This window comes from Alligator mississippiensis, chromosome 5 (genome assembly GCF_030867095.1).
Source record: "Alligator mississippiensis isolate rAllMis1 chromosome 5, rAllMis1, whole genome shotgun sequence".
NCBI classification, from domain to species: Eukaryota; Metazoa; Chordata; order Crocodylia; family Alligatoridae; genus Alligator; species Alligator mississippiensis.
In genome coordinates, this window is record NC_081828.1 from 170,178,295 (window position 1) to 170,466,652 (window position 288,358).

A 288,358-nucleotide genomic window follows, 5' to 3' on the forward strand; every position below is an offset into this window, starting at 1 on the left:
ACATAGCTGTGAAAAAAGCAAAACCATGAGTGAGCAGTTTACTGTGTTTTCTACACGATATGTGCCAAATTACCCAAGTATAACTCAAGTAGTCAGTGAACCACAGTATCCAGCAGTTCATAGATACAGAAGTTGCTTATCAATTCATGCAGCTCATGTCTGTCATAATAAATAGAGATAGCAGGTCTGGTAGCAGATATCTGATCTAAAAAAAGGTTCAATAAGTCCTTTCATGTAGTGTAGTTTTGTTTTGTTTTGTTTTTTACTATTTATAGGCTAAATGAAAACTATGGAATTTAAAGCTATGTAACAATTTAACATCACATCTTGGCAGTGAAACACTGTTGCAGGACACCAGATGGTGTTATTAAAGATAGGGTAAAAAAAAAAACCAAAACCCACAGTTGATTGAATACATAAAGAGTTAGGGCCAGATTTTTAAAGAGCTTTAGGCATGGCTGCATTTAACATAGTAGTGTCAGAGCACATGATTTCAAATCCTCCTCTGCCATACCCTATTCCCTTTTTCTGAAAAAAAAGTGGTGGCTTTGCCACCTCAACTCACCATTGAGTGTATGTACGTACACCCAAGCCAGCCAACTGAGCTGTCGAACATAGCTAAGAGACATTAAGAGGTGAGACCCATACAAAACAACCTTGAAATAATGAGAGAGAGGGTGAATTGCTGGCTAAGACAATTGCCTTAATCAAGCTCCAAGGACCCATCCCTTTTGCAAGTACAAGGACATATTACTACCTAATGACATATGAGGTGGGAAGTCAGGTGCAGAAAGGAGAGGTGGGGGAACAGGGAAAGGCAAGGGACTTTAAAAGCTGAAAAACCTAATTGCCCAGAGATTAGATACTTCTCTTCACTTAAGATCCTCAGCCATGAAACCTCTCCCGTAATGTGATGCCTAATCCAAGTCACTTTTGTCCCTAGTCTCCCCAAAGCCATTTATCTGTTTCTCTCTCTCTTCTGTCTCCTACTTATGTTTAATACTTCTCGCGTGGTCATCCCATCATAACTGTCTAACTCATCCCCTTTTATGTTGATTTATGGTTTTCTCCAAGCATGTGCAGATGCAATTATTGTTTTGTCAGACATTTGGAGGTGCTTTTGCTGAGCTGCCATAGCTTGTCTACGGTGGTTCTGGTACACTGTGTTAAGATGTCTGTTTGAATAAGCATCACATTTCAATACAAACATGTAAAAGAAATCTTTAATAGTGATGTTTCACTGATAGGTAACCAATTAATGATGCACAAAATGTCAAACAGCAAAGGAGTTCTTTTATTTTGGACATCCTGTGTGCATATCATAAACTTGCCTAACCTTGGACCTTCTTCAGTTTTCAATGTCCTTTACTTCCCAAAAACAGACCAGTCTGGAAATCACCCCTCTCTGAAAATCTCAAGAAATACAGAACTCTGAAGTACTCTTTCCCACTGATACCTCCCAAAACTCTCTTCATCCCACTGCAATTTCAAATGGCTCCAACTTCAACAAAACACCATACATCCCAAGACAACTTCATTCCTATAAGTTTCCCAGAACTTTCTAGCTCTTCTGCCTGCTTAAAGTTTCTCGATTTATCATTCAAGAGGCAAGGACTTTTTTTGTACCAGCTACATAATTAGTCATGTTAGTCTGAAGCCAGATAAAAGGCAAGGCAGAACCATATCTTGTATACCAGGGGTGGCCAACCTGCAAAATATGTGCTACAAGTGGCCCAGGCAGCTTTTGTCTGTGGCACACACAAGATTGGGTAGGGGGCAGGTAAAAGACAGTCACAGAGAGGGCACAAAGCGGAAAACAAAACAGCAGATGAGACATGGGCAGTGGCGATGTGTAGGGGGCACAGGGATGCACGTGCACCCCATAAAAGCTCTGGTGCATCCTCTGTCAGACAACGATCCCAGGTGTGGGGAGGGTAGGTGAAAGCACTGGTGCCCCCCCTGAGAGCACCAGCAGAGGAGAGAACCAGAAGAAGCGGTCCCCCCCTGGCCAATCCCACCAACCTGGAAGTGCCAGCAGTGCTCCTGTAACTGCCTGTGGTGCTGCTGCCAGTTGTGGGATTGGCTGCGGGGAGACCCCCCCAGCCTGTGAGATCAGCCATGGGGGGACTCCCCCGGTCGCTGACTGTCCAGTCAGGGAGGGCAAGTGCCCCCCCTGACTCAGGAGGTACCAGTCGCCCATGGACAGGGGATAGGGACTGGAGTGGAACTTGGAAAGGGTATGGGGCTATTTGTGGCACATCTGCCAAAGAGATTGGCCCCCACTGTTATAGACTAACTCATAAGCTTTCATAAGCAACATCTTACTTCATCAGAAGCTATGAAAGGACTTCCTTTTATAGCATCTGATGAGGTAGCCTGTTCCTTACAAAAGTATTTCTGAATTAGTTAATCTATAAGGTGCAACACTGCCCTGCCTTCTTCCTAATTTAGACAAACTTCAGGGTAGCACTATACCCTTCCTCAGGTCTCTCTGCCTCTCAACTATACAGTTGGTCCTACAAAAAATGTCACCTACAAAAATCCTCGCTTCTCCTATTTTTCCTCAACCATCACAGCTACAATACCCCAAAACTACCACCAATATATCATGGCATTTCTTATATTCTCTATCTAAAAGCATGTTCTACTTCATAAATTCCCAAAAAGGTATCTATCAAATTCCCAACAGGTTTCCATTGACCCATATCAAACTTGATTCAAATACATGTGTAAGGCTCAGTTCTGTTGACAACTTTACCAAATTAGCCAACCATTCTGACTAGGTCGAGTGGCAGTCGGGGTACTTGAAGTTAAGGATAAATGTCTTTTTTTTTTTTTTTTTTTGAAGCTGCCCAGCAATTCAAAACCATCAGAATGTGAACATGGCTTGCTTATATAAGCACATTTTCTGATTGCTGTCATCCTAATCCTTACTTCCTCATTACCCTTCCCTTCTATTGTTTGCTACACAACCTTTCTGCTTGCTTTCTCAGCTTAGGTCATTTGTTTTTCAGGATGAGAAATATGTCAGACTGGGAAATTGGGGTACTGCTATCAGACCAGTGATCCTGGTGAACACTTGCCAGCTCTACCCAATCTTTCTGATAGGATTGTGGACTTTCTGCAGACATGACCCTTCTGTCATAGCATTACTGCTATGCAGGATGTATGTAGTATTATTTACATTCATGGTACTTCCCAAACATTAACCAATAATCCCTGCAATGTCCCCTCAAAGAAAGGTAAAGAGTTTATCATTATTATAACTTCTGTAGATATGGCAATTAAGGCACAATTCAAAGGCTTGTGCCTCAAAATTAGAAATGGAAAATGCTTATTGGATTATATCATCAACCCTCCTGGCAGGCAGAATTTATCTACTTTCAGTACAGAAATATGTTCCTCAGAAGTGCTCCCTGGTACTTTTGGTGCCACTGCACTGATTCTTCATTGAAGGCATGATTGAAGTCAACTGCATTCAGTGGAAATCATGCCACTAGTTTCAGGTGAAGTCTTAACAGAGCAAGGTGGACAGCCAGATTTGGGATGCAACCAGGTGTTCAGTTTAGGGACTGAGTGCTTCAAACCCAACAAATATTTTTTATAAGTGTTTATCATGAAGAAAGATCAACCTCAGGTAAAGAGGTTAAATGCTGGCCTAACCAGAAGATTGCAAGTGTTTTAAAGATTTGAATCATTAGGAGTACAAATGTGATCTTCCTTTATATAATGCAGTGCAATGTGTGTAAAGTAAAATGATAGGGGCTGATATCTTATGCTGTGGTTGAAAATGCACACAGCAAAACACATGATCTCCAGTAGAACATACTGTACCCATTTGAAGATGGTGCCCAGTTAGGTAGCTGAGTGACAGACAGACAGAGCCTGCAACCAAATCTTTATACCCAGCAATTTATTTTCAGTTTACAGACCTTCAGAAATAGTCTGTGTGATTCAGATTGCCCATATATTATATTTTGATACAGAAAGGGCATTGGATAGTTCAAACCTGCAAAGAAAAGATTGGCAATAATAACACTCTTCAATAGCTTTTTTTAAAAGCTTCAAAACAATGTCCTATAATTGTAGACGAAGAAGAGTTGTCATCTCTCAGTAGAGTGGCTTTCTTCAAATAGAATTTGTGCAACAAAGAAAAAACTGTAAAGGCCAGCTGGTACTACCTCCTTATTCAACCACATACTGCAGAAATCTCCTCAAACAGGGATACTAAGTTCACTAAAAGGCAGGACCACATCCCATACCGTCTCCTGTAAAAGGAGCAGCAACATAAGGGAGACTGTACTGTACTATTGTAATGGATGCTGCCACTCTGCATACTGGTATGTTTGAGGATAGATTTTTTTTCCTCTCCTAGTTGAATTTCTGTATCACAAGCCCAACAGAATCAGTCCCCCCCATTCTCCCCCCCCCCCCGATACTTTACCTTTCTCTGTCGCTATGAACCTTGCATTCCTTGCTGTACACAGGCCCAGCATTAATAGTAGGTGTGTCCTGGTGTAACTTATAGCCTTGGGGAGAGGGAGCTCTCCTGGAAAATATGAATTTGAACCCTCTTAGGCTGAGGATGACCTAGAAAGATCACCTTCTCTTGGACAGATGCTGTAATCATTAAGCTATAAAAGAAGAGAAAAGCAGCGCTTCCTCTGGACATGGTTTGTTTTTTTTTACTATAGCTGCTGAGCTTTGTTGGTAGATATTGGTTATGCTCCCAATACACCTACTAGATTGGGTCCTTCAGGCAACTCAGGTGCACAGGTAGCCAGTTTGTGAATCCAAAATGAGTTTAAGCTGATATTCAGCCAAAAGGGTGGCTCCTATGGGCTTAAGCAGTAGCACCTAACTGGATTTATAAGCACTTAGGTGCCCATTGTCTTTCAGGGGTTAAGCAAGGTTTTCATAGATCATACACTTGGACTTAGGCACCTAGGATGCCTGTATATGAGCGTGGAGGCTGCTCCAATGCACTGGAATTACAGTACATCAGAGCAGGAGTAGTAATTATCATGCTTCAGCAGCCTCCCGCATCTTGTGTATCAGCCTCCCTATGCTTAAAAATGGTGGCAGAAGTGCTTAAAGCTCACACGAGCTTTAGTTCAGGCACCCCCACCACCATTTTTAAGCATGGGGATACTGATACATGAGATGCTGCAGCACTTTAATTAGAACGGCTCTCATAGCCACTCTAATTAAAGCACCACCTCCCCATCCCCAGAGAACATGTAAAAGTGTCCCTAAATTCCTCTCAAGATATATTTAAGATACATATATGCTTTTTCAGATCCAGTTCAAAGTTTTTTTTTATTGGATCTGGCCCTAAATGATGTGGGAACTGCCAGGCATATTAAGATACTGCTGAACTTTTAAGCTCTTTACAACAGTAGCAGAATCCACAGCTTTGAGTTAGGTTTCCTATTCAGTGTATGGAAAGTGTTAATTCCCAGTTTTAGAACATCAGACAACTAATAGGAAAATTTCCTGAGGGTTGGGAAAAGTAGATTTGAATCCCCTCAGGCCCAGGTAGGAATTGAACCTAGGTCTAGCACATCCTGGGTGAATGTATGAATGTATTGAACTACTGGATTAAAGGCAGACCACTCCATTTAGTAAATGAATGCTGGCACAGGGACCTAACTCCAGGGTCAGGCACAGACATTACACTTTTACTGGTGTACGTGATCAGAAACCAATCTATACCCATAACAGAACAGAAGCCTGGCACACGTAAACTGGTTTTAAAATGGCAGAACCCAGTCTAAGATTTGTGCCCCCCCCCCCCCCCCCGGGGCCCATTCCCTCCGGGCAAACATGTGTTCTTTTTGCTACCAATCTAAACTACGCCACTTAAAGGAAACTGCATAACTTAAGTCAATTCCATCTTGGGCTTTTTAGGCTCCTATACATGTGTGCAGACCCTGCTCTGACACACTGGAAATCCAGCGCATTGGAGCAGACTCAATTAATCGAGAACACTGGAGCACAGAAATTGATGCACTCCGGCAGCCTTCTGCATCACGTGTATCAGCATCCCAGTGCATCTCCCCACTGAAAAAATGGCAGTGGGGCACTTGGAAACAAAACAGGTTCAATGAGCTTTAGCTCAAAGCTCCCCACACCATTTTGTCAGTGTGGGGACACACAGGAATGCTGATACACATCATGTGTGGGTGCTTTTAAATATTGTGGCTTACCGATTAAAGCACCCAGTGCTGCATCCTCCAACACATGTAAAAATGCCCTTTGAACATTTATACTTAGCCCATGAGAGGGTCATGATTCCCAATCAGATTCACAATTAAATTTCAGTGAGTTCAAAAGGAATGTTGACTTACCTTAGAATATCTGATAGATGGTAACTTCTGTGATGCCCACTGTTGCTTTGTAGTTAGCAAAAACTAAACCAGAACCAGAACAGTTTAGCTCTATTTCACTGAGAAGTAAGCTGTAACTGTTTAGCTTTCACTTACTGTGGGATAAAACTGGGTACAAAGAGAGTTACTATACATCAACTGCTTCAGAGTAAGTCTAAATTCTCTCTTAATGCACCGTTTATTAGTTCATACTATGTACTTTCTGGATAAAGTCATTTTCTACTCAGTGTGCTGTCTGTTGTCAATCCCAGTCTAAGGTGCCTAATGCTCCCCGTGAATTGTATAATGGAGCCTGAGCAGGGCTGTTAATTCCACAAGGTGCAAGCAAATAAGTTAAACGCTGCAGTATTTAAGATTGTGACTTCTTAGTATCCTTTCTGAACCTGAACATCTGTGCCTGGGATCCCCATCTGGAAACGGAATCATAAGGAAGTTGTAAGGCTATATAACACTAGTGAGATTTGAGGAATTCATAAACAAATTAAATAAAGGATTTAGGTATTGCAATGCTAGTTTTTAGTTACCGGTTGACTGAGTATAACCCAGAATCATAAGTGAGGTGCTCAGTTTAGTTGCTGGAAGAGTTTATCCAATCGTTGTTTATGGAAAATGAAGGAAAGGTCCTAGGAATTGAATCAGGATTCTCTCTAAATTGAGTAGATTAAGTGCTAGATCATAGTGTCATGTTGAGATATTTCCGTGCACACATGAAAGTGGAACATTACAATCATCAAGGTCGCAAACTAGAACCAATAGAATAGAGTACACTGCCAAGCAAGTGCCATTTGATTAGGTGTTTTCAGAATTATAATTTAGGATTTGGGTGCCCAAATGCTACCTATGACTTACTTTAAGCACTCAAATTCATTTTTAGATAAAGCCCTCAAATGCTATGGTAATGTGGGCCATATTAACACCCAAGATATATAGATATTAGCTAATAGTAAAACAATAAAAAGAATAGCCTCAGGTAGATCCCACCATCCAAATATTTGCACTTAAAATCTTATCAACAAGGAACAGTTCAATTTAAAACTAAACAACCTAAATGTAATGATGAAAATGAAAAAAAAAAAAAACATTTTTAAAGGTCAAAACCGTTGTTTTGATGAAAAGGTTAACATACATTGCAACCTTGTATAGCTTACTTTAGCCATGTGGTGCCCATTATAATGTAGAAGATTGCTAGATTACTCTGTTTAAAAGAAAAAAAAAAGCTATTCCCACAAATTGAAACTTCTGGTCCAGGCATTGCTTATATTTGTTATTCACACATACCAACAGCAGCAATTGCACAGGGCTACTTCTAATCCATCAGAAACTGTCAGCACAAAGCCAAAAGAGACTGCCAATCTCCCTCTCTGGAAAATTACTTGTTACTGTGACAGAATTTGGCCTTTATTAGTACTAAGTAGTTCCAAGAAAAAAAGACTTTTCTGCTTCAAATATATACTCAAAAATCCAGTCAGGTACAAATGGGCAAACAATATTTTTTTCTGGTTCCCTTGCTATGTGCCAGTTCTCTATGGCCAATAATCAACATTCTAATTAGTCCCTACACATTCATTTCCTTAAAATATGTGATTGTGATTTTAGTAAAATGTCCTTCTAAAACAGCCATCTAGGTTATTCTGGCACCATTAAGCCCCACCAGTATGTTTTTTAAATGATTTACATCGTTGTTACAAATTTTGAATAATTGATGTAACTTTAAGAAAGAAAGTTGGGGAGAGGGATATGTAATTGAAAACCTGTGATCTGCATAAATTGAAAAAAAATATTCTGAAGTTTAATTAGAGGAAGTTCAATAAAGACAAATAAAAATACTACACTTAGGGAAATTTTTACAGTAAGCCAGCATGTGCACTATCTGCTGCATGCTAGGAATGAAGCAGATGCTCTTAGGACTTATTAGGGGCACTTCAAATGCCTAAGTCCAAAACTCCTGGTCAACAGCTACCTAAACTAGGTACCTCTCTTTTTTGGCCTGAAATTTTCCTAGACATCTGAGCTAAGTAGACAAAGCCCAAGGCTGAATCGATTCTTTGCAGGTTAGTCTAAACTGCAGAGATTAAATTGAGAAAAAACTGGACAGACATTCACTTTTGAATCAGGGAATGCAGCCACGTACCTTCAGTGGCTCAGGTCAGAAGCCAGGGGTATTAGAGCACTGCTGTTTGGCATGTAGCCAGCATGGACGGTGTGTTTATTTCCTCCTACTGCTGTCCCTGAGGTCTCTGGGATTTGCAGTCCAGAATTTCAGCAGCAGGACTCTTCAGGGTTGCTCATCATTTCCTCTCCCTGCTTCTAGGTGCCTCTGGGATTTTTAGTCCATAGTCATAGCTAGCACTAAGTTTTTAGTAAGGCAGGGCAGCTCTATACTTGGGGGAAGGGAATTTTAACATACACACCCCCTCCCCCCCCCCCCGCCCGCCCTGGCCTCAGACCTCAGCTGGGGTTTGCCTGGATGGGGCAATCCCTGCCTCCCAGCCCCCCTTCCCTCTAACTCTTCTCTGCTGGAGCAGACAGCACAACACAGCCCATGGCTGGAAAGCATGCTGGGATGCTGGGGGACTGCGATTTAACTTGAACCAGGAAGGGGTCTGGGACAAAAGTTTCATAAACCAGTTTCATCCAAATCAGTTAAGTCTGATACTACATTCAACCAGGTATATCTTAAACCAGTTTCAGACATTTTGAAACTGGTTTATGTGCACTGAACTTCTGTTCTGTTACAGGTTTAAACTAGTTTCTAATGACTTAAACTGGGTTATGTGTAACTTCTGTCCCTAGCCTTGAAGCTCTGTTTCTGCATGTATGCAGAAAAATCCTGGTCTGAGCAATACAGTAGTACCCTCTTTGAGTACAGAAACCAGGCATCCCTAAAAGGAACACTCTAGTAGACCTGCTTAAAGCACTGCTAACATACCCTGACAACATAAAGCACAGCAGCAAAAGTCACTTTCATTCATAAACACAGCCAGGAAGAAAGCAGCAGCTCCGGCATTCTATTTACTAGCTAACCTAGTGCTTGGAACACTTAGCCAGGAGGCTATGGACTTAGGTTTCAGGTTATCCTCAGCCTCAGGAAAGTCAAACCTATATTTACCACCTGGAAAAGAGCCCCAGCCACTGGAAGGATGATGATCAATTGTTCTTCAGGTCCATTGAGTATAAGACAAGTATTTGGTTTAGTTCAAGAAGATTTAGTTTATATCCAGATCAGACTGATATAGACTACTTAAAGATGTAGTAGCACCTCTATCAGTGAAGCTTTTAAGGACAGATTAGCTAGGCCTCTGCCATGACTAATCTGGATATAGAATCATAGAATCAAAGGACCAAAAGGGACCTGCAAGATCATCAAGTCTGATCCCCTGCCATGGGCAGGAGGTTATTGGGCTCAAACGAGCTCAATGAGGTGCTTATCTAGCCTCATCTTGAACACCTGCAAGGATGGTGACTGCACCACCTCTACTGGGAGTGTGTTCTAGATTCTAGTTACCCTTACAGAAAAGAATTTTTTCCTTATGTCCAACCTAAATTTTCCTTCAATTAGCTTGTGCCCATTGGTCCTCATCCTCCCTTGAGGTGCCTTTCTGAAGAGTTGCTCCCCTAGATCTTGGTGCTCACCCCTGACATACTTGTAGGCAGCTATCAAGTCACCTCTTACTCAGACTAAAGAGGCCCAGTTCTCATAGTCTCTCCTCACAGGGCCTACCCTCCAGGCCCCTAACCATATGGATGGCCATTCTCTGTACCCTTTTGAGTTTATCCACATCATTCCTGAAGTGCGGTGCCCAGAGCTAGACACAGTACTCCAGCTGTGGTCTCACCAATGCCAAACAGAGAGGGATAAGCACCTCCCTGGATCTATTGGCAACACATCAGCTGATACTCGCCAGAGTTCTATTTGCCCTTCTGGCAACCTAATTGTACTGTTGGCTCATGTTCATCTTTCACAACGTTGGCCCAGGTCCTGTTCAGATGCCAGCCAGTGGACCACCACGCATCATGTAGCTATGGAAGAGGTTCTTCCTACCCAGATGAAGGACCCAGCACTTTTCCCTGTTGAACCTCATCTGATTCCATTCAGCCCATAGAACCAGTCTGTCACAGTCATCCTGGATCTTTACCCTATCCTCTGATGTGTCTGCATTTCCCCACAGCTTGGTATCATCCACAAACTTAATCAATGAGCTTTCCACCCCCTCATCCAAGTCATTGATAAATATGTTAAAGAGCATGGGTCCAAGCACTGATACCTGGGGGACTCCACTGGAGATTACACTCCAGGATGAGGTCATCCCATTGGTTACAACTCTCTGGGATTGGCCTCTAAGCCAGTTGTCCATCTACCTCACTGTAGACTGGTCTAAGCCATTACCCTCCAGTTGAATTGAAAGAATCTCATGGGAAACATAATCAAAGACTTTACTGAAGTCTAAGTGAATGTTATCAACCTCATGTCCCCTGTCCAGCTGGTTAGTTATCTCATCATTTAAGGACACCAGGTTTGTCAGGCATTATCTATCCTCAACACAGCCATGCTGGTTGCTTCTTAATACCCCACCAGTTATGAGCTCATGATTGATGGCCTCCTTAACAATCTTTTCAAAAAATTTTCCCAGGACCACAGTCAGACTGACTGGTCTATAGTTTGCAGGGTCATCCCTCTTCCCTTTCTTAAAGATAGGTACCAGGTTGTCCCTCTTTCAATCATTCAGGACCACTCCTGAGTTCCATGACTCTTCAAACAGCTTCACCAGAGGTCCTGCTATGAGCTCAGCAAGTTCTTTCAGGACTCTCAGATGCAGGTCATCTGGCCTAGCAGACTTGAAAATGTCCAAATATTCTAAGAGTACCCTCACCTGTTTGGGACTAATTTTATGTGGTCTGTTATCTTCCCCATATTCTCAGGCTCTTTGGACAGGTGAACATCTCCCATCTGATTTCAGGAATACCATTGTGAAGTATGGACCTCCTATGTATTTAGGAGCTCTGCCTTTTCACAGGGATCAACTGTGGGCTGCCCCTCTGTATTCAATAGGGGTCCCACAATGGAGCTCAATTTTTTCTTGCTCCCTATGTACCTATAGAAGGATTTTTTGTTGTCCTTTATTTTGTTTGCCAGCTTGATCTTCATGCCTGCCTTGGCTTTCCGTGTCTCATACCTGAAAACCCTGGCTATATCGGTGTACTCCTCTCTGATTGCTGAACCATTTTTCCATTGCTTATAGGCTTCTTTTTTCTTTTTCAATAGTTCCATATATATATATAGAGAAAGAGAGAGAGACAGAGAGAGAGAGAGAGATCATACAAGTGTAGTATTGGAAGGACAGGTAGGTCAGGTAGCTTACCTTTTGCTCAAGGATCAAGTATGTGTGTGTGTGTATATATATATATATATATATATATATATATATATATATATATATATATAAGCAAAAGGTAAGCTACCTGACCTACCTGTCCTTCCAATACTACACTTGTATGATTCTGTTGTTTTCACAACATCAAGTCATCTTTAGAAACCTGTACTTAAACCCTGCCCAATCAAGTATACTATTTATGACTGAGTAGAAAGTAGCAATGTCTGTTGTTTAGAGGACAGTATGGGATTTGGGGGGCAGAAAAGGATTCCTTTCTCTGACAGCAATTTAAGCATGTCAGCTAACCTTTACATTCCTCAGTTCATGCACATGTAAAAAGGGGATGATAATACCATATCTAGAAGAAATGCATAATCAACAAATATTAAAATGAAAAATGTATATAATTACCAAGCTGTTTTATTATTATTTATGTATTCCCATTTGATTATATCATTATTGTCTTATATGCATTAATGGCTTACATATATTCTTTACTAGGGTCTTCTTTATGTCAAATTTGCTCAGTTTTCATATTGTAGTGAGATGAACATATCCTAGATCAAGAATCAGTTGACCTAAATAAGGAAAATTTTGACTTGACTGCATTTTTTCTCCACAATGATAACAGATGGAATATTACCTAGGATGACAGGGGAAAGGTTAATGCCAGATACAATAGGTGAATAGAAGTCTTAGAATATGCTTAGTGGCTAAATCAAAAGTTAAAGAAATTTGCAAACAAGAAAGAGGAAACTGATAAATTAAAGTTAATTACCTTCAGTTGACAATTGCCCTCCAGGTATTCTGAGCTATATAAGAGCAGGAAATAATGGACCATTTTCTTTTGGGTGAGGGAAATAAATGGGGGATTAGAATGCTAGCATATTGTAAGACAGGAAAGTAGAAAGAGGTACCTTCTGGCAACAGATTATTTAGGGAGGTCATGCAATCCCTACCTTATTAAGTTTTAAGAGCAAATTAATCAAACACATGGTTTATAATAGAGATGCTATTGTCTTGAGAGGGGGCTAGTCTTGATGACCTCCTGAGGACCCCTTCAAACTTGTTTTTCTATTATTCTGTGATATGGTGGTTAGCAAGACAATGGAGACTATTTAAGATCTATTCTAAAATCTGTCATTGAGTTCCTCTATTTGAGCAAATCACTAAAGGTACCTACAAATGCAGATAGGTGCTGCCCTAAGCCTTTCTCTAACCCATTTTACTTTTGCTGAATAAGATACCTGCTTTTTTTAGATCGTACCAAAATCCCTTCCTGAGACCTCATTGCAAACATTAGTTGCTTGTAAGTTGCATAAATGTATCATCTAATTTTGTCATTAGATGGATTTTAATAAAACACTTGATTGTCTCTCACATTCTTTTCTGGAAAATAAATGCATATTGGCCTAGTTTAAAACACTATCACATGGACTAAGAAGTAACGATGTGATAATAAATAGTATGTTATGTTGAGGAGAGTACACAGTGAGCTACAATAGATACCAGTGCAAGAACTTCTCTTATTTAACATCTAAATCAGTGAGTTGCAAATGGAAGTAACAAACATGCTAGTGAAGGTCACTTATGCTATTATAGTGAGGGACTAATGAGGAACAGCTGTGTAAAGTACCAAGTTACGGTCACCATTGCACCTAAGGAAAACTTATCTAAAATACAGATGCTAAATGAAAATCCTTATAAACAGCTGAATACCAATACTATTAGCATTAGAAATGATCATGGACAACAAATTAGACAAATTAAACATGAGCTTTGATTGTGATTTGAGAGCACTGACAAATCAGGGGAAGGCTAAAGAAGAGTAATAAAAATTATCAGGATAGAGGAAGGACAGATTAATGAAAGGTGATTAAATGAATTACAGGTACATTTTGGCTACATGTTTTAAAAAGAGATATGAGAACTTCACAAATAAACAACCATATGTTAAAGAAGTAAAAACTACAGTTCTCCTCAGTGGGCACATCTACAACAAGGTGCATTAATGCAAATTAGCCTAAGTTCATGCATATTACAGGCGCACATCTACACAAATGTGCCCTTAATGTGCATTAACTTAGGCTAATCATGCCTCAATTTGATACCTGCAAATGCAAGTATCAAATTTTGGCACTATTAGTTAATGTATATTAACGCAGGTGTAGACATGACCCAGCACTAACTTTAGTGCCATATCTTCCCCACTCAGGCTAGCCACTAGGGGGCTAGCCTAAGCCCAGCCCCAGGGAACATCCAGGAGTTGGGGTGCTGGGCACCTACCCTGGGGCCTTGTCCCCTAGCCCCCCTGCCCATGGTCCCCCACTATGGGCTTGAAGACCCAAAATATTGTAAATAATTTTCCCCTTGTATATAGTTTCCCAATTGTAAGCAGGTTTTTTTATTGTTGGTGTGTGGGGAGAGTGGTGGAGGAGGTCTGTTGATTAAGGGGGGAGGGAAGAGAGGGTTCTGTTTGTTGAGGGGGAAGAAATGGTGTCAGGGTAATATTTTTTTTTGTTTCATCCATGTGCATGTCCTGAGTTGTGCTGGGGGTGAGCAGAGGGTAGGGGTTGTGTGGGTGGCAGGGCAGGCAGGCTGAAGTGGGGAGTGCAGAAGAAGAGGGTTGGTCAGGGCCTCCCACAGCCAGTCCCCTGGTCCCCAATGCAGGTGCACAGCTGTCCTGGGGCCTGAGCAAGGGGGAACTGCTGGGGCCAGCAGGTCCAGCACCATGGAGGACACTGGTCATCACTGGCAGGGAACAGGCTGGAGCAGTGGGGCACTGGGCAGCACTAGCAGGGGCAAGGGCAAGGGCAGGGGCAGAGGCTGGAGCAGCCCTAGCATGGGAAGGCAGGGTGGGCAAGGAGGGAGCTACCATTTTCTGCCCCTGTGCTGGGCATGTGGCTCCTGGGTAGGGAAGGGGCTAGCCAGGGATCAGAGGTTCCCAGGTGGCTGCCAGGTGCTGGCAGCTGGCTCTGGCTTCAACATGACTACCAAGTGCTGGCAGCCATGTGGCCAGAGGCTGGAGCTCCCCCCAGTGGCCCCAGGGGCACACAGCAGGGCTGCAGGGACTTGGGACTAACTTTAGTCCCAAGTCTCTATGTGTATAGATACCTGCCAAAAATCACTTAATGCATATTAGTTTAATGTGTATTAAATGTAGTCGTGCTTGAATGCACATGTAAATGTACCCAGTGAGTCACAAACAAGATGAAACTAAGAAAAAGATCATTTATCTGAATATGGGGAAAAGCTTTCTGACAGTGAACGATATTCAATAGCGGTTTAGCCATGCTTAGGGAAAGGGTGGAAATCTACTTTCTTGGTACTTTTAGAACCAGTGTGAACAAAGCACAAGCAAACATACTGCAGGAAATAATCTTGCACTGCTAGAGGGATGGAGGAGAATATCTAATACATGTTTCTATCTATACAGCTTTGATCAAAGCAATGAAGACTAAGGGGAAGGGCACAGATTCTAGTACAGGGATGAGCAAAATGAGGCCAGGGGGCCAGATGCAGCCTGCCAGGCCATTTTATCCAGCCCACGAGGCCCCTAAAAAATTTAGAAAATTAATATTTATCTGCCTGTCGTGTGGCCCTCAATGGCTTGCCAAAACTCAGTAAGCGGCCCTCTGCCCAAAATAATTGCCCGCCCCGTTCTAGTAGTTATTCAGGCTGGCTAGTAAAATAGTCCTATCAATTTCAATGTGACTTTTGTTGTAATAAAAGTAATTCTGTATACATAAGTGCGTTATGACCCAAAGCTCATATAGTATTGCTATTACTAAGTTCTGGTTGTCAGGTGGCATCACCTAAGCTAACTTGCTATATCTGCTCTGATAAGGGTTTTAATTCTTTGTTTTACCTGGTCCAAATTAGTTCCAAACAACCAGTTTGGAATAAACTCTCATCCCTGTGCTAATAGTGCTAGTATTTCAATATATACAGGCCAAAGTTCTTTAACTTCCTGCAAGTTAGTACTAAAATAACACTTGTGGTGGCTAGCTTCACACATTCAAGTTATAAAATATTATCTTCTTACTCTTTGAAGGAGGCACTTGCATCAGACAGCAACAGTCCTTTAAATAGGTTTAAAGTAGCGATACTGATGTGGCTTCTACAAGGAGTCCTTCCAGTGCTCCTAAGAGACATAATGATAGCTCAGATGTTGGGTCTCAAAAGTATAAGTTTAAAATGAGAGAATATTAGGAGCCCATCTCTCCCTTACTCTTGATTTAAAGAAAAGTGTGAAGGATGGGTGGGTGGGTGAGAGAGAGCTCTTATCTCTTCCAGATCACCACAGTTCCTGACAATTAAGCTCCATTGTTTCTGCTTCAGTCAGTATCAACAATAGCTGTCCTGGAATCTTACCATATCTGGCAGTTTTCTTGATAATGGATGAGCACATCTTGTTCTTTTGGGGTGTTGACAGTGGTAAAATCTGTTTGTTTGATTTTCAGGAAACACATCTGATATGACATGAAATTCCTATAAGTAGTAGTTACACTGAGAACTAAAGTGCCATTTAGCTAAACATTTTGCTCACTACACCTAGTATGGAAAAAACGTGTTTCAAAACTAGAAGCAGCTTATGCAAACCGAATGCCTACATGTACGTGGAAAATCACTGGATCATAAGAAATACTTCTTTTTGAACAGTTAATATCCCTGCCTCTACCGTGATGATTTTTATTTTATAATGAATGTTTAGTGAATATATATTTTGTGTAGCAACCCTAAGCAGTAGCATCCATTAAACAACAAAATCAATTGTCACCTGCAGTATAAAATGTCTGCTCTTACACAGTTACATTAAAAACAAGAGAACAAAGTTAATCACGAGAGACCAATTATGCTGTGAACTGCTTTACCTATAGTGGCTACAACAGAGGTATCAGTAAAGCTCAAATCCTGATAATGAAAACATAGGTGGGATGTTGGGCTGTAAGCACTAGGGCCACTCATGGGGGACCATTACACAGGAATGAGCTTCTCTATCCACCCTGGATCTGTTGGCATCTCTACCATCTTAATGTATCCCTTTTTCAAGGGTATCTTATGATCACAGAATCATCGAAAATTAGGGTTGGAAGTGACCTCAGGAGGTCATCAAGTCTAACCCCCTGCTCAAAACAGGACCATCGCCTACTAGATCATCCTAGCCAAGGGTTTGTCTAGCCAGGTCTTAAAAACCTCCAAGGATGGAGAGTCCACAGCCTCTCTGCGTAACCTGTTCCCATGCTTTACAACCCTCCCTCTTAGTGAGAAAATTCTTCCTAATATATAACCTAAACTTCCCCCCTGTAACTTGAGACCATTGCTCCTTGTTCTGTCATCTGCCACCACTGAGAACAGTCTAGCTCCATCCTCTTTCAAACCTCCGTTCAGGTAGTAGAAGTCCCCTCTCAGTCTTAAATCCCCTCTCAATCTTCTCTTCTATAAACTAAATAAGCCCAGTTCCCTCAGCCTTTCCTCAGAAGTCATGTGCCCCAGCCCCAAAACCATTTTCCTTGCCCTCTGCTGGACTCTCTCTAATTTGTCCACATCCTTTCTGTAGTGGGAGGCCCAAAACTGAACACAGTACTCCAGATGTGGCCTCACCAAGGCTGAACAGAAGGGAATAATCACTTCCTCTGGCCTGCTTACAACACTCCTACCAATGCAACCCAGTATGCTGTTAGCCTTCTTGGCAACAAGGGCACACTATTGGCTTGTATTCAGTTTATTATCCACTATAACCCCCAAGTCCTTTTCTGACTGGCTGCTGCCCAGCCAGTCAGCCCCTAGCCTTCACTGGTGCATGGGATTGTTCCATCCTAAGAGCAGGACTTTGCACTTGTCCTTGTTGAACCTCATGAGATTTCTTTTGGTCCAATCCTCTAATTTTTGAGGTCTCTCTGAATACTATACCTACCCTGCAGTGTACCTACTACTCCACCCAGTTTGGTGTTATCTGCAGACTTGCTGAGGGTGCGCTTCATCCCATCTTCCAGGTCATTGTTGAATATATTAAACAAAACCAGCCATAGGACTGACCCCTGGTGCACTCCAATTGTTAGCAGCTGTCAATTAGACATTGAGCCATTGATTACTACCCTTTAAGCCCATTGATCTAGCCAGCTTTCTATCCACCTTACTGTCCAACCCATACTTCCTTAGCTTTCTTGCAAGAATGTTGTCGTGTACCATATCATAAGCCTTGCTAAAGTCAAGGTATATCACATCCACTGCTTTCCCCACATCCACAGAACCAGTAATCTCATCATAAAAAGCAATCAGGTTGCTCAGGCATGACTTGCCCTTGGTGAATCCATGCTGATTGCTCTTAATCACCTTCTTCTCCAAGTGCTTAGAAATGAGTTCCTTGAGGATCTGCTCCATGATTTTTCCAGGGACTGAGGTGAGGCTGACCAGTCTGTAGTTCCTTGGATCTTCCTTTTTCCCTTTCTTAAATATGGCCACTATGTTTGTCCTGTTTCAATCATCCAGGGCCTCTTCCAATCACCATAAATTTTCAAAGATGATGGTCACTGGCTCTGCAATCTCATCAGCCAACTCCCTCAGCCCCATTAACTTTTATATATATGTCCAGCTTTCCTAAGTATTCCCTAACCTGTTCTTTCATCACTGTTAGCAGCTCCTTCCTCCCCAAACTGTGCTGCTAGGTGCAGTAGTCTGGGAGCTGAACTTGCCTGTGAAGACTGAGGCAAAAAGGGCACTGAGCACTTCAGCGTTTTCTGCATCCTCTATCACAAGGTTCCCTCACTCATTCAGTAAGGGCCCCATACTTTCCCTGATCATCCTCTTGTTACTGACATACTTGTAGAAATGCTGCTTGTTACCCTTTACATCCCTTGCTAGCTGCAACTCCAGTTGTGCTTTGGCCTTCCTAATTTCATCCCTGCATGCCCAAGCAATACTCCTCCCTAGTTGTTTGACCAAGTTTCCATTCTTATAAGCTTCCTTTTTGCAATTGATGTTACTGAAGAGTTCCCTGCTAAGCCAAACTGGTTTTCTGCCATGCTTGCTAGTCTTCCTGAAAAGTGGGGTGGTTTGTTCCTGCACTCTCAGTAAGGCTTCTTTAAAGTACAGCCAGCTCTCTTGGACTCCTCTCCTCCTCAGACTGGCTTCCCAGGGGATCCTGCCCATGAGTTCCCTGAGCAAGTCGAAGTCTGCTTTTCTGAAGTCCAGGGTCCCTACTCTGCTGCTCTACATCCTCCTTTCCTCAGGATCCGGAACTCAAAAATCTCATGGTTGCTGCTGCCCAAGTTGCCGTGTACTACTACATTCCCCACCAATTCTTCCCTATTTGTGAGCAACAAGTCAAAAAGACCACGGCCCCTAGTTGGTCACTCCAGCACTTGCACCAGGAGGTTATCCCCAACACTCTCCAAAAACTCCCTGGATTGCCTGAGCACTGCTGTATTGCCCTCCCAGCAAATGTCCGGGTGATTGAAGTCCCCCAGGAGAACCAGGGCCTGTGGTTGGGAAACTTCTGCTAGCTGTTTGAAGAAATCCTCATCCACCACTTCCTTCTGGTCTGGTGGTCTATAGCAGACCCCCACCATGATATCACCTTTACTGCTGTCTCCTCTGACCCTAACCCAGAAACTTTTGACAGGCCTATCTCCAGTTTCATACTGGAGCTGTGAGCAATCATATGGCTCTTTTACATAAAGTACAACTCCTCCTCCTCTTCTCCTCTGCCTGTCCTTCCTGAACACTTTGTACCCATCCATGACAGTGCTCCAGTCATGTGAGCTCCCACCAAGTCTCTGTTATTCCAATCGTGTTGTAATTCTGCGGCTGTGCGAGGACTTCCAATTCTTCCTGCTTGTTTTGCAAGTTCCATGAATTCATGTACAGGCACCTGAGGTAACTTGTTGATTGCCCTGATTTCTCAGCAAGAATAAGAACACCTGTCCTATTGCCCCCTCCTACTTGCTCTTCCTGCAGGTCACCAACTTCCCCACTTCTCTGCTGCTAATGTTCTTCATTGTAGAACTTATTTGTAGACCAAGATCTTCCTGCTTCACTTCCAGTACCACCTTGCTTGTTTACTAATAAAAATAGCCCCTCCAATCCAACAATCTAAACCAGGTTTCATAAACATTGATTCAATAACCTGCACCACAGTTATAGTATATTATGTATTGTCACTATTTTACTGTTTCATACACATTCTCTACTAATGCCTTTCATATCATATTTGCTCATCTTTCAAGGACATATACATATATTTTACTAGGAGCCAATTGATCTGCACAAGGAAGTGGATACATTCATATAACCTATGCTGCAATATTCCTACCTACCAATGCAAATCACCACATGGATGCACTCCACCTGTGCAAGGGATATAAACCTTTTTATGCCCTATCTTCCCAAATCCTGTCCTTGGCAATAGAACCGAATTGTCTCCACTACCAGAAATCCTACACCAAAAAAAAATATGAGACAGGATTTATACTGCCAGGATGTTTCAGGCCATCTGTACTGCAATCCAAATAAAATGGAGATGAACATAAAAAGGAGTGCCAGGCTTAATGTGTCATATCCTTGGCTTTTATCTGTTTTTTCTCATAGCTCTAACTTTACTTAATCATCCTATGGATATTTTGACCACTGTTAATTAGAACAGAGTTGCAATGAGTAGATGGCCTGGTCCTGCTCTAAAGCAATCACAACTATTTGAGATAGTAGTAGTTTTAGTATTATTCAAAATACCTGAGAAACATTATTTGAATCACTTATTCTGTTCCTTGGAAATCCATCTTAGATTAATACAGTACAAGCAGCGGTACGCAAGTGAAGTAAGTTTAAAGATAAATATTAACATTTTAATGAAAAAATAAACTCCTTTGTAGAATAGGTGATCTACTTGTTAGCTTGGGAAATGCTAACATTTTAGTTAATTAGAAGGAAAAATAGAAAGCAATTTAAAGGTTTTATTTTGCCCATAGGATGCAGTTACCCTTTTGGAAGAGGTAGTGTTACATTTATTAGTCATACTATCAGGTGCATAATATCCAAGTGAATACAACACTCCTATAGTCCTGGGAATGTGTTCACCTCTTGAAAATGCTACTGGGTAATATTAACAAGTGCTTATTCTACAACCAATGCAAACATAGGTGTTAAATCCATCTGTAGATACTGATGGGCTCAAATTGTGCTCAACAATTAACCTGTAAAATTCATCTTCACTGCAGTAAGAAAAAAATGTCTTTGTTTTCAATTAACTAATAGTACATAATAGTAAGTATCATATACTTGCATATTAGCTCTGAATATTCTGGAGATTTGGAAATGCCAGTAATGTTCATGCATTAAAATGATTGTAGGAAATATGGTGATTCATGAAATATCTTTCAGTACAAATGAGAATCAAGCCTCGAAACTTTTGAATGTTTGTGCAAAGTATATCAAGCCTCCTAACTTTTTTCCCACCCTGGACTGATATAGTCGCACTAGAACCCTGTACAAAGTGTCTGGAATACTAGTAAGCTAAATTATTCATAAGTTTTGGAGAGTAGTTTAAAGGTATCCTAGAGGGAGGTGAATATTTTTGTAAAAAGCTCTATTCATACATCTTAAGTTATGTGCATAGTATTATGTATACATGTTTACAAAAGCTCTGCTGTTTTAGTGCTTTGAATATTTTAAGACCAGCAGGACAAAATTGATATTTTCAATTACATATGTAATATCTTGTATTATGATGGAACTGGTTGGTCTGTAGGTGTTACTACAATATATATTCTTTGATGATAATGAAATTGCAAGTATTTCGGTATTTTAAGGTACACAGTCCTTGATGAAAATATAGGTGATTCTGTTTTGGTTTTTCTGTGCAAGGTTTCATTTGAGCTTTCTAGGAATATTTAGGCTATATTTCTCAGGAAACTAAAATATGAGTTCCCTCTGATCTACACAAAAAACAGATTTACTCAATGATGATTATGATCACTATTTGCTATCTGTCTTCTCAAGGAGAAAATCTGAGATGAAATTTAATTTTTAATGTATAAGTTCATTGAACATCTTAGTTCTACATGACTCTTGTGGAGGGTCTAATCCTACTTGCATTAAAGATGACATGCATCCCTTGAAATCATCGTAATTTGACCTGATTGTATCAGTGATCTTTTTGGATTTTTCTCTGCTTGCTTCTACAGTTAACACTAATAAATATTAGATAGAGAATAAAATATGGCTCACTAGAGATTAAACTATCCTTCCAAGTTCTAGGCATTATTTAGTATGGCTCACTCACTTCTGATCCAGAAGGGCATGGAGGTTGCATGCAATGCTGAAGTTGTAGTTGGGTACTAGTTGGTGAGGCACTAGCCTTCAGAAAAAGATACTAAAATATGACACTTTTCATTTTTTGTCCCTTTATTGTTAGTTGTTCAAGTAAAACAAAAGTTCCATTGCAAATCCACACTGGCCTCCATAGTCGTCATGCATGTTGTCGTCTTAATAATTTGGGATTCCGGGAGGACACCGTTATAGTATAGAATTCTGATTGAAAATCCCTGAGGATCCAGCAATAATATTACAGAAGCATTTTCAAAGTAAAACATTTTGCGGGAATGTTTCTTAAAAATGTGTACCAGTGTGTATTTATTCTGAGCCTTCCATTCTGTTCTACTGAAAATGGAGGTTTACCTTTTTCTCAGCTCATGGTAAGTAAATCCCACTCTGTTCCAACAGTTTGGAACTGCACAAATAAAGTTCATGGAACAGCTCATCATTTAGCATTACTAGTTTACTTTATGATCCATGTGATTTGGGAAGGGATAGTGCTATCTTACAGCAAGCAGAACAAGTGAAGTCTTCACAAGCACGGAAGATGAATATTCTGCTTCTGAGCTAGACTGGTGAAAATCCAAACTGAAGATTTTTCCTTTTACAAGTTTGCGATCCAAGGATATTGTTTCTTTGTATCTCTCCTCCCTTTCTCTACACAGCTGAATGAAAGTGTCCTGGCATGGATTCATCCAGTTCATTACTTAGTATGTGACTATCTGCTCTGGTGCAAATAGTGCTTGGCCACCTTAGATATTATAATAATATAGAGATGTTGTGCATCAAACCATTTGATGTCATTTTTGTTACTTTGCAACAATAGCTGATCATCATTAAGTATACTGGCCTACAGTACCCCATTACTGAACAGTCTTTTGCATACATGCTAAAATAATATTTTAAAATGTAAAACATTCTTGAAAAAATAAAAATTCAAAAAAAGTTTAAAAGTTTGTTTTCCTTTTTTTAAACCCCACAGTATCCTGATTTATTTAAAACTGAGCATTTCCCTCCCTTTCCCGCCAACTCCAAAATATCACCTTAGGACTTCAAATCTTCTGAATGCCCAAGGTAAGTGATTTACAGCTGCTACATTTGCCTGGTTTGCAACCCACTGAAGCACTGATGACTTTCAGACCCAGTTACCAAGAAGCACAATGCATTAACTGAGTAAAATGTATTTATATTCATTAGATTCACTTTTCACATGGGAAAACTAAAACCATATTTCAACAAAGCTACCACACATACAGTCTTTCCCTAGGATATTCTAGTAATGAAACTTGGCATACCAGCAATATACCATATTATATTCTATACTCAGACCACTAACTCCCATCTAGTACAACAAGAAAGGACTCTTCCAAGTCCAAAGTTAAGCATGGTTATGAAAACAGCAATCAATTCAAATAGGATTAAGGAAAATATTATTATGGTGACAGAAGCAGCAAAAGATACAAAGCCTCATTGTTGAAAGGAGATGAACCATTGCATATTGATTGATTTTTTTGTTTCATATCAGTTGTGGTCATACTGTTAACATATAGTTAGTAAGCATATATATTGCATAAATTAGAAAGTTTAAAAATAAATTCAAGGGATAATTGCAAATGGTGGTAGATTTACAAAATAGATTAAAGAAAATACTACCACTTGTAGCATTTTTCACTATCTCTGCATGAATATAAATTGCTACGCATGATGCTTAATGCCTAAACGCAACCCTAAATTTGAAATCATGACTCCTTTTTAAATCCAACGGCCAAGCTCTGACTTCAGAGGAGAGAGGATTTCATCGCTAGTCCTTAGCATGGATTATTTCCATGAAGCACAAGCTATGAAACACTAACATTATATTCATAATTCCTCTAGGAGATAGGACACCAGCAAAAATTATCACCCAAATTCTTTCACTTTGCAGAAATCTGAATCAGAACCTGAACTTTGTGGCTTGGCCTCTCTCTTTGTGAAAACCATCCAATCGTCACAGATCAGGATAAAATTGTCCAAGAAAGTGTCTTATATAATAAAGGAATTATTTCCACCACCATGTTGGCTGCAAATAACTAGAGACATGATACTAAAGAGAGCTCTCCTCTGCTCAAAGGTCAAGGGGAGAAATATTTACTTGTTGTTCATTGGGTTTTTTTCATTCTGGTCTTTAAAAAAAAGGGTTGAGCTGAAAGAGGGTGAATTATTGCTTAATACCTGCACAATTCACCATGGCTTTTACTTAATTCCTGTGTAATTCAACATGGAAGATCCAGGATTGGAAATGTGCTCTCTCATTTCTTACTTTAGGGAGCATAATGCTAGAGAAGTGCATGTTTGGGCTTTGATGAGCTTGGAGGCTAACCTTTGTCTGAATTCATGTCTTCTGGAGGGATATAGAAAAGAAAGACAGAATGGAGGGAGAGGCAGAGACAGGGGGGAGTAGATTTGCAGGAATCATAATCCAAAGAAAAACAAAAAAAAATGTTGAGGGGAACAGCATTCAACTAGGTATAGGCAGACCACTGAATCCCTTGTGATTGAATACCAGAGTGCTGGGGGTAGGATGTAACAGTATCCACATAACAGAAATATAATGATCTCTTTTCTGTTTGAGGAAGAAAACTTTCATTACATAAAAAGGAGCCTATGACCTGGAGCAGGCTAGAAGTAAGGCAAACCTATATACTCACAAAGGGAGAGAACAACTTTTTCCATTCTTAAATTGGTCATTTGCTGTCACTTATAATGATTAATTACTTTGTTCTTTGAGAAGGTACTCCCAAACAGAGTCAACAAGGCCCTATGAGATATAATGGTCTACTTTTGTGGAATACCTTACAGGAATGGAAACAGAGATTGTTTGACATAAATGTGAAGACAAAAAGTTGAATATCATGACAAAGTTTGAGCACGGTCTTCTTGTCAGAGCTACTTAAACTACCATCTACACAGTACATATTGAAACTCAACTTTAAGGTTTTTATTTTTATGTACAGTTCATTTTCTTTTGTCTGGAAATAAAATATCTAAATACAGACAGACTGTAATGTTGTATATGTATAGCTTTCAACAATACTTTAGCTGAATAAATGCTTTGTACATAATTCTGTCTTTTAATGGAGTTTACAGCTACATTGATAAAATGGGTTCCTCATTTCCTTGATTGTTTTTAACCAATAACAAGCAGAGAGACAATTACAAGTTAATATTAATAAGCAGCTCAAATAACACTGGTTAAACTATGTACAATACAAACCATTCATACAAATGAAGACTAGGATATTGAATTTGTTACAATATTTGTAATAAAGATAAGACAGCCACTTATAACTTACATGTTGTCTATCAGGTATTTTCCTCCTTACAGCATAGTTGAAGAGTTTCAGTAGCTTAGCTGGTCTCCCTGCCTCCATCTTTAAATGGTCAGTAAAGAAATTTGAAACAAGGTTATCTGCCCACATGTAAATTCCAAATGTTTGCTCATCTTTACTAGAAACAGGCTCCCTCCACAGAAAAAAGAGCCACCTAACACCACCTTGAATGTGCCTACTATATGCTGGAAAAAGTCACTACGCTTTGTTGTGTTCATATAAAATGGAATACTGAGCTCTAGACACACATTTTTTCCCATTTTAACAAGCATTTACTCCTACAGTATTATTTACCAGTACAGCTACTCCAAGCGGCAGAATGCACGAGTGGGGATTATTGATTGGCATGTATTCAAGACTTTAAAGATTTCCATAACAGTCTGTGTTAGAAACCATTCACTGTCTAGTTAATCCTTTTTGCTTGATGATAGGTTATCCTGAAACATTATGTATCAAACAATGAAAGCCCTCTTAACGGGAATCTCAATAGATGCAAGCTGAAAAGAGTGTGTGTCTGTGCGTGTGTGTGGTTTTATTTCAAATCCATAGTGATTTACAACTAGACTGATAACATGGAGCTGACTGGGCAGAAATTACTTTAGATTGTTTTCCACTAACATATTTGCAGCCATTTGACATCAGCAGTAGAGTGTAGACACATTCCAGGCAATAGATGTGGCCTCCTTCTTTGAGGTAACAGCCCTGTCATATGACCTCTTTTATTCCTCCGGGTTCAGTCTCAGACACATGTTCATCCTCAACCTGAAGGGAAGTAGGGTGTGTCGCTGTGGTAGTTATAATCAGGACACACCTTCTGTACTAGTTTATAATCTGTACTATAAAAGGAAATGTAAATACAGATTACTTTAAAGGGCTTGGAGCAGAGCCATGACACATGACTCTGGGTCTGCTCCTGATAACATGTTTTTGAAGGGTCATAGTTGCAGAGTGTGTTCTTGGTAGCCTTGTCAACCTTTTCGTATTCGATGCGACAGTTAAAGGACTTGGAATCTTTGGCATCAATCACTGTCTGTTGTGCCAAGTCAAATTCCACTATTTTGGTAGGGGGCACTAGGCTCACAGATACATTCCCTTGACCAGTGGAATTATGCCTGAAGTAAACACTAAACGTCCCATTGCCATGGTCAACGATTTTTCCAGTTATTAACAGGTTTAGCTTCACAGTCTTGATGTTGGAATGAAAATCACCCCAGCCAAACATTTTCTTAAATTTCCCAGTCTTGACAATGGGCCGTCTCTTTGCTCTGGGCCGAGGCTCTTGAAGGTCTGTGGAGTTCCTCAGCCAGTCCCAGAGATCTTGCTCAGAATATGTTTCTGGGGCATCATATCGCAGGTCCAAATCTGTATCATTTTCCTTGCCACGAAAAGTCTGTGACAGCAGCCGGCTGATGGACAAGTCTTTGCTGCTTTCTGTCCATATGTGCTTTAGTGTGGATTTGGAGCTTCCTGATTTTAGAAGTTCTGATTTTCCGCCATTTGTTAAATTTGCACACGTAACCTGAAAAAAGAAAGGACACACTGAGATACTTATATACAAACATGCCTACAAAGCCTATTGTTCTCATCTGATATTAGAGACTGGAATTCAAAAATAAACAGAGCTAAAAATGATTTTCAAAACAAAGTTTAAATTATTCTCTATACTCGGATAAAACAGAACAGACAGACTATTGGCGTGCAATTTCCAGGGAGGCTCTTCTCACTAATAAGCAACACCTTTAATTATAATTAATCCAGAAGTTCAATTCATACTGTAACTCAAAACCTGTAATTCAAAAACTCATAGCAGCTAATTTTTGGCAAAGAATCATTTGAGGATAACCTATTGTTTTATGTAAAAAAAAAAAAATGAAAGAAAAAAAGGCTGACTTGGAACCTCACCCAATGGGTTATACAATCATTAATGTGTATGACCATGTGTTCTTATTTTCCATTCATTTCGCCTATGTCCCTCTTTCAGTTTTGTTTGCCACACACACTGGTTGTCTCAAACAGAATTGAGGTTGGGTTTGGGGTTTTTTGCACTAAGGAAATTAATTACAGTCTATCGTTGCTACTGCCAACCTCCACTGTCAATATGCATCTTGGTGGTACAGTAAGTCTACACTGGGCCTTTGAACCTGTATAAATGTAGTTATACCAGTGCAAATTTCCTTAATTAGGTTAGATCTATTATCCTTCATGAAGCCCATTGACCAAACCACAATTTAAATAATAGAATATACTTAGAAAAAGGCTTAACCATGTCTTTGATCCCTATGCTATTTGCAGCAAGTGTGTTGTTGTACCATCCCTGCATACATGACTGTCTTCCTGTTCCAACTTCTGCTTCAGAAAGGGAATATGTAATGCTGGGTCCATTTCTGGTATAATGTGTGATCCCCTAGGGCCAAAGTGAATTATACAGGCTAGAAATCCAATTGAGTGTTTGACTCCTAAAGTGAAGATCACATCAGAATGTGCAGAAGTGAGGCTATATATGTAAAATTAATGATAAAAAATGCAAGATCAAAGAGATAGGAGTTCAGAATTAGAGAGAGATAAAATAAACTAATGAAAACCTTGGACTGAAATTATGAGGAAGCCATAAACTTTGTGTCAATTCTGCACAAAACTCAGTGCCAGTGCAAGAAGTCACATTCATTTTCCATTTTTCCTTTAAAAATACAGCACACGTGTTCCTGGTTTCTGAAAGGTAGGTGAAGTAGGCTATCAGCTCTTGTATTTTGTGGCTAAGCAATAGACCTGGTAGTTTCATAACAACAAAGTTCCAGTGCCATTTATGTTCTTTATGCAATTATAGGCGTCTCTTCACTTAAACAAAAATGAATTGTATATAAACCCACCCCATGAAATTCCAGGGAAGCAAGTAACCATGTTTAATATGAATCTTTTCTCTAGATGCAATATAGAAATTTGTAAGGAAAGATATCAAACATAACAATGTTTTTTCCTTTTCCTGATAATCAGGGAATTTGAACCATCTTGCTCACGAGCTTGTATACTATTTCAAGGGCAATTGAATTGTGTCCCCCTCTCCTAAATGTGCTATATGGAAGCTATCATAGGCACATCTTGAAGAGATGCCAGGTACATTTGCAACCTTCCTTTAAAAAAATTAATCAGTCATATTCCTAACTGAATAGCTCTAGTGCCTTTCAGTTTGGTGGGTAGATAGGAATAAATAAAATATGGACTTTATTTAAGATTTTGCCCAAAGGATGATTTTCCCTTTGTCTGAATGGAAGGAAGGATAAACAGCTTAGCATTTGATAGCTGGTTTGTATCTGTGTCTTAGCATCAGCACAGTAAGCCAGGGGAGCGGCTATAATGAAATGCACTGATGGCGCACTGGTTAATGAAGCAGCAATGAAGATGTCACAGGGAGAGAGAGAGAGAGACTTAGAACACAATTTTGCAGTGGCATATGGGGAGGGAGAGCAAAATAAAAGGAGAAATGTGATTAAAAAGAGAATTGTGCCAGTCTAGTATGAATCTGTCAGCCTGCTATGAATTTAAGCAGGTAACTAGCAGATCTAGTATACCTGCAATCTGCAGGTAGGACAAAAATTGCTTACTGCCATCTTTTACTCTCCTCACAGACTGATTTTTTTTTCTTTTCCTTCTTGTGTTTCAATGAGTTACATTTTGTAAGATTTAGCTACAAATTCTCCCATAACAAGATATTACATCCCGAAGCTCATTTTAAAGAGAACTTTTTTTTTTGACTGCATAAAATCAAACACCCAGGAGAGGCGATGAACATTTTTACATGCTTGCTGTACAAATTGTTGGTTTTAAAAACCAACAGCTCTCAAGTTTAACTGAAAACTTCAGATTCTATGCAAGTACTATGTTGTTTCATATCTGACTTAATAAATGCCATTGATTGTTACTTTAATGGATTTTGGAATTGTTGAAGGGCTTCTAGTCATGCATTTAGCCCTGAGACCTTCTTTTTGTAATTCTATATTTGGATAACTGTTGCATTCATGATTACAGACATGAATCTGCCCTCTGTAGTCAGGAAAGAATAGTTTGAATAATGAGTGCAAAATCGGTACCACGGGGCTAACAACAAAGTGCAAGAATCCATTGTTCAAAGGATTATGATGATGATTATTTATACATTTAAAGACTTTTCTTGTTGTCAAAGCAATGGCTATTTCGTATGTACCATTAAAGTACTGTATATCATGCCAAGTTAACTATACATACATCCTCTCAGTCAGGTACAGTATAGAATGCATTGTGCAGCTGCCTCACAGAGCTGAATGAAAGGCAGAGAAGGGTGGTTTTACATGAAATAGTCTAGTTTTGTCCTGCCTGCTTTCATGTTCACCAGACTTCACAATAATATGTCTATAGCATCGATTCAGTAAGCAATTATATGTATACAAAGCAGGCAAATTCATGGCCCCTTGTCAGTTTGCTGAGTGAAAGGTATTTCACTTGACCATGGTTTGGTTTTGGTTTAGAAATATCAAGAAAATAGAACTGATTTCAAATGAAATGCAAAAATATGGAACATTTCAGATTCTGTTAGGGATATTTCCCCTCTTCCTAGAGCATGTATACAGTTCAGAAATGTGTGTGCTGCAACAAACCTGTTATTTAATCTTAACTGAAGGTGACTTTTTTCCTGCTACATATTAATATATCAAGTGCTCCCCTAGTTCTGGTATTTTACTGCACTGAATTCTTCACTGCTATTGCAGATAAGGTTGCTCAGCGGGGCTACTAGCCTGTGTGAATTTTTTTCAGGATCAGGATGAATGTAGGATAGTATTCCCTGTATTTAGAATGTGGATTACAAAAAACCCAGAAAACTTTCACAAGTATGAAAAGCATCAAGATATATGTGGGCTGTCCTGTACACTACCTTTCTAAAACCAATACTGTGATTTAAGTTTTTGTCAACAGAAGTTTTTTAGGGCACACACTTTCCCCTTACTATTTGTTTGTACAAATGGGACTCTTATCTTCATAGGGAGGTCTAGGCTCTATGATACTACAAACAGCAATAATCAGTGCAATAAGTATGAAATGCCAAATGCCTTTATTCACTATATTTCATTCAATTAATGGTGTAAAGATATGATTTTTTTTTTCCTTCGGAAGAAAATGTTTGCTGGCATTTTGTAATTACTGGAATGATGGGAGTGCCAATGAGAGAACAGCAGCAAGAGGGGAAAAAAGAGATTTGAGACCAAATCTAAAACCACTGTAGTCACTGGAAAAACCAGCACTAAATTTAATAACCTTGATTTCATGCCTTTTGTGTGAAAAAAAACATTGTATTTCCTCTAGCTCACATGATTTCTGATACCATAGTGCAATGACCCTATCATCTGGAGACCCTTTTCCCATTAATAATTATAAATTGCTATTCAATATATTTATATTTTGGGAGTGTTCTCACTGAACACAATAGGCCAAGGCTATATTAAGAAGACAAAGGAATTAATCTGTATATCCAGTTTCAACAGCACACTCCAGTATTGTGAAGGCCTTCTTTTAGAAAATGAAGACATTTTCACAGTGACATCTAAACACATCTAATGAAGCTTTCCTTGAGTCTTAGTGTCTCACTTAAGGCTCCCTGGGGAAAGGTTATTTATCTCAGAGCCTTAAGGATTTCTTCTAAAGGCATGCCTGATGAACATGAACTATCACCTCCCTTAGGCCTAAGAGCATGCTTGAGATCAGGTGAATTTAAAAAATATTTCAAAGTGGTATAAAATGCCTCTTGATTTCTTGAGTCTTTCCATTTTACTGTAGATCTATTGCAGTTCATTACATATAATTACAGTATCAGTTTAGAAATTATGTATTTATTCCTCTAAATGTATGAATACTTGAGGGCAAATGGAGATGTAAACAAACAATCTAATCTTCAAGGTAGGAAATTTGTCTCTTCAGGTAAATAACTAATCAAAAACAAGTTAATTTTGCCTGGCATCTTGTAGTAGGAATTTGGCAGCTCAGTGACTGCACATTCACTGTGTAGAGAAATACAGAATACTCTCTCCATGCCCAGATGTCTCAGATACCATGCTAGCACAGGAGTCATTGACACAATGTAAATGGCCCTCAATACAGAGAAGAGAAAACACTTAGAATTCTCACCAAGACCCACTGGGTAGCCATCATTTATACTGTGTAATGGGTGCCATGTAATAGTAACACCTGATAAGCTTGCTGAGCTCAGTTGTAGAGGAGGTAACAGAAACATTGGATGTCACTAATAATATGATACTGCTGTTAGATACTACCCAGCGACTAGTTTCCACGCAAACCAATGCCAAGACCAATTATATTACATAGAAATTATGATTTAAACAAAGAGGACGACATTGGGATTTGATGAAGAAATGATTATAACAGATGGAGTGAAATACAACAGAGCTCTTGTGAGGGCATTACAAATTAATATTGTGAAAGCAGAGGAAAAACACACATTTAAACAAAAGGCCCTGCTCATTAATATTTCATAAAGTGGGCTTAGCTTTTTTATTCATAAGCCTCTTTGCTTACATGGCCAGATTGCATAGGTATGTGTCTTGGCTGTGCACATTTAAAATATACCCTCCCTGTATTTCTAGTCTGAATTTAAATAATATCATAACTGACCAGGAACATCAAATAAGAGCAGATAGATCCCCAACATTTCCATAGCTACATTGGGCTGTGTACTTCACTTATCCCTAAGCAAGGGGAAAACATCCAGCCAGCAAAAAGGCCAAAAGCAGGCTTCATTGAATGGCACATTATGGGTGTGTCCAGACAAGCTGCCTGTGCATGTGCTGTAGGGATGTACGAAGCAGGCCATATTTTATTTGGATTAAGATTCAGCTCAGCTCAGGAGACAGTGATCTGAAGATTCAGTTCTGATTTGGAGAATCAGTGATTCAGCCATAGACACTGCTTTATATGTTTTATATGTTTTTTCTACATACCTTGAGGTATCAGGCATGGCTCATGAACACTGAGATGATGGGGTGGGTGGAGCATCCCACAGGAGCACAGGGGGGACCCCCATGTGCTTGGCAATGGACCTGGAAGTGGACCAGAAGTACTTCCAGTCCACTTCTGGGTCTGCTGCAGAGTGCACAGGGGACCACCCCCATGCATCCCCTGGCTCAGCTATCGGAGGACCCTGGGTGCCCCCCAAGGAGGCACCAGTCGCCAAGCCATGGCACAGGAGGGGCTCCCCATGTGGTCCGCAGCGGACCTGGAAGTGGACTGGAAGTACTTCTGTTCCACTTCCAAGTCCACTGCCAAGCGTGCAGGGGGCCCCCACATGCTCCCATGGGACGCTTCATCTACCCCACCATCTCATCATTCACAAGCCATGCCTGGTACTTTGAGGTATGTATTTACATGGCCAAATAGCCAAACTCTCCGAATCTCTCTGAATTGAATCGCAGGCTTCCAATTCAATGCAGAGAGATTAATGGGTCTCCTGATTCGATTCAGATTTGGAGATTCGGCCACCAAATCAGGCTGAATCTCCTTTTGATTGAATCAGTGCCTGAAGCTTCACGCAGCCCTAATGTATTGCACCACTTTTTTTTCCGCGTTTCTTTCTTTACCCCTGGATATCTCAGGGCCCAGCAGGATTGCCACTGCTGCAGCCCCAGAAGGCCCTCAGGACCCCAGGTAAGGCTGCTGGGGCCAGCCTCCCCTATCTCCCCTGGGGTAACTTGCCACGTGCCAAAGCACTCGTGACATGGGCATTCCCTGGGGACAAGTAGCTGTGATGCAAGGTCGAACCAAGCATCCATGTTTGTCTGGACGTGGCCTACATGGACAACTACTTCAGTTAGTTACAATATGCTGAAGGTTCCAGTTTTTAGTATATACAATCAGATTAATGCTTCTACTATACCATTCTCTTACCCAGGGGAGAACACCAAAGGCACCTTCTTATACCAAGAACAGTCAATTTGATTACTAAAAATACTCCTTTAGAATCTATCCTCAGATGGATTATTTAGCTACCTTTACATCAGCTCTTGTTTTATAGCATTAAGTCAATGGTTCTCAACCTTGTTACCTTCAGGGAACCACTTATTACACTCAAGGCACCCCTCAAAAATGACAACTTTTAGCTTTCCCTTGTTTTTTGACTAGGGAAAAATTATAGAGAAATTCTTCTGTTTCAGGGAACACAGAAAGACCACAACAGATCAGAATGTTTTTACACTATGCTTTCCTATTTGAAATCATTGTGTTTATCTTGTCACTCATGTGCATGTGTCAAGACACCTAAACAGTGCTAGGCTGTATGCCACCCTTACAAGGATCTCGTGGCACCCCAAGGTGCCATAGGAGGCTGGTTGAAAACTACTGCATTGAGTCAATGGTACAGATTTTAGAAAAGGAAAAGGAAGATGTGGAAGATCCTGGTGGTTTTTTTCCTGTGATGTGATACACTGTGGGCATGTCTACATGAGACACTTAATGGGAGTGTCTACATGTGGATTTACTACACAGTAACTTACTGCGCAGGAAGCGAGTTTATACCAGCATCTACATGTGCAGGTGTTGAAGTGCGGTAACGCTGTGTGCAAGCTGATTTAGGATTAAATATAGTCCCAAATCAGTGCACTCACACACTGGTACAGTGCAGTAAGGTGTCTACATGTGCATTATTGTGCAGTAACTAATCGGGTGTAAATTTCATACCTGCATGGTATCAAGTCAGTGTAAGCTGCCATATTAACTGCACACTGTGCACATGTAGATGTTGCTCATACTGCACAGTAATTTTCAGTTAACGGACAGTAATTTTGGTCACTAAGCAGTAAATGTGCACATGGAGACAGGCCTAATGTGCAGTAGAATTAGTCGACTGTGCATTAGCGCATCACGGCAAAAAACATGTTAATGTGCTAATGCACAGTAAAATTAGTCTACTGCACATTAGCACCGACTACTGCGCACTTATATAGTACCTTATATTAGCAATACTAAACTTAAGGCGCAGTAGCAAAGGCACATTAATGCATACATAGACGTGCCCTGGGAGAGGAAAGTACAAGATTTAATGAAAAATGGATATTATAATATAAAGCACATGTTTAAAGAAAGAATGGAAGAAATTGAAAATGTTCACAGACCCAATACTAAAGAATGCTCCCCAAGCCAACTAGTGTGCGTAGAAAAAGTGCAGTTATTCCATCCAGTGATAACAATGTCTGAACATTAATGACAATGTCAGAGATTCCTTGACCAGGCCTTATTTTTAAAAAAGAAAATAAGACAATGGTTTTCTGTAGAAAATGTGATTTTTTAATATGTGAGTAATATAAGATGGTTTGGGAAGGGTGTTGGAGGGTAAGAGAGAATAGTGAACTGCCCCCAAAACCATGTTTTTTGTTATTTTTTTTCAAGTTTTTTCTTTTGATGTAAATTTGAAAATGTTCATGAGGAGGCTTTACTCTTAGCTGGATATACATTGCTACTGCAGGTAATCATTCTAAGTAATAACCTTATTATGCATGTATGCTTGCATTGTGCAGTCAACAGTATTCAGTTGTAAGTTAAAGCCTGCATTCCTTTCCTATTTTTATTTTTGAGTAGCTATTCTGCTTCCTCAAAACAGCTTCTTAAAGGAGAAAAAGAAATGACATTTGGACCATTTCCATCTTTCAGGCAACTGAGATTAAACAAGACCAGAAGCTAGCCACCAGGTTTTTATTTTGTGTAAACTAGTGTAAATCAACTGAATGCTAACCTACATCAGCAGGGGATCAGGCCTGTAATGTTAGTTTTTGCATTCAAAATAATTGGAGACCTGGTATCCCTGAAAGACTGGGGTACCAAACCCAGAAAAGAAAGATTAAATTCCTCTGTTTGAAGATATAATTAACTCTAACTAGAGAAAGAGGTTAAAACAGCTATGGTTTTGCAGTGTTTTCTGTATATCTTAAGTTGTCTTATATAAATGTATTTGAAAATTAACGTGTATTTTAATAGCTTTTAGCAACTCATATGATGATGCAGCACCTGCAGTGCTCTGTTGTCCATGAAGATGTCCTTAAAAATAATTTAAACCTTTTACTTTACTTTTTCAGGGCTTGCTATCCACAGATTTCTGTCTTGCTCACTGAAAACTAAATTGGGGCCTTGCCACAAGCCCCATATAGGCTGCACAGCACGTTGTTCTACTCCCATGGGCTCACAAAGTCAGAGTGTGCCTCTATCCTTCTCTCTGTTTAGGGAAGGGAAGGCCAACCTTGCGCTCAATGCAGTGTATATTCCTCAGTGCAGCTGAGAAAGTCCCCATTCCCATCTTTCCCTGCCCAAGAGGGAGCTAGTAGCTCTACAGAGGTTGCTCTGCTTGCAAAGATTTTTAAAATTTGAATTTTCAGCCAGTTCTAACTGTGCCCAAATTCCTCACTTCTTCCAAACCTGTTGATAACACTGGACTGCCATGCAACTTGTACCCCAAGTGCAAACACTAACATTTCCTCCTACGGCCTCCCTCCACTCCTTTAGTTCCCCTGCCCCCCACAAGTCAGAAATCTCTCATTCTAAAGTTTCAAATCAGACTTGGTTTGTTGTTTTTCTATTTAGCAAAGTGAAAGTAATAATGGCCTCATTTTAGAGTTCACTCAGTCCTGATTAAGTTAAGTTATATTTTGGTTTAATTTAATTAAAGACATTTCGATGGGTTAATAGAATGGAAAAAGGCAAATGTTCCTGAGCCTCCAACATAGACTGATTTGTAAAACAAATATATAAAAGATCAGATTTTCAAACAGATTTTCGATGCAGATAAGCCCTTGAAATCAATTGGCAACAAATGCATAACCTACTTAAGTACTTTTGAAAATCCCTATCTACATCTCTATGCAGCTTTATACCTCTGGAAAGTTGGCTCTATGCGATTATTAAAGGCATTATAGTGTCATAACATAAGAAAAGTTATTAAGTGAAAACACCTGTATAATTGCTTTGTATAGAATAAATTGCGTAAAGAGAATTAAAGTATTCCATTTATGGGACAAATTCTGTCCCCACTAAACACAGCTGGAAAACTCCTGCAGGACCAAAGATCTGTGCTATGTCTGTGCTATGTAGTTTGTTTTCATTTTCTTGCCTAATAATATAATTATGTTGGAATAGAAGGCTATTTGGCATGTGAATCATGCCATCTCTCTTTCAATTTAGAGGGCTTTGTGTTAGGCATGTCATATACTCTATAAACTGGAAGACCAAACTGAGCAACAATATACAGAAATGATCCCCATAGTATAGTTTGTCAGCTTTTGCTTCACAAGTATGGGAACTTCAGCCTGAATGTCAATAGTGGTGCAGATATAAGTGAATTTATAAAGATTCAGAGAAGGACTAAAATGTAACTGTATGAAATATCCTATTAACTCCTGCCCTCTGTTTTATATTTTCAGAAAGAATTTAAACTAAACTCTTGAAGCCTGGTGCCTATGTCTTCATTAAAGACTTTTTACTTCAGTGGATTATGACTTTTGAAAATTCATACCAGTTCCATTCAGCAGGGGATTAAACTTTCATGGAATAAATAAGAGTAGGTTAAAAATGTCTAGCAGAGTTTTAAGGCCACTGCATTATACCACCATTACAGACTTCTGTTAACTTTGAAATGAAACTCTAGCTAGGTAAATAACTTTTGTCAAGAATCTATTGCTCTAATTCCACACTCCTGTAAGCCTTCTTTTATTAATATTGGCTTGCCATTTTCTGCATACATGTAGAAAGGAATATTAAATAGAATTTAGCTGAAAGGCCACAGAGCAACATTTTAATCAAAATCTGAACTGTAGTCTGCTTTACATATAACACATGAATGCACAGTGAAATACATAGCGGGTATTTCTTCATGAGACACTTAACTTTGCATTAGCAGAGTTTACTGTGAAGTTGGCATGTGCTCATACACGTGTATGTGCTTACTTTGCAGTAAACCTCCCTAATCTCGAGTAAATTTGCTACCTGAAAATGCAAGTAGCAAATTTCCTCAGGAATAGTAACAGTGCCATAGTGCTCGCATAGATGCCTGGCTGGGAGCAAAGTCTGCACCCAGACAGCTGTCCACCAGGTGGTGGGAGATAGTTCCCTGCCCCCAGGAGCTGCCTGCTGCCAGGGCAGGCTGTGCCATAGGAGCCCCAAGCCCCCTGCTCCCAGGTCGCAATCAGGAAGCAGGGGCTGGGAGATGCTTCTCTCCCAGCCCCCACTCCACCATCATGATCAGGGAGTGGAGAGCTGGGTGATCCTCATCTTCCAGCCTGAGCCCTATGGTCACTGGGCTTGGGCTGGGAGATAAAGGTCTCCCAGCCCAAGTCCCACAACCACAGAGCCAATACTGAGAGCTCCTTGCTGTCAGGGGAACGGGAGGCTGTTCCCCATCCAGCTTGGTGCTCCCTAACCCCTGCCCTGCATTCCCAGGTGGGGACATTGTTCCTCTGCCCCACCGGCAGGGAGCTTCCAGACCCCACTTCCCAATCACGATCATGGAGTGGGAGCTGGGAACAAGTTCTCCAGCCCTCACTCCACAATCACAAATTGCAATAGCGGAGCAGGAACTGGGAGCTCTCTGCATGAAGACAGTTCCCCACCCAGCCTGGAGCTGGCTGAGACCTGCCCCTGACCAGGACAGTTCCCAGCCAGCCCCAGGCTGTGCGGGGAAGAATGTGCAGTGTGGAGGTGACTGGGGACTGTTCTGTTTTGGGCAGTCCCCAGCCAGCTCCAGGCTGCATATACAGACTTATCCATGCAGCCTGGGGCTGGCCAGGAACTATCCCGGTTAGGGGTAGGTCCCAACCCTGTGCCCCAATCAGGTGATTGAGGCACGGGGCTTGGAAACAGCTGCAGGGTTGGGGTAGGTCCCAGCCCCCTGTCTCGATCTACCAGTGGGGAAGCTAGCAGCAAGTTAGCTGCCAGCTGCCCCACCAGCAGATCAGGGCAGGGGGCCAGGTCCCCTAGCCAGGGCCAGGAGCTCCCTGTTGCTGGGATAGGGAGGCATTGTCCTTGCCCCAGCAGCAGGCATCCCCTAAGGGCCAGGAGACAAATATCTCCTGGTCTGGTGCTCTCTGCCAGACCCTAGGCTAGCACCCAGGGGGAGCCTGGAGCTCCCCCCGGTAGCAGCAGGGGCTCATCGCAGGGCTGCAGGAACTTGGTGCACATTTGCTCCCTAATCCACACGTGTAGGTATCTGCCCAAAAACCCTTACTCCAGGGTAGCTTACACCATTGTAAATTTGGGCCGGAGTAAATGATGTGTAGATATACTCAGTATGATCAAGGTGAAAGAGACTATAACTTTTCCAAGAATATAACAGTTCTGGGGAGGCAGCAATACTCTAATGTGCCAGAACTTTGTGCTCTATTAACATATTATTAATTATCCACATCTAGTTTTAAATTCTTCATTGTTAAACTCTTAAATTAATAAATACAATTAAATAGTTCCCATTTTTCAAGGGAGTAATTTATTACTGCTGTTTGTGACATCATCTTTTTCATTGAAAAGCATTAAAATATTCATATAACTAAACCACTTGAAAAGGAATTGTTCACAGATGCACTAAAATATCTTGAAGTTGTTATTTTCAGAGATTAAACTGGCCACTGATACAGAAGGAATGTAAGCTTTTCATGTCAAGGTACTATGCAGCCTTCATATGCAAGCAAGTGCACACAGCAGATGTGCAGCCATATATTCACATTGTAAATAATATTTGATACATACAGATATTCATTACTCTCCCAGTAGAAAACACAAGAGTATGGATGTTCAGGATTTTTCTCCCAAAGAAAAAATGGGCATTCTGGGAGAAAAATAACCCAGGAACAACCAGGATTAAATAGTTCCCAGGAGACTTTCTCCTAGGAAATCAAATGTCGGTACATTTTCCCTTCTGAGAGAGGCTGCAGAATAGTACTTCAGCACCTCGAGGTGCTTTGCTTCTCCCAACACCCACAACCCTGGTAGGCAGTGTGTCACTTGGGCTTGACTCGATTGTTGCAGCTGAGCAGGGAGCAGACTATGCCACCTTCACAATCCCCACATTGTGCTGCAGGGAGACACAGGGTGACCCTGATCAGTCTGGGTCAGCCAGTCAAGGCTGCTCTGCACACTGCTTCCACCTGTCTCTAGGCAGACTGATGGAGCCCGAATAGCATGCCAAAATATGTGCACATGGTGGGAACATGGGGGCGGGGAGTCTGGCCATGCACCATCAGCACAGCAATTACTCTGATCCTTATGGCTCAGAATTCAAATGTCTGTTCAGGTGTCTCCAGGTACGTGTTTCTACCAGGAAAACAAACTTGGGAAGATTCTCCCAGATAATTTGAACATGTAAACACAGCCTATGTATTTACATCTGCTGTTACCAGCTGCATACACACAGCTGCCTATTGTAGAGAAGATTTTTCAAGGCAAAAAGTACATCAAATCTGAAAAACAGCTGGGCATGCAAACTTCTATTTGATGCCCTTGAAAATTTCTCTTCAGGGTTTGTGCAATGACCTTGCTGAACTGTCCTGGGATCACAGTACTGAAGATGCAACTGAGGAGTCAATATTTCCTTTGTATGTTTGTTTGTTTTCCAGTCAGTGGATTCATATTCAATTGATGTCTAGATGTCAAAATCCATGGAAACCCCATGTCAGGAACCCTCGTGTTGTTTCCTTAATGCTGAAAAAGGAAGCCAAGTAACAGGGAGGCCAAAAAGGGCATTATTAGATATCATAGATCTAGTTATGTGTTCACACTTGTATGCAATACTTGTCTAGCAAAATATTTCTTTACAATGAATTATTCCTAGACTTTTACAAGTAAATAGTTGGCCTGTGGCATTTTTATGATTCAGTCTAAATGGTTGTAGTGAAGGAATGTTTAATAGCAGGACAGGGGTCATATGTAGACAGCTGACATTGAGTTTCATGATATTTTGCCTTACGCATCTTAGTATTGCTTTACAGTGGTACCATACCTAATTAACAGTGAAAATTAATAGCCAGCAGGATTAATCAAATTCAATATGTGAGTACTTGGCTCATGAGATCCATGGTTCAATTGCTAGTGCCATCAATGAGGTCATTAATTTAAAATCTAGATGAATAAAAAACTCCTTAGGGCACTGACACACAAGTTGAAAGAGGTTATACTTTGGAAAGTTATGTTTTCCCTGAGAACAGAAAAGCTTGAAGGAAATATATATATGAACACTGTTTCAGCAACTCCAGCTCAAAAGTAAGCAACATTATAAGTTTGGTTATTGGGGGTCTAAAGCTTCTTCACTATTCCACAAATTAGTTTTGACACAGGGCTTTTCATGCTTAAGTTATCCCAAAGCAGTTCACTATGGGTTGAGTACTGATTATTTGTCTGTGTAGATAAACTCTGACAGTATTTAGCAGGCATATTTTTTACCAAAACCTGACTAAAAGTTTTATAATTTGTTTGCATTTTATCTTTGTAGCCTACAGAAGACCTTTACAAATGTCTGAACTACAGGGACTGCAGTAGTACTCAGCTGCTGCAAAGAAATATATGGGCAAGAGCTCTGGAGCTCTCCCCAGCTGAGCACAATGTGATCTAAAATTGCTTAGTTCTGAGAAGCTAATTATAGACTGGCGTGTCTTACTTCTATCTGATTCCTTCAAACACTGGTGGCTGACCCACTATATATTTTTTAACCTAACCCTGGTAATACTATCATAACAAAATTGTGGTGGCATTACTGCTTGCTTTATTCTTTTTAGGAGAAAGAGGGAAAAAGGGGGAAACTATCCTAGCTTGACATCAGAGGGAATGTGATAAAACAGGACATATCGGATTTCCATATATAAAGATGACACATATTTGAAATAATGAGACACACAAGCGTATAAAATCTTTTCTTAGCTTTAGGTAAACCACTCTAGTCTGAAACTAAGCTGCTATTTATTCTCTCACAGGATCTGGCTTTCATACTAGATCTCCAGCATGTCGGACTGCATTGGAAATACCACAAACTCATCCTGCAGACTTGCTGAAAAAAAACAAAGTTTTATAACAGTCATTTGTGCCTGAGATTTCTGACCAATGGTTTGCAGCCAGGCTATTCTGACCCCAAATCATTTTGAGCATCCCTAATCTGACCATGTTGAAAACATCTGGACAGATTCTATCTATATGTACACCTGTTAAGTCTTTGATGCACAGAGGATTGATTCAGACTAGAATTTGGCTGAGGAGCTTTAATAGAATAAACATATAAGTTGTCATTTCAAAGTGTGTGTGTGTGTGTATATTATATATATATATATATCCATTCATAGTCTCATCTGCTCTATCTCTGTGGCTGAGTATCAGTGGGAAACAATTTAACCTTAGCAAGCAGATTTCATTTGTTACCTGCCAAACTGATTCAAAAAATAACTATGAAAATGTAATAAAAGCTCTATTCTAAGGCAATAAGTAATATTGCTTCACCATAATATACTTGCTAAATAACATTCAATGAACTCATAAAAGCATTTAATTTAAATATAAATGCTTAGCAGTTCTATTTTGCTTTCAGTGAAGGACAGTTGCTCTTCTGTATTTTGAAATGCATTTTGCAGATGGGCTGTCCTTTCAAAAACCATAGTTAGTTTTACAAATTATTATTTATAATAGAGGAGGGCTCAGAGGCTCCTCCTGTAATAAGGGCCCATCGAACTAGGAACTGTACCAGGACAAAATAATCCCTGCCCTAAAGAGCTTTATAATCTAAATAAACAAAGACAGGATGCAATGGGAAAGATACATGGATGACTTGCTCCAGGGCATGCAAATATTCAATTGCAGACCTGGAAGCATATTCCAGATCCAGTACCCTTTCTAGTAGTTCAGAATGCCATCTTGATTGAAGGAAAATAGAGTCATTTGATTATTTGGTTAAGTATAAAATTAGATCACTTGCTTTGAAAAGGGCATGGGTCCATTCACGGCAGCACACAGCCAGCCCAAAGATCTGAGGTGTTTCATCCAAAAAAAATCTACAATGCCCACATCATCAGGACTGCGAAGCCATCCAATGCAGCCCCAAAAGTTGCTAAGTTAGTTCACAGCCTGGAGGGCCCTACCACTAGTGTTGAGACTCTTACCTTCCACCCCACCCCCCCTGTAAAATCTACGTGAAGAGCAGATATGCCAATACCATATGCTGTTTTAAAGCGAATCCCTCTGTGTGTGGAGGGGGTAGCGCTGCCTTCAGTCAGGAGGACCATCATTCACCTGCATGGAATGAAGACCATATTTTCCACAAGATTATGATTACTTAATGTTTGGTTAATTTACTTAATCAGTCTTTTAGTATATCTTCAAGATACAGACAATAGAATGATCTAACTCATACAGTTCAAGATAGGCAAGAATAATGAAGGCCAGGGTGATTTAATTTAATCTTCCACTTTTAAAGTAAGTTTTTACCCCTTTGAATAGGCTTTCTTTTTACAATACTTTACTCCACAGGGTAGGCTGACTGCCCATAGAAGTCAATGGGAAGATCCCAACAGAATTCTTGGGCATGGGGTTGAACCTAATTTGTACAGGAAATATCTCTCTCAGACAAGCACAATTCAGATTATATTTTTCCCTTAGTACATTCCTTCTTGGAAAATTTAAAATGAGGCCCACAGCCTAGCATTTTCAGCATACAAAACAGATTCAGAATTCTGCACCAAGATGGTGAAGCAAAACTATTTGGTGTCTTGTTAATAAATCTTTCCATACTGTCCACCTTTCTAAAACAAGCTGTCCAAACCTGGAAAAGACAATTTCATTTTTTTGGTTAAACTTTTCACTAATAATGATGGAAATTAGATCTTAAAGAACAGCATGATAGCTGTAAGCCAGTGGTACCTTTCCAGGTTGCAGGCCAGATGAGTGGTGTGGGGTCAGTCTGTAGGCCAGACCTAGCGCAGGGTTCGGGCATGGGTGCAATCTGGCGTGTGACCCCAGTTCCACACCCTAGATTGGGCATGATACTGTAGCCCTGGCTGTGCCCATGGTGGATCAGGCCTGCTGTCCTAGCCCCACACACTCCAGATCGTGCCTGCTGCTCCAGCACTGCACATGCCAGATTGCACCTGCTGCCTTGGCCCAGCATGTGCTAGACTGCCTATCGCCATGGCCCCGTGTATGTTAGTTCAGGCCTGCTGGTCTGGCCCCATGCTAACCCAATCCAGCACATGGGACCACATCATTAGGCAGTAGGGGAGAAGTGGCAATGTCAATGCTACCATTCCCCAGTGCCAAATTTCCAGACCTGTGGGCCAGATGACACTACTCCTGGCCTGTAGGCCAGAGGTTGAGCGCCACTGCTATGAGCTATGTCAATATAATAGTTTGTTTGTAAGGAATAAAACAAAGATATGGTTCCTTGATACAGTCAATGAAAAAAATATATTATCTTAAAAATTATAAAGCATGGATACATAAACACTTAGGGGATATGAAGCTAACAACTGAATTGTTATATCATAAGGAACTGCTTTTAACAAGTAACTTAATATGGTGCTAGTGCCATTTCAACTGTCATTTCATGAAACAGTAAGATTATCTAGTGACTGATACTGTTGAACACAGTCAGATAAGACATATTTTTGTCAGTTCTGAGTTTACAAGAGCAGTCTAGCAGCGTTTTGTTGGTAAAAGACCTACTGATTGCTTGCTAAGGTTTGGATAGACTGATGTCTGCCTCCAAAAGACACCTGTCACCATACTTATCTATGTTGAAATGCAAACCTAAAAATTGCTGGTATTTATATTAACAAATACTAATTTATTAAATCAATTTTCCCTCTAAAACCACCATGAGCCCCAAAAGGAAACTGAGAGTCTGGAACAAAATGGTCACACTGAAGAATAACCAAAACAAATGTGCTGAAATATGCCTTATGTGGCAATCTGAAATTTCAGAAGGTGAGAGAAACATTGTCTTCATACTAGTGACAGGTCAAACTTCTAAATGCTGTGCTATGTAAATCTAGACAGATTTCTATCTCAATCGCATTTATATAGAACTTTATATAGATAATATGAACAAATGCTCACTGATCCTTCTCCTCCTAAGAAATGCAGTGGCCCAAAATCACAAGTTATTTTTCTCATGAGTGAACACTGGATTCTAGACCCTCTATTAATTCACCTACCATTCACATAAGAATACTTGGCTAGGGGGTGTCACAGTAGTGGGTCCAGTACCCAAATTTTTCAGGATGGAGCTTCTCTAGTTACATCCACCTTCAATCTGAAAATTTACTAGTGTTTCTAAGTCCACTCCTCGTGAGAGTATGAATAAGTGAATAACACTTTATAGTGGGGATAGGACACTGGATGTCTCAGGGGTTTGGTTTTAATTTATAGAGTTCTTCAGTCCTAGATTACTTGATCAAAACCTGAACAGATCAATTATTTTACATTTTACTGGTTGATAAGAAGTATATGTAAAACAAACTTGTGATGTCCATCATACCCATCATTTTCAAACTGAGGCACATGGTGGAAATGTCCTACGTGCCTCTGTTTCCAGGAGGAACTTTAAGCTACGGAGGAGATGCAGACAGGGCAGGACTACAGTCTGAGCTATCTCCATCTGCTTTAGGGTTATCAAAGAGCTCTAATGCAGCAGAAGTGCATGCGTGCTGCAACCTTACGCACTGTTTTATCCATCTGCTACCATTGCCACGGCAGCACCAGCACCGAGGCGTGTAGTAGCACTCTAGCTGAAAACCATGGCTTTAGTCTTTGCTGATATCAAATTAGTATGTTGAACCAGCAATGATTTCATTTATAGATTATTTTAAATCATATTTGACACTTTTTATTATAGCAAAACATATTAGATCAGACATTCTATGCTACGTAAGGCCAAGTGAAGACAACTGAGTTATATAAGTTTATACCAGCTGATGCATACTATTTACTGAAAATATGCAAACACCTCTATATAGGGTCATATCCTGCCCTCTGTAGGGGAAAAATATTTAGACCAGGCAACTGTGTTATAAACCATAATGTTTCCCCTTTTCCTTTTAATTCCGTCATAAGGCAACATCAGTATATCAGAACTGCATGCACAATAACTAAGCTCTCTATAGATAATCCAATCAAATTTAGTAGTCCACTATGGCTGCATAAGTCAATATTCTTTCATCTAGCAATGGGCAGCAATAGGCAAATAAATGGAATCAAGATTATTTTGTTTCTCTTTGACTTTGTCTAGAACATTGCTCCCATATTTCAGCCCCATTATTTATCTCTTATCATCAGATATTTTAGTATAAAACAAATAAGCTTACCTCACAGACATGCATAGATGTAAACTTTTAAACAGATACATTCTAAAGATCCTGTAGCACATGACTCAATACTTTCCGAGGCTTTATAGGCTGGGACTATGATTCGAAAATTCCCTGATTTCTAAATGTGATAGATTGTTCTTCTCCGTTAATTGCCCATTTAAAAAATAAGACAAGAGGAGGGTATTTCCGTGTGTGTTCAAATAAGGGCTGCTCAGATTGCAACTTAGGCCACAAGGAAGAGAATGTGGCTGGAACATGTTCCCTGTCAGCACTGGGACCCTTCATTACCTGCTTCACTAGGCACACTGGGATGTGTGTCTCCATTAGTACCAAATAGTATTTAAAAACCAGGCATGGTTTACTACTTATTTGCAGGGATGAGGAAATATACTAATATGGTATGTGTGCCAGCATCAGATAAACCTGAGCATGATCCTTGAAAATGCAAGTTGTCCCTTGTGGACTTTCCATAAAAGTGTTTTTAAGACAGTGTGGAGTTGGGAAAGGTTTTGTCCATTTGGAATTTGCAGATAATTCAACCTTGTAAACGCAAGTAAAAGATTTCCAGGAATCTGAGTGAACCAGCGAAACACAGGCAGATCCATGCAGAGACTTGGGACTTCTGAGCAACTCCCAGGTTCCCCCACACGGCAATGACAGCTTAGCTTCCTCAAGAGCAGTGCCTGCCAACTACTGTAAACAAATCCCTCAGTAAGGGGGATGAAATTTTGGAAGGGTTCAATCAACAGTGACTTGTGGCCAGATTGCCAGTCCACCTGCTCTTTGGGGATCATGCCATGCATAGTGGCTATATTCCAGCTCCATCCTTCTGCTCAGACTCAGCTTCACAGAATTGTTAAGCCTCTACCCACCCATAAGAACACCCATGTGCCTAAGGGCAGAGAAGAGAATGCAGCATTCTTCCTGTTTTTTGCACATGGATGGGCTGGTGAAATTCGATTGGGAAACCCCAGTATAACTGCAATACATCGTCTCATGGAGAAACATTTTCCCCACAAAGGGACTGGAGGAAATTGGAGATGCTCTTTTTTTTGGTGGAAATTTGCACCAGTTTATTTTGTGTGGTTTTTATACTTGAAACATGTATTAAAAAATTCAAAAGACAGGTGTCCCACAGTGCCGCCTGCAAAATCTGCACAAGCAGTTTCATAAGTGTATTCTTTTTCACCTCTGCTTCACTCTATTTACATGACTATGCCTTAGGTATTTGCATTCACTTTTTTATACAATAAACAAACCTTCCCCTTTTAGAATAAACAAATAGACACAAGAGAGAGCAATTTAAACAGCAAAGCACCAATCAGACCGCTGAATGACACAAATAAAAATTGCCATTTTTTAATGCATAAAATAAAAAGCGAAGCAGACATGGGTTGCAACTTACTGAAGCTATATAAATGACAAGATGCAGATATTTTCCATGGGAAAACTGTGTCATGAAGATGAGATCTATAATTCTGAGAGAGAGAAAAAATTAGCAACATCTTGCTTATACAGCAAACCTTTCCCTAAGGATCTCAAATCACTTAACACAATTTTTGCAGGCCCTGTCAGATAGATTAAGAATTATTATTCCCATTTTACAGATTGGAAAATCAAGACAAGGAAAATTAATTACTTGATCAAAGACAGTTAATACTCAGGAGCCCTAACTGCTTTAAATGTTGTTTCCTAACTGCCCATTAGGAAAAATTAGGATAAATTTTATCATCATCAAGAAATTAGTTCGAAAGATATGACTCAGGCCATTACATTAGAAAGTACTTAATAAGGTACCTAAAAAGGCCCATGGATCTTGCCAATATAGATGGACATTACAGAACATCAGTCAGTTTAACTGTAATCAGTTTAAAGCATAGAATCCTGAAAACAAGCCATATGTAGAATACTAATAAAAATCTGTTTTGATGAGTAATACAGCAAAACAAAATCAGTCCAATCCTGTACTAAAACAGGGAAGTATGAATATAAAAAGTGGTCTCTAAAATTATGTGTGTGCTTTGAAACTTAAAAGATATAGTTCCATTTTTCAATAAACTCCTGAATTAGGTATAATGAAACATGAGATGAGACAGACAAGAATATAAAGCTTCTCAATACTGGTCTAACATTGGCAAAGTTGGGTAGAAAAAGAAAGGTTTATAGTTTTTGTGGACCTGTGTGACACTTTCTGGAGAAGGAAGCCTTTTATTCAGTAAAGGAACAGATGTTTTGGCAGATAGCATAGAGAGAATCCTGTCAGAGACTATAAACTAGGCTTGAAGGGAAGAAAAAAGAAAGTAGAAAAAATGTGAAGTATAAAACAAAAGAACCAAAATGACATGGATAAAATAGAAAGGCAGCAAAAGACAAGTGCTTTGTTTAGAAAAAAGAAAAAAAGTAAATGTACTCAAATCCTTGTAACTTTTTTGTAAAAAGTTTTCTGCCAAAAACAAAATTGATATGACTCCCACTGATACAGCTCATTGCAACATGGGCTTGGGGGGTTAATTTTAGAAGTGCAGATGGAAATCAAGAGAAGAGCAATGCCCTTTTAAACCATCAGCTGAGAATGATCACAAGTATACAACCAATAATATTAAAAATCATTCAGGCTTTATAGATATCATTTCAGTGCATTTGTGCTGGAAGAATAACAGTATAAAAAACTGCAAAGAATGTATAGTTACCCTCTGTTCCTTGCAACAACAGTTCCCCCCATTTTGTTGTTTCCTTGAACAGATCCCTTGATCCAAACTTATAGGCTTAAAAAGCTTTTAATGAGAAACCAGTCAACTCAGTCAGTGACACAAATGTTTGGAATAATTTCTTGGGGGCATTAATGGAGCCATAAATGATGAATAGGCTTTAGCTGGGCTACTTTAGAGCTTCATCCAAAACCAATTGAAATCAATGGTAGCCTTTCCATTACCTTCAGCAGACTTTTTGAACAGGGCTTTATAATTAATATGGCACATAGGCACACTATTGCTACATATTCACTCCCTGCAGTTCTTTTTTTCTTTCGGGCTGACGCTTTATGAAAGAGTCGTTTCCTCCAGAAAATGTATCCCAGTCTTACTTGCCCTGATCCCAGGTACTTCTGATCTTGCAACCCCTAAATTATGCTATAGCTCCCACAGCTTCCCATCTCAGCAGCAACATGTCAGATTTAGCCCAAAAAGGAGGGAGTTTTTCAGCTGCATGTTCCAGCAATGTCTGTGGTCTATGCTAAAATGGTCACTGCAGCTTTAGTGAGAAGGAGAAAAGCAAAACCTCCCTCAAACCTTCCTCCCATGTCACTTATCTAGGGAGGAAGGGAATGATTTTGAGTTGACTAGATCAGTTTCCTGATCCTACTCTGAGCTGGATAGGGTATTGAGAGGAAGGGAAGAAGCCTAGTTCACAAGATTGCTTTACTGTTTTACAATTCAGAGGTACATACACAGAGCATCCACAAATGTAAGCATGTGTGCTTGCAGCAGCTCAAATAGGAGTGGCACAAATTTGAGCCGGGGATTTTGCTTTAGTGCACATACCCAGACATGCTCTTTGGTGTGGCGCAAGTTGTGCTACTTGGGGCAAAACAACACTGGCCAGCTCTTCCCCGATCTGCTGCCAGGGAGAGCTAGAGCCTGGGGGCAGCAAAGAAAAAAAATTGTGTGGAGCTGAGCATGTGCAAGCATTTGTACACATGCTTTCTCCCCATTGGGAAAGACTGCAGGGGAAGGGGGAGGGGGGAGGGGAAAGGGCCATGGGGATGGGGTAAGGGGAGGGAGTGGGGCTGGGGCTGGACGAGAATTGGAAGAAAGCAGAGTAGAGCCGGGCCCAAGATCAGGATCGGGGCCAGGGCCCACTACGCCCATGTGGCCACCTCTTCCTCCATGCCCAGGGAGGTTGCCCAGCACCAGCGCCCCCCGCACCAATTTGTCTGCCACCCCCCAGCCCTGCATTGGCCCCAGATGCCTCCCCGTACTGGCCCTGGCCCCGTACCACCCAGGGGGCTTAGACTCAGGGGCCAGAGCGGGGCCAGCCTTGGCTGCACTGCCGAGCCAGAGGAGCCAGAGCCCCCAGGATCCCAGTGCCTGCCCTGCCCCGCCCTGACTCGAAAGAGACTGGCACAGCCCCAGCCTGCAATGGCAGCCTACCCTATCCCACACAGATTCAGGGCCACATGACCCCCCCATGCCTCCCAGGGTGCATGTAGAAGCAGAAGCCATGTCACCCAGATGAGCCGCTCATGGCTGAGTCCCACCACCACCAGCTGTGCAGCACCTGCCCCACCGCTACCCCAGCCCCACTTCCTCCCCACCCGTGCTGCAGCCGCTGGAAGCCCCTGGCCAGGCTGCCTTGCAGCCCTACCACTGCCCTGTGTTTGAGGGGGCTAAGCCCTGTTAGCTCCTACTTCTGCCGCCTAGGGCCAGCAGTATAAAAACCTGTCCTGTGCTGGCCCCAGCAGTATAAAAACCTGCCCTGGCAAGCAGCTCAGGGCTACTTGCTCTCAGGAGTTTCTCCAGACATTCTGAGATGTATATAGGGAGCTTCACAGACACCCCAGTCTCCTGCCCCTTCTGTGGGCAGAGGGATGCCCTGGAGCACATGACCCTTGAGTGTACCAGGCTACAGCCCCTCCACCTCCACCTCCAAAACCTCCTCCTGAGGTTCTGGTTGAATGTCATCCCCCACCTTTTTGTTTTTGGTCACCCCATCATGGCCCCACCAAGTCCTGGGACCTCCTGGTCAAGCTCCTTCTGGCCATGGCCAAGTGGGCCTGTACATGACCAGGAAGGAGGCTTTGGCTGGGAAGGTGCCCGGAGACTGTGGGGCTGCTTTCCTCTAACTTATCCATGCACATTTCTAGGCAGAGCGCCAGTGGACAGTGTCCACCAGCTCCTTGGATGCCTTTGAGGACTGGTTGGTGTAGCCTGGGGGGGCTCTGCTCAGTGTCCCCCTCAGGCACATTTATTTTTATGTTTTCACTCTTTGACCCACACAATACTCCTACCCTGTTTTTTTTCCATTAGTTGTCCCACAAAATCAGTTGTTCCATTTATCCATTACCCCCAATATAGTGGGGACTACTAGTTTACTGGGTGGGCCTTAGAGCCCACAGCAACTTTGAATGGACAAATAGACAGGAGAGTCTCAGGAGCTTCTGAGACATATGTGGCAAGCTTCGCAGACTCCCCAGTCTCTTGTCCCTTCTGCGGGCAGAGGGAGATCCTGGCACACATGACCCTCAGGTGCATCAGGCTGCAGCCCCTCCACCTCCCTTCCAGGGTGCATGTAGCAGCAGCAGCTGTTCCCTTCAATTCTGGTTGAATTTCACCCCCCACCTTGTTGTTTTTGGTCACCCCATCCATGGTGCCACTAAGTCCTGGGACCTCGTAGTCAACCTCCTCCTGACCCTGGCCAAGTGGGCCCTGTACTTGACCAGGAAGGAGGCTCTGGCCGGGAAGGTGCCTGGAGACTATGGGGCCACTTTTCTGTCACTTGTCTGAGCATGTTTCTGGGCAGAGCACCAGTGGGAAGCATCCACCGGCTCCTTGGATGCTTTTGAGGACCCAGGGGGCTCTGCTCAGTGTCCCCCTCTGGAGCACTTACTTTCACATTTTGATCCTTTGACTCCCATGTCACTCCTATCCTGTTTTTTTCCCTTAGTTGTCCCACAAAATCACTTGTTCCATTCATCCATTAGCCCCCATATAGTGGGGGCTACTAGTTTACTGGGTGAGCCTTAGAGCCCACAGCAATTTTGAATGGACAAATAGACAGGAGCTTCTAAGGCCTGGCCACTTGGTATCTGGGGACACTCCCCCTTGTGCCAGCTGGACTGTTGAAGCAGCCCTAACCTGGAGTGGCCCCTGCACCCTCTACCCACTGCAGCACTCTAGCAGTGGGGGCTGCTGCCTGGCTGTGACCTGCAGCCACCTGCAACAGCACCTGCCCCCTTAGACCTGCAGCCCCAAGGCTGCGTCCCTGCCAGACCCGGAAGGGGTACTCCCGCTCTTCCATCTGGGATCTATTGTCCAGAAGATGTGCTCCTTGTGGTAGCCCACTTTGAACTATCAAAGCGGATGCCAGAGTATCTCTGGAGGTCCAGCCCTGGCTTGCCTCAAGGCACAGCGAAGAACCGTGCCCTGCACTGCTTTTCTCCGCAGTGTTTTCATTTGATACCTGGAAATCCAGGTATCAGATTTTGAGCCCATGCTGCAAATATGCAGCATGGAGAGCATTTTTTCATTCTCAGTGTGTTTCTTGCAGCATTTCAAACTGGTTTGATGTCCAAGAGCGCTGCTATAAGGTACTCCCCATCCACTTATTTCTCCTCTGGGAATGCTAAATGATGACAAACTATATTAAGGCAATTGAGTGGTACCGGATGTGCACCAGAAACAGTGGTACTGGACACATGCCAAATAACTGCTATATTACAATTCTGAGGCTGCTGTACAAGTAAAGCAGATGGGCTGGGTTTTACTGAGAAGCTCCAAAGTACAGTCAGAAGTGGTGTACACATGTAGTAAGGGTCCATCAGGAAGGCAAGCATGAGCATTTCTCTGGCCTTTTTCCTGGCTGCAGGCCTCGCTAGATACACCTGTTCATTGAACTATCAAACACAGAGCTCCAGATTGAGAAGTGATACTCTTGTGATATACATTCATCCTTGCTTCCATTCCATTAGGTACTCTGACACTTACTCTTTTAGGTATTTCTTCCACCTCCACCACACATTAAGATACACCAATAAGACTGTCCCACACCCCACTAGACTGGTGACAAGCAGTATAACTGAGTGCTGGGGAACTGACATAACATTTCTTAGAAATGCCTTCTAAAGTTAGCCCTAAATCCTCACAATAAAGCCTGGTGGTTTCCTTTGTTCAACAGAAGTAAGAGGGAAAACAAAATTATCAGTGATCCTCATGAGCAGAAACAAATGAGAGCATCTGACATTCTGGAGAGCCTGCTTCAAGGGTAGAACTGGATGGAAACAGTTTTCCTGCTCCATAAAAATGTTCAAGATTTCAAAAAAAGTGTCCTGTCCCTCACAAGGATGAATTAAAGACAGACATGAATAGTCACTGAGCTGGTGATTAGAGTACTTACCTGGGATGAGAAAAATCAAGGTCAAAGTCTCTGCTCCAAATGAGGCAAAAGAAAGATTTGAACCCGAGTCTCTTACTTCCTAGGCTACTGGCTGACATGGGGCTGTCTCTCTCTCTCCTAGTGGTGTTGTTCTGTTTTGTATGAATAAACTGGGGAAGCATGAGGCAGACTGTTTGACCACATCTAGAGGTGCAGGGGCACTCACTTGCAGTGGCAAAAATAGTGGCAGCACAAACTTATGAGCTACTTTTGCTGTACTGTACACCCCTGATTGTGCACTTTGGTGAGGGACAAATTGTCCCACTTCAGGCAAACTGCATGCTGGAGGAGCCAGGGCACAACTGCAGGAGTGGAGATGCTCTAGCTGGCAGTCATGGTATCTCCCTGGAGGACTGAGCCTCTGTACCATTGCATGCACCACACTGCTTTTTTCCCAGCGGTTTTTTTCCTGGTAATAAATTTTGGCCCCGCACTTCATATTTGCAGCACATTACATGTTTTAACATTCCCCATGTGAGGTCTGTAGTGCTACAAAGAGGCTTACAGTGCCACAAACACTATATGCTTGCATATCTGGACGCAGCCTTTTAGTCCAGTGGTTCAAGTGTATGGGAACTATTCAAGTTCCAGTTCATTCATACCCAGTGAGAACTGCAGGTTGCCTCTTACCTATCCTAGGTGAGTACTTTAACCACCATGCTTCTGACTGTTCAGGGGCAAAACTGATACATAAAATATTTTCTCTTTCCCCAAATAAAATCTACACTGGCCCTGAAAAGTCTCCCTAATGAAAACACAGGTTCACCGTCAAGTTCTTAGATTTTCAGGAAGGAGACTTTTTAGTACACATGGAAGGCAACTTTTGAGGGACAGACTTCTTACTTTGCCTGAGTGGAATCAGTTGAGAATCTGAAGGTGGAAGGCAACTTGGGTGACATTCATCATGATATAATATTTCTAGATACTAAAAAAAAAGTAGAAATAACAGCAGAATAGAAATACTGGGCTTCCAAAAAGCTGACTATAAGACAAACTCAGAAAACTTGTAGGCAGGATCCCATGGGGGGCAAATCTAAGGAAAAAAAAGAATTAAAAAAGTCTGACAACTATTAAAAAATACAAGGGAAAGAGATTCCAGTACAAAAAGAGAAAGAGAGAGAGCGAGAAGGAAGGAAGGAAGCATAACAAGAGTCCTTCTTATTTAAACTATTAGTTCTTCAACTACTTGAAAGAGAATGGATTTTTTTTAAGTGGTAAATTGGCCATTTAGTCATCCTTAGCAATAATATAGTACAAGTATGTAGCAACAAAGTTAGAAAAGTCAAGATATAAATGGAGATGTAGTTAGCAAAGTACATAAAAGTAACAAAAAGTATTCTAGTAATATATTAGAGGAGGCCAAAGGAAAGTGTAGGTTCTCTACTGAATGGAGAGGGAAAGCTAATAATAGATTATGTGGAAAGGTTGAAGTGCTCAATGCATTTTTCACATTAGTCCTAACCAAAAAGGTCAGCAGTCAGATCACTAGCAAAAGGGTAGGTATTCAGACTACAATAGGGAAAGAACAATATAGAGATTGCTTAGTTAGCTATATGTTTTCAAATCAGCAGGACCTGCTGAGATTCATCTCAGAGTATTCAAGGAACTGGCTAAAGTAACTGCATCTATTATCTCTGAAAACTGATGCAAGTCAAGAAAGTTCCCAAAGGACTAGAAAAAGACAAAGATAGAGATAGTGCTTATCTTAAAAAAAAACAAAAAACATGTGGCACATCTACACGTTCATTAATGTGCAGTAATTACTGGGCAGTAGCACTGGTGCATGGTTTTTTAGTTATGTTTACTGCAGAGTAGCCTAATACTACTGCTCAATAGTATATTAGCATGGTTTTTGCTCTGCACACTACTATGCAGTGTTATTAGGCTACTACACATTAAGCATCTCATGTAGACATGCCCGCAGAGTAGGATATTGGGGGAGGGAAAATAGAAAGACACTGGATCATCTAATTAATGAATTTGTTGGGGGATAAGAGGGATGAGTAGCAGCCAGCATGGATTTATGAAAAAGAAATTATGTCTAATCAATCTGATAGCCTTCTATGAGAGGGTAATGTCCTTTGTGGACAGATGGGCAAAGAACACTGAATGTGATATACATCAAGCTTAGTAAGGCTTCTGACAATGTCTCCTCTGGCTTCTAATAAGGAAATTAAACTACTAAATGGGGTGCCTAACTTGTTGGATAATAATCCTCAAATTTTAGTTAATGGCACAAAGTCAAAGTGGGAAGGAGTATCTAAAAGAGTTTACCAGGGGGTCTGTCCTGGATCAGGCAGTGTTAAATATCTTTATTAAAGACTTACAGGATGGAATTGTATGTACACCTAATACATTTATGGATATGACCAAGCTGCATGGGATTGCAGGCACTTAAGAAGACAGAATTGGCATTCAAAAAGACCTTGTTAAAATGTTAAAAAATGATCTGAAATAAATAAGATGACTTCACCATGGACAAATGTAAGAAATAAATTCCTTTTCCTTCCACTTATGAAGGAATAATCAAATAGGAAATGAATGGCTAGGCAATACCATTAAAAAGGATCTTGAGTTTGTAGTGGATCACAAACTGAGCATGAGTCAACAATGTAATATGAAAGCTGGCTATTACTAACAGAAGTGTTGCATAGGTAACAGGAACTGATTCTTCCTCTCTTCAGCAGTTGTGAGGCTTCCCCTAAATCCTGTGTCCAGTTCTGGATACAGATAGAATGATAGGAAGAACTTGCCAAGGAAGAACTTGCCAAGCGGGTGTTTAAGCAGTGACACAGATTACTCACAGAGGTTGTAGAATCTCTGCTGTTGGAAGTTTTTACATGCACCTTAGACAAACATTTGCCTGGGATGGTGTAGATGGAGATGTTCCTGCCTTTCAGCAGAGCTGAACTAAATGACCTTTGGTTCTACAAAACTGATAAATGGCTAGTGGAAAGCCCTGTTGCATTATTGGGTTTTGACCAAAAAGAAAAGTTTGCTTTAAAAAAATGCCAATTAGCTTTAACATTAAATTTTACCACCATCAGAAACAGCCCTTAGAAGTCAATGTTTATTTTCCTGAAATTTCAGGCACTGGTAGTACAATTAAAAAATATATTTATCCAGGACCCACCCCTGCAGGCTTCTATGTACCCACTAAAAACAATAGGAGTTCCACAAGCAAAAGGACCGTAGCTATTTATCTATATTACAATACATTGTGGTCTCATTAGAGGCAGACTCCCCACCAGGCCAACAGAGATATGGAACTAGGCTATAGTTCCCACAGGGTAACATAAAATCAGGGAGATATTTTGTTTTACATTTATACTTAGCCTCAGAGCTATGGTACTCAGATCTCGGCTGGTTGACCCGATGAACAGAAAAATCCAGCAAGTCACTTTTGTGCTTGATCAGCTGCCCATGATAATGCCAGGGCAAAAAGTCTCATAGGCCATGTCCACACGAGTGTGGACATTTGGTTCCCCCAGAGACAATTAGCGGTGGCACACCTTGTGCTGCTGCTACTTGTCCCTGGGGCACACCTGTGCCATGCACCCTCTGGTGCACAGCAGGTTACTCTGGGTGGGGTAGGAGAGGCTGGGGCAGCCTTACCTAGTGTCCTGAGGACCTCCTGGGGCTGAAGTAGCAATGATCCTACCACTCAGAGCCTGGCTGGAAGCTGGAGTGTGGCTCCAGCAGGGCAGGCTCCAGTTTTGAGTGGCACATATGCCATCCTACTTTTTTTTTCCTTCTTTTTTTTTTTTCCACAGGTTTTTTAACCCCAGGATCTCCTCCCCCACCATGCACTGCTACCTTGCAGCACAGAGAAAAGCTGAATGTGCATTATATGGTGCCGCAGATGTGTCTGCGGCACCACATATCGCATGACCATACTGTCCTGGATGTGGCCATAGGGTACACACAGACATTCAGGGGAGTTAGATTGAGTTAAAACCAGCCACCTGATCTAAGGTAAGACAGGATAGGGGGAACTAGTAGAGGGTGCTTGGGGCTGTAAATGGGGCATACAGGAGGGATCAGAAGGTAAGCAGGGTCCATGGTGAGGATCAGGGGATTGGGATGTTAGTAGGATCCAGAGGAAGGGACTGGTGGGGCCTGGGAGAGTTTGGAAGGATTGGGAGGGCAAGTGGGGTCTGCAGGGATTTTAGAAAGATCAGGGAGCTAGTCGGGTCTGCAGGGGAGTTGGTGGGGTCCAGGAGGGTTTGGTAGGTTCAGGGGAGCTAGTGGGGTCTGGGAGAGGGCTTGGGGAATGGGGGAGCTCTTCCCCCCCCCCAGGACCAGGAGCTTTTATCTCCCTAACTCCCCCCACCTGCAGATGAACAACCCCTATGGTGAACCCACCCCAATTCCACCCACTGCTCCCCCCACCCCGACTTATTTCAATCACCTCCTAGCACCAGTGAATGCCAGTAAAACTCGCATCAGAAATGGCTTGCAGGATTGGGGGGTTGGCAAGCTCAGGGGGGGACTGGCTGGTCTGCAGTGAGGAGTAAATGTCCACCTGGAGAAGGGTGAGGATTTGGGGGCTAAAAGTAGCCTAGTGCCAGGGGTCAGGTAGGAAAAGCACAGTCTCAGGGCTGGGGCCAGTGGTGGGCTTCCCCAGCTCTGGGGCTGTGCTGGGAACTGTAGAGAGGTTCAATTATATCAGTCTTGCTTGACCCAATCAAAGTTAAACTATCTCAGAGGTACAGTTTATTTAGATCTGGTTAGCCATTTTTAGATCAATCTAACCTTCCTGAACTAATATACATTTCACATTTAAATCCCTAGTTAGGTCAATCTTAGTGTAAAGTGTGCACCTGAGCTAACTATGTTAGATCAGGTGAACATTTTTACCATGTTCTAACCTCTCCCTAACCTCCCCGAACATCTGTACCTAGTCATAATGACACCAACAGTTTAAATTTATAGTCAGAGATGGCCAAAAATAAATTGGTCTTTCCTAGAGTCTCTGCTATAAACAGGCAGGGAAAATGCATTATTACAACTTTACTTTAAGTACTTATTTACCAGAGGTACAACTGGGCAGCTGGGTGCCTAGGGCAGCAGTGGCTCGTGGTTGCAGTGGTCACCAGTATAATTGTGCAGCTGTGCTGGCAGCTGCTATTTTTCTGCAATAATTCTGAATTGTTGTTAAAAATTAACAGTAGCCTACAGATACCATTCAACTTGCATGCTCTAGGCAAGAGTAATAAATAAAACTGTTAGATCTCAGGTACCACTGTGCGCATCTACACATGCAATTAATGCAACATGATAAACTCCAGAGCAGTTTGCTCCAGAATCAGCTGCTCCCAGGCCGAGTATCTCCACATGTGGCCAGGAAAGCAGCAGTTTGAGCCATGGTGGAGCAGTCCTGGGCTGGCTGCAGGCTTGGGTGGTCAGGCCCAGGCTCTGGGTGGTGGGGTCAAGCAGCATCAGGGCTGGCTGGGGCATAAGAATGCTAAAGTGCAAAGTCTTACAGCAGGTAGCCTGTCTTCACATGCATTTCATCGCACTTAATTTCTCCACCATAAGATTGTAGTACTATCAGAGACAGTACTATCTTATGGCAGAGTTAATTAATTTATTGAGCCCTAATACCAGCACATATTAATCAGTGACATTTTACTGCAGAGCTAATTAGTCAACTTGGTAGTCAAGCGCACATGTAGATGCACCCGCTCAGTGGCAATTTGGGGAAAAATGCTGACTTTTAATGGAGGCCACTGTGTTAAATCACTGAGATACAACATTGTTTTGCACAAACGTAGAACACAGAAAGCAATAAAATATATCTGTAAAAAAAGGAAGCCAAGAGAAATTTACAGTTAGGGGAATGTAGAAGGAAAATGAACAGCAGTGAAATAAATATAGAAACATGGTACGGCTGACAAGGAGAAAACAGGAATGTTGTTCTGAAAATTGACTGTACAAATGATATTTTGGCATTCCATATTTATTTTCATCAGTGGCTTTCATGTCAAATTTTCTCAGTTTACAAGTCAAAACAAGATTTTCCTGTCATGCTAGCTCAAATTCAGATCTGCAAATTAAGCGTTGTTCTTTCTGCTTCATACATCAACCATCATTTACAATGTTATTTCTGGAATCATTCCTTAGCTAGCAATTTGATGGTGATGGTGGAGCAGACAGACTAGAACACAGTTTGCTCTACCATAGATAGGTATTTACTGACTCTGCAGTGCTGCTGAATGAGAAAGTCTTTTTTGTCAGTGAACTAAGCAGATTTGACTTGGAAAATGTATAGGGTGCAGATCTAACATCTGCAGTATCAGACTGCTTGTGACATTTTGGATGACCCCTGGGATGGCAAAAGGGAACGTGCTTGTAGGAGTAGGGAACTATAACAATCATTTACCACCACCAAGAGGAGTTCTCATTCTGGAAGCATTCGAATTATCAATTATTTGGATGGGGGAGTGAAAAGCTCACTGGCCAAGTTCACAGATGACACCAAGTTATCGGGCAGTCTGGCCACACCCATAGATCAGTTGCTGATGCAGGAGGACCTGGACAGGCTAGAGAGTTGGACAGACTGGAACCAAATAAAGTTTAACACTTGCAAGGGTAAGGTGCTCCACCTGTGGGCAAATAGCCCTCAACACACATACAGGCTCAGTGGTGACAGCCTGATCCACACCACGGCTGAAAGGGACCTAGGGGTAGTGATCCACCATTGCATGAACATGAGCCGGCAGTGTGATACGGTGACCAGAACAGCAAACAACACGCTGGCATGCATCAACCAATGCATTTCGTGTAAAACTAAGGAAATGATACTCCCTCTGTACTCAGCACTGGTGAGACCACAGTTGGAGTACTGAGTCCAGTTCTGGGCACCGCACTTCAATAAGGATGTGGAAAACCTCGATAGAGTCCAGAGAAGGCAAGGCAAGGCAAGCCATACAAAGAAAGGCTGCGGGACCTGGGCCTCTTCAGCCTAAAGAAGAAAAGGTTGAGAGGGGACTTGATAGTGGCTTATTGCTATATCAAAGGAGTGCATCAGGAGCTCAGTGAACAACTGTTCACTAGGGCACCCCTGGGGAAGACCAGTACCAATGGATATAAACTCCTGGAAGGTCACTTCAGGCTTAATACCAAGAAAAACTCTTTCACAGTCAGAGTGTCCAGACTGTGGAATAAACTCCCTCCAGAGGTGATGCAGACACCTACCCTGCAGGTTTTCAAGAGGAGACTGGACAATTACCTCACTGGGGTCACTTGACCCCAGTTGTCTTCCTGCCTAGAGCAGGGAGAGCTGGACCTGATGATCTGCAAGGTCCCTTCCAGCCCCTAATAATCTATGAATCTATGAATCAAGGCAATGTGGTGGATTTTCATCAACTCAATTGTTGCTGGCAGTCTCTCAACTGAAGAGAAAGACACTTCTCCAAGATCAGACTATTCAAATCAGCACCCCAGTATACCCTATTATAAATTTCCATTTCAATTTCAGAAATAAAATCTGCTACCCATTTAGATGAAGCAGTATCAAGTCCTTTCCAACAGGTCCAGGGGTGGATCCAGGAGGCATGCAGTGGTGCAGTTGAACCCCTTTGATTTGTGCTCCACCGGAAGTTTAAAACAAACTACCTGGAAGTGGCAGCAGCATTTCTATTCTGGAAGCAGTGAGGTTCATAGATTCATAGATGTTAGGGTCGGAAGGGACCTCAATAGATCATCAAGTCCGACCCCCTGCATAAGCAAGAAAGAGTGCTGGGTCTAGATGACCCCAGCTAGATGCTCGTCTAACCTCCTCTTGAAGACCCCCAGGGTAGGGGAGAGCACCACCTCCCTTGGGAGCCCGTTCCAGACCTTGGCCACTCGAACTGTGAAGAAGTTCTTCACTTCTTTGATGGTGGGAGGCACTTGATTTCATGACTCATACTAATCTACTTAACTCTTTCTAAACTTTTCATTCCACAGCTGTTAATGACCCTTTCTCCTTTTTTAATGGTCTTAATGTTCTGCTAATAAAGCTAGCCTTTCTTCTGCAATTCCACTTTCTGTTAGCTGCTCCTGGTGATGTAGTTCCTATTTCACATCCCTGAAGAATGTTTTTAACTGTAGCTAAAAACATTAACTCAGGTATGGAAATGTTAATTCAGGTAAACATTAACTCAGGTGTAGAAATAACTTTCAGTGAAGCATCATTGTCAAGATGCTCAAAAAGGCTTAATTCTGTTTTATGTATCTGAAAGATTCTACTGACCACAGGACTAAAGAAGCAACAGCTTTTGATTACTTTTGCCTAGTTTGCCATGTTTCTCAGTACATAGTGAATGATATAGCAAATTAATGCACATTCCAATTAAGTTATGTTTGTTTTGGCTTCTATTTTAAACTAAATAGTATAACTCTAGTCCCCTAGCATATTAGTAAAGCTTCTAGTTTCTTTTCACCTGAGTAAAAATGTGTTGTGTTATATGAGATGATGTATTACCCCATGTGCACCCCCCTTCTCAAAATCCTAGATCTGCAAATGAACCTGGTCTCCCTGATTTTGTTACATTTCAACAATATGGCATATCCTCCATGTTCACAAGGAAAGACTAACTTTGTGTTTGATACTTTTAAAATGTTAGGGCAACAAAATAGAAAATTATGCAATGTGCTCTTCAACTCTTTCTCACACGTTCCCTTTTGGATCTTGTAAGCCTTTTCTTTCCAGACTACTCAGAATCTGCTTTGGCACTGCAAACTAGGTTTATATTGTGTGAGAAAAGAACCTATCATTGTTTAAAGCCTTATGAAATGTAGGTCTGCTTTGATGGATTTTATTTTCTTAAGCTATTAAACAGCACTATTAAAAACTGGTCCTTGTGACTCTGCATTAAAAAACTAGAGGAAAACGTTAGTTAAAATGTTATGAATATCTGTCAAAAAGGCCTTAACCATAGTACATGCTGCAGAGATACCATGCCTTAAAAATAAAATTCCCATTTGTGTGGAATGGGTTAATGACAAATAACATTAATGATTCTTGTAGATTAGTCTCAGAAATTTTGCCTATCACTGAATGATGGCAAACAAGGAACTTTTTTTTGTGTTCTAGGAATTAATTTTATGCCCACAATATATTTACAGATCAATATGTTTTGTTTTGTGGAATTATTGAGCTATATATTTTTATAAAGATGTTTTCTTCAGTATTGAAATATTAATAAAAAATAAGTCAAAGTGACAAAGACAAAGACAATGGGCAACTTCCCAGGGTTCTTTCTAGGATGCTTGAATAATTTCCTCTGACTGATATTCAATACCACTGTTTATGCATCCCTGATTTTGCTTGCTTTGTTTACTGCTGCTAAACACTATGTAGAGAGAAGAGCTATATACTCCCTCTAATTTTTTTCTGATTAGTGTTTTGCATGTGATTATGAAAAGTTTAGTCATTTTTCACAGGGATTTTTTTTTCTTTTGTCCCCAGTATCATTTACTTACTTTTTTCTTCCTGAACTGTATATAGTAATTTGCCAGTCTACATCACTGAGCTCTCCCAAGCAAATATGAATTGAATTTCCTGGTTTCTTTATATTGAGTTGCTCCCCACAGTTTTGAGTGAGCATTACTACGCACCTTAGTCCTCCTTGTTACTCTCTGCAAAGCTAAGTACAGACAGTCAAAAACCCCAAGGCTAAATTGATTCAGTCTTTGCAGGTTAGCCAAAACTTTAAAGATTGAACCAATAAGCAAATGAACAGACATTACTTCAGGAAAATTGATTCAGGAAATGCAGCCACATACCTGCGGTGGCTCAAACCAGACTCTGCAGAGTTGCTCATCACTTCCTCTTCCTGCTTCCAGGTGGCTCTGGGATTTGTAGGCCACAGTTGCAGCCAGCACTAAGTAAGCCAGCAGGGCAGGGCAGCTCTGTACTCGGGGGAAGGTGAATTTAACCCCACTCCCTGGCCCCAGATCCCACCCAGGGTTTGCCTAGAGATCCAGCGCAGCCAGTGAGCCAGCCCTTGCTGTTCCATCTAGGGGGCAGAGGCACAGGGCCAGGTCTTCTCTCTGGAGCAGACAGCACAGCACAGCTGAGGGCTGAAAAGCATGCTGGGATTCTGGGGGACTGTGATTTAACTTGAACCAGGAAGGGTTCTGGCACAGAAGTTTCATAAACTGGTTTCACCTAAATCAGCTAAGTCTGATACTACATTCAACCAGGCTTATCTTAAACTAGTTTCAGCCATTTTGAAACTGGTTTGTGTGCACTGAACTTCTGTTCTGTTACAGTTTTAAACCAGTTTCTGACCACTTAAACTGGTTTGTGTGTAACTTTTGTCCCCAGCCCAAGAGTGACTGAGTTAAACAAAAATGATGTTTTACACTGGTCCTTATAAAATGGCCATAATAATTTTTTGTCATCAAGGTCTCCTATGATCTCCAAGAGACAAGTTTTTAGTATATTTATTGAAGCTCATCTCCTCTCCCAATAAGCCAGAGTTACTGAACTTGTCTGTTATTGCAACAATTACCAGTATTTAAAATCCATTTAAAATTGAAAAAACATTGTCCTTTTGGGACTGATTTTTGGAGGTACAGATCCCTTGGCCCAGCAGAAGCTCACTAAATCAGGAGTCAGCAACCCCTGGCAAGTGTGCCGAGCATGGCACACAAGGCCATTTTGTTTAGCATGCCACCGCCAGCCTGGGCTCTAGGCAGCTGCTGCCAGCCATGAAGTCCAGGCTGCTCCCAGCAGGTGGCTAGGTGGCTGCAAGCCCTGCTGGGCCTGGGCTGGTTGCAGCCAGGAGACTGCAAACATCTGCTCTGGGCTCTGGCATTAGCTCAATACTGGCACGTGCACGCGCGCCTCGGAGCAGACGGTGGGGGAGTGGCCTGAGGCAGTGCAACCCCGGCTTCTTTCCCACTGCTGGCACAGAGCTGATGACTGGACTCCAGAGCCAGCGCAGCTATTTGTAGCCAGCCTGGGCTCTGGGCAGCTGCAGCAGGTAGCGAGCAGGCTGCAAACAGCTGTGCCAGGCTCCACAGCCCCAGCATCAGCTCCATGCTGATGGCGACTGCACATGCACCTCAGAGCAGACAGCGGGAGGGCTGTGCTGCCTCAGGCTCTATCCCCACTGTCTGCTCTGAGGCGTATGTGCACCTGCCAGTATGGAGCTGATGCCAGAGTCCAAAGCAGCTATTTGCAGCCTCCTGGCTGTAGCCAGCCCAGGCTCTGGTAGCTGCTGCCAACCATGGAGCCTAGGATGCTTGCAGCAGGGCTTGCAGCTGAGCCCACCTGACTCCCACCCACTCTGAGCCCAGCCCTGGCCCAGCCCCCCACCAGGATAAGGCTGGCACTGCCCCTTGCCAGGAGCACTGCACCTCTTGCAGGCTTAGCTGTGCAGGGTGGGTGTCTGGTTGGGCTGATGGGTAGGCTCCAGACTGGGGCCTCAGCCAGCTGCGCTGCAGCCTGGGGGCTGACTTCCCGGGGAAGCACAGGGGCTCTTGCAAGACCAGGGCATTGTTGGGCCTGGCTCCATGTGCCTGCGCATCTGGTTCTGTGTGTTTGTATGCCTCTGCCTGGTACTATGCATCTGTGCATGCACACATGTGTCTGGTTCTGGATGTTTGTGTGCATGTGTCTGTTCTGGGTGTGTTCTGGTTCTCTGTGTTTGTACACATGGTTCTGTGTGTGTGTATGCACATGTGTCTGGTTCTCCCTCTGCTCTCCTTTTTCTTTCTCTTTCTCTCTCTCTCTCCTCTTTCTCTTATTTGTCTCTTTTTTCTCTCTCTGTCATTGCAACATGCTCAATGAAAAAGGAATACACAACAACAAAAGTAACATTTATGATTATTAAATATACTAATATGTAGTGCGTCCTGCCATGTACCCCCCCCCCACCCCATTTTGTTTTTCTGACATGCCGGCACTCCAGCACCTTCCAAGGTAGACATTGTGTGTTTTTTGGTACTCTGGCCAAAAAACGTTGCCTACCCCTGCACTAGATAATGTGCAGCATCACATCTTTTAAATGTCAGGACCTGTGCAAAAATATCAAAAGACCTGTTCCTTTTAACAAAATGAAAGCTGCCTTTACATAGTGCTATAGCCAAACCTTTGTTGTAGTACCTTCTTCCAAGGGGAATATGGTTTCCCCCCATTTCCAGAATGGTCTGAAAATAGCTATCGCAGTTTTTTCATTTCTTTTGCCACTTCAGATTTCAAGATGGATTCCATCTGGCTATAGAGCTTTTTTAGTCTTTAGACATTGTAATATCCTGATCATCTGTTCTGGTTTGATCCTTATTTCCCCTCAGTATTTCTTCTTCCTCTCCAGGGAAATGTATGTCAGTTCCTGGCATCTGTCACCCAACCTCCTTTATGAACACTGAGGCAAATCATTAATTTAATGTCTAGTGCTTCTGTCAATAAATTACACCAGTCTTTCTTCCACTTCTTTTATGGACCTCTTGTTTCTCAGTATTAAAACAAAATCATTACAACAAAGCTCTTTCTGTCCTCTAAATTACTGTTGTGGTGGATTTTCTGTTTGGACTTAGACCTATATAGAGTACAAACTTCTTCCTCTTCCAAAATAGACCCACAGCCCAATATAATTCTTATCTTATTCACCAGCTTTTCAGTCATTTCCAAATTGCCACTACCTACCTAGTCATAGGTATGACAGATTATATTTGTGAATAATATCTTCATACTCTACTTTCATTTGTAAACAGATTCTCAAGCCTGGTTTGTAAAATCTCTTATGTTGCCATTACTTGTTTTCTCTCCCTAGTACTTAATTATTAATAGTTTAGAAACTAAAAATAAATAGAATAGAAAACCAGTCACACCCATTGGAAGGCTCCCCCAGCAGGAGACTAATCTGGTTTTTGTATCTGGATCCCATCACCTTGGGCCCTCATGGTCTTAAACTTCCCTTGGGTCTGTGTAGGCTACAATGTCTTCCTAGGCTTTGGTCTCTTTCTGGACAAAGGCTCTCTGTTAACTCTCCATGGGATCTCCTGGCTGGCTGCCAGAGCACCCTCCAGATACATTAAGCACACTCTTTCCCATGCTCCCATCTTTTCAGGGAAATGTGTTAGTGGAAGCAAACAAATATGCAGGCAGCCATACCTAGACAGAACAATAAAACACTTGTACCTCTTTCCACATTACACTTTTGAGTGTTTGGGGGGTTTAGGTCTAAGACAGCTAAAGCTTCTTTGTGTCCAGTATCTCCCTGCTCTTTCATGCACACAATTTCTCCACCCTTTCCTATTTGGAGAGCTTTCCCCTTCATTAGCTGATCCCATAGTTAAAAGACCTTCTTCTAAAAAGGCATTCCCCTCTCGCCTGCTCAAGCATTCTTTTTCTCTGGGGGTCCTTCCTCCAAGTCCCTTTCTTCTCAGAGGCTCTTTGTTTTTTTTTCAGACAGCACTGACACCAGACTTCTTTTGGGTATTTCCCACTCGACAAACTCCAGCACCTTCAGATGGAGAGAACTTCTCCTTGATTCCTAACTATTAACAATCTAAAAACTAAATAGAATAGAAAACCAAAATCACATCCATGACACATCATTGTCCAAGGGTGACGAATGTTCTGGCCACCAAACTGCTGTTAAGTTCTACTAGCATGCAGCAGCTATTGAGTAAGTATAAACTTAGTATGGCAAATATTCCTACTATCAGCTGAGTGATCAGACTGGCTGACAGCAGGGATAATGTAGGGGTAAACATAAGTTTAAAATGCATTTCTATCAGGGGTGATGTGTAGGGGGTGCACCCCTGAGCATGGCAGTGTACCCCTTACAAAAAGGCACCACCCCCCCAACGCCAATACCACCGGCAGTGTCTGTGGGTGGTCAGAGATCCAAAGCTGCCCTGGTCAGTGCTGGCCACCCCACCCCCCACACTGCCGACAGTGTTGGCAGCATCTGTGGGAGCTCCCACTGACCACTGCCATGCTTCCACCGCCACCGTGCCTCCCCCCCCCCCACCGGGGGCATGTGTTGTTCATTATTTTTATTCTACTCCTTTTGTTACATTAGAAGTCCTTATAAACCTTAATCATTGCCCACACATGATCCCAATTGGTGCAGGGATATTACAATTTGCTTAATGAATTTACTTAATTACAACATTCCTACATACTATTCACATCTATTATACCAGGTTTAGTTGTACCATCCTATATGTTCTCCTTATCTATTATACCAGTTTGGACAGATACTGTTCATCTTGAGACGTTCCTGAATAAATTCCAAATGTTCTACTACACTGTAGTGCCTTCCACAGAACTTTAGTCCTACAGATTTTTAACTTTTACTGTTCCTGACCTGCCTTCCTGACCAACTGCTTTTTATTTTCTTTTATTGGAAAATCAACAGCACAGCTATATTACACTGATGAGGAATACAATTGGAATACTCATGAAAACTAAACTTAATGCTTAGTAGGCCTGCCTTATGACCTACACTCCACTTGAACAGATGATTATTGATGTTGAATGATATTCTGTTTTCACTCTTCTGAGAGATATGCTACAGCTTTTACAGCAGATGGTAGATTCCACATCCTTAGAAGTATTTAGCAGTTGTGTAAAAAATAGCCAGAATTTTTAAACTATACATATCTGGATTTCCCAAATCATCACATTATTTTAAAAATTGAAAATCAAAGTGTTTAAGGTATTTATCCTTCCAACATCTCTGTGAAATAGGGATGTGCTATTTTACAGATAAAGAAACTGAGGTAAAGAGTGGATAGGGAACCAATATTAAAAAATATCCAGTGACCCCCATGGGCATCTAAGGGATGGATATATTTAAGGTAGGTAAGACAACATGGGGGTGTGTTGCTCAGTAAGAGGGATGCTACCCTGGATGAGAGGAGGCCCTATATTCTAACCTGGCCCCTTGCTTCCAGTTGGCAGAAACTCCCCTACTGCTCTTGGTCCATGTTATGCAATGTATATTAATTTCAAGATACAGTGGGGCAGTTTCAAGAGGAATGTGGAGGGGACTTGTTGCCTAATGGTTAGAGCATTATAGTAGGAAACAGGAGATGTAGGATCAAACCATTCTAGATAAGGAAAGCACAGACCACAGTCCCTTAGAATTCCAAGATGCTTTGCAACACCCCCACAAACCCTGCTTCTCAGGGTGGATGGGCTAGCCTTGACCCAAGCTATATACTCCAGCTGACCAGGAAGGCATGCTCTAGTGCCCCCTGACTTCTGGCCTGGGCCACTGCAGGCATGGGGCTGCATTTCCAGAATCAAATGTCTGTTTACTCACTTGTCGGTTCAATCTATGCAGCTTAGACTAACCTGAAGATTAAATTGATTCAGCCTCAGGCTTTTTGACTGTCTGTACTAAGCCCTTCTGTTTTACCATTAAGTGAACACTATTGCTGAACTAATCATAGGAGTGCATAGGAAAATGTAAAGACACATGCACGCACACACAGTTAATCAAACAAATTCACATAATTAAAACATATATGAAGCTCTTCTTTCCTTTGAGTTTTCTTTTATTCCAATCATACGCAGCAGTCCTTCCTCTCTGAGTCCACTGAATTTACAACAATCCTCTTACAATTGAATAGATCCATCTTAAAATGCCAAGTCACCTAAAGAAGAAATCAAAGTCCTTTTAAAGAGAATTGTAATCTTCCAGAATTTCCTCTTTAGCTTGTCTTGATTTTTCTCAATAGGTTTTGATCACTTTTCTAATATTATTTTCAATGTGTCTCATATCAATATCAATCTCTCTCTTAACAGACTCCTTCACCTGCAGCTGTGTTCAGATTCAGCAATAACCTCCCAAGCCAGCATGAAGGATAATTTAAATGAGAGGAAGATGTTTAAAGTAACAACAGATTGAAATAGTAGATGCTAGTTTCCAATACTTTCTTGTTAGTCAAATATACAAGTTAATAAAAAGGTAAAGTATTAGTATGTGCTAATAATAAATTAAATTAAAGAAGAGAATCAAATATCAGATGGAGAGTGCACAGACCCTAATTTAACGTTATGCACCATTTACACACCAGTCTTTTGAATAATTCACTCAGGGGAAAAAAGTTCAAAAAGTGCTGTCCAATAAAGCACAAAGTTTACAGTTCATTTAACCTACGTTTCTTTATGCACAAGTGGCCATGTCTCCATTATGCATCCAAGGGTGCATAATCACAAAACAAGGTGGACTGTGACAGAAAGGGACATGACCTGTTCCAGTACACAAAATATATGCATTACCACTGCTCATTTTAAGAGGAGAAATAAAATAGGTATAAAATGTCAAGCTGTGGGACTATAGCTTTAATTTACAATAAATGAACATCACCAGCCTGAATTTTATGCTGAGTTTTATTATGAGATGAAAAAACAAGAAAGAAAGAAAAAAAGAAAGACAGACAGACAGACAGACAGACTTTATTTTTTTACATTTCATAAACATTTATCGGGGGGAAATGGGTGATAATATAACAAGACAAAAAAAGACAGCCCACACAGGGGCCCAGGTGCAGAAGACAGAGCCTAGGGCTTGCCCTCAAGGTCTGCCCTCACAGTCGAAAACAAAAGCAAAAACATCAAGTACCATAGCAAGCCACTAGGGTACTTGCTGGTACCCCAGGAGGAGGAGGGAGGGACAGTGTCACAGTCTGAGGACCAAACGACCACCTTCAATGCTGCAGAGCTCCCCTGAAATGATCCAATGTGCCTGGAAGGTGGGTGCTGTCTGCTAGATAACCCCAGGTTTGAATCGCAACAATGGGCATGCCTGGACCAAACACTGGAACAGTCACAGGGTGGCATCAGAATCAGCCCCAGTGAGTCGACTCCTACAGCTCTGGAGGGTAGCCATCTTTGGCAGATTCATAGATTCATAGATTCATAGATGTTAGGGTCGGAAGGGACCTCAATAGATCATCGAGTCCGACCCCCTGCATAAGCAGGAAAGAGTGCTGGGTCCAGATGACCCCAGCTAGATACTCATCTAACCTCCTCTTGAAGACCCCCAGGGTAGGGGAGAGCACCACCTCCCTTGGGAGCCCGTTCCAGACCTTGGCCACTCGAACTGTGAAGAAGTTCTTCCTAATGTCCAATCTAAATCTGCTCTCTGCTAGCTTGTGGCCATTGTTTCTTGTAACCCCCGGGGGCACCTTGGTGAATAAATACTCACCAAACCCCTTCTGTGCCCCTGTGATGAACTTATAGGCAGCCACAAGGTCGCCTCTCAACCTTCTCTTGCGGAGGCTGAAAAGGTCCAGTTTCTCTAGTCTCTCCTCGTAGGGCTTGGTCTGCAGGCCCTTGACCATACGAGTTGCCCTTCTCTGTACCCTCTCCAGGTTATCCGCATCCTTCTTGAAGTGTGGCGCCCAGAATTGCACGCAGTACTCCAACTGCGGTCTGACCAGCACCCTATAGAGGGGAAGTATCACCTCCTTGGACCTATTCGTCATGCATCTGCTGATGCACGATAAAGTGCCATTGGCTTTTCTGATGGCTTCGTCACACTTCCGGCTCATGTTCATCTTGGAGTCCCCTAGGACTCCAAGATCCCTTTCCACCTCTGTGCCACCCAACAGGTCATTCCCTAGGCTGTAGGTGTGCTGGACATTTTTCCTCCCTAGGTGCAGCACTTTGCATTTCTCCTTGTTGAACTGCATCCTGTTGTTTTCTGCCCATTTGTCCAACCTATCCAGGTCTGCCTGCAGCTGTTCCCTGCCCTCCGGCGTGTCCACTTCTCCCCATAGCTTTGTGTCATCTGCAAATTTGGACAGGGTACATTTGACTCCCTCGTCCAAGTCACTGATGAAGACATTAAAGAGTATCGGTCCAAGGACCGAGCCCTGCGGGACCCCACTGCCCACACCCTTCCAGGTCGAGACCGACCCATCCACCACGACTCTCTGGGTGCGACCCTCTAGCCAATTCGCCACCCACCGGACTTTGTAGTCATCCATGTCACAGCCTCTTAACTTGTTCACCAGTATGGGGTGGGATACCGTATCGAAGGCCTTCCTGAAGTCTAAGTATACGACATCCACCCCTCCTCCTGTGTCCAGGCGTTTCGTAACCTGGTCATAGAAAGAGACTAGGTTGGTCAGGCACGATCTGCCCGCCACAAACCCGTGCTGGTTTCCCCTCAGCATAATTTGCCCTGCCGGGCTCTCACAAATGTGAGCCTTGATAATTTTTTCAAAGACTTTACCAAGGATGGAGGTGAGACTGACTGGCCTATAGTTGCCCGGGTCCTCCTTCCTCCCCTTTTTGAAAATGGGGACCAGGTTGGCCCTTTTCCAGTCCTACGGGACTTGGCCCGTGCGCCATAAGCGTTCGAATATTCCCGCCAGTGGCTCTGCAATGATGTCGGCCAGTGCCTTCAGCACCCTCGGGTGGAGCTCATCCAGGCCTGCTGACTTAAAGGCATCCAGTTCTTCCAAGTGACTCTGCACCACCTCAGGATCTACATATGGAAGTCTGGCGCCTTGCTGCTGCCTCTCTACAACCCCAGTGAGAGACTTGTCGTGCCCCTCACTTAGGAACACTGAGGCAAAGAACTCGTTGAGGAGTTCAGCCTTGTCCCCCCTGTCTGTCACCAATTGTTTCTGCCCATTTAGCAGGGGTCCTATTCCTCCCTGGGCCTTCCTTTTACTCCCAATATATCTAAAAAACAATTTCTTGTTGTCTTTTACTTGGGTTGCCATCCTCAGCTCCATGGCAGCTTTGGCCCATCTAACTGCCTCCCTACAAGCATGAGCAGAGGAGGTATATTCATCTTTAGTGATCTCACCTTGTTTCCACTTTTTATGTGCTCCCCTTTTGGCCCTTAGGCTGCCCTGGATTTCTCTGGTCAGCCATGGAAGCCTCCTGGCCCCTTTCCCTCTTTTGCCTCGCTCGGGGATCGTCTTGCTTTGTGCCTGAAGGATCGTTTCCTTAAGGCACAGCCACCCTTCTTGGGCTCCCATCCCTTCAAAACTCCTACTCTGCAGTGTGTCCTTGACTAATCGCCTGAGTTCATTGAGATCAGCTTTCCTAAAGTCTAGCACTTTCACCCTACTAGTTACCTTACCCACTCTACGTCTTATGTTGAATTCTATTATTAGGTGATCACTGTCTCCCAAATGGCTACCGATCTGGAGGTCCCCTATCATGTCATCCCCTGTTGCCAATACCAGATCCAGTATGGCATTCCCCCTAGTGGGACCATGTACCTCCTGTGTCAGGTGGAGGTCCTGTACACAGGTTAGAAACCTGTGTGAGTGGTGGGACTTTGCTGTTTGCGTCTCCCAGCAGATGTCCGGGTAGTTTAGGTCCCCCATGACTACCGCCTCTTTAGCTTTTATGGTCTCCAAGAGTTGCCTCAGGAGCCCTGCATGTATTTCTTCCCCTTGGTGTGGGGGTCTGTAGCAGACCCCTACCACCAAATCCCTTTCTCCTTGCCCCCCATGTAGCCTAACCCACAATCCTTCTACTTCCTCAACCTTGGATTCTGTCTTGATGAGGGTTGATGTATATTGCTCACTGACATAAAGTGCAACCCCCCCCCCTTTCTTCCCCAACCTGTCCTTTCTGTACAATCTATAGCCCTCAATATGTACCGCCCAGTCGTGGGATGAATCCCACCAGGTTTCTGTTAGCCCCACTAAGTCATAGGTGTTTAGTGCAAGCAGGAGCGCTAGTTCATCCTGCTTGTTCCCCATGCTCCTAGCATTAGTATACATTAGTATTAGATGACACCCGCTTTAGGTGCCCGGCATGGAAAAGAAAAAATAGGTCATGTTCAAGACACCCAAGTCTAGTGCTGCAAGCAAGGCACCAAGGGCCGGTACCACTAGGCACCACTGCCACATCATTCAGCATGAGTGGCCAGGATGATAGCACAGTGGACACAAACTGCCCATGTGTACAAGGCCCCCCAGGGGATCACATCAAGGCAAACCCCAGCATCACTGGCAGGAGGCACATGAAAAGTAAAGGAAGTGCTGGGCCCACCACCCAGGTCACTATCCACAGACTGTAATCCAAGAGTCTAGATGGAATAATGCAGCCACCCCACAGGGCCACCCCACAGGGCTGGCAAGCATGCACAAGCAGCCACAGCATGTCATGGCAATCCCACCAGTGGTCACCATCAGCCAGGTGTACTGCCTTGTGTCAGTGTGGAAATGGCACCAGACAGCAACAAATTCCACTGCCTCCAAAGCAGTCCACAGTTGCTGGGCTGAGGATGGATGGGGTTCCAGCCCATTCTGGTCAAATTGCTTGTCAATCATGTGAATTAAAATCCCCACCCAGGAGGAGAAGGTCTTTGCTATCAGCTGCACTCCATAAAAGAACCAGCCAGGGTCTCAAAGAGGGCAAGCCATTCCCACCCATACAGTGGGCACATAGATGGTAATGGTGATGTAGCACAAACAAGATACAAACGGTTAGCAGGCAGTCAGGGACAACCTCTTGGGCAACCGCCGAGTCAGGTGTCAGCTGCAGCAATAAGAGGATAGTGACAACTGTGCTGAGCGAGGTTCCACGACCCAGGAACATATGGCCCCACCAGACAACATGCCAGTTGGCTTGATTAGCCATGTCAGTGTGTGTTTCATGGAGAAAGGTGACATCTAGCTGGCTCTGGTGCAAGAAATCGAAGAGAGCCTTCTGCAGCACAGGAGCTCAGCAGCCATTGGCACTGAGAGACCCAAAGGCCATATCAGACGTGCATGAAGGGTATAGAAAGGGGGACAAGCAAAGCCAAAAGAACAGACTGGAATACTAGGGAGGAGTAAGAATGCAGGACAGGGATAAATATGGGCCTACAGCCACCAGCCTGTGCATCATACAGCAAGTGCCCAACATTGCCTGCAAGCTTGCTCAGGTAAAAACTACAGTACTGCATCCCCGAAGTGAAGTGCAATGCCGCTGCTGCAGCCTTGGCGGAAAGCACAAATGTCTTGGGTTCTGGGAACCATTTACGAATGCTCTGTGCCACCTTCCAGTGGTGCTTGTTCCGGTCAAGAAACTCAATAAGGCATTCAACTGAGTAACCAGCACAGGGAGGTTCCACAGAAGCAGGAACAGGTTCCACCTCTGGGGTGGGCACCATCCCCATGTAAGAGGCAGCTGAATCAGGGGACACTACCTCCTGAGGCAGGACTTCTGCCTCAACTCATCCTCAGAGTCAGAATCAAAATATGACCCTGAGGAGGAAGAGCCATATGCATCCTGCACCAAGAGCTACCAGGGTACTCACCCTCTCACCAAGAATCTCAGCATCAGGCCCTGTGGGAGCAATACCCTGCAAGGGGTCTTGTGGGGGAGGAATCAGCCCCTGATTTCTTGGGAGGGGTGGTCTCCTGGGCCAGGCACTTTTGCTCCCAGAGCCACTTGAAGCTCCCAGAAGGCCCAACCTCCATGTCAACCTCATTAGGCTCAGGTAGCTGAGAGTCAGGGGGAGGGCTGACGGACCGCTCTGTCACCTCACCTGCCCCCAGGTCAACCCAAAACAGTACTAGGCCTGGGAGGGTGCTGAGGAAGCAGGCAGAGTTGGGCATTCCCGCTCACTAACCTCAGCTCCTCTCAAAGTGGTGGAGAGGTCTTGAGGGGATGCTAAGGCCTTTTTGGAAGACCCCTTCTGTTTCTGGTACTTGCCCTTCACAGCAGGAGAAGCCAAAACCTCCCCTGCAGGAGGAGGAAAGGGCAGGGGCGCAGGCCCACTACCATGGAGCTAGCTGATTCTGACAAAGCAGAGAGTGGCCAGGAGGAAGTCTTGTCCCCACCACCTGATGGAGGTGCTGCACCAGAAGCAGACGAGCCACCATCAGGCACAGCCACAGATGGCTCCACTGTGGCTGACTACTTCTTCAGGCACTGGGTAGTCAGATGGGACCTGCTACCACAGTGAAAGCACGAGGTGTCCCCAGTGGTGAAGTAAACCTCATACCGCTGCCCGTCAATCAGGAAGAACATGTAGTGGTGCAGTCTCCAACCCTCCGTGTGAAGAAGCGTGAACATCTACTGTTGTTTATGGACAGGACATACCAGAGCTCGGCGATCTTGCTGCCAAGCAGCAGTCTATGGACTGGGCCTGACACCATGCCATAAGGGCTCAGGCAGTTGGTGAGCTCATCATCCGAGAAGAATGGGGGGATATTGGAGGCTACCACCTAAACAGCCAGTATGTCTAAGGGCATCACGAGGCAAAAAACACCCCTGACAGACACACCTGCTACCACAACCTCAAGCACCAAAGCAGGGGAGCTGAGGAAAATGATAGGAACTAAACTCACCCAGGTAGCACAGAGGACATTTCTGCAGACTACCAGTGCCCCCACAGCAGCAGCAGCACACTCCTCCACAATGGAGGGAGAGGCATGAAGCCGGAGACCAAAACTCCGGTCCAGAGGGGAAGAAGCCCAAGCAGTGGGCCAGGGGAGCTACCTTCAGCCATTCCAGCAAAAAAAAAAAAAAAAGGGTTAAATCGTCAAGGAACCAGAGGGGTGGGGGTTGGGTAGCCCTCTGCTGTAGGGGAACAAAGAAGCTGGAAAACAAACAAACACCAGAGGAGAGGAGAAAGGTGAGCAATAGAGCAGGGAAGAGAAGGGAAGAGAATAAGCAGCAGAGCAGCTGCAGTGAGAAGGGAGGAAAACAAGCTCAACCTAGAGGGATGGAGAGGGGAGGGGGAGAAGGTTACTGCAGGAGAAAGGACTGTAAAAAGGCAGGGAAAAGGAATGAAAGGTGCGGGGCTATGGTGGGAAAGGGATCAGACTGGCTGCAGGAGGGAAAACAAAGCAAGAGAGGGAGAAAGGCTCACAAAACAGGGAGACGGTCTCAGAGCTCTGAGCAAACACACCTGTCAGCGACCAGAAAGAAAGAAAGAGAGAGAGAGAAACACCAATATAATCTGTTACAGCAACTGCCCAAGAAAAAGATGCTTCTGATAATTTTAAACTAGAAACACTATTGAGCCCCTTCTTGCTCCAGTACTATTTAACATATTTATCAATGACCTGGAAGGAAACATAAAAATCATCACAGACCAAGCTTTAAATAGTGAAGAAGGCATATGACTGATATGCAGTCATACTGAAATGTCTGTTGTTTCCTTATACCTGGTTTATAATTATAGATATTAGGAACAAAGAATAAATGCCATACTTAAAAGCATTTTCTGAAAAAGACATGGAGGTTATACTAGATACCTGCTGAACCTATGTTCCCAGTTTAATGCTGTGGCCAAAGGGCTAATGATATCCTCAGTATAAACAGGGGACTATCATGCAGGAACAAGCAGGTTATATTATTTCTGTTCTTGGTCCAGTTCCGACCATCACAGGAGTTCAATGCCATATGGTGTGGAAATATGGATGTCCATATTTCAAAAGGGATGTTGATAAATTGGATAGAGTTCATTAGAGGAGACATAAAAATTATGAAAGGATTGGAAAACATGCCTTACAGCAAAAGACTCCAGAATGTCAATGTATTTAGCTCATCAAAGGGGAAAGTAAAGGAAAGATGTAATTACAGTTTGAAGAATATATATGTGGAACACAAATTGGATAATGTGCTCTTCAGTCTGGTGGAGACAGATATACCAATGGATTCTCATGCCTGGGAGCTGAAGTTAGAACAAACTAGAAATAAAGAACATATTATAATATGGGTAAATAACAACTTACCAAGAATTGTGGTGATTTTTTTTATCAGCTTGTGGGCCAAGATTAGATGTTTACCTAAAATATGTTCTGTAGGTAAATTAAGATTAATCAATGGAAGTCCCATGGACTGTGTTACACAGGAGTCAGACTAAGTAATCAGTGGCCCCAGGAGACCTTGTCAACGTATCAATATAATAATCTGTTATTTTATTTTTTTAACTGTATCTGATTAATTAGAGATGGCTGAGAACTGTACCAGAATTATACACTACCAAACTGGATTTAAGTAAATCAGAAAAAGTACCCTCATTCCAAAAGTGAGGCCTATATAGGAAGATATTCCTAAATAGCTATGGTGCAATAGGATATTCTATAATAGATATTGCAGTCAATTTCCCTACATTATGCCAAGCATTACACTGGCATAATTCTGTTTCCTTGAATGAACATATTCCTGCTTTGGTTACTGTAAGTCAAAGGAGAATCAAGTCCTGTACATGATATTCAGAGCTGCATGATGCCTAATTAATATTCCAGGGTTTAATTAGTTTTGTTTTTATATTTAGATTTAGATTTTTAGAGAGAGATTTGTTATTCGGCATCTAAAATTTAATGATGGTGATGATAATTGTATAAAGAGAGGTCACTGAACTGAATTTATATTATGGATATTGCAATTTGATTGAACTGATTATGATTGTATGCCTTTCCTTGCAACCTGATTACTGACTTTCATTGTACGTTTAGTACCGCTATGATAGTTATGAACAGTAATTATTAAAAGTGCTAGGGTTACCTGAACCTGGTGGAAACGCTTGTGTATTTCCATGAGGCTGCAAGCTGTGCCTATTAGTTTTGCTGCTAGTATGACCTTCCAAACCGGAAAAGTTGAAGGATAAGAGACAAACTAAAGAGGAATCAATTGGCTTTCTAGTTTGGGAGCTAGGTCCAACTTTAACAACTTTATCTCATAAAAAGCCTGGCTGTTAAACTTTCAAATAAACCTTAGAGAATGCACAAATGATTCTGGGAACATAGAATATTTTGAGCTTGCATTGACCAGGAGTCCTCCAAAATGTAGTGGAGCAAATAGAGGACACTGCATTTACATCACAGCCTTGCAAGATGTCAGATGGCTGGAAAATAAGTCTTTAACAATTAACAAATACAGAATGTTTTATAGTGAAGGAAAGGCTACAAGGCACAATAGAGGAACAGGTTTTATGGGAAGTGATAACTTTCATCAATACTTACTGTCTTGGAAGCCATCAGCAAACAAATTTGCTACTAAGGCTAGGAAAGAAAGCACAGTATCAATCTCATCAGTATATATGTTCCCACTGAAGTAATAAAAGATGTGTTTTTGATGAAGAACTTGAAGTAATAATGATCTTCTAGAGTTCCACATCAAAAAGTTTTGGGTGACTGCAGTAGAAAAGGGAAATTGGTAGAAACCAAGGGAAAGAGGATCTTTGTGATGAAAATTAGATGAGATCCAAAGATATGATTATGAAAAGTACTATCTTTCCTCATAAGAAAACCCAAAAGAAATATATGGCTGCCCAGACATGAGGTTTCTCAGAAAAACCATATACTTGCTGACTTAAAGGAACAACAGTAACAGCTGGGGTATCCGAAGCGTCAGGACAGCTATTAGTGATTCAGATAACTATCCTATAAGGCTGCAAGCAAATGTCCCCAGAAAAAAATATTATGGCAGACATGATCATAAACCAGCCTAGCTAGTAGCCATTAGTCATAAACATCAGCAAGTTAGTTAAAATATTTAGGTGCATATAAATAATTTGAGGGAGGAAATTAAATCTTAGTTATAAAGTGTGGGGTTTTTACTTGTTTCTTCAGAGAGTTTTTAGTTTTAAAGAACTTCTGGCAAAGACCATGCTTCAGACAATCAAGATAATTATATGACACATTGTTTTATATGGCTTGCTTACTAAGAAAGGAGACAACTAAAAATACCTTTCAAGTATTAAGGTAAATTTTCAAGCCAGTGAGGAAGAATGATGTGTGGAGACACAATCCCTACTTAGAAACTGCAGAAGGTCTATGAAATAACAAGGCTAGTAAATACAGTGAAATCTCAATGGCTTCACTAGGGAAGATATATAACTAGGATAATAGAAAACAGACCAGCTAAGTATCTCTTGAGAGGCCATTATCAAGCTCTTAGCCCTCTAAGAAGAAGACTGGGGGCTAACTTTGTGAAAAGTGTTTGGGACCTCTAAGTTCCAGAGATCCAGGGACATGGAAAAGGCAGAAGAGAAGGAAGATTTTTGAATACTTACATTTTGATACATTAGTATGCTGTTGCTTTTTTTTTTAATTGGTGAAGTTATGTAAGTGCAATTGCAATGATGAATCAGGCTTGTTGTATTTATTTATTGAGCTAATCTTTCCATTGTTATAGTTATTATTTATACCCTATTCCAGAGCCATACATTGTTTGAATTACTTTTGTGAATTATTGTCAGGCTTGACTTCATTGTCAATTAGAATTTTGCTGATGGGTGATTTTAATATTCATGTGGATGATGCATCTGTACTTTTGTCTTTATTCAATTTTGATTTAATTAAAAAGTTACCTATTTGAGTCATTTTTGCTATCTCTTCAGGTTTCAATGACTATTTCATGTCCCTCTTCTCTATCTAATAATTATTGCCTTAGGCAATTGTTAGATCTAGTTAGCCTGAGTTCTTTTGTTACCAGTTTTTATCTGATGAGTCATATTGTTATTCTAAAATCAGTAGATGCAGCAACTGATACTCTTAGTGAAGAAGTGCATACCTTCACACAGGCAGTTTCCCTTTATTCTACCTTTTGAATATCCAAATTTTAAGGGAAAAGGTAAATGCAAATTGTCATCTTCAACCCAAATGAAGGATGAGTAGGTTACAGGCATTGGAGAAGACTGGGGTGTACAAAACTTGGCTAATGTATAGGCATTTTATTATTCAGAAATTTTCCAGTAGGAAAAGTTTGCCCTTATGTCCTTTTGCATATCATTGATAGGCTTCTTAATTAAGAGAGATTAGCTGAAGATAGGGTCATTTTATCTAAAACTCTGTGTAATGATCTTTGAAGATGTTCCTTGAATAGCATTTCACCATTAAGAGATTTACAAGTTGGAAATTCTTATTTATTATGTAATTTTTTATAACATGTCCATCATAATATCTGTGCCCAGTGTAAATCAATGTCAGACATTACAACTTAAAAAACATAACTATCAATGTCATTCAGTGATAGCTTTTTCCAAATAACAAAATGAAATTCAAGTCATTATTGATGCCACATTCAAGCCACTCCTTACAACAAGTACCTGAATACTGAGAAAAAACTCAGGATGCCTATACACAAGCAGCGAGGCAGCTCTAACATGCTTTAATTACAGCGCATCAAAGCAGACTCGAGTCTGCTGAAGCATGGTAATTACCGTGCTCTGGCAGACTCCAGCATCTCGTGTATCAGTGTCCCCTCATTGAAAAATGATGGTGGGAATGCTTTAACTAAAGCTCATTCGACAAACTTTAATTAAAGCACCCCACCACCATTTTTCAGCACGGACGCTGATACACTAGACACTCCAGGTGTCACCCTCCCTCACTTCCCCCACTGCCAAAGCACATGTATAAATGCCCTCAGAGGCTGTCATGAAGATCACAAAATATAGATTTTGTGGAACATTAGGGAAAATAAATTCTAGGCAATTCTAAGTAAATCCAGGCGCTCCCTTCAGTGAGAGCTCCCTGATCATACTCACTCAACCTTTCTATAGGGAGACTGCTGGTAAAAACATCCTATTAAATCTCATATGCCACGATGATATACAATGAGAACGATGGCTTCTAATTTCTCCTGGATAGAAAACATAATAGGGACTTATAGATCAAAATCAACACTTGAAATGCAACCAGAAATAGACAACGTACCATTTAAAGAGCAGGATGTAATCTACTTCATAAGAAGAACCTCTATAGAAACAGGCAGCTGTGCTCTGTACTAGCTCAAGTTTCTGAATAAAATTCAAAAGAAAGCACATTTATAGGGCATTGTATTCATTCCCAACAAAGAAACCACGTTAGCCAACAGTTTTAGGATGAAAAGAGTATCACTTTCTTTTACCAAAAGAAAAAGATTAAATAAGAAAGAAAAAGAAACTCTAAAGTGGACATTATAGTTCTGTTAAAAGCAACAATGTTGGAAAGATAGCCTGGAAATTCAAAGTTATGTTTCTACTTTATAAACAAAAAGTATAGTCTAAATCAGTGGTGCTCAACCTCTTTGTCCAGTGGGCTGGGCTGGGTCCCTCCATGTGCCAGATCTAGGTGAAGGTCCCAATCTGGTGGCTGAAGCAGACACCGCAGGGCCCCATTTGGCCACATCAAGGAAGCAGAGGGCAGCCCAGCCCCAATCCAGCTTGGTCATCTTTCTTCTACTTTCACTGTAAAACCAGTCTTCACATCTTTTCAAGAGAGGCTGAAACCAGTGTAGCTAGCTTTCTTCAAGAGCTATGCATGTACAATAAATACATGATTGACATGTATATTTATATTGAGTGCATATATCAACATGTGTACATGTCAGTGCATACAAACACACACAAAAATATAATATAGACTTTTGCAGAAGCAATACAGTATCTTGGCTTAACCAAAATGACTGCCAGGTAAAAACAGTACCCTCAGCCTGCTGCTTATATCCCACTGTTGATTACTTTTTCCCAACAAACATGACAATCATTTTCTACTCTAAACTTTAAATATATATTTGTATGAAACTAAAGAGAAATCTTTGCTTGTAATTTGCAGGAATAAAATTGTTAAACATTTCAAATTAAGTTCAGCTGGATGATTCATGTTTTTAAGGCCTTTGAAAATAACTGATACACATATGGTGCATCTAGATGAGACACTTTACTGCCCATTAATTTAATGGGCAGTAAATTATCACCGTCTACATGTGCACAGCAATTACTGCACAGTACATTAGTCTAATATGCTGTTTTCTAGTACTCATAGTAGATACAGGTACTAAAAAAATAGCACATTAATAATGAGCTGTACCACACATGTAGATGTTGACAGGGAGCAAGTTGCTCCTGGTCAGTCTAGGTAGCAGGGACCCACAGAGGGCAGGGAGAGCTGTCCCAGCTCAGCAGGACACTGCCTGCCAGCCATGTGGAGCTAGGGACCCATCCCAATCTCCACAGAGCAAAAGGAACTGTACCAGCTGGCAGGCAGCTTCCTGTGAGCCCCATGGAGATCCAGACAGGTCCCAATCTCCACAGGGCTGGCAGGCAGCTTCCCAGCAGCTGGACAGCTCTCCCTGCCCCATGGAGATTGGGTCCCAATCTCCACATTGCTGGGACGCTGCTGCCTGCCCAGCCAAGACAGCTCTCCCACTCCTCCCCACAGAGCCCACCCAATCTCCCCCTGGCTGGGACAGAGCTGCCCGCCGAGCCTGGCAGCGCCCCACTGCCCTCCAGAACTTGGAACTAAATGCCCTTTGTCCCCTGCCAGCCTGAGGCTGGCACCCAGGGATGCCTGGATCTCCCCCCTGGCTGCTACAAGGGACAGAGCAGGGAAGGAGCGACCTAAACTGGGCTACTTCTGTTGGGCAAAATTTGCTCCCAACAGGGGTACACATGTAAACATGCACCAGGGAGCACTCTAATGAACCTGAATATTCTGCACAGAAAATTCAGGCGCATTAATTGTACATGTAGATGCAACCATACTGTTTTACTGTTTTAACGTCTGAAAAGAAAAGCTAACACAGGTTCTACACCCTGGTGTTCACTGAACTTTATGCATTCTGAACTTTATGCATTGGTTCTCTATAATATTATTTAAGTTTTATATCATAAAAGAACTCTGTGATACACAAATTTGAAGAGGTATATGCTTGTGAAAGGGGGATCAGTTGCTTAGATAAACAAATGAGAGTTTTATTTCCAGCTCTTCTCTCCCACATATTAGCCTGAACTGGCCAGTTGCAGGAAAAAGATCATTTTGATCATGAATCCTAAGAAGTAGAAATAGTCCCACAGCATGGCAAGGAGCACTGGAAGCCACAGTGCCTTAGGGTGAAGCTTCACAATCTGACCCTCAGTCAATTCATTTAAAGGTGCGTCTAGATTCATAAGAACAGAGGAATTGCCATTTACTGGGTCAGACCATAGGTCCATCTTGTCCAGTGTTATACAGTGGCAGAGAGTAGATGCTGAAAGGGAGAGTGAACTGGATGCAACCAACATTTTTTCACTGTTCCTCTCTTACTTGCAGCCTTCAGCATTTAAGATGTAGTAAGTTTTAATTCAGAGGCTGTATACATAACTTCCATGCTCAGTAGCTCAATTCACTTGAAATGAGGCTCAGCTTTGGATCCAAGATCCATGAACTTAAATTTAACTTTGCAGTAGAGTCAGTTTGAAAGTTATGACTGACCCTGTGAATTTCATACGCTTTCACCTTTTGTTGCAAACATTTTTGCAAAGTTCTATTAATTACAGAATGATACAGCACATTCTCCTCCATTTGCTCAGCCAGCTTCATGGGCAGGAAATGAGTCCATTCAGAAGTGGAACTTTAAGTTGTAAGGCTTTGGGGTAGGGACACCGTTGCTGTTTTTGAAAAATAGCATTTGTAGAACGTTATAGTTAATGGATTAAAAAAACACCGTTTTCAGTTTTCGTTTTACTTGCAAAAACAGATCAAATTACTTTTCTAGAAGATGTAATCTGTGAAGAGAATAAGTTGTCTAGGATATCCATTTAATGCCATCTTCTGTCTTTATTTTAGCTGGATAAATTAATTTTATGATCTTCTAGATTCTCCCTCAACTGTAAATCAATTATAAATATGTTTCTATAATTTTTGGCAGAAGACAGCAGCATATATTTTGACTTGTCAGAATTCAGTTTATATGGTAGAAACAGAGTGCATGTAGGTCTGCAGTAAAGTGTCACCATCTACACGTGCATGGGTATAGGGCACAGCAAATTAACTCCGCCGACAGAACTATCCTACGACACAGTAATTACATGCTCTGTAATGCATATGTACTTGGTGACAGAGGCTGGCTGGAGCATGAAGCTGCTAAAGTGTGGGGCTTCCTGCCACCTAGCCCCGCTTTTTAGCACCTTTGTGCCCCAGCCAGTCCCTCTGCTGCCCAACACTGTACTCCCACCCAGAGCCTGGGGGTGACCTAGTCCCCCTGCCAACCTGAGCTGCTCCACCCCCACTCAAACTGCTTCAGTCCTGGGCGCCCATGCAGATGCTGCACCTGGGAGCAAATGGCTCCAGCACAAACTGTGCCAGAGTTTATCACATCGCCTTAATGGCACATGTAGATGCACCCACAGTGTTGCACATTTAATGCAACAAGTCATGAACTATTTGCAAAATGACAAAAAATTATATGTACATCTGCAAAAGCATCTTCTGCCTGAGTTCCAGTAAACCCTTTTTTCCCCAGATAACTATGAAATAACACGCTATGATGTTAAAGGTAAACTGCAATGCTCAAATGAAAATAGAGTAAAGCCTGAAATGTTATGCTGAGTGCTCTCCTAGCTAGACCATAACCATTGAGAACAATATTACCTTTTAATTATTTTAGCCTCTCTGAAATTCTCAAGCACTATCTGGTTTCCCATAGAAACTGTCTTAATTCTGTAAAATCATCTAAACCCTTAACATATAGACTTAATTTTATTATCATTTTGAGCTTTTTGCATTTCTCTCTGAAGAGAACACACAAAAAGACTAGAAAAATTACAATTAATCATTCAACACGTTATTTCTCACTACATTTTAAATCCCAAAGCCTCTTGGAATGCTGTGCAACCATATACATGAAGTACCTCTGAAATGGCATGAAGAATGGTAACTAATCCCTACATTCAAAACCATAAGAAGAGGCACAAACTACTCAAAGGAAAACTACAATAAGATCTTTTAATAGCCATCTAGACCAGGGGTGCTCAATCTCTGGCCCACGTGCCAAATGCAGCTCATGGAGCCTTGGAATCCAGACTGCAGGGCTCGCCATGGATCAGGAAATTTAGCAGCAGGGGGCAGTGGCAGTTAATTCTGCTGCCAAAATCCTATACCCCACACAGCAGATCAGAGTCTGGCCACTACCCTTCCCTGGCAAGGCCAGATCAGGGCTGGATCACACCCCCTTCTGTCCCCTTGGTCAGGTTGGAGCCAGACCATGCCCCCTTCCTCCCAAGGGCCAAGCCATACTCCCTCCCCTTGTGTGGCTGGTTCATGACTGGGCCATGCCCCTTTGCCTCCTGCAGAGCCTTCCCCTCTGCTTAGCCAGGTTGGGGCAGAGCCACCTCTTTCTTCCCCCCCACCATGGGGCCAGATTGGGGCCAGGCTGAGACTCCTTCTCCCCCATGGCTGGATTGGGGCTGGGCTTCTCCACTCTCCACTCTGCATGACCACATGGGGCCCCGCAGCACCTGCTCCAAACACCAGATTGAAATAGCCAGCCAGATCTGGCCCATGGAGAGACCAGGCCCTGCTCATCTGGCCCACTAGACAATTAGATTGGGCACCATTAATCTAGAGTATAGCAAGCCTTATTCCATAAAGTTCTACTTGAATGCTCCAAGGCTTTTCACTAAAAAAATCAGTCATATTATGGCAGAACCCAAATCAGAGAATATTAAGGTGATTTTAGAATTACAACAGTATACAGTAATATACTCTAACATTACTATGTTGTAACAACGGAGGTCAAGTTAAACTTCAGATCATATATAGGCTAGAAAAAAGTGATAGAGATCAATTGTAGATCCATTGTGATTGTAGATCTATTGTCCCTGTTCCTTAGATGTCTTCACCCTACCTTGCATTGCCCCCCAAAATAACCTTACCAGTACAGGGGATGCAGTTTAGTTTCCATATTTGTGTACATGATATGGGCCCACTATCCATTCTCCCTTTGCTCAAAGGGATTTCACCAGTTCAGCTGCATTGAGCAATTATTCATGCTCTTCTTTGTTATATTCTTTTTAAATAAAAGGCATATATCAGAAACTGAATGCTTAGTACATTCTGTGGTACGGTTGCCTTGCTGTTTTCACATCATTGCTGTAATTATTCATTTGCTGACCATTCCATCACTTTTTCAATGAAGATGCAAGCAAGAGGGAAGAAGATGATCAGCTATCTGAAAATAGATTATGAAAAAGGACAAAGCAATATAAGCTACTTGTCTAACAGAGGGCCTGCAGAGCTAAAGACTTCAATTCTTTTGATTTCAAAGCACAGATTTATATCTGTCTCAGACTCTGCTTTTCAAAGGGTGGTCTACACATTGCCCTATGGCGATGTTGCTACTACACCGTGCTTTATTAATTCCACCTGTACTGTGCAATACACACAATGCACAATTATTTTTAGCAGCTACTTCGTCATAGAGGTGCGCCAGGGGAGCGAGCCACTATGGTGAAGTAGCTGCTGGTCATGTGTAGACACCTGTGGACACTACGTCATCACAGTGCATCACTACAGCAATGTAGCATCAAGTGTAGCCATGCTCAGTGTAAGAGTTCCCTGAGAATACCAGGACAGAAAGATAGCAGGCAAGGGGCAGAAGCCATTGGAGAAGGCTAGGGACTACAGCACACATGACAGAGGAGATAGGAGGGAAAGAGGCTTAGCAAAAGAGCTTGGCAGCTGAGAGATACTGTAGAATTTAAGGGGATGTTGCTGAAATAATTAGACAGAGTGCCCAAGGTGAGCGAATGGATGAGGAAACCTGTTCAAAGGAAATTAAGAACATTTCTCCCACTACAAAGAGGAAAACCTAAAAAGATACATGCGTAAAGTGGAAAGCATTGTATATGGCCTCCAAAGCAAGTATCAAAACTCCATGCTTGATATGCTATGCAATAGAGGGCTGGTGGAAGAACTCAAAGGGGTTGTCCCAAAGCTGCTGTTACATAGTTATAAAGGCTTCTTTTGAAAACGTTGTCCTGACAACAATTATAGACAGAGCACTAGTTTAGTAGTTGAGAGATGACACTCTGTTCTTTGTTTTGCCACTAACTAACTCTCAAGCAAAGTCACATTGCTTCTCTTTCCCTCCTCACTCTTTCTGTTGTCTATTTTTGGCTGTAAACACATTAGGTCAGGGTCTGTCTCGTACTATGTTTTTATACAGTGCCTAATACAAAAGGGCCTTGATCTCTGTGGAGGCCTCTAGGCACTACTGTAATACCACTAATAAATAATCCTAATTTAGTAAATATTTATTGAGTTCTCTCAGGTATTATAACTAATTACTGCCATTTTCCTTTAAAGAGCTAATCCATCACTCCACTGATGATAAAAGAGCTCCTCAAACAATAGACTTAAAATCTATCTATTCAGAACCATAATTAGCTGTTATTCCTTTTCTATGCTTTATGCAAATTATTCACATCCTTTTGGGATCAAGCCTACATGCTGTAAAATAGAGTGGATTAAGTAAGCACTGTAAAGGTGCCGATTCTTTATAATGTTATGAAGCAAAGGCACATTTTATATTTCTAAAGATACTGCTATGAGGAAACATGCTCAACACTCCATCCGTTCATGGAAGTATTTCAGTAGATGGGACACTACCATCTAAACCCCACCCCTAATTTGACATTGACACACTAGAGGTAACATGTTCCAGTTTTTTAACTACTGCATATCTTCTAGTTATTCTATGTTACATATTTCTGTTTAATTTCCCTATGGGATTGTATTGAAAACCTACTTCAACAACTTTTCAGAAAAGCCTCCTTTCCCCCACTTCCCCTCCCAGGAAGACATAGACCAATGGATACAAGCTAGTCGAGGAAAAGATTCGGCTGAACATAAGGAAAAATTTCCTTTCTGTATGGGTAACTAGAATCTGGAACACACTTCCAGCAGAGGTGGTGCAGTCGCCATCTCTTGTGGTCTTTAAGAGGAGGCTGAACATATACCTCATTGAGCTCATTTGAGCCCAAGAGCCCAATTACCTCCTGCCCATAGCAGGGGACTGGACTTGATGATCTTATAGGTCCCTCCTGGTCCTTCTTTCTATGATTCTATGATATTAAACTTGTAATGTACAGGGGTATATTTCTAGAAGTGGTCTCCTTATGTTTTTAATTTTTGGTTACCCTTTTTTAAACACAGATTATATTACACCTTTTGAAAATGTTGTCCCTACATGGACTTGGGCACCTACAATGTGATTCTGTTCCATCCTTCTCAAGTTCCTGAAAAACAGTTGATGCAAAAGGTGAGAGTTTTCCTCTTCCTCACTGTTCTTTTTCTGACTCCATCTTATGAGTAAGATGAAAGCATTAATGGAACAGAATAGGGTGGAATAGAACTGTATTAAGTGCCTAATTCTATTTGAACACGTGATAAGTGGAATGCAATATGGTCCTTAGAGCTCTGTTTTTTCAAAAGTTACTGAGAACTCATGGCTTCCTCTGAAAAATCAGTCCCGAGATTGGCACCCAAATTAGACAACACTCTTGAAAATGTGGACTACTTATTCACTGAAATGAGTCAAGCCACAAAAAGTCTGGAGTCTTGCCATTGACTTTACTTGGGAGCAAGGCTGCACCTTAATTTGCTATCATACCAAAGAATGAACTGTTAATTTGGCAAGATATGTTTCTGATGACTTTGTGAAACCTATTAAATTGTATTTTCCTGCAGGTACTTACAAAGGGGCTTTTCCAGCACTAACCAAAACCAATGAGAAGATTCCCACAGCGTTCAAAGATATCCAGATTAGATCCAAATTATCTAGAACTGGAAATTCCCCTCATAGTAGAAAAAATATTTTAAGTCAATAAGGAAAAGATCTTTATCTTAAGGTAAATAGCTTTAATTGAAATCAAAAATAGGAACTATCAATGCAAGGCATACAGAATTAATCTGAGGCATCAGTTCTGCAAGAAATAATGTGTTAGTATGTGACCTGAAAGAAAATTCTATAAATACACACTTTGCTGCTGCTTTATTTCAAGGAGTTCTGAAATCTTGTTACCTCTATAGGCAGCAGTTTGGAATGAATATAATTTTGACGTTAAACTGTTTGTACACCTGCTGTAGCTAAAATGAAAACATGAACTGATTTTCATAATTAAAAATTGGTTTCAGGATTGTTGCCCAAACATTGACTTGAAGCAAAGATATTTAAGAAAAAGGCACTCATTGTAACCAAATATTTTTTTTATAAACACTAATAATGATTCATTTTTATAAATTATAAATATGTCTATGTATATGTGTGTGCATTATACACATAAATAAATTGTTTTGGGGTAAACTGAGGTGCAGCATCAGATTAGTCTATAAAGGATGGGAGGAAGAGGAGAGACGTGTGGACAAATCAATCCACTTGGTCCTTCCTCTATCTCACCCCATAGAATCAGCAGCTGAAGTGGGATGGGAAGCAGCCTACTGCATCAGAGAGTGGATTGGCACTAAGATGACCCATATTCTGATTTCAGTTCTTTCCCTAACCAGATGTGTCTGTGCACGTCTTTATTTCTCTCTCTGCCCTTTGTGTGTTTAGATGGCAAGATTTTTGTGGCAGATATTCACTGTGGAAAGATGTAATGACTGAAATATTTCCATTTGAAATGCATTTGGAAACATTTCATAAAGGAAATATTTCAGCCTAGGGATCTGTGTATGAGGTAGAAAGTGTTCTAGCAGGAAGAGGGGAGGGGAGGGGAGAGTCATGAGTCAAATGAAAAGGTAAGCAGGGAAATTCCCCAGCAGTGCAGCTGGGAGTCTGAAACTCCAGCTACAATCCTGTAAAAGAAAAAGGGAATAGCAATCAGTAGGGTACCCATGGGTATGCAAGTGGGGACAAGGCCCAGGGTACTGCCTAAAGGTGGGCCACCGGGGATCCTTATGGAATAGGGAGTGGTCCTAGTAGGGACCCAGCAGTGCCCCCCAGTCCCAAGGCAGTATTGGCAGATGACCAGCAGGTAAGCTGTCCACCCACTCTCCCCCTCTGCATGGCATTGTCCCTATTCAAATGTAGCCAAAAGTGGAATGCTCCAAGATAGTACCTCATTTCAAGAGGCATTAGTTTGGAGTATTTCAGCCACTTTTGGAACATTTCAAAGTGGTTGTGTGTGTACAGATGACCCTTTGAAATGTTTCAAAGATGTCTGAAACATTTTAACTAAATCTGTCCACACCACATCTCCTAGGATTAATACTCACAGCATCTAAATAGAATGAGGCCTCAGTCTCAATTGGAGTTATCTAAAGACAACTGGAATAAAAATAAAAGGTATTTCCTTCAGAATAACTTGCATCCCCTCTTTAGTACACAAATAGGAATACTAACACAGCGAGAGCTACAGGCCACCTCAGTCCCAGGTTTTATTCTCAGTTTCTATGGCACTCATTTGTCTAAGCAACCACCAACAGATGACTGCATCCATTGCCACATGTTGCTTCTGGAAGTCAGCATGGAAGGTAGATGGAAGTAACAGAAAGCATTACAAGCAGTTAAAATTTAAAAAAGAGAAAATAGACTTGAGCAGTGATAGCAATCAATAGCATAACCATAAGTAGACAAGCAGGGCCTGAGCCCTGGGCACTGTTTGCTCAGAGGTGGGGCACAAGAATGGAGCTAGGGGGGCACCCTACCCTCCCGTCCCCCCTTCCCTATCCTCTTTCCTACACCCTGAACCTTCCCTATACCAGTTCCAGCTCCGGCAGTGGGAAGGATAGAGGAGCAGCAGTGGTGCATGGTGCAGGAGCAGTGCCTAGACAGAGACTAGATACCACCACCTTTTTTTGCTACCAAAAATCAGTGGCTGCTTGAACACATAGCCACAGCAGAAAAGGAGGAGACATCTTCTCCCACAGCAGTGAACCACCATGTGCTGCCATTGTCCTAGATACAGAACTAGCCAGTTACACCTCTAGCAACAGTTGTAACTGTGGTGCTTTAGTGTAAGGATGGCTCATGTCTTTACAATGTCTTTGCAAGAGGGAACTTCAACAGCAAGAACAAGAACAATAAGGAAAAAAAGGTTAGAAACCATAGCACTGTGTAGCAAAACACATGGTATGTCTATGTGCTGACCCTGAAAGATGGTAGTCTTCAGAACATAGCACTGAGTTCCCTGGAAAGATTGTTCAAGTATTTCTGTGCAATACAATAGTCAAAATTAATCAATATATTAAATGAAGTTGAAGCCCACCACTAATATCCAAGTGCCTGTAGATGAGCTTAATGTAATTACTGCTACGCCAGCTCAACAAGAGTGTACCTCACTCTTATTTTTTTTAATTTTATATTGCGCTTGGAGCAGAGAAAACAAAAAAGTGTGGAACCACTAGTTTGCCATTTTCCAAAATGGCCTCCATCATCTAGAACTAAGAAGCATTTACCAGCATTTTCTGGCTTCTGGGACAAAGCTAGAAACCAAACCAGAATTCTTGGGCCCTAGTTCAGTACCTTCAACTATACGACCCTTACCTGCTTGATCCCATATCAACATAAGAAGCTAGTATCTCCGTAGATCCAGCATACTCCTGTATGAGGCTTGAAGACATTAAATATAGTTGGGCTCCCCTTGACTTCAGTGGCCCTGAAATTGCGGAACAAAAATACCCAAGAAGCCTGTTTGCAAAATAAAATCCTTTCCAAAAGCTTGTGTTCTGTTAGCTGTCACTGCTGCAATATTATGTGTGTGTGTGTATGTATGTGTGTGTGTGTGTATATATATATATATATATATATATATATATATATGTATGCATGTATGTATGTGTGTGTGTGTGTATATATATATATGATTTTTTATCAACAGATTTGTAAAAGTCCTGTTATAATTTCAGTTTCCAATTCATGCTGGTTTACAGTTTCCCCCTCGTTTATCGGTTTCTTAATGGTCTACTTTATAGAGGCCATGAATCTATCAGGATTTGCACCAAGGACCCCCTATAAGCAGTTCAGCATCAGCTGGCAAAACAGCAGCCTGATTTAACAAGCTTTTTTTCTGCAGGTTCTCTCAGTCTACTTTGCACCACTTACAAAAAGTGAGGTCAGAAAGAGGACTTAACCTAGAATTTTTTGCAGGGATTTTTAGCAATGCCATGTTCAGAACTGTTTTCTTGATCCCTATTATGTTGTTAGCCCAGCAGAGGGAAGAGACAGTTTAAAATATGTCACAGCTGGAGCTGTCTTAATATTAAGAGTGTTAAATCACCAACGGCAGATGTGAAATATTCCAGCTTTGTTGTAGAGCTTGTGAGCCTGGTGCAGAATTGTTAAATTAAGCAACATGACTTTTTTATTTTAGAAAAATAACATAAACATGAAAGGATTGCCCTAAACCCCTGTGAACACAAGCCGAGCTAAAACCTGTGAACATATAATAATGGTAGATTCTGTAATGAACAGCTCATAAAAAGGGTTGCTTTGTTATACACTTTTTTTAATTGGGTCATGGTAGGTCATCCCTAAATCCCCAGGCAATCAACAAGAACTATTTTAACACAGTTAGATGCAAAGCAGTTATATGAATATTCAGATATGATCTAATTAATTTTCTAAAGCCAATGTCTTTTTCTGCCAGAGCTCAGATTATCATAATTTTATCCTCCAGATTGGAGAAAATCAGGAAACTCCAAATTAGGAAACAAAAAGCCTTATAAGGATGGTGTCACAGTTCAGTGCCTTCTTCAACTGTAAGAAAAAACTGCTTCATATTGAGATATTATCTTCTGATCCCTCTCCTCCCTAAACTGTAATATGATTTTTATCAGAACCATTCAGAGAGACTTCTGGTCTATTTTTTAAAGTGTTTGGGCATCCATAACACATTCTTTTGTCAAAACATGTGTTTTGATCTCTGATTCTGAGCATCTGCAAACCAAATTTATATATATTCAATAATGATACACAGACTCATCAACTATGAAGAATAATTTGTCTGTGTACAGCAGATGTCTTTTTTGTTTAATTCTTGTTATTACAGAAAGGGGAAATGCCAGTCCTGTCTATGACAACAAGCAATGTGGCTTCCAATCCTTAGCAATAAATGTACCTAGAATATGGGCAGAAGTGGCACTCAGCCTGAACATCCATCACCATTTTGATAGTCTGAAGTGCATCTGGTCCCTTTGAGTATATTTACTGTGATTACCCAGTTCAAGTCTTTTCCCACTATTGTATGTGTCATCAAATGACAGTAATGAAAATAACTGCAGCCATTATTATGGGTGTTAGGACTTTGCCATCTGTTGAGTATTAGCCTTTGCCATCCCCCAACTGGCATTCTGTTGCGCCAAAACTGACACATAAGCAATACTACTACCCTACACTCATATACATTAATATAGCCCTTCTGTTCTTACACATCTTAAGGAATTTGATAAAATAGTATCAATAGAGCTCAGGCATTGTAGTAACTAGCAGATTAGACCAAATAAATAGGTTTACATTGAAAGCAGAAACACTGCCAAGCATTGGTCTGTAAGTGTGGGGGGCTGGGAGAGATGTGATATGATAATCATGGGTGAGTTACTGGTTCTATTATGGTGGGGTAGAAAATTATTTGGTAGTCTCCCTCCCAGTTCCTGGTGGATAGATGCTTATATCCCAATCAACATCCCCAGACTTTAACTGATATCCTTGTTAAGAGTCTCAGGAAAGAGGTCATGAGTTATACTGGTACAATGCACTATAGGATAATAAACTAAACTTTCATGTGTCCATACCAGACACAGTAGCACAGGGAACTCATTCTCTCTCTCTCTCTCTAAGAACATTGGTGGACACAAGCTACCCCATTAGCGGACAGGAAATCATATGGCCTTGACCCCAACCCCATACAACACATTAACCCCAACACCATACCCCCAGCCCCATGCAACCCCCAAAATTAACTTAATGTGCATTACAGTTAGTCACGCTTAAATGCACATTTAAACACACCCACATAGTAGTATATTATGTACTACATAGTGTTTCCTTTTCCACCGCGTGGAAACTACTGGCAAATACTACATTTTAATGACCATTACTATTGAAAGCATGATCTGTTACTTAAAAGAAAATAAACTACATAAAGGAAAAGCATTGTACTGCATAATTCCATAAGGAAATCCAATAAGTAGGAGAAGTCATTGTACTGCAAAGTGTCAAATACAACTAAAAAATCAACATTTAATCATGTATAATGTAAAAGCTTCTAAATCAGCCAGCAACAAAGATCTCTGCAAACTCTCACATTTGTCATGTCATGCCCAGTTAGTTACTAAAACCTATTATCTACATTATGTTTACTTTCAGAGTTTGTTATTTGGAAGAGGCTGAAAGAGTGAGGTTTTACTTTACTGTAAAGGTGAATTGGAAAGATGACAATAATTCAATATGTAGTCCTCAGCCAAGGAAGCTATCTTAAGTAAAGGTGACATGGCCATGAATTTGATTGAAGAATGAACACAGCCAAGTGTGAAGGAGGCTTTTAACATATTTAGAATAACAAAAACTATCCTTTCTTACTCTGCAAAGTCATGTGGGCCAGAAATATAAGTAGCAAGAAAGTACCATGCAGAAATAAGATAAAGCTACCAAGAAAACAAATGCTGTTCCTCAGCCTCCAAACAATTGGTAGGAAGCTAAAAACAGGCCACCTCATATTCCAAATTGGTTCCAGTGGCTTCAGTTCTTTGAATAAATTGATTGGGTTGGTTAGCATTAAATTAAAATCAAAACCTGATAATTTAGAATTTGTAATCCTATCAAGAGTCTGAAAAGGGCTTCAATTGTATCATAGAATGAAGAATGAATTATGGAACTCCAATCACTATTAAATACCTAATATTCATCCTTTGGAAACCTAAGTAGCTATGGAAATATATCACCTTCTAGTCCTTGAAGTTCACTCGTTACCTATAGCCTAGCAAAATCACCATAGTGACAAAGTTTCAGTGGTAGTGTTCAAAAATGCTAATACAGCAATTTACCTCTAAACAGTAAGCTGCAATTCAAAATTAGGCTCTGTGGAGAAGGACCATGTCATTGTCATCTGTGCTGCATAAAGAGGTAAGTAAGCTCAATAAGTAAACATAATAATATCCAAAACTGTCAAATAAAATGGAGATCTTCACCACCATTCATCTTCTGAGTGTTTGTAAAAAAGAAATGTATTGAGTAACATGAAAGACTTAATTATGCTAGAGTTTAAAGTAAGAAACAGAATACTGTAGATCAAAGGAAAATATCTATATGGGGTCTCTAGTCTTACAGAGCTAAAGGAAGCTCAGCCTTACCAACTATGCTAAAATTACCAATAGTGTTCTAGATGCTGTGTAGGGCAGCTGACCTCCTGTATGGTACAGTTCACTTACTCCCACAAGGTACTACTCATGCAGCTGCTGCTGCTGCTTCATCCACTAGAGGCTGTAGTATACCTGGCTGCCACCAGGCACGTGTGACTTTGCTTTACAATGCTGGAAACAAAGAGAAGGTGCACAAAGCAAAGAAAATCAGGCTTATATATGGGCCTCATCACACGTTACACTTAGGATGCATTTTATCTAAATAGCATTACTATGAGTTAAAAAGTTTTCAGAACAGTCACACGGTAATGCTTACTAAGATCTACATGAAACTCATCCTAAGTGCTGGATCCATTGAACCCACTCCAGTTCAGTGGGGGCTGGGACCAACAAACAGCCACTTGTTGGTCCCAGGCCTTGCACCACACTGTATCACACCACACTGGAATCTCCTGATCATATTACTTCATCAGAGCAGTCAGACGTTAGCTCAGTATGTGTTAGGTAATACAATTTAAAGATACTTCTCACTGGAAAAGCCTTAATTTTGCTATGCTATGATAGCACTTAGCTAGTGTTTTACTGCTTAAATTTTCAGACACTAGCATTTTAAGTGCAGTTAACATGCCCCAAGTGTAAAATGCAACAAGGCCCTAATTCAGTCTTTCCCCCTCAGATACAGAGTATAATGTTCTGTGTAAGTACTTTGGTCCTGAAATACAGAAGCTTCGGGCAGCAAAGGAGAGATGCACAAAGGTTGTCATAAAGATTTTCTGAGTTTTTCTCTCTAACTCCCCATCAGGCCATTATACCTGTAAGACTCCTTGGGACATCTCCACTGAAGTCATGTCACATTTATTACTTTGAAAATATTAACCTGAAGGAAATTTAAAGATGGGAGAAGACAGTTTACTACTTTCAGCCCCAGTACTTAGCCTGAGCATCACTAACCACTATAGCCAGAACTGAAATCATTAAATCCTTTGGAAAGAAATACAGAGTGAGAGAGATATGGTTGAAATGCACCCTAGGGATATGGACGAGCCAGGTTCAAGTCCATTCTCTCACAAATACCTTAGTACCTGTTCTAGGCAGTGGCATACTGATGGCGGGGCGGGAGAGGCCATAGCCCTCGTGTGCCAGCCTGGGGAGGGGGCACCGGCCAGGCCCTTCAGAGCTGGACAGAAAGGCTGTGGGAGCTCCCATATTTGGAATATAGTTCTGCCCCTCCCGGCCAGCCTACTGGGTTGTAAGTTTCTTCAGCTGTTCCAGCCAGAAATTTAGGCCACCTCCCCTCCCCACCATGTCCGGTGCGTCACGCCATTAATTTCCCTGCAGAAGTGCCGTGGGATGGGAAAGGGGGCCCCGCACCCTGCTCGGATCGTCTCGGGGTGGGGAGCAGCGCAAATGCAAGCATTGGCCCCCAGCTGCCAGAGACCCAGAGTACACCACTGATTGTAAGATATGTATTTCTTGCAGATTTTCACCAGAAATTCCTTCCTGGAGCTAAAAACCTTCCCAACTAAAGTTTAATATCTTTTCATCCCCATTTTAAAGTTTTGGCTTTGATAAACTGGCATTTTAAAATCTTTTGATAAACTTGGCAAAAAAAGAAATGAATAATTCACAATTAAATCTAATCCCCAGACACAGTTGGATAGGAAAAAAGGATAAACTCAAAAATACCATAACAGAGAGAGAGGTACATGCAACACACTTCCCCAAAGCTCGGCAGGAGTTGTAATCAGGCTAAGTGCTGTAAAATATAGCTGCAATTATTTGCACATGAAAAATGTGTCTACCGTTATTTCCAATTTCAAAGTAAGGATGCAGAATTAGAGGTCACTTTTCAAATTAAAAGCACTTTTTAGAATTTTTTTTGTATTTTTGTAAAAGCTTGAGTAGAGGAATACCTCACATGATTCAGCACAAAACTTCTTATGTATTCAAAAGCAACATTTTGGACAATAGTTCTGCTCCTAAAGTAGATGAATGCTTCAAGTCATTCTCCCTCACCACAACACAGCTGGAACATGAACCTTCTGTTAAGATCTCTCCTGAAGCATATATATGAACTGGCCATAAAAATGGACAATGTGCAATTTGCTGAGGTTTCTAAGGACAGAAAATGGAATCAAATGAAACCCTGGATACTGAATCATTGGAACCAAATAAAAGCTAGGGTATTGAATCTGAACAGAGAATAAGTTATAAATCCAGGACAGAGATTTTGGACCTAATTCTGGGTATTAAATGGATGCCCTTGCATTATGCTTTGAGCCTACCAAAACCACCCACCTAGGATTTTTGCAAAGAAACTTTTCTACTCTGTAGGATGATTCTAGGCCACCACATAACTGAATTAAGTGAAGAGGAAATACAATGGAAGCTCTGCAGGGGAGAATTGGGCACCAGCTCCTGGGAAGTCTGCCTATGAGGTACATAAGGGACATGTCTATATGTGTAAATGCTGCGGGGTGGGTTTACTCTAGAGAGAGAACAACCTCCCCAGCCACCACTCCGGGATTGTGATCAGGGAGCAGGAGCTGGAAACTCCCAGCTGCTGGGGCAAGGGGACATTTTTCCTGCCCAGGCTCCAGTGCCCTGGCAGCAGACAGCTTCCAGGGGCAGGGAGCAATCTCCTGCCCCCTGCTACCTGGCTGACCATAAACAAGTTTGCTCTCAGTTGTCTGTCTACACATGCTGTATGGCACAGTAAGTAACTGCGAGTAAATTTGCTACTTGTATTTATAGGTAGCAAATTTACTTACAATTAGAGCAAATTATAGCACAGTAAGTGTCTTCACATGTAGACAGTGATGCTTACTGTGCAGTAATTTGCTCTAATTTGAGTAAAGCATCTTATGTAGGCATGCCCAAGGAAAAATAAAATGTATTTAAGGCAGAAAGCTGAAGCAGCAGCCCTGATTCAATGTTTCCACAGTCATGGAAGACTATCCACACATGTTTGATCTGTTTATTTTACCTAGTTACCAGCATCTAGATTAGCCCTTAAAAGCAGTCCCTGGTGTCCACAGAAATAATTTTATTGGTCTTTGGGTCACACCCTTAATGTCAATTCAATATTACAATATATGTTCCTGTAATACATGTTAAGATCACATTTCAAAAACAAAGAGGATACTGACATAGTTGTAAGTTCTTGGCTAATGAAGCCGAATCAATATTTGTATGGGTGGGTTTACTGTAGTCCCCACTTCTTAACATTTCAGAAACATTCAAAATAAGATATAACATAACACTTTACAAATATCTAGGAGAAATCAATTTGCTAACAGTAAAGAAAGATAAATGAGAAACTATGGACCAAGTAATAATGAAGCCAATGACCATGAGATATGACACAAATCTGTGAAGTACTTGTGTCAAAGTTCACCAAAAAGATCCTGAACGCACATTGCTAAATAAAATATAAATAGCTCTACAACCACCTCATCTTGAACAAAATGACTGATTCAGTTAAAAATAGACAAGCATGCTGCTTGTGAATACTGTAAATAATTTTGAGGTCCTAATGGGCTCTTAAAAGTAATTAATATGTCTATGTAACCATCAGGAAGCCTGGTAGTTATTATCCATTTATTATGGGATCTAGTATCTGTAAAGCCAAACTAAGAGAACAAGAATTGGATATTACGGACTTGCTAGCAAAAAGACATGCACCACTGACTATATGAGATCTTATAACTTTCCAAATACAATATTTTCTTTTGTAAAAAAAAATGCTCAGGTGCTCAGAAAAATAACTGAATGATGCTATGAAGACACTGAAACAGCAATTCTTCATTAGCTTCAATATGAATTGCAATAAGGATCAAGTAAATGACAATATGTTCTGTAAATCATTTGGAAGAATCTACTGTGTGAGGTTTTTCTTTGTCATTCTCATTCTTTCCAGTAATGAGAATATAGGGAAATCCCAAAGTCAAAACTAAATGGCATCAGACAGACCTATTTTCTGAAATCAAATGTGCACCTCAGTAGGCACATCTACACATGCACTTTAATGTGCAGTAGCCTATCCTACTGCACATTAAAGCGTCACAGCAACACAGTGCTAATACACTAATGCATAGTAAAATTAGTCTACTGCACATTAGCCGTCACTAAAAAGGTGTTCACTTTTGCTACTGCACATTAGGAAAGCCTAATGCACCTTTATGTAGCACCTCATATTAGAGGTACTAAACTTAATGTGCAGTGGGAAAAGTGCATTAATGAACGTGTAAATGTGCCTAGTCTGTTCTGACAAACAGTACTGTACATACAACTTGCTCATAACAAAACTTCTAATGATGCTACATTCAGTCATCACCAAACTGTGGTAGTCCTGGTACAAGCAACCCACTTTGAATAAGTTAAAGAGGAGAAGAATAAACTTAATATAATGAGCAAATCCTCAGGTTTTCCCAGAGCAGCTCTGAATTCAACTGAAGGAAAAGATGATGAGCATAAATAGTATATCACCTTTCCACAACCCTATCAGAAAACTGCCAGGAGCAGATCTGTACAAGTTAGATCAGTCTCAGGGGTATTCTAAATTGTGTTAGTGGATAATAATTCTCAGAAAGTGACTTCATCAGCCAGAACTGCTGAAGCATTCTTGCCTTACTCCTTCTCAGCATGTCACATTCTCTCCCTTCCTTCACCCCACTTAGAAATAGCTTCTCCATCAGCTGAGGATTTTGCCTTCAGGAGGTTTTAACTCTCTTGAGAGAATGAGAACCGAAGGAAAAGCAGAAGTTGAGGTTTTTGAAAAGTTCTTTCACTCATGTTGCAGAGATCTTCCATCTTCCATTGCTTTAGCAAAAGATGAAGATAGTTTGCACACTACTGGTTACTAATATAAAAGAGCTCAAGATGAAACATATGATAGAAAGAACTAAAGATGCCCTTCAGAAACTACAATCAGGTAGTTGTTCCAAGTATTACGAGGACAAAAGTATTTGGTTTTATCTGTCAGTTGAAACTATAAGATTCCTCTGTATTGCAGAGCAGCCCTGCACAATAGGCATAAACTAAAAAAATTAAAATAAATGGAAAGCCACCCATATACTGTACCTCGAAGGATACAATATTTAGGGTGCAATTTCAACCTCATTAAAGTCAATGGCAAAGTATCCTTTAACTTTGGTGGTCAGGACTTCATCCCTGAACACTAAGTGACAAACTCTTATTACAGTACTAAATTATGCAAAAATTCAAGTCCTCAAAACACAGCCGTTTCATGCTTTTTTTCTGCAACAAACACCAACATTTTTCTTATTTACTCAATTATACTTGAAAATGAAAAATATAAAATTAGCTAAAGAACATTTTGTACTTTCTCCATTCCCAAGTATTTCCTTGCTTGTCACTCAGATATCTATATTAGGTTCACTTTTTTAAACACACGAGCCAACACTTTCAAAGGCATACATCAGCAAGAATCCTTTCAAGTGTAGTGACAATCTCATTTTCCAGAAAATTCACAGGCATACTTCACAATATCTGGCAAGAGTACCTCAAATGTAAGCTTTGAAGATTTAGTCTAATTATATATAAAACTGGTATAATACATTTAAGATGCTGGTGTAATAATATAAATTATTCCTTAAATGACCTGGTACTACTGATCAGAGAGACTGAAACTTCACTCCTCAAGCACAAGTCTAGCACTATGGTAGAAGAACCCTTCTCAGTTTCAGAGGGGACTGGTGGTAAAGACCTTGGATCTCTTCTACTTTTGAAATAGCCCTTATTTGTAATCTTCATATCCAATTCCATGTGTAGGCTGTTGTCCTAAGTGTTTTTAATCAATATATCCAATGGCATAGCAAGGAAATGGCAGTCCCTGATTTATGGTGGGTGGGGACTAGCAAGATGCCTGACATCACAGCAAATGATTTTTATTGCACACTGGTTATAGCAATACATTAAATATTATCCATGAATATATTTGACATATTTTAATACAAAAATCACTCTACTCAACTCTGCAGGATATGTACTTAAAAAAGAAAAGCAAGCAGTCTCACGAAATCTGCCAGGAGAAGCATTTTAAATTCTAACCAACTGCTTAATCAAATGAAAGTTAATACACCACTTACATTATCTGCATTTCTTTAAAAAATGGAGATTCATTTGTTTTCCCATGTTGATTGCAGCTTTCCTGTTAGTTTGTAATTTTGCTTAAACTATATATATATTAAATATATATAAATTAAATATATACATAAATATATATTTACACCTATTAACTCTAGGTGTAAATATTGAAACAGTTGCGTAGTTTGTACAGTACAATAATCAAGTACTGATTGTTGGTAGTTTATTGCGTGAGAGTAAGATCCCATGCAAATAGTGAATCATAAAAACTTTTGGTTTTGATTGGCCAGTCTGCATCCTAGACATCCCTAGTCTACTTCATATTTTTAAAATAGTCTAAGTGCCCAATACTTGAACACTTTCCTTCCCTGTACATGTTTCATAAGATGAAAAAGCCTGTTAACAAATCTACTTCAATTAGAATGAGACCAGGTAGTAACTGAGGTGGACCATGTCTACGCCTAAATGGTAGAAGAGCCTAAATGGTAAAGAGTTGTCATCTTCAAAATCCAAATAGAGGCAAACAATAGATCCTTCATGTGTAACACTGGTCTCTCCGCATGTTTATAAAGGTTATTTTTCCATAGTTCACTTTGCTTATATCATACTTATTGCCAATGAAACATCGTGACAACAATACATGGTAGACATACAGGGGAGGGGAGTTTTGTATCCTGCTGACTACTTAATAGGATTTGCTTTTATTGGTTATGACTGGGTTAAGTAAGTACAACCTTTCACTTTTGTACCAACTGAAATAAATGTATAAAATAAGCAAATAAAAGACCATATGAGGAAATATTCATGCAATAAAGTAATGACCAAAATGTATTGGAAGTCTAGTAACTAATGCAAAACCATGATGTATGGGAAAGATCAGAGCCAATGGGCAATTGTATTGCACAAAACAGTCTTTGAAAATGTTTAAAAAAAACAAACCTTTGTCCACAGCTTGCTTTGATTTTTTTTCAGCTTTTTATTAATGAACAACATGCACAAAACCCAAAAGTTCTTTGATAAAAGTTGAATTTTTTTGGAAAGCTTTCCTTTTACTTGAAAAGCTATTTTTTCTTCAAAAAATATGTCAAACATAGAATAAACAGTAACTATTCTGCACAAAATATTGAATAAATCAAACACTTATGTAGTCATCTAGAACACAAAGTCAAGAAAAAGCTTCTAAGTAATACTTTCTCTAGTTCACTGAGCCCTTAACTTCAAACTGCATTGAAACACTTAATAACTTTTATATAAATACTAGAAACAGGTTTGAGCTATTATTTCAAGTTTACATCAATTTCCCCTCTGTTTATCTGCTGAATTCTGGGCTCCGTGTTGCCAACGTTCATGATTTTATCACAAGTGCTGTCGTTTTATTTAATTCCTAGATATATTCATGAGAATATCAGCTTTTATATAAAATAAATATAAGTATCTAGCCCTCATGGCTGTGGCAAAAGTTTGAAAATGTGAACCCCAAAGGCTCAAAAGCCAGAAAGCAAACAAAAACCACTTCAAATATATTTTTAAAACCTCCCAATTTTCTTGGGTCTAGCTTATGATTTTTGAATGCCTGGGGTCAGCACAACTGTGAGTCCGGTATGTTATATTTCCTTAGCTATATCTGATGGTATCACTAACACCTAAAACAGCCTGAGGATTGCAACTTCATCTGTGCTCTGCGATGGTAGTGTCATCAAGTGGTATAGTAGTTATACAGAGAACAACATCTCAGCAGCCAAAAACCCTTTAATTTCCAAGCTGAAATATATTTAGTTGTAAAAGCAAGGTCCATGTACTAGTTTGGTTTCTGTCCATGCAAATCTCTTGAAATATTGCAGAGATAATATGTTAAGTTCAATAGAACAATGATTTTCAATCTTTTTAGACTCAAGGCACCCCTCTTCAGACTCAGGACACCCTCAAAAATTGCCAGCCCTTTGTCATTTCTTAGCTACAGAAAAGTAATGGAGCAATTCTTCTGTTGTAAAGAACTCAGGAAGGCCACAACAGATCAGAATGATTTTCACACTATAGATTTCCATAAAATCTCTGGCTTTATCTAGTGAATCATGTGTAAAAGAGCCTGAGATTTCCACAGCACCCCCAATGGAGAATTACTGCAATAGAGATACTGCGGTGTTTACTGTGCAATGGGAAGCAAGCATTAGAGAAATGTGGTCCTCCTCTGCTCTGTCAGAGTACAGCAATGGAGACTGGAGAGGAAGGATGTGGAATGCGACAAGTGAAGCCGTGAAGATTGTCTTTGCAAAATACCCACAGAGGAACTAATCCTTGTGCAGAACCCTGTCCGTGTTTTGTATTCTGTAGGGGACAGCTCTGTTCACCCACTCCCTGCTACTGCAAAGTATCCAAGAGCACCTCACAAAACTACTTTACTTGTACTTTACATTGGGATCTGGGATTTGGATTATTGCTGTGCACTTTATTTTAAAAGCATTTCAAATCACCATTGACTGATTCCATGGGTTTCGGTTGAGAAATTTCTCACAGTTATAAACCTTATTTCCTGGACCACAAGCATGGGTCTTTTTAATTTATTCCAAGATTTTCTTATGAAAACTGTTAATATGGACCTTGTTTTGCAAATATGAAATGAAAGGCACCCATGGACTATTAATTAATTATAATTCTGTCTGTAGGGTCACACAGTATTTGTGAGATTGCTATTGCCAATAAATGATATGATTATACTAATAGCTTAAGAATAGATTTCAGAAGTGCCAGACAATACCCATTCTAAAGGCATAGCTTCAAGCACCAATAGAAAAACATTTTTTTGCAAATTACAAACATTTCCTTTTTGCAATAATTAACCCAAGCATTCATTTCCAAAGGGGAAAACACAATGATTATGTCAGTTTCTAACTAGATTGCCACTGGCAATGCTATAAATTAGGTCATCTACCAATCAGTGACATCTAAGATTACAAGCAAAATAATTTCCTGGCCTTCAACCTAGCTGAGAGTGTGAAAAAGGCAGCTTGACTCTTCCACTTTTGTGTCATTTCACTGTTTTAATACACTTCTATTACAATCCATGTGTCATTTTTTATGTAGTTCTAGTCTGTCATGGAAATAAAGCTGCATATTTTTGTCTTGTTTTTATGTAATACCAGATGTGTTATACTTTTCACCTTCTATTATTTGTGTAGCACTGTTAGTTAGACATTCCACTTCTCCATTCCTTACTGGGGGGGGGGGGGGAGGGGAAATGACTGCTCATTACAATACAGTGTCTTCAGGTGGTCCAGCTGTTTTGAGACAGTGTAATTCCCTAACATCCAGGACCAAGTATACAAAACCAATTGATACTTGGCTAGCAACAGCTAAGAGCAATACTACTTAATTCATGAAGGCAAAAAAGGTGTATTTTTATCTCTATCTTTTCTGGCTGGTAGATTCAGCCTGGGACCAAAGGAAAATATTCCCCCTCCCACAGCAATCTTTGAGAATTTTTTGTCATATTCTACCGTCCACTGGGTAAAGAGACAGGACAGAAGAGCTTTCTCCTAAGATAAAAAGCTACTCAAAATAGAAAAGATCAAATTCCTTGTGTGCTCTTGGCCCAAAGACTACTGGTAAAGACCCCAGGTTTCCCTTAAATAGGTCTATTATATTTTAAAGAAAATATTCTGGTAGTTTTGCATGTTACAAACCCCCAAAAGAATTCATTTGCAAACTTCAAATCTAGAATATGTATAGTTGTGAGAAAGGAATGCATACCTAAAATTGGAAACTTGGAATAAGAGTTAAAGCAATACTATGTGAAAACACACACTGCCTTAATTCCATACAGCATTGGAACTGGTAATATAGGGACTGATCATAGTACAGGAATCCTATTTTCCTAGCTGCTTTCCTAGCCCCCAGACAACAAATACATACAGAAATACACCTATTGAGTATAGGATGGGCTTTAAGTTGTTAGAGAGAAGCCAAATTGTCTTTTCTTTATTAGTTCAGCACTTAAATTTTTCCAGTAATAAAGAGATCCATTTCCCTCTTATCTCTTCAAAGAATGAACAAGATGACAAATAGTGATTTAGGGCACCTGTCTCATTCTTTGCAGAAGAAGATTACCTGTCCAAATATGGGGTCCAACACCAAATACATGATCTAACACCTGTCCAAATATGATGTCCTCATAATGACTGCAGATCTCATTAGAGTAAATCAGCTTCTTAGGCTAGGTACAGACATTCGAAAAGCCTGAGGCAGAATCAGTCCAAGTTACGCAATTTTCTGTAAGCAGCATAGCTTAGATCAGTGTTTCCCAACCTTTTCCAGCCCAAGGCACACTTACATTAATAACATTTTTCTGCAGCACACCTCTTCAGGCATTCCCCATGTTCACATCTATTGTAGTTCATTGTAGCTCATTGCTATGGCAAAATTCCTGGGCACACCTGTTCATTTCTGACGGCACACTTTTACGACGCAGCACACTGGTTGGGAAACACTGGTTTAGATCTATCTAGCAAATAGAACACACATCCACTTTTGCAGGGGGAGGGAAATATCTTTGACCAGGTTTCACCATTTTTAAACCAGTCTGTGGCTGTGTCCAGACATGCCGGCACATACACTTGCAGCAGCACAGTTAGTAGAGGCACAAATTTGTGCTACTACTTTGTGCCCCAGCACATGTCCCTGCACATGCACTTTGTTGCAGGACACATAATCCCACCTTGGGCAAACTGTCCTTGCCTGGCTCCCAGCATGCTGAAGCAGCAGAGGCACAAATGGAGCTGCAGAGACACTCTGGCTGATAGCCAGAGCACCTCACTGGAGGACCAAGCCTCCATTTGTTCTGGCACATGCTATGTTCCCATGTTGTGTGCCACCATTGCTCCAGGCACGGTTTTTTGCAACATGGGGCACATTTTAACTTTCCACGCATGCAGTTCGTGGTACCACAAAGCAAAGGTTTGTGGCAACACAAATCACATGTGCCTGCATGTCTGGATGTGGAACTGCGTGTGCCAAACTTCTATTCTGTTACTTGTATAGACCAGTTTCTAATCATTTATACCAGTATAAGTGTAATGTCTGTACCTGGCCATAATGGCCTCTCATTGTTTGTGGTTTTGTACTTCAGATAGATTTCTAGGCCAAAAGAGTGCTTTAATCATTTAAAAAAAGGGGACAATCAAGAAAATCTGACTACCTTCATATCTGTCTACATGCTGGCATCTTCAGTTCTTAAATTTATATCTCATTTTAAATATGGGGGAAATATTTGTTCAGTAACTGTCAGAACTTTTTCCAAGTCGTCTGTTTGGAGGAAAGTATAAATGCAATTTAATCATCCAAATAACAGTTTATTTGGAAGAGAAGAGGGTTCTTGGCATATCTGATAGGGATACAAGCTTTAATTGTTATCCAATAATTTAAAGTTCTTAACTGAGCTAAATGCTCACATTAAAAAGCTCCATTTGAAAGCATAAGTCCCCCCAATCACTGAGTTTCATCAAGATAATTAAAAACTTTTTCTATTTTGGAATGAACCATGGAGTCAGCACCCCACACTTCCAGTCAGTACAATAAAATAAATTCTACCTTTGAGCTATAGGCCATTAGAACTGCCAGTACTGCCTGTAGCAGGCCAGTAGGGGGTGCTCCTGTGCTGAGCCACCCACATCACTGTGCCTGACCACCTTCCAGGCTCCGAGTGCCTCCCTGGGGGCGCCTCACGTCTGGCCGACCCCCTTCCTGGAACACACCCGCTACCCTGGAGGTAACACTGCCACCACCCAGGGTCTGGAGTGATCTTGGCTCTGTGCCCCCTGGGAAACACAGGCCTAGTAGCCCTTGAGGGTACCTGACCCACTTCAAGAACTTGGGGTGCTTTCCTCAGTCTGAAGCACAAATAGTAGTCTCCCTTAGTCAGCTGAACCAAGGGAACCCCAAGGCATAATCTAGACCCACTCCCAATAAGTCTCCCACACTAGGTACAAAAGAGAACTTTATTAGTTACAAGGGGTAGGTTTGGAATAGGGTACAGGGTAAAACAATATCAGAGAAATCCCATAGAGCAAACTGGCATGGCTGGGTAGCCTTTGATCATGTATCTGAGTTACTGTAAGCTATATATCTAGTTAGATCTCAGGTAGCTTGCTCGCAACTATCATCCAAAGGCAGGTAGAGATTCCCTCTGGAGGTAGGCAGTTCACTGATCATGGGTTTCAAGTGAGAGAGCAAATTTCAGATGGTCCAGCTCTTCTCTCCCTGAGTTTTCATCATGGCTATTGCTCTTCCTCATGGGCAGTCCTTAACTTATATAGACCTTATGACCTCATTTACCTGGTCCAATGGAGGCTAGCACCTGCTGGCTGCCAGTCAACCAATTTGAAATGCATCACTGGTTGCCAGGTAGACTGGCATTGCTCAGAACAACAGGAAGCCCAAGTCCCTCACCCAGGTATGTGATGCCAGTCACGTAGGCAGAGGGAGCAGGTTTCCCCCCTCCCTCAGGAATGTATCCAGCTCAGGTTACAACTCAGGATTCCCTAAATAGCCCATGGGATATCTGCCCTCTGCAGGGACCATGTTAACCAAATTGTCACATAGCAGAGTTTTTGGGGAGAGACAGAGGTGGCCTTCTGCCACACAGCCCTTCTATTACTGTAAAAGGATAACACTCCACCAAAGGTTTGTTTTGCTTTAATGCTTAAATTTTCAATGTGTTTATTCTAGTTCTGTTTTTTATTAAAATAAATTCTGAGTTATTTAAATGAGGACACTATCTCTAGTGGTTTCTAGAGAAAAAGAAATACCCGTTTCTTCCTTTTGTGCCCCAAAACCTTTGATTTAATGGTTTTCCAAGCTCTATGTGGCACAATATTGTTGAAAACCTTGTAATAACCTTTAGAGGCCTATCTAGGATCGTGACATTAATAGTGCCTCATCTGCATCAAGCAAGAGCAGGACAGAATCATTCAATATTGTGGGTTCACAGAATTGATTCTCTATTAGTACTTGTTCTAGATCATTCACGAACAGATTAAAGAACAAAGCAGCAGAGCTATTCACATGCGTAAGTATTTGTGGATAAAATCCTATAGCCTTGACCCAAATCTCTGAAATCAGTTCAGACATTTCTTGGGCATTATGTTGAGAACTAAGGGCCAGAACCAGAACAATCCCATAGGACACGAATGGGATTAGACAGAATGTAATCACGTCATTGACAAGGTGTAGTAAAGGATGGTGCTGAGGTGATACCTGAACTCCACTCCTGTTGAGACCCAATGCAGTAGTTATCCTCAGAACACACTTAACTTACATCAACAACACTGAGTTCAGAATAAATCACAGTATACACAGAGAGCGTGCCCACCTTTTCACCATAGCTGCATGTTGAGAACACTCACCCAGAAAGTCAGAGAGAGAGAATATTAAGCTTTCTTCAGACTGAAGGGATTCAAACCATTATCTCCCATTTCCCAGAAGCATGGTCTAACCACAGGCTATAGAATAGTTTGAGTGGGACCACAACTGCTTCCTCCGAAAGAAAGGAACTGAACATGTAAAAATGCAAGACACATTGTACCAGACGCAATACAAGCAAGAGGAATCATGACTCTATCACCTTATGTTCAGACACCCCTAGGAGGTGGAAGACCTAGGTTTTGGTCCCTGTTCCTAGGGTTATTTTGGTTTGTAATCATTGGGCATACCTACTGTGATGCTGACCAATTAGTTCCACTGTAAGGCATCACCATCTACACATGAGGTGCTATTAGGCTGGAATAAACTAATTAACTCCATTGTAGGATAGTACTGCCTAACACAAGTGCTGTCCTACAGCACAGTTATTTACTCCGCCACAAGGCATATGCAGATTCTGACTGCGACTGGCTGGGGCACAAGGGTGCTACAATGCGGGGCTGCCTGCTGCCTAGCCCTGCACTGTAGCACCCTCATGCGCCAGCCAGCCCTCCACAACACGTTGAGTTGAGTAGGAGGATCCCCAGGGTGACAGACTGACCCCCAGAGCTCCCTGCCATCCAGGGCTGCTCCGCCCCAGCTCAATGTGCTGTGGGCCTGGGTACATGTGTAAATGTTGTGCCCAGGAGCAATAAACTCTGACATAAACTGGGCTGGAGTTTATTGCATCGACTTAATTTCACATGGGGAAGTGCCCACTGGCTGTCTAACATAAAATACGATAAACAGTCCAGGCAGCAGGGACTAGACTTCAGTACTTCCCCATCCCCGGGAAAAGCCCTCCTGAGTAAGCTACAGCTGGTCAGACAGCTACCACCACAAAGGGAACTATGTGCTCTGTATTGCAAATAAATAAAAATGCTTAACATGCAGCCTGAACCTGGTGCATAAGCTCAAGAGCAGGCCAGGAATTGAGACAGTGCTTACTATGTTCTATCAGCCACCTCTAGGTACCTAGAAGCTAGGCCCTCTAAATCACCCTTCAGAGATACATAATTCTCCCCATTCATTCACAGAGCCTAAGCACTGTAAATCACTATCTGCAGAACCCTAATTCTCTCTATTGATTTTGCACAGATCCTAGGTGCCAGCTCTAGCTGTTTGGATTGCCCTCCTGAGGCTTCACAGAGAAACTTCAGGAATTGCAATTCCTAAGTAAAGGCACCTAATTGACAAATCCGGATCTGACTCTAGATGCAAAAGCCTGAACTTGAAAGGTGCTTAGCAGCTGCAAATCATAGTCAAGACAAAGGAATTAGTGGGGATTCAGCACCTCTCATGCTTGGGCCCTAATAGTATCCACATCTTACAGTATATGTATTTTGCTGATTAGATAGTGAATTTATGAACTTCAGAGAACATTGCTGTCATTTAAATATCAAGATCAGTCTTCTAAATATCAAACTGCACATCAATTTGAATATATTTTCATGTTTCTTCCTTTCCATTTGATTTATGTCTTTAAGCCAAGGAAATTACACTTTTAAAAATGTTAATGCAGCATTATGGTTAAGACTTTACATGCCCCAAAGTCAGGACATTCAAAGTTATGGTTCCCACAGTACTCAAAACATCCTCATTGCACATAGACTTAGAAGTAATCACCAAACTCAGTAATAGAAAATCCTCTGTATGTGAAAAGGGGCAGCGTTAATGTTGCTGTGGGAATCATAACTTTGAATTTCCTGACTTTTCTGTGCATCTATATTCTTACTCATGACATTGCACTGACATACATTAAGTACTGTACTTCCACTACAGCAAATTTCATGAGTATGTTAAGCACTAGGTTTCTAATACTTTGTCCTTATGGAAAAGACTATAACCAGAGCAGAAACAGAGCTTATTAATCTATTGTCACGATAAAGATAGTGAAAATCAGAAGTGACACTAACCCTTTCTATTCTCTTTGCAACTTTTCCATAGCAATCTTGTGGTCTCCATGGATGTCATATCCATAACAGTCACACCAACATTTGAAGCAATTTACTAAGGCTGCAAAACAATTGTGATAAAAATGTACTGCTGCCAGAACTTGGCATATTAGAGAATCTCAATAGATTGCCAAGGCTGGCATTTTGCCTGCACTGCCCAAGGCTCTTGAAGATTGACACAAACTAAAAATAGTTGCAAAAGCTCAAAATGTGTTTGTTTTTGAAAAATGCTTTTCTCTTCTTTTAAAATACCACTTGCCTGTCAGACAACAAGAGCTGATGCTACAAAGTGCTAATCACCACCAGACTGGTGCTGAATAGTGCACATAATTAATACAGTTTAAAGAGCCTGGATACTTTCTAGAATCAGATCCTAAGCATATTGCATTGGCATGTGAGAGATCACATTAAAAACATATAGAGTGATTTTTTTTAAAAGCCTGAAGGAATTAGAAACACAAATCCCATTAAAAGGTCCACCAGTAGTCTAAAAGCTGTATGAAGCAGGGTAAACAAGAAAACAGGATCAAAATGCAGAGGTCTCTTGCAATACAGACAAAACATGCTTCTGAGCCACCATGTGCTTAAGATTAACGAGCAGAGTGTACACATGTTGGGTCATTGTCTCTGCTTTCGAGTCTGCCCTGTTGTGTGCAGTTATCCAGTTTATTTATGCAAATATACCCCACGTGCTTTGGTAAATTTGCAAAGTGAATGAGTTTCCAGATTACTGAAAATTTGACATTTAGAAATGTGCCCCAGAATCAAATATGTCCTGGACACTGGTTGGGGAATGTGACATAAACCATACGGGGTTTGTTTTCCCTATTTTCTATATGAATTTGCTCCTGCCCTATCCATATCTATTTTTGTTTTCTTTCAATGGGATGCCATGAAATTGAACTGTACAGGCAAGAACATCCGCAGAATGAATTTCAAAGCCAAACATGAATTTTGAACTGAATATTCCCCATATGCTCCTGTTCGCTCATATTCCATGTAGTCGTGCCTAGGGAATTTGTGGACGCTCCTCCTTTGGAGGTTTTCAAGAAGAAGTTGGAGAGCCCTCTGGATGGGAACAGCAAATCCCTGCATCTGTGCAGTAGATTAGACTAGATGATCATTGAGGCCCCTTCTAAAACCAAGTCTATGATTACATAGAATTGAAAAATTACTAAGTGACTTCTCTTGCCAGTCCAAACCAACCAGCTCAAATCCAATATTGAATTCCTGCAGAAAAAATGTTTGCGGTCTAAATAATCTTTTTCAAACAAAATGTTCAAATTAATTAAAAGCTTCAGAACATTAAAGAGATGTAAGTGTATTGCAACAGAAAAAACAGACATTTCAGAAAAAGAAAGAGGAATTAACTCTTTGTTGTTTGGCTAAATGACTCATTGTGAATTATTTGCAAGGGTCTAGATCTGAATGCAAAAACTTAGAAAATAAGAGCATAAGCTGCCATGTCCATGAACTGAACTGTTAGCTAATCATCCAACAGTCATTAAATGTCCAAAGTGCCAATTCTTACTATATGTATTTTAAAAAAGAACAAAATACAGGGGAAAGGAATAACAGAAGAATGGCATGCTGCTTGGTTCCCTTTACACTCTCTTAGAAATTTCAAATACACATACACACCACATCACATCAGATCATTTTGAAAATTAAAAGGAAGCCTATATTTCTTTCAGCGAATTTTAGAGAACAGCCAGAAATTCTTGTCAGGCACTATACATACAAATGAAGTGACTGCTTAGAACCAGAATCCATAGTCTTCTAACACACAAATGGCCTGATCCGGCTTCCATTGAATTCAATACTCCCCCTGACTTTCAAGGTGTTAGGTCAAGGCCAAATTAAATCCAATGGAAGTTCACATGGAATTATGTCAGGATAAGGCCTTTAGCATAGAGAGGCTATCTTAGTGGATTTTGTATTTTTGCAAATGGGGTAAACTATACCACAGTGTCAGCTGCTACCATTTTAGTTATAAAACAGTATAGCACAACTAAAACTGTGTTTGATAAATGCTAGCACTTCCACGGTCAGTGTTTTCCAATATCAGGAAATTATTTTCTCATATTTTCTTTTTGGTATAATAACACTGCGAAGTACTGACTTTGCCAACAAGAAGAAAACAAAGACCGACCAAGCCAACTTTTTTTGAGAAGTAGATACAACTTCATTCTTCACAAACACCTCTCAAATGCTGATCAGCACATTTCTAGTAGTTCTTTGTTGGACAGCTGCCGAGTCATCATAGTGACTGACATCTTTTTTTCCCCAAATACTTTTAACTTTTAAAAAAATGCTTATTTGGTTCATCTCTAGCAGCTTTTCAATTTCCTGGAGACCATGCCCTGCAGACCTCTGAGTGGAAACTGCACATCTCCTTGCCAACAGAGGCTGAGTCTCTGTTTATTATTTTTACAGCGTCTGTTTTCTCTGTCTCTTCCAGAACAACATAGGAGTTGGCATTTGCTACAAAGCACAGCTACAACTGAACTTTTTCTCTCTCTATTTCTCACATATAGCAGAAATAGCACTGGTTAATATTTTACCAATAGAAACATTTCAGCTGCCTGCCTCAATAGCAGCAGTTACTTTTTCCTCCTAGGCTAGGAACAGACATTCAAAAAGCCTGAATTGATTCAATCTTTGCAGGTTAATCTAACCTGCCTAGGCTGAATCAGTTTGTAACTGCACAGACATCCCCTCTGAACCGAAAAAATGCCAACACATGCCTGCAGTGACTCAACCTAGAAGCCAGGTGGTGCTAGAGCAGCCCTCCCTCTTTTCCACAATGCTGAGCTGAGGGGGGTTGTGGCCAGGCCCTGGCAAGAGCTTCTAAATAGGGAGGGGTCCCCCACCCTTGCTGAGCAAGCAGGGGTTTACACAGCATTTATCACCCCATCAGCAAAACAAAAGGATCTCTCATTAGTTCAAGCTGTTCTTAAACAACTTGTTCCAAGGAATGAGCAGAGGGACATTACCAGCTGACTTGTTGAGCTGGCCTGCTGATTAGCTCCAAAGAGCCCTAAGCCACTGTCCTTTGTCCCATCTCCCACAGCACAGATGTAGCCAGCATGTGGTATGCTAGCTAATGCTGAGAAGTGTTTGTGTAAGGCAGAGGGGAGGGGGGAATCCCTGCTTATCAGGGAGTGGTGAGGGGAGGGGGGAGAACAGGGGAAATCCAGGCAGATGCCTGCAGTCTCTGCTGGAGCTCCAGCAAGGGAGCAGAAGGGAGGGGCCAGCTCTGCTGTGGTGCAGAAAACACTGCCTAGCCCAGAGAGCATGCCAGAATGCTGGGGGACTCTGGTTTAACTTAAACCAGGAAGGGGTCTGGGATAGACATTGCATAAACCAGTTTGACCCAAATCAGTTAAGTCTGATACTACATCCAACCAGATATATGTCAAATCAGTTTCAGCCATTTTCAAACTAGTTTATGTGCACTGAACATCTGTTTTGTTATGGGTTTAAACCAGTTCCTGATCACTTAAACCTATCTATGTGTAATATCTGTCCCTAACCCTAGGGCTTTATGTGATCTGACTATGTAATTGTTTCTCTTCGTTATAGTAGTTGACCTGTCTTCTGCTGTTGATTGTAACTGCATATGAACATAATTGCCATTTTCTCTCTCATGAATATTGTGATCTCAGTCTGACTACTAGAAATTTATAATGAAAGTAGGCCATTTGTGCAATGGCGTACTGGAAGAGAGGTGGTAACTGTAAACATAGCCCAGTTGACTCACTTGGGAATTCACGGGTTGTAAATTATCTCTTTTCTCCTGAAGAACTAAGTGGCTGGAAATAAATTTTAAATATAATAAAGTAACCAGTCTCATGCAGTCAAAAATATTCTGAATTAACTGAATTTCTTACAGAACTGATGCATGTATTGCAATATATTTCAGTCTCTGAATTCTATTTCTGGATTTAACTGCAATTTCTAACCCCTCACCTTGTGACGCTGATGCCAAAAAAAGTCTAAATAAACAGATATATAGGAGCTCAGCAAAATCAGTCTGTTGGAGTAATAAAACATATGGTTGTACTTTATCCTCTTGAAAATTAAGGTCCAGTATCAACTGAACTAAAAGGAAAGATTTCTATTACATAATACCCTTACATATCAATATGTCAAATTCTGCCTTGTTTAACAGGACAAAGCCTAAAACATATGTTTTGATGACAAGTCACAGTATACATGTAACAGATATCACTATAATTATAAGGAAGCAAACATCTTTTCCACCATCTCATGTTTTCTAAACAAAAGACTACTGCAAGTAATAAGAGCAAGGACTGTCATTTACTATACCTGTGTACAACACGTAACACAATAGGTTCCTGGGGTTGTAGCCCTGAAGAACTATCATAATATATAAATAATTATACAGTACTTTTATTAAAGTGCCAGTTTTCTAACCCATCTTTACGTGTAGTTGAACTTGCATGCTACCCCATACTCAGTGCTACAGCCATACTGTAGTAAGTATGAATCCAATATCTATTAATATCAAATGGAGTCTTTTGTTTACTTAGTCCTTCAGGATCAAGCTCTGAGACCCAATCTAATGACCACTGATGTCAGTAAGAGTTTTACCATTAACTTAAGTAGGACTTAACTATACAAGCAGACAAAAGAAACCGAAAATAAATACATCAAACTGTTCATGTTCATTTACTTTTTATCTGAAATCCATGGTTACTTATGCATAATCAGAACTAAATTGGTTAATTCTAATATTATAAAAGCCTAAGTCTGCCTGTCTGCCTGTCTGTTCATAACTCTTTATTCGCGCTCTGATTGGCTGTCTTGGCAGCCAATCAGAGTGCCCTACACAGACAAGAACAGACAGCAGAGCTCCACCATGACAGTGGGGACTGAGGGGTTGGAGGGGAGGGAGAGAATGGCCCCAGCCCGAAGCAGCGGGGGGGGGGGAGGGGGAATGGCCTAGGCCCTGGCCCAGCCCCAGCCCAAAACAGCAGCGGGAAAGGGGGAACGGCCATAGCCCCAGCCCTGACCCAGGATATAATTATTGTTATATTGTTTGCTGCATGGTGGAGATTATACCACTGAACATTAATTTTTTGTTTTATAAAACATATGGTTTAATAAAGTCCGGGGGCACATCCCAATGAGTGAGCACATGTAGGGGTGTGCATTTCCCGTGGAACAAATAGCAGCAGCTTATATTTGTGCTACTGCTATTTGTCTTCTGGCACATTCCTGCATGTGTGCTCCAGCACGTAGCAAAGTGACTGGGGGTGGGGCAGAAGAGACTGGGGCCAGCAGCCTTACCTGTGCTGGTCCCAGCAACCTTACCTGGAGTCCTGGGGGCCTCCTGGGGCAGCAGTGGCAGTAAAGCCGGCCACTCAGAGCCTGGCCAGCAGCCACAGCATGGCTCTGGCCCGCTAGACTCTCTTTCTGGCTGCACATACTGCCAGCTTGTGCACCATGCTGCTTTTTTTTTAGCAGCTTTTTTTTTTGCATTGGGATGTTCCCGTGTCAGGACAAAAAATTCTGTACTGCAAATTATCAAGGCAGCAAATGGGTGCACATGCACCACGTAGAGTTTGCAGTGTCTCAGACTGCTCTGAGGCGCCACAAACTGCACACACATGTTTGTCAGGACATGCCCCAGATGAGCAAATTAGTGCCTACTTTGAAAGTTAAAATTCCAAGAATGACTGTAAAGGTTTGTCCCTCAGTTACTTCAAGATCAAATGCAGTAGGGTTACTAATACAGATTAAAGGGGAGTAGGGATCCCCAACTCCCTGCAATCTCAGCCTGGGAGCTGAAAGATGAACAAAGTACTTTTTGGCTCCCTAATACTGTTTGCAAAATATCAGAATCTACCTTGCTGTCCTATGGATGTGTTATAGTTAAAATGTTATTTAATCAATGAAACAAGCAGATGTGACTACTAAGGTATACTCCTCCTAAAACTAGCATGTACCTCTGAAATTGAGAAGGAACCAGCTTATATAGTTGCTTTTCAGTCAATCCACACATTAAGCAGGCCAACAGATGTAAGCAAGTACGCCTTTCAGTACTAAACTTTTTTTGGCTAGCTTTTAACTATTTGCTTCTGTAAACAATGACTGCATTTATAAACTGAGTGTTCCCTTTACTGGTCTCTCAATTAATCCTTGTTTATCTGTTCAAAGGGTGAGAATATTAATGTGCTTCATGCTGAGTCACCTATATGTTTTTAAAAGTGAGTTAAATGTTAGTTCAGTAAAGAAAGATCTGTATAACCAATGGGCACACTACAGATTCATCAGGAAAAGAAAATTCCTTTTTGAAGCATTAACCTTTGCATAAAATTGCAAATGGTTGTAATGACAATTCACATGCCTTCTGTATTAAACAATATAAGAAGCACCTAATCCAACATGAAATACCCAGAGCCTTCTGGACCATGCAAGTCCTAGATTCTGGTTCCACATCAGGCAAGCTGACACATTCAGAAGAAAGGTCAAACTGCAGCAGAAAGCAAATACTAAAAATACCTCAAGTGAGAGTTGTGAATGGGCTCCCTGCCTCCATTTGCTACCTCCCGTGGTCTTTAGACAGTCTCCCCAATGGGGGCCATGTGAATTACAGCAAGCCCAGGGCACTCTAATTTTTCTTTTCCCCTCCTCCACTTTCACACTCCCTTTGTGTTCTGTTTCTGAAATCTCCTGGCTGCCTTACAACTCTGCCCTTGCTGGTCTCTTTCTCCCTCACAACTCCAAAAAGTATAGTTATGACAAATACATCAATTCAACCAATAGAGAATTGTGTTTCAAAGCCCCAGATGCCAACTTCCGATTATACACAAATAACCCACTGTCTCCCATGTGTACACTGGTGATGATAGCTGCACAAGCTCCTGGAAGACTGTTTCAAGCTCGACATTAGGAAAAACTCCTTCACAGTCAGGGTGTTCAGACTGTGGAATAAGCTCCCTCCAGAGGTGGTGCAATCACCTACCCTGGAAATCTTCAAGAGGAGACTGGACAGTCACCTTGCTGGGGTCACTTGAACCCAGTTGTCTTTCCTGTTTGGTGCAGGGGGCTCAACCCGATGATCTTCTGAGGTCCCTTCCAGCCTACGTTTTATGAATCTATGAAAGTCTCAGTAACAAATGTCTTGAAAATAATAATAATGATTCATACATGACACTCACGAAAAAGAGAGAAATCTCAGATTAGCAAGTATTATTCAATCATCTCTACCTTAAACTACATTAAAATGCACAGACTTTAGTTTTGCAGGACCAAGAGCAAGTATTTGGGAGAGGTTCCATTCAATTCAGATAAGATACCTAATATTTAAGTGCTTATCTGAATGGGGTATGAATGATGTATAGAAGGGGAAGTGCAAATAAGCTTCCTAACATTTCAGATTTGGGGGTTGGACTAGATGACCTGTCTTGCAACCGTAATTTTCTACGATTTCCTGCTTTGAGAGGGGCTGCAAATACTATGAGAACTGCCCTTTTTATGGTGTCTTCTCTGCAGCTTGTACTGGGTGGAACAAGGAAGTGAAGAGCAGTCAAAACACAAATAAATCCAATGTGAAATGCGTCTCACCTGCAAAAGGCTTCTCACCTGCTTGGCTTCAGTTTTTTGGGGGACGTTTTGACACAAGCAGAGGTCAGATTTATTTCAGTATGTTTGCTTTTGCTTAATTATTTAGGGAAGTATTTTCCAAATGAGATACATAAAACCGATATATTAATTCCCCCTGTAAACACATGCAAATGTTTCACTTGTGTGGGCAAGTTAAATGCTGTGCATGTACATGGCTGGTAATTTGTAACAATGCTTTGTGTAAACAGAACAGATCTCACCTTTAGTTAGCCATGTGTATGTGATCATTAATTCTTTTTTAAAGAAATGTCTTTTACTAAGGTTAAAGACAATATGCAAGAGTTATTATTTTTTCTTAGTTTATACTACACCGGGGGGAAATTACGTTTATTTGCAATATGTGCTTTCAGTGCCGCCATTTGCAATAAGAACCCATTTGTTTAATATTAAAGTTCCCTTTCAAAACAAAATATCTAAGCCTACCCTCACATTTATGCATCTGCAGTTTGTTTGATAACTTACAACATAATTGCAGGCTGTCCTCCCACTAAATGCTGTATTCAGACTTATGAAACAAGGTGGTAAAATATGTGCTGGAGCCTGAGTACCAAGCCAGTAATTTATCACAAACACTTGGAAGAAAAGGAATAAAGGGGAACCCTGCTATTTAAACTGTTCCATTTTCATGGTTTTATTTTTGTGCCAAAGTAGCATATATCCCATTCATATTTCAGTTTAACATCATATTCAGAACTGTCATCTGCTTTTGCTTCAATTTAATTTTAAATGCAATGTGTTAATCAAAGTGGCTGTGAATACTTTAGCAGATCTAGATGGAGCTGTCCCTCAAAAACCTTTCAGATTTACCTATTAGTGTAATGAAGTGGTTATCCAGCATATTAGGGGATAAAGACATGTCCACCCTTTCCATGCCACCCTGAGAGGGCACTCTGTTCGTGGTTCCATTAGCATAAAGAAGCAAGTTTTTAGCCTCAAGTTCTGTAAGTAAAAATAAATTTGGATTGAGTATGTTCTTTACAGAACCTGGGCTTCTGGAGACAGAACCTATTTCACTGAGAGCTACTTTGTGCCATTTTAGCAGAGCCTTTCATTGAGGTCAGTTTTTAGCTATATACCACATTAAGGTAAACCATGAATTCTGAATTGAGAAAAATAAGAAAAACAGCTTGGCTGGACATCTCTTGAGTGAAAATAACAAAAATACTGGAAAATGGTTTGACTGGACAGTCTGACATAGTCACTCTGCATAGTGAGCATGTGATAAATACAACTGTACCACTGCACTGGTGCAATGTATGAATCAGTTAAGAAGTTAAGTGTATGAAAGATGCTCATTGTTAATTACGGACTAAACAATACCAGAAAACAATGCTACAGCCATTTAACCAATCTGAACAGTAGACCTGGTAATGAAAGGCATCCATTCAACCAATCTGAACAGTAGACCTGGTAATGAAAGAAACAGTGAATATGTGCCTCAGGCATGGGCAACTAATTATAATCCTAGCTTGCTTTGTCTGCTACATATACGTAAGATCCTGCAATTAGGTTAGTAACACACTGTCTTAAAATTACTTAATAAAGCTTTAACATGAATTAAGTTTAGCAATTGATGTGGACCATGTTTTTACTCAATAATATACTATTTTCAGTACTGGAATTCTTACACTTTACAGTCTTTGGACTAAATTCTGGGCCTAATTTTGTTCTGAGTCTTGCCTAATGAGTATGAATGACTATAAACAATGGCATAGCTTATCTGATTAATGATTTGAGGAACAGAAAACTCCCTATTTAAGGCACCCTTTTTCAAAGGAATTAATAGTTGGGAGTACTGGCTGACTGAGAGGAGCCATCATGAGTTAGTTTAATTTAGTCTGGATAAGAGAAGACTGAGGGGAATTTGATAACAGTCTACAAGTACTTACGGGTGATTAGAGAGTGGATGGAGATGAGCTTTTCTCTGTGGCCATGGGAGACAGGACTAGGAGCAATGGAGGCAAGCTGCAGCAGAGGACATTTATGTTGGAGATTAGAAGAGCCTTTATGATTATGAGGGTGGTCAAACATTGGAACAGGATACCTAGAGAAGTTGTGGAATTTCCATCCTTGGAAGTTTTCCAGAGTAAATTAGACACTTGGCTGGGATGGTTTAGTCAGGGATGATTTTGTCTTGAGCAGGAGGCTGAACTAGATGGCTTTGTGAGGCCCTATGTTCCTATATCCTATGAGATATGTCATTTGAAACCAGGCAAAATACTATTGTTCTAGTTCAAAAATGGTGTTTGAGATTATCAAATTAAATGACGACTTGGTTTAAGACCCCGATGAGCTAAGGAGCCTTACTGACACGGGCAAACTCTATACACTTTGCCTTTTAACTGACCATCTCTTTGTCCAGGTACCAACAACCCTTTACTTTTTTTTATATATCCTTTTTTATTGTATCGGAGGGTAGTGGCTAGCTGGCTACCTTCTGACTATCTAACAGGCCATTCACTGGGGGGAGATTATAAACCTTTTGAACCTATGAAGTGTGCCACTCAGAACTAGAGCAGACATACTGGCATGTTGTGAGTACAGAATCAAGGCAAAGAGGCAGTGGTAGTCTTGTATGGATTCAGAACTATTAGCCAGGACTTTCTTGAACTTATTGCATGACTTAGGACATAGACAGTTAAAGAGGTTTGCCCTATTGGAACAAGCAAACCTATGCTTTTCAGCTTGCCTAATAGGGGTGTTCAAGAATGATTAACATTTGTGTAGCATTTTTAAAGTTGCAAAATGCTATATAGCAATAAGCACTAGTATATGCGGGGCTTTGTGGGGCTTTCATCTTGATTCCAGTGGACCCAAAATAGACATAAATGAAATCCTTCATTTAGATTTCTCAAAAATCAAGTAGATTTAAAAAATGTCCCCCTTTGATCAACATAGACAACTTCCTCCTACTTTTCCCCTGAAAAATATATAGATAAAATTTTAGCCAAAGAATCAAATATTTTGGCCAGATCTTTTGGCTGAAAATGAAAAATTTTAATGTCAGATCTCCCAGTGTAGTGTCTCCTGCTTCTTCAGTGATCAGACAGGGATAATCCATTACAGGACCTGGCAATGGTGCATTCCAGGAGATGTCATTCAGCCGGAGAACCTGGCCCATAAATGAAGACAAGCTCCTCTGGAACACTACAGTACATTTACAAATGGTTTCTGGCTGTTCAGTTTTTCACTAGCAAATTTTCACAGGAAGCAGACAATACACATAAGCATTTTATGTGTTTTGAAACACCCAGATTTTTCTGTCAAAATGGCTTCAACAACATTTTCAACCAGCCCAGTTCAGAAGTCATACTGGCTGAACAGCACGGAATTTATACCATGGCTATTTACAAACTACATGTTGCCCAGTTTACTACACTAAACCAGGTCCCACTTACCCCATCAATTGCACGGTCTCTCAGGTACTCCTTACTTAATGTTGTCCCGGTTAATGTTGTTTTATTATTACGTCACTGATCTATTAGAATACATACTCATTTAAAGTCATGCAATGTTCAGTTATAACGTTGTTTGGCCACCACCTGCTACTAGGTAACTACTGTGACATAATTGGATTCGCTTAACATAATTTCGATTAAAGTGGCATTTTTCAAGAATGTAACTATGACATTAAGCAAGGAGTAGCTGTAAGTAAAATAAACCTTGCAGCAGAGTAAGTGTAAACAGGTTTTCATAACCAATACATTCTGTAAGAATGCCAGTTCACTTGGTGTCATTCCAAATAGCACCTTTCTCAGTTACGTGCAGTGACTTTAGCAAATTATCTGAAATCTCTGGTTAACAAAACTGAAGACACTTTCACACCTATATTACAAACATTCTGGGATGTTAAAGTGGAATAGATTTTTATAAGCTTATTTATAGTTTATTTTTCATACATTTTACTTGGTTCCTGCTCTTCTCAAAACTCAGCCAGGGAAATCACATTCACTTTAATCAGTTGCCATTTTAAAATCTCCATGCTACAGTGTTCAGACCTCAAATAAAAAAGAAGAGCATTTTATTGGTTGAAAAGCAAAATGTGCTTTTGGAGTTTTATTTAAAACTTCAGGGATTTGACATTTATATTACACCTCCATTTTAAAAGTCTCAGATGTACTTTATGTTTTGCTTCCCCTTGTGTGCTAATCCAGGCCCACAGTGTGATGCCGACAAGTTTATGTATAGCCCACATCTCTCCACTCAGGAAAAGAGCAATATTTCCTTTACTTTTGTCAATACTACTATTTTGCCTGATCTGATGGCTTCAGTGATGGCTAAAGTAGGGCCTAAGCAAAATCCAACTTTTAGAGAATAACCAGGAAAGGATGCTTTATTCACAGATAAATCAAAATGGAGGAGTGCCATGACCTATACATTGTATATGTTGGTAAAGCTGCCAGGTGAGCAAAAAAACCCCAAAAGCACATTAATAGGAGGAAATCAAGCATTAACCAGGGAAAAAAGAAGCAGTTGAAATGTGTTCTGTTCTAATTGGATCAGACTTTGTGACCTTTGTAAGAGGCCACACTTTGGCAGCAATCTGATATTTTAGAAATAGTACCCTGGCTCCACCAATTTCTGTGAAATATTGAAGATTTTAAGGCATAACTTGAAAAGTTCTCCTGTTTTGACCAAGGTGGTTATTTCACATTCCACCAGGACATAAGACCATCCAGCAAGAGGTCATCCTTTATTCACCTCAGTTGCCTTACCTCATCCAGGGCTTAAGCAAAACACTCAAGAACTTTCATGAATTGAGCAGGGTCAACTGCAGAAGGCATGGCTGTGTAGTTATCACCATATACCCTTTGATTCAGATAGGAATTCTGATCATGACAAAGTGGTCTATATGTCAAGGAATATAATCCAAAAGAATCTTCTGAAATTACTTGTGTGGAAATAACTGCTTCAGGGTCCAGGTAATATCATTTTTTATAATTATACTAATCATCCAGCTGTTCTTTTTCTCCCAGTTAATTAAGCCAGTTTTGGTATAGGAAGTGGTGATTATGAACTTGGAAGAAGACTGATAGGGTGATACCACAGTGATTGGCAATATTTTTAGAATTCCTGCCAATAATAGGAATCAGCTACTGACACGTAATCTGCTGAAAGGTTAATTTGATATGTGGGTGGGATCCTACTGTTCTGCATGTTGTTCATGTTAAGTTCTACTTCATTATCTTCATCCCTCTTCCTTTGTAGAAGTTATTTTTAGGATTTGGATTCTCTAGGTTCCACAGCTAAAAAGAAAAGTTTGCTATCTGAATTTCCTTAAATATTGACCCAGGACTTAAGAGTTCCACCAAGCTGAGTGCAGTGTTGAGTGGGTAGCAGGAAAGGTGATGTTAACCTACCTTTATGCTTTCCTGATTCTGGGGCCATTTGGGAAAAAGATGGCCCTGTATAGTCACAAAGCTTGTCTAGCTTATGCCTGGCTACTCATAGCATCAGTAAGTTATTCAGACACCCAGCAATTAGGTATAATGCCAAGATGCCACGTATAATGGCACCTCAGCCTCATCTCCTTACTATCAGACTTGCCCCTCCCATCAGGACATAGTGTACAGGCTACTAGAGCAAAACCATTGATAATATTTTTATTTTTAAAGGAATTTAGTGCACTTTTCTATATTTGCCCCCCTGTTCCCATAGGAATTCCCAGCCCAGGGAGAACTCTGAGAACGCTGCATGAGAAACCAAAGCAAAGGCCAGGATCCCATACTTTTTAATGATATACTTAATTTAATTAAACTTTTTTTTCAGGGCTCACGCAGTTTGATCAAGCTAGCCCAACAAATTAGTTTTCTCCTAGTTGTCATAGTCTGCTGGATGCTATATATTACAAAGGCAAGTGGAGAATGAAAGCACTGAAGCTTACAAGAGCAGGGGTGTCAAACATATGGCCTGTGAACCACATCTAGCCCACTGAGCTGTGTTGTCAGGCCCATAGGGCTTCCAGAAGGATCAAGAATTTGAGGACAGGATCTGCCACCAAATACGCAAGTGTGGAGCCCCATGGTAGTACATGTTGGCAGTGGCCAAATCCCCACGCTGCCTGCTTATCCCACCCCCATTGTCATGTCCAAATCTGACCTGCAAGGAGAGGTGAATTTGATGCTCCTGAATTAAAGTAATGCAGAGCAGGTTAAATCCTTGAAAAAGGCTGTCACTTTTAAAATGATGAAATTAGTTGGAAAAGCTGTTGGCAATTTGTTTTTTCTTATAGTGGAGTTAACTTGCAGCTGTACTCCAAGAAAGGGATTATGATGTATACTTCCATAAAAGTTACTCAACAATTCAATCTTCATGCACTTTCATTGACTTCTGTTGGTCACTATACCCTTCAAAAGATCTCCAGTTGCTAACTCTGCATAGTCAGCCTTGGAACTGAAAACAAAGCTTTTGTTCCTTTTTTATTTTGCTAGAGTAATAAAGATGTGTGAGTCAGACAATTATTTGGTGTGATAGAGGAGTCAGATGGTGTGGGACAAACAGTCAGACACATGTCTGACTCCTCAGCTATTCTTCTAGAGGCATAAGACCAAGCCCCGCTCTTGATTCCTGCCAAAGGTCATCCCCACCACGCAGCTTAAACAGTCATTTGGGCTACAGAGTCAAAGGTAGCCAAATGTTAAGCTAGCTCCATCCTCCCCTCTGTATGCTATTGGCTACAGAAATTGCTGTGCCTTAACAATGCTATCCTAATGGACTGTTAGGCCAGGTGGACCTTTGACAGGAGGCAGAAGGATGTCAGTTTTGTTCTTTCGCTGCTGTATGAACAACACAAAAAAGTATCTGTCCTCATGGTGTTTAGCAGACCAAAACTGGGGTGTAATTGGGAAGGTACAGGCAGAGGTTAAAGGAATGGAGAGGGGAATACAGCACCCTCTTCACTTCCAGAGACAGAAGTATGGCCCAGCACATAGGTTCTTCAAGTGAAGACAACACTAATCCCCTCCCACCATATTCCTTCCCACAGATGTCTGGGTTCTCTTTACTTGTAAAGTCTTGGCAGGAATGGTGGTTGCTCCTTGTGGACAGAATTAGAAGAATATCCCATTTTTGCTGATAAGACCAGAATAGGATCTTTCAAAGATATATATTACAAGGAACTCTACATGCATTGACATTCTATATAAGAATATCTGATATAACTGTATCTGATTAATACAAAAAGATTTCTTTGCCCCAATAATGCAGATAATGGCGTCTCAATCCTTCTGCATGGAAACTGAAGATGTCTAACAGGTGCTCCACTAAGGTCGGGAGGAAAATACTTGTCACCCAGTACCCTAAAGATCCTGGGTAGGGAGAGCACATTTGCCCACAGAGGGAGCATCCAGACGAGCATGGATGTTTCGTTCCCTGGAGACGAGTAGCAGCAGCATACCTTGCACTGAAGCTACTTGTCCCCAGAAAACATCCATGTCACATGCACTTTGGCATGCAGCAAGTTACCCCAGGGTGGTAGGAGAGGCTGGGGCCAGCCCTGAGAAAATTGAGGATTTCTTGTAGAAAATTTGTGGCATATGCATGGGGAAAATATCATTTTTCATGCAATATTCATGGAACTATCATTGATCTTGGCAAATGGGTCCCAATAGTTCCATGAATATTCTGTGAAAAATGATACTTTACCCACACATGTGCCACACATGTGGCAGGCACCAAAAGCAGTGGGGGAAAATATTATTTTGTGGGGCTGAGCCCTGCCTGATCCCGCCCCTCCTCCCATGTGGCTGTTGTGGGACCGGCACACTCTCTGGCTGTAAACAGCAGCGGAGGAATGGCTGCACATGCAGTACTGCGGCACCATAGAGCTGCTGCAGTAGCTGACCACTACAAAAAGTTTTGTGGAGCTAAGTCCCATTAGCCCTAGCCTTCTGCTGCCTATGGCAGGCACACACACACTGCCCATCCCCACCCAGACATTCCCCAAGCACTAGCCCTCCTAGTCCCCTTCTCCCCGATTCCTACGCACTTACCTTCATCCAGATGCCTGGCTGCATCCTGGCCATACCCCCAGCAGCCGCTTGCAGGCTGAAACGCTGCAAAAGCCCAGGTTTTTCCTTGCAGGCTGAAACACTGTCAGTCTGCAAAGGGAAACCTGCACTTTCACATGTTTTTCTGGCACAGCCATGAGACACTTAAAAATCAGGGTGTGGGGCTAATTTCACGTTATGCATGCAGTCTGCAAAATCTCAATTTTCTCAGGGCCCTACTCATGCTAAGTGCCCTCTGAGCATCTCAAAGTTATATCCCATCAGGCAAGCTATATCCCTGGGCCAGGCTGCTCAGCTCATGTTAGGGAAACTTCAATCGGCTCCGTGAAGATAAAAAGAGTACTTTTCAGTCCTCCGGCATCCCATGATGCACCACTCCCTGCCCCACCCAGAGCAGGGGTAGAGCCCAGGTGTCCTGGCTACTAACCATTCCCATTTGCCAGGCCTTTAGGGACAAGTCAGAGCTGTGCAGACAAGAAACAGTATTAATCCTTAAAGTGTGACTGTTCATAGCACATTCTAACTTAAACACCACTTAAACCACAATAAATCTTTAGAATACTAAGTGTAACATTTAGCTTCACCCATAATTAAGGGAGCAAACCCAAGTTCTATGTTCCTCTCACCTAGAGGAAGATATACACCTACATCTGCTTCCCCATGAAGTGCTCACAGCATCAGGCCATGAGCTAGCTACTGCCCAATGATCTCAAGTCCTGCTCTTAAAGCTTGCTCACTGGCCAGCCAGGAAGGAAAGATATATAGGAGGAAAAGAGCAAGGTTGGTGCCCTAATGAGATGGATGTTGCTTTGGAGGAAGAGTACCCTAGATTTTCACCCCTGCCCATAATGATTTTTCTGCACCTTGCATTTAATATTCATAGTTTCATAGTTGGTAGGGTCGGAAGGGACCTGAGCAGATCATCAAGTCCGACCCTCTGCCATGACAAGAAAGAGCACTGGGGTCAAATGACCCTGGCCAGGTATTCATCCAGCCTCCTTTTAAAGACCCCCCAGGGTAGGAGCCAGCACAACTTCTCTTGGAAGTTGGTTCCAGATCCTAGCTGCCCTGACAGTGAAGTAGCGCCTCCTGATGTCTAGCCTGAATCTACCCTCTGTCAGCTTGTGACAGTTATTTCTTGTCACTCCTGGTAGCGCTTAGGGAAACAGGGACTCCCCCAATGCCTGCTGGTCCCCCCCGACTAGTTTGTAAATGGCCACTAGATCCCCCCTCAGCCTTCTCTTGTGGAGGCTGAACAGGTTCAGGTCTCGTAGCCTTTCCTCGTAGGGCCTGCCCTGCTGACCCCTGATCATGCAGGTGGCCCTCCTCTGAACCCTCTCCATGTTGTCCACATTTCTCCTGAAGTGTGGCACCCAAAACTGGATGCAGTACTCCAACTGCAGCCTGGCCAGTGTCACATAAAGGGGGATGATCACCTCCTTGGACCTGCTTGAGATGCATCTGTGGATGCATGACAAGGTATGGTTGGCCTTCCTGACCGCGTCCCCACACTGTCAGCCCATGTTCATACTGGCCTCAATAATGACTCCAAGATCCTTTTCTGCCTCTGCACTGATGAGAAGGGAGTTCCCCAGCCTGTAGGTATGCTGCTGCTTCTTCCTCCCCAGGTGCAGTACCCTGCATTTGTCAGTGTTGAAACCCATCCTGTTCTCATACACCCACCCCTGTAGCCTGTCCAGATCTGATTGCTACCTATTCCTTCGTTCTAGCATGTCCACTTCACCCCACATCTTAGTATCATCTGCAGATTTGAACAGGGTGCTTTTTACCCCTTTGTCCAAGTCGCTGATGAAGATGTTGAACAGCTCTGACCCAAGGACTGAGCCCTGGGGGACCCCACTGCCCACATCCCTCCAGGTTGAATAAGACCCGTCCACCATCACTCTCTGGGTGCGGCCCTCCAGCCAGTTAGTAACCCATCTGACTGTGTAGGCATTGACACCACAGTCCCCTAGTTTTTTAATGAGAATGGGGTAAGAGACTGTGTTGAAGGCCTTCCTAAAGTCCAAAAAGACTATATCCACTGTGACACCTGCATCCAGGGATTTGGTGACCTGGTCATAGAAGGTCACCAGGTTGGTCTGACAGGACCTGCCTCTAATGAACCCATGTTGGTTGCCCCTAAGCATAGTCTCCCCTGCTGGCCCTTCGTGGACATGAGCCAGGATAATTTTCTCAAAAAGCTTCCCCAGGACCAAAGTAAGACTAACAGGCCTATAGTTTCCTGGGTCCTCCTTCCTCCCTTTTTTGAAAATAGAAACCACATTTAATGGATAAAATGGATAAACAGCTGTGGGGTAGATTCTACCCTTTGGGGGCCAGAGTTGAGCTGGGTCTTTTCTTCCATGTAGCAACATCCATCTCACTGAGACCATCTGTCTATTTTAACTTCCTCCTGGCTCCACATTTCTTTCACATCCTGGTTGTCCAGAGGCTGTCCACCCTCAAGAAGTAAACAGAGAATACTTTGGGCATTGCTTTGCCCATGGCATGGTAGATATATTGCCAAGCTGGGCAGTGGCAGATGCAAATTCAAATCTTCACTGTGTGAGAGGGCCTAGAACCTATGTCCCCCACTGCCTGGAAAGTACCTGAATCATTAGGGAGAAATGGTGGAAACAGAATCCAAATGTTGCGTGAGTGCCAAACATTGCAGTTACACAGGTACAAAAGTGTCACTCAGGCATGTAAAGACATTAGAGAGGATTTATCACAATATCTACCATTACCAATGTTCTTCAGTTAATAACAAATAAGATATAGATGATGACTGAGAATGCTAAAGAAATGTTAGGGAAGGAATCATTGCCACAACAGATTCAAAGCAGATGTCAAAATAGATTGCAACAGCTGTGAGAAATAGTTGAACATACCAATCAACAAGCCAAGAATGAAGACAGTAATGTACACCACAGCAGCTCCTTATAAAACAAGACTAATTAGAGAGTTGCCAATGCCTAACAACAAAACTATTTCAGACAGCGTCAGCTTCTCAGCCAGCTACTGATGCTGAGTGACAAGTAAAGTTATTGAGGAAATATCAAACAATGGTCCAATTCCCAAGGTTTTTACTCAGAGATTTAGCTCTGCTGTTACTCACGCAATTTTTATTGAAGTCAATCTCTTCTGACACCCTGCTCTGAATGCTTGTTGGACTTGGCAGTAATAATTCCTTCTGCTTCCTTTCATATATTATCCCCTCTGCCTTGTTTCCTTCATTTTGTGTCCCCTGTAGGAATGGTATGCAATTCCTACTCCATCTCCAATTACAAAAGCTTTTTGAGATGACATTTACGTTTAGGTTTTCATGACACTTTAGGAAGGACCTCAGAATCTGACCCTGTGTTGTGGAAAAGGAACATGTTTTCACATTAAATATATTCTCTGATAATGTAGTAGTTTATTAGTTGAAGCACTTTTAGTACAGATACTCAGAATTCTTTTCCTATAGAAATGTTGACATTTGTCAAAAACTGAAATCTGAACATTCAATATTTTATGTGAAAACATACCCCATTCACCAAAATATGGTCTAATCAAAAACGCAAGATTCCACTGAAAAATGGAACCAGGTGAAGTTCAAGGTCAATAAATGTAAAGTGCTCCACCTGGGAATGAACAACCCCCTACACACTTACGGGCTTGGTGGCACCAAACTGACCAGCACCATGAATGAAAGGGACCTCAGAGTAACAACAGACCCCAGTATGAATATGAGCTGGCAGTGTAACACTGTAGCCAGCAGGGAAAACAATCCTCTGGCATGCATCAACCAATGCATCTCAAGCAAAACCAAGCAAGTAATTCTTCTGTTTTATTCAGCACTGGTGAGACCACAGCTGGAGTACTGTGTCCAGTTCTGGGTGTTGCACTTTAACAAGGACGTGGTAAAGCTTAAGAGAGTCCAAAGAAGAGCTACCTGTATAATCAGAGACTTGCATGGAAAGCCACACAAGGAAAAGCTGAGGGACCTGAAACGCTTCAGCCTGTAAAAGATGAGGCTGAGAGGGGACTTGGTAGCAGCTTACCGCTACATTAGAGGCATACATCAAGGGCTCGGTGAACAACTGTTCACAAGGGCACCCTTGGGGAAAACCAGGAGTAATGGTCACAAACTCCTGAAAGACCATTTCAGGCTCAACATTAGGAAAATCTTCTTCACAGTCAGGGTGCCCAGACTATGCAATCAGCTCCTTCCTGAGGTGGTGCAATCACCTGGAAATCTTCAGGAGAAGACTGGACAGTCACCTCGCTGGGGTCACTTGACCCCAGTTCTCTTTCCTGCCTGGTGCAGGGAGCTGGACCCAATGATTGTCCGAGGTCTCTTCCAGCCCCTTACAATCTCTGAATCTCTGAATCTATAAAATGCTTGGATGGAAAATTTTCAAGCAGCTCTATTTTTTAGTTAAGTAAAGAATGGACAATGGTTTTTTTTTTACAAATATTGAGTCAAATTCTTCACTGGTACATATGGGCAAATTGTGTAATGCAAAACAGCCGTATCTTTATACACCAACAAAGTATTTGGCCTGTCGTTTGTAATATGCCACATAAAAGCTAAAGGCTAACCCTAAGGCTTGTTAAAAGGCAGCAAGGCAAAGAGCTAAATATAACATAACTTTTTACGCTCAAGATGAAGAGAACTGAACGCAGGCTTTGTAATGCCTTACATTTTGTGTAACGTTGAATGCTGAAATCCTATACAAGTACAAGAACAGTTATGTTCTATGCCAAGAGTAGGAAGAAGTCCTTGTTTTCATCAGGTCTCCAAGCTAAACTCTCTGTAAATCAGTGTAGAAGCTACATCAATTCCAATATCAGCAGAACATATGACCCTCAGCATTTATTGTTTTAGGTAACCATTGCTTTTATCTTTTCTCCAGTCCACCTGAATCCCTCTCTATAAGTGTGTATATCATAATCTCGGTCAGTGCTCTGTTCTGCAGCTACTTGGATATTACCAAATCCATGCATAGACATGCAAGCTTCCATATGTATCCTGTATGTCCTCACTAAATAATGACCAAACATCTTTTTCAGGAAGAGGGTATTTGAAGGTTCCTCAAAGGAAGGTAAAAAGTCTGCTTTATGAGCTCTTATCAGACAGTGCAACCAGCTCACATCCTCCTGTTGTGCAAATCTTAATCTTTTCACCACCTGTCTACTTGCAGTTTAGTCTGTTCTCAGTATCAACGCTCTTCTGGGGGCTCTGGATTTCTCATGATCTAATCATATCCCCTGTTATCTCAATACAGGTTATTTTCCCTACGTATTTATCAGAGACATGCACTTTGAAATGCAATCTAAAAACAATGTGACAAAATCTGCAAAAGGTTTTGCTCTGCTGAATACAAACTTACCCATCTAGTGGCTCTTTTAACAAAAATGGCACTGTCATCTCTCTTTATCTTTAATTCTAATGCTTGCCTTTTCAACCTGGCTAGTTGCTTCCTCCTTGCTTATCTTCAGAATCAGATAAATACAGTATGTTTGTATCCTACACTATGATTTCCTAACTCACATAAACATAAAAGCTTCAGTTCTGTCAAGTTCTTTTTTGACATCAACTACACTAAATATAATTCTCCTTCCACGGATACTAAAGAATATTTTTCAGATATCCTTGAACATGCCTCCTAAAGCAAATGTGAGCTCCTGGACACAAACATAAAGATCTTTCAAGTGGTCTTGAAAATACAGCACATCCTTTTCCAGTCTATGTGATTCTTTCTTTGTTCTTCACTGGTTTTATTTGAATGTTTTATTGATTCTTCCCCCCTCAGATACAGATACACTACAAACCATAAAAACACATAGGAAGAAAAAAGACTGCACTAGTAAGTGGCACAAAATGAATATATGGAATAAAAAGGATGAAAATAACAGATAATAGAGGCGAAAGTCAGAGACAGAATCATATGAGACAACTTTAGAACTTAATATTAACCTAGTTTTCCTGCTCTGCTATATGAATAGCTAGATTGCCACCATGCTTACTCAGCCATGCTAGGAAGTAAAGGAAGTAAGCACTCTGGTACTTGCCCCTGCTCCAGTTATAATGCCAGTTGTTGAGAGGGGTGAAAAGGGCCATGAGTCTGGTATCACTACACCCTGAGGCTATAGGATAGAATGGGAGGTGAGAGAAAGAAAAGGGGAGGAACAGTTCCATCCCTTCTGCTCACTTATCACCCAGATTCGGCACCCACGAAAAAGGAAGCTGCCCTGTGAAAAAGAAGAAAAAAATGTACCCAGTTTCTAGATCAGAACAAAGGAGGTAGAACAGCTCTCTAGTGTCCTGCAAGGCTAGTGCTACTGTTTACACACAGTAGTATCCAGTAAGAATCCAGTCTCGCCCTAAGTGCCATTTCTAGGGGTGTCATTTCTTAATCTAACTGGGTGCATCTTTATCAGTCATAGCAGTACTTGTTGCCATTTTTTGTCACATGGAGTCATGTTAAAAAATTACCTGTAAGAAAATGGCAGTACGTGTGTCTCAAATACAGACAGCTGTGACAGAAGCAGGATAGTGGGGCCAAAAAAATCTGCTTTTGCATGAAAATGCCTGTGTTTCTTTTGAATTTAAGGGGACTGTGATTTTGATGTTTAAATGAAAGTCAGAACATGTATCTCTCCTGTAGTTTTTCCATGGTTATTTCCTGCAGTTAAAAGCCAAAGTCCTGACTAAGCTTCTACACCAGTAAATTCCTGCTTCAGTCAGGGAGTTTGTCCAAAGAAGGGCAGAGGTAACCTGAGTAGGAACCTCAAGCTCTAACCTTCCTTGCATTACTTGTCATTGGGGGCTTTTTTTGGTTTGTTTGCTTGTTTTTAAAGCATTAAAACCTCTTTACACAAAGTATTGTATGTGCAATCTGAAAATGAAATGAGATAAGCTAGTCTGTTAGGACAAAAAATCATGAATCAAAAGCTGTGATCTCATAACAGCTTCTGAGCTCTGCCCTACCGAAAAGAAACCCATTCTTTCTTCTACACAAGTAGACTTAAGGACATCTACAACGCAGCATTCAACACCAGAAAGTTATAGCAGCACAGTATGTGATGTGACTGCACTCAACTATTTTATTCAGATCTCCCAGTCTTTGTTAATCGTCTTTCTCCTACTAGCACATCTGCGGAAGCCCTTCATTCCTCCCCCCCACCCCCAGCTGTCCTCCACACACACACATACACACACACACAGCCATTTCCTTCAGTTCTGAGGACTGGATCGTTGCCCTTATTTAGCTGGTTCCCTTTTTTCTAAGCAATGAAGATGACCACATGGGGTTTCTTTATCACATTGTTATTGCCTCTTTTCATAATTACAGGACACTGAGTTCTCTGTGTTATTTCCAAATGCAGTGTAAGTATTAATGGCATTGCATTTCCTTCTCTCTTGACAAAGCTGGCCTACCTTCTCCATAATGTTACATATTACAAAAATCTCTGAAATATCAATTGGAGAAGAAGCAATTCTAGATTAGTAACATTATTATTATGCCAAATTCATCTAAACATGATGAAATTTTAAATCTTAAACCTGAAACATTTTTTTCCAATATTCAACAAGCATTTTGCATGTTTTTAAACAATGAAATAAATCACTTGGAAGGAAAACAATTTGAGAAGCTATAAGCCTATACAGCAAAATGCTAATGCTCTATGAAATACAAAAGCTAAGAAGCTGTTCTCTTTATTGTCCAATGTTTTGTACATTTTCAGACCCAGGTCCAGATGTATTTATCTTTTACCTCAACATCTGATTGCTGTGCTAATGCTGTTTAAAACTAGATGGAAGAAAATTATATTCTCCACAAGGATTCGATTGATTCCTTTCTTTTGGTAGAAAAAGAAATGATAGTCATTTTTATTCACACAAAGTCCTGCATAGAAATCTCTGTGTGTAAATCACATTGGGCCTCTATAATTTGTTATTAGCTATTGGTTATTGCTGGGATAAATGCATGGGAACACTATTTATGTAATTGTAAGCAATGTCACATTTGGACTTAGGACTCAGACCTCCTGTAGATTTCTACAAATCATTACTCTTTCTATAGTTTGCTGTTTTTCCTGAAAATCATTGACTTTAAGCCAAATAGGAGTAGTATTCTCAGTCATGGGTAGATTCAAATGAACTCTTTGGAAGGGGGGAAAAAACCCTCACCATGCAGCTATATAAACCCTGTGCCCAATTTTAGAGTGGAATTTGAGAGATTCAATGTGCTGAAATATTCAAAGACTCTTCAAGTACCAAGTGACCCACAGCATGCCTTTGTCAAACATAGGTACTTAAAAGAGGGGCCTACTATGGTCTCTGACAGGTATTAGTCTGAAGGGAGGGAGTTCCTTTTTGCTATATTTAAGACCTTCTCCATTCAGGTTTGGTCCTCTCCTATCTATTATTGTCTGCTATTCCCCACCCATGCAGGTAACATGCATGCTATAACTCAATGTGAGGCAATACAACTGAATTAATGATACACACTAACTACAGAGAATGTCATGCATGTATATTAATACATTTGCAAGGCAGTTAGAAGCTATGAGATTGGAAGTGGTGTTAGAGCATCATTTGGACATAGATGTCATATCTATTATCTTTGTCAGTGACAAGCATCCACAGCAAGCATTGCCACACTTCTACTGCCTAAATAAATACTTATGTATATTTAAGTTTTGGCTTCCAATATAGTCAAGAAATCCAGGACCATGTATACAAATCTGCAATAACAACCTTTATTTGCATACACAATGACAACAATTATGTGCTTATATTAGGTGCTTATATAAGTAGTAAAACAGCTACTTCATTTTTATCAATTTGGTTTATATGTCCAATTGCAATAATTCTGCTAAGAAATTTAGCACTGAAATGCCAAAAGGCTTGGACTTCTATTTGAAAATATGATCTCTAATGGATTTCTCCCTGAACAAAGTATCTCAGACATTACCACTGTATTTCTAGTTCTTTTCTACCTCCCTATGCCTGATTTTCATCACTGTAATTTTCTATCATCCCCAAACGGACATATGTACCAGCCTTCTGTATAGTTCACTACTTCCAAAGTGTGTTTGTGACTTTTCTGATCTCTGCCTGCAAACACAAGACTGCCTGTTATAGTGGAGGAGTGCATTAAGAAGTGGGGGGAAAAGACCCTGTACTCTCCCTTCTGTCTCTCTGATACAAAGACCAGGCAGAATCTGACCCTAAGTGAGTGCCTCAAAGCTACTGGTCACTATTAGCTGAGTCAGAAGTATGACTCAAGGGTTTCCTGATTTCTTGTCCACTGGAAAACCCTGACTTTCTGGGCCCAAGACATTCAAAATTGGGCCTTGCTATAATAATTCTCAGTTGTTTTACACATATCCCATGTCTGTGATATGCGCCACAGTCTACTAGGAACAGATCCTAAATAATTATATTTCATTTTATCTTGTGCCTGACAAGAAGTTAGCTTAGCACATTTTAATGGAGTGATGCACAGTGCCTCTTTCACTTAATGAGACCACATTTTGACGAGAGACTCTAGTGGAATAAGGAATCATAACCATAATGAAATCCAAGGTTTTGGTTCTTGGTTCATTAGGCATCAAGGATAGCTCTTCAGAGTACTTGTTCCCAAAAAGGAGTACAGATGCCAAGACTTTATTGCCCTCAAGGGAGTTTATCTGTGAATTGTCATTACTGAAGAAATCTGTCTTTGAAGGGTGTGTTGCAGTGGGGATGGATGCTGAATTTCAGCAAGTGCCACATCACCCCCTTCCATTAAGTAGTTTTAAGAGTTAGCTTATAACATTCCTCAGTCAAAGTTCCCAAGATGGGGCAAAAATTACACTGGATAAACAGTATTTTCTATTTCTAGGAGTCCAAGTAGTTTTTAATCTAGTAAACCAGGGTTCAGCAACCCACAGCCTTCAGAGATTTGGACACAGCCCACAGATGCATGCCTTCAGCGGCACTGGGGAGCATGAAGCTGTCCCTGCACCATGCCACAATCAGCTGCCTGGAGCTTTGGCAGAGGTGGAACTCTGCTTTTCCCACACTGCAGTTGGGCAGAGAGGGACTTGTGCCACAACACAGCTGAGCTGTGGGGAGAAGCAACAGCTGGGCCCTACTGCCTGCCCACCTCTGACACAAAGTGAGTCATTCTGCACCCCACCCCAAAACACTGTTGACCCCTTTAGTCAACAATTAAAGAGTTAAAGAAGCCTATGGAGTTATTTGTGCCACCAAAAATAGGATTTGCCTACCAACTGGTGATTACATGGAAATTACTAGCAAGATAATACTTGATATACTATCTGGTGTCAATCTGTGAAAGATTATTCTCCAAGAGATACAAGGATGGCCCCCATACTGTGCACATAAGGTAATAAAAAAGGCCAATTCACTAATGTTAATAAGCTATTCCCTGACCTATACACTTTCCACTTCAGAATGAAGCTATTCCCACTGCAGTATGAAGTTATGGTAGTAAAAATGAAGATGGTATTTTATGACACATTGAATATATTTTAATGTCAAACACATTTTGGGGGAACTTTCACAGGCCCTATCATATGAAAATAGAAATCTCTAGTACTGTTAAGCCAATGCTTTTCCCATGACCTGAATTCACACTCTTACGAAATGTGTCCATTCCTTTTTTAAATGACTAAATATGCAATGTTTTTTAAATAACTAAGTATGCAATGGTATCCAGGTTGTAGGCGAATTGGTCTAGAGGAAAAAGCAATCAAGGCTCATGGTAGAGGTGATATATTTTATTTTAGATAAAATATTGAATTTTAGCTGATTTTTTAAATGAAATCTTCAGATTTTCCCAAAGAGGAAGCAACTTTGACCGCCTGAAACTTGAGATACTGTTCTTGCCTTTGTTCAAGCTAATTTGCATCATCACAGATCCTCACACAAGGTGAGAGACTCTTTACTAGCTAAGAACTAACTGCCCAAAGGAGTTTTCCATCTATTGACTCCTCTGTGAAATCCTATGAAACATGAACTTTCATTTCTACCCAGAAGAAATTTTACAATCTTTTCTCCAATGCCTGATGAAGGGTGTTTGTGCCCAAGAGCTTATAATTAAGATTTTTTTTTGCAAAAATGGTTGGTCTAATAAAAGATATCACCTCTACCATGAGCCCTGAGTGCTTTTAAGTATGCAATTGCACTTCACAGGAAGTGCAGATCTATAATTTTGCATTTCCCAATATACCTTCCATTAATCATGGGTGCCAAATGCAGATAGGACCACAGAAACTGAGGCAAAGAAGAAAACTGAACGATCACCTGGGAAAAATGTTTTTGAAATTGTAGACATAAATATTAATCCAATGTTTGTATCCAGGCCTTTTATAATAATCTCTGAGATCTACTTTCCCCCTCCTATGTACATAGAAAAGTATATGCTAATGTTTTCAATTTGTGAAGAGCTAAAAACAAGGACAATGACTGTAGTCAAAGCATTCATTTGAAAGGTTAACATGTGGACTTGCTAGCACTTCCAGACTTAATCACTGAGTGAAAATGGTGATTAGAAGTCATAATACACATATATTTTTCAAACCTCATGCTTTATACTTTGATGTGAGTATCAGATTACAAGGCATGCATAATCAACAATATTGTAATTAAATTGCATCAAAGATTGCTGACCTTTCGGTGCAATCTTTAGGGTAAAATCCACAATACACAAACATGCTTTTATCTATGTGAAACATTTATCATGCACAAAGAAAGGTAACTTTTTCTACATCAACATAATTAGCCCTGGCGTATTGACTTTACATGTCAGCCCTTGGCTGTGAGCTAACTTGTGTGAGATCTTGACATAATCATGTTAAGTGCTGCCAGTTTGCTTAGCTGCCATGGATTAAACAAGAAAAATGGTATCAACAATGTAGGCGTATGTTCTCTGCTGCATGCTAATGAAGCCATTTGATCTAAAACTGTTGATATTTTGAATCTAGTGTTTTAATTATGAAAATAATCCATAGTATAGAACCTGTGTATTATTTTATAAACAAGCCATTAATTAACCTATTGATTACTGCAGAAAGCAAAAGAAATGTACTCTACTGGAACATTAATTCATTTGTACAATGTTTCACTTATCATTTCTAAAAATATCATTGTTTATAAACTTTAACATTAATCATATTGAAAATAATATGAATAAATAGTCACACCATAAAAAATTCTCCATTTCTTCCTGTTAAGGACTCAGTCCTAAAAGGTACTAAACACTCTTGCTGACCTCATAGAATTTGGTTCTAACTGCAGAATACACCATTTGTTCATTTCTCCTTGTACCTGAATGTAGATGCTGCTTACTGAAAGCAGGGCCCCCAAAGCATTTTGAACTGGCCACTTCACGTTTTGTTAAAGATTCCTAAAATCATCAGTGTATATGGTAAAGTTCTATTTTTCTCTGTCCCTCAGTTGTTTCTGATAATACAACTGCTAGATTTGTGCAACCAAACAGTAAATGAACAGAAAATTGCCCTGTAATCACCAGACATTTGCAAACTTGAGAAGACATGATTGCTCTCTGAGAACTTGGAAGAGTGCCGTTTTCACGAGGGAAAAAGTGGGGGGGATACAACAGCTAAAGAACAACCACCAAATTATTATATTTGATTATATTTTAGAGAGTCGGTTTCTATTTCATGCAGAGAGTAAAACCTTCTTTGAAAATTAGGTATTACATTTTTAAATGTATGTAGATCTGTTGCCATATGATTTGTATTGATTTCAATAGAATCTGCAGTGCCAAAGGTCATCCTGAATCTTCTTTATAGCTTCCTTGCTTGATCATCCAAGCTAGGGACAGACATTCAAAAAGCCTGAGCCTGAATTGATTCAATCTTTGCAGGTTAGTCTAACCTTGCTAAACTAAATCATTTTGTAACCCAGATAGACATCCCAAAAATTCAGGGACATGCCTGCAGTTGCTCAGGCTAGAAGCCCGGGGGCAGGAGGTGGGGGATGGCGGTGCTAGAGATGGCCTTCCTTCCCCAGGGCTGAGCTGAGCGGGGGGGGGGGAGCCCCCCCCCCCCCAAGCAGCCCAGCAGGGAATGTTTATCACCCTGAACTCAGTGTTTATCAACTCATTAAGAAAACAAAGCCTCTCTCTATTAACTAATGGAGCTCTTCTTAAACAGCTCTTTCAAGGAAAGACATTAAACTACCTGTTGATTAGCTCCAAAAAGCCTGTATGCCTCTGTCCTCTCCCAGAACATGAACCATAGCCAGCATGTGATCTGCTAGCTGTTGCTGAGAGGTGTCTGTGTAAGAAAGAGGGGAGGGGGGAATAATCCCTGTTTAGCAGGGGGAAGCCAGGCAGATGCTCTATGCCTGTAAGTCTGTGCCAGGCAGAGGGAAGGGGCCAGACCTGCACCCTCCCCAGCCCCAAGAGCATTCTGGGATGCTGGGGGTGTCTGGCTTATTTTAAACCAGCAAGGGGTCTGGGACAGACATTGCATAAACTGGTTTGAGCCATATCAGTTAAGTCTGATACTACATTCAACCATGTTTATCTCAAACCGGTTTCACCCATTTTCAAACTGATTTATGTGCACTGCACATTTGTTCTGTTACAGATTTAAACAAGTTTCTGATCACTTAAACTGGTTTACGTGTAATGTCTGTCCCTAGCCCTAGAGGCAAATTTTAACATGTGCACAAATACTCATTTGGGCAGGCTTTTGCAGCTTTAACTGGAGTTCACTTCATTCATCTCCACACACCATTTTTACTGAGTCCCCAGTGAATATCAAAAGAATGTTGATGTTTTATGATTTATAGAAGAATCTAACAACAGCCTTGATATTAAAAAAATCAAACAACATGCCATTACACCATAAGATGGACTGATGCACATACTGGTCTTTATAAGTCTCAGAAAGCCAGGAATAGAATAAAACTAGAATCTTAATTCTGAACTGCTTTGACTTTCATTGGAGGGATGCCTGGATTTGAAATCCCAGATCTGATCCCAGCTCCAGGTCAGATTCAAAGACAGAATTAGCCTATTTTTCAATTCTGTTTCAGATGTTGCCAAAACAGGACAAGCTTTTTTGTAAGATTTAAATTCCAGATGATAGAAAACCCCTTAAGAGCAGCTGCTTTCTGAACCATTTGGCACTGTAAATTCAACTACTACTTTAGGGAATCCTGAATCGAAGCTTGGCCCCAATTCTGCCTTGAACCTACACTCTTACCCCTATATTAAACCAGCTCTGGGTACACATTTGAATATATTATAAACTCATCATCATGTCTTTGGAAAATACATGCACTGAAATATTGAGAGCAGCACCTTAATTTACTTTACATGCCCATGAGCAGATTCAAGAGGGAGGTGAATAAGTTGTGGCTACAACCTCTTCCACTGTACAACATGCACAGAGAGCTCTCTGAGTTGACTGGCACATCAGTGCCATTGATGCTGGAGCTCCACATGTACTATCTTTTTGCTCACCAACTTTTTGGCATGGGGTGTGGCAACAGCCACTAGTTTTGTGCAACTCCTGAGCCCAGGGGATGAGCAATGCTGCTTTTCACCCTCCCCTGCCCTTCTGACCCCTGCTTCCCCTCCTCCCCCCACCCCCCCAGCACCAGGGGAGAAAAGAGGGCAAGCAATAGCAGTACACACCCCCCGGGTTCTGGAGCTGTTTGAAGCAGGGGCTCTGCTCTCGTCCTCCAGCATATAACACCTGCTAGTCATGGGAGTTTTCCAAGTACAGTTTTGTGACTTAAATTTGCCCATTATACAAGCATACAGTGTAATGTACCTACTCAGCTAGCCAATAGCCTATTGTACATACTCAATAGCCTATGAATACTTACATATCCACACTGCACATAGAGGTGAATTGCAAACTCTGCATAAGTGTCAAAAGTAACAGGTATGCAGCTAGCTACCTGCTATTTGGGCATATAAGTGAAATAGGATTCAGCCTTAAACCTCTGTTTTTAAGAAAGACATGAAAAGTTATGTAATGTCCTGATTGAAGTGACTCCTTAAAAAGAAGCATCAAAAACACCTAAATAACCTAGACTTGATATGGAGAGTTTTGAGGGGAAATAATATCTTCTCCAGGAAGTGTCATACATGCAGCTGACTGATGTGGACTATTTTGAAGGCTCCTGGGAACCTTTTCTTCAAATCTTGGCAGTTAAATTGTGTTTCAGCCTCGTAGTATATAATTATCAAGGTGCCTCTTGAATAGTTTTGGGGCCTGATTCTCTTCTTATTGACTAATGTAAGTGACAAGTAACCTAACTGAAGTAAATGGAGTTATACTAGCATAAAATTGGTTTGTTGAGAAAAGAATCAGGTCCTTTGTGTGCTCTAGAGTCCATCTTTGGTATTTTCCAGCAGGACAAGCAAATTATGAGGAGATCTTTCTGCCTCCACAGGTAAAGTTGAACAAAATTCCCATGTTAGATTTCAACAACAAGGAGGGTACTCTCCTTTCCTTAGTGCACTTCTGTCCTCTATAGTCAGTTCCTTGTTCTGTTTGGACATTATTTGCACTGTCCTCCTAAATGGAACAAAGTATATGTAATGACATGCCTCTGATCAGGTCTGCTTCTTCACCTTGGAATCAGCATATTTCTTCAACTGGAGAGACACTTTCAGTGGCAGTTGTGATGTTCTTTCCTATCTTGATTTTATTTTTGTAAAAAAAAATATATGATTAGTCTTCAAGTACTCACATTCCGTGGAAGTGTTTCCATTACCTTCTGCATTATTTCCCATGCTATTTATTCCAAGAACTAAATTTTAGCTTATTTTCAAGTATCTCTGGCATTCCATGCATCCCTTTAGTATCCCCTTTTCTCATTATAAACACTAGACATACATTTGTACTTACAGAATTCGTGGTGGTTCATTGTTTCCAAGGTTCACACAAAGATTTGCTATCCTTATTACTGTGTAGACATATAGGAAAATTCCAGTGCTGCAGCAAATTCACATCCATAAAATTTCCTCGTTTTCTGCTCTCACAGTTTTCAATTTAAAGATTCAAATCCAATTGGACAAAGAAATGAGCTCCTGGCTAATTTATCCGCAGTGCTTCTGCTCATACCTGGATATGCCTGATACACCAATATCCTCAGGTTCTCTGACAGGTCAGGTGAAGTTCCTTAGCTTTTCCTTCTTCAGGGCAGAGATGAGCTCTAGAAAATACAGAAAGCTGGCTCCAAACTTTTGCATTCAGGGCTTGTAACCAAGGCTGGATAACCTACTCACTCTTTCTGACACCAAATTCTGCAACAGCAGTAAGGCTGGTATGCTTAGATTAGTTCCTTTTTTCATCTCCCCCACACTTCTTTTGAGATATGATGTAAATATGATTCAAATGAACATCCTATCATACTTTCCCATCATGTCTCAAGCTGTCATAGCTTGTTCATTTCTCTATAAACTCTACTGGAAAACAATTAGAAAAGTCTTTGAAAGGGTTTGTCTTATGCAAAGCCTTTTTTGTTTGTTTGTTTTTTGTTGTTTCTTCCATTGACCTAAAAACTTCTCTAATATTCCATAGATCAAGAACTTTTCCAACTCCTTAGTTCCTCTTAGATAAGCTCCAAAGTTGGCTCTTCTCCATATCCTGGAAAGCTTTGTCTGTCAGCCAGATTGCTGCTTCCCTCTTTGATTTGTACACCAAACCAATCTGGACATTTGGAACTGTAATTCCACATCCTTCGACACATTTGTATCTTGTGTTGCAGAGCTATTTTGCTTTCCAGCTGTCTGAATTTGATTTCTGACTGGGGATCATTCTTCATCAGTTGCTGGTTTCTCTCTAGCATTGCTAAAGCTCCTTTGATCTTCTTTTGTGAATCTTCTATGCCATGTCTTAATTCTTTTTGACCTGTTTTTGTTGCTTCCTGGTTGTCTTTAATTTCTGCCAACATTGTAGCTACCATTCTCCAAATCTGTTCAAGCAGGAAGAAATCAACTACTCAAAATGTCAGACCCTAGAAATCTTATCCATACCTTAGCCTGGGATGATCTAGTTGGGAATGGTCCTGCTTTGAGCAGGGGGTTGGACTTGATGATCTCCTGAGATCCCTTCCAACCCTCATTTTCTATGAATCTATAGGCCCCTATACACAAGGGCTGAGGCTGCTCTGAAGCACTGGAATTCCAGCACATTAGAGCACAGTATGGAGCCTGGAAATTGCCACCCTCCAGCAGCCTCCTGCATCTCATGTATCAGCATCCCTTAAAAATGGTGGCGGGGGCACTTGAACTAAAGCCCTCAGAGCTGCTCTAATTAAAACACCACCCTCACTCCCCAGGGCATGTGTAAAAGTGCCCTATCATTCTATGATCAAGAAAGGTTCACACAAGAATGGTTATATTCCTTGCTTAGAGAGGAACAAATGAACACAAATAATAAGGCTATTCTTCCCTAATCACATTATATTTATAATATGTGCCCAGGTCAAAACTTTCAGATTTGGATGCCTCATGTCAGGTACCTTAGGAACACCTGTAGCACAACAGTAGCATGCTCTGCCCAGGTGGGTGGGTAGAACAATAGCATGCTCTCCCTACTCACTGGCCATGTCTACATGAGATGCTTACCGTGCCGTAGCTCGTTACTACTGTGTAGTAGCTCATTACTATCGTACAGTAGCATTGTGTGGCACAAATCATGATGTGACGCTACTGCACAGTAGTAACAAGCTACTGCTCAGTCAGCATCACCAGGAAGCTGGGCAGGGACATAACTATGCAGTAATGCTGGTTACCGCTCAGTCATTTAGTACTTTGATCCTTTGAGATGTACTTTCAGGGTCTCCATGTATTGTAGCATGGGGGAAACTTTAGGGGCTGGGACAAAATATCACCAGTGGATGCAGTCCCTCCAATTAAACTCCCACTAGTACACAAGTACTAAATGACTGCACAGTAACAACTGCGCAGTCAGCATCTCGTGTAGATACAGCCACTCTGGATGTTACATGCCACAATCAGGAATACACCAATGAAGATGCTCCAGGACATCCTTTGCCTACCAATCTCAGAATTTTAGTCGCCAGTGTGAACAATTTCTGGGGATGACTCTGGAGCATCGTCACCAACATACTTCTGTTAGAATATGCAAGCAGGAGTAAGTAGGCAGTATACTTGTTCCAGCCAAGGAAAGGAGCTGCCAAATATGAATGCACCCATAGCAAAATTCCTATTGACTTCAGCAGGACCAGGGTTTAGCCCCCAAATCCAGTATTTAAGGATATAAACAATGACCTGATATTCTGAGAGGTTTAAAAATCAGGTTTAAACACCTAAAAATCAGGCCACTTTTATTTAGGTGCCTAAAAGTATGTGCTCAAATTTGAAAATGTAGACTCATCACTTTCTTAATCATCACTGAATAGCCTGCTTCCTTAACGTTCTTTGCTCTTGCAAACTGCTGTTCTGCATGTACTGATCTTACCAAATTAATTCTAAATCATCTAACTCTTTTAAAAATATATAATCCTGTACACCATGTCATTCTCATCATTGGCAATCACAATAGCACACTAAATAAACTGCAGTAGTTCTAATGCTGACACAGTTGGCTGCCTGATAGATCTTTCCACCACAACTTCTTTTCCTGACACACTCTTTACCTAACACTAGTGCAATTTTAAATCCATCATAATAGATTATTCCCATACTCCACATTCTGATGTTATAAATCAATGTGTGTGATATCGTATCAAGTGCTTATCCGAAATCCAGTGGAATCATATATGCTCCCACACCCTTATCTCCCAGTTCAGTGATGTGTTGCAGAATTCAAGAAGATTTGCCAGGCATTATCTTTTTTTATATAAATCAATACCAGTAACACTTATTACAGTGTAAAGAATGTCTAAGACTTTGATCCTGCATTGAACATGGATTTCTACTCTCTAAGAGAGACCAATGGTTATCTTGCATGACCACTGCCTCAGTCGCTCACTGTGGGAGTTTAATTGGAGGGACTGCATCCACTGGTGATATTTTGTCCCAGCCCCTAAAGTTTCTCCCATGCTACAATACATGGAGACCCTGAAAGTACATCTCAAAGGATCAAATTCTTCCCTTTTACCTTCTTGGTTGGATCTCCATCCTTTAACCACTATATTTAGCAAAATCGTACACATCATTCTGTCTTCTCTCTATGTGCCTGCAGAGGTGAGGGCAGAATTTGAACATCCATTATCATAGTTATTCAGAAAGGATGTCCAGAAGACAAAACCTCACAAAAATAATTACTATTGTTGATGCAAAGGAAAAAAGAACAGGGATCCCTACGTCCATGTTCTTCAAAATTCACATCCTTTCCTGAATCAAAGCTGATAATTCTTTTAACACTGATTTTATGAAAGTTTCAGTTGTCCCTCAAAACTTTCAGAAGAATCTTGGTTTACCTGTGGTTATTTTTAGAAATGAAGGAAAAAAGAAGTTAATTTTGAAAAGCTTTAAGGAAAGACTCCTGAAGCCCAAAATAGAATTCCAGCAATAATGCATAAAGTTCAAAACAGTCTGTGTTAATGTCATTGATAATACAGGATTTTAAGTTTACTATTTCAAGTCTACATGGGATTTATATTTAGGTGTGAGCCACAGCATCTGAAAACACTGTCACAAAAAAGTTCATTTCATTCTTGTCAGCAGATATCATGATGAGAATATTACTCATTATGACAGAGTTCCTTGGGTGAATTTGATATCTTTTATTAGACCAACCCAAATGGTTGGAGAATAGTTATTAAGCAAGCTTTCGGGTTCAAAAACCCTTCGTCAGGCAGAGGAAGCTTCAGCAGTTGCTGCGTGCTCTTCCTGGATGGAATGAAAAGTAAAGAAGCCAGGGGCTGGACTGGGCTGGGGAGTCAGTTGCCAGACAGATTGTAATGTATCAAAAATCCAATGTCTATGTTTAGTCCCTGATCTCTAGTATCCAGGAGGTTGATGAAATGGAGCTCATAGGCTCGTCTCTGGGATGTGTTGTGTAAATTTCCCTTGAGGATCAGGATTGAGAGATTGGAGAGAGAGTGGCCCTCCTGTGAGAAATGTGCCCCCACCGGTAATTGGGTGTTTCTGTCTTTGATGGATTTCCGGTGTTCGTTCATTCTGGTGCGCAGTTGTTGTCTGGTCTCTCCTACATATCTTCCGTCAGGGCATTTGGTGCATTGGATGAGGTATACTACATTCTTGGAGGCGCAGCTGTAAGATCCTGGGATGCTGATGGCTCTGTTGTGGGGTCTGTAATGTAGTATACCTCATCCGATGCACCAAATGCCCTGATGGAAGATATGTAGGAGAGACCAGACAACAACTGCGCACCAGAATGAACGCACACTGGAAATCTATCAAAGACAGAAACACCCAATTACCGGTGGGGGCACATTTCTCACAGGAGGGCCACTCTCTCTCCAATCTCTCAGTCCTGATCCTCAAGGGAAACTTACACAACACTTCCCAGAGATGAGCCTATGAGCTCCATTTCATCAACCTGCTGGATACTAGAGATCAGGGACTAAACACAGACATTGGATTTTTGATACATTACAATCTGCCTGGCAACTGACTCCCCAGCCCAGCCCAGCCCAGCCCAGCCCAGCCCCTGGCTTGTTTACTTTTCATTCCATCCAGGAAGAGCACGCAGCAACTGCTGAAGCTTCCTCTGCCTGACGAAGGGTTTTTGAACCCGAAAGCTTGCTTAATAACTATTCTCCAACCATTTGGGTTGGTCTAATAAAAGATATCAATTTCACCCAAGGAACCTTGTCTGCCTATGTCCTTAGACCAACACGGCTACAACCTAAACCCTTACTCATTATGATACATTTAAGAGTGCTTATTACCACAGCCATAAGTCATAATTTCTAATAGATATACTGACTTGCAATACTATTGGCCAATGGCCATCACAAGAACTGATGGACTGGTTTCATTACTCTGATATAAAATGCACATCTACTATATGTTTTCTTGTTTAATCTCCCTTTTTAGTCTCTTAGGGCACCTAAACAAGTGACAGACCTCTGCTCTGATACATGCTAATTAGCACGGGCTGGAGCAGACTTAATTAATCGAGTCTGCTGCAAGTCTGATGGAGCATGTTAATTAGCGCACGCCAGGAGCCCCTGCGCCACATGTATTCAGCATACCCATGTTTCAAAATGGCTAAAGCACCCCTGCTACCATTTTGAAGTGCAGGATGCTGAATACACATGACACTGCAGCTGCTTTAATTAGAGAAGCTCTCAGCGCCACTCTAATTAAAGCACCACCCCCTCCACCCTGGAGCATGTGTAGACACCCTTATAGCTTACTAAAGTTTCTTTGGGGCTGAAATTTTTCATGCTTGAATCCAGCCCATAATTGATGTTTTAAAAAGCCAGATCAAATGTGATTAATCTGTTTCAGGGAAATTAATTCACAACCAAGTTTACTCCTCCCTTTATGTTCCAATTGAAGTTTGGATCTGAAAGAAAATGATACTATAGCACTGGTGCATAGTATAAGAATCTGAATAGAATTGAGCAGAATCAAATCCAGAGTTGACATTAAAGACAAGTAAATTCAGGTTATAATAAAGATGGTTAGATTTCAGACATTTTGGTAAAAGTTGTCAGGATTCAGAATGCCATAGTAAATGGTAACATTAGGAGAATTAAGCTATAAAATTTTACATCAAACAGTTTCATGGACTGAACTCTCCAAGAAAGTGACTATCTCTTCCTGTATGGTTGTGCACCTTCTAGGACAATTGACCCCCATTCAGATTAAGGTTGTTGTTTGCAAGATCTTTTTGTTGATTTTAGTAGTCATCTAGATTGTTTACATTTTTGGACCAGAGGCATATGCATAAGTGCTTAACTAGATAATAGTTAACTAGATAACTAGATAATTCTAGTTTAATTTTTTCATCTAATTAAAATATTTTCTATAATTGTGCCACATTTTATAAAACTCAGTAAAATGTTAAAAGACACCAAATATGAAGATCACATAAACCATGTCAATAATTTATTGAAATATAAAGATATAAAGTATCTCTGGCGTATTGTGGTATATGCAATATTTGATATTTTCTGACATGAGGCTTTTTTTAACTTTTCAAGTTTAATCATCTTAAAAGTCCATCAGTTCTCAACATTGCATAAAGAGAAATACCCTTTATAGCAGAGATTATTAATAGTCATAGAAATATTTACATTCATTCCAAAAAAGCCATATCTTAACTTGAATTCATAATATGTTTGTCTACTAAATAATACAGGATTAGTATGTATTTGCCAAAAATAAATGTACTGAATGATGATATTACAAATCAACGTACCTCAATTCAGACACAGTACTGTACCAGAATTTCTAGTGGCAATCAATAATACTATCAATGAATAGCATAAAATAGTGAAATAAAGTTGGAAGTATTTCTTGCATTCAATAAACTGTTTGCCTACCATATACTGTTTGTATGGTAGGCTGCTTTACAAAAAACTCCTGAGGGCTGAAGGTTCAAGATCATTTCTGTAATATCTTTAGAAATATATGTATGGTAAATCTGGAACATATGGTTCCACACCAATCTGATAACTAGACAAATTTAGACAAATGCTACAAAGAGGACATTTTCTTTACCATGAATAAAACTGCCATACCACATACTGCAGAGTTATGACAGCAAATATATTCTCAGGGATTGCTCTAACTGCAGGTAATAAAACAGTTCTTGGATGCAAATATTTTACACAATGATAGTAGCAAACTCAAGTACTCTGTGGCCGCATCCCCATGACTGGGAACATGTGTTTCTCCAGGGACAAGTTGCAGCAGCACACTTTGTCCCTGAGGAACACTTGTGCCACACACATCCCAGTGAGCAGCAGGTTACCCTGGATGGGGTAGTGGAGGCTGGGGCCAGCAACTGAGCAGCAGCCGGGGTCCTGGGGGCCTCAGGAAGCTGTAGCCTTGGCACTCCTGCAGCAGGGAGCCTGGCTGGCAGCCAGAACATGGCCTCAGTTGGCCAGGCTCCAGTTTTGAGTGGTGCACGTTACCACCACATGCACCACCCCACCTTTTTTGGCATGAGATTTTTTGACCCCCAGGTTCTCCTGGGGTCAAGAAAACAATGCACACTGCAAAGTAGCAGTGTGGGAAATGCCTGCATGTGCAGTATGTAGGGCTGCAGATGGGTCTGCAGCACCACATACTGCACATCCGCGTTCATCTGAACATGGCCTGTGAGAGCATTACGCATTTTCTTCCCAAGGTTAATACGACAATTGAGAAAGATTTCTTTATCGCATGAGTTAACAAAATATTTATAACTGTGGATCCACTTCAGAAGAGAAACATTGCACATCATGTCTTTACATAGCACATCTAAATCACTGTATAGCCTTTTCCCACACAGAAACGCCAGTTGATCTTTTTCAGCTGCTTCCTTTTGGTTCCAGATGGTAATTACATTTGATAATAGAGCAATGGTTTTGTGACAATGAATATCTATTCATCTCTGCTATGCTTAGGACTGCTCTTAACTTAGTTTCTCTTTAGGCAGGGAAGAACTAAATGAGTTATCTACATGATTTGCAGAGAGAGGAAAAAGAATGCCTTCGAGACACGGCTCCCCAACAAGAAATCATAATATTTGGTTGAAGATCAGTTGGGGAGTTTGCTTTCAATGTATTGAAATGTTTATTTTAACTTAGCCCATTATGTTATTTACACTGTCTCTTAAATGGGAGAGGGGAAAAAGAGGAACTTGATTAACTACTACTCTAGCTACTATTGTGGTTTCTTTTCTGATTAATCATTTCAATAATCTACTTCTTGACTAGGCCAGATCAACAGACTTAGGTGCTCCAATACTTAGCATAGCCTAGGTGCCTACAATGCAGGGAGAGACTTATGTGCCACATGGAGTGGGAAGCCACATAAGGCCAGAATTCAGAGTGAAGAGACACTTAAGCTACGTAAGAACAAACAAGTGTATCTTACATCCTTCCCTTTTCTAGGCTATGTCATACAAGATGATATCTCTGCAGCTTTTGTCAGCTATTCAGCCCTGATCCACTCTGAAAATAGGCAGTGCTGGGGCCATTTGTGCTCAATATCTTAATTAATGATCTGGAAATATGCAGATGGCACCAAGCTGGAGGTAGTAGATATACTGAAGAGTAGGACTAGGATTCAGAGTGACCTAGACAAATTGGAGGATTGGGCCAAAAGAAATTGCATGAGGTTGAACAATGACAAATACGAAGTCCTGCACTCAGAGTGGATCAATCCCATGCATCAGTACAGGCTTGGAACCAACTGGCTAAGCAGCAGCTCTACAGAAAAGGACCTGGGGGTTACAGTGGACAAGAAGCTGGATATGAGTCAACAGTGTGCCCTTGTTGCCAGGAAGGCTAACTGCATACTGGGCTGCATTAGTAGAAGTATTGCTGCAGACAAAGGAAGTGATTATTCCCCTCTATTCTGAACTGGTAAGGCCACATTTGGAATACTGTGTCCAGGTTTGGGGTCCCCACTACAGAAAGGATGTGGACTAATTGGAGAGAGTCCAGCAAAGGGTAATGAAAATGTTTAAGGGACTGGGGCACACATCTTATGAGGACAGGCTGAGGGAACTGGGCTTATTTAGTCTGCAGAAAAGAAAACTGAGGGTGAACTTCAGTAGCAGCCTTGAACTACCTTTAGGGTGGTTCCAAAAAGGATGGAGCTAGACTGTTCTCAGTGGTGGCAGGTGACAGACCAAGGAGCAATGGTCTCAAGTTGCAGCAAGGGAAGTTTAGGGGATGGTCCTGCTTTGAGCAGGAGGTTGGACTTGATGACCTCCTGAGGTCCCTTCCAACCCTAATTTTCTATGATTCTATGATACAAGGTTGAGCCAGCTATAGCAGGAGTAAGGGCGTATTTACCTAGAATAGTTGTAGCATAATGACTGAAGCACTCCTAGGGATTGGAAGAAGTGTTTTTGAATCCCCTCAGGGAATCTGAACCCAAATCTTCCATGTTCAAGATAAATACATTAACCACTAAGGTATTGTATAAAAGAGAAAGGGATCTTTCTCTGATCCCTGAGAGACAGGATCAGTGGACATAGGGTTTTTTTAGGTTTAGTTAGCTGTGTTAATCTGAAGTCAAGTAGAAAGCAGGGTAGTTTTTCACCTTATTGGGCATGTCTACACATGAATTTATGCATGTCTAAACTTAATGCACCTTAACCTAATGCACCTTAGCCTACACATGGATGTCTTAAGGCACCTTAATGCGGCTCACTGCACAACCTGCCCTGGTCAGCACCCTAGACAACCGTTGGAAGTCCATAGCAGTGTAGCCAGGTGGTGCAGCCCAGAGCTGGCCAAGGGAGTGGGAGCCTCCAGTTCTCTCGGATATAGTCAGCCTAGTCCCAGCCCCGACCCTGGCCCCAGCCCTGGCTCTAACTCCTTCCCTGTGTTCCTGCCTCCCCAGCAGTAGGCACAGTGAGCCAGATCCAATCCTGCAGGGCCCCACGCTACTGTGGGGTGCCATCAAGAATAAGATGCAGTGGGTGTTCTGCAGGAGAAGGGGGCTGCGCAGCATGAGCAGGGCTTTTGCTAGAGGCTCCTCTACACCTCTCCCTCAGGCAGGTTTGCTGACAAGGCAATGCAGCCCTTCATGGGCAGGATACCTCACTGCTCTCCTGGGATTCAGGCACCCTTAGAAGCCCATGCTGGGACTCCCGCTCAGGACAACAGGCAGGCTGGGACTGCATCTGCCCTAGTGCCTGGAACAGCTTTCCCTGTTCCACACACCTCCATCCTCAGCAAGCACCTGGCCTCCATGCTGGACACTGTGGGTAGGAGAGGTGGCATCAGCTCCTAGGTGTTCTGCATGGCTCAGCCCAGACAGGCTGGGTGCAACACAGACAGGGGCTTGGCCTTGGATCAGCGTTGCGCTCTTGTTACTCCCAACCTGCCAGGGCTGAGCCACACAGAGGCCCCAGGAGCTGCCTTTATCACCTGCAGTGTCCAGCACAGAGGCCAAGTGCTTAGCTGGGATGGAGGTGGGTGAATCAGAGGAAGCTGTGCTGGGTGTTGGAGGCAGAAGCAGTCACGGCCCATGTGCTATCCTAGGTGAGATGCCCAGTGCAGGCTTCTAAGGGTGCCTGAATCACAGGAGGGCAGTGAGGTGTCCTAGTTCTGCAGGGCTGCATTGGCTGGCCAGAAAACCCACCACAAGGGAGAGGCACAGAGGAGCCACTAGCAAAGGCCCTGACCATGCTACACTGCCCCCTTGATCTGCAGAACAGCACCCACCATGTTTTCTTCTTGCCGGCGCCCAGCGGCTGCGCAGGATCCCACGGGCTCGGCTCTGGCCCACTCAGTCACAAAATGTTAAGGTGTCTTATGAAGTCTACACGTGGGTTAAGGTGCCTTAACTAATTGTGCCTAAATTTGATACTTGCTTCATTTAGGTATTAAATTTAGGCTCAATTAGCCTAAAATCACCATTTTTAAGGCACATTAAGGGCACACATGTGTAAACCCGTGCCCTTAATGAGCCTTAAAAATGGCTAACATGCCTTAAATCACCACGTGTAGATGCACCCATAGACTACTTTATCTATATCTATATAGTGCAAGCTTTTGTGAGAGAAATCCAGGGCAGCCTAAGGGCCTAAAGGGGAGCACATAAAAAGTGGAAACAGGGTGAGATCACTAAAGATGAATATACCTCCTCTGCTCGTGCTTGTAGGGAGGCAGTTAGGTGGGCCAAAGCTACCATGGAGCTGAGGATGGCAACCCAAGTAAAAGACAACAAGAAATTGTTTTTTAGACATATTGGGAGTAAAAGGAAGGCCCAGGGAGGAATAGGACCCCTGCTAAATGGGCAGAAACAATTGGTGACAGACAGGGGGGACAAGGCTGAACTCCTCAACGAGTTCTTTGCCTCAGTGTTCCTAAGTGAGGGGCACGACAAGTCTCTCACTGGGGTTATAGAGAGGGTGCAGCAAGGCGCCAGATTTCCATGCGTAGACCCTGAAATGGTGCAGAGTCACTTGGAAGAACTGGATGCCTTTAAGTCGGCAGGCCCGGATGAGCTCCATCCGAGGGTGCTGAAGGCACTGGCCGACATCATTGCAGAGCCACTGGCGGGAATATTCGAATGCTCGTGGCGCACGGGCCAAGTCCCGGAGGACTGGAAAAGGGCTAACGTGGTCCCCATTTTCAAAAAGGGGAGGAAGGAGGACCTGGGCAACTATAGGCCAGTCAGTCTCACCTCCATCCTTGGTAAAGTCTTTGAAAAAATTATCAAGGCTCACATTTGTGAGAGCCCGGCAGGGCAAATTATGCTGAGGGGAAACCAGCACGGGTTTGTGGTGGGCAGATCGTGCCTGACCAATCTAGTCTCTTTCTATGACCAGGTTACGAAACGCCTGGACACAGGAGGAGGGGTGGATGTCGTATACTTAGACTTCAGGAAGGCCTTCGATACGGTATCCCACCCCATACTGGTGAACAAGTTAAGAGGCTGTGATGTGGATGACTGCACAGTCCGGTGGGTGGCGAATTGGCTAGAGGGTCGCACCCAGAGAGTCGTGGTGGATGGGTCGGTCTCGACCTGGAAGGGTGTGGGCAGTGGGGTCCCACAGGGTTCAGTCCTTGGACCGATACTCTTTAATGTCTTCATCAGTGACTTGGACGAGGGAGTGAAATGTACTCTGTCCAAGTTTGCAGATGACACAAAGCTATGGGGAGAAGTGGACACGCCGGAGGGCAGGGAACAGCTGCAGGCAGACCTGGATAGGTTGGACAAGTGGGCAGAAAACAACAGGATGCAGTTCAACAAGGAGAAATGCAAAGTGCTGCACCTAGGGAGGAAAAATGTCCAGCACACCTACAGCCTAGGGGATGACCTGCTGGGTGGCACAGAGGTGGAAAGGGATCTTGGAGTCCTAGTGGACTCCAAGATGAACATGAGCCGGCAGTGTGACGAAGCCATCAGAAAAGCCAATGGCACTTTATCGTGCATCAGCAGATGCATGACGAATAGGTCCAGGGAGGTGATACTTCCCCTCTATAGGGCGCTGGTCAGACCGCAGTTGGAGTAGTGCGTGCAATTCTGGGCGCCACACTTCAGGAAGGATGCGGATAACCTGGAGAGGGTACAGAGAAGGGCAACTTGTATGGTCAAGGGCCTGCAGACCAAGCCCTACGGGGAGAGACTAGAGAAACTGGACCTTTTCAGCCTCCACAAGAGAAGGTTGAGAGGCGACCTTGTGGCTGCCGATAAGTTCATCACGGGGGCACAGAAGGGGTTTGGTGAGTATTTATTCACCAAGGCGCCCCCGGGGGTTACAAGAAACAATGGCCACAAGCTAGCAGAAAGCAGATTTAGGTTGGACATTAGGAAGAACTTCTTCACAGTTCGAGTGGCCAAGGTCTGGAACGGGCTCCCAAGGGAGGTGGTGCTCTCCCCTACCCTGGGGGTCTTCAAGAGGAGGTTAGATGAGTATCTAGCTGGGGTCATCTAGACCCAGCACTCTTTCCTGCTTATGCAGGGGTTCGGACTCGATGATCTATTGAGGTCCCTTCCGACCCTAACATCTATGAATCTATGAATCTATGAAGCTTACATCAGCAGATGCTGTGAAAGGACATGCAGAAAGCAGAGACAAGTGTTTTCTGACAAGTCAAAATATATATATTTAACCATGCTTCTTGGATAATGCGTAAAAAAGGAACACCTACTGTTTGTATCCAGGGCTTAGGCATAAGCTAAGTGCCTTGTTACTCCATGGAGCCAGGTCCCAGGATTGTGTACATGCTCAAAAACAGAACTGTAGGCATCAGGGGAATTTTGATGTTAAAAACATCAAGATTGTTGAATTAGTAGCAATGGAGCTGTTTGCAACTAAGGCCTATGATCAAGTGCTCTCACTTCCCAAGATAACAACAGGTATGGTCATTGTATGGGACTATCCTAGCCAAGGCTTTATCTAGCCTGGTCTTAAAAACCTCTAAGAATGGAGATTCCACAACCTCTCTGGGTAACCTGTTCCAGTGCTTTACTACCCTCCTAGTGAGAAAGCTTTTTTCTAATATCTAAACTAAACTTCCCCTGCTTCAGCTTGAGACCATTGCTCCTTGTTCTGTTATCTGCCACCACTGAGAAATCTAGCTCCATCCTCTTTGTAACTACCCTTCAGGTCATTCAAGACTACTATCAAATCCTTTCTCAGTCTTCTCTTCTCCAGATTAAATAAGCCCAGTTTCCTTAGCCTCTCCTCATAAATCATATGCCCCAGCCCTCTAACCATTTTTGTTGCCCTTCACTGGACTCTCCCAATTTGTCCACATCCTTTCTGTAGTGTGAGGGCGGGTGGCAAACCTGGACACAGTACTCCAGATGTGGACTCACCAGTGCAGAATAGAGGGGAAGAATCACTTCCCTTGATCTTCTAGCAGCACGCCTACTAAATCAGCCCAGTATGCATTAGCCTTCTTCACAACAAGGGCACACAATTAGCTCATATTTAGCTTATTGTCCTCTGTAACTTGCAGGTCCTTCTCTGCAGAGTTGCTGCTTAGCCAGTCAGTCTCCAGCCTGGACTAGTGCATGGGATTGTTCCATCCTAAGTGCAGGACTTTGCACTTATCCTTGTTGAACCTCATGAGATTTCTTTTGGTCCAATCCTCTAATTTCTTGAGGTCTCTCTGAATCCTATATTTACCTGCAGTGTACCTACTACTCGACCTGGTTTGGTGTTATCCTCAAACTTGCTGTGTATGCACTCCATCCCATCTTCAAAGTCATTGATGAATATATTGAACAAAACTGGCCACTGGACCAACCCCTTGGGGCACTCCATTTAATACTGGCTGCAGCTAGACATCAAGACATTGATTACTACCCTTTGAGCCCAATGATCCAGCCAGCTTTCTATCCACCTTACTGCCCGTTCATCCAACCCATACTTCCTTAACTTGCTTGCAAGAATGTTGTGGGAAACTGTATCAATAGCATTTCTAAATTCAAAGTATATCACATCCACTTCTTTCCCTGCATCCACAGAGCCAGTCATCTCATCATAGAAAGCAATCAGATTAACCAGGCATGACTTGCCCTTGGTGGATCCATGTGACTGTTCCTAATCACCTTTTTCTCCTCCAAGTGTTTGGAAATTGATTCCTTCCTGCTCCAGGAACTGAGGTGAGGCCAACTTGTCTGTAGTTCCCCAGATCCTCTTCCTTCCCTTTCTTAAAGATGGACACTATACTTGCCCTTTTCCAGTCATCCTGGACCACAAGTTTTCAAAGATAATGGCCAGTGGCTCTGCAGTCACATAGACCAATTCCCTCAGCACCCTCAGGTGTATCACATCTGGCCCCATGGATTTGTACATGTGCAGCTTTTCTAAATAGTCCTTAACTTGTTCTTTCACCACTGTCAGCTGCTGACCTCCTCCCCAGACTATGCTGCCAGGTCCAGTAGTCTGGAAGCTGGCCTGGCTTGTGACAACTGAGGTGAAAAAACATTGAGTACTTCAGCCTTTTCTGCATCCTCTGTCACTAAATTGTCTCCCCCATTCAGTAAGGGAGCCACGCTTTCCATGGTCTTCTTCTTGTTGCTGTTCTACATACTTGTAGAAACCCTTTGGTTTAACATCTCTTGCTAGCTGCAGCTCCAGTTGCACTTTGGCCGTCCTGATTTCATCCCTGCATGCCTGAACAGTACTCTTATACTCCTCCCTAGTCATTTGTCCAAGTCTGCACTTCTTGTAAGTTTCTTTTTTGTGTTTTAGCTCACTGAAGAGTTTCCTGCTAATCCAAGCTGGTTTTCTGCCATATTACCTAATCTTCCTGCATATTGGGAGGGTTCATTCCTGCACCCTCAGCAAGGTTTCTTTAAAATACAATCAGCACTCCTGGACTGCTTTCTCCTTCACACTGGCCACCCAGGGGATCCTGCCCATCAGTTCCCCCCTGAGTGAGTCGAAGTCTGCTTTTCTTTAGGCCAGGATCCTTATTCCACTGCTTCCCTTCCTTCATTTCCTCAAGATCCTGAACTCAATCACCTCATGGTCACTGCTGCCCAAGTTGCCATCCACTACTACATTCCCCTACATTGCTCTAAGCTGCTCTCCAGACTAGACTACCATTGTTGTACACTAGTTCTGTCTTTAGCTCACAACCCTTGGCTTATGCCTTGGCTGCAGAATTTGGCTTTTGATGCTTGACTGGTATCTTAGTCCAGCCTTTGGCTCCTGATCGTCATCTTATATTCTGGTTTCAGCCATCAACCCCAACCACTGAACCAGACTGTCCATTACTCAATCCCTTAGAGAAAACTGAGAAATTAAGGCACCAATGTGATTAAGCTGCAGTTTAGTGGGGGTTTTGAGGTTTGTAGTTTTGGCATGTAGTTGCACTGTCAAACTTCGGCACCTATGTCTTTTGTAGATTCACCCCTGTATTGTCACAAATACTGCTTCTCTTAAGAAACCACTGGAGACTGGTTGAAGGGTTCTGATGGAGTCAACTGGATCTTTCACAATTATTGGAAAATGTATTAGGCTCTATTTATATAACATTCTGAACATTAAATAGCTATATCTAGGAACACCTGCTATTCTGCTACTGATGGTCAGGGATCCTAGTTTTCCTCAGGGAAAAAGGCAGAAAATCTCCACTTAAAATACACATAAATCCGTGGTTTTCCATGACATACCAAAAGTGTGGCTGCATCCCGCAACAAGCAGTGCCTTTTCTGCTCTCTTATTTTTTACTGAGGTTTTTCACTACTGGCCCGTAGGGCTGTGCATAGCTTCAGTTGCTGATTTGATTTGATGGAGATTCGGCCTGATTTGGTGGCCAAATCTCCAAATCCATATCAAATTAGGAGACCCTTTAATATCTCCAAATCAAAGCAGAACCCTCCAAATTGATGCAGAGAGATTTAGAAAGATTTGATGATTTGGACATAGACACAGCTTAAATGTTTTTTCTACATACCTCAAGGTACCAGGCAGCTTGTGAATGCTGTGATGCTGGGGCAGATGCAGCATCCCACAGGAGCGTAGGGGGCTCCCCAGCGTGCTCAGCAGCAGACCCGGAAGTGAACCAGAAGCACTTCCGGTCCACTTCCAGGTCCACTGGATAGCATGCTGGCCCCACCCCCCCAACACACACACACACACACACCCCCCTGCAGCTTGGTGACTGGTGCCTCCTGGGTCTGGAGGGGCACCTGGGTCCCCCTGGGGCCAATTGCCAATCCGAGGGGTACAGGGAGGAGCCTCAGCATGCTTGATGGCAGACCTGGAAGTGGAAGTCCTGTGGGATGCTCCATCCGCTCCAAAATCGCAGCATTCACAAGCCGCGCCTGGTACCTCGAAGTATGTAGAAAAAACATTTAAAGCTGTGTCCATGGCCGAATCACTGATTCTCTGAATCAGCATTGAATCTTCATATTCAGATTCGGCTGAATCGAATCAGGAACAATGATCTAAATCAACTAATCAAATCTCTGTCCCCAATTCGGGCCGAATCCGAATCCGAATCCAAATCAAATATGGCCCATTTCACACACCCCTACTGGCCAGTCAGTGGCAGAAGCGGAAGAGGGATGTGCTGCTGATTGGCCAACAGGCAAAAACCACAGCAAAAATAAAAGAGAGCAGAAATGGTGCTGCTTGCCATGGGATGCCACCACACTTTCAGTAGGTTGTGGAAAAACATATTCCATGGTTTCCCATGGCAAATGGAAAATTAGGGTTCATGCTAATGAGTTCTCATTATGAGAATGAAAGAGTCTTTCCCCAATGAAGGAAATACACTGTTCTTCCCTATACCATTGGAGACAATATAATATATCATACAGAAAATAGATCTGCCAATTATTATGGTATGGTCTACATTAGGCATACCTTCAACCCAGACAAAAAATTGCTTACATTTACTGTAATTAAATATATTCAATATATTTCATCCTATTTTACATGAAAAGTCCATATAAATGATCCTATCCTGTTAATGCTGCTGTCTACCATAGGAGGCTGGGCAGTCCGCCAGTTAGCTGCCTTTGACATGAAACCATAGGCATAGTTTACCATGTCTATTTGAAAAAGAGTCCACTCAAATACATCCCTTCAAGGACAGGGAATCAATTAATTAAAAAAGTCATTTCTGAACAGCAGACAATGTTCATGTGTCCTGCTTCTTGTAATTCTATATTATGGGTGACTTCCAAAAAAATCCAACTATATATACAGCACTTTGCATGACTCATTCTCTAAGAGACATCAATCAAGCTATTAAGACTGACATAAAAACTGGCTTTTTGCTAACTGATTTATCTTCTGACCATGTTGGGAGCTGATAGGCTGATCCAAGCATTAAGGGGAAATATTTTCTTCAAATTTCCTTACTGTATGATCTATCATTTTAAAGCATACACGCACTGTTTAAAAGATCTGAAGCTGACTTCACCTTCCTTAGTAAAAATTTACATAAACGATTGAACAAAACAGGAGTATGAAACAACAAAATTCATGTAGAGCTATATTCCATCCAGTGAAAAATTTCAAGATTTATATTTTGTTGTCCCAAATAGGACCAAAAGGCCAACATTCTCCAAGTTTTCACAAAAGAAAATTGCAACTAAATGTTCATAGGTCTGTCCAGATTTATTGTTTGCATAAATGTGATATGTTACATAAAAGTAAATTTTCTAAACAAAATATTCATTCCCAAATAAAGAACTGATTGTTTTTCAAAAATATCAAAACAGGACATTTGATATTTTCCAAATAGGTTTTTCCCAAATGGATATGTTTTTTGTGAACCAAATTCAGTTGTGTTGATATGTGATATTTTCCAGTGGAAAAAACACTTGAGCAGATTTTTTTCAACCATATCTAATTATGAGACATAATTATAAAATATGAACTTCATCAGCCAAAACTCTGTACTAGCCACCTTTGGGGCACAGTAACAAACTCCAGTAAATGCGTTTATTGTGTCTTAACCATCTCTGCAAAGCCAGGTGTTTGCAAGCACATGGTGCAAGCGAGTCACTTTCCTAAACACCAGCTGGAGCCCCCACAGAATTCAACAGCAGTCTTTTAGAAGAAAAGCAGCATTTCTGGTTAGCATGGCTGGATGGGACACCACCAATGACATGAGGAAGTAGGCGGAGAGAAATGATTGGAGCTAGGACCTTGAGGAAACATGGTTCTACATGAGTACACAAGAAGCAGCAACTTTAGGGCCTCGGGAACTAATATGTTAAAAGAAGTTTCAAGCACCGTGAGCTATTTATTGGGCCTGAAGGTTGACTGAGCAGATGAGGTGTGGGAAATGAGGATACCCAACAGATGAGTTGTGGGAAATGAGGATAATTAGGTGCTACCATGCATCCCTGTTTCTCCTTTTTAATAGTGAAATATGTTGCTTGCTTGAGCATATTTATTGTACATTTAATTCCTTTTTTTTGTTTGCACATCACACGCATTGTTTATCAGCACAGATGTCCGCTGTCAGAAAACTTGACAGTTTTGAAATGCAGTTACCATGTGTATAAAATCTCAACACATGCTTCAGAAATATGTCCCAGGTCCACACCTAGCAGGATGCTACTTCTGCCTCCCACTGGCAGGCCTAGCCAGATTTTGGATGCTTTCCTAACCCAGTAGTACTGAGGAATGTACTGTTAATGTTGTTCTCTATGAATAGCTAAAGAAAAATAAAACAACTTCAGAGGGATTCCCTTCAGCAACATGAAATGCTGTTACCAAATCAGTTCTCCAGGACAGGTATGCCATACTTCAGCTTCTTTTTAATGCCTGCTTTTAATACCCACAAAAGATAAGGCAGCCAAGACACATATATACAATATAGCCATTTGGGCCTGACTTTCATTTATACTAAGATTAAATCCAGGCATGATAGCCACCTCCAAAAAGACAATTGGAGATCTAGGTTCTGGGTTATTCTCAACCTGAAGGAATTCAAAACCTAACTATCCCAGGAAAGGGCTCTAACCACCAAGCTATAGAATTGCTGGGTGTGGGCACCCCCTAATCTTCCTGTGGAAGCTCACCTACTAGACAACCAAGAATACAAGACTCATAAGGCCAAATGTAAAGCAAACAAGAGGTGGCATTATCAGAGAGCCCAGTGACAAGGCTATTCTCCTTCGAAAAGCAAACTTGGGTTATGGTCCCTGATGTGAGGGTACGTCTATCTTTTAATCAATGACTGTCTACTGTAAAATGCACAAACAGTGCTGGGAACAGAACCCCTTCCCGTGTCCAGAAAAATGTACTGTACTGTACTTTGTTACTGTACTATAGGGTTAGATTCCCTCTTAATGTCCTTCTGGTTCCATGAAATGTCTTGGCTGCCCCATGTGCCAGTTTCAACAGGAGAAGAGGAGGAGCCCCAACCCAGATTAGACTATAATCTATAAACCTATAATGGTGAGGGTCCTCCCATGAAAGGTCTCCAATGTTTAAGTCCTCTGGGTGTGAAGAAGGGCCTAAAACTCAGATCTCCAACTTCTCGGGTGAGTGCCTTAATCACTAGGCCGTTTTGCAGAATGTGGGCACTAGCCACATTTAAGAGTGAATATGAGAAACTACATGTCACACTGAGCCAGTGTGACGTGTGTTGCCAGTGTTTCCAGCACCCATCGGAGTAAGGCTTGATCTTCAGATGGCTAAATATCAGGGAAAATAGACTTTAAGCTCCTAAAGACAGGGCCCTGTATAATAATCAACACTAGCAGCAACTGGAAGATTCTGGCTACAAAGTACAGTAATAATAAGAACAGCCCATTTAATAGCCTGATTGAGAATTCCTCTCAGCCCCAAGTGAGGGGCAGCAGCTCTATGCCTATACAAATCCATCATAAACCCTCACTTCCTTTCTGGCTGCCCTCTTGCTCCATGATACAGCCGTTACTTCTCTCCACTGTGCCTCCCTCATCTGCCTTCACACCCGTGTGTGTCAGCTCAGCTCTTCAAGCTAATACATTGAAAGGGAGGAGCCAAGGCTTCCCTGTCCCCATCCACTTGTTCACATGGATGTGTAGAAGCCCCATAAAACCTAGTGTCCCTCTCATACCTGGATTCATGATTTGGCCATACGTGAGTTTCTTACAACCCTATGATCCCCTATCCAACCATTTAGTTCCAAATGATGGCCAAGCCCCAGGTGTTTTGAAAATGTGTACTTGAACTCGCCCCTGAAATTGGTTTGAAAAGTGTAAAATGAAGGTGTAGAACTAGTTCTAAAAATGAAACATTTTTACACTTGAAAATAGGCATTTGATTTTGGCTGAGGAATATTAACAGTATTAAAAAGCAAAGGAAAATATTGTGCAGAACACTTTCCTATCCAAAAGTATCATAAAAGCATACACAAAGAAACGACGGCCATCACATTACAACTATAGAGCAAAATGTTTTCCTTGACTCCACCTTGGCTGTAAATCTGCCAAACACCAACTGGAAGCCTCAAAATCCTGGAACAATGTTAAGCTTTAAAGAAAGTCTGGGAAGAACCTCGAGACCCCCCTCAATCCCATTGCTGCTTTTCTTTTTGGTGCTGGAAAATGACAGTGCTTCCACCAGATATCAGAAAAATGTATTTTATTCACTCAGTCCTCACTCAAGGGATAGTCTTGTCAGATATAAATTTCTGTTCCATTGATCTCAACACTTGCTCTGCAACAGCAAAACACTTTCTATTTTTAAGTAAAGCCAGTATATAGTGAGAAAGAACATGATATCTTCCCCATGTGAATTTCTAAGGGATACAAAAGTATTCTAGCTCTACACACAGGAATCCAAGATTTTAAAGATCTAACAAATATTTCATAGCATAGTTGTACCTCCTGCAGATCTCACAGACCTGTAAGAATGGATGAATCAAGGGTCTAGCTAGTCCAGTATTATGTCTGACAGTGGACAGTACCAGATGCTGGAAAAGAAGGAAAAAAGCCTGCAGTTGACAACTATGAAAGAAACTGTCTCTAGGTTTTCTCCCAACCCAAGCAGTTGTTGTTTTATGTCCTGATGTATGAGGATTTATATCCCCAACTTTTTGTTTGTTTTAGCCTATGTAATATACTAGGGGTGTTCTCATTATCTATATCAAACTAAGTACAGACAGCCAAAAAGCCCCAGGCTGAATCAATTCAATCTTCACGGGTTAGTCTAAACTACATAGATTAAACTGATAAGCAAGTGAACAAGCATTCACTTTTGAATCCAGAAATGCAGCCGCATGCCTGCGGTGGCTCAGGCCAGAAGCCTGGGGATGCTAGAGCATGCCTCCCTGCTTAGCTGGAGCAGACAGTTTGGGCAAGGCTAGCCCACCCACCCTGCAAGGCGGGGCTTGAGGGGGAGGTGCAAAGCATCCTGAGATGCTGAAGGACCGTGAGTTAACTTGAATCTGGAGGAGATCTGGAACAGAAATTCAATAAACAGATTTCACCTAAATCAGTTATGTCTGATACTACATCCATCCAGGTTTATCTTAAACCGGTTTTCAGCCATTTTGAAAGTGGTTTATGTGCACTGAACATCTGCTATATTACAGATTTAAACCATTTTCTGATCACTTATACTGATTTATGTATAATTTGTGTCCCTAGCCTAAATGTCTAATCCTTTTTAATTCTAGAAAGGTCTTAGCCTCAGTAATATCTGAGAAAGAGTGAATAAAGGCATTTTCAGCAATTTGCTTCTCTAAGTAATCTCAATATTTTCAATCTTTCTTCATATGGACATCTTATTAAGCTTCTGATCATGTTATTGGTTATCTCTTCTACTTTTTTGTCTGGGACAAGATGACTGAATGCAGGTGATGTGCTAGAGTGTTATACCTACTGCATTATTTTTTTGGTGTTTCTAATTACTCTAGAGGTTTCAGTCCACAATGCTATATTTTCTCTTCTTTTGTGATCTAGTTATTCCAAGAACCAAATATTTAAGCTGCTGATAAATTGTGGTATTTGACTAGTATTTATATATTACAGTTTTATTCAGCTACCTCTTTGCTGTTACACATACAATTCACAATGGATGCATCTACATGTGAAATTATTGTGACACAATAAACTCTGGTACAGTTCAAGCCAGAGTCAGCTGCTCCTGGGCACAGTGTTTACACATGTGCCCAAGACAGCAGCAGTTTGAGCTGGGACAGAGCAGCCAAGGACTGGCAGCAGGCCCAGGAGGTCAACCCTGGGATCCAGATGGCAACATTAGGTTTGGCTGAGGCACAAGAGTGCTGAAGTGTGGAGCCATGCAGCAGACAGCCCCTATTGTGTAGCAACCTCATGCCCTCATCACCATCTACATATGCATTTCATCACACTTAATTATTCTGCCATAAGATAGTACTGTCCTCGACAGTACTATCTTGCAGTGGAGTTAATTAATTTACTGTGCCCTAATACCAGCACATGTGTAGACAGTGACACTTTACTGCAGAGTTAATTAGCCAACTTCAGAATAAAGTGCACATGTAGATGCACCCAGTATTGCATAGGGTATCCCATTCACCAGGCTGCTTGTGTATAATCTATTTAGTATGGTTCTGTTCTATGACTTAAGATTTTCATGTCAGCCAATTCTACTGCATGTTTTTTCCACTTTAAAATATGATCTCACTGGACTGGCATCTTTAAGGTATAGTATGTCTCTCTCTCGCCCACATGCACGCTCTCTTTCTCTGTGTCTGTCTCTCACAGGTTGTGGTCACTAAAGAAACTATGACTTATTGCTGTGGCACATGAAGCATGCATTTAAGCTTTGATCAAGACTTGTCCCAAAGGCTGCTACCGGTTGACCCAGCTATAAACAGGTATCTGGTCACCAGGCATGAATGGAATTTGACCTTTATTTTGACTGCTTCACTAGCTCAGTGATCTGCTATATATTTTTGTTTGGAGTCAGGTATCCCAAAGTGCCATTTATTTCTGCCATCCCACCATTTTTTAGATATAGCCATTATGTCATGGCCCTTTCTCATTGCCAAGTATTCTGGTTCACCTGGGTTTGCTTTTAAAATGTGTGCACTGGTATATAGATATGTATAAATTTTATTTTAGGTCATGTGGCTCTTTATTTAACTCCTTTGACATCCTTATTTCTCTTCTGGAAAGTTCATCTATTATCTCAACCTGTCCCTCCTTCTGCTTAGTTTCAGTTTTTCTCATCCTGTATTAGAATCCTTGACAGGTGTCATTGTTTGACCTGAGTTCTCCTTACCACCTATCAGCTTCCTTTCAGCTCTTACTTTATATAATCCCCTAAAATCCTGTCAGTTTTCTGTGCCAGCGGTCTAGTATCTAGTGCTATTGTGGCAAACATGAAGGCTCAAACCTCCCTCTCCTCCAGACCTTAATACATTTTATACCCCCTTTTCATCCACTTATCCAGCTGGCTCTTGTATATGGAATTAGATAAAGAGAAAACTGCCCTAGAAGCCATTTTTTTAGTAATTTAAATTGAGCTTTTGGGGCGTTTTATTTTCTTCCCTTTCCCTATGCCCAGTGGCAATGTGTAGGGGGTACATGGAGGTGCACGTGCACCCCCTGAAAGTGCTGGTGCACCCCCTCACAGGCAGTGCTCCCTGCTTAGGCGACGGGCGGGGGGGCAGGCAAAAGCACTAGTGCTGCCCCTGTGGCCGCCAGCTGGGGAGTGGGGGTGCCAAATGAAGCACTGCTGGCACTTCCAGGAGCACCGCGGCCACTTCTGGGAGCGCCACTTGTACTTCCCAGTTGGTGCAATCGGCTACAGGGGACCCCTCCCCCCCAGTCAGCACCATTGACTGTGGGCCCCCCCACCCCCAGTCGGTGCAATTAGCCGCAGGGGGACCCCCCCCTCCCCCGGTCACTGACTGGCTGCTGAGGGAGCACATACTCCCCCTGACTCAGGTGGCACCAGTCACCCATGCCTATGCTATACCTACCATTAGGGACTATGGCCAAGGGATTAATTCTCCTCATCTGTTATAATCCCTAATATGTATCTGTCTCTTGAAATCTTCTATGTTTTCACCTGTTAGGCACATTAGATGGTTCATATAGCCATCAAACATCCAGCTATCTATGTGTTTCTTTGGCCTGGGACACAAATATTCTCCTAGATCTGCTCTCCCCCTTCCTCTCCACCCCCATCTCCTTTAAAAAGTGGTTAGTCTCCACACTGTTGTGCTATTCAGGAGTTTTCACAAGACCTCACCATAAACCAAAAGATCAACATGCAATAAACCCTTTAAATCCTTTCTTTGTGTTTTTTAAAGATATCAAATACCCAGGTATTTGTGATTCCTGAAAAACAAAGCACGATGATTAAAATAAGCTATGTATTTTAACCCATTACCATTTGCTAGGTTGTTGTTATCAATCACAACCAAATAGTTATGTGCTGAAACAATATTTTCAGTGACCATAGAACAAAGCTCCACCTTATGTCCATTATTCTTAGTATGGATGCAAGCTAGCTGAGATCTCATCTCATCAGCAACTCATGTATATTCCCTTGCCTGTACTTTATTTAATACCTTTGAACAAACAGTAAAACTGGGCTAGAAAAATTAAAGGCCTACTGTCCCCAGTTAAAAGAATAGGAAAAGTTAACACCTTCTCCATGCTCCCTAGTCCAACAGTTCAAGCTGATATTTGAAAATATAAATAGTGAAAGTAATTGGAGAGGACATATATAAGGATAAAAGGAAAGACAGGGCACAGGAGAAGAGGGTAAGTAAAAAGACTTTAAGGAAAGGAAGCGTGAAATGTTGGGATTCCTCATTTACCTAAGATTTTTATTACTGGTAAGGACTTGTTGGAACCAAAGGGAAACAACCTCTAGTGTTGTTACACACAAAGAGCACAGCAGAGGTTGATGTCATTTGAGGAGCCAATAGAAACCACCTTTCAAGTATAGTGTGCATGTTTGTCTTTTAACTTTTATGTTTAGTTTCTTTTAGCCATATAAATTCAAAAAGTAAATAGACATATACCAGATCTTCAGAGGCTGCAAACTTCTTGTTCCACAAACCAGCATATGTCTAGGCAGTTAAAGGAAGCAAATCCTGACACATTTTAATTATTCTTTTCTTCATCTGCTCTACTCCTCTCCACTATTTACCAGCTACATTCATTCCCCTCCCTCTCCCACTCCCTCCCTCCCTCCCTCCCCCCCCCCGCCCAACTTGTCTCTCACGCATTGACTCCTTAATTTACATTGTCATTGACTGCCTTTCTTGCATGCATACCAGCCTCTGGCCTCTTTACTATTCATTCCATCCAGGAAGAGCACACACCAACTGCAGATGCTTCCTCAGCCTAACAAAGGGTGTTTGTGCCCAAAAGCTTGCAAAGAAGAAGTTTTTCCAACTATTTGAGCTGGTCTAATAAAAGATATCAGATTTACCCAAAGACCCTTGTCTGCCTGTTTTAATACTGCAATGATAAAAAAAATTGCCATAGTGTCTAAGCAGTTAGGACTCCTGGTAGAGGTAATCTCTTTTATTAAACCAACTTGATTTTTGCAAAAAAAGTCTTTAATTACAAGCTTTCGGGCACAAACACCCTTCTTCAGGCATAGGAGAAAACACTGTAAAAGCTATAGTGCCCAAAACATTCTGCCATGGAAAATGTATTCCATCATTTCAGTATCAGGGCCTGATTTGACAAAGAACTGAGTGCCCCCATCACAGACAAAAACAAATGAAGATTGAAAGTTTTTAGCACCAAAATTAACATAATCTGGCAACATCATTTCCTTTTCTTAGAGCAGAGGTGACAAACACCCCACCCTGCCAATCCTAATCTGGATGCAGTGGAAGCAGTGGTGCAAGGGGTGGTGTCAGTGGGGCAAGTTGCAGCAGCTGTCAGCTTAATATAACTGTCACTCACACCCTGCTGATGACCCACATCACCAACAGGGTTTCATAGTTTCATAGATGTTAGGGTCGGAAGGGACCTATCAGATCATTGAGTCCGACCCCCTGCCCTGGGCAGGAATGAGTGCTAGGGTCAGATGACCCCAGCCAGGTGTCTGTCCAATCTCCTTTTAAATACCTCCAAGGAAGGGGTCAGCACCACCTCCCTTGGAAACTTATTCCATATTTTGGCAACCCTGACCGTAAAGAATTTTTTCCTGATGTCCAATCTGAATTTGCTCTCTTCCAGTTTGCGTCCATTATTTCTAGTTACCCTAACAGGCACCCTGGTAAACAGTGTATCCCCTATTTCTTGCTGGCCCCCCCGATGAGTTTGTAGGCAGCCACAAGATCACCTCACAGCCTCCTCTTGTGGAGGCTGAAGAGGTTCAGGTCTCCCAATCAGTCCACATAGGGTTTTTTCTGTAGGCCTTTAACCAGATGAGTGACCCTCCTGTGAACCCTCTCCAGGCCATCCACATCCTTCCTGAACTGCGATGCCCAAAACTGGGCACAGTACTCCAGCTGCGGCCTGACCAATGCTGCATAGAGGGAAAGTATCACCTCCCTAGACCTGTTTGTGATGCACCTACTTATGCAAGAAAGGGTGCAGTTAGCTTTACGTATTACCTCATCACACTGGTGACTCATGTTCATTTTGGAGTTGACTAAGACTCTGAGGTCCCTTTCCAGAGCTGTACTTCTTAGAGTGGTACCTCCCAGGCTATAGGAGTGTTGATGATTCTTCCTCCCCAGGTGCAACACATGACACTTACCCTTGTTAAACTGCATCCTATTCTGTTCAGCCATTTCTCCAGCCTGTCCAAATCAGCCTGGATTCGCTCCCTGCTATCTAGTTTGTGTACCTCCCCCCATGCTTTGGTGTCATCAGCAAACTTGGACAGGATCCTTTCTACTCCCTCATCCAAGCCACTAATGAAGATATTGAATAGTACCAGTCCCAGGACAGAGCCTTGGGGGACTCCACTGCCTACATTTCTCCAGATAGAAACTGACCCGGTTGCATGCCCTGGCAACATTAGTATTTGACTTTGAAATGCCCATGCCACAAAGCTGCCATTTCAGGCCATATCTATTAGGCTGGGAAGATTATATTATGGAAAGAGTAGATCTTGTAGTGTGATGCCCCAACTTCAGAACCTCACACAAGGCTATTAGTTGCCTTCCCAATGTACTTGTATTTCTGTATATTTATACATGAGAAAGAGGTTATAACCAACCTTCTGTCATAATATAGCTATCCTGGGTTTCAGAAGTATGGTCTTCAGTGTAAGCCAGCCACTTAAGTAAGTACTCAAGGCTTATGAAGTTTTGCTAAAAAATTTTAAAGGTTTTTTATCAGCATAAGTTTGTGATAAGTACATTGGCCATGACTACCAAAGCCATGATTCAGTTATGCAGATTCTCAACCAAAAGCCAATACAATCACACTGTCATGTCTATTCTTTATATGTCTACATGTGTTTTTAGGGAGTTTTGAAAATTTTATTCGGGTCATGTCTCACCTACAAGCCCAAATGCCTTCATTACCATGAATCCAAATATGCTGGGTTCAATGGGAGGCAAAAATGTCTAAATATATGACAAATATTTTGCAGGGCTGTAAGCAAATGCTTAGCCCATTTGGGGATCTTCCTTTTCCAATGGGATATAGTTTCCATGTGTAACCCTGATGAGACATAAAGCTAAAGTACTTTGAAGAAGTTACATTTTTATGTATAGAAAACCAGGGAATAAACCAGGATTGAATCTAACCCATCCTGAGCAGTGAGGATAATTTTGAAGAAAATTCCACACTTGGAAGAAGCAGGAAACATTTCTGTGGTAGATTAATTTAATTTTTAAATGATGTTTAAAACCTAAAGAAATGGGTGAGTAGGCAGAGGGCAAGTGATAAATGAGGTGGTCATAGGTACATGAGATATTCATTTATCACAGGAATCATATGCATAGCACATCTACATATGTAATAATTGTGTACTGTATGACAGGAATAGCTAGCACCAGTATTAACACCTTGCAAAATCAATCTCCATTTATACCAGGTTCATCCTCCAGTTCCCCCAAACTAAGTTTAAATTCCTCGGCTCTCCTCACCTCTTCACCATATTTTAGTCCACACCAAAATCTCTCTCCAGCCCACAATTCTGCCTCTGCTTCCTTGCTTGCTTCTTTTCTGTCCTCATGATGCGTTCTCTTGTGTAACAATTCCAGATGGGCCATTAAGCCTAGCTATAAATCAGGTTGCTAGCATGGGCTAGGGCAAAAGAATCAGTCCTCCTCTGAATAAGGTAGCAGTAAGTTGAACAAGCTATCCAAGGGCTTCACGCTAAGACAGAAGCCTGTGTCCAACTAATCCTTCTGCTGAGTGAAAGCAGGCAATATTCATCTGTGGGGTGGAACTGTCGACAGCTGTGAAAAGCAGGCAGCAGCAGCAGGACAGAAGCAAGAGGAAGCACTGTTTATTTCAGCTTCAGGGTGCTGCTGCTCTGCCTGTTCACTTCTAAAAGTGAACCTCCCCTCAAAAGAGGTGTAAATGTTCAGAAGAAAGCAGCAGAAAGTGAAGTCAATTAAAGGTCAAAGCCCTTCTGCCTAATGTCCAGTTATCTAGCAATTGAGGCTGAGATGACATAGATATCAGTGGCTTGCTGGTGTGAAGGCTGAGGTTCTTTTATGTTGCCTTGGACCCTGGTGAAGTTAGGCATAATGGTGGGTAGCAGAGAGCATAGGTGACTAGTAGAGAAGGTACAGGGGGGCACATGCCCCCCCCAACAGGGCCATCCCCACTGCCGATGCCACCAGCAGCATCTGCAGGTGCTCAACGTGCCCCCACCCCTGACAGGACCATCCCCGCCACCGAAGCTGCCTTCAGCATCTGCAGATGCTTGCCAGCTCTGGCCCTGCCACCAACACCACCAGTGGATGCTCTGCAGCTCTGTCCCTACCACTGATGACAATGCCAGCTTCTGCAGGTATCTCCCAGGCTCAGGAGGCACCAGTCACCCATAGCAGAGAGCATTCCATACTATTCCCAGAGAAACTCTCACAAAACAAATATAAAGGACAGACACACATGAACACCAGGAGGAGCACATGTTTCACAGTGGCTAGGGGCAGACATTACACATAAATTAGTTTAAGTGATCAGAAACTGGTTTAAACCTGTAACAGAACATGTGTTCAGTGCACATAAACCAGTTTGAAAATGGCTGAAACCAGTTTGAGATAAACCTGGTTGAATGTAGTATCAGAGTTAACTGATTTGGCTCAAACCAGTTTATGCAATGTCTGTCCCAGACCCCTTGCTGGTTTAAGATAAACCAGACACTCCCAGCATGCTCTCTGGGCTGGGTGGGCCTCTCTGCTTCACAGCAGGGCTGGCCCCTTCCCTCTGCTCCCTGGGAAGAGCTCCTCTAGCACAGACTTGCAGACACAGTTGGGTATGCTGCCTTCCCCGTGCCCCCCTCCCCCCTCACCACTTGTTGCTTAAGCAGGGATCCCTTCCTCCCCTCTCCCACAACACAGACCATAGCCAATATGTGGTATGCTAGCTAGTGCAGCATAAGGCTCTGGCACAGACAGCAGACACAGTACAATCTGCTGGCTTCCCCCTACCCTACTCCCACTCACTGCTCAAGCAGGAAATCCCCCCTCCCTCTATTCCTCCCTCCCATCTCCCACAGCATGGACCCTAGCCCAATGGACCCTAGGCATGTGGGGGGGGGCGTGTTACTCCAATTTCATTGGGACAGGCAGACAGACAGAAAAGGGCTTTTGGAGCTAATCAACAGGTCACCCTGGTAAGCTGTTTAGGAAGAATTTGAAGTAATAGTGAGAGGCTATTGTTTGCTGATTGGGGAATAAAGATTCTCATCAGCTCCTGGCTACCATGCTCACCTGTCAGTTTGCTGCAGACAGTCTGACAAGCAGGGAAGAAGATTGAAAAGCTCTATATCATCAACAGATGCATGCACTGCACACACCCGCTTGCCTCAGAGTGCTAGCAAGGGTCTGGGGGCTGATAACTTTCCCACCCCTTGAGCAGCCAGCAGGAAAAAGCCTGGGATGGTGCAGGCAGACCTCCCTAATGAGAAAGTCCTGCTGGGGCCTGGCCACCCCTCGACTCCCCTCCTCCCCTCCTCCCCCCCCCCCCCCAGCTCAACTTTGTGCAAGGGAAGGGAGGGCTGCTCTATGAATTTCTGTTCCCAGAAAAAGCCTGAGTCACTGCAGTCATGTGCCTGAATTTCTTCAGTCCAGAGGGATTGTCTGTATGGTTGGAAACAGGTTCAGCCTAGCCAGGTTAGAATACCCTGCAAAGGTTGAATCAATTCAGGCTCAGGCTCAGCCTTTTTGAATGTCTGTCCCTAGCCAGTACAACCATTCCCTTTTTGACCTCACAATCCTCATGCTCAAAAGGAATTTACAAACCACCTGCAAAAACAAGCCTGGGAACAAAAATTCATAACAGTAAAAAGTTTGGACTTAATATAGACAGTGGCTTTATGACTCATTACAACCCAACAAATGCTGTCAATAAACTACCCCTTCCTTGTATCGTCTCCCTGTGCCACTATCTACCTAGATACCTATTCTACTGCTTTTCTCCTATCTTATAAAGGCTCCTGTTAATACCTTTTCACTCCTAGTTCACAGCCTTCCTCCATCCCTCCATTTGCATGGAGTCTTTTCTCTAATATTTATCACAGCCTGTGTCTGCTTCTCTCTCAGACCTGAGGAAGGACACTTGATCCCTGAAAGCTTGTCCAACAGCTCACCCAGCCATACAGTTGGCCCAATAAGAGAGAAAAAAAAGCTCCTTGCCTCCCATATTGTTGCTACATTTAAGCCAAAATCCCTCACGAAATATACAGATACAAGTGGAGTCAGTGTATGGATTAGGATTCTGCTAACAGCGCCTCTCTTTCTGAAAACACCAATTCAATCATATTGTTCACTTGGATCTGCTAAATTCTTAAAATTGGAGTTTTGCCATGCTGATCCCCTTGGCTACTTCCCGTCATCTCCTCCTAAAGAGTAACCAGTTTGCCCACTCTGAGGACTCATTTGGCAGCTGTTAAACTCTGGATTATATTTCCTGTGCACTGTCATCTGCATCTGTGACTGGCCTTGTCTATACCCTCTGCCCTGGCTTTGCTCCAGGCTGCAGAACAGCCACTGGGCTGATGCAGGACCAGCCTGCTGCTGGGCTCCCTTACCACACTGGTACTTGCTTTCCTTTAAATAAGCCTTCATAAAAGAAAATATGCTTCTTAGTTGTGCATACACTTGAAAGCAAACCAGATTCTGGACCCTTGGGAAACATGGGCTGTGAAATTTAGAAGCACAGAAGTGGAGACTATTTATAGCTAACATCACAGTTCAAGGCAGGGGTGTCAAACATATGATCCATGGGCCAGATCCAGCCCACAGAGCTGTGTCATCTGGCCTATGGGGATCTCAGAGAGAATTTGGGCAGAGTGAGCAGAGACATGGCCCGCTGCTGAATTCCAGGGTACAGAGCCCTGTTTCAGTGGTGATAGGACAAGAAACTCCCATGGCTTCCTGACGCTGCTTACCCTGTCATCACTACCACTGGCCTCAGTGCAAGAGGTAGGTTGAGATCCAGCCTGCAAGAAACCCTGCCTGCAGTCCAGATGTAGGCATAAGGAATTCTGTGATCCAGATGTGGCCTGGGGGTCAAAACAAGCTTGACATCCCTAGTCTAAGGAATGCAAGAATAAATTGCATCCTCACTATTGTGAGTTTTCTTGACAAATAATGCTGTATTTTTTATCCACCTTGTTTCTGGTTCTGTTTTCACAGAAGATTATCATGTACAAAGCATCTGTAATCATATAGAAGCAAAATATCTGTCCAGTAGGCTGATTTCACATACATGCAGATGCTGAAGACAGTCAAGGTCTCCCATTGTCAGCAATCATTGAAGCTCATCTCATATCAACTGCCTGGACATAAGGTCCAGAATTAAGAAAGCAAAGGTCATGAGGATTCCAAATAACATCAGCCAAGTTAATAGGATGTGTGCAACGTACTGAACTCAGTGTAATACAACGACAGGAAAGCTACATGGATGACAGCATCAAAAAATTACAGGAGCTTGTCAGGTGTCTTCACAGAGAAAAGAATTGTCAGAGGTTTGCCCTCAAAGCCACCAAAAAAAGACCTTCCTGAACCACTTGTGATTTCAAAAAGCTTTCTAGTGACTTAGCCTTTGGCAAGTTTTATCATCAAAGTGCATCGATATTCTCCTCTCCCTAGGGTAATTTGTAGCAAATTTCAGTCATGCATAAAGTCATTTTATAACATAATGTGGATTTCACTGTGTATGTGATGCATTATACAGGTATAAAACCAGATTCTCCAGTGTACCAAGTTCACATCTGAGTCACACAAAAAGGGAACTATAAAGCAGCTAAAAAGTGTGCAAGGGAAATTTTCACAAACAAAAAGTTAATACATGCAGCTCCACTGGCTGCTGTACCTGCTCCATATCCCCTGCTTCTGAGCATAAGGATGGTGAGGGAAACAAAGAAGGGAAAGCAGATTATATTTTGGGAAATGATGAGCTGCAGTAGAATGAGGCTTCATTGTACCTAATTCTGTGCTTCTTTAAAGTCCTTCAGCAGCGTAGGTAAAAACTGCAGCATCTTTAACTGAAGAGGTTGGCCAGCTGAGAAGCCAAGAGCTCCACACTAATTGGGTACAGCAGAGAATCAAGACCAAAATGTAATTACCCCATAAATCAGACATTTCAGAATTCAGTGTCAGTCAAGGTCTATCGTGCCAATGAAAAGGCACAGACATTGGGACCGTCTGCCAAATTGAGAATAAACATCATGGCCACGTCCAGATGAGCACGGACGTTTTGTTCCCCAGGGACAACTAGCAGTGGAACATCTTGTGCTGCTGCTAGTTGTCCCTAGAGAACACCCATACCACATGCCCTCTGCCACGCTGCAGGTTACCAAACACAGTTGCTGGCCCCAGCAGCCTTACCTGGGATCCTGGGGGCCGGGGAAGCTGCAGCCATGTTGCTCCTGGAGCTTGGAGCCTGGCCAGCAGCCAGCGTGTGGCTCTGGCTGGTCAGGCTCCAGTTTTGAGCAACATATGCTGTCCCTGTGTGTGCCACTGTGCTTTTTTTTTTTTTTTTACCCTGAGATACCCCAGTGTCCAAATAAACCCCTGCACTGCTACCTTACAGCACAGAGAACACCTGAATGTGCGGTATGTAGCACTGCAGACATGCACTACAGACATGTCTGCAGTGCCACATACTGCACCGCCACACTCGTCTGGATGCAGCCAATGTGTGTTTATTGATCCCTCCCAGGTCACCCAAGCTAGCCCAAACTACTTTAAGGAGGCTGTTATGGCTGCAGTCCCTAAGGTTCAACCGATGCAATTTTCAATTGTTAGATTTTGGAAAGCAACATCTTAATATATAAATTATATTGAACCCATGAAGTTTGTTTGGTTTTTTTCAGGTGAACTAAAGGTATTCAGCATCCATTGTACAACACCAGCATCTTGTGACAAAAATGAATTGATGTATTACAGAAACAAAGAACTAGAAATCATTTTAGTAAGAAAGATTACTCATGTCTCATTCCAGGAACCTAAAGGGACTGCAACACTGCCCTAACCAGCTGTCTAAGGATTCCTTCAGTGTGGATAATCCCCAGATGGCACAGAGCTTGTGTAGCCTCTTATGGCATGTCTATGTGGCATAAGGCAGGATTGTGCAAAAATACCCTGCACTAACTCCATGCATGCTATCTCCAAAACCAGAAGCACTTCAAATTAATAAGTAAAGCCTGCAGTGCTGCACTAGTCCGGCTATACTGCTTCCAGTCCCAGGGCTAGTGCCTGCTGAGCTAGTATGGGGTATCTCTGCACATTGCAACCTTGTGCTGATGGCATGCCCCAAGACTCCTTCTTCTGAGTTCCTAGCACTCAGTTTATAGTGAAAAAATGGAAATGTAGCTGCAGATCTGCTGTACTCCATCAATCCCTGGCCAGAATAACTTCCAGCTACTTTTGTCTCAGGGCACTTAACCCCCAGTGAACCCAGGGACCAAAAGTTGACACACAGAGAAATTTCTACTGCCCTTCATACCCCTAGTCATGCCTTAAGCACATCTCACCTGGACCCAGTAGCCAGAACTGATTTTTTTTGTTACAGGCATTTAACAAACTTTCCAACCCCAGGACATCTTTCAGTTAAATTAATTGTTTGCATAGGACTAAAATGTATTGGACAATTCTGGCCTTATGTAAATATCCACTCAATCTCTCCACTGAAGTTAGTATTGTTGCACAGCTGTTACATAGGATGGATTTATCTCATTTGGGTTAAAAAGGACAATTACTACAGTATAGCAAAAGAAAAGAAAATGATTTAGAAACACAGGACTAAGTTATTGTGCCTAGTCCCCTAGCTCAGGAAATTACATATATAATCCCTTTGATAAAATGATCCAGCCCTCTCTTAATAAGTCAGACTTTTTGCACCCACTCCTACTGAAAGTTTGTTCCAGAATCTCACTTCTCTGATGGTTATAAACTACCACCAAATTAACTCATGGCTAGTTTATACCTATTTGCTCTTGCACCAATATTTTTCTTTCACTCAAGAACCCTCTCCCTCCCTGGTGTTTACCCCTGGGGATATCTATGGAGAGCAAGATCAACCTTGCAGCCCTTTTCTGAATGTGGTCCATTTTTAGTTTATCTTTCTTGAACATGGGTGACCAGAACTGTATTCTGAAAGAGTCTCACCAGTGCCTGAGCAATTGCATTAATACTTCCCTATCTCTAGTAGAAATGCCTCTCCTGATAAACCCTAGGAGAAAATTTTTCATAGCTGCTTATGATACCTGATGTCAGTGGGTGACTTGCTAGTATAGACAGATGTCTCAGCCATTTCCAGCTGAACAGTTCCCAGTTTATAGTAGAAATTTTTACTATTAATCCCTATGAGCCACTGCCAAAGTCCCAAAGTTTTTAACCTCAAACTAATTTCTACCTTGCTTATTTTTCTACCTAAAGGATCAAATTAACCCCTGGCATGACCCCATTGAAGTCATTACAGTAAAAATGAATTTGGCCTTGAATATCTGACATAGACAACAACTTTGTTTTATGTTTAGCCAGCTCTGAACAAGTCTTTTCCCATAACTTCTCCATATTAGACAGTCTATTTAAAATTAGAGTCAAGCACTATATAAAATACTCTAGGGAATAACTATGCCTTGATAATGAAATTAGACTAGTTGATGTAGGTTTGTTCCACCTCTGACATCTAGGATTTTATGATGTCTCTTTAAATTTCTAATCAAGTACTTTGATTTCAACAGATTGCTCCAAGAAATTCTGTAAAGATAAAAGTCATTGGTCACATTCATTCCCATTATATTCTACTGATTTCAGAAGCATTTTCTAGAAATAAACTTGACTGTCTTTGAAGAAGAAGAAGATGACGATGACAAAGACTTAGGTTTTCATATGTTGTTCTAAACGTGTTTAATAATTATCCCCATTTACAGATATAGAAACTAAAGCATAGACAAAATTATATGACTTCACAATCCAGTCAATAGCAATGTTTGCTGTAGAAAATAGGTCTTCTGACTCCAAGCCTAGAGTAATTCCTTACCATTGTTACTATAATATATTTAATTAAAAAAATAAAAGGAGTTTCAAAATCCAACCAGTCATGTTTTACTCTGCCTACTTCTTGCTTTTCTTCATGTATATAATGAGGCTATTTGGTTTTTCATTGGTTTCTACTAAGTTTCTAGTTAAGCTTCTGATTCCCGTGCACTATCAAAATATTGTTGTGCTTGGTTCACAGCCTGCAAATGACCAAAACAAGTTTTTTAATTGAAGCTCATAGAAACTATGAAAATACTCCTGTCCTTAATTCCTTTTGGATAATTTGAGACCTAAATTATATTGGAAGTGTCACTTTACCAAGCTATCATTCTTATTTTCAATAACTATTATTTTTCTGCTGTTGGCCACACCACAGCATTTGTCAAATACCATGTGATCAAAATAAGCAATTAACTTCTATCTAATCCTGAAAAAGAGCATTTATTTCAGAACAAGGTTGGCCTATTCACTGTAATCATATAATGTTGAAGCTAACACTGCCACACAGGTTCAGATCTGAAGTGAGTTAAACTCTCCTGGACCCCTTACTCTTTCAATACACAGTATTTTTTCACACAATGCAGCAAATTACTAACAGTCTTGCAGAACCCAAAGGAATGTGAACTTCGAAATGGAAACTGTCAGTTTAGTGACTCTGCTAGACAATCTTTTATTTGAGGAATTTACCTAAGACTAGGTGCTGAGAGACCAAGTAATAGAAGTTTGCTCTTTGCAAACAAAGTATTTTCACTGTTCAGTAATTCCACCACAACTAGAATTGTAAAGGGTCATAAATAAAATACCCCCTTTCCTACTGTGTGCCACATTTGATGGGTTTTACCTAGTGTTTTAAGGCCAAATTCCAGCCCTCAAAAACAGGGACTAAACTAAGTCAAGTGTATGTAAGGACAGCATAAGGTCCTTTATTTGGAAATGTGTTTTCTTCCTTTGTGTAGAAAGAAACTGCTTTAAAGGAATGGTTTCAGTCACATCCAAGGTTATATCAGCTACAACCCACTGCTTAGCAAAAACTGCCTTGATTCCATCTACTGGTTATAAAGAACCCTGCTGTGTTGTTTCAGTCTCCTCCTATGGTGCCATTGGCATGGACTACAAAGAGACTACCATAATGATGGAGACTGGGAGACAGCAAGACTAGGCTTACCTCTAAAGGATATCAGTGGAGGGAAAATCAAAGATATGAGGTCAGGTCACACAAACAATGCACTAAGAAGCAAAGTTCAAGAAATAGGTCATTATTAATCAAATTATAGCTCAAGCCCAATAACCACAAATTTCCTTGAGCCTGCACTCAAGGGCCTTTTTGTAAAGCATTCACAGAAGAAGATCAATACCTCTCTGGAGGTAAGTGGCATAAATTATGTCTCAACATATACACCACAGGAGTTTTACTGTGTGTTGTATACAGTAATTGCATTTTATAGATGGCTGTGGAAAGCTTCAGTCCTCATTGATTTTGATCATAAACTAAAAGGCGGCAAGAAGAAAAGAACAGCGCTTTATATGAAGAAGTCAGTCAGCTGAAGCTGCAAAAGAAAATGAAAATTTGGCATAGTGAATATGATCAATTCAAGTTTCTTGGAAAAATGAATGCAGATATTTGAGTGCTTTCATTATGAGATGGTAGCAAAACTTGAAAGGTGCCATGAAATTCTCTGTTCATCTAATAGACAGCAATGGTACCTATCAGCAGGATTTAAAACTATAGGAAGTCTTTCTAAATTACAGCACTTTTAACATTTCTCATATTATGGCTGACATCTGAACGGCTTATGAACCAAGGCACCTGAATGTTTTTGTTTTCATTATTGTGTTTAATGTCTCCACATTCAAAATTAAATGGAGATTTGTGATGATATCTAAGATCATTAATATGTCCAACATTTGGAACTTTCAAAAGCATAGTTTTAAAGCATTACTCCTTTGAGTTCCTTCATTTTTTCATGCCCTTCACAGCAAGCAATTCAGAAGGGATGTTAATGCAGCATAACAACTCTTTACCCTTTTTCAAGGCCAATTTTGCAATATGGGCAAAATGATTGGAAATGTAGTCCTGAAAAAGCTTAAACCATCTGTCAGGGACTCAGTTAAGAAGATCCACACTGTTTCACAGCCAAAGATGTGGATAAATTATGCCTGGCTGGAAATGTCCAAGGCATGTGGGTTACCATTCAAGCTTATTAGGATGAATTACAAATTTTTTATTGTTCATTACCCTAGTAAGATAATCTTTTCAAATTATAATAAGCAATAAGCCATGCAGACTGGAAAGAAAGCAAGCGGTAAACAGTGGTAATAATGCTTTTAAAAGTGATGTATGCTAACATTAAAAAAAACCTTTGTATGCATGCACACATGCATACTTATTAGTCTATAGGCACAACATGGTCTATATTCTCATACACTTTCTAAAGAATATTGTTCATGTTTAATGTGTGATGTAATCTGTTGCATATTTATTCAGCACATGTATTTACTTAAGGTTTTAAAAAGTCCATGGTGAGGCCGTTATGATTAAATTATGTAGATAGGGTTGTCAAGGATAAGAACAAGCTAAACTCTGACGCCCTTAAAACTTTATTGCAGTTCTACAATTATTGACTTTTTCAAAGAGAACTATGTTTTTTCCATTTTGTAACTAAGGAGTTTTTTAAAAGCTGTGTAAACTCTGTCATTCTAAACACTCCTCAAAACACCCAAACATTTTAGGAGATTTGCATCCTAAATACAATTGATGATTTTTGAAACCAAGTTAAAATTACAGAGTTAGACCAGACTCATTACTACTCTTCCCAAATAGTTGTGGGGACAATCTTTAATATAAGCATGATTTCAAATGCAAAAATATGTATGAAGTTCTGCACCTAATTTGCATGTGAAGTTACCATGATTATGTTCGTTCAATGTTGTGCTCAAATATGTATAACTGCTGGTCAACAGTTAAAACCGTAAGTGACCATTGGCATCGACAGTTCTCCATGTACCATGAATACAGCTCACACAGTTTTAAAAATCAGCCGACACCTGCCTTAAGGACAGTGCATTCTAGCGACTTGCACCTGTGGCTGTAAAGCATCCCAACACAGCTGTGCGTCCAAGTTCAGCAAGAAACTTCATATAATCATATTTGTACATACATTTATTTTCCTAAGCTTTTTATTGATTTCCTATTGAGTCAATTGTGAGACCATAATAATCAGATATCTGATTTCCTGAGAGCATTTTCACAATCCAAAATGAAAGATCATGAGAAAGCCAAATCTTTTTACCAAAATACATTCATTAGCCATGGAGGTACGCACAAAGAATGGCTAAAACACTAATAATGTAAGTACCAGATTTCTCTCTTCTCCTTTTTTATTATTACTAAAAAATTTAGAATGACAGAAAGGGATGGAGGTGGGGACAATGCATCTTCCACAGCAGTAGAATCCTAGGTTTGCATGACCTCTAGCATTCCTTATATAAGAGAAGGAGCAGACATGCAAACACCGCAGTGGCCCCTTCCCTACCTTCCGACGCAATTAATGGGGTCGTCTGCATTGTAAAGGTCCATTTAAATAAAAACACAAAGATTGCCTCTTCCCCCAAAGCAGATCTCACTCAGCCAAATTCTCCCAGCCCCACCAGAGCACCTCTGCATGGCACATCTTGAATGTTCTTCATTGTATTTTCACAAGATAATGAAAGTGATGTACAATCCATTAATACAGAAAGCAGCAAACAAAAAAAAGAACAAAGCAGCAGCTGGCACATAAGGTGCTGTTCAGGTGCCAGCATGGCAGTCTGCATCTAACAAGATTATTTTTTATTTGTTTGGCTTGTTATATTCAAGGCAAAACAAAATGGCATGCAGGAATACAACAGTTTTGAGAGGATAGTACTATAAATTCCTTAAGGTTTTTCTGAAAAATCAACCTTTGCTGCTTTTGACTTATATAGGATGACATTATAAATACTGCATCATGACTTTTTTTCTTGCACTTTGTAGGTATATATAGGGCACGTCTACACATGCATTTACGCCAGCTTAAATTTACTGCTTGGTGGAAATAAGACAGCACCTACACATGCAGATGTTAAAGGGCATTAACGTTGTGTGTGGAGTAACTTGGGATGTGGATTACTGTGCAGTAACTAGTCAGGAGTAAATTTGACACCTACATGATGCAGGTATCAAATTTATGCTCAAGTTGGCATAAATCGCCATATTTACTACATAGTACGTGCACGTGTAGACGCACACCCGTACCGCTCAGTATTTTCAGTTACTGCTCAGTAAATGGACATGTGTAGGTACATGTGTGATTTACCGTGAAGTTGACTAATTAGCTCTGCAGTAAAGCATCACTATCTACACGTGTACTGGGATTACAGTGCAATAAATTAATTAACTCCACATAGGATAGTACTGTTAGGGACAATATTGTCTTACAGTGAAGTAATTTAGTGCACTGAAACACATGTGTAGACAGTGACCAGGGCTGGCCGGGACACAAGAGTGCTAAAGTGTGGGGGCTGCCTGCTGCCTAACCCCCACACTTTAGCACCCTCATGCCCCAGCCAGGCCCTCTGCTGCCCAGTGCCACCACCCAGAGCCCAGGGCTGATCCCCTGAGCCTTCTGTCAGCCCTAGGCTGCTCTGCCCAGGCTCAAACTCCTGTGTTCCTGGGCACACGTGGAGATCCTGCACCTGGAAGCAGCTGAGTCTGGTGCAAAATGTGCCTAAGTTTATCACTTTACCTGAATGGCATGTGTAGATGTACCCTGTGGCCATGTCTACATGAGCAGGGGCATGCATTTACAGCAGCACAAATAGTAGTGGCACAGAATTTGTGCCACTACTTTGTGCTGCAGTGTACACCCCTACTCATGCAGTTTGCAGCGGGACACATTGTATCACTGCTCCATGTGCTGCAGAGTGGGCTGGCTGTGGCACAAGGTGCCTCAGAGCAGGGCTAGCTGCCAGGTAGCCCCCCCACACTGAGGCACCCTGTGCCCTAGCAAACCAGAGAGCACCACATGGAGATGAGGGAGCAGGCAATTTGTGCCTGAAAGCTTGTCTAACATCTCTATTAATTATACTGTCCCCCATCTCTGCATGCCGTGAAGCCTCCCCAGCTGGCTGGGGTGCAGTGTGCCTCAAGATGGGAGAACAGATAGCCCTGGCCTATGTGCTCCCCCATCTCCATGTTTGTCCTGGCACACAGCACTTTGGCATGCTTTGTGCTACATTTTTTTCCAAGGGTTTATTTTTGCTACTGGGAAATCCCAGCAGCAAATTTTGCCCCAGCGCGCTAATTAGCAGTGCCCCACACAGTTTAATGTGCAACACCTGGGTGATGTGTTGCTTTTGAGTATTTGATTGTACCCCTAAATCAAGCAACTCCCATTTAGAGGAGATCAGGCCCACCGGCATTTTGAACTGCTGACCTAGATACTGGCAAATATGATAAGATTTTACAGTTGGGTGGTACTTGGGGCACTGGTTGCAAAGAGAACTCAGAAATCAAGAGGAGATGTGGCTGGTTTTATTTTAGCTAGTTTGTGTATTTCTGAAAGATCAACACACTGTGTCAAACAATCAGAACAAACGAAGGCAGGGAGGTACCCCTGGAGGTCATCCATTCCCAACTCCCTGGCTCAATAAAGGATCATCTCTGTCTAAATCAGCAGTTCCCAAACTGTGGGTCACGATCCCAAATGGCATTGCAACATCAGCAGATGGGGTCCCAATAAAAGTGCTCCCCTGAGATTTCTGTGCCCACAGCAGGGTGAAGAGCTGCAGCCAGGCTGGACCAGCTCCAGGTAGGAACCTCCTCTGCGGCCCAGTAGGTGGGACCCATTGTGGGAAGGAGTGCTTTGCCATCAAGGTGAGGCACAGCAGTGGCAGCAGCGCAGAGTTGTGCCCACACTGCTGCTGGGTGTGCAGGGGATGCCTCAGCTTGGCAGCCATGGTTCATAGATTCATAGATTCATAGATGTTAGGGTCAGAAGGGACTTCAATAGATCATCGAATCCGACCCCCTGCATAAGCAGGAAAGAGTGCTGGGTCTAGATGACCCCAGCTAGATACTCGTCTAACCTCCTCTTGAAGACCCCCAGGGTAGGGGAGAGCACCACCTCCCTTGGGAGCCCGTTCCAGACCTTGGCCACTCGAACTGTGAAGAAGTTCTTCCTAATGTCTAGTCTAAATCTGCTCTCTGCTAGCTTGTGGCCATTGTTTCTTGTAACCCCCGGGGGTGCCTTGGTGAATAAATACTCACCAATTCCCTTCTGTGCCCCCGTGATGAACTTATAGGCAGCCACAAGGTCGCCTCTCAACCTTCTCTTGCGGAGGCTGAAAAGGTCCATTTTCTCTAGTCTCTCCTCATAGGGCTTGGTCTGCAGGCCCTTGACCATACGAGTTGCCCTTCTCTGGACCCTCTCCAGGTTATCCGCATCCTTCTTGAAGTGTGGCGCCCAAAATTGCACGCAGTACTCCAACTGCGGTCTGACCAGCGCCCTATAGAGGGGAAGTATCACCTCCTTGGACCTATTCAACATGCATCTGCTGATGCACGATAAAGTGCCATTGGCTTTTCTGATGGCTTCGTCACACTGCCGGCTCATGTTCATCTTGGAGTCCACTAGGACCCCAAGATCCCTTTCCACCTCTGTGCCACCCAGCAGGTCATTCCCTAGGCTGTAGGTGTGCTGGACATTTTTTCTCCCTAGGTGCAGCACTTTGCATTTCTCCTTGTTGAACTGCATACTGTTGTTTTCTGCCCACTTGTCCAACCTATCCAGGTCTGCCTGCAGCTGTTCCCTGCCCTCCAGCGTGTCCACTTCTCCCCATAGCTTTGTGTCATCTGCAAACTTGGACAGGGTACATTTGACTCCCTCGTCCAAGTCACTGATGAAGTCATTAAAGAGTATCGGTCCAAGGACCGAGCCCTGCGGGACCCCACTGCCCACACCCTTCCAGGTCGAGACCGACCCATCCACCACGACTCTCTGGGTGTGGCCCTCTAGCCAATTTGCCACCCACCGGACTTTGTAGTCATCCATGTCACAGCCTCTTAACTTGTTCACCAGTATGGGGTGGGATACTGTATCGAAGGCCTTCCTGAAGTCTGAGTATACGACATCCACCCCTCCTCCTGTGTCCAGGCGTTTCGTAACCTGGTCATAGAAAGAAACTAGATTGGTCAGGCACGATCTGCCCGCCACAAACCCGTGCTGGTTTCCCCTCAGCATAATTTGCCCTTCTGCCCTGCTGGGCTCTCACAAATGTGAGCCTTGATAATTTTTTCAAAGACTTTACCAAGGATGGAGGTGAGACTGACTGATGGCACACTGCAGCGCATCCTCCTGCCCCGGGTCCTGCCTACTGGACTCTACTCCCACCCATGGGCTCTACTCCGGCAGTGATGAGACGGGTGGGAAGCTGGGCTCTGCACTCTGCTCCATGTGCAGCAGCCGTCCCCTCCTGCAGGGGGCAGCTGGGGATCGGGCACTGTTGGGAGGTGGGGGGGAAGGGGGTTGTGGACCCTGGCCCTGCGGCACCTGGGAGGGGCTGTGCATGGGGAGTGAGGGGCACCAGCAAGGCCAGGGGGCTGTGGGTGGGAAGTGAGGGGCACCTGGGGATATGGGGGACTGCATGTTGGGAGTGAGGGGCCATGCTGAGAAAACGGGGTCATGCTGAGGAAATGAGGTCACACTGTAGAAAAGTTTGGGAAGCACTGCTCTAAATATTTCCATAGTATGGATGGAGTGTTGTTGTAGCCATGATGGTCCAGGAAATATTTAAGAAACAAAGGGGGTTTTTTGGTGATATCTTATATTGGACCAACTGTATAGGTGAGAGAGGTGTTAAACAAGCTTTCAGGCATAAAGTGCCCATCCTTATCCAACCGATTCTTAAAAAGTTTGCAAACAAACCTAAAACTCCTTCTCCTTCCATAGTGGTATGGATGGGCTATTACTAATCCCAGCAGGTAATATGGGCAAACCCTTAAATGGCTGTCCAGAAGAGCAACAGAAAGTAAGACCCCACCAGCATCTTAGTTCTTTGCTCACCTTTGCCTGGATTGTGATTCTACCCATTTTGGGAGTAACAAGGAGTATGCACAGTGGACTGGAAGGGGAAGAGAGTATGAAAAGTCTGGCCCTATTCTTCTATTCAGTGGCCAAAGTAGTTGGCCAGATGTACTGAGGGAAGCAAGTAGTCCCATAAAAGGGGATAGGTACACTGACTCCCTTCCCAGAGCAAGTGGAATTGTGAACCTGAGTCTCAAGTGGGTCTCTGCTCTGGTTCTGGGACAGTGCAGCTCTGCACTGTCCCTTATGCAGTTACTCAGGGCAAACAGCCAAACTACAACCTAGCCCAGAATGGGTCTTCTTCGTATCTCCACTGAGAACCTGAATAGCCTACTTTGTACATGAAATGACTTTGGACAGAAGTAGGAGTTTGAACAAATTATAAAATCTCTCCACTTATGGAGCTTTGTGCAGATTAGACTGGAGACTTTTGCTCAGATTCAACCACTGCACTTCTACTTCTCTATTAAGTAGCTCAAATCCCATTTATCCTAAGCAAGAGTGTGAATTGCGCCACTAGAAATACAAAAACTTTTAAAGCAAGTTCTGCTACTTGAAAAGCCAAATATCAACAGATTTGCTTTAGGTCCAAAATCTCTCACAGAGTTCAGTTACGCTGTTAAGTACTGCTTACAATAAAGCATTCATGCCTCTAGTGACAAAAAACATATGATACAAATGAAAAGCAGTTTGAAACACTGAACTTTGTGTCCAATAGATACAAAACGAAAGACTGACTGAAACAGCAGTAATAAGGGATCCATCCAGAGACTAATTGTTACGGGATGAAGCCTGTTTTAATTTTGTCTCTAATTTAGAGTTCAGTGTTTAAATGCTGACTTCTCTGAGTTGATGTTTTAAAGTTCAAAACAAACTCTGAACACAATGCAAATGAGCTCATTATCTCACCTCTGATCTTTGTGTTTAATTTCTTGATGACCTGTCTTATTTTCTTCCCCTTAAAAGCAAGAGAAAGTTCAGAGGCAGATAAATATTTTTACATTTGTTTTCTCTCTCTCACATAGATTTGATTCCTACTCAGACGGAATATGTGATACTCAAATAAATACCAGATAGACACAAAGTATTTGCTACTCAGTACAATTCCAGAAAACTAGGTGTGTCTAAATACATTATAGCCTATAAAATAATATGGTCCTTCAACAATTTATTAGAAGTTAAGAAAAATAAATAGGAGTATAATTAAATAATATTTTCTTGGTTCATATATGTTAATGTTGTAAAATTAGAAAGTTAATTAAAATAACTTTAGTTTAATTTCTATAGCTTCTTTGACTAACAATATTCTCTTTTAAGACACTGACAGATGAGAAAGCTACTTAGGCTGGAACTTCAAAATTTCCATCAACGTCAATGAATCAGCCTACCGTGTCTCATTAAGCTTTGGTCACAGTATACGTTTGCCTCATCATTGAATGCTGATTTACAAATGGACCTTTGCTCCTTAAAGCAATTGCACACCATTTTTTGTCAGCAATTGAAGTGCATTAAAGATAAAAGTAGCTACCATGAAACATCAAAAACACTGAAGTAGCCACCACGTTGGCAACTTGTAAATGTGACAATCCAACCTGCACATACACTTAATGAATCACCACAAAAAAGACCTTAATTTCAGAACTGATTGAAAAAAGGCTTCCTCTCTACTGTGTACAAATTCTAGTGAATCGTTTTTCCATGTATAACACATAGGTTTGGAGTTTGCACAATAGATGGGAAGATTAAATAAAGATCTACAATAGATTTTGGGAGCTGCAGTTTGCAGGAATTGGTAGATACTACTCATTGTAATCCAAGGAATGTATAAACCATTTAGGGCTGCAATTTAGGCCCTTCAGATTCACTGCTCAACTCTCTTCGACATCAAGTGTCACAAATATTCCTAGAGTCCAATAAACAGAAATGTTCCTATACTGTGCCTTTGGAGAAAGGAAAGGAGAGGGCAGCACAGAAAACAGATATTCACATGCAATGTTTAAATAATTTTGAAACAAAAAGGTTCCTATAAACAATACTATTTTTACAGACTCTTTTCAGCCACATAGAGATGTTTCACCCACCATTTAGAACTCCAGATCAGATCATGACAAGCCCTAAAGGAGCTACGCACAGACAAAGGTAATAAAAGGATTCCCTTTACTTCCATGGCCACTTTAAGACCACATAGATCTTAGCTACGAGTGCTGGAGAGCATGCAGGGGACTCAGTACTGGAGAGCATGCAGGGGACTCTACTCCTCTATTGAGTCCAACACATGAGTCCACTCATGTGTTGGACTCAATAGAGGAGTAGAGTTATCAAGAAGCCAGTTACAGCTCCTCTCTCCTTTACTTTTTCCCCAGTGAAATTCAGAGTAATCATTTCCACTGCTACTCCACTGGCTTCAGTGAGGGTGGTTTCACTGTCCATTTGGTGGTCTAGCATGTATATTGTTTAATATTTGATATATTCTTATATGTATGACACATATAGCTTTAACCATCAAAGGTAATAGTCTCTAATTATTTTTTCTGTGGATAATTTGAGATTCCAGGTTCCATGACTGACTAAATAAGAAAACTGATGAGGTTTGTGAATGAGGGATCTTACCAAAAAACTGGTATTGGAGATAATGCATAATACTCAATGTTTTGCTTCATTTGTGGCTCACTTTACCTAACTCTTATGCCAGAAACCTCAGCAAATAGTTGTCTTATGTCATAAATAGTGTGTAGGGGTGTCAGTGGCCCTAACCAGCCCAAAACAACCAAACAGCCTAGAACAATTAACCTCTTTGCACAGGAAGGACCCAGCATTAGGAGTTCTGCAAGATTGTGTTGGAGTAACTGAGCAGTAGGAGAAAAGTCTGCTTGCCACTTCCCTTAATCATGACTCCAGAGAGGAGTGTTAGCTTTTGCTCTCATGAGCACATAATTAACAAGCAAAAAAAGGGAATAAAGTAAAACAAAAGGAAAAAAAAACCAAGCCTCCACTGCTACAATGTATGAAAATACATTTGCTTTTTAATTGGACTTTTACTGTCAATTTGAATTGTGGATATGCGATCCAAAATAGTCACAGCATGCCTGCATGAATTGGCTAATGAGATGTCCACTAACTGCTGGGCCCTTCAATTAATCAAATAGCTGAATACATTTAAAATAGCTAAAGATACTCCTATCAGCTAAAATGTGAACATCCAAATTGATCAGACATTTTCACTGAACTCTGAGTTCATGTTGGGGTAGCCTTCAAACTAAAACTGATGCTCATTTAGGGCTCAAAACATCTGCTTAATTATTTTTATTACACTGGCACGTATAAGAAGTAACACTCCGGGATTTGTTGCTTACAAAATAAATCACATTTAAGACAAAAAAAGGAAGATTAATCTTGTAGCCAACCTGCAGGACTGAGAGCTGAATTCCAGTCCCAACCCAGCCATTGTTTTCCCATTTGACCTTGAGCATGACATTTAGCCTCTCTGCCTCATTTTCCACTTCTGCTAACCAGAGAAATGATCTGTTTCACAGCAGTGAAATTTACCGCTGTGCAGAGGACTTAAATGAGATGTAAACGGTTTCCCCTTCTGGAAAGGGGTAAATGTCTCCCTAATATTTTCAAATGGTTTGGGGACAAAGGGGCAAATTGAAAGTGCAAATTACAATAAGCATCTTGCTCCAAACAAATGGAATGTTGCTTTACACTTGGAAAAGCACAAGCTGTTATTTTGAACCCAATAGCACAAGATTGACTTTCAAGCTTCTTAAGACATGTTCCTTTGTAAGCTAAAGCATGAGAGAGAAGGGGAATGGGAGAGGGAAAGAGGACGAGATATGAGGGTAGCAAGAGAGTGACAGAAACGAGAGAATGATTTTAAAAAAATGTCTAAGCTGTCCTCTTGACATCCCAAGGACAGCCAGCAGATGGTCTGGAGGAAGAATATGACCCAGGCTTGGCAACATAGAACCACTGTTTCTCTACACTGTGGATGGAATGATGTCACCATGCAAAGTCTGCATGTACTGGAAAATGGTTTTCATTTAGAAACTGGATTCTGATCTTGTTTACACAAGTACAAAGCCAAAATCACACCATTGCAGTCAACAGACTGAAATCCATATCTGACTTGCGGTGTTGCTAAAATACAAAACAAAACAAATCCCTTACATTTGTATAACAGCATTACTTTAAGTATTGAGGAATTGTTTGAGGAGCGCTGCTGTCTTTCTGCCATAAGAGACATGACTTCAGCTTATTGGTCTAATCCAAATTATCCCACCTTTTTCTCTTCTCTTCTGTTGTATTGGTCTGTTGACTCTAGTCATAGATCCAGAGATTCATAGATAGATAGATTGATTCATAGATTGTAAGGGCCTGGAAAGGATCTTGCAAGATCCAGCCCCCCTGCACTAGGCAGGAAAGACAACTGGGGTCACAAGGCCCCACCAAGGTGACAGTCCAGTCTCAGTTTGAAGATTTCCAGGGTAGGTGATTGCACCACCTCTGGAGGGAGTTTATTCCACTGTCTGGACACCCTAACCATGAAGAAGTTTTTCCTAGTGTTAAGCCTGAAATGGTCTTCCAGGAGTTTGTGGCCATTACTCCTGTTTTTGCCCTGGTGAACAGTTGTTCGCCGAGCCCTTGATGTATTCCCCTGATGTACTAGTAAACTGCTACCAAGTCCCTTTGCGGCCTTCTCTTTTTTAGGCTGAGGAGACCCAAGTCCATCAGCTTTTCCTCACATGGCTTGCTGTGCAAGTCTCTGATCATACGGGTGGCTCTTCTCTGGCCTCTCTCAAGCTTTTCCACGTCCTTGTTGAAATGCAGCGCCCAGAACTGGATGCAGTACTCCACCTGTGGTCTCACCAATGCTGACTAAAGCAGAAGAATCTCTTCCTTGGTTTTGCTTGAGATGCATTGGTTGATACACGCCAGAGTATTGTTAGCCCTGCTGGCTACAGTATCACACTGATGGCTCATGTTCATACTATAGTCTATTATTTCCCCAAGGTCCCTTTCAGCTGTGGTGTTAGTCAGTTTGGTGCCAACGAGCCTGGAAGTATGTTGGGAGTTGTTCATCCCCAGATAGAGCACTTTACACTTCTCAATGTTGAACTTCATCTGGTTCCAATCCACCCAACTTGCCAGCCTGTCTAGGTCCACCTGCATCTGCAGCCTATCTTCAAGCATGACCACCCTCCCCCATAACTTGGTGTCATCTGTGAACTTGGCCAGTGAGCTCTTCACCCCCACATCCAAATCATTGATAAAGATGTTGAAAAGCACTGGGCCAAGCATGGACCCCTGAGGGACACCACTGGCCACTTCTCGCCAGGACAACACAGATCAATTTATTAGAACTGTCTGGGTCTTACCGCACAGCCAGCTTCCTACCCACCATACTGTTGAGCAGTTAAGCCCACAATCCTCCAATTTTCCCATGAGAACATCATGGGACACCAGATCAAAGGCCTTTTGGAAGTCTAGGTATACAATGTCGCCCTCCATGCACTTAGGGACAGGTCCATTTGTTTCTAGTAGGCATCTAAATGGGATTTAGCCAGAATTTAGGCACATAAATCACCAAAAGTGATCCAGCCCAACTCTGTTCCAACATAGAATCATTTGTGACTCACTTATAAGGCTGGGAGGAACCTCAGGAGGATATCTAATCTAACTCTGTACTTAAATCAGCATCAGCCCTGATTAAACCATCCCAAAAAATGTTTGTCTAACCCGCTTTTAAAAACTTCCAAGAATTTATCAAGAGAGTCCACAGTCTCTTTAGGTAATCTGTTCTCAAGTTAATCTGCTTGATCACCCTCATAATGAGAAAGTTCTTCTTAATATCTAACCTAAATTCCCCTTGCGGCAATATAAGACTGTTGCTCTTTGTCCTGTTTCCCATGTCCTCTGTCTCCATCCTCCTTCACCCATCATCCTCTTTATCATCACCCTTCAGGTATCTGAAGATTATTATCCACCATTGAGTTTGTGCAAAATACAACCATAGTCATTCTTGTACATGGTAGAGAGAGGGACAGAAAAAAGTGAGGCATCTCCAATCTTTTGCATAATACCCTGGCAATTAGTGAACTTGCCCAGGATGTGGGATTTTGGATTCTAGACCCTTTCCAGTCCAAGGAGGGTTTGAATGCTTACATTTCATTTTCCAGGGAAGTGCCATAACCGCCGCACTGTTTTGACACAGGCATCTTCTTCCCTCATGAAGAAACTAATCTATACACAGCCAAAAATACAAGATTCATAGTGCCAGAAGGACAGCAAACTAGAAAAAGTCTGAATCTGTAGCCTGGGATTCCACTAGACAGGAAAAAAACCTGGGCTCTAATCCCTTTTGAGAGTGTTTTATCTGTTTTTAAGCAATGACTGTCTAATGCAAAATGCACAAAAGACATGGAAACAGAGACCAGAATTCAGGTTCCAGCTTCCAGGCTGATGGCCTGAAATCCAGGTCCCCTCACTTCCTGAGCAAGGAAGCAAGAGTCATGTAGTACCATGCATTCTCTGTAACGTGGGCTGCTCTGCTTTGTACTAAACTCAGTTTACTACTGACTGTCAGTGCAAATTAGGAACCTCTCCTCTGAGTGCTCTGGATCCCAAAATGATGTTCAGCCATGTACAGGTGCCTAAGCCCTAGAGAAGAGCAGGTGTTCAGACACACCTCTGTGCCTAGCATTTCCTATTAGCTAGCTCTTGATATCATCTTCACCAGCACCTGGCACCATGGCATTTGCTTCAGAGATACTTAAATCTTTCACGGGGGGAGCAGAAGGAGAGGGGGCAGGAGCCTATCTTTAAGTGTTAGAAAACCTAAGTGGAGGTACCTTTGGGAGATACTTATATATCTTGCATACCTTAGACAATAAATATAGACTATAAATATAGATACTTGTACACCTTAGACTACAAATGTTTTTTGGTAGAGGACTGTCTTTTTATATGTCTGTGTATAGTACATATACTAAAACTCTGATACCCAAAAAAGGCTTTTAAGGCATTATTGTCATATAAATAATTATTGCTGTTGTTGTTAATAGTAATAAAAGTAAGAGCAATCCCTGCAAATTCTGACAATCAGAATCATAAGGAAGCAAAAAATGTAAATATATATTTTTAATTATACAAAACGCAGGAAGTTTAAAGCATCAAATCCCTGCACTCTCAGCTTTTCTCCATCACATTGCCAGTGTCTTGCTGCAGACACTGGCAGTTTCCTGGATCATTCAGCATCTCAGTTTTGTTGCATGCCTCTGTTAGATAAATGAGAATCTGCTGTGACTAATGACCCTTGCTCCTACAGCATCTTGCTTTCACTGTCTGTTTGTATCAAGATCAGTTGCAGAGGTCAGTCACATGCTGGAGAGCACTTAAAGGGGTGCCCCTTGTTAAACTACCATCACCTAAAAGAAAGGGTTAAAGTCCCTGCATTCACTCTGTGAATATTGATAAACCATCTTGACAAGAGATGATTTATCCCTTGGGCTCTTTAGAAGAGCAAATCTGTTGTCTGTACCAGATTGAACCAAGTATCTGAATTGATTTTTACCTGTTCTGAACAAAAATCTCTCTGGTGCCTCCTGCAATGTCTTTGCCTTCCTCCCATTTCTAATCACACAAGGAGACTGGTCTCAATCAAGGGGCTTGCTCTCAGTATCCTTCATCAGATTTCCAGGTAACAACATAAATATTTCCCAAACATCTGGCTTATACAAGCTTGTTTGCCAAGAGATGTGGATTTTTGTGGATTTGTTAAAATCTTAGCACCACAACAAGTTAGGGGCTTAGTGACTGACAAGGAAGTAACTTCTCTCACTTTTACATCAGAGACAGATCCGCAGCTCATGTAAATTGACATAGCTCCACTGACTGCAGTAAAGCTATGGCAATTTACACCAGCAGAAGAACTACCCCCACCTGATTTTGCCTAGTAAATCAACAAGGTAGCAGGCAAAAGTAGTCTGAGAGAAATCCAGTCCCTCTATTTCAACATTATTCTTCAGCCGTTAGATTTCAAAATCTCTTAACAGCTGTTAAATATTGGAGAGATAATGCAATGGTAAGCATTGCATATTGGTTAGATTTTGAGTGAGATGGGTTTAACTTGTTAGGTTCTGGAAGGGGAATTTTTGCTCTGCTTTTCAAATGCATACATTTTATTATACAGTAATTATATTGTATAACATTAAACTGGTACAGCATGTTCTACTGGATGATTTGCAAGCACTATGCAACTCTTAATGGAAGATACCTCTCTATTTTGTAGGCTATTATTACCCCTGTTTTAAAGAGGAGTGAACTGATGTACAAAATAAATGAACTGCCAAAGGTAAACCATTATCAGAGCAGCAAGGATAAATAGAATTCACTTCTCATGACTGCCAACCCTACCCAAACCATAAGTTCATCTTTCCCCCTTAAAGAATACTGTAATAATTACACTTTAATACTGTCCAAATCCTTTCAGAAAAAGAACCTGAACTAGAGTTAGAAATATAGTCCTAAATCCAAAGGAAGTAATATACCAGAACAGATTGATAATTTATTGAGTCTGGTTAGCATCTGTCCAGTTCCAGCATCTGACTTTTATATCATGCCAAATAAAAAAAGAAGGTGCTAGTCATCCAATAATCCTCCTGGTAAACCACACTGGTGCAGTCAAGGATAATGATTTTCTAAGCTGATTCATCATAAACCATGTCAGAATCACTGCAATTTTTACACAAGCAAGTACAATTGCTAATATTCAGATACTAGAGTGATGAGCACCCTGTAAGAACCTAGAGTGATTCTTGTTCATATATATACCCATCAAAGGATATCACTGTAACAGTGTAAAATATGTTGCCTTTTCAGTTCAAGTGTGTATTGATTGTTAAACGATATGCTGAGCAGCACTGGTCCTATTACTGGATCACCTCTTTATTGCCTTTTCTACACACTGGGAACATCTACACAAGATGCTGACTGCACAGTAGCCAAAAAATACTGTGCAGTAGTGTGTCACAGCACAGACAGTGCTAATACACTACTGCGCAGTATTATTAGGCTACTATGCAGTAGCATCACCAAAAAGACGTTTGCCAACGCTACTGCACAGTAACTCCAGTTAATGGGCATGGATTTAATACTTGCTAATACAAGTACTAAATAAATGTGCAGTAATGACTGTGAAGTAGCATCTTGTATAGACACACCCACTAAGAACCACTAATGTGTTTATTTTCTTTGTCCCATCTTAAACTTAGTCTTCAGTCCTTTATAGAACTTTGCCTCTTACTGCAAGGTGAGCTAGTTTCATAAAAAGCCTTGTGTGAAAGTTTTTACCAAAAGCCTTCTGAAAATTTGATTATATCAGACAGTTCTCCTTTTCCCATTATTTTAGTACTTTTTCAAAAAAAATCTAGCAAGTTAGAGAGGTGCAAATTCCCTTTACTTTTTAGTCATCTACAGGAACTCTGCCCATCCTTTTTCTTACATTTTTCAAGGTACTGAAGCAAAGTTTCATAGTATATACTAATGCACAAGTTTGGGTACTGTCTCCTTCTCCATAGCTGCAGATGTTATAAGTGATAAGTTATGTATTTTCACTGATAGTGCTACTATTTTCTTCATTAGTTCTAAAAAATGTTATCTGGCCCTGGCAATTTATTGCCATGTGAGTTCTTGAGTTGTTTCCTCACCTTCTTTTTAATATTCTTATCTCTAGCACTGCTTCACTTTCATTACATAAAAAGAGTAATTCCAGGGTAGGTATTTCCCCATTGTCCTTGATACTATTAATAAATAAAAAAAGTCAGTTAGCTTCTCTGCAATCTGATTCCCCTGTTACATTCCTCTTGAAATTCAGGACTTATTCTTTCGCAAACATATATACCTTTTATGTAAGTAAGAAGTAGAGCACAAGTATGTGCTTGGATATCACTGGCTATTTGTTCATTGGGTGCCTTGTGAAGTCCAGATTCTGTGTTCAATTTAGCTTGTGGAAATCTCGTGTGGCACCACTGAACCACTTCATGAATAGCCACTGAGTTATTCATATTTTTGTTGATATGATTTAGTTTGGCTGCAGGCTGAAGAGCCAAAGGAATTCCATCCCCCCTCCTTCCCCTCCCCCCCGCCCTTTTCACACAGTCCTCTACCCCTCCATTTTTCTCTTCCTCCCCCTACTGCTTCCTCTTTTTACAAGCAGGTTCTCACAAACAGCTACAGGACTTTTAAATGTACTTTTGGTGCTTTGTGGTCATGCAGGTACTTATCTGCTGGGTGGGCAAGATGATCTTCCTCAATGGAATTTAAGAAGGTAAACCATCCAAAGGCAACAATAACTTTTGGATTAGAACATTCTGTTACAATATGGGAAGTATTAGGGCACCAACCCCTCAAATCTGCAAGTGCAAAAGGAAAATGGCTACATGAGACAGGTAACAGAAAGTGCAGTCACACAAGGGGTGAGAAGATAGACCCACCAACATTAGCATCCTGTCACAAGCAAACACCATGAGCACTGAGGTGATAATCATCCAATATCAACTTTGCTGAGCCAACCACATCATCCAGATGTCCAACTCCAGACTCCAAAGTAAGTTTTATTCTCCCAGCTCAGCCAAGGTGTACGCTCAAGAGTAGAACAGAGAAAGTGCTTCAAGGATGCTTTCAAGGCCAACTTGAAAAAATGCAACATCAATATCAACTCTTGGGAGATGATCACCCAGGACCACCCCAAATGGAAGAAGAGGCTGCTGCAAGGATCTCTGTACTTTGAAACCTTACCACAACAACAGGAGACAGAAAAGCAGGAGTGGCAGAAGCAGCACGCCGCAGACCAAATCAAGAATTTGGAGCTACCAACCCCACAGAGAAACGCATGCCTGAGTTATAATAGTCTGTCAATCCCAGATCAGCCTCATCAGCCATCAGACCCACAGATACGACATTCATAGAAGACAATCATCCTTGACAGTGAGGGATTGCCACAGAAGATGAGTGCTGTTAAGTGCTGCGTCAGGTCATAAACTTAAACCAGGGCTGATCTCTGGGAGTTTACCTAGAACACAAATGATTTGCATGGGTTCTGGTTCCTAACTAAACCTTTTTTCCAGCCTCAGTCATTATATCAGTCTTTTTTCCCATTGCTGGGTTTTCCAGCTCACCCATTTTCCCTTTTTAATCTTCTCACTCACATAAAGTATCAGGCTCGATCTTCTTTAAAAACAATTTGCTCGTTGTTGTAGCTGCTTTAGAGATTCCCATGACATTAGATTCCCTTATTGTTTCATATCATGTAGATGGGCAAAGACTTTGGATAGACTGACAGGGAAAGCTAATTTGCAATTCCCAGTAACTGACTGTTCTTTAAAGACTAGTGATGTAGTTCACACCTAACAAGCCCTTCAATAAAATACACAAGAGTACAGCAACTCAGAAAATGTATGTTTCACACTTGATTAAAAGGCTTACAACAATAATTCTTTTTTCATCTTTAAAATATCTCTGTCTTCTGTGTTCTTTGATGTAGTTTGTAAAACCAAACAATTGCCACAAGTTAATCCTATTTGTTACATGGGTTAGACAGTACACAATTACTACACCTGTGTATTAAAGGCTATAAATTATTGGAGGGGAAATTGTTTAATGGCATAACAAATTCACAGTCTACTACTCTGTTTTTCTCTCCTTCCAGCTGGAGCTTAAGAAATGTGTTGTTAACTCTTAGAACCTAATATTTACAAATTTGTTTGGGCTCAGTTGAATCATGTGTTCCATGTTCCTGAATAAAATCAAGGAAGAAACTATGGATATGGTTGACTGGCTAATAATATTGTGCTATAATTTCCCCATTCTCTGTTTAAGGGAAAAAAAATAATGAATCAATCATTATAAAAATGTTAAATCTTGGAAATTCTAGAATAAAATCAAAAGTAAAATGTACAGGCTTTTTAAAGTCATATTTGTGCTAGTTATATTGCCAAGTGCAGCCTTCTAAACTTTATAATTCAAAATTTTAGAGGGTAGGTCCTCCTCTCCTCCTGTATTTAGTGTCTTTGCAGTTCAACTTTCACAAAAAACCAGACAAATAAGCAACAGTCTTAAAATATCAGGAAACTGCCTATGTTTCCACTTCTGTTTCATTGTCTTGAGATCTCTGGCTTTGCCTTCACTGCTGAAAAGTTACAGATGGGATTTTTTTTCCAGGATGATACCAGTAACTAATATGCATTAGTTATCTCACTGGGCAAACTTCCTGTCATTTCCACTAGGGCAGTAGTTCTCAAGCTTTTTAGACCCAAGGAACCCCTTGGAAAATGCCAGTTCTTAGCTTTTAATAGAACACTTCTTCTGTTGCAAGGAACTCAAACTACAAGTTCCAAAATGTTTCTGATGGTATGAATTCCTATTTCAAATCTCTGGGTTCATCTTGTGAATTGTGTAGGTGTTAGCACACCCAGCAGTGCTAATATTGTGCAACACCCCATGGCATCTGTAAAGGGATTTCACAGCAACTCAAGATGCCACAGCATTCTATTTGAAAACCACTGCACTATGAGATATCTAGGCATGGTCAAGACTGTATAATTCCTTCCCTCACCTACTTGATTTCACTGTAAAACTGAATTGCCTTGTTGCCTCAGGGATTTTACAGTAGGATCGCTAATCTGGAACAGTTATCCTATGGTAAAAATGCACCTTTTAACACTAAAAACAAAACCTACAGAGTTTCAACTGATTTTGCAAGGTGCCAGACACCTTCTTCTCACACAGCATTGGACCACCAGACCATCAATAGATGGTCACAGCATGACATTATAGTTCTTGACAAATAATGACAAGTCTGAATCTGAGCATGTCCTCAGTGTTGCTTCTAACCTCTTGCTCTTTGCTAGATCCTGTCCTCTGCAACACAGAGATTCAACAAGACTCAGAAGCCTGTCTTCAACAATACGCCTGCATACTCACCCCCATAAGCATGCACATACGGTTGAGAATCAAAAATAGTAGATTTTCAGGCAACACATGCCTGTGTGAAGACAAGCAGCATATTCTAAAATGTTCTTGTACAAAAGTAAGAAGCTGTATACATCTGCAGAGTTTCTGAATGAGCACTTTGAATGTATGTGTACACGTACATGCATACAGATTTTGTACATTGCTATGTGAAGGCTGCAAAATAAGCCCCATAGCTAGGATTTTAGTTTTAAATTAAAATCCTGCACTCCAGAACTTACATGGTGTTAAAAATTTAGGTTGTGTCTAATGACACACAGTCCTCTTGGAAATGATGCTTTGAAAACTCAGATGATTTATGAGGCATGAGAGTATTTTTTTCTAGAACTTGATCCGAAAGAGACTGATTATTATTTTCACTGTATTAAACTATCCATTCAAGTTATCAACTTAAACTGGAACCCTATTATGCTAGGCAATATCCAAAGAGATAGTAAAACAGTCTTTGTCTATGACAGACTTTTCTCCTTAGACAGTCTAAGGTCAAAGGGGTGATGCAAAAGAAGTATTATCCTTTTAGGCTAGGGACAGAAATTACACATAAACCAATTTAAGTGATTAGAAATTGGTTTAAACCTGTAACAGAACAAAAGTTCGGTGCACATAAACCAGTTTCAAAATAGCTGAAATTGGTTTAAGATAAACCTGGTTGAATGTAGGATCAGGCTTAACTGATTTAGGTTAGGTCAAACCAGTTTATGCACCAGACCTCTGTCCCAGACTTCTTCCTGATTCAAGTTAAATCAGAGTCCCCCAGCATCCCATCATGCTTTGCACCCCAGAGAGCAGGGCTCGACCCACCCCTCTGCTCCCTAGCTGCACCCCCAGGCAAACTCTGGCTGGGGTCTGGGGCCAGGGAGAGGGTTTAAACACCTTTCCCACATGTATACTTACTGGTGTCTGTGCTTGTGGACTACAGATCGCAGAGGCACCTGGAAGCAGGAAGAGGAAGTGATAAGCAACCCTGCAGAGTCTTGCTGCTGTGATTATGTACTACAAATCCCAGAGAACTTGAGGACAGCAGAAACAGGAAGCAAACACACATGCTGGCTACATGCCAGAGAGCCATGTTCTTGTGTCCCCCAGCTTCTGGCCTGAGCTACTGCAGGCATGTGGCTACATTGCCTGAATCAAAGGTAAATGCCTGTCCTGTTGTTTTTCAGTTTAATCTCTGCAGCTTAGACTAACCTGCAAAGACTGAACTGATTCAGCCTTGGGCTTTTTGACTGTGTACTTAGCCCTAAAGATAAGGAATTAAGGCATAGGTCCCTACAAGCAACATTTAGTAAAAGTGAGGCTAAGTACTTCAGTTGTTTGTTTGTTTTTTAGTGGAAATTATGTTCTTAAATTGATTAAATACTTTTGAAACTTATACCCTATGTACAGCCTCCCTCCTGACCTGGGGAATTCCACCAACAAAATAAGGCCTGCCTATTTACTCCTGTTTGGGTGCCCCAGAGACCAACAGCTAATGGGAGTAGATGGTCCAAGTGGCTCAGAATGGACCTAAGCAACTTCACCATTACTCTCAGGACACAAGAGGCACATATTCAGGCCCACTCTGAGCTGGTTGGGGATGCTCCTGAGACATGTATTCTAATTACCAGCACCTGAGCAGGAACAAGTGGGACGGGCTTGTTTTCTAAATTGTAGCCTGTGGTCAGGAGAGAGGATGTCTAGACAAGCCTGAAATTACTTGGGTCCAGTCACATAGGAAGTCTGGGCAGAGCTAAGAATATACTCCTGAGCATTACCCACAACCCTGATCTTCCTCTACATTTAGGACATGTAAGCTTTCTATAAGATACTTTTCTTTCATATTACCTATTTCATGTAGTAAATCTAATATCATTTTTATGTTTCTATCCTTTATTAGAAGAACTGCAAAGATTCATTGTAAATTCAATGTCATATAAATTATAGGCATTTATACAAAGTGCAATAAATAACAGTGATTTTATGAGATGTCAAAAAGAAACTTCTGAATTGTCACAAAATTTATTGTGAGATTCCATAATAAATCCTGATTACCAACAAAGGCAGCCTGTAATTCATTTCTGCCATAAAATATCTTAGCCTGATTAATCACTTTTATAAAAGAAAAATCTGAGCTCAGAATACTATTAAATAAGGGGGAGATTCCTCCAGCATTTCCAGAATTGTCAGGTAATGGGCCATGGGTTCTAGTGGATAGGTAGGATACTTGACTGGAATCTAAAGACTTCAGGTCTACTTCGGCATTTGCCACTGACTGACTGTATGATTTAGGGCAGCAGTGTCACTTCTCTCTGTTTCTCCTCCTTTTATTTGCCATATCTGTACACATTCTTGCACCAATTAAGTTCCTGTTCTCAGCCGGAGTCTTTTGATACTTCTCTAATACAAATGTATAATAGTCTTGCAAAGGCCTCTGTGACTGTTCATCCCTGCCCTGAGAGCAGTGTCACTTCAGAGCACTCTTTCACACCCCCTCTCCCCCCCTTGCTCTCTCTGTGGCTTCTCAGTATTCAGAACCAAATCTGAGTTTGATCATGCTCAGCACTCAAAGGTCAGCCAGATCTCCACAAGCCAATCTCCTAGCACTGGCCATCAAATCTTAAGATCAGGCTATGTAATATTACCTGGCTTCTAAACCCTACTCCTCTAATAAAAAATAGTTCTATGGTCTGTGACCATGCACCACATTTTATTTTGGTTTCTGTTTATTTCTTTACACTCCTAGGTATTTCCTGTGTATAGCCCCAGCTGCCCTATTGGGTAGTGGAGTTGAAACAGCAAGTTACATACATTGTGCTTTCTTGGGGAAATCTTATCACTTGTTTCCTTCTTGGCAGGGCTGGCTGAAGAAGCCAGAGTCCACAGAGTTGAAAATGTAGGCCTGAATAACCCTGTGACATCTATTTTGATATCAGTCAAAAGGGAAAAAATGATGGAAAAATGGGGAGGGAGAAAATAAGAGTGATGGAGAGATGTTGGAATGGGTTAAATAGAAAAAAAAGAAATTCAGTACAGGGAAGAGAAGGAATTAATAGACATGTAAACAATAACACCTGTAAAAGAAAAGGCAAACCTTCAAGTGAAAAATAATGAATTAACAAAAAATAGAATCAACCAAGGTGAAAAGTGTCTTGGAAAAAGGTTTTAGGGGAAGAAAATGATGTTTTAAATCCATAGAATAACATAAATTAGTGTAAGAGAAGAGAAAGCACAGGTATTCATAAACACTGTGGAAAAGATGAATCAAGATACAGAAAAAGCAGTCTAATGTAAGAGGAAAGGGAAAAGAAGAAGTAAAGCCAAATCAGATAGATAATACATTGTTTATGTTTATTGAGCATGGTAGCTTTTTTTCTTTTCTTTTTTTCTTTTTTTTCCTGCTTTACTCAACATTGGTGTGGCCGCAGCTGGAGTATTGCATCCAGTTCTGGGCGCTGCACTTCAACAAGGAAGTGCTAAAGCTCGAGAGGGTCCAGAGAAGGGCCACCCACATGATCAGACACTCGCATGGCAAGCTAGACAAGGAGAGGGTGAGGGATCTCAGACTCTTCAGCCTAAAGAAAAGGCTAAGAGGGGACCTGATTGCAGCTTACCGCTATATCAGAGGCATATATCAGGGGCTCGGTGAACAACTGTTCACCAGGGTACCCTGGGGGAAAACTAGAAACAACGGCCACAAACTCCTAGAAAATAGTTTCAGGCTGAGCACTAGGAAAAACTTCTTTACCACTAGGGTGTCCATACTATGGAACAAGTTCCCCCCAGAGGTAGTGCAATCATCTACCCTAGAAGCCTTTAAGAGAAGACTGGACAGTCATCTGGCTGGAGTCATCTGACCCCAGATGTCTTTCCTGCTCGTGCAGGGGGCTGGACCTGATGATCCTTCAGGATCCTTTCCAGCCCTATGATTCTATGATTCTTTTAGATATCAACATTATTATTAATATATGCAAAGATGGTGGTGTAAAGGTGCATATGGATGTATGCACTCATGCACACAGAAATATATATGACACATCCCTGATTCTGTAAACCTATATGCATGTGATTAATAGTAAACATCTGCACACTGGATATTGCATGACTAGAACACATATTTCCATACATTTTCAGTGTATTTTATCAGGGTCAGGAGGACTGATGCTAATGGTTATGATGCTCTAAAGTTTGCCCACCTCACAAAATAAAACATCCACTCTTGTGCTTCCACCTGACCAGCTTTACCCCTACCTATCTCACCAAAGATTTGCATCTCCTGGAAATCTGTCTGGAAATCTGTCAAATCTTTTGAATTTGATTCCTTTGACCAGTCCTATTTACTAACAAATGCAGTTAATATTACCAAGATTTACTGAAGTAGAACATACCTACCCATAGAAACAGGTCCTACACAAGATTATTTTCCTGCTTACTCAAAGGCTTTAGGTTAAATTGGAGAGATTCTTCCATCTTTCCAGAAGCTGCAGCGTGAGAGTACACTAAGGATGCAAAATCATAGAATCTTAGATTTGGAAGGGCCAGGAGGTCATTTAGTGCAACCCCTCCTATATAAACCATCACAGGTAGATGAGTATCCAGCCTTATCTTGAAAAGAGATTCCCTAACTTCCCTGAGTAGCTTGTTCCATTATGGGATCCTTTTAAGTATTTGAAAACTACTATCTTGCCTCTCTCTGAATTTCATTTTCTCCAGAGGAAGTATTCCCAGTTCTTCAGCCTTTCTTCATACAGCTTGCTTTCCAACCTCTTTATCATTTTTGTGCTTTGTCTTTGGAGCATCTCCAGTTTCTTTACAGGCTTCTTAAAATGTTGTGCCCCAAACTGGACATGGAATTTCAGATATTTTATCTGTCAAATGCCTATGATTTTAAGTGCTATGTTTTGTTTGTCAGAGCTACCAATTCCAAACAAAATTTAAGTCCCAGGATCCAGACATCCAATGACACTGACTCTGAAGACCTTATAAGGCATCTTTTGATGTTAACTATTTTGCTATGTTTACACAGTCAAAACCTCTTCTTTATGTACTAGCGAGGAGAGGGCAATGTCTGGCAAATGGATGCTAGCAGCTGAAACTGGAATTGTACACTGTCTCCTTTACTGAGCTTTACCTCTGTTAACAAGAAAATCCTGAAGCTTAGGGTTCTACTATCATGATATTAAAAATTAGACTCCATCTAGCTACTTCTCAGCAGCAGTGTAGGTAGCCCAAGGAGTAGATTTCCCACCCTACCCCTGCTGATGAGCTAACCCATGCCCTGAAAAGAGACTATTAGGGATAAAGGTCCTCCTCTATGATAATTAATTCCCTGGGAAAGTGCTCTTCCAGTTATCTCCTGAACAGAGGCAAGCAACAGTAGAAATGATTCAATCATGAAGTACTGTATATTTGATATCAAACCAGGGAAGAATCACTGAATGCAGGTTTAAAACAATCTGAAACTAAAAACCAAGGGTTTCCCATGTCTAGTACACACAGTGTGCATCTACGCATGATGCTATGATGACGTAGCTTCTGCAGGCAAAAACTGTGACACGGCAGCTACATTGCCATAGCGATGTGCTCCCTCAGTATAGTGCATCACTACGGCAACGTGGCAGCAAAAAATAACCATGTGCCCTAATAAAAAATAATCATGCGCAACACACACACTGCAGTATGGGGGCTGTGACAGTACCATAGATTCATAGACATTAGGGCTGGAAGGGACCTTAAAAATCATCAAGTCCAGCCCCCTGCCCCAGGGGCAGGAAGTCAGCTGGGGTCAAATGATCCCAGCAAGATAAATGTCCAAACATTTCTTGAATGAGTCCAGAGTAGGTGCCACTTCTGAAAGGAATCTATTCCAGGTCTTAGGTGCTCAGACAGTAAATGAATTTTTCCTTATGTCCAGTCTAAAATGGTCTTGGAGGAGTTTATGACCGTTGGTCCTTGTTATCCCCTGGGGTGCTCTGGTGAACAGACATTCCCCCAGATCCTGATGCACACCCCTTACGTACTTATAGGCAGCCACCAGGCCCCCCCTTAGCCTGTACTTTTCCAGGCTGAAGAGTCCCATGACTCTCAGCCTCTCTTCATAAGGCCTATTCTCTTGCCCTCTGAAAGGAAGGACTAAATGATGGTGCAGTAACAACGGCACAGTAGAGGTAAATGCACCTACTGAGCCATTTAATGCTTCAAGGTTTATTTAAAGTATTTTCAACTTGGTATGGGAACAACTTGGTTTTAAAAATAAATGAAAACCAGTACAACATTAATATGACCAGAGAGAACATCTTGTTCTTGCCTTTGTGATATGATCAAAGGTCTCTCAGTTGCCTGTGTAGTTACAAAAGATAAGCACGTCTGACAGGCAACATATGAGGCCCATGTTCAGCTGTGCTTGACCTGGTTCTACAGGAAAGCCCTGCAGGCCTAAACTCAGTGCAGCCATTTAATGAGAGGACCATTCCAATGGGATCCTCCAGTAAAACAGATGAAGATAACATCCTCTGTGCTATCCCTGGCCTTCCTTGGGACTTGAATAACAGATATGATGAGGGAAAGGGAAAGTGACTGAGCATCTACAGTTAAAGCCAGTAACTACAATGGCTTCTTGGGCTTTAGCTGCATCACGGGGAACATCCATCTATGGGACGAAATAGCCAGATGCCTAATGTGTGTGCTGCCATGCACAGCACATACAAGCAGACGACTTTAGTCTATTCCTTTTCAGAGCAGCAGCAAAGTGCAGTCCACTGAATATTCACAACCCTATCCCTGAGCCCTATGCGGGCATCCTTGCAGCCAGTACTATTCCCCTTCCCTCTGAACATACCACCAGCACAAAGTTCTGGTTTTAGCCCTAAATTTCAGATGCATTTCAAATGCCATATGCAAACTCCAGGCCTACGATTTATTGTCATTGTTGATAAAGCTGTAATTACACTATTGAAAAACCTAATTAATCCTGTGTTTTATTACTTAAGGTCTGTAATTCATCCTTAAGAGTTAAATTAATGTAGTATAAATGGGTTTGTTGCATTTTCAGTAGATTTTAATGAAGGGTGTTTTACTTTAATTTGTAACATCTTGACAAATTTACACACAATAAAAATCAATTGTTCTTTTCTCATATCTCATCATTAATATACCCACACATGTGTACATCTATGCATATATATGTAAGTGTGTATATACACATATATGTGTGTATATACATCCACACACAGTAATATCTATTCTTTTCATATTAATAATTTCACCTGAGATAATCAAACTTTCTATATAAGTCAGGGAATCAATCCTGTTAAGTGATGGATACCTAAAATTTTCTGTGAAGTCACTGGGACTGTTTCTCAACATGCTCACATTGGTGTAACTCCACTGCCATCGCTAAGGTACTTCAATATATGTGCCTTCAGACTCAGACCCATTGATTTCATGGGCAATTAGACTGTGTCCTAAGTAAAGCATATGCTATTGGATATTACTTAATTAGAAGAACTAAAGAAAACAAAGAAAGGAGCAAACAGCTGTGACACTGAATTGGGACATATGTTCATGAGCTATGAATTTTGCCAAAAAATGCTCTCCAAACATCATTGTAATTCAGAATAGCTTCTCACTTCATCAATGTTTATATTCCTTTTATTTGATGTTTGAAAATATTCTTCCCAAACAGGCTCTTGGTTTATATAATTCTTGGAGGAATCGCTGTTCCTCACAGGAACACCACATTCACCCTCAGACAATATAATTTAGTTAACCTCTCTGTGCTGTTCATTACTTGTTGGTCTTGTGTTCAGAACTGTGAAAAAAGTAGTCAAACATTTTTAAATATAAAATCTTAAGTTAGGCTCCTAAGTCTTTATGTAAGCATCCAATTTTCAAAAGTATTTAAGCAAATAGCTTTACTTTCAAAAGGACTGAGTGCCTCAACATTTCTATAGGGAAGAATGGGCGCTATTAGGTTCTGAGCGCTTTCAAAAACCTGAATATGTACTTAGATGCTTAAATGGATCTTGAAGGTCTTAGTTTTAGGCTACAACAGACATCAGATTTGTCTCAAGATAAACCATTGTATCCCAGGACAAAGTGCAATCATTCCAATGTCCATGCCCATTGTCCCAGGACAAACCCTAAAAAAGTTCATGGCATAAGAAGCACTAACAGTTTGTCCTGGGACATCACAAAGATGTCTACACATGCTTTTATGCATGCCTAAACTTAATATGCATTTGTCTAATGCATATTAAGGCAATTTAGGTGCACATCTACACATGCACACACTAAGGGCACATTAATACGATGTGCGATCAACTTGAAATCAGTCAACACACACAGCATTAATGCACAGTAAGTAGCTTTTGCAGGTATCAAGTTTAGGTAAATAACCTAAAATCACCATTTTTAAGGTGCATTAAGGGTGTGCACGTTTAGATGTATGCCCTTAATATGCCTTAAATTAAGCTAAAGTGCCTTAAATCGGCACGTGTAGACACACCCAAAGTGTATCTAAATAGTTATCCCAAGATTCATCAGTGAATCAATGGCAGAAGAATAAGTGTATTCAGCTGCTCACTAAACCTTAATTGGAAGGGTGATGTGTGTACACATCAGTCCTGGGATTTTTCTGTTCCGGGCTAAACACAGATACAAGTTGTCCTGGGACAAATGCAACATCAGTTCCTAGCCTAGCCCATTTTTTTAACTCTTGGTCATGATGATCAACAATTTTGCCACTATCATTCTGATGATGGGCTCGTTTCACTATTCCTTTATAGCTTTTTCAGTCATTCCTGCTTTACTATAGCTTTTTCAGTCATTCCTGCTTTACTAAAATCATCAGAATACATGTGGTCTCATAATTTTTTGAATAATTTTTCCACTTAACACAGGGATAAGTAAAATGCAAACTGTAAGACAGTAACACATCAGGCCCATATTTTCATTTTCAGAAGAGAAAGCTAATTTGTATATTTCTTAGATTCTTTAATCCAAGTTTATTCTTTGGAATATTTGTACTTTCATTAAATTCACTCCAGTGATGTTGGCCTCTGCTACATAAAAAAAATTGGGAAATAGTAATAGGTATTTTTAACTATTGAAAAATCTTTAGGAAAGAATGTCTGATGGATCTTCCACTTCCAGTTAAGGAGCTGAAATACAGATCCAGCTTTCTGAATTTGTTATGGAACTTTGTAGAGTTAACAGCTCCCACAGCAGTCTTAAGAAACTACAGAGATTGTAAATACCATGCAGATCTGCATGGAACTAAATGGCTCAGGAGACTGGTAATGGGATAGATAGCTTTTAAACTGTGAAGCAGAGGATATATGTGGTCTTCAGTCTCCTTTGCTGTCAAGGCACCAATAAGTTTCCTTTAAAAACTTTTTAAAGTAAAGGAAACAAATTGAACAGCAAAGAAAATAGATAAATGAAGATTAAGACCCAGGCAATTTGCCATGTGCAACAGGCTGAACTCTGCAAAGATTCTGATGTTAAGATAGACCCAGGATAGACTGCCAGAGAAAAAAGTTGATGCTATGAAGCTTCTCAATTTTATTTTGCACCATGATCAGCTAAACCAGGGTGCTTCATCTGTGGAATGAAAGCAGATGTCTCTCTGATAAGACCCTCTGTGTCTTTTAAACTGAAAAATATAGTCATATTGAGTTAGACTCTCTACCTTATATCAGCAGAGTTTAGACACAGAAGAGAGAGGTCTTTACCAGACGCTGGCTGTGGTTCCCAAATCTGTACTGTTTAGTCTAGGCATTAGTAGGAGCACTCTAACTTCTGATACTGGCATTAGATCCAAAAGTGAATCTCAAATGTAGCATAATTATGTCTGTTCCTGACCTTAGCATCCCTACTCTAAAGATAAGAATAGGAGACTGAAATATGAGCCATGCAGTTTCTACTGCCAGAAGAGAGTCTCACTATAAGTGTCACTATAAATTCTCTGCTGTCCACCTCCTACCAGAATGCAACCTACTTGCACCATTTGAGGGGGAAAAAACAGCCTGTTCCCTCTTCATGCAGCCAAAGAATCAGAAACCAAGAGTGGTCCTAGCTGGCAAAACGTATAAGGATTAACGTTACAACCCATAGTATGGAGTGGTGCAGTGTTCCTGAAAATTCTTTGTCTCAAGCAAACAGGTGCAACATATCACTTCTTCTTTAACTTGTGCTGGTGGAAATTAAGAATAACTCTTCCATCACTAGAGTTTCACCGGTAAAAAATGGAAAAAAAATGGAACTCATCACTAGAGTTTCACCGGAGGCTTCCATGGCTGACCAGAGAAATCCAGGGCAGCCTAAGGGCCAAAAGGGGAGCACATAAAAAGTGGAAACAGGGTGAGATCACTAAAGATGAATATACCTCCTCTGCTCGTGCTTGTAGGGAGGCAGTTAGGCGGGCCAAAGCTACCATGGAGCTGAGGATGGCAACCCAAGTAAAGGACAACAAGAAATTGTTTTTTAGATATATTGGGAGTAAAAGGAAGGCCCAGGGAGGAATAGGATCGCTGCTAAATGGGCAGAAACAATTGGTGACAGATAGGGGGGACAAGGCTGAACTCCTCAACGAGTTCTCTGCCTCAGTGTTCCTAAGTGAGGGGCACGACAAGTCTCTCACTGGGGTTGTAGAGAGGCAGCAGCAAGGCACCAGACTTCCATACGTAGATCCTGAGGTGGTGCAGAGTCACTTGGAAGAACTGGATGCCTTTAAGTCGGCAGGCCCGGATGAGCTCCATCCGAGGGTGCTGAAGGCACTGGCCGACATCATTGCAGAGCCACTAGCGGGAATATTCAAATGCTCGTGGCGCACGGGCCAAGTCCCGGAGGACTGGAAAAGGGCTAACGTGGTCCCCATTTTCAAAAAGGGGAGGAAGGAGGACCCGGGCAACTATAGGCCGGTCAGTCTCACCTCCATCCTTGGTAAAGTCTTTGAAAAAATTATCAAGGCTCACATTTGTGAGAGCCCGGCAGGGCAAATTATGCTGAGGGGAAACCAGCACGGGTTTGTGGTGGGCAGATCATGCCTGACCAACCTAGTCTCTTTCTATGACCAGGTTACGAAACGCCTGGACACAGGAGGAGGGGTGGATGTCGTATACTTAGACTTCAGGAAGGCCTTCGATACGGTATCCCACCCCATACTGGTGAACAAGTTAAGAGGCTGTGATGTGGATGACTGCACGGTCCGGTGGGTGGCGAATTGGCTAGAGGCTCGCACCCAAAGAGTCGTGGTAGATGGGTCGGTCTCGACCTGGAAGGGTGTGGGCAGTGGGGTCCCGCAGGGTTCGGTCCTTGGACCGATACTCTTTAATGTCTTCATCAGAAACTTGGACGTGGGAGTGAAATGTACTCTGTCCAAGTTTGCAGATGACACAAAGCTATGGGGAGAAGTGGACACACCGGAGGGCAGGGAACAGCTGCAGGCAGACCTGGTTAGGTTGGACAAGTGGGCAGAAAACAACAGGATGCAGTTCAACAAGGAGAAATGCAAAGTGCTGCACCTAGGGAGGAAAAATGTCCAGCACACCTACAGCCTAGGGAATGACCTGCTGGGTGGCACAGAGGTGGAAAGGGATCTTGGAGTCCTAGTGGACTCCAAGATGAACATGAGCCGGCAGTGTGACGAAGCCATCAGAAAAGCCAATGGCACTTTATCATGCATCAGCAGATGCATGACAAATAGGTCCAGGGAGGTGATACTTCCCCTCTATAGGGCGTTGGTCAGACCGCAGTTGGAGTACTGCGTGCAATTCTGGGCGCCACACTTCAAGAAGGATGCGGATAACCTGGAGAGGGTACAGCGAAGGGCAACTCGTATGGTCAAGGGCCTGCAGACCAAGCCCTACGAGGAGAGACTAGAGAAAATGGACCTTTTCAGCCTCCGCAAGAGAAGGTTGAGAGGCGACCTTGTGGCTGCCTATAAGTTCATCACGGGGGCACAGAAGGGAATTGGTGAGGATTTATTCACCAAGGCGCCCCCGGGGGTTACAAGAAACAATGGCCACAAGCTAGTAGAGAGCAGATTTAGACTGGACATAAGGAAGAACTTCTTCACAGTTCGAGTGGCCAAGGTCTGGAACGGGCTCCCAAGGGAGGTGGTGCTCTCCCCTACCCTGGGGGTCTTCAAGAAGAGGTTAGACGAGTATCTAGCTGGGGTCATCTAGACCCAGCACTCTTTCCTGCTTATGCAGGGGTTCGGACTCGATGATCTATTGAGGTCCCTTCCGACCCTAACATCTATGAATCTATAAGAATAACTCTTCCATCACTAGAGTTTCACCGGTAAAAAATGGTGTGCAAGAAGGCCCAGTACTACCAAATTGGCTCATCGTGCATAGAAAAAAATGGCCTCTCATGACAGACTAATCAGACAAGAGGCTGCAACAAAAGCTTCTCCTCACCCTACAACCTGCAGAAAGCTAATCCTAGTATCCATAGCAGAAGAGAGTAGAGAGCCAGCCCTCCTTGGCCCCAGTGCATCAGCCTACATTTAAAAGTCTCCTTCAAACTCCCCCACCATATATGGCCATCCCTTTAGGCATATACACAGCACTGGATCAAACTTATCCCTGAATCTGCATCTGAAAAGATGTAGGTGTATGTTATTTTTGTTCCATATGTTTTGTCATATTGAAAGGTATAATAGTCTTCGTGCTCTCTGTGTGTAAAGTATGTGTTCTTTTGTTCTGTAACATCACATGCACACTTCAAAACTCTGTAAAAGAAATAACTTGTATTTTCTATCATAAAAATAAATATTCTCCCCCAACCTTTTAGCAGACAGTGCAAACAGTGACTAATGATAAGAAGTAGGTAATTTCCTCCTCATTCCTATTCATAAACTGCTTATGAATGTGAACATTGTAGTCCCTGCATATGACTGAAATTAAGATTCTTGCTTGGCAATGCCAGCCTTCCTGCAAAGATTGGCCTACAAAGGCTTCCAAAATTGTTAAAACAGTTTGCATAAGAAGAGAAGCTTCTCTTTATTGTGAACCACCACAGCTTTGTAGGCAGATAAAGCTTTACCCCAAGTGAGTATGGTAACTCCTTTGTAGTTCTGATCATCACATTCATTTACTTTTTAAATTACAGAGGGAAAAATAGATCATATAGATGCATAATTTGCAGGCTATCTATTTTATAGCATGCTCTGTTCCCAATAGCAAAACTGCCTTTGACTTTAATAAGAGTAGGATTGGGGCCATTCAAACCTTTCAGACTAATAAACTTTTAAAATACAGAATCAACTTGAAGTGTAGTTACTTGAAAGAGGCAATTGTGAAAGAAAAATATGAATATCTATAAATTATTAATGTTTCTACTGTTTATATTTGTATATTCAGGAAGCAAAGGCCAAATCCTGAGCAAGAAAGATCCTGTAAAACTATTTCATAGGCAATCCAACATCTACTGAAGTTAGCAAAAAGAATCAATGGGCTTTGAATCCAACTTCATGTGATCACCTCATGGGGCTAAGGATACAAACACCAGTCTGCACTGGCCCTGTGATCTAATGCAATTGGACTGGAACCATTATTACATTCTGAGATATAAACTGAGTCACTGGTCACTGCCTGCCCACCAGGTACTGTTTCAAAGCAGCTGGTCAGCATTGTACATAAGCAGTTGGGCAGTGCACTTTTCTATGCAGTAGAAATAGAAGTGGGTTCTGAAAACAAGTGAGCAATGCAGCAGGCTCTTACAATCTCCAGTTTGCAGCACTCCTTAATTTTCCTCTGTGCTTCTGCTGCTTCTGTCTTAGAGTTGACTGTGTAAAATGTCTAGGAGTGATGTCACTCTACCACTACTAGTGGAGATTTGTTCTAATATAATCAGAGCTGAGTTTTTCTTGTAATATCCACAGTGAAAATGTTTAAACCCTATTAACTGCATGGCTAGGGATAGACATTACATATAAACAGGTTTAAGTGATCAGAAACTGGTTTAAGCCTGTAACAGAAAAGACATTCAGTGCATATAAACCAGTATCAAAATGGCTGAAACCAGTTTGAGATAAATCTGGTTGAATATAGTATCAGAAGTAACTAATTTGGTTCCAACCGGTTTATGCAATGTCTGTCCCAGACCCCTGGCTGGTTTAAGTTAAACCAGACTCCCCCAGCATCCTGGCATGCTCTCTGGGTGGGGATCTGTTAGAGCTGGGCTGGCCCTGTCCCTCCGCTCTCTAGCCAAAGCAGGGACAGGACATGGCGAGACACCAGCCAGCATGGGCCCATTAAGGCAAAGTGGGCAGGGAGAGGAATCATTCTTCCCTCCTTCCTCTCATCCCCAATGCAGCCAAGGTCTGCCTGTCAGCTGGGGAGCAGAGGGGAGAGGACTGTGGCAGTGGCCCCTGTGGCTGGCAGACTCCAGCTACAGAGCAGAAGGGACCAGAAGGGATGGAGGGAGGAATTAACCCTTCTCCCTACTCCCTTCACCGTAACAAGGCCATGCTAGGATGGTTGTCATGCGGGGCAGGGAGGGGGGCCCTGTTCTGTGCTGAGGGAGAATCTTCCCCCCTCTTCCTCATCCCCCTAGGGCAGGGAAGGGGGGCTCTGTGGGGCGCTAAGGGGGACTACTCCTCCTCCTCCATCTCCCTTCCCCCCCACCTCAGGGCTGGGATGGGGGGGCTCTATGCGAGGTTGCCCAGCCCCAGATGTGGACTCTTCTCCCACTCTTCACCCCCTGCATCTGTGGCTCAGTTATAGCCACTCCCCATGCCCTGGGCAGGCAGGGTTGCACAGAGCTCGTGTTTTCCCCCTGCTCCTCCTCCCATCTCCATGGGGTGGAGTCCCCCTCCAGGGCTGGGGCCAGGCTGGGCAGCCTCACATAGAAGCCATCTCCCATCTTCCCCCTGCTCCTTCCCCGCCACCATGGGCTGGGGAGGGAGGGCTCCATGCAATGCTGCCCAACCCCAGATGGGGACTCTTCCCCTCCTCCCCCAACGGGGTGGGAAGGGGGCACTGTTCCATGCTGGGGGGGGTACTCTTCCACCTCCTCCTCCTCTGTCCCCACCCCCACTGTTGAGAGGCAGGGAAGGGGGATCTGTGCAGGCTGCCCAGCCCCAGCCCCAAAGGGGGATACATCCCTCCACAATGGGGTGGGGGGGCTATGTTCAGTGCTGCCATGGGGCAAGGAGGGAGGCTCTTCTGGTGCTCCCTGGCGTGGCACAGCGCAGCTGGGGTGCAGGGAGTGGCTGTAATAGGGCCGCAGCTGCCAGGGGTGGCCCCAGCCCTGTGACCGAGCCCAGCCGGGCCTCGCTCAGCCCCGGCTAAGGCAGCCACTTGGTGGGGCTGGGCCAGGCCGTGGGGGCGGGGTCACCCCTGGCGGATGCAGCTCAGTGGTGGGGATGTGAACGCAGCCTGGCAGTGACATATCTGGGCTCCCTTGGAGGCACTGTGGGGGCTCATGGGGCCTCAGCAAGCCTCGTGGTGGGCAGCTGCCAGGCTCTGGGCCCATAGCACCTCCAAGCGGGTCCAAATGAGCCGCTGCCCAGCCACTCACCAGCTGCACGTGCTGGGCTGCTATCGCTGACAGGAAAAGCAGCTGCCCAGCTGCACACGCATCCCCATCACTAAGCTGCATCCGCCAGGGTGGTCCCACCCCAACAGCCCAGTCTTGCCCCACCAAGTGGCTGCTTTAGCCAGGGCTGAGCGAGGCCAGACTGGGCAGGGGCCACCCCCAACAGCTGCGGCTCTGTTACAGCTGCTCCCTGCACCCTGGTTGGGCCAGGCCGGGCTGGGGAGCACTGCAAGAGCCTCCCTTCCCCACCCCACAGCAGCAGGGGAAGGGAGAAGGAGAGGGAAGAGTTCCCCCCAGCACTGAACAGAGGAGGGGGAAGTGTCCCCCTCTGGGGCCGGGACCCCATGAGGGGAGGAGGGGAAAAGTTCCCATCTGAGGCTGGGCAGCATCACATGAAGCCCCCCCCTCCCCACCACTCAGTGGTGGGGGAGAAGCAGATGGAAGAGTCCCCTCCCAGGGCTGGACAGCCTTACAGTGCCCCCCTCCCCACCCCAGGGTGGCAGAGGGGGAGTAGAAGGAATGAAAAGAGTCCTCCAGCACTGAACAGAGCCCCCCTCCCCATCCCACAGTGGTGGGGGAGAGGGATGAGGGGGAAGACTTCCCCTCTGGGGCCGGGCAGCCCTGTGTCCTGGGATGGCTCTCAGCCATCAGGGAACTGCAGGGGTAAGCAGAGCTCTCCCCTCCTCCTCCTGCTCCTCCTTGTCCTGCTCCTCTTCCTCTCCCCCCCCCCCCCCGCCACCACAGCAGATGCTCCCTCTTACCCCACCCTGCAAACCCTGCAGGCCAAGATGGGGATTTAAACTCCTCCTCCGTCTTACTCTGGCCTGCCAGGGCCTGGCCATGCTTTCCCCTCAGCTCAGCTTCCCTGTTGGCAGGGAAGGTCTGCTCTAGCACCCTAGAGCTTCTGGCCTGAGCCACTGCAGGCATGTGCCGAATGTCTATCCACTTGCAAACTGGTTCACTCTCTGAAGGTTAGACTAACCTGCAAAGATTGAATCAATTCAGGCTCAGGCTTTTTGAATGTCTGTCTCTAGCCCATATGTACAGCTTAATCTGTGTTTTGATTGGTGTTTAGCCTTTGTGCTTGGCCTCAGCAAAGGTGTATTTCATCCTTTACAATTTACTGTGTAATACAAAATTACCAACACCAAGAAACACAAAAACATAAAATATATGTGGCACACTACTCAGAGGGTGTATTTTGAAGTGAATGTTGATACTTCTCTGTTACTGGGTCTTCTCTGTTATTAGGTCTTCATGTTACAACAGGGAGGATGGCATCAAATCTTAGAAATCCTAGGGAATGTATTTGGTAAATTTCTGGAGGGAAGATTTGATCATAGAATCCCCTTTAATACTGAGCTATTACTAGAGTCCAAGTTAGGCTTATATTTACTTGAGGATCTATCTTGCCCTGCCTATGGTGTCCCTTGCAGTACACAAGGTCCAGTCTAGCAAAGCACTTAAGCATGTGCTTAATTTAAAGTACATGAAAAGTCTCATTGTTGACAGCATGACTTGTTATCCTTACAGTTAAAGACATGATTAAATGCTGCCTGGGCTAGCACTCTAAAGGCTATCTGCTGGGAATGCTAGCAGTTTCCATCTCAGACTGTTTGGCTATAAACAGAAGTCACAGTTGTTGCAGCACCCGTTGTGCTGCAATATGTCCCACAATGAAGACTGGTGTGTCCATGCATCAACTTTCAAAGAAGATTTAAAGAATAGGATGCACCACTAGGCTGAGGGCAGGGAGGATGGGGGTTCACAGAGCAGGATTTGTGCTGTGGCTGCCAAGCCCATGGTGGGTGGCGGGGGGAAGAACAGCCCATTCCTGCCTGTACCCCCAAAGTCTCCCCTTTTATCCAAGTCACTCTTCCCCTTTTCCAAACCTGAAACAGAATCTGCATGGGGTGGCTGGAGGTTGCAGGCAGCCCCAGGCTACAGGGATCAACCTTCATCCAGCCTCACCAAGCTGCTCCCACCCCAAGCACCAGTCACCCCCACATCCTGTACTCCAGTCCCAGCAACAGTCAGAGCATGCTGGACTGTGACTGATTCCTGTCTCTGGCTCCCAGGCTCCCTTTACCTCTCTTCACACCTTGAGTCCAGGCTGCTGCCATTTGCCCTCCAAGAACATATCCTCCAGGGCCTGTTCTCTACTGGGCTCTGGACAAGGATTACCCAAGTTCCCCGATTTATTTTTTAATTTTAATTATGAGTAACAGTGAGCTCCACATGGGCAGGTGCTCTTCAATGATGCCTTCAGCCAATATTATTCTGCCATAACCATACAGATGTCAGCTGCAATAAAGTGGGACAAAAAATACCTCAGTAGATATTGTCACACAAACATTTTTAGGTTTTTGTTATGTGACAAGTGGCAAGAACATCTATATGCTCACATGTTGTTTCACCATGAAACTTTTTGTATTGTGACAAGGGCAACATCTATTTGCAGCCTATGATACTGAGTAGTTCCTCTTTTTACCAGATATTAATGGACAAAATTCATTAATTAATAGTAAATCCCAGGCAGGATGTATTTTCATCAGCAAAATGGACACACATTTATCTTCCTTTATAAAGAGCTTGTAATTGCCACTCTCCAGTTTGTAAGCTATTATCTGCAAAATAACATTGAAGGGATTTAAGTAAAGTATGAAGATTTCTGGAAAGGTATGACCCAGCTAGTCTGGCAAAGGAGTCCAGGGAGCCTATTCAGAAAAATCTAGGGGTGTCGAAAGTTTATGATATGGCCCTGCTGGGAACAGGAAGAATAAAGTTCACCATTGTTCTCAGCAATCTTTATTATTAGCAATTATCTATTAATATTTTTCTTTTGGCGTATGGTTTTGCTTTGTTCTCCTCTCCATGTCAGCTTGCTTGGCTCAAAGCAAAATCTGAAATAAAAAAAAGTTTGATTCCAGCAGAGATAGTTGCAAAAATACATAATATAATAAAACATTGATCCAAAATGAAATAACAAGAAGAGAAGAGAATCCAGTTTTAAAAATCATTACTGAAAAATCAATATATTTTTTCCTGGTACCTCTGCCCCATACTGATCTATTCTCTCGTGAAGCTGTACAGCTTCAGTTAAAGATTAAAAGTGTCAAATTATCATCCTGCTAATTGTTCTCAGTTGGTGGAATATTCCTGTTTGTAAATGAATGTACTTGTTTATGGCAGTTAGGACAATTGCCACACATTGGGACATCGCAGCTTTGATATGAAGTCCCCTCAGGAACCTGCATTGCTGTTTATGTCTTTACTAGCCTTGGGGAAGTAGTTATAGCACAAGCCTGGCAATCAGAAGAACTGTGTTGTATTTCCAGCTCTGCCACAGACACAAAGTAAGTTAGGGCAAGTCAAATAGATAAGTTATATAAGTGTTGGTAATATAGGTATAGATATACCTCATATGAGCAGATCCTTTACAGTTTTACATGTTAATATCTGTGCATGTGGAAGTTAGAATAATAATATTTCCCAACACTGTAAAACATTTTGTAATGAAAGACATAAAGGCCTAGTCCAAACCTCAGTGAAGTCAATGAAATGACTCCTACTGATTTCAGGTATGAACTTTGAATAAGATGCTCTCTGCATACAAACAATAGTTAAATAATAAACAAATATATTTTGCTATCCCAGATTACATATCTTTATAATCTATCTACTTAAAAATTCAAGTTACAACTATTAGGGCTAGCTTCTGCTTCTGTGCTTATCTCAAAAGTAAAGCAAAAGGGAAATTCACATCACAAAAGAAGAAAAAGAAAAAAAGATCAGTATCAGTTATAAATTGGTACTTCTCCAAACTGTAGCAATTCTACTCTTATACAACATGCTCTCTTAATCATTCATGTTACAGACAAGTTCTACTCTCTACAACAGTGATTCTCAACCAGGACACGAAGGTACCCTGGGGTGCCTTGAGATCCTTCCAAGCTAACCACAGTGCCACACAGTGTTAGCACTATTAGGTGTTAAAACATGATTCAGAAGATAAACCCAAAAATTTCATATAGGAATCCATAATGTTAAAAACATCCTGACCTATCATGGACCTTCTGAGTTGTTTGCAACAGAAGAATTGCTGTATTACTTTTCTGTAGTTAAAAAATGAGTGAAACTAAAAGCTGGCATTTTCCAAGGGGAAATATCAAGGGGCATATCAAGGGATACTTGATAGTAAAAATCTGAGAAACACTGCTTTTCAAACATAAGTTCCATATTGCCCTTCTTATACTCAATGAATCCAATACTAAACCCACAAGCAAAGACAAGGAAAAGCAGTAGCAATGCCCCCCCTGAGAGTGCCAGCCAGGGACTGGGGGCGCCAGGAGATGCACCACTGGCACTTCCAGGCACACCACTGGCACTCCCGGGTCAGCACAATCAGCCACAGGGGGACCTCTCCCCTGGTCACTGACTGGCCACTGGGGGGACAAGTACCCTCCCAACTCAGGAGGCACCAGTTGCCCAAGAGGAAAAGTAATTGACATTGGGAACTACGAGCAATTGATGAAGGTGGCATCTTCACCACAACCTAGACTACACTTAGTCTTACCTACTAGTGATTGTGTCTACATGTGTATTTATGTATGCCTAAACTTAATGGCCTTTGCTTAAGGCACATTAAGATGATTTCAGCACGTGTCTATATGTGGATGCGCTAAAAAACAAAGGCGCATTAAATTTGGGCACAAATAGCTAAGTCACATTAGCACATGTGCAGATGTGCTAATGTGTGTTAATGGAATGTGTATTCATTACCGCACACAATGTTAATGTGCATTAGTGCATCTACACATGCACTAATGTGACTTAGCTATTCGGACCTAAATTCAATACCTGCTTTATGCAGGTATCAAATTTAGGAGCACATAGCCTTAAACCACCACTTTTAAGTTGCATTAAGGGCATGCACATGTAGATGTGCCCAGTAGGCACAAAATGAAGTAATAGCATTTTTCACTGCCCTCCTATATGTGAGTTTGTGGTTATATCTGCCTCTGTTCATTCTTTGCAATGGCAAAACTCACAGTGCCAACATTTTCATTTTCTGTAATTAACTGAGGTGACTCTCAAGACTTATGTTATCTAATTCATGGAGGGGTATAGAGTACAGAAGATCCACCACCTTCCCAGTACAGGAGATTCACCACTTTAAATTTTTATACACACACACACACACACACACACACACACACATATATATATATATATATATATATATATATATATATATATATAAATGGCACCTAAGCATTTTGTCTGTTGTGTCTCAATGTAGTAATGAAGGCTAGAATTTTGTTTTGGATCCATAGATTTTTAGTGTAGGGTTGAGATATGGTGGTTTCCATCAAAATTGTAATATCATATTGCAAAAAAATAATGCTTAGAAGTGTTCAAATCTCTGTGGTACTCCAATTCTAAAATCCTTGTAAAATATGTGTGTCATATAGAAACAAAAAACAATGGCCAATTAGTGCAATTATCTCATCTAGTGTTCTAACTCTGGCCAATTACAGCTGTTTCAAAGAAAGGCCTTGAACACATTTAATGGAACTTGTGCTTGCTTCTAAATCACATAGGCACTTGGGGAAGTCTCCTTTGAGGTGAACCATTACTGAATAAGCTGTATATATGGGAAATTGCTTCCTAACTGCTGTCAGTTAGCAGTTGGCTTAAGTTTCAAGGCATGCCAATTTATACACATTAAAAATAACCAGCTCAGAAGCCAAAAGTGTGTGAAGGAAGTAACAAAGGCTTGAATTAATATATACAAGCATATCTATGGAACTATGCTGATTTACACCACCTGAGGGGTGGTGCAAAAGCTTTCCAGATTTCCTGAAAAAGAGCACCAGGAACTCAGTTAGCATGTATGACAGCAAACAAAACTTGATTCCCGTGCCTTCTACTACCAAAAATTGAAAAATCTTATTTATACCATATAATCTACATTCACAATGCTATTATCCATTCCCACCCCTGCAGAAACAGGCAGACTGGCTGTTGCTTGTAGTGAATTTTAGAAGAATACAGCTCATGCCCAATCTGCTGCAAAGAAGATCTGTGAGAGAATTAAGTGTGATAAGCACATTGAAGTGAAAAAAAAAATGTAGGAGAGAGAGTCCTTAAAATCCTTTGCTAGTGGTTTCTCCTATCTCTGCTAATATTAAGTATGGCCATTTTTTGCAACTAAGAATGTAATCCAAAAAGAGCTGGCATTTTAAAAACTTCAGTGCTTGTTATGCAGGCAGTTATTCTATAAATACATCTACAATGAAGTGCTTAAAGATTTATGTCTTATTTTTGAAACTGGGAACTAGACATGAAAATATTGGGCCATAAAATGCTTTAAAAGTAGATTACTAGAAACTAATAGAATGCATTATTATCTATTGAACCAATGATGGGTCAAATGGCAGTTTGAATTCTGATGGAGAATATGAAGATGACCTGCATGTACACCATTTACAGAAAGCAATTTTATTTACATGTTTAAATCCACATAAATGTGAAAGATGATACTGCTACAAAATGGAACATTTAAATTTTTTGCCCCAACGCATAAGTAAGCTCTCCCAAGGTCAAATGTAGTACAAATCTGAAAAGATGCAAACCTTTTTCCAAAAGGCTGCCAATATATTTCACCCTCATTTGGCAGTATTGGTGATCTATTTTCATTCTCCAGATCAAAAAACCCACAGTCGAAGATGGTTAGATAAGAAACAATGAGAATAGATTTCCTTTTCTATGTTCTTCAACTACTTCTCTGAAAACTGATCATTAACTATGTTTGCAGCTGCTGTAACAGGCTAAAATCATTCAACCATGTAGATTAAAGAGTTCTAGTCTTAAAGACTGAGAATACACATACACACACATATGCACATACATATTTAGCTGGATCAAAAATAACATAATGTCTACGCTCCAGAGGTAATGCCACCTATATAAAGAAATAACTGGATCTATGTATCCTATTGATCTGTTCTACACATTTAACTCCTGCCTACCCACTATAAATAGTCTTTTCCTTTTGCCTATTGCTGGCTTGTATATTTAAAAAAACTCTTTTTTATTTTTAATCACCACCAACTCTTGCCTAATTGCTCTGTCCTTTGTATGTTAGCTCCTCATGGCAGAGAGGTTCTGGGTAAGACTGGAATGCAGCTAGCACATAGTAGGCATTACTGGAAAAAAATATTAATAATGACAGTAATCATCACTGACACAAACATTAAAACATTAGAGCAGATATTTTTCTATTTATCTTATTTGATGCTCTGTGTTTTCCAAGATGCAGCATTAAAAAGGAGATGCATATTTATAGGCTGTTACAGACATACAAATGCTTAGAAGGATGTACACATCTATAAATTAGAAATTGGTCTGGTATTATGGCCTGTTATTAAGACTGTCCAACGCTTCCTACTACAGGCAACTGAAAACAGTGTCTTATAAGTTTGCATTATTTTATCTGTCTGGGCTGAAATGTTCCATGGCAGCTATTTGCTTCAGCTGACGTTTATTTAATTTATTTTTCAGCCAAAACGGTTCTGAGAACAAAGTTACATGTGCATTTGTTTCTCCTTAGAAATATTGTAGGGTACATAGAAATGACCTAGCCACCTTGATGCAGATCTATAGTATATAATCTACAATGTGGTAACTTCCCATGTGTCTGCTCCTACCCCATGGTAAATGAAAGAAAAACTATGTATGGTAACTTACCACTCAGTGTAAAAAGGAAGAAGATGGGCAGGAGTTTGTACACAGGTTGTTACCTCAAAACTGCTGATGCACATAAACTAGACATGGTGGCTAGTTTATGTGCCTATACCCTTAGATTTTCCAGCTAAAATCAATAAAGATATTATGCGCAATGAGTATGCTTCAGCCTGATTGGGCTGCATGTATGACCAGAATGCCCCTCCAGAATACTACATAGGCAAATACATTACTCTGTAATACTGGAAGCTGAAAGAGAGGCCAAGCATTGGAACTGAGAATAAGGAAACCACCTCTCTCAATGACCCCCACTATTAATACTGAGGCATGGCGGAGCAGGAAACAGAGGGGACAAGAGCCAGATTAAGGGTTGGGAATTACAGGGAGTATTTTAGAACAAGGACAGGAAATTGGGACTGGAGGTAGGTTTAGGAAGAGAAGTAAACTAAGTCAGCAAACTGGGCTTGGACTTAGGGGGAGATTGGGAGTGGTGAGGCTAGGATATTAGGTTTGGAGGAGATGGGAACTAGGGGATGGAAGAAATATAGAAAGTTATGGAAGGGGATACCAAAGACAAATGAAAAGCTGGCTAGAGAATGCTATTGGGAAGCAGTAAAGAGCAGATAAGGAAATAAAAGAAGAGAACCTAATGAGGATCCAGAGTTCATAGTGAGACCTGGAACTTGCCAATCATAGAGACTGGCAAAAGCAGCTGATGAGGACTTCTACCAAGGCAGTGGGAGACAGGATTGAAAGAAGGAACTGGAACTGGCCTAGCAGAGAGACTGGGAGAGGGAGCAGAAAGTAGTGAGATTAGAATTTGCTTGGCAAGCAGACCAGTAAGTCTGGTAGAAGTAAGTGAGGCAGAAACAAGACTGGGGAAAGGATAAGTGAGATGGGGTGAAATAGGAAGGGTAAAGTTTGGAGGAGGCAAAAAGAAAGACACACTTCCTCTATAGCCTAGAATAGGATCAAGATCCCTGAGTCTCGCCTTTTTTCTACTGTATCTGTGAATACTCACAAAAGACCTGTGACCCAGCAAGTCTTTGTGAATCTCAGTGGAAAGTGTCCCATCCCCTTTAGTAATGGTCTGAACAGAAGATGACAGCCTTCCACTGCTATCACCCACTCTGCTACTTGTGTGGCAGCAGTCTGTGCAGTGGGTCTGGAAGTTCCAGACCTGCTGTTGACCCATATAGGTATAAGCATGAGGCCATATGATACCATACCTGTTTGTTATTTCCCTTTTCATAAGCCTAGGAACTACACTGAAAAGTATATGACAAGTTCAAAGGACTTCTATTGGAAAAAATGTGTTATCACGTTCGTGAAGTGTCATAATGTATGTTATATTCACAAGAGGGCCATTAAGGTTCAACAGACAATCTTAGAGTCAATCTTAGATTTTAGATCCAATGCTTGATTTTGCAAAATTTATAACACTCTTTTAACACAGGCTTTTGTGTGAAATATAGGTGCTTTGCAGATTAAAACAACATGGCGGATAAAACAATAGTAGCTGATCTGTGCTAGTGCTCTTGTCACTGCTGATATCAGTGAAGGTGTAAAGATGGTATTACAATGGTGCAAGATTTCCTGCGAAATATGAGATGCAGCTAAAAGCTCTGCTGCAAAACAGCTAAATAAAGCAATTGGTAATTACTAGTCTAAACATATGGGGGTTGACAAATTGTTAAATGTTTTTGAGTTAACTATAAACCCATGGCCCATCATAAGAGTTCCTAATAGGGAAGGGTAGGCTCCTCCACAATCACAGGCAAATGAACACCAATCTCTAAAATAATTCATTATCAGTGTTCCTGACAGGCTGACAGATGTTTGTTAAAAGGACCTGCAAAAGGGGAAAAATTGGCTCAAATTGCATAGCTCCTTCATAAACGTAAATGTGGTATGGTGTCCTACTTTATTTTATTCAGAAACAGGGTAGAGTTAGTCTCTGATAGAATTTCTACTGTTAAGAACAAGCATAATAAGGGATAGATTCAAAAGGGGGACACTAATTGTGTTGCACCTAATTTTTAGGTACCTTCCACTTAGTGAAATTCACAACCCTGGGTTAGGCACCCAGATTCCCCTGTGCAATTCCTCAGGAAAGATATCTTCGTATGGGATTCACAGAAGCCAGCATTCTGAGCTAGATGCCACCAAAGTTAAGCAACAGGAGATGCTGAGGAAAGAGGTTGGACTTAAGGGCCTCCTCAGGAACTGAGGTCCTACATTCTCTTGGAATTCACAGCTCTGAGCCTTCTCTTAGATTTAGACACTTAAGTTTCTCCTTCAAAAGCTGAGAAGTCATCAGTCATTCAAAGCATGGCTATAAGAAGAAATGATAGCATCCTTTTACTTAATGATTAGCAATTAGCACATTCACCTCGGATGAGGCATACCCAGGTTCGAGTTCCTCTACCTCAAAGGATATGAATCTAATTTCCTAACCACCAAGCTAAAAGGTATCCTGATATGGGGCTTTCAATAACTCTGTTAGAAGCTCTTCCATCTTGCATAGGATAATAATCAATCATAATTTGGGCCAAAAAGAAAGTAAGGTCATGTCCTAGCCTCACTCACTCACTTACTTGGGAGAGTAGAGAGTTGGGTTCTATTCCATTGCTTAATTATGAATAATCATTTTATACAAAATACATAGAACATTTGAACAGGAGGAATGAGGGAAGAATCTCTCATAGTGTAATGATTTGGCAGAACTGCTGAGTTCATATACCCTCAAACAGAGGAGGAACTCAAACCTGGGTCTTCCATATCCAGAGAAAGTGTTCTATGCACTGGGAGAAGGAAACCACCAATATGTTTTGCATTGCGTAAGACATGACATACACAGGCCTCCAGATCAGGCCCCAACAATGCAATATGCTCAAGTCTTAAGTACAGGATAGGTGCCAAACAGCTCAGCAAAGCCAGACATAAGCAAATCCAGTAGCAAAAATCTAAACATCTATAAGGGTTGGCCAGAGAAACTTTAGCATCCAAGGTGAAGGTTTACGAATTTCACTAATACCTAAATGTTGGCCTCACATGCTTCAGGAGGATTTGAGATGCATGTATTCTTTGCCATGAAGCTAGCCTGTGATTACTAAGGAACTAATGAAATGATGGTATCACAAGAGCCAAGCTAGTGAAAGTTAAACAACCACGAGGGAAGGAATGCTCAGTTAGATTCAATTTGCTCTCCTCAGAGTTTTATCTGGATTTCTGGAGGGGCTGTCTTATGGCTAGTTTTGTTGATTCCTGCATAGCTTCAATGACCAATTCATATTTTGGAAACAACAAACTTTTGTTAAAGATTCAGTTACCATGGGGTCACAGTTTCAATTTATAATATACATCCATAATAATGCATATCCACTAAAATCTCCAGCAAATCTTCTAGTGAAAGCAAAGGTGGTTATCATCACTGGCACTCCTCAAACAGAAAGCAAGCAGAGAAGTAAATTTAAATAAACCATTCAGATCATTTTTACCCATTATGAAGCATGGAATAGGACAGGCCCAAATTTATTTTCATATCCATCCAAAGTCATTTTCAACATTGTCTAAGAATTCTCTATAAAATTGGGAGTTTATTTTAGACCTTCGAATAACTTGAAAATCCTGACTACTATTTTTCTGTGATAATGAAAGAAAAGACCCTAAAGCAAAGATTAGCCTACCCTATACAGCTACAAGAGAAAAGATCCCTGTTCTTATAGAATCTACATGTGCAAAGCTGTTGCTGCTAAGTCCTGACAGCTTTTGTTTTATAGATAGATAGATAGATAGATAGATAGATAGATAGATAGATAGATAGATAGATAGATAGATAGACAAAAGACCTGTGACCCAGGAGCTTAGATAGATATATCAATATATTTCAACTGAGGAAGGTTTCCACCTCTTCTGGGCACAGTCATTGGATTCTGACTATAGCTAGACACATTATTAATAGCAAACAATTTATATGATTAATTTAGGCCATTTTTATCCTCTTACAGGCTTTGATTTCTGTTAATTTATTTATAGGTGTTCAAAGAATGTTTTAAGCTGACTTCAGACTCCATGATGTTCTGAATGTCTCGACTTTACCTGAATCACCTATTCATGGACGGGTAGGGTTAGAAAGCTGCATCGTACAATATTCATTTTGCTTCCTGATTGGATATTTTTATAAATAGTGCTTGATGAGAACTTCTGATGTGACCAGCATGTGTACTGATTGCCCAAAACTCTTCGATGGCACATGAATACAAGGCCCCACATGGAAAACAAACACTCACCAAACATTCCCCCAAACAAAAAACAGTTTACATAAATATTTAAGCTAAACCTAACAGTAAAAGACAAGAGCGTGGTAGAAGTGATGGGTAATTTAGAATCAGAACTAATGTTTCTGGTTATTCTTTCCATCAGTCCAGCACATTCCCACCTTTATCACTGAATGGGTCCTCATTCCCCTTCCCCTACTGTTGGTTTGAGACACTCTCCCACCCTGGTAAACACCTTTCACTTCTGACCATGATCACTACAGGCACGGTTGGTGAACTCAGACTGGTGGGGTGGGTGGAGCGTCACACAGAAGTGGGGGGGGGGGTGGAGGAGGGAGGGGGTTTGCAGCCAGCGGGAACGGGGTGGGGTTTGCAGCTGGCCAGGCACTCCAACTGGGAGCGGGGAGGCTGCAAACCCCACTGCTCCCAGCTGGCTGCAAACCCCACCCCACTTCTGGCTGGCTGCAAATCTCCCCCCTCCCTACCCTGCTCCTGTGTGCCACTCCACCTGCCCCACCAGTCTGAGTTCACCAGCCATGCCTGAATCACTATGGGCATGTCTACACATGCAATTAATGCACATGAAAAAACCCTGGAGCTTATTGCTCCCAAGCAGGCCTGAGAGCAAAAAACTCCAGAGTGTATTGCTCCAAAGTTTATTTGTGTGCAGCATGTGGAGCCTAGTCAAGGCAGCCCAAGCTGATGGGGGATCTGGGGGAGGTCAGCCTGCCAGCCCAGGACTGCTCCAACAGGACTCCACATGCTGCAGAGGGATTGGCTGGGGCATGAGAGTGCTTCAGTACAGGGGCTGCCAGCTGGCTATCCCTGCGCTAAAGCACCCTGTGTCCCAGCCAGCCGGAGCAGTGTATACACATGTGCTGCTGTGCACAGAAAAAGCTCTGCAACAGAGTAGTACTTGTATTTTACAAGCACTACCCTGCTGCAGAGTTTATTAGTTTCGTGCACCCTAATAGGGGTGCATATGTAGATGCTAAGACATTTACTGCGCAGTTTATTAGTCAACTGCACACTAAACATTGATTAATTAACTAACATTGTGTAAGGTGATTGCAAGGTGAAATGTTGCAATCTGATTGCAAGGTGAAATATTTGAACCCATGAAGACTTCTAAGCCCTGTTTTCAAGACAACCAGAAAGATATCAGTCATAAATTCTCAACTCTACCCTAATATTTGTTGCCTGAATAAAAAATATTGGTTTCCAATTAGAGCACAAACCACAAGCAAACAACTTTAAGACATTGGGCAGGGTTAATATCACTTCTATGAAACTGATACCTGTACAAGTCAAATGAAGAGTTCAGAACCTGTAACTTCAGCCCTTGGAGTGACTCAAACTGAGGCAGCTGCCCTTATTCTGTAGGAACATTAGTAGCTTCTCTGGGTGTCAGTCTGCATGGCTCCCTAGCTCCCTAGCAGGTTAATAAGTCTGGAAGTAAAGACAGAATGTGGAGTTCTCTATTATTCTCCATACATCAGAATTTGCTCAAAATTTCTTACCAGTCTGCTACCAGCCTCAGGGTACAACTTTGCAATATAGTAGGTTGAATCACCAGCATTACTCTTGTTAGAGCAGTGCAGGAGATAATGCCACGAAGGGAAATGTTGAGCAAAGAGGTATTGTAAGACATAGTGCATGAGAAGCTGCTAGTAACGTATGAACATGTAGTTGTAGCTATACACCAGCCAATGAGTTTGCTATATATTGTGGTTTTCTCTGGCTTTTGTATGCTTTGGGGAACTCATGTTCAAAGAGACTTTGAAACTCTTGTACAGCCCACTTGAAGGTACGGTATAGTTGTCATCTCTGTACTCCCAGAATATAAATGTATTATCCAATCCACAGAAGTCTCAAAGGGCACAAGGTAGTAGGAGTTGAGAATCAGCACAGACATCCTCTCACTTCAGTCTCTCCACTAACCTTCAGAGCAGGCATAATAGCAGAAAACATGTTTTTGTTGCACACCATGGCATCTGAAGCAGAATGGCCCTACTGGTTCACTGGATGCTATAACACCATAACATCTTCGGTGCACAATGTTCTCTTAAAAGCACAATTGGCCTAACGAAGATTCATTAATTCATTAGGGGAATACATTTTCATTTGTGCTTCTAATTACCTGAATGCAAGTCAGGAGGTTAGAGAACCCAAACCATCAATCCACTTTGAGAGAACAAAATATACAAAAATGGTACAAGCTGCGCTGGTTAAAATGGTCCGGGCCTTAGTCCAGTGGACTATGTAAACTGAATCCACTAGCTAACTAAATTGTAGCCCCATCTATTGAGCTAAAGCAAACTCTCCACCTGATACCAGCAGCAGAGATAGTGTAGTTGACAAAATTCTATGAAGTAAAGCTCAAAATGAAAAAAAATAAAAAAGTAAAGAAAGATCTGGAAGTCCTTACAGGGTCAAGTACTATTGCGGACAATGGGAGTTTGCTTTCTTAACAAAAGAACAAAAGACTGGGTTTTGAAGTTCACAGCTTGTGGAAGAACAAAGTTAGGCCCTAATTCTACTGAAAAAACTGACATACCATAATGGGTACAACATAAGAACAAGAATAGAATAGAATAGAATAGAATAGAATAGAGCATCCTCAGCTCTTAATGCCTTCACTGCAGCTGAGGTTACTCAGTTCCTTGTGGGACTTATCCCACTCTAAGTAGTGCTTTGCAATAATAACATTTTCTAAACTTCCTGCCTGTATATTGGTGCTTTATGATTTTTATTCAAACATTTCAAGGGGTTTTTTTGCCTTGTTTCCAAGTCTGACCTCCAATAGCCTAGTCATTTGTTTTACATAAGCCTACACAAGTTTCAAATTATGGGGAAGCTCAGGGGGGCTGAGCCCCCCCATAAGAGACAAGAGCCCTGCTCTTGTAAGATTTGAAAATCATAACCTGGGGGTCTCCGATTTTATTAGGGCATCGTGATAAGCAGTCCATTTTTTTTGCACCCTACCCCCAAGAGTCAAAGAGTAATTCGAACCCTGAGCCTACATGTTCAATAATGGTAATGAAATACTGTTTTCAAAATGCCTATTGAAAGTTAAAATATTTATGAAGCTAAAGACACTATTCTATTTCCAAAGAAATCAATGGCAACAATTCTGTTTTTTTGTAGAGCTAGATTAAGCCCTAAATCAGTATTCAAGTTCCGTATGCAAGCAGAAATATGATTTTTAAATATAGCCTTATATAGTCATCTTTCAAATACATATTTCTTGTGAAAGAAGCAAAAAATCTGCAGTGCTGTGCAAAATCTCCACATCAATAGCAATTAGATTTCATATCTAAAATAGAGAAATACTACTATATATTGACCATGCATGACTTCCTCAGATATGCCATGGTTTTCTTTGTTCAGTAATTTTGTGAAACAGTAAATGATGGTGCCCCTGATGTTGTGAGGCCATATTACAAGAAGAGGTAAAAAACAAAAACAAAACAAAACAAAAAAAACCCCACCCTGAGCTGTTTGAAAAGTCCAGTTTTTTTATTTAATTTCAGAAATTAAGATATTTAGCAACATATTTCTAAAGTAGTTGAATCAGCAGTCATACCTGCTCCCCAGCCCATTATTCAGAAAAGCGTTACAAGTTTAAGAAAGAACTAATTAAAATCTATTACTTGTGAAAATCATAAATAAAATATAGCCAGAATGAGATTGAATGCAAGTCATAAAACATGTTTTTAGGTGCTAATGGTGTAGTGGATGCTGGGTTCATAATTTAGAGATAAATTCAGAAATTTTCTAGGTAAGGGATAGTATTTTACCACATCCATAACATGATAAGTCATATAGCAGTAGAAATAGGTTTGCAGCAGGATAAAAATATTCTACCTTATGGTTAGAAATACAAAACATATGAAACATTAACTTTATGTAGTCCTAATCTAGAAAAGCACTTAAACACAGGCTTAAACTTCAACATGTGAGTAATCCCTCTTGAGTAAAGCATATGCTTATTTTTAGGAATGATATAAGTGTTATTGATTTGAATAGATCTTAAGCATCTGCTTAAAGATAAGCACCTTCTTAAGTGCTTTACTGAACAAGGGCCTGCGTCCTCAAAAGCTTGTTGTATATGTCAGTTTACATTGTTATCTGGTCTTTGGATTATGAATATATGTTTATGTCAAGTTCTCCTCTCCAACATATAAGACTAACAAAGACTGCAAAGCTATAATCCTGTATTTTCAATTATCCATAAATTGTGGAGCTGAAAATAAATAACATTCAGCGATTCCTCTAATACATCTCAGTTACACATGTATATATTTGCTTCTTAAACTTTGCTCATTTTACAATGAAAGACTAAAATTACCATTCAAATCTACTCTTAGCCTTGAACCCACCCCAACTTTTCTACTTTAGGACCACATTCTAATACCTTTACTCATGCTAAATTTTATTTTACTCAATTGTGTGGTCATGTTAAAATCAATGGAGTTATTCTTAGAGTAAGGTTGTACACAACAGGAGTTGAGAGTTAGAATCTGACTCTGTATAAATAATGTTAAGATATTAACATGGAGCACTATCAGACCAAAGGCCAGAATAGGAATTCTTTATTCAAATTGCTGAGTTATTACATGATGGGACCTACTGAAACTAATGAGAGCCTGTGTGTGAGTAACTGCTCACAAGGGTAAAGTATTACAGCCAAAATCTAGGCAAGTAATGATAGTGTATTAAAGTGAATTGCTCATACACGGCCTGATACTCTTACTCACAAACAACAGCCCTATATATGACATGTTCCCAGTGAAACAAACACTACTCTTTGTGGGGTAAGATGCTACTCAATATAATAGGAGTATCAAAACCTGAGCTCTAGTAAGATAATACCTGGTATAAAGGAAAGCAGTAAGATGGAATCTATTATCTGTAAATCGGTAGAGTTTTGATATGCTATTTATTATGCCAATTTTATGTCATATCTCTAGATTTGTGCTATATCCTAGTTCCACTTCTCTTTAAAAATCTGTTAAGTCAGCAGTTGTATTGTTCACAGAACTGTAATACTGTTGTTATGCTCTACCTACGAATATATATACCTAGAAAACCTTCCTAAATGTGTTAAGCATTCCCCACATAAACATTAATAGAGAATTTTTTGTGTGGAAAAACAGAGTTCTCTACTTGCAGTTAGTGACAACAAGGGTGACTCTAAATTAGTGATAAATTACAAACTAACAATCCAATTTTAGACAGCCTGATATTTTACAGTATTGCTATTGATTGTGCATCAACCATGCATGTGCACTTTTTACATTATATCCATTTTAAATGCCTTCCTTTGCAAAAACCTCAAACACTATGGATGAGATTGTAAATATATAAAGCAGTCCATTAATTTTATACAAGCAGTTTTATACACCTGAAGGTCTATGACAACATTTCTTGACAAGATAGCTTACGAGAAGAATTGTTTTGCTAAAGTTCAATCAAGAATGGCTTATAAAATGAGTATGAAGAGAAATCTATTGGCACTGTCAGTTTGCACTTCCTATCATAAAAATATTTGCTTAACACCATCAAAAACAGAGCATTATACTTTAATTTTAAATTAAAGTCTAAATAACAGGTAACCTTCAATGATTAAAATGTCTGTATGATCTTCAAGAGACTAATTCTGCAGTCCATGTTCAAGCATATAATCCATTAATTTTAAATATTCCTTCAGATAATACAGATAATACAGAAGGATCGGGCCATGATTTTCAATTCCCCTATGAAAATATTGTTATTTTATTTATAATTTCCAACTATTTTAGGTATCGCCAAGGAAGGGGCTGAAAATATTGTGCCAGCTGCACATTCATGCTCATTAAATATGTGATTAATGAGGCAAGGTTTTCTTCCTGCAAGCTTGTATGCTCAGTAAATATTTTTAATATTAGTTATATTTATTCCAGTAAAGGTTTGTGGTGGCTGTAGATATCACTTTGCACATAGGACCTGTTCCAAAATGCACTGAAGTTAAAGGTGAGACTCCCATTGACTTCACTGGTCTTTGGATCAGGCACATAAAGTCTAAGGATTATAACTAAAATGGTAAATAAATGGCACATTTCTTTTAAATCAAGGAAATTGTATTACTTAGGGATTAAGTGTCTCCTTAATTTTCTTACTTAGCATGCTACATAAATATAGCATTAAAAAGACTTCACAATACATTTTCCATATAGCTCATAGATTTTAATTACAGAAGCTCTAAAAGTCTTTGTGGCCCCAAGAATTAATGTCAATAGATCATTGCCTTCCTGCCATTATTTTGGCAGTCAGCTCTGCCACTAAAAGGAATAAACAGAATCAAGGGATTCTCTGCTAGGAAGCTGCAAAGGTTTAACACCCGGAAAAATAATACAGACACATCTATTTTAAAAGTTCAACAGAAAATCAGAAACAAACCATGAGCTTTTATTCTTCAACTACCTTTGCACCAAGTAAGTATAGATTTGGAAATGCTATTTGAGGAAAGCAGAGCACTAGAGGTTAGCATTTTAAAGACACTCAGATACAACAGTAAAACAAGGGCTCTTCTCGGCAACCTATGAGCATAGATTGCCTTTCAATGCAAACGCTCAGACCCTTATCTAGCGGTGGAAGGGTTCTAATCACAGGAGAGGTGACAACCCAACAGGCACTGAAGGGGATGGACAAGCACACAAGTTAGTTTAGAGGACACATCAAGTGGACATATTGCCTCCCAATGGAGGATGAGAGAACAGCTACCCCGTGGAGAGGAAAAGACAGGAAGGCTGGAGAGATGGATGCAGCGGGCTAAGCAGATGAACGTACCGGAGACATTTGTCTCTGGCTAGGCTGCAAAACGCTGACAGTAATGAGGGTGGCATTTGGAAGATAAAAGCGATGTCTCAGAAGCAGACAGTACAGTTTCTACTAACTGTGAATCGGGCAACGATTAAATCGTAAGAAATGTAATCGCTCTCGCCTATCCTCAGCCTCTGCTGTTGGCTACTTCCCCTCCTTCTCCTTGATGCAAATAATCTATGAAAGACTCCACTAAAACTTTTTCCAGCCCGGTCAATTCCCATCACACTCCTCTATTGAAGGGCTTCCCATCAGTCATCCGGTTACACCTTCATTGTTAACGTCCTGTGTTTTATTGACAAGCACTTTTCAGGCAGCAGAGCCCTAGAGGACAGCTCTGTCGATAGTAAGTTGGGATTTATGTGGTCGGAGGACAGAGCCAACGATTATCTCTTATTTCAAGTAGGAAGGGAGCTGGTGGGAAACTCTAGACAACTGCTTCTTTAATAGAATCGAGCAACCCCTCCGTGCTCCCTACAGAGCCTAATGGCTGCTCCGCTTTGAGCTCTGACAAAGAGCCCGCTTCGCCTTGGCTCGGGGTGAAATCGAATTGGCGATGCACATCACAACCCCCACCTTCGACTAAATCAGAGAGAGCCTCCTTCCGACTCCAGGAGTGTGAAGTGCCTCTTTTAATTAATCCCTCCCTGCTCCCACTGCCATGCGGTTTCCTCAAAGTCAATAACCTTCCAAGTGTCCATTGCGGAGACGTTAAAATTGAATTTCTCTGCCCGAAGATGGGTGGTCCTGGAGCGATGGGCTGGAAAGAGACAAGCCGGAGCCAAAAATGAAAGCATTTATAACCAGATGAGTTACTTTTTCTCGGGTCTAATGATGATAAATTCAAGGTTGCCCCCACGTCCTCACAGTGGGCAGTTTACCCAGAGAAAATAATGAAGCTGCCTCACCATCAGTCTACATTAAAAGAGAGCCAGTCAGTAACAATAGTAAATATATTGATTTCCTTGCTAAACCGTTTTCTTTTACTATCCGTGAATAATCACTGGCCCTTCTAATATGTGGAATAATTAAGACGGTAAAATGTAACTGGGGCTACAGTTTTTTAGGAGCTCAAACAGGACATCCCTCCCTAAAGCCAGCTCCGATCTGGGGTGCAGGGCCTTTCAGGAGGGACTGAAACTATTGAAAAGACAGGCGTTTCTATTTAAGGGGTGGGTGGAAGCCAGCTTCCCAGAGCAATGTTTTATTCGGGCGGCAGTACATAAAATCGTTAATGAGACTTCAGGCTCAGGGGTTGAGGTTCTTTGTTTGCGAAGGGACTGCACTCTGTGCAGAGCACTGGTCTCACACGTGAGCCGGCGCGTAGTCCCTTGGATTTCCCTGTGACACTATGAACTGAAAGCCCAGCGGGGCGGGAGGCTGCCACCGCCCTGGGAGTGTTGCCTCGTCCTAGGTAGGGGTCAGGGAGGCGGGGGGTGGGCCGGGCGCTGTCCGAGGTGCTGGAGCGCAGCTGGACCCCACAGGCACCCTCAGGGGTAGGCGCGCGTCTAGGCGCTGTCCGTGGTCCTGAAACGCTGCACCGCATCCACCCCCGGAAAAGAATGACTCTTGTGCTAGAGCTATCTGGGAATAAATCCCCGTTGAGCGTTGGAGAAAGGCTGCCTCGGAGGTGTCCTGCAAAGCACCCCAGAAGTCGTGCCTACTGTTGAGGGAGGTAGGAGCGAGTCTTCCTCAGAAAGGCCCATGGCACTGATGAAAGATGAGATCCTCATCCAGTCTTGTGCCAGGTTGGACTCCGAACCAGACAGTCCTCAGCCACAGATCGCCAGGAGATGGTTTCAGAGCCGCTCGCCAGGGAGCTGCATTCGCTCTGCCAAGCCTTTGGTTCAAGACTGAAGCGGAAGGTTTGGTGGTTCTCCCGGCAGCCATTTATTCACAAACGTTTAAAAACACCCTGCCCAGGTCCCCCTTGTGAGGATGCAAGTCATTAAGCTTGAAGCCACTGCATCCGGCCTATTATCTTCGCTGCTTTTTCTATACTGATCAGTGGCTCTGAAGAGTCAACACACCCAAGCTAGAAAAGAGATTTTTTTTTACAGGTCAGAGGGGTTAATCTCTCATTGAAGTCAGCTCTTTTCCAGCAAAGAACATGACAAATGGAATCCAGAATGACCTGAAGTAGAATAGAGTGGGAGCTTATTTCTCTTCGTCTCTCTCTCCCCCCTCGCCCCCCCCCCCTCGCCTCCTTTAATAATGTAAGCAAAGGAATGTAGTCCGTGTAGGAAGTTCCTATTGACTCCACTCCTGCAGTCTGGTGTTCCTGGCTATGGCTCAGAGATCACCTCTCGCTTGCCCTTCACTGATGGCCTTTTCCTCTTGCCCTCACTCTTGGCAAGGTTGTGGGGAAGAGGTGGAGATATTTTGAATCCCGGTTCTAATCTCAGAGAAACACAGTAAAATGGATTGTGTGGCAATTTTAAACAGCCAATAAAGTCGTTGCACTTACACAGAGCAAGCCTCTCGCAATGTCAGTGCTCATGTAGTTTCGGTGACATAAGAGCTGGTCTGGGATTTACTGCAATTCTAATACGTCCAAAGACGCCCTAGAGGGACAGAGCAGCAAGGGACAATATTAACTGTGTTAGTAATAACAACTACTGGCATGGGTCTGGGTTGTCATCTATAGATACACTGTATAGATACAATGAGCTGATGCAATATTATTGTATTGTAGTAGTTCAACAGCCATTTTAGTTGACCTTCGCTTACGTCCAGCAATGTTGTAGTAACTTTCGAGCCCTGGCATCCAAACTGTCCTGACTCTAGATGCCCCTGAAAAGAAGAGTGCGTCACGGCTGTCTCTGTCCATAGTTTCAGCAATGTGGTTTCTCTCTTTCCTCCAAAGGCAGAGCACTCAATAGAAGTTTAAACAACAGCCAGCAATCCGCAGGGTTAAACAATAAACCGGGAAATGTGCTGTCCTGCTGAACAGAAAGCAGTTTGCATAGCATTGAGAATCCGCCAATATATATCATATCAATAAAAGCAGCTCTTCGAAAGCTTGCATAGTAATTGAGATTGGAGATGTTTTTTGATATGGGTTGGCATTTCCTCATATCAATCTGACAGAGCCAACTCAGGAAATTGCTGGTAATATTCATCTGGGGAGCACTTTCATTAAACGTAATTCATTCGACTTTCACAATAAATTGAGTGACATCCTTACAGCAGAACCTTTTTATCCTTGATGAAGTGCTTGCCAAGCTTTGGGTTTTTCACTTTATTGTCACATTCCTTAAAGCAGAGTCGTCAACATGTCAATCTGCTGCATAAAAAGCTAAAGCCGTATTTACAAAGCGCCCGGGAGGAGGTTTAATGCTGACTTACCAGAAGAATGAGTTGTGAGTTAAACTATCTGATAAATCACCTTCGAACCTTATCCAAATACAATCGGAAGCACAGGAGCCAAGCCTGGGAAGGCAAGGGAGGGTCCCCACATTTTTTTCTTAAGGTTCTGGCTATTCCCAGACATTGATTTACCACGCAGCTTCTCTGCAATTTCCAAAGACTACTGGGGAAATTGGCTTTTTCTTAATTAAAATGGCGATTTAGAGGTACAGGAAAATATTAAACTGCTTAAAATGGATACCTCCAGCTACTGACTTAGAAGATTGGGCTAATCAAACAGAGGCGGGGAGATTGGATTACATTCAGGTGCCTTTTTGAAAGGCGAGACATATTCCAGACTGCTTTCTTCAGCGACTGAAAAAAGTGCATGCACCGAGTGAGCTTGTCCACTAACAACTGATGAAAAGGAACTTTCGGTTCCTTCTGCGTCCACCTACACTTAGGAACGAAAGCCCTGAACAGAGCTTAACCATTCTGCGTTTAATAGGAAATAATATAGGCAAATTTCTGCCAATTGCAAGCAAACCGGTTCCAATTGCTATTAGGGTGCATTGTCCTCCCCTGTGCAACTTTTCTCAATGAACACAGCTCTTATATTTAAATATATATATATTTATTTCCAGACTGTGACACAAAAAATCCCTGCTAATTCTCTTCTTTTTTCTCTGTTCTACATCAAATAAGCCAAAGGCAGAAAATTGCTTATTTGGAAAAAAAAAAGGGGGCGGGGGAGGAGGAAGCAATACCCAAATGATTTCAGCACAAACTACCTTTTGAAAATATTGTAGATAGTGGTTATTACAGGACAATACTGTCTCTCTTTTCGCCGCCTAAAGATTTTTCCCCTTCCAGAAAAAAGTAGGACAACAGCACCTCTCAACCTGTTTTCCCAGACACCTGATATTCTTCACGTCAACAATGGCTCTCGTTAAACACGGAGGAATGACCGCGAACAATGCGACAGAATTAAATGTACACAAACTCTGTAGCCATCAACATGAGGTTTCCTTCCCTCAGTAACTGATGCCCCAAGTCCCACCTCTACGGACGATTTTAAACAGTCACCAGATTCTGACAGTAAAGCTGCGCTCGAATATCAGAAACTTCAAACTTCACAAATGTTAGGGGAGAGTAATTAAAGCCCGAGAGAACTCAGGAGGGTATCTGTCTATTTGTAAAACCGTTTGCAAAGGGGATAAGTCTATAAAATCAACCACTTCTGTAAGCTTTTACCATAAGAAAAGGAAGAGGAGGGAAAGAAAAGAAAAGCAGACTACTGTTCTGTTTTCAAAAGCACAAGCCTGTTAGGCTTCCCATTAAATAAGCTACCTACAATGCCCTCTTCTTATTCTGGACCATACATTTCTTCCTAAAATGATGCCTGCTGATGTTAATTTAGTCTTGTGCTATGTAACTCCCTCTCCATTGAAAACGCCAAGCCCACCAAATACAGTCTGAAGCTTATTTTAGAAAACTCACTAGTGAATAACTTAATCTTTTATCTTGAAAAAGACAACAGCACAAGAGACTCGCCTATCCCAGTAAGCAAGGATGCAACCCCATTTAGTTCTGTGTTGGGAGGTGCTCTTGGTACATGACAAGTAGTTAGTGAATTGGGGTTACCTTTAACCCAGAGTAAAACAAATTAATCCTAATCATTCAGTATACCGCATGAGAAGTTGTACAATAGAGCAGACGAACGCAAACCCGCGATCTGTATGTGTGGTGTGGAAAAAGGTATTTAAAAATCAGCAGCCAAAAAAAGCAATTCGCCTCCACTGCCTTAGATTTACTGGAAGAATGGACGGCGTTCAACCACCGGCTGATAATAAGATTATCCAGCAGGAATATTTTAGCTGTTTGCACGCAAATCTCCTAAAGTGTTTGCCCCGGTGACATTACTCTCGTCATCTTAATGTATTAAATCAATCGGGCTCCCTTTCACTGCTGCCATAGGATTGCAGTTGCTATTCCATTTGCAATGTAACATTTCCATGGAGCAGCTCGCGCCGTGATCGGCCATCTCCAGTCGTTTTATGTCAAACAATGGATTTCCTTAGCAATTTGTATGGAAATAGTATGACCTGTCCTTTCTGGCCCATCCTTGACCCGTCCTATTGAGAAATAACTCTAGTTAGGATCTCCGCTGGTCTTTGTCAAGAACTGTATGTTTTCCATCACTTGTACAGCATGTTGCTTCAATCAAGCACAAAAAAAAAGAGAAAAAAATCACATTCGCCTGGAGTTTAATTGTTCCATTATATCATCCTGGAAGTAGAGTGGAAACTATCCAGGAATTAAATGAGAGCTTTTAATTTAGGAATTATTATAAACCGAATAGAGTCCCTTTGATTATATGTTTTAGTACATATAGTTCGAAAATTACAGCGCTTACGGATCTACCATATAGAAGAGTGGTTGTTTCTTTCTTGTGCAATATTGGGTCATTTTAGTGGCGATCTTAGGTTGTAAGATGCAGCCTTACAGTTTAAGAAAACTTGCATCATAAGATTGTGCTTAGGTGCTTTCGGATAGACTGTGCCAACGTGAGGATCTCTAGCAAAAATCAGAAGTAAGAGTGCAGCATTTTAAATCCTCTCTGTGCTATAATATGCCTGGTATACTACCCTCCAGTCTGAAGAAAGGAGAAGCGTGTGCCCTTAGCTTCGAAATACTAATATTACTCGGGTATTCCTTTAGGCCAGAGGAAACGCATTTACTGTACTAATCAAATACAGCACACCACCAAGACGCTGCATTGTTCAGAACTACAGTCCAGAGCATGGACAAAATGAGTGTCTGGTGTGGCCTAGATTATACCCTTATTTATGAGTAAACATAATGTGAAACCTTTTTCACCAGGAAAGTCTCCCCATGAAACTCCTATTCATTAAGATGTATGTGTATCAGCAACGACCTCTATATATTTCATATAATAAGGCCGCGTGACATAAAGAATAGAAGTGCTCTTTTACAAGGCTTCGTTAGAAAAGGCTACAGGGGTGGGTGGGAAGGGAAAGCACTGGTTTCCTGGTTCGAGCTAAGGTACAAGCTGGCAAATTTCTGAATGTGTTTAACTTAACGCAAACAACCCAGCGTAGCTTCGTCTGTCCGCTCCTATTAGGCATCATCTGCTTCAGATGCAAGCTAACCACCTTCTTTCCCCTTCGCAGATCCACCCCAACATCCGCCCTGCACTTTAAAGCAAACTACGTGGGAAGCAGAAGGGCTTTAACGTCTAGTTTTCACCTCCTAAATGGCTGAGCCTTGAAAAGGCAAATCCTAGCTGAAGTTAATCAGTTCAGTTTTAGGGGGGTTGTTTTAGAGACTCTGTGTGTGTGTGTGTGTGTGTGTCACGCACACACGCACACAGAGTTACATTTACATTTTGCTGGCTCGTGTCACATGCATTAGAGCTTTAATCAAAACTTCATGCCTCGGTGCCAACATCAGTCTATTATTACAAGATGTCCTAAAGGTCCAAGTTTTTAAAGTCCCCCGCTATCACCGCAGTTCAATGGAGAGCGAGACGTTAGACTACAGGTCTAAGGCTTGACTGGTAAACAGCTACCAAGTGAGAGTGGGAAACCCTTTGGATTTTATTCCCCCTCTCCCTGTCTTGGCAGGAGGCACAACCCAGTCGACGTGCGTTTCCCCATCCCTTAAACTGGCCTTTATTCTCGGGTTTATTGTATCATATTTCGCTTTGTTTGAAGGGAAATGGAAAAACTGTCTTTTTTTTCTCTCTCTCTGTCATGCCTGCGCAAAAAAAAAAAAAAAAAAAAAAAGGCATTCAGGTAATGAAGTCTGTAACTAAACGGTAATTGAATCAGCATAATTTGCACACTGAATGGTTTTCAAATGCTCCCAGTTTACAATTAAAGGAGAATTAATGCGCTTGTTGTTCAGGCTGCAGCGCATTAGAATAAATCCAGCGCTGTTGTTGTAATGAGCGGGAAACAGTTTAAGTGCCAGGCAACACATTGAAAATGTACCGCCACGTATTGATCTCGCGCCGGGTTTTTGATAGATGATTTGCCGCCGCCGTTCTTGTGCGCCAGGAAATTCAGGGCAAGAAGAAAGAGGCTGCTGCTGCTGCTGCCGCCGCCGCGGGTCCCAGCAGGGGCAGGCTACGGGGATCGCGCCCCGGCGAAGCCGCTGCGTCCCCGGGGAAGCGGGGAGGCAGGGGGCGCTTCCCGGCGCCGCGGTGCGCGCCCCTTCCCGCTCGGGGGAGCCGCGGCTTCTCCTTGCCACCGGCTGCCCCCGCCTCCCGCTGCTGCCCCCGCCGCGGCCGAGCCGGGCTGAGCCTGGCGCGCAGCGCCCTCGGGCGGCCGCGCTCCGCCAGCGCACGGACCGGCGGCGCGGAGCCGGGACAGGGAGCGCGGGGAGCCCGCCCGTCGCTCCCGCCCCGGCCTGAGCCGGCCAGAGCTCCCGCCGCCCGGGGGAGAGGAGCCGAGGTCCCGCCGGTGGGGCTCGGCCCCGGGAGGCAGCGCCCGCTCCGGAGTGGCACCACGCGCCCCCCAGACGGGGCTGGGCAGGAGGGACCCGATCCCCTGATCTGCACCTGATCAGGAGCCAGCCCCCCCCCCTCCCCCGCCCCCCATGCATCCACTTGAGGAAGCCCCTGCCCCCGGGGCGCCCGACCCGCGCCCCTCGCAGGAGGAAGGAAAAGTTTCTCCCCGGCCCCTGCGGCGGGGCCCGTCGGAGCAGGACGCGGCCCCGGGGGCCCTGCCGGACACGCTGCCAAGTCCCGCGGGCATCACTCACCAGGTCGAGGGTGGGCTGCAGCAGGAGCACGGCGCACCAGTACACAGCCTGCATCCTCCCGGCTCCAAGTTGCCCCGCTCCGCGGCCGCTCGCTCTTTGTTCCTCGCAGACCATAGATCCAGCGGGGCCGCCACTTTACACAACCCGGGGCGCTCCCAGCTGCCTAGACAGAGAGGAGATTGTAGAGCCCATGGCCACGCGGCGGGGTTAGGCGGGGAGACGAGCGGGGGAGCGCGAAGCGAGGGGGCGGGGGAGGAGGAGGGGATGGGTGACGGGTGGGTGGGTGGGTGGTGTGTGCCCGCCCGGGGCGGGGGGGGGGGCAATTAATGATTAAAGCGAGTTAATCCAGCAAAGTGGCTGCGAGGCCCCGGCAGTCCTGGGGGCAGGGGGGGCGCCCCGGGTGCCGGAGGAAGGGGGCTGCAGAGTTCACCACCAAATCCCCAGTCAGCGAGACGGGCAGAGCGCGAGAGGCGGGGAGGGAGGGGGGTAGGACATACCAGGATTAGGGAGCGGGGTGCTCCGCAGCTGGGCGATCCGAGCAGGCTGCGTCTCCCCGAGCGCTCCCCCCCCCCCAACCCCTCCCAGCCAGGCACTTTCCCGCGAGCAGCTGCTCTCCCCAACTCTTGGCCCGAGCGGCGGGTGCCGCAGGTCGCCTCAAAACATGCGCCCCCCCGCCACCCCCGCACGGATCTCCGCCCGGGAGAGACGTACTGCGGACAGGGTCCGAGGGCTGGCAGGGCTCGGCGCGCGCGCTCCATCCGCAGCCTACAAGGGCTCGCAGCGCCCGGGCGGGCAGGTCGGGTCCACCCCGCGGCTCCCCGCCATGTCCCGCGGCAGCAGGCGCCCCCGCGGGTCCGGCATGCGGGAGGCGGCCCGGCCGCGCCCCACGGCCGGCAACTTCCCGGGGCGGCGCTGCCCGGGCCCGGGCCCGCGGCTCCGAGCGGCGGCGGCGGCTCCGGGCGCGGTGTCTGTCACCGAGGAGCTGTGGGCGCGGGCGCCGCCGCTTGAACTTTGGATCCGCTCTCTCTGCGAGGACCTCGGCCGAGCGGCTTCAAATACAGCAGCCGCGCCGAGGACTGTCCGAGAGTCAGTGCTGGGGGCGGCGGGGAGCGAGTGGGCTGGGTGCGGGAGGGAGGCGGGGAGGGAGGGAAGGCGACTTGAGCAGCATCCCGTCCTCTCCTCCAAACTGGGTGGCGAATCAGAGCCCTCCCAGGGCGCGGCGCTGCGTCCTGCCCTGCAGCCGGGGGGGGCACAGCTCCTGCCGCTGCCCACCCCTAGCGCCCGGCAGCAATTCCCCCCTTTCCACCCTGCAAAATAGCACGAATGGGGATGATGCACGGCTTCTCCCTCCCCCTCCCCCCCCCAAGCGATCCTCTTCCCGGACTGCCCCTCCTCAGCTCAGGGCTCGTGCAGGTGAAGACAGGAGCCCCGGAGCCCGGCACACCTGGGCACTGGGAGAGGCGCCCATTGCTTTGAGCGGATGAGTGAGGGGCGCAGGCAGCCACCTGAAGCTCCAGACCCGCCCCCCCGGGCAAGGCTGACCTCTGCCATCGCCAGCAGAGAGGTCTTGTCAACCTTTCTTCCCCCCTCCTCTGCAGCAGGACCTCCCATTGTACCAGACACCCTGGGGGCAAGGGGCTATTTTAAGGGGGGGGGGCTCTCTGCTTTGTCTGGAGACCCCCCAATAGAGCTAGGCCCCTTCAGGCTGCTCTGACACCAGCCCCCCAAGCCAGCCTCCCTCCCTGGCAAGGGCAGGGCTTTTCCCGGTCCCTGTGGCACGGCCGGGGCTGATTCACCAGGAGAGCTGACGGCTCAGTGCTCATGCAGCGCTGTTAAACTCAGGTCCTGCGCTTGGACCATCAGTGTAACAATAACCCTCATTTTCAAGAAGTGATCTCTGATTAATGCTTTGCCGTCACCAGTGCCAGCACCTGGCAGTGCCCACAGCTCAGGCCGCCTGGCCAATGGTGCCCACTTCAGCAGCAGGCACCAGGGAGAGTCTCCTCGCCGGCAGCTGCCACCTCAGTCTTCAGCCACAGATCCTGTCGGGGGGAGAGCCAGCTGTGGAGGGGGCTCTTGTGGCTCCTGTAATACGAATACTGAAGTCCTCAGAGAACTACTAGCCCTCTCCCTACTCGAGGGACCAAACCCGATTATCCAAAGTGATCAAAAGACAAGTCATCTTGCTTCCTCCAGGGCAACTAGCTACTTGGAGCTGACTTTGACAGCAGCATCAGCCCACAGAGCCTCCTCCGAACAGTTACTGCTGCAAAAATCTGCTCCAGCATCCCTCACCTCCCCCTGGACAGGACTGCTCATCTTAAGTAGTGCCTGAAGTCTCACTGATTTCCAGGAGTAAAATGCAATAGTGTGTGAGCAGGGATGGCAGAATGTAGCCCTCTCTCTCTCCTTTAACTGGTCTAAAGTCCACTGAGCGGCAAGAACCTATTTGTAACAGACAAGAAGAAAAAGACAGTCATCTTTTAGTTTGTCTCAGGACTTAGGCACAGTTGCAGTTTGTGAGAGGACTGTGAACTGGGACAGAGCTCCAGGTACAGGCTTCCTCTGAAATAAGGCACTGAGACTCAGCTAAATCTAGGCTCTGAGCCAATACCTTCTTCATTGGAATGCATTGGTGATGAGCAATTCCAGAACTGTAATTCTGTTTTAAGCAGGGGGCTGGACTAGTTGGCCTCCTAAGGTCCTTTCCAGTCTTACTTCTCTATGAGGAAGCTCAGCATCTCACTGATAGACCCAAAGAAAGGGACTGCCAGCTTTAGCGAACCTGTCTCAGCTGCTTGAGTAGCATTCCCCAATGTCTATCCAGCATGACTTCAGTCCAGAGAATCAGGCCTATTACATTTTCAAATCAAACCTAAGTCCCCCAGTCTCTCCTCAGGTAAAATGCAGAGGCTGAAATCCTGGCTTCACTGAAGTCAATGGAACCAGGATTTCACTTTGAGTGAAATGAATAGGACTTCTGGTTGAATAAGAAGTATAGACTCTGGTCCTTGATATGCTCTTTCAGTTTCTTGTTACCCTTGGTCTAATTTCTGGGAGAAGGGAAAGCTTCAAGCTGCACATACTTTTAAATGCAATGAATTGTTGTCTGTAATTCTGAGCCTGATTCACATCATACTGAGGTCAATGGAAAGATTCTCTTCAATGGACTTTGGATCAGGTACTATTCACCCAAAACCACTTCCACTAAAGTCAGAGACAGTTTTGGCCTAGACTCCAACTGGAGCAGAATTTGGCTTTACTTCAGGAAGTCTGTTCCTATTGCCACTTTGGTTATCGTTTGACAGCACAAAAGCAGCCTGCTAAAATAGCAAGTAAGAAGCTGGATGCAATTGATTTAAAAAATGAAATGTGCCAAAAGATTGTGGTTATATGAACATGTGACACTTTTCATAGTGTGATGCTAATGAAAATCTGACATTAAGAATCCATGGTTTTCCTTGCACAATAATTTGACTTTTATCTGATTCAATTTAATATCAGTAGAGTAGCCTGAGAGGAGTATTGGATTTTTTAAAAGAGTATTTTAATTGCAACCATTTGTATACAGTTTAATAAAGTGGTCCTTACCAGCACAGTTCGAGGAAAGTACAGTCCCTCAGTCAGTGAGTTTTAATACTATTTAAAAAAACAGAGTTTAAGGATTTATAAATTGACCATTTTGAAAGCATCAAAATTCAGACATTTTTAAATCACAATTTGTTACAAAAATATTGCTCTGTATTTTAAGATTCAAAGCAGTCAAAAAAAGTCTAAAAAGGATCATAAGTGATTTGGGCAGATAGTCATGTAGTTTAACTAGTTTAACTAAAAAATAAAGGGTACAATATAAAGGGTACCAAACATACCTGCTGCCTGTGCAAACTATATTACAATCCATAAATGGGGATGGAGTGTACAGTTTCTTGCAACAAAACCTATCCAAACAAAAACCCACTCATTTTCTTCTTTCAAACTACATTTTGAAAATAAAAGTACAAGTACAGGAAACACCTAGGCACTCAAGAATGTAGAGAAATGGGCCAAGTTCAGAGTCTAAAGATTCTCAAAAAAATTACAGCAGCTGAGGACCCCTGATCTGAATTCCTGACTAGAAAGTGATGTGCACAGCTGAGCTGTTTTCAGATTCAGAATCACACCTAATGCCCAGGGTGAAATCCTGGTCCTATTAGAGTCAATGGGAGTTTTGCCCCATCTCTTCAAAAGTGATATTAAAATATTAACATGGCTGTCTTGAAACGAAAAACCAGTCTTTGCCATGAGTGATATCCTCCCATCAATATGCATACTCAGCTACTATTGAATTAAACTGGAGTTGCATGTGTGCAACAATGATGGATTATGGCCTCTCTTCAGCTACATTGCCTCAATGTATTTGCAGGCTCAGCATATGGGGCCAAAACCTGTTCCCGTTGCTCACTCAAAGAGTCTCATTGAAGTGAACTTTCAATTTGGTCCACTTCAGATAGATCCTCCCCTTCACATTGTCAATAGACTTTTGTTCTACAGGACCTCGCATATTTCAGCAGTAATTTTATGAATATTTTAAATATTCCAGATGGAGTACCTTCATCTCCATTCTTTACTCCATTTCCTTTTTAATTCCACAAGTTTTCAAGGTCAAAATTAGCTGTTATAACACTAATTGCATTTGTCCATATAAAAGTTTGTGTGAAGGAATTTTTGTAACTTGATTTCTGGATAGTGACAATCCAAGATGCACCATCAGGTAGTATTTATCTCTATACTATATAAAAACAGAGACATTCTTACCACTTGCCCAGAAGAGCTTGAGTTCACAAGACACATTTTTAACATTCCTCCCTCTAAGTCAGAGCCTGATTCAATTCCCACTGAAATGAATGGGAATCACAGTCAGTGAAAGCAGGGACTGATCCTCAGTGGAGTGGAGTTGAACCTAGTATTCAAAGGCCACTGTTTGGACCACCCAGGTCTCATCTCCAGTTATCTGGCATAAATTTGGAGCAATCTGACTGACATCACTGAAGTTATGCTAGACTGACATCTGTGTACCTGAGACGAGAATCTGAAGCAGGGTTCTGGCGTTCAAGTGAACCAATTTGTATATAAATGTCTGGGTGCAATATGGCCTCTATTCAGCAGTTCCTTAGTAACAAGACCTTTGAACTCAGGGAAAGATAACTGTCAAGATCAAGAACAAAAATAAGAAAAAAAGAGTTTCCAAGTGCTGTTATGTAGGAAGCATTTTTTACATTTCTTTAGCTCCCCCAAGTTCAGGAACATTTATACAATACATCTTGTAATGCTTTTGTACAGTACACAATAACTGTTGGATGTGCATCACCTTTACATGTTATTTATCATACCTGAAAGAGGCTATGCCTTGACAATTTGGAAAGTTACATTGTTTTGTTTGCTTTTGTAAGAAAAGAAGAAAATACTTTTAACAGAAGGTGGAAAATAGCGTCTCAGAAAGCTGGGGGAAGAAGTACCTATTGTTCAGCATCAGCCCAGATTATTACTGGTCATACCCAAGGGATGTTGCTTCACTGTGGCTGAGCAATAGAGAGGTCAAGGACAGATTGTACTGCTGTAAAATAAAGTTCCTCCCAGTGCTTTTTACTTAGGCAGGGTCATATTGCTCGGTACCTCACCGGCCTGGGATATTGCCTAAATAAGTGTTTCCCAAAGCGTAGGACGACCCTTAGGGGTTCCTAAGAGGGTGTGTGAGTACCCCAACCTGCTGTGGTAAGGCACAAGGCAGCAAATAGTAGGGCCCATAAGGTTTGTTTCTTCCTAATGGATGCAATCAAATGTTATCCATTCATACATATCATAAACAAAGATATGGTTTCCTGTTTGAATATTACTATTGTGTTGTCCTCTTTTCTTTCATTGTTCTTTATTCATTTTCTATTAAATGTTCATGCTCCAGAAGAGGAGTGGGGGCTGACACTCCTGGAGAGAGATGTTACTTGTTAATCTACAAAATAGGTGCGCAGAAGTTGGGCAATGCAAGCTTTCCAGATTGTCTCATCAATGTGACTCTCCTCTGTTCTGGAACAACCACTAGCGAGTTCAGAGGTCAATTCATTCTTCTTGCTTATTCCATCTTTGGGTCTTGTGCCAAGCAGTTTAGAGCAAGACAGATAGCTAGTGCCAGTGGCAGTGCTGTTTTTTTTTGTTATGAGATCACTTTCTCACTGGGAACTGGACTGAGGCCATACATTTTACATAGAGCAGTAAGCAGTCACAGAGACCACGTTTAAATGCAATGCTGTTGATATAGGCAATGCTTTGCACCAGCTGGAAAGTGAACATTCAGACCTGTAAATGAATAGGATTGCCACAGTACCAATTCAAAATAATTCAGATGCTAATACTGGATGGAAAAACAACATGTGATAAAGGAACAACAATGTTTAAAAGAACAGATTGAGGTCATGGCTCATTTATCAATCTCCTTTACAATTAATGTAGTCATTAGTACACGCAGGTAAAGTGAGAGCCCTAAATTAGGTTTCTAAGTAAAACATGGAACTCCATGCTTCTTCAAATCTTTTTTATTTCATGATGAGCTTATGAACAAAGTTCCGTCTACTACATTCTGATTTTACTGGGAATTCAGTAGGGAACATTTGATATACTGAACTTGATTGAAGGGTTATTTCATCTCTTGTAGTCAAAAAATGATATATTACAAGATTTCATTATGATTCAAAATGTGCTGCAGAAAAAAATAACACTAAAGTTTTGCTCATGGCACTGACTTCCCCAAGTAATTTTGGGCCAAATCCTGTTCTCATTGAAATCAATGAAAATTTTGATATTGTCTTCAAATGTAACCAGACTGAGCTCTTTATCTGATAGTTTCTGTGATGCTATGCTTTTTTCAGTAAGGCAGTCATATTCATTAGGGCAGTTTTGTTTTCTATTTGTTCGTGTACAGTATGTTATTGCTGTGGTTAAATACCAGGAATAAAAATATAATTGCATCGGACACTTTAATTATACATGTTGCATACATTCATAAATGCAATGGACTAGACCCACAGCTGGTGTAAACTGGCAAAGCTCCACTGAAGTTGATGGCTATGCCGATGTACATCAGCTGAGGATCTGAGCTGACATATTTAGCAGTCTTGGGATGTTATAGAATTTTAGATTTGGGGAGGGGCTGCACCTTATGTAAAATCATAGGGAAAGTCACCAAAATTCATGCATTAACAGTGAATAGGTTTGGTCAGTTATTATCCAGGGTTACATTTGGTAAATAAGATATGTGAAACGTGAATCTGTCTTGTGCAATCTCTGTTAAATATGTATAAATTCTGTAAGAATGTTCACCTGTCACCAAATGCAGAATAAAGCTTTTACATCTAAAATGATTTTAAAAACTAATAACTGTTACATATATAGGTATATAAATATAAATGTGATATATATATATATATATATATATATATATATATTTATATTTATGAGAGAAAGGTTTATTCCATGTCTCAAGTACATTATAGTGGAAATTAATGTATCTTCTCATACATAGTCATTGCTGAGGTGTGGGCATTTGGCCAAAAAGAGAGTTTTCAGGATCAGCAGTGCTAAAGAATGCATGTTTTAAAAACAGAGGTTTGTTCATTTGTCCAGTCACTTTGTCATACAGTTGTCATGGCTGCACTGTACACTGCCCCATTTCGATTTTACTTTTGAGAAAATTTTAGTAAAAATTCTTAGGATGCAAAGCCAAAATCCAAAGAAAAAGAAATTACCTATTTGAATGGTTTGTATCATTAATGTAAAAATTCGGTTTCCTTGACTTTGACAATAATGTGATTTACAGGGGGGGGGGAGGGGGGTCTTAATTACAGTGATTATTACAATCTTCTAGTGCCACCTTGTGGTTTAGTATAATACTGCAATGATCACCCTCTGTTAAACCTCATATTCTCCAAGCATAAGCGGACAATTACACACATAGCTATTCATAAATTTAAAATAACAGGCTATGAGCTAGAATGTCTTTGTCACATTTTGTATTTAACAGTGTTCTGTCATTGACACAGCAAAACTACATTTTCCACTCTTACTGAATTGTAAACACTTTACCTAATACCAATGTTTAAATATGATCCAAAGCCCATTGAAGTCCATGGAAAGACGCCCATTGACTTCAATGGGCTTTAGAACAGGCCCTTAAAAGGTAGCATTAGCATTTTACATGGGTGTTCTGTGCAATTATAGGCCTATAATTTTTGTTTAAAACGTGTAATCTCAATTCACCCATGTAACAGTATTCATCGTTATTTAAATACAAAGAGGACCCACATTTAATGCCAATGTGGTAATTTTCAAGGAACACAGGAACCACAGTGTAAATGCTAATGTAAACTGCTTATGTTTATAGCCAAATATCTCTTCTTCATCCTGCATTCCATACCTCTCAGCCATGTAACTGACACTAAGGACTGTATGAGGCTACCACAATGGTCTCTAGGCACTACCATGGTATAAATAATAAATAACTAATACTAGTATTTTGGTTGGCTGCATTCTTGCCATCTGGGTGAAGAAGATATATTTTATCTAGAAAGAGAACTGTTCTCATTAATATGCAGAGGTAAAATTTAGGGGACATAAAAATTAGACTAAGGGGAATCAAGTTGTTTGTTTTCATGAATTTGAAATATACAACCCACTAAAGTTGAGCTGTCTTTGGAATGAAAATTAGTTTCTCGGCGGCAAAAACAGAATTGCATAATGAGACCCAACCAAAAGGATGAACATCACCTTCCTGTCCAACTATTTCTCATCAGATTGTGTTGTGTCAGTTAAGCATTAAATAGCAGGCCTTGAAATTTATATTCACATTTTGAGGGGTCAAACACTTGCACTACAGCTCTGTCTTTACTTTGCCTGCCAAAGAAACTGTAATCCAAGGAATTTTGTGTTGATACAGCAACTACCAAATATCAAATGAAGGCCATACTTAACAGCCCATTGAGCTAATATAGATAAGGCACACTACTTTCTATAGCTAACAACACATGAAGAAGGGACATGGTTAGTATTATGTCCAGTCACTTTAGACTCCCTAGCAATGTTGATTAGATAATCATTTACAGCTGGGTCAACTGGGGGCAGCCTTTTGGCATGGGCTTGGAGGAAGGCTCAGACCCACACCTCTGCAACTGTGCCAAGAGGCTTTAATACATCCCTGTCTCATTCTGTGCTCTACTCACATTGAAGGTACTCAATTGATACAGTACACATAGCAAAAAAAGCATTCATTCATTAAAAAAACATAGAAGTAATGGTTTGGAAAGACGATCTTCCTTTTTGTGGGCATAGATTGTGAAGCTAGTTCATTATGTGGCTCCAAACCGTGCTGGCAAACTAGAGGACACGCCTCCATTTGAATTAACTCATGCTTTTAACACAACACTGGTTAGGTAGATGTGTGTGTGTGTCTGTGTATGTATGCACATAGGAACTTAGACACACTCCTTTTTTCCATTTTATATGTGCTCACATGCAGACTTATAGCAGAAAATTACTCTGTAACGTACAGAAGATAGTGAAAAAATACAAAAACTGAACTGCTCTTGTTAAAATGGCTGATGTTGCTCTTTCCTTGGATTTTTCTAGTGCTATTTCTGTTTAGATGCCTCTGTCATCTGAGTGACAGTGGCTCAGGCTCTCACAAGGCAAGAGAGATGCCAGTTTTTGTAAAAGGAAATGGAAGTGCTGTTACTCAACTCTGCTGTAAGATCACTAAATCTTAAAGCTTGTCTCATAGTGGAGAAGCAGTGAAGCAGGAAATTGCTAATGCAAAGTGTATAAGAGAAGATCCACTACATGGGGATACTTTAGAAGGATAGAAAACAGGAGAGTTTAAACAGGATTCATCTCAAAACCAACTACTGCAAAGTAAAAGAGAAGACGTGTGTGTACAGAGGACAGCACTGTGAAAATGCAGTGCCCCTTCCAAAAAACCATTTCACTGCACTATTAGTCTAAGCTTAATTGTGTGTTATATGGGTGCAATTATGATGCTATGTTCTGTGGTATTATGTCCATTTGATTATTCTTCAGTAGTGCATATATCTGATACACCATGCTAAAGCTCAGCACTAAAGCTGCATTTAGTTCATATATTTCAAGACAGGATAATTGGAAAAGTCGTGTTCTGCATTTTATTTTTAAAAAAACCCTGTGATCATTACAAGAATAATTGTGTTCTTGTAATTAAGATGGATCCAGTCCTAAAGTGTCTTCTTAGGCATTTGTATAATGCTCAGTACTATACCTGAATAAAGCCTCTGGGTACTATTGGGATATAAACAATAATAATATGTTAGCTCAACTGTACAATTTCCAACACTAAACCCTCCAAACTGACAGTAGGACCACTGTGGGGTTTGATGATAGACTAAAATGGCTGAGCTACTTAATTGAAGTTTCCATAGATTTTCCAGTGCTTCCTGCAAAATTATACAGGAAGGTGTTAAGGTGTCTTCATTAAGCTCCTGATCTCACAAGCAGTTAGGCATATGCTTTAACTGCAAGCAATACAATTGTTACTGGTATAACTACTCCTGTTCTTAAAGTTAAGCATGGGTATAATTGTTTTTGGGATCACAAGTGAATGTGTAATGTTTGAATGTGTATGCACAAATTTAAAATGCTTGAATTGTAACTTGTTGGAAGCTTATTAAAAGACAAGATAATTTACAACCTGTCATATAGTGACATCATCTTCTTCTAATATGCTGTAAAACTTAATATTCATTGAAAAAATTGATTTCACACCATTTGCTGTATCCAGCTGCTCCCCAATGCAATTTTTAATATGAATATTTTGTTCTCTTCATTATACCACATCAGACCTCTTCCCCAAGCCAAGGTACGGCAACTTCCATAAACAATATTGCAGCAAGCAGGTTTCTTTCTACTTTCTCACCTAGGCATCCTTTATGAACCATGCTGAACTGGGCATTTAGTCAGAAATAAATATAAGCTATGCCCATTAAGGATAAATAAGGTATATACTGAAAAATTATTGCAAATAATGAGGAATTTTATTTGAAATATAGCTATCTATATGAAGCTTCAGCCAGTATTTCACACAAGTACATACATGTGCATATATATAGGTATATTTAAGCATATGTTTGATATAGATATACAGACAGAGTATAGCTGATATAGAAGATATGCCACAGTTCTTAACAGGCATTCAGCATAGACCATTAAATAACAATAATTTTGTTAACTCTGTGAGTCAATATGCAATATCCATGCACTTATTAATGTTTAGAATTTACATAGCTTTATGAACATTAATTTATTTATTCTCACAGCATCACACTGAGGTAGGCAAGTGTTGTTATCCCCTTTTAACATATTCAAGATCTGAGACAGAAAGATTAATGGACTCAACTTATTCCTTCTGAAGTCAATGGCCAAACCCTTGCTGATTTCAACATTTCAGCATCTGGCTGTAAGTGACATGTCCAAGGCTAGAGTGAGTGTGTCCTTGTGAGATCTGGGAATGGAGCTCAGGAATTCATGGTCTCTGTTCCCTTATTGGATGTAAGGACTCTTCATTACCATACCTGAGGAAAAGAGAAACAGTTTCAGGGGCATTAGATTAATGTGCACTTTGTTCAAAGGGCATGATTAGGCATTTATAGGAGCATCAGCATGCTAAAGGACACAGCCAGTAGTATGGATCCCAGTTTAATGGCCTTTATTTTTCCTATGATATCAACCAAAGTTCAAGTAAATATTCACAATTGTGGCTTCTCCAGTACTAGGATCCCTGAGAAAATATCTGATCAGTCATCACCCCCTGAATTATGCCAGTACCAACAACTATTAATTTAAAGGGACTTCATACTGGTCAAAATTTTGGTATTTATGATTTTTTGCTTGCTGCAGGTCCGCAGCTGTAGGTGCAAATAACCGTGGTGGAAAACAATAGCATGTAGACAGCTCTGTGCTTGATTTCTTCTGCAAATATGTTAACTAGTTACTAAAATTCCTAGTCCCCATACTTAACTGTTGGTGCAAAAAAAGAGGCAATATTTAAAGATTTGACCCTGGGTACCAACCCAGAAGACTCCTGAGATTATCAGATTGCCCTTTTGCTTTTCCCTCTCTACGGTATGAGCTGTTAAGCAACTACAGGCTGTTTATGAGGCAAAACTAAGTGATCTTGTTCAGGCTAGCTTATACCTGGCTAGGGCATGAACAAGCACCATTTACTCCTATACAGCATCATCTGTTCTCAAAAGTAGCCTGACTACAACAAAGGGCTTGTTCATGTGCTAAATTTGTGTTACTGAATATAAGCAAAAGTCACAAAATCTGGTCTTTGTTAAGCTACTCAAGACAGTCCCAGCCTTTGCACCTTCCTATGATGCCTCCAGCACACTTATTTGTGGCTCTAAAACATATCATGTGTTCTAACATACCACAAGTTCCTAAATAAGACATGCACCTTGTTTTGTGGAAAGCAGAATGAAGAAAAAATATTAATCTAGAGCTATAGCCCCATAGAGAAGGGACAGAGCCTAATCTTCAGCTCACTACCCTCTCTTTCCTGCTCAGGCAAAAGCTATAGTTTAATTCTTTCACAGCAGAATTGTCAACACCTCTTGACTACTCAGCCAAAAGCTGGAACTGTAGCTGCTGCTGAAGACTGGATTCCATGGGTAGATCTAGGGCTGTGAAATAAGAGAAAAGAGACCAGGGATAGCTAACAGGCAAAAATAATGGCAAAGTATAGCTTGATTAGTGGAACATCAAACAATTTAAAAGGAGAGAGGACTGATAACACCATTGGAGTGAAAGTTAATTAGTAGGAATCAAATTAATAATAAGTGGGAGTCTACCCAACTCAAGGGGGCAACCAGCCAATTTTGTTGGAAGATCATGAGGCTGGCCACCATTTTCACAGGATGATCAAGGCAGGCCTCTAATTGGCTAAGGAGCCTGGGTGGCCCCATTCCTTCCTACTGCTTGGTTGCAAGGGCTGTCCATCACGCAGCCCTGCCCCTTGCAGACAATTGGTAGAGAGGGGCAGGGCCACATGACACGCAGCCCTCTCAGTCAGTCAGCAGCAAGGGGTAGGGATGGCAGTCATCTTGGTCTCCCCTTCTTGCTGGCAGCCCCCCTTTCCCCACAACAGGCTGTGCAGACACCACCACAGTACCATGAGGACTACTGGCTCCCTTTGGGAAGCCAGCATTTTAGTTCCAGTAACTTTGGGGTTTTTTCACAGATTTTGCAGGCATTGAAATTTCAGTAGGTCCCTAATTATATGAAGCCAGGATGTCAATCAAATCGTTTAGCACTGCATCAGTAGAAATGCCATTACTGCTGCTAGACAGTTTGTTTTAAACTTTAGGTGGAGAAGAGATCAAAGCAGAATTTGACCCCCTCAGACCTGCCCCCACCTCCATGTAGTGGCTGGAGAGGAGGGAAGAAAGAGAAGCAGCAGTCATCTTACAGTATCTCCATGCTTCTATTCTGGGCAGAAAATTGGTTTCCTCACCTAAGACACTCACCCCAATTTTGAAAGGCTAATTTGTGGAGAAAAAGTGAGTGTGGTATGCAAGTAAATATGGTACTAATTTGTAATGCACAGAGCATTGTAATATCATCTATGCTTCTCTACTTCTACCTAAAACAGTCCCCATGTATTGATTAACAAGGGTAAAGATTAATAGTAACTAAGATATAATCTTGCTCAAAAAAACTACTATTTGGACTCACTTTATATTTGGCCTTTTCTAAAGGAGGATTAGTTCCAGCAGTCCAAAAATCCTGTTGATTCTTTCTCAAAATATAACTGGTGCTAACAAGGTAACAAAAAAGGCCATCATGCCAACCATGCAGAGTTAGCTATTTAACACAATGGGTACCCATTGTTCTAGGTAGTGGAGACAGGAAAATATATTATTCTGTTTGTATTCAGACCTTCCACAGACTTCTCCTGGAATCACAGGATTCAAAAGATCTCTATGTTCTAATGCACCCAAACTTTTTAAAACAGTTTTTTCAATCTATGTTAATGTCAGGGCCCATAACACTTCATTGAACAGTTCTTCAATAAAAGCTCATCCTCAAGATCCAAGAGGCATGAAACTGTGACAAAAGAAGACTGATATCTCCTGGCTGAATTTAATATGTAGCATAATCAACATACCATACTACAATATGTTACATGTAAAATTACACTTGTAGGTTATACTGCCCATTATTAATGGTCTTGCAAATGATTCCACTATAAAGAGGTTTTTAGAGAAACTGCAGCTATAGTATGACTGACATTTGGCTTAGCTTCATGTCTCCTAATCTTGCTTTCTTCTTTTGTTGGAAGGAGTTGTGCCAAGAGTCTGAAACTCCAAATGATGCTAGTGTAGACACTATGGCTTAGAGGTGAAATGAAAATAAAAATGAGATGCAAGATCAGTTCTGAATAAAGCAGTGACAACTCTACGACAAGATGTGACATGACACAGTTCTGGCAAATGAAAAGATTGGAAATGGAGGAGGCAAGTGAGATGATGGCAAGAAATTGTTTGTGATCGTAAACAGGCTCATTGTAAAGAGAAGTGAAAAGGTCATTGGACTGGAACCAGTGACTGACAAAGATGAAAAAGAATACTTTGTGTTGAAAGGCACCCTATTATGTACAGCAGTGGGCTCTGGAAAATGGAGCTACTGTACTACTGTACTGAGCTGATGCTAGATGAGCTGCTAACGAAAGACTAGATGAAAGTGACATTACACAAGGCAAAACAAGCAAAAGGGAAGAAGAATAAAAGAAAGGGCTCAGGTAAGTATGGCATTGCCATTAAACTGCTTAAATCCCAATGGGTTAGTGAAAACTATTCATTACTGTAAGTGTTGGGGGGGGGGGACGACAACATTTTAATCCACTCACACTGTGAAAAAATAGTCACCAAGAAAAAACTGAAAGAAAGCAATGATCTATAGCTTGTTCAGAGTTCCCAAGAAAGAACTTGCTTGCCAGCAAGTTGATACAAATTTCTGAGTAGATAAGTTGCAAGGAAGTCTTTGTGGCCCCAGAAGAAAATCAAAGAGGAATGGAAATACAGAAAAGATCTGTTCAAATCCCTTTGTCATTTAACAATGGAGAAAGATGATGTCTGGGAACTGATGTCATTCTGTGAAAATCCAGTAACCAACCATTCTCAATTGCTGAAGGAGTTATAAAGACTCTACCAAGTTGAAAGGTGAAACATCAGCACAGATTCATAGAGTTTTTGCTGCTTCTGATAGGCACCCCAGCACTTAGTTTCAAGCCCTAAAAATACTAAGGAAATATTAAAAGAATAATACTGTCAGCAGCTAAATAAATGCCAGAACTTTTTTAGATAGACTCTAAACTGCATGTGCAGATGGTAAAATCTGCACATATAACCTATCTGGACAAATGAGTTACTTGTGTGAAGTTTCTATCACCGGGGCATGCAGGTGTTATAACATATCCTTTGTACACGAAATTCTTAATGAACTGTACGGACACATACAAAATAGAGAGATCAGAGTCTGAAAAGTATCCTTTGAGTGGCCTAAAAGAATGAGCTATTCTAGTCAGAATGACAACAGAAGGTACAGTGAAATTAATCATCAAATAGTGCCAAGCATAAGACTAGACTGTTTGAAAACTGCAGTTGTCAGAGTGAGTGCTTTTGGCCAGTAATACATGGAAGATCAGAAATGTAGCTAGAGTTGTTGCAATACATTCTCTCTCAGCTATGAAACTAAATATACTGATAAAGTAAGATGTTAGACGTTGGCAAATCACTTCACCATGGATGTATTGGGATTTTTTTCCCTTGATTTACACAATCTCAACTCATTGTCTACCTCACAATGCCAGAAATGTAGATATCTAAAACTGAAAGGGACTTTCTGAGTCATCAGATCTCAATCTTTGCTGGCACTGTTAAAAATATCACTCAATTCCTTTCTAATGTTACTTTATAACATGCCTATTTATTGAGTTTATTGAGCACATGTATGATTTAAGTTAAATGGGAACTTTCTCCGAACAAGTCATGCATGATATATTCTAATTTAAAGGAGCAATTATAGCAAGGAACTCTATTTGTCCAAATAAATCAATTTTTACTCTTATTTGTATGAAATGAGATTGCATAAATCTCTTGTGTATTTATTCATTTTATGCATTGTTCTAAGCTTTAACCTTGAATTTCAGTTACTTAAAATGCTTTGAAGGCTTCTTTGTTCTGAACGGATGGTTACATGTTTTTTTCTGTGGTATGTAAACTTCCTTATTATTAATATGATGATCTTAGGATAACTGGTTGTGCCAAGTGTAAGATGCTCTTCATTACAACTGTTCTAAGGGGATGCTACCCAGCACTTCCAATGTGTGTTTCTCTCATTGCATCTCCTCATGTTACTGTCTTTTGTGTCATGGAATCCTTTGTCTTCATCTTCTTTTGAGTCATGTAGTCCCTTGTCAACATCCCTGATGTTGCCTTAGGGATAAAGTAAATGAGTCCTCAGACCATTTTCCTATCTCTCTCTGTAAATTGAAGGGAAACTAGGTATCAGGCAGAGCAGGAGATAAAGTAGTTCACAACACAGCAAAGAAGGAGAGGAAGAGTAATACATAAAAAAAAAAAACTGCAAGGAGATTTGATTCATGTGAGAGCTATGTGTCACCTGACAAATCTGGGGTAGATACAAGCTCTGTCTGTTCTGCAAAACTCCGTTGAAATACTGGTTGGTTTCTGAAAGAGACTTGCTTCTTTACTCAGTGTCAAACCAACAGAATTTGGCATCTCCATTCCCAGCACTAGACCAGGATCAGAGACTCAGAATAAGATGACCACCCAAATTGGCATGTCATTTTAGAACATGCCATTTAAGAAACAAAAGAATCACAGCTAACTTTATCTTTCGCATTGTTGTCATGGCTGGAAACACTAACTTGGCTTTTTATTGTCTGTAATTTCCTACATATAATTCTGAAAGCACAGTAAGAGCAGTACATTTCATTTTTCATCTTTTTAGCCTGTCTATCCAGTGCTGTGAAAATTATTTTAAGCCCCACATCCTCTTTGTCTTCACCTATATTCCTAGTGGCATGGAGGCTACAGGTGAAATAATTCTTTACCTTTCATTCTCTCCTTGAAATGAGGGAATACCCTCCTTTCTTACTGGGCAAAGGCTTCTTCTGCCAAATGGCATTCTGAACAGTAGCTCTTTTCTGCCATTCTTTTACACTCATAGGGTACATCTACATGTTAAGCTACATCACAATAGCAACATGCTATCAGCAGCTACTTCACCATAGTGACACACTCCCCCCATGTAGTGCACAGCTATGGCAAAGTAGCTGCTAAAAATAACTGCACCACTTTTACAGTGCAGTATAGGCCGTTACTGTGCCATGATTTAGTACTTCCTTTAGTAAGTACTAAATCACGGTGCAGTACCCATGTCACCATAGTGACACATGTAGAGGCACCCATAGAATCCCAATTGTCTTGAGGAAAAAAGGAACCAGCTTTCTCACACATGGGAAAAAAGAAATTCTAGCATGTCTAAAATGCCCTGGCTCTTTTTGCTCAGCTCTGTGTGCTTTTCTTCAGGCAAAAAGATCTCAGGACTGACTGCTACTATGTAGTAACACTTACAGAGGTATTTACTGTGAGTTGCTACTACAACTTCTGTAGTAAGGAATCCTTCAAGCTAAGCGTTCCCTGCTCCTAAGTTTGGAGACCCTCCTTGATCATAGAATCATAGAAGTAGGGTCGGAAGGGACCTTGTAGATCTTCAGATCCGACCCCCTGCCTGGGCAGGAAGAAAACTGGGCTCAAATGACCCCAGCCAGGTAGGCATCAAGCCGCTTCTTAAAGACCCCCAGGGTAGGAGCCAGCACCACTTCCCTTGGAAGTTGGTTCCAGATCCTAGCCGCCCTAACTGTGAAGTAGTTCCTATGGATGTCTAATCTAAACCTACTTTCCAACAACTTGTGGCCGTTATTCCTTGTTATCCCGGGGGGGTGCTAGGGGAAACAAGGTCTCCCCCAAACCTTTCTGGTCCCCCCTAGTGAGTTTGTAGATGGTCACCAGGTCCCCCCTCAGCCTTCTCTTGTGAAGGCTGAACAGGTTCAGGTCCTGTAGCCTCTCATTGTAGGGTCTGCCCTGCTGTCCCCAGATCACGTGGGTGGCCCTCCTCTGGACCCTCTCAATGTTGTCCACATCCCTCTTGAAGTGGGGTGCCCAGAACTGGACACAGTACTCCAGCTGTGGCCTGACCAGTGTCGCGTAGAGAGGGAGGATCACCTCCTTGGCCCTACTTGAGATGCACCTGTGGATGCACGATAAGGTCCGGTTAGCCCTGCCAACCGTGACCTCGCATTGTCGGCCCATGTTCATCTTGGGATCAATGATGACTCCAAGATCCCTTTCTGCCTCTGTGCTCTCAAGAAGGGAGTTTCCCATCTTATAAGTGTGCTGCTGGTTACTCCTGCCAAGTGCAGCACCAAGTATTGAAACGCATCCTGTTTTTGTTAGCCCACCCCTGCAACCTATCCAGGTCTTTCTGCAGTCTTTCCCTCCCTGCTAACATGCCCACCTCACCCCAAATTTTGGTATCATCAGCAAATTGGAACGCTTTTCACCCTGTCGTCCAAATCACTGGTAAAGAAATTGAACAGCGCGGGCCCAAGGACTGAGCCCTGGGGGACTCCGCTGCCCACTTCCCCCTAGGTTGAATATTGATCATTGATCTGGAGACCCTAGAATTCAGAGGACCTTATCTTAATCTGATGCTAGGTATTTCAGTTCCTTCTTCTCTCTTCCAAGAATGCTATTATACAAGTTCTTCTTTCCGTGGACACTATTTGAAATATTCATAGTATAAGCCCTGTTATATTCCATAAACTCCGAACATAGCCCAGCCACCTGCAGACAAAATTTATGATTTGACAAAGTAAAGCAACATATCTTATAAAGTGTGTTTCTTATTGCAAGAAAGTTATGGAAAAAAATACATGTCTTTCCCCTTTCCCTACCTGCACTCTTGATGATACCCAGATATATTCATGACTAGATATAGGAGGCATGAATGCTTCCCATAAATAACACAGCAGATTGCATGGATTTACAAGAGAAGTCACAAGCAAATGTGTAATTTATTGAACAGATGTGTAGAAAAGGGACAATTCCAACGCTAAATAGAGCTGCTGTGACTACTGACTAATCACTGTGAGGAATAATGGTATTTGGCCACTTTCAAAGGTACTCCCTAGTTCTTCATAAGGAAAATGTCCCGCATGGAGTTTTTTTATTAATGTTGCTCAACTTCTTTACATACATTAAAAATACTGCCCTAAGAGCCTATTAAAGGATTATGTAATTCAGTGGTCCTCAACCTTCTTAGGCTCGAGGCACCCCTAGATAGGCTCAAGGAACCCCTCTTTAGTCTCAAGGCACCCCTCAGAAAATACCAGCTCTAAGTTTTGACTCTTTTTCTTTTACTACAGAAAAATAATCAAGCAATTCTTCTGTTTCACAACAGAAAGCTCATGACAGGTCAGAGTGGTTTTAACACTATGGATGCCTATTTGAAATCTCTGAGTTTATCTTGTCATGTTTGCATACCTAACAATGCTAACATTGTGTGTCACACTGTGGCACCCTTGAAGACAGTTTTGTCTGCTGCGGCAGCCTGGTTTAGACTCACGGACATCATTCAAAGGTAAACATGCTAGGGAAACAACATGTGCATCTAACAGGCTGAATTTATGTATCTTAACAATGAAAACAGCAGATGGGGCTCTTCCAGACAAGCGCACATGTGCCTCTTGCCCCGTCTCAAACCCCCTTGAGATGGGTCAAGAGTCACATGCAGGAACAAAAAAATGTTCCTCACAGGGGGCAAAATTAGACCCATGGATATCCAGGGGTCAAAAAAAAACCTCTCTGGAGAACAGCGGAACTGGGACCATGCCTGGAGGAAACACAGGAGTCAGTCCTCCAGAAGAGATGCTCTGCTTTCAGCCAGAGTGTCTCTTTGGTGCTCCTGCTGCCCCCAGCGCTGTCCAAGGTGAGTTAGGGAATAGGGGTGGGGAGGTTTATGGGTGTGGGTGGGTGTGAGTGTGTGTGAGGGGTGGCAATGAGATGTTGGCAGTGTGTTGGGAGTAGAGGAGGTTGTCAGGGCTATGGGGAGTGGCAGGGGATGTCGGAGAGGTGTTGGGAATGGAGGGGATTGTCAGGGCTCCGAGGAGTGGTGGGGATGTCAGTGGCGGGGCGTGTGGGGTGTGACGGGGGGGGATGTCCCCAGGGCTGTGGGGGGCAAGTGGCTGGAGCAGCTGTGGTGAAGCTGGTGGTGTGCGGAGGAACCCAACCCAGAATGGTGTGGCTTGCTAGTCCGGCTTGGCACCAGAGCAGGTCACATGGCTCCGGGAGTGCGCACAGGAGCCCTGCCTCTCAGAGCCATGTAACCCACTCCAGTGCCAAGCTGGACTAGCGAGCCACACAGGACTGAGCTGGGTCCCGTCCCATCCCACCTCCCCGCAGGCACAATGGGGCAGAGGTGAGACCTGGTGCATCATGCGGGGACCGTGTGCCAAGTCCAGCTGGGTTCGGCTGGCCCTGGGGCCGCTCTGCCGCCTGGCTGGGCTGGTCCCACAGCAGCAGGGCCCAGTGCGGTGCATGACTGGCTAAACTGGGCAGCATGAGCAGCATGCGGTCCCCATGTACCGCGCTGGGTCCTGCCATGCACCACGCTGGGTCCTGCCACCATAGGACTAGCCCAGCTGAGCAGCAGAGCAGCCCCAGGGCCAGCAGGACATGGGTGGGCTTGGCACGTGGTCCCCAAGAGCTGGGAGCTGACAGCAGAGCGCCCCACTCCCACTGCTGCTGCAGAAGGTAAGTTATGGGTCCTGCACAGGGGGGATGTAGCCCTGCAGGGTACCTGGGATGCTGTGCAGGGGAGGCTGTGACCCTGCAGGGTGTCTGGGACCCTGTGCGGGGGGGCTGTGGCACCAGGGGGGAGCTGCGGCCCTGTAGGGGATAGGGGCTGTAGCCCTCCCGGGCGGGGGCGGGGGCTGGAGTCCTGTGTGGGAGGGGCATTCAATATGCTTTGTGGGGGGGGGAACTTCACCCTGTGGGGGCCAGGGGACCACCCCTCCTGAGCAGCCCCCCCACAAGGTCCTCCACACCCACAGTCCCCCCAGCAATTGCCCCACACCTACCTACACACCAACCAATATTCCTCCACACACACCCACACACACACCTGCCTTCCCTCATACCCCTTCCAACCCCCTTCCTGCAAACACCACATCCACCCATCACATACCCACCATGAGTGAAGACCCAAAGCATACATAAACACATACAGGTATTTAGAATTTATTTTATCATGATGATAGAGACACTGGTAGGCTTCCAAATTGCTTTAACATTGTAAATATACCAATAAAGCACTGCCCAACTAATCAATCCCTCTCTATCTCTCTATCTCTCTCTGTAGACATATATGTTTGTGTGTGTGTGTGTGTGTGTGTGTGTGTGTGTGTGTGTGTGTGTGTGTGTGTGTGTAGAGTAGTCTTTTGTTTTAATTGTGGAAGAACTTGGATTTTGGGGTATTTTAAAAAATGGATTTGGGATGCTGCTGCAGCAGTCCAGCTGGCATAAGGGGTAGTGTCCCCAGATACCAATTGGCTGAGCCCCAGGAACTCCTGTGTAATTGTAACACTCATACCGTGGGCCCTAAGGCCCACCTGGCTAACTAGTAACCCCTTGTGGGGCTAATGAGTGAGTGGAACAATAAAATACTTTGGATAACTAATGAAATAACAGGAAAGGAGTGTCATATGGGTCAAAGGGTCAAAATGTGAAAATAAGTGCGCCTGAGGGGAACACCAAGCAGAGCCCCCCGGGCTACACCCACTGCTCCTCCAAGGCATCCAAGGAGCTGGTGGATGCCGCCCACTGGTGCTCCACCCAGAAACATGCATGGACAAGGGAGAGGAAAGCGGCCCTGCAGTCTCCGGGCACCTTCCCGACCAGAGCCTCCTTCCTGGTCAAGTACAGGGCCCACTTGGCCAGGGCCAGGAGGAGGTTTACCAGGAGGTCCCAGGACTTGATGGGGCCACGGATGGGGTGACCAAAAAAAGGTGGGGGATGAAATTAAACCAGAACCTCAAGAGGAGGCTCTGGAGGTAGAGGTGGAGGGACTACAGCCTGGCACATGCAAGGGTCCCCAGCAGCTCCTGAGAGCAAGCAGCCCTGAGCTACTTGCCAGGGCAGCTTTTTGTACTGCTGGGGCCAGGACAGGGCAGCTTTTTATACTGCTGGGGACAGCACAGGTGCTGGTCCCGGGCTCTAGCTCCCCCTGGCTGCAGACCCGGGAGGAGCCAGGCAAGGTTATTTTGCCCCAAGTGGCACAATTTGCTCCACAACAAAGTGAATGTCCGAGCACGTGCACTGAGGCAAAAAGCCCTGGCTCAAATTTGCACCACTTCTATTTGAGCTGCTGCAAATGCACATGCTTGCATGTGAAAATGTGCCCATGGTGTGGTCAATACAATATTTGAGTATATTTTGGATTACATGATACAAATCAGCGAGGCTTCTTTATACAGGATTGCACTGAGAATTTTTTGGTTCATTTTACTTATATAGTGTTTTGTAAAAGCTAAATGTTCAAGCACTGTTCCTGATGCCCACTTTTTAAAAGCATCTTCAAATACATTCTGTGCAGTTATTTATACACTCTCAGTCTATGCAGTAAAAAAATTAAGTATTTTCAGTAATAGATAAAAAATTAAATCTTTCCTTTTTTTCTTTTCTTTTTGTAAATATCTTATGGACAGTCGTATATGCTAAAACACTGTCTACCTGCTGTTATATATAGCATGGTTCTGTTATGGACTTCTTTGTTTGATAGAATTCACACCTCCATCTCCCACAAAAATCAATTACAGGGAAAATGCAACTGGACTGTGTGTGTTTTTTTGTAATCAATAGAGTACCATGTCTCCAGCTCCTATTGAATTAGGTTTACAAAGCTCTTTTGTTCTCACCTGTCTCTAAGAAAAATCATTCATGGCATCCTGGATCTCAGCTAGTGGAGACTGCACAAATCCAAAAGGTAAAACATTCAGTCTCCAGGGAGGGTGCCAGCTGTCTCATTGATTCAACACAGCTCTTGGCTGATTTTGAAGTAGCATTGGCATAATTTCCAGAGAGAGAGAGAGATAATAAGGTACCACCATGTTAACCGTTACCAGGGAGAAACAGAACATCTGGTTTGGAACAAAGGAGAAGTCCAGACCTGGGGCTTAGCATGGCTATCAGCATCATACGATGAATATGTGGGGCACAGGATCCAGCCTATGCCAGAACACAGTGTTCAGGAGAAACAGACTTCGGGAGAAAGTGAGCTATAAACATTAAGAATAAAAAAGGTAGGAAAAAAATCAAACTTTTCTATGTGACTATGACTGGCTTTAAATTTACTTCTCTCTTGACTTAAAGGGACACTGTTAAACCAACAAAACAAAGAATGAGGCCCACTTTGTGTAGATACAGAGAAGATTTCTGCTTCCTTTATTCTTCATCTACCAGTTTCTAAATTTTCCTTGGCACAGGCTGCTGTATTGGTATCATCTCCCCAAAACGCCAATTATGGTGACAGTTCTTGGCACTCCAAGCTTAAGTCCTACAGGTTATGTGTGCCTATATACACTCAATCATCCTCTCTATGAGTGGTGAACATGAAATCAGTGTACCCAGAGTCATGTTAGCTTCCACAGTCTGGAGAGCTGAAAAGGTAAACACTGGGACTTTGTCATCAATGGCTTCTGTTGATTATTGTGCATGTTTTTAAAACAGAAAGATAGAGTGAGGGCAGAGAAGAAGGAAGAAAGCATCTGATTCAGATCTAGCAAGCAGATGTGTTCACACTGGGCATTGGCTCAATTCCCCACTGATCTAATAAAATCACAGTCTAAAGCAGCAGAAAACTTGGTTTTTAGAGTGGTAGAAACATACCTGGGCAAATTTTTGTTGAATGACAGACCTGAGACTTAGATTATAACAGAAGGGGAAGTAGCTTCCTAGCACTGATAAGGAAAAAATGGTCCTAGCAGCAGCATGTCCTCAGACACAAGCACTACTGAAACAGCAAAAGACAACTTGGCAGCTAGAAATGTAGAAGGAATGACACAAATATTTACTATGTTAGTGGAGAGGGTAAGGGGAATGAAAGCTTTACGCCCTTTCTGTAATAAAGATGTGCCCTCCTTGAGTTCTGGTAAAAGAGATCATCTTTATTTTCTGAACCCTATCACATCATGTGGGTCAAGGTTACACACCATTATACCCCTCTTACTTGGCAAGAGTTGGTATCCTAGGTCTCCAGTGGCTGTTGTTACACACAAACCAGAAACTGTAATTTCAAGTGATACAGTCAGTCAATGAAACTCAAATATAGGGACCTCTGGGAAGGAAGTTAGGGACTTAAGTCCACCTGACAAAAAGAAGGACAATTCTGCCTCTGCATGGATAACTGTGAAGTTCAGTTTCTTTGTGATCACATTATTTTCAGCTGCCAAGGTGGATCCAACTTCCTGAGCTCAGATTTGCTTCAGTGTTTTCATTGTCTGTGCAGGAGTGAGCATAAGCCACCTTTATCCGTGCATGACCAGTGTTAGCACCGTTCTGGATACGGCCCAGAAACAGAGGCAGTGTTTTGTTTAGATGTCCTCTGTCCTTCTGTCAGTGTGACTTATCTCACTGAGGCGATTCAACTAAGCAACCTTGGTGACGAGGGGTTGTTTGTTCCTTGTCGGGTGACAAGCACTTCCTGTTTTAAATCTAACGTTTTCTCTCTCATATGCAGCGTCTTTGACACTTCCTTCATCTTATTTCTTCTGCCTGGTTTCTTGGCATTTATACCTATTCTTTTAAAACTACTTCAGTATTAACTGTCTTTGTCTAAAGAAGCTTCTTAGTTGTTGGCACTAAGCCTTTTGTCCTTCTGCCCATAAATCTCTGAACTGGGGATGCTAGTTAAAAGACATTCTGAGGTTTGTTGCAATATTCTTACAGTGTTAAATATAGACCCTTTGAAATGAATCTGTCAGGGATTTTTAATGATTATTTGTACTGGGTTTTCTGCTAGGCCATTTGAATGTTCATAGCAAGAGCTTGATGTGATGTGCTTGAACTGACATATCAAAGAAAAACTGATTGTGGGAACATGAGACTCTCATGACCTCTCTCAGCCTCAATTATAAGACCTCTTTTTGCCTCACCATAAGGAACTATACTTACAAACGTATGTTTTTTATCTATTATCATCTTATGCCCCTCTCCCTCTGGCATCTTGTCTCAATTTACTCACTATCCCTAAACCCATAAAATTCTGCAAGCAATTCTCTCCTCCAAACCATTTTATGTTCTTTCACCAACTCACCAACAGAATGCCTACCTCCCTGGAGCAACAGGTCATTTCTTTTCTTAATCATCAAATGTGGGCTACATCATATTCTCCAGTCCATTGCATCCTTCATTCTCTGCTCACTGACACTTCCAACCTATCCTCTAGCTATTTTTAACTAGTCCTTTCAACTAGTCCTTAACCAGTCAATTCTCTCCTCCCTTCCAGATTTCCCAATCAGCTCATTCTCTAGCCCTTCTCTATTCATAGTCCCTAATCCAGGGGTGCGCAACATAGAGCCCAAGGGCTGGATTTGACCTGCTAGGTGACTGGATTTGGCCCGTGACTGCCCTTGTGGTGCTCCATATGGGGCCATGCCCTGCCCGCTCACGCCAGGGCAGCCTGTGCTGGGCACCCACTAGACCAGACTCCAGCCAGCACACAGCTTCTGGCAAGGCTGTTCCCAATGCAGCTGCATCCAGGTGCTGCTCTACACCCTCCACCTCCAGCAGCAGTTCCTGCTTCTGATCTTGGCCCTGCCACACTGCTCCAGGTGACCAGGTTCAGCTGGGTGGCTCCTACCCCAGCATGTGGGGCTCCAGCTTCAGCTCCTGGTCACTTTCCAGTGAAAGGGGAGCAGATGGAAGCAGGAGGAGGAGCTGCTCCTGGAGGCAGGGGGCACAGAGCAGCACCTGGCCGGCTGCAGCCACACCAGGCACAGCCCGCCAGAAGCTGCTCTTGCCCCTGCCGTGCTGTATTGTGCCACACCACTCTGGATGAGCAGCTTCAGCTTCAGGTGGCTCCTGGCCCAGTGTCAGGGCTCTGGTTTCAGCTCCTGACCACTTTTCCAGGAGCTGGAGCCGGAGCCCTGCATACTGGGGCAGAAGCCCAGCTAAAGCTTCTTGCCCAGAGTAGTGTGGCATGGCATGGCATGGCATGGCTTAGCACGGCACTGCAGGGGCAAGGTGAAGAGCAGGAGCTGCCACTGGAGGTGGGGAGTGCAGAGCAGCACCTGGCTTGGCCACTCGTGGGAATGCAGGAGTGTGGTGAGTGCGGCACAGGCTGCCCCAGCACGAGCAGGCAGGGTTTGGCCCCATGCAGAGTGCTGAGGAGGCAGCATGGACCATAACACTCTGCTGCATGTTCCCCCCCCCCCCTCCCTCCTCTCCTCACCCACAGCAGGTTGCCAGAACCTAGTGCCCGGGCAGCACCCCCTCCATAGACACACATACACATGCACATCACGCCCCCCACACCCCAGAGGGCAGGGGCATGTGATCCTCCCCTCCTAAATACGGCTTCCCACCTGACCATAGCCCCATAGGGAGTTTTGGTGAGTTGTGTGAGGGGAGGGGGTTGTTGGCCCAGCCCACGACAGGTTATCAAAACTCCTTATGTGGCCCTCATGCCCAAATAATTGTCCACCACTGCTCTAATATAATTTCTACCCTTGCCTTTCTTTTTCCTCAGACTTCTCAGGTAATTCCCTAGTTTTAACCCTCTGCCCTGCTATGCCAATGAATTGCCTCCAGCATTTTAGAGTAAAACACAACCTTCATATAAAACTACTCTGACCCACCGAGGGTTACATGAATGGGTCATTGGGTTTCCACAAGAACAAAATATGTCTCTACATTTCTTCAGGAAGAAGGAGGCCTGCCCAATAAGTGCTCCAGAAAAAGCAATCACATACTATACTATATATTTGTTTCTTTTGTGGACCCATCTGTGCAAATTTTGCTCAATAATCATTTCATCAGTCTCTCTGTACTGTTCCTAAAATTACTCTCCTTTATTGAGGAAAAATGTCATCAAAACAAATTCCTTGAGTATTTCCATTTTGGTGCACAGAACATTTGATAAAAGAGGCACTTATCATCTCTTCCTTAAACATAGTCTTCTGCTTCTTATGTTCAATCCACTAAAAGCTAGATAGGAAATGCAAGGGGAGTAGCTTCTTCACAGTCAGGCATCTGGATTAGTATATTGAAATCTTCTCTATTTATAGGCATCTGATACTAGCTTCCTTATGAAGCTGCACATTTGTAGTCTTCAGGCTTTCTCAAATGGATTCTTTCCACAAATTGATTTTGAGTGCAAAAAGAGGAAGGCACAACTCCAAAGTCCATTGAAATTGTTTGGAGTGTTAGCCAATCTAAACTACAAAGTTTTGCTAGCATAGCTCTTTCAGCTAGAAGTGAGAATGATGCAGCTATGCCAACAGAAGAGGGTTTCTGTCAGCTTAGCTGATATTATTGTTAGAGGTGGTATAACTGCTAGGGACTTATATGTTGCATGTCTAATTCTGAGTCACCTCAGTTTTAAATGGACAAAGTAGACAGATTCCTAGACAAAAGCTAGGACTCAATCCTCAACTTATTCCAATCAATAGAAAGGACTTGTCTATTATGGAGCTGCTGCCACTATAGCTACTCTCTCTCTCTCTCTCTCTCTCTCTCTCTCTCTCTCTATATATATATATATATAAAAGATAATAACAGAAGGGGAATAAGTTGAGAATTGGGTCCTAACTTTTGTCTAGGAATCTGTCTACTTTGTCCATTTAAAACTGAGGCGACTTGGAATTAGAAATGCAACATAAATATAATTCATTTGTAAAACTCAGTTGAACAACACAATTAACTGCTTATCTAGGGAATGTTATTGTTAATTGTATTGTTATGTCTCTCAGTCCAAGCAGTTAGCCAATATTTGGGGCTCTGTGGATTGGTTCTGTTATTTTATCTGGTAGTTCTTGATGCAGTTAATTTATTTGTAAAAAATCTACCTAATGTTTCCCTGAAGACAGATGGAACAGACAACAGGAGGCAGTTTCCCTGCAGACAATTCCAGGTATGTCTTTCCAACCACTACTCTGTCCCAAAAACTTTCTCTCTCGGCTTTCTCTCAGTGTTTGTTTTTTTTTACTCTCTCTGCTATTTTCTAACCCTCCCTGCTTGCTTTTTAGCTGCTTCTGTAACCTACTAAATTGCAGACATATACCTTCCACCCAGATCCTATGTTTGCATTCTTTGGGTGGTGGTATTTGTTGTAAGTACCCAGAAGGCACTTCAGCTATCACTAAATAGAGGGGTTCTAACTGCTCCCGTATTTAGCCTGAATGAAAAGTGGTTATCATGCCCACCAATTTCATTCATTCAAATCTGTGAGTACCCATAAATCAGACACATTTGCTCAGCATACAGCTATATTGTATCATGTTTTCCTTCCATCCACAAACCATTTTATCTTTAAAAGGTTTGTAACATGTAAAAAATTATAGTGCCATAATTTCAAATATATCTCTGTTCTCTTGTGATTTGAGAGAGGAAGTCTGGGATTATGGATTCCTAGATTTTATTCCTGGCTCTTTTACCAATTTATTAAGAGCTTGTAATGAATTCAATGTAATAATTATGAAAATAACTGGGGACAGTCTGGGGAAATTTCTAAGGAAACATATGAATACATTTGTCTTTATTAATTCTTTCTCCAATGATAACTTTCATTATGAAATAAATCCCTTTTTTCTATATAAAACAGATGAAATCTGAGAAACTGAAAAAAGTCCATCGATGCTTTTATGGCCTTGCACTAGCAAGACAATGGAAGCTACCACCTCAGCCAGTAAGTGTTTCATAGATTCATAGATTCATAGATGTTAGGGTCGGAAGGGACCTCAATAGATCATCGAGTCCGACCCCCTGCATAGGCAGGAAAGAGTGCTGGGTCTAGATGACCCTAGCTAGATGCTTATCTAACTCCCTCTTGAAGACCCCCAGGGTAGGGGAGAGCACCACCTCCCTTGGGAGCCCATTCCAGACCTTGGCCACTCGAACTGTGAAGAAGTTCTTCCTAATATCTAGTCTAAATCTGCTCTCTGCTAGCTTGTGGCCATTATTTCTTGTAGCCCCCGGGGGCGCCTTGGTGAATAAAACCTCACCAATTCCCTTCTGTGCCCCTGTGATGAACTTATAGGCAGCCACAAGGTCGCCTCTCAACCTTCTCTTGCGGAGGCTGAGGAGGTCCAGGTGCCCCAGTCTCTCCTCATAGGGCTTGGTCTGCAAGCCCTTAACCATAGGACTGGCCCTTCTCTGGACCCTCTCCAGGTTATCCACATCTCTCCTGAAGTGTGGCGTCCAAAACTGCACGCAGTATTCCAACTGCAGTCTGACCAGAGCCCGATAGAGGGGAAGTATCACCTCCTTGGATCTGTTCGTCACGCATCTGCTGATGCACAATAAAGTGCCATTAGCTTTTCTGATGGCTTCGTCACACTGTTAATAAGCTTCTACCTGCAAGCTCATGGAGGGGTGAGGAATGGAAAATTGTAATACCAAGGAAAGAAAGTGTTCAAGGCATTAGGCTTGGCCTGTGCTACAAAGTTTGACCAGTATAGTTGTGTCAGCAGAAGAGAGCTTCTTTTATTTGGGGACATAGCTTAACAAAGATAGGAGGATTCTGTCTCCAGAGATATGCCTATGAAGCTATAGCAGCAGCAGACCTATAACACAGATGAGCCCTTAGAAACTGTTTATAAAAGAGATGTGCTGACAAACACAGATATACACTTGTCAAAAACAAAAGGCTGAGCAGGAAAAGAGAGCATGAGTTAAGACCTGCTAAAAGTCACTAGCCAAAACCTAAAAGCCACTCAGGAGTGGTGAGGACACTGTAAAGAAGGATTGTATTCAAGTCTTAATAGCTGTTCAAAGTTTTTTTTTAATAGTAAAGTATGTATTTAAGAAAGGCCTGCATATTACTAGGTTTACTTATTACATGGACCCAAAAATGAAACTGTTATTCTGGCCACTTACCATAGGAAGAGCTATGAAAGAAACTTGCTGAAGCATCACTGGTCTTGGGACACAGGACAGCTGAGCCATGATGTTCCAGTGTTCAAGCAGGAGTCCCAGACAGAGCAGTATACCTGAGAGGTCAGATCTAGAGACAGTGTTCAGATCCTTTTGAGGGTGCTTCAGTGCAGGGGCTGCCTGCTGGCTAGCCCCCCACCGTAGCATCCTTGTGCCCAAGCCAGCCCTTCTGCAGCACATTGAACCAGGGGGTGAAAGGGGGGGAGAGGGAGGGGGAGGGAGGGAAGGAAAGGAAGCACCCTCATTGGCTGGGAAACGCAGGGGACCAAAATGTTGCAACCCAGTGATCATCCCTTTGAGGCAAGCTCAGACAGGGCTAGTTTCAAGATTTATGGGGTGCTGTCAAGCAAAATGAAATCCACAGTGTATTTTGTGATTTTGCTTAAGGAGCCCAAAGGCACTTCGGGTTCTCTTCCACTTTCCCGATCCTTACCTGCTAAGACGGGCAGTGTAAAAAGGGAAAGAAATTGTAGATCCCTCCCAAAAACCATCCATTCATGGCACCAAGATGATACTGGGCAGGCTTGTGACCCTCCATCTTCTTTCTTATGTGCTTTGGGCAGCAGTCAAATAGTTACAGAATAGCCATTCCAATGATCATCATTGTGCCTCTGCGTTAAGCCTGTTAAGCTAAATGACACTGGGCATGTCTACAAGTGATGTGCATGAATAAATTCCAGCACATTTTGTGCTGGAGTTTATTGTTCCTGGGTACACTGTTTGCACATGCACCCAGGACCACAGCACATTGAACCAGGTCAGAGCAGCCCCACCTGGCAGGGGGTCCAGAGGGCAGCCGGCCAGCCTGGGGCTCCCCACCTGCCCCTCTCCCCATCCCCTCCCCAGCTCAATTTGCTGCAGAGGGGCTGGCTGGGCCAGCAGGCAGCCCCCACACTGAAGCACCCTCATGCCCCAGTCAGCCCTGTCAGTGTCTATATGCGTATTGCCGCAGAGTAAGTAACTACATCATAGGATAGTATGTGTGTTTACCAGTACTATCTTACAGCAGATTTAATTAGTTTACTTCAACTGAATAGCACTACACATGTAGACAGTGATGTTTTACTGCGGCCTTAATTAGGCAACGCTGCAATAAACATCACATGAAAATATTAGTGTAACCTGGGTGGCAGCCCAATAGTTGCCACCCCTGCCCAATATCAGGGATGGTGTGGTGAGAGTGGGGCAGGGCTTCTGGCCAGCACCAATTTACTTCCCAGCCGGCCCCTGCTCCCCACAGAGCAGTTTGTGGTCTCAAGAAGGTCTAACACGTAACTGATTTAACTATTTACACTTTATTTACAAACCAAGAATAGGAAAGGTTATTTACAAGTGAACGTAAATGGCATAACCAGAATCACAAAACAAACCAGTATGCATTAGTCAACCCTTGACTCAAGAACCACAGGTAGGGTAACTGGCAGCTTTCAGCCACTGCTGAGATGCTACCACAAGGAAGCAAGGTGGTCACTCCCTGCAGCTCCAACAGGCTTCCCAATAAGCAACAGGCCGCAACAGGTTAAGCTCTTCTGGTCTGCAGCAATCAAATTGTATCAAACCCCAACCCCCCAAAGAGGCTGAAGGGTGTGACCCTCTGTGGCAATGAAAAAGGCAAGCAACAAACAACAAAGTAGGCTCCTGCAGCAATCAGCATGACCCAAGCACAAAGCTCAGGGACTCCATCCGATGACAATCAGCTGCAGAATAAGGGACAGGACTGAGTCCCCCTCTGGGGCAGTCTGTGGCAGAGGGTCAGCAGCACAGGCAGCTCCCAGGGGTCGTTGCTCTAAAACCCTGCTCCAGATGACTGGCCAGGCACCCCACACGCCTCGCGACTCACCAATCCCACTCCGAGTGCCGGCCTGCACCCTGAACTCCCAGAGACCCTCGTTCTGGCGCTCTGCTGCTCCTCAGGACCTTGGGGTTGCTCAGAGTTCACCAGCACTGTTTCTAGCCCACGGTAAGTATCTCAAGCCAATCTGGTGAGCCCACATTGGCAGTCTGTTACATCAGATTTAAAACTGAAAGTGTTTGTCACTTTAAAATGGCCTGTTACAGGAAGGTTATTATTTGAGGCTAAAGGAATCATGGCTCAACTTGAGCTGGATCGCACTTAGTCAGTCATCTATTGTCTTTAAGGTTGCCATCTTAGATGACTGGCAAATTGGGTTAGGGGTCACACCCAGAGAGTGGTGGTGGATGGTTGATATTGACCTGGAAAGATGTGGGCAGTGGAGTCCTGCAAGGCTCGGTTCTTGGACCGGTGCTGTTCAATGTCTTCATCAGTGACTTGGACAAGGGCGTGGAGAGTACCTTATCCAAGTTCACAGATGATACCAAATTATGGGACAAAGTTAACACAGCAGAGGGTAGGGAACGGATCCAGGCAGATCTGGACAGGATGGAAAAATGGGCAGAACGAAATAGGATGCAGTTCAACAAAGACAAGTGCAAAGTGCTGCTCATGGGCAAAAAGAACCACCAACACACTTACAGGCTGGGGGATGACCTTCTCAGCAGCACAGCAGCGGAAAGGGATCTTGGAGTCATAGTTGACTCCAAGATGAACATGAGTCATCAGTGTAATGAAGTGATCAACAAGGATAACCGCACTTTATCATGCATTAGCATGACAAACAGGTCCAGGGAGTTGATGCTTCCTCTCTATGAGGCATTGGTCAGGCCACAGTTGGGGTAGTGCATCCAGTTTTGGCACCACACTTCAAGAGGGATGTGGAGAATCTTGAGGGTTCAGAGGAGGACCACTCTTATGGTTAGAGGCCTGCAGGCAAGGCCCTGTAAGGAGAGACTGAGGGACCTAGATCTCTTCAGCCTTCGCAACAGAAGACTGAGAGGTGATTTTGTGGTTGTCTATAAATTCATCAGGGGAGGGCAGCAGGGAATAGGAGATGATCTATTTCCTAGGGCACCACCTGGAGTAACTAGGAACAATGGCCACAAATTGATGGAGAACAGATTTAGGTTGGACATTAGAAAGAACTTCTTCACAGTAAGGGTTGCCAGAATCTGGAATGGGCTTCCAAGGGAGATGTTGCTCTGGAGGGGTCTTCAAGAGGAGACTGCACAAGCACCTAGTTGGGGTCATCTGACCCCAGCGCTCTTTCCTGCCCAGGGCAGGGGGTCAGACTCGATGACCTACTGAGGTCCCTTCTGACCCTAATATTTATGAGTCTATGTAGGCAATGGCCTATTCCCACTTAAATTTAAGCCAGTGTAAATGCACGTGTAGACATGCCCAGTATGTTACAAAGAACAATCATGCCTCATGCCTTGTTTCATGTTACATCAGCGAATCTTTATTCCTCTTTTGTGTGTTAAAAACAGGGGCAGAGATGGTTCAGGAGCTGAACCTCTATACATCAAATTTGCATTAGGGTCAGGGTTAGAATCCCAACTCCACCTTTCATATATTGGTTGAAATCATGGCCCGTTAGAATTATTGGGCTTTTTTACTTTGATTTCAATGGGGCCAGATTTCATCCCTAGCCCATTAGAACACATTACTTTTCACAGAAATTAATCTGGAATCAGGATTTTAAATCTGTATCATCAACACATTGTAAATGAAAAAGAGTAAGAAACAGAGAACCTTGAAAGAGGAGGTGATATTTTTTAAAAAGCTCCACACATTGGAATGCAAATATACCACCTTTCTTCTGAATTTAAATGTTTTTTATTCATGTCAGCTTCAGAGTAACCCTAATGCAATTTTTTAAATTAATTATAGCATATTATTTCTTTGTAGGCAGAAGAACAACCATTCACATTTCTCTTTGAAGTCACCATTTCATCTAATTTAAATACTCTCCTGATCTTCAGCTGAAACACCAAATAATAAAGTTCTTAATATCAAGCAAGCATGTTCACGTCCAATGAACAGAAACTGTACACATTAGTTCTCTTTATAGCTAAGTGGGAGTTTTTAAAGTTCCTGGTAAGAAGACTAGAAAATGAGAAGGAAATCAATGGATTTCTTATGAAAAAAGATTACCTTTTTTTTTTCTCAAATTCTCCTAATGAAGCAACATTTATCATTTTTAATCCCTTATTTTCCCCAAAATGAATTCAATAATCTATTTAACTCACACTTGAGAACTTGCATTTTAGCTTGATGGCAATAATAATCAAGTGAGATAAATTAAATTAATATCCTTACAGATACAATTAGTTTAATAACACTGCCAGTTCCATTACCTTTTTATCTATCTTATCACAATTCAATAATATACACCAGTATACCAAAGCCTCAATAAACTTTTCACTGTGCCCAGGATAGTGAAATTAGGATTGCTTATTTCATTGCTTAAATTGTCAAAACTTGCCTTTCTATAGCACCTTTCATCTCAAAAGGACCAGGAGTGTTTTCAATAAAGAGGATTGATTTTTTCACAGTGGAAATTCACGTGCTGCTGAGGTGGAACGCAGAGCTTCTTAACAGTACCCAGAGATGTTTCATAATATTTTCGGACAGAAGGTAAGGAATACCTTTTGCAATGGCAGATTATTTTTTTAAAACTTTGGTAAGATACTGGAGCTTACATTATACTCAAGGAATATATTTATATGAGTGTATATAGATTCTGGGGCTTCTCCCTTTACCAGCATCTTTCTTTTTTAACATATTTGGGTCTGGCATGAAGACTTTTCCTTTGAGACAGAGATAGTACTCATGCACCACAATACGGCTGCTCTGCTACCCTGTCTTTAAGTATAGAAATTTTCTGATGCGGTTCCACACCACAGCTGCATTCCAACCACACAGAATAAATCTTGTTAGGTGAACTGAGTTCTAGATATGGTACAGGGGTATAGGTTGTAGCCGTATTAGTCTGAGGACATAGGCAGACAAGGTTCTTTGGTTGAATCTGATATTCAACCAAAGGGAGGAATAGGACCGCTGCTAAATGGGCAGAAACAATTGGTGACAGATAGGGGGGACAAGGCTGAACTCCTCAACGAGTTCTTTGCCTCAGTGTTCCTCAGTGAGGGGCACAACAAGTCTCTCACTGGGGTTGTAGAGAGGCAGCAGCAAGGCGCCAGACTTCCATACGTAGATCCTGAGGTGGTGCAGAGTCACTTGGAAGAACTGGATGCCTTTAAGTCGGCAGGCCCGGATGGGCTCCATCCGAGGGTGCTGAAGGCACTGGCCGACATCATTGCAGAGCCACTGGCGGGAATATTCGAGCGCTCGTGGTGCATGGGCCAAGTCCCAGAGGACTGGAAAAGGGCTAACGTGGTCCCCATTTTCAAAAAGGGGAGGAAGGAGGACCCGGGCAACTATAGGCCGGTCAGTCTCACCTCCATCCTTGGTAAAGTCTTTGAAAAAATTATCAAGGCTCACATTTGTGAGAGCCCGGCAGGGCAAATTATGCTGAGGGGAAACCAGCATGGGTTTGTGGCGGGCAGATCGTGCCTGACCAACCTAGTCTCTTTCTATGACCAGGTTACAAAACGCCTGGACACAGGAGGAGGGGTGGATGTCGTATACTTAGACTTCAGGAAGGCCTTCGATACGGTATCCCACCCCATACTGGTGAACAAGTTAAGAGGCTGTGATGTGGATGACTGCACAGTCCGGTGGGTGGCGAATTGGCTAGAGGGTCGCACCCAAAGAGTCGTGGTAGATGGGTCGGTCTCGACCTGGAAGGGTGTGGGCAGTGGGGTCCCGCAGGGCTCGGTCCTTGGACCTATACTCTTTAATGGCTTCATCAGTGACTTGGACGAGGGAGTCAAATGTACTCTGTCCAAGTTTGCAGATGACATAAAGCTATGGGGAGAAGGGGACACGCCGGAGGGCAGGGAACAGCTGCAGGCAGACCTGGATAGGTTGGACAAGTGGGCAGAAAACAACAGGATGCAGTTCAACAAGGAGAAATGCAAAGTGCTGCACCTAGGGAGGAAAAATGTCCGGCACACCCACAGCCTAGGGAATGACCTGCTGGGTGGCACAGAGGTAGAAAGGGATCTTGGAGTCCTAGTGGACTCCAAGATGAACATGAGCCGGCAGTGTGACGAAGCCATCAGAAAAGCCAATGGCACTTTATAGTGCATCAGCAGATGCATGACGAATAGGTCCAAGGAGGTGATACTTCCCCTCTATAGGGTGTTGGTCAGACCGCAGTTGGAGTACTGCGTGCAATTCTGGGCGCCACACTTCAAGAAGGATGCAGATAACCTGGAGAGGGTACAGCGAAGGGCAACTCGTATGGTTAAGGGCCTGCAGACCAAGCCCTATGAGGAGAGACTAGAGAAACTGGACGTTTTCAGCCTCCGCAAGAGAAGGTTGAGAGGTGACCTTGTGGCTGCCTATAAGTTCATCACGGGGGCACAGAAGGGGATTGGTGAGGATTTATTCACCAAGGCGCCCCCTGGGGTTACAAGAAACAATGGCCACAAGCTAGCAGAGAGCAGATTTAGACTGGACATTAGGAAGAACTTCTTCACAGTTCGAGTGGCCAAGGTCTGGAACGGGCTCCCAAGGGAGGTGGTGCTCTCCCCTACCCTGGGGGTCTTCAAGAGGAGGTTAGATGAGTATCTAGCTGGGGTCATCTAGACCCAGCACTATTTCCTGCTTATGCAGGGGGTCGGACTTGATGATCTATTGAGGTCCCTTCCGACCCTAACATCTATGAATCTATGAATCTATTTTTTATTAGACCAACTTAAATAGCTGGAAAAGCATTTTCTTAGCAAGCTTTCAGGTTTAAAAACCCTTAGTCAGGCTGAGGAAGCCTCTGCCATTGGCATATGCTCTTCCTGGATGGAATGAATAGTAAAGAAGCCAGAGGCTGGTATGGATGCAAGAAAGCCAGTCAGTGAAGATGTAAATTGGGGAGTCAGTGGGTGAGAGACAAGCTGGGTAGGAGTGGAAGAGAGAAGGAGGATGAATGTAGCAGGCAAATAGTGGAGAGGTACCTGGGGAGTCAGATGTCAGGCAGGTTGTGTCATAAATCCAATGTCTAGGGGCGATGCATAGGGGGTGCACGGGGGTACACGTGCACCCCCTGAGAGTGCCAGTGCACCCCCTGTCAGGCTGCGTTCCCTGTGTAGCTGGTGGGCAGGAGGGCAGGCAGGAGCACCAGTGCCCCCCCGCATAAGCACTGGCCAGGGAGTGGGGCCACCAGCAAAACCAGCTGCGCTACTTCTAGAAGTGGCCACAGAGCTCCAGAAATGGCATGGCCACTTTTACTGTGAGTGAGACTGGTGCCCCCATGGCTAGCAGGATCATCTGCTGGGGGACACCCCCTGCCCCACCGGTCACTGCCTGGTGTCAGGGGGGGCATGTGCCCCCCTGACTCAAGAGGCACCAGACACCCATGCCAATGTCTATATTTAGTCCATGATTTTTTGTATCCAGGAGGTTGATGAAGTGAAGTTCATAGGCTCATCTGTGAAGAGTGTTTTGTAAGTTCCCTTTGATGATTAGAACTGAGAGATTGGAAAGAGAGTGGTTTTCTTGTGAGCAATGTGCTGCCACAGGTAATTGGATATTCTTGTCTTTGATAGATTTCTGGTGTGCGTTCATTCTGGTGTGCAGTTGTTTAATCTCTCCTATGTATTTTCCATTAGGGCATTTGATGCATTGGATGAGATATATTACATTTCTGGAGGTGCAGCTGTAAGATCTAGGAATGCTGATGGCTCTGTTGTGGGGTGTAGTAATTGTGGGGGTGGTGGAGATTTGTTGGCAGGTTTTGGATTTCTTGTTATGGCATGGTCTGGATCTATTCAGTGTGTTTTGGGCCATGGAAAGTTTGCTTCTGGTGATGAGGTTAGCAAGGTTCGGTTCTTGTTTGAAGGCTAGGATGGGTGGTTCTGGGAAGATCTCTTTAAGAATAGGGTCTCCTTCTAGTATGGGTTACAATTGTTTGAGGATTTTCCACCTGGGTTCAAGGGAGGGGTGACATGTCATAACCAGTGGTGTGCAATTCGTGAGGGTTTTTCTTCTGTAGTGCAGCAATTCTTCACATGGTATCTGGGTGACTTTTTCAAACATGCAATCTGTCTTTCTGGAGTTTTCTTGTTGAGTAAAAGCCTTTTTAATATTAGTGAGGTGGCAATCCCGGGTGTTCTCCTCAATACAAATTCGGTGGTATCTGACGCCTTGGCTGTCAGTTTATTTTATCACAGCTTTCTTGGTGTGTTTAGGGTGACTGCTATCAGTTTATTTACATATACAAGCATTAAAACACATTAACACTGTGTAACACTTTAGTCCTAAGTCAGTCTACACACATAGTGTCACTGAGCAGTAAGGCATCTACATGTGCATTACTGTGCAGTAACCAATCAGGTGTAAATTTGATACCCGAATAATGCAGATGTGGCAGAGCACCAGTGGGGTGCTCACCACTTTAGGGCTATCACAGGCTCTGGGGGAGCCTGTTTTGGGGAGCAGCAAGTTAAAAGCCTCCCCTGCTAAACACAGTAAGGGGGAAGGTGGGTGTCAGAGCACCTTCAGTGCTCTGCCACTTTAAGACCTGGATCAGGCGGCAGGCAGGTGCAACTCAGCCCTGACAAGCAGCCATTTTAAGTCCCAGGGCAGCAGGGCTGGAGGCAGCAGTTTGCTGCCAGACACCGAGGAAGCAACATCTCCCAGAGGAGCTGCTGCTCTGAGAACAGCTTTGAGGTAAAGGTGAGGCTATGGGGAAGGAGGAGGCATCACTGGTCCTGGGCATGACCTAAAACTGCACCCTGCCAGGATAGGGAGGCCTGGTGGTCCTGTCTGTGGCAGGGCAGGACCAGCAAATGCCAAGACCAAGGACTTTCCTTGTGTAATGGTGGGCTGGGGTGCCTAAATCCCTGCCCCCACCACCTGGTGGGTTACAGGATTAACATTGGAGGGGGTAGTGGGGATAGGGATGTCCATAGGAGACACCTGAGTCCATTGGGGTACAAGACCCCAAAGGGGTGTAGTGGGGTAAGGTAAGCTTTGAGAAGTGCCTGAGCCTGAAGGGGTGAAAGACCCCATAAGAGGACCAGTTGATGCCCTGAGAGAGGGGGCAAGCAGTTGAGGCCCTGGTGAGAGGGAACAGGTTGTGGGGCAGGCATGCCAATGAGCAGCACTTGAGTCTGTGGGGGTGTTCGACTCCAGACTCTGGGCTACATGGTGGAGTAGATGCCTCAGTGAAGGTGGTGATGCAGAGTAGGGTGCAGAGGGGCACCTGAAGGGCTGCATGGGAGTGGCAGTTGTGAAGCCCTGTGAGTGAGAAGGTTGAGTTGAAGCCCTGCTAGCATGGGGGCCTGAGTTAGGTCCAGGTAAGTCTTCAGGCACCTGAGGCCACAGGTAAGCTGGAGGCCAATTGGAGGGTGGCAGAGGAAAAGCCACGAGGAGAACAGGGGGCAAGCCATCAGCCCCTTTATGGAGAGCAGCTGGGGGAGTTACCCAGCTACAAGACCAGGGACAGAGTCAGCACAGTATTTTGTCAACCTCCCAGTGCACATTCAGATGAGGGTAGTGGGAGATGCCCAAAAAGCTGCGTGCTTGCTGGCCGGGAAGTGAAGAGTATCAAGCCTGGGGACTCTTCGGGATAGGGCAAGGATGAGTGTGGATCCCGGGAGAGAAAAGGCGGTATGAGTAAGGCCCAGAAAGGGCTGGATGAAAAAGACCGGGTGAGAGCCGGTGGAGCATGAGAGGCCTCGGTGAGAGGGAGGCGGTGTGAGTGTGGCCCTTAGCAGGGCAGAAAATGAGAGGCTCAATACAGTGATGAGTTGGGCCCAGACTCGGGCCAGAGCTTAGCACAGCTGTTAGCAGCATCTGTGAGGCATAGGACACATCTAGGGATGGTTGGAGCATGTACATTTGGCCCTTGTCAAAAGGGCAGTTGAAGGGTGGCCTCCTGCCTAATTAAGAACTCAATTATTTACAATCAAGGCATGGCAGGAGAGTAGGCAGACGGTGTTGCCCAAAGACAGGTGGGTAGCCAGTAGAGTGCTGGTCAGGGCAAGTTTCCACTTGTCACAGCAGGTATCAAATTTACGCTCAAGTCGGTATAAGTTGCCATATTTACTGTGTAGTACAGGTGTACATTACGCACCCATACTGGGCAGTAATTTTGGTTATTGTGCAGTAAATACGCATGTGTAGACGTATTCACTATGAGATTCTTGGATGAAGAGAGCTATACAGTGGAGAGATGTAATGCAGCAAAGTGAGGAAGAGAACTCAGGGATCTTAGCTCCCTGTGTCCAGACTTTTAGGCTTGTCTTTCTATCTCCACCACCTACAACAGTGTGTCCACAAATATAATCTGCAGCTATTTTATCTCCACGTTGGGTTAGACAGGTCTCTTTACATTAGCAAATCACAAATGAAAAAAAGTAACATAACTACCCAGCCTTTTCAAAGCTACCCATGCATGTCAATAGCCACTGATGCTAACCAGATAAAACAAGTGTGTAATTTTTCACTAAAGCATTTCAGGCAAAAAAATCTTCATATAGTACAATGCCTAATCTTTTTTCCCTCTTCAACATGGCTAAGTCTCACTGCTCAATTTGCCTCCCCATAGATAGACTCATATATGTGGAGGTATATATGCAACATTTTAGACAGACTGATTCAGCTTTGACAAAGTGGAATGGACTAGTTCAAACCTCAGCCTTATGAGCCTCATCTTAGCCTGTGCTGAATTTGAATCATGTTACTAACCCCATCATTCTAGTGAGAATACTCACATGGTTAAAACACAACATATGCTTTTGTTAAACTGAGAACATCATAGGTACATGCCTACCACCAAAAAACAGTACTAACAAATCCTGTAATTAGATATGGCATGTTTTCTTCATATATGCTACACCTCAAAAGAAGGCAGTATAGTTGCCCTTAATACAGTATTGGGCATGCACCAAAGAGCAATGCTGAATCAAGGGGGTGAGTGAGCACTGCAGGGAGGCCTCCCTGACACCAAAGCAAAAGGGTGTCAACAGGCACTGCCCAACTGGGGCAGACTGCAGGACAGAGCTGCAAGTGCCTCATTTGGGAAGGTGTGGAGACAGGGAGGGAGTGTGGCTCCTGCCGCTGTGCACACTCCCAGGCAAGCATGGGGAAATCTGTGTGCAGGGCAAGGGTGGGCTGCCGCTGCGGGTTTTACCCCAGGCAACAAACTTCCTTGCCATGGTACTGCCAAAGAGCACCAATGAGACAGAGCACACCATCATCACACTAAGGGCAGCTATATTACATTCTTTTGGGAAGTAGCATGCTTGGAGCAAATTTGCTATGCTTCACTGCAGTGCCCCTATCATGGCCCTTTGACTGTGGAGACATACCCAGTGTGCCTCAAGTTGAAATAAGTCTATTACAGATTGAAAAATAATAGAGAGCTAAGCACAGGGTGAGTGAGGTTTTCTATTATAACTGTGTAGAGCATGGCAATTCAAAACTACAGAAATGTTTGCAGCAATCTCTGCAACATGTATTTACCTTCTAAAATATTTCCTTCAATATTTTTTAATAAAGCTAAACTGATTGTCTCCCAGCTTGCAATATGGATTAATGAGAGAGAGAGACAAAGCAAAATGTTATTTTCAATGCAGTACCCCCAAGTTAAAAATCATTGTGGGAGAATATGCTGATTTTCATTATTAAAAAGGAGGGTTTCAAATTACAGGTCATTACAGACAGACTTCAATGTGGCAGATACTGAGAATCAAACTGTCTATTGAGGCATGGAACTACAATACAAAAGCAACCAGTGCAGAAAGCAACGCAGTGACAATACAATTTTAAATCCATTTGATAGGCAAACTATATCAGTTGAAACTTCTCAGGGTGAATGAGTATAAAACTCATTATCAGTATTGCAGTATGTCCCATGATGCCACTTTATTTATTCAGATGGAGATTGGAGAATGTGGGTAAACACAGCCACACTATACTCAAAAATTCTTGGTAGATAAATCCATTGCTGTATTTGTTGTTTGTGTACTTTTCATGAGGCTCTTATGTAATGTTCCTACCAACTGTAGAAAACCATCTTTGTAAAAAGCACGGTACGTACATCTGTGAAGTATATTTACCATTAAAGTGGAGGATTGAAGACATTCAGGGTCACAATGATATTAGAAAATCCTGAATCTTGGTTTCTGTTGTTTAAATGTTCTCAGTTGAGTATCTCAGATGTCTGTGAAGCATCACAGACTAATCAGCAGTGCTTTTAAGATCAAGGATTATCTGGCAGAGAGAGAGAGAATGCTTTCAACCAGATCATGTGACAAGGTAACTCTGAATCTTGGTACAAAATAAATGTTGTCTTTATATGGAATACTTTTAAAGTTTTATTCTTCCCCAAATACCATGGCTCTTACCCAGTTTTAATTCCAGTTCATGGATCAACCATGCAGCCCAAATGGATAGGCAATATGTTTCAGGGAATATGTAGCCCTGGGTAGCCAAGGGATCCCATCTCCATTCTGCAGGCCATGTACTTACAGCAGAAGTTGAGGGTTGCTATAGCCCCTGTTGTAAGTATAATAGAATGGCCAGTAAATAGATATAGCCATCAGATCCACAGTCTCTACCCTTACCTCTTTCATTGTTTGTTCCTACTTCTTTCTACACACTTCTTTCTTCACACTCCAGTAAGGTAGGACCTAAGCACCTCCTACAAAAAAAAAATTCTTCGGCAAAATTCTTCGGCAAGATAGTATATTGCCAAAGTGCTTAGTCCTCTATGTCCTCCACCTAAGACTTTCTGCAGTGTAACCACAGAGATTCTTCTATGTTTTGAGCCTTCCATAGCTTTAGAGGGAATACGATTTGTACCTTTGTAAGCAAATAATAATTCATTCAAGATTATGAAAGATTCAATAAAAGGTTGCTTTCATGAGTAACATTTAAACCTCTCCAGGGCAAATTTAAGGGTTGGTGGGTTTTTGCAGCTCTCACTGAAGTCAGATTTCATATTATTTTATATCGTTGTTAGGTTTCATACTGTTGGAGAAACTCAGGCACTTTGGGGCATTGTTCTCTTTAGAGTGGCTATGGGAAATTAAGAGATGCAAAAAGTAATAATATATTTTTATGATGCCAGATGGAATTTATGTTTAGGATGGCAGTTTTGCTTTGACTTTAGTTTCTTGTTATGTTAGGATAAGGGCCCAAAGGCAGGAAAATGTTACTGTGAATCCTTTTGAATTCTAATTTTGGCTTGATTTGACTCCCTATGTGTGCATCAGCCAGTATGGTTTTACTCATAAGTGTGACCCTAAACTGGAAGAGGTATACCTTTCAGATCCAGGTTGGATATAGAAAATCTCAATTAATCATTTTAAAAAATGGCTTAAAATAGAGGCAATCTTTTGAGAACAACCACATTGCATAATTTTCCACTATATAAAATGATGTAATCTTATAAAATTTCCTAGACCTGCTATCTTGTAAAACTGCCACTTTTTAGCCAAAATCTTGTGACCTCTCAGATGTTTGGCACTTCTGAGATCAGACCCAACCCTCTGCCCAGATCTGGCCTCATCTGAATCCTAGCTCTGGTCTAAATCTGAGTCTAGCCCTAAGAGTCTTTTCATTTACTTCAGTGGCTTTCAGATTGAGCCTATGTGTAACAGGTTGTTTGCTTTTCACTGGCAGGGGATATTGAAAGACTCAGGTTGAAGCTCTTTCCACTCTTTTTATAATCTTTGTCACAGATCATAATAATCTGTCCTTTAACCTTTGGATTTTTCAGTAATTTGATTTGACAGCAATTCTTGTTCTCAGCATCAGTAATCTATGGGGAAGAGGTTAAAAAAGAAGTCATTCAAAATACAGGGACTGTCAAAAAGGTTTAAATAGAGGACTCATTACAGTTCTGATAAAATCTTTTTCATGACAGCAATGGTAACAAGGAGAGAAAATAGCATACCGTGCATGGGAAAATGACTGTAACATAACCTGAGTACAGGAAATCAGACAAATGTAGTCCATTCTCATACTCCAAAGACTGACATTTTGTGGTCATCTTTGCATTCCTTCCATTCTGTCACTGTTTCCTTTTCATGAAAATCAGATTATTTTTTCAGCCTAAAAGGACATGTTCTACTGAGCATGCAGTATAACTTTCCCTGCATAGACAACAAAAAAACTAAATTCAATGTCAAAATGATTTCTATGCTTCCTTACACATCATTTGAAAAGCACATTTACCCTTATATCAAAGTGATGTTGCAATAGATCATTAGGGTTAAGTGGCTAAATACTCAAAATTTCAAGAAATGCCAAAATTAGGTTTGCACATACAACCTTAACTCTGCTCATTATGATAATCTTCAATTACATGATCAAACACTTTCTCAAATAGTACAACATAACATAAAATGTATTTTACAAATAAAATATCTTGTGTCTTATTATACAGGATCAGTAAAATAAAACTCATGTAAGTCTTGCATACAGAATTCAAAGAACTCCTGCAGACCTCTGGCTGTTTCAGTGTGCACCATATAAAAGGCACTTTGTAGGAGATGAAGAATTCCTTCTTTTAATGAATAGCCTATGTTTCATATTTCCCTTGATTGAAAATAGTTAAACTGGTTTTGCCTTAAATATTCCAAAGAATATCAACCCTCAGAAATTTTTCAGGCCTAGTTCATTTATCCCAAAAGAACTTTTTAGAACTTTAGTTCTGATTGACCAATAACAAAAAACCTCTAATGGAAACATTTCAACAACTTTAAAGAGATAGCTGTCACTAACAATCAAGTCATGCTAATTCATTTCGTCCTGTGTGATCCCCAAACACTTTCCATGCTATATATAGTGTTTCTCAAAGCACTGAAATACAGTCACATCTGGGGTGAGGTAGAAAATCTGGATGCTGTTTTAGCACTATACAATAAAAAAATCTTCATAACTGAAAAAAATGGTGTCATATTTTGAATGACTAAGAGAAATTGTATAGGTACCATAAACAGAAAATAAATTGTAACGGCTTAAACATATCTTCCCAGTTTGAATTGCAAAAGCTTGGATTTGGTTAAAATTCGATTTGCCTACGTTCCAAAAGTTTTGTAGCTGAGGGAGCCCAGTTTTCACTGATGATGAATACTTTTGCAGTTTAAGATGAATAGCCTTCACTTTTCTCATGAAAATACAAACTGACATTAACCCCCATTTCTTGAGAACAGTGCTATTAATTTTTATGTAATTATAAAAAAAGGATAGGAAATTGGCATTACCTCTGACTAAACTATGGCAGCAAGAGCAGCACAGTGAACCCACCACATGACATTAAATGTGTTCTAGGCAACAGGGAAGAGTTCCCCTCCTGGCAATCCAAAAGGATCATGGGTTTTCCTCAAAAAATCAGGTTAAAATATTTACAAGTCGCAGCTCCATTTGACCTATCTGGTATAACCTCAGTTCAGAGAGGTACATCATAACTAGTGCTTTTACAAAAAAAAAATCTTCATCTAAACAAGTGCAAAGTAAATCATAGTTATAGGTGGCTTCTGGATAAGCCATTGCTTTTCATGGCTTCCTAACAAGAGTCCCTACGAAAGCCATTAATGAACTGAGATGCTCAGGGATATCATCTCCTATTATTTAAACTCACCTACAATCATATGATACTGAACTGCTTGAGTTTTGGGTTTATTTTCTCCCTAGAAGAGTTTGATTCTTTTCAATATCAATCAAGGTTGTAAATTCAGTGTACTGTTTGGTGGCAAGTGTATCAGCAAAGTGTTCCTAGTGCTACATCTCCCCTTGCCATAACAGCAACTGAAAGTGTTCTTCACCATATCTGGTTTCATTTCATATAGCTTCAGAGCTGTCAGCTGACATGGAAAAACATGTCCATTGTAATCCTAGCTGAGACCTGGAAAATAATGACCAAGTGCCAATAAAAAGGGGAGTCCGATGTTAAGAGAAAACCTGCATGGTGCCCGAAGTGCTGTCTAGCTTGCTTCTAAGCCAGATAGATCAACAAACACATTCAGATCCTTATCTTTTCCCATCTCCAGCTCCCACCATGATTTTTATCCAGACAATCACTAAGTCCCTGCCATACAGGCAGGGTTTTTATCTGCTTTCACTGATTCATTTGTAACAGGATGGCATTAAGGCTTTGTAATTTACCCTAATTTCTTTGGCCCCTGATTCTGCAAAGGAATTAGGCATGTGCCTAATTGTAAGCATGTGAGTAATGACTACAGCAGAACTACTCACACTACAGGTAGACACCTTTGTTGAATTTGAGTAGCTTTCAGATCGAATGTCTTCGGATGCTTTATAAGTATACTCCATGGAGAACAGGGTTTATAACCCTTTCCTAAACTAAGATTTCTAAATTCAGATGAATTCTACAATTACCTTTCTTCCACAGTCAGGTTCAGCATGACCACTACATTAATTTACCCATAAAGTTTATCCCACAACCTGGTGAAAAGTAACACCAAACACCTTAGAATTAGAAGATATTTCACACCAATACAAAACTTCCTATTATTGTAGGAACATAAAATGACACTATGACTTTTCCCAATAAAATATACAGGATTTGATTACAGTCTCACAAATATTAATTTCTCAGTGCC

At 42.1% G+C, this 288,358-nt stretch overlaps 1 protein-coding gene across 2 annotated transcripts; it reads right to left on the reverse strand.

Moving 5' to 3' along the window:
* Window positions 1–25,027: 25,027 nt before the first annotated feature.
* NXPH1 (neurexophilin 1) lies at window positions 25,028–242,563 on the reverse strand. 2 transcript variants are annotated; one of them, XM_019498117.2, is made up of 3 exons: window positions 242,166–242,563; window positions 241,455–241,617; window positions 25,028–26,959 (listed from the first exon to the last, which is right to left on the reverse strand). In XM_019498117.2, exons 2-3 carry the CDS (start codon window positions 241,566–241,568, stop codon window positions 26,198–26,200), a joined length of 876 nt encoding a protein of 291 aa, XP_019353662.1. In that variant the 5' UTR covers window positions 241,569–241,617; window positions 242,166–242,563; the 3' UTR covers window positions 25,028–26,197. The 2 variants fall into 2 exon arrangements, with proteins under 2 accessions (XP_019353662.1, XP_019353664.1); XM_019498119.2 differs by lacking the exons at window positions 241,455–241,617; window positions 242,166–242,563 and adding an exon at window positions 47,194–47,282.
* Window positions 242,564–288,358: the final 45,795 nt, after the last annotated feature.

What these genes read in the sequence shown, in the direction of transcription:
- NXPH1 (XM_019498117.2), bottom strand. Translation starts at nt 241,568, where the DNA reads ATGGTCTGCGAGGAACAAAGAGCGAGCGGCCGCGGAGCGGGGCAACTT. An exon ending in TGCAGCCCACCCTCGACCTG is followed by an intron (nt 26,960 to 241,454) that starts GTGAGTGATGCC and finishes TTCTTTTTTCAG; the next exon opens with GTTACGTGTGCAAATTTAAC.